Genomic DNA, 286,177 nt, shown 5'->3' with positions numbered 1-286,177 from the left:
TCTCTTAATTGTTCAAAGGCCAGTCAGTGCTGAGGTGTATAAAATACTGCTGCACGAAGATGAGAAGCACAGCTGAGACAGTCAGCAAACAAACAGCGGGTGGGAGCTTTGTGCTGTGTCTGCTGGGAAGCATGAAAAAAGTTGTTTTTTCCCTCATTCGTCTTTCTGTGCTCTTACTCAGTTTCTCCATCATTTGCCTGGGAATCCTTTGCATCTACACACGTTCTTCTGCATGCAGATGCGGGAATAGCATGTTGGTTGCTTACTGCCTGTTAGCTCTGGGACTCCTGCTCCTTGTGACTGGCGTTTTCTGGAGCATGGTCCACGAAGCCATGAAATATGGGGGCCTCAGCAACATCTTCACGAGAAACCCTGGCCTTACAGAGCTCCGTGTCAGCACCATAGACAGGTATGTGCTACAGAACTGCTGCTGATGAATGTCAAGGGAGAGATGCTTAGTTTTAAACATACTGTGAGAATAGAAACGCAATGCAAAAGCCAAAAGCAATACAGAACAGCAAGTAAGGTAAAGTATATCCCTGAAAACATGGCAGGTTGCACAGAAAGCTCCAAATCCATTCATAGAGGGAGCAGGTACAGCCACACTGACAGCAATGGAGATCCTGCCAAAGCATCACTCAGTAGTTGCACTGCAATGGACCGCCTGGGTTGTGTCCTGCAGGCTGTGCTCCCATGTCACTATTCTAGCCACTCTGCTCAAGGAAGTATGCAGCGAGTTACAGCTCCCTATATGGTCCTAGCTAAAGTATTATTGCATAATTGTCCCCACTATTTAGGAGCAAAGTCTGATGCTCAGAGAGATGTTTTCTTACACTGACTGGTGCTGGGCCTGGCAGTGTTTTTACAGGGTTACTGGATACAGATTACTTTTCACAGACTGTTATGGAAACCACACCAGAAACACTGGCAATGAGTATTCTGAAAACACTCTGTGTACAACATTCAGCAAATTTTGGTTAGATAAGCAGGAATATGCGATGTGTAATTTAAAACTGTGGAAAATAATGATTATTGTAGTACTAAATAAATAAGCTACTTCAGGCAGCGATTTCTCTGTTTTTCCAAATCAAACTTATCTCTTGCACTTGCTGAAATACACCCATGTGTGTTTGCATGCCTTACATGGGAACTCTCATGTCTGAATTTCTTATTTTAATTTAAAAAGCTTGTGAAGAAAGACACAGGTAGTGAGCCCAGCAATGCCAGTTCCTTTGCACTTATGTATTGCACGTCTTGAACCTTGCCTGAGTTTCCATGTAAAGCTTAAGCCTCAACTAAACTTTGGAAACACAGCAGATAGCTCCTCACCAAGCTCTCAGAGACAATTCACGTTTCACCATGATGCACTTCATTTTGGTTTGCTGCTTTTCCTTCAGGCCTGATTTCTACCCACCATCCTATGAAGACAGCACTGATCCTGAGAAGCAGACCTTCCCACTACCCGTGGCCTCTGCACCAAAAGAGCAAGAAGTCATCAACATTCCACCACCGCTGTACAGCGAGAGCAGCACAGAGTCTGTCAGTGAGACTAACGAGCCAGAGCAGCCCCCACCATATGAACTATCTTGCCAGGTCTTGAGCCCCGTGAGGGAGTCAGATGCTTGTGCACCCTCACAGGACAGTGTTTGCTGATAGCAGACAGGCAGACAAGGGACCTCAGACAGAGCACTGGACAGCCAGGCAGGGATGCATGTCAATGCTGCCTGGTCCTGCATCACCCAGGGCAGAGCCACCCGGCAAAAGCACTGTCTGTTTTCATGTTTGAGTGGAGCTGGAGGGGGAATGCAGAAAGGTGCTCAGCATTTCAAAGAAGAAGGAGGCTCTCAGGTCTACAGGGTTTGCTTAAGGAAATGCCACCCAATGTGATCACAGTGCTTATTCACATGGAAAAAATAGTCACTTCCAGGGGACTTAGAGCAAACAAGCTGTCGGCTATGTCAGGAGAGCATAAGTAGGGTGCATCGAGAGGTGCACCCTGCTGTTACTGCGCAGCCTGCGGGAGGCACTCGCTGGAGGCTGGTGCTTACACAGTGGGTAAGAGACAACCCCTGCCCTCCCACTAGGTGTAAGCACTGATGCTCTGACAGCCTGTCCATTACAGTGTTGGGTGTAACTGCAAATCCTTCTGAAAGAAATGTAATAGTAAGCAGCTCTGAGGAAACAGAAATCAGTGGGAAATCATCTGCCAGCTTCATTGCAACTACAGCTTTAAAACTCAATGCTAAAGCAATTCTACCCAAGAGGCACCAGGGGCTTTGTTACTTAATCACTGTTGTCTGATATCTTCAGTCAGGTAAGGAAATATGCATGCAAGAAAGTTACCTTACAAAATCAGATCCATTAGGATTTGCACGAAACAGGAAAGAAAAAAAAATCCTACTGCTTAATATCGTGTCTTTTGAATTGGACATTTAAAAACCTAACAAGCTGTTTTTTTCATAAAAAGTACTACTTCTTTTTTCTGCTTCCTGTACCACAGAAATACTCTTGAAATGCAAATGCAAACAAATGTTGTATCTCAGAATAGTCAATGTCACTGACAATAGGAGTCATTTCTTATGCTATGAGAAAGATGCTAATGATGGGAAAATCTTCTGAGAGCAGCCCTGCTGAGAAGAACCTGGGGGCTCTGGTAGATGAAAAACATGAGACAGCAGTGAGTGTTTGCAGCCCAGAAGGCCAGTGGTATCCTGGGCTGCATCCTGGGCCAGCAGGGAGAGGGAGGTGATTGTCCCCCTCTGCTCTGCACATGTGAGGCCCCATCTGGAGTACTGTGTCCAGGCCTGAGGCACCCAGTATAGGAAAGATGTGGAACTGTTGGAGAGGGTCCAGAGGAGGGCCACAAAAATGACCTGAGTGCAGTAGCAGCTCTCCTGTACAGACAGGCTGGGAGAACTGTGCTTGTTCAGTTTGGAGAAAAGAAGACTATGGGGATACCACCTTATAGCCTTTCAGTATTTAAAGGAAGATAATAAACAGGAGGGAAATCCTGTTTAACATTTTACAATGATAGGACAAAGGGGGATGGTTTTAAACAAAAGGAAAGGAGATTTGAATTAGATGTAAGGGGGAAGTTTTTCACCGAGAGAGTGGTGAGGTGCTGGCACAGGCTGCCCAGAGAGGCTGTGGATGCCCCATCCCTGGAGGTGTTTAAGGCCAGGCTGGACGGGGCCCTGGCAATCGGAGCTGGTACTTGATCTAGCAGCTGGCAGCCCTGCCTGTGGCAGGAGGCTTAGAACTTAATGATCCATTAAGTCCCTTACAACACAAACAATTCTATGATTTTAAGAAGCTTCATGCTGTTACCAATCCTAAATGTCTTGTGTCTCACAGGGAGTTTTGGCTGAAAGTCCTCGTTTGTGGTTTTACAACAATAGCTGACTTGGGAAACCTACTAATTCACCAGCTTTTGTCTAGAATTTGTAACATTTATAGAAACTGAGTATTTTTGTAGCATGTATGGTTGAAACTACTTGTTTTATTTTGAAGTACTAGCACATGGTAATTTACCAATAAAAATTTGTGAATAAATTTCATATTTAAAACCAATGCCATGTATTCACTTGTATGATACAAGGTGCCCGCGGTTAAAGGAAAGTACACAGTACAAAACCTTAGTAGTTACTACACTTCCTAACTGCTAAACAGACAATCCTATTAGGTGTACAACCTGCTCAGGCCCCTCTCCAAGCTCTCCAAAAGTAGAGCTTTTAGATCTGCTCTTATTTAAGCAGCTGCTTTTTGAATTGCTCTTATTTAAGAGCTGTGAGGAATAAAAATGGGACTCGTAGTTAAAGTACTGGAAAGAGGACAAGCTTGGACTCATCCTTTGTTACTTGCTTCTTTCCTTCCTTCTGTAAAATCACAGAAAAAAACTTGCATCCAGGCCACTGTAGTCAATAATTTCAGATAACAAGAAATATGTCACAGAATCACAGGATCCATAATTGGAAGGGCAGGGATTGGAAGGGACCTCTGGAGATCACATAGTGCAACGCCATGCTAAGGCAGCTTCCCTACAGTAGGTTGGGCAAGGCGGCATTCAAGAGGGTTTTGAGTATCTCCAGAGAGACTCCACAACCTATCCGGGCACCTTGCTCCAGTGCTCTGTCACTATCGAAGTAAAGTTCTTTCCTGTTTTCAGATGGAACTTCCTGTGCTCCAGCTTGTGCCCATTGCCCCTCGTTCTGTCACTGGGCATTGCTCAAAAGACCATGGCCCCATCCACTTGGCATCCACCCTCTAAATATTTGAAAGCATTGATAAGATCCCCTCTAACTCTTCCCTTCCCCAGGCTGAACACTCCATGCCCTCAGCCTCTCCTTGTAAGGGAGATTATCCAGGTCCCTAATCACATCTACAGACCTCAGCTGGACTCTCCAGTAGTCCTCAAGCTTTCTTGAACTAGGGAGAACAGAACTGAACAGCCAGCACTGTGCCCTCGCAGCCCAGAAAGACAACTGCATCCTGGGCCACATCAAAAGAAGCGTGGCCAGTAAGTCAAGGGAGGTGATCCTGCCTCTCTACTCTGCACTGTTGAGATGTAGAGTCCTCAGGACAGAAGCAGCATAGACCTGTTAGAGAATGTCCAGAGAAGGGTGACAAAAATGATCCAAGGGATGGAACGCCTTTCCTGTGAGGACAGGCTGAGAGAGCTGAGGCTGTTCAGCCTGGAGAAGAGAAGGCTCTGGGGAGATCTGAGAGCTGCCTTTTAAGTATCTAAAGGGTACTGCAGGAAAGAAGGGGACAGACTCTCTATTAGGGTCTGTGGTGATAAGGCAAGGGAAAATAGTTTCAAACTAAAAGATTTAGATTGGATATAAGGAAGAAGTTTGTGGGTTTTTTTTCAATAAAGATGATGAGGCAATGGAACAGGTTGCTCAGAGAGGTGGTGGATACCCTGTCCCTGGAGACACTGAAGGTCAGACGGGTCAGGACTCTAAGCACCTGATTTAGCTGTGGATGTCCCTGTTCATTGCAGGGGAGTTGGTCTAGGTAACTTTTAATGGTCCCTTCCGACTTTAACAATTCTGCGATTGTATGTTTCTTTGACCATTGTCCTGATGAGCTAGACTGTCCCTCTCAGCCCCAGTGATATGTGATCTTGTAATTGTTGTGAGCACTGCTGCCATCCAAGCTGTCTGTGAACACAATGTGCTTCTCATGCTGCCACTAACTCTCTTTTAGAAGGACACTTCTCCAGAGGGAAAATGTAGTAACCATATGGCTGTGGTAGGAGGCAATTTCCTCCTATTTTATGATTTAGCTCAAACCACATGATGCTGGAGAGCAGATGCAAGTAGTTTGCATAGTAAAAACCATGCTCCCTCCTTGAGACTACTCAAAACAATCTGCTGCTTCTAATCACATGGGCATTATGCCCTCATTGTTTTCAATAATTCAGTCTCAATTATTGTGCTTTTGTAAACTGCTTAAGTGAGTTGTCAGTCATCATTCCTTATTGCTCCAAAATGGGCCTTACAGCCTCTAGTATAGACTATAATTCTTCTTAAATCATCACCACAGTTAATATATTGTCAATAAGCAGATGAGACTATAGACAGTTTTCTTTAATACAGTATATAAATGCATCTATACTTTTTAGACTATGCTCCCTTTATTTCCTTTATCTCTCTCTTTCCATTTCGCAAACTTGTTTGCTAATTAGTGACGGATACTGAAAAATATCATGTTCTAAGAGAGAAAATTACAAATAAATGCTATCACAATCACAGCTGAACAACACAGGAACCTTACAATTTCCAGACTTGATAAAACTGTGAACCAACAATAGCAGCAGAGGGGTCCCATCTCTGAGTGCCTCAGCTGTTTACAGTCAATCAAGAAGACAGTATAACTGTATGAAAAGCAGTTTTATTAGGAAGCTTGAAAGTGCAGTGTGTCTTGCCAACAAGACAGAAATATAGCATTTCTCTTTATTGTGTACTCAGTGTCACAGAATTTATTTGACAGAAGTGTTGAAAGAAATCAAAAACAATTTCTTTTGCTGCAATGTTATATAAATTGCATTAAATCTGACAGCCACAATGAAATGAAACACACTGCGAAAAGACAGGTGGAACAAAGCCACCTTAAGAAATCATACAAGTGACCACACTGTTCCCAAGGAAGCAAAGCTTTCAAACAAGTCACATGCATAAAGTCTTTGAGTTCTTATGCAGAGCACAGTACTGTAGCTAGAACTGCAGAATCATTTCACAAGCAGAAAAATGCTGATGTCTATATCCCCAGATGTCCTTCTCAGATTTATACCAGGTCATCTTTTAACTCTTGGCACTCCCTAACTTTTTACTTCATGATCCACTGTAAGAAAAGAACTAACAAAAGCTGAGTCCAGCTGCTAAATGGTACAACTTATTTCTATGTAATTCATTAGTGTTTGTTTACATTTCCTCTTCACTACACACCTCACTAGCCATTTTGTGGTAAGTAGAACATGATTATTGCAAAGACTTTAAGAACTTCCATCATAACTTCTTTCTGTAAAATTGCTGAACTTGAAGCAATTGCCTTTCAAACATAATAAGCACCAGCATCATCTTCTGGCATAAGGAATATTGCAAAAGACAGCCAAGATTCTATACCCAACATATTGCTGCAAGGACACAATCAGCTTCTACAGCACAACTGCCTCAAGAGTCAAAAATCAGGAAAATGCAAAGGCACAAGTAGGACTGATATGCTTTAAAAGCAGGGGTAAAAAAATATGGGATAACACATTCTTTGGGAGCATGTGCAAGTGTGCATACAACACTGCTGCCAGCGTGTATTTGTGAGCAACATGAGAGACTGGAGAAGTGATGTCAGATGAGAAAATGCACACTTCACAAAGCTTAGCACAGAGCCCTTAGGCACCAGACATGTTCTGCATACGTCTCTGTAAACCAACAATAAGGATACAAGGATCCCAAACATGTCTTTGCTTTGCAGCTTCTCCCCCCCTCTCCATAACCAAAATTTTTCAATTATTATTGTAGTATTCAAAAATAAGCAGTTTGCCTTTTCTGTCACACTGCTGGCAACATTTAGGAGTTAAGGCCTTTTTCTGTGGTTATATTGCTATCTGAAATAAAGATATTACAGGTAAAACAAAGAAGTCAATATACTACTGTCTTTGGAGATCAATGTAACTGAATATGCTTGACATGACATTGAATTTTTCATTCCACCTCCCTCTATCCCCAAGAAAAGTTTTTAAACCATACAAGGCACAAACAGCTAACACATTTCAGCAAAGTCCTGTCTCTTCCTTGCTGTTTCTCTTTTGGCCCTGGTTTAACAATCCTCCACAGCTTCAGGTGATGACAGTGGGTCCCTTTCTCCCCGTCCTCTCATGGATCTGAGATATTTTCAGTGCGATCGCTATAAGAGGACTCAGCACAGCCTGAAGAGGAAGAAATGAAATGAATTACATACAGCAGAAATATCAAGAGTCCATTTGACACATAGCAGTTTCTGACAGTATGTGGTATTTGTTTTACCCGTACAAACGGTCACACTTAAACAAAAGTGTGAGGAGACAAAACAACTTTGCATGTCATTGGCAACAAATGGGTTGGTGATTAAACTAAGTTATGTACAAGTGTAAGCTGTCTGATACATCACTGTTCAAAAAGCTCCAGATTTGCAGATACCAATGAACTGAATAATGATTGAAATTGAAGTAAAATCTGCTTAGAGGAAATTAAAATATGGAGTATATTGTTGTGAGCAGATCTTGCTGAAGTAAGTAGTAAAATGTGCCAATTTACAAGGATCCTATCATTCCTTCCATCCCACGCCATGGATTAAGGAGAACTGAAGGAAGAGCAAAACATCTCAACTTCCTCTGTCACTCCCCTGAGAACACTCTGACCTATTTATTCTAAAAAATACAGGAAAATTTAACCAAAAAAACCTTACTGATCTAGCTTTACTCTGTTGGAAAGACCACATGGTGAGTTGCAAGAGATCCAGGAGGCTCCTGGAATCCATTGATGACAACTTTCTGGTCCAGCTATTGGACAGACCGACCAGAAGTGAAACATTGCCGGATCTCCTGCTCACCAATGCGGAGGAAATCATTAAAGGTGTTAAGGTTGGAGGCAGCCTGGGCTGCAGTGACCATGCCCTGGTCAGTTCATGATCTCAAGGAGTGTGGGCCTGGCGAAGAGTGGCATCAGGACCCTGAACTTTGGAAAAGTGAACTTTAAGCTGTTCAAAGAATTGCTGGTCAAGATCCCCTGGGATGCTGTCCTTAAAGACAAAGATGTTGAGGAGAGCTGGCTACTCTTCAAGGATGCCTTCCTGAGAGCGCAAGAGCTCTCCATCCCTCTGAATAAGAAAGCGGGCAGAAGAGGTAGGAGACCAGCAAGGCTCGGCAAGGACCTGCTGGGCACACTGAGGGCAAAGAAAGGTGCGTACAAGCTCTGGAAACAAGGGTGTGTCACCTGGGAAGAATACAGGGATGCCGTCTGGACTCGCAGATGTGGGATCAGGAAAGCCAAGGTGCAGGCAGAACTGAACTTAGCGAGGGACATGAAAAACAATAGGAAGACTTTCTACAGGTAGATTGGCCAGAAGAGACAGGCCAAAGCAAGTGTACCTCCTTTGGTAAATGTAAAAGGAGAACTGGCTTCAACGGACGGAGAGAAGGCTGAGGTACTGAATGAGTTCTTTGCCTCAGTCTTCACTGGCGGCCAGGATTCCAGTACTTCTCACGTCCCTGAGCCCTGCATCCCTAAACATCCAGGTGGGGACCGGGGTGGTAAATCCCCCCCTGCTGTGAGGACAGAGCAGGTCTGAGACCGCCTCATGAGACTGACTATGTACAAGTCTATGGGGCCGGATGGCGTGCATCCCAGGGTTCTGAAGGAGCTGGCTGAGGTGGTTGCCGAGCCGCTCTCCATCATATTTGAAAAGTCGTGGCTGTCAGGTGAGGTCCTGGATGACAGGAGGAAGGGTCATGTCACTCCCATTTACAAGAAAGGGAGCAAGGAGGACTTGGGAAACTACAGGCTGGTGAGTTTCACCTCTGTACCTGGGAAGATGATGGAACAGATCATCCTGGACAACATGCTTGGTCACATGAGGAATGAGCATGGGATCTGAGACAGCCAGCATGGCTTTGCCAGGTGAAGGTCATGCTGAACCAATCTGGTGGCCTTCTATGATGGAGTGACGGCATCAGTGGACAAGGGAAAGGCAACCGATGTCATTTAGCTGGATTTGAGCAAGGCCTTTGACATGGACCCCTACTACATCCTTATATCGAAATGGAGGGATGTGGATACTCAATGGATAAGAAATTGCTTGAAAGGCCACAGACAGAGGGTGGTCATCAATGGTTCTATGTCCAGGTGAAGACTGGTAACGAGAGGCGTCCCCCAGGGGTAGATAACAGCAGGACAAGGGGAAATAGTTTTAAGTTGAAGGAGGGAAGATTTGGGTTGGATGGGGTCCCGGGCAGCCTGGTCTGGTATTAAATGGGGAAGTTGGTGGCCCTGCATGTGGCAGGGGGGGCTGGAGATCCATGATCCTTGAGGTCCCTTCCAACCCAGGCCATTCTGTGATTCATTTCTTAAACAAATGCACACTGAGGAAAAAAAAAAAAAAACACCAAAACAAACAAAGCACTCATTGCTTTCAACAAAAAAAACAAAACCAAATCACATGACACTCATTTACAAAAATATCTTAGCTGCTGCTCTTCAGCCAAATGGTTCCAATTACCATTAAAATATCCTGCTGCTTACAATCATACTTGTTAACAGATAAAAAATTATTTTAGTTCTGTCCTCTCATTTGCCTCAACTACACTTTCTTCATCTTGCAGATGTTAGAAAAGAGCATTATTTTTAAAATGGCAAAAGCAAAGCAGAACAACAAGGATGAAGAGACGAAAAGCTGAATATGCCAAATGAAATGTAGGTAAATTTTACATAATTTGGGCACACTCATTTTCCATAGGTGTTAAGTTCACATTTTTCAGTCCACTCTAATCTCAAAAACAAGCTGCCCCATCAGTTTTATCTGTGGAAAGAAATTTGCAGAACTTATCTGGGACAGACAAATCCGAAAACATTCAGAGAATGGCAGTAACATCAACAAGAAGCAAGGCATTCTAGTGAGCACAAGTAACTACTATTCTCTTTCAGAGTTCTCACATTTTTGCTCCGTCTTCTCTTACTATATTTATCTGCATTTTGCATACAACAAGAAGTTCACCAGCATAATTTTGGTCCCTCTCAGCTGTAAATATACAAGTGAATGAACAAGGTGTAACACTCAAAACACAGGGGTGAGTTATTCATGTACATATCATTATTTGTAAAACACTAAGCACTAACCCATTTGTTCCTTGTATTCTGGGACCACAGGGAGGGGCAACGGAAAGCCATCTGAATTAGTCATTGAAAGAATGTACTGCCGGGGCACCATCCATCAACTAAGCCTTTATATGATTTATGGTATATGGGCATATAGGAACCTGAATTACTAACAACAAAGATCACCCTTTGGACAATAATTATTTCAGAATAAGTATTCTGAAATTATAATGCTACTGATTTCTAGGCAGAGCTGGCATAGTACATATTTCACCGCAATTCACTTTCCTAGAATAATAAACAACTCAGCACAGCATGAAGCTGTCAAAGAAGGACTACATACAGTTCAATATTTGGAACTCTGCCATGACAGGAGATATGCCAAGTGTTTTTCATTTTTGCATTTTCCCTTTCGAAAAGCTGCAGTCAAATCCAAAATTCTACCTCTTCAGCTGTTGGTCCTTCATATTTAGTGTCAATTAAAGTAGTTTTCCAGTTTCTTGAGGTAGCTTTGAGAAAAACATGCTTGTAGGTTGAAGTCACCAAAAGCTATACTTGCTAGGTGGTGTTATTACTGTTTTATAAATAATGATAAGCCTTGAAGATTCAGGCATGACTTCGCCTGAATCAACAAGCAGACAGCACCACACCAGATCTTCTGCAGGGCTGATATATAAAGAGCTAAACAGACAGTTCAGCTCAGTGTGCCTACCCAGTGGACATACGACTGCCAGGTCCTGCATCCCAAAAAAGCAGAAGTCTCTGGAAAAGTTTATGCTGCAGTTATTGGTCCTAGAAAATTTTAAGCCATGTGGATAACCTGGTTAATAGTGGAACAACCTGTCTGGGTCTGTAACATTTACAGAACTGGTCATGTTGACTTCACTACAGTGATGCAACACATTTGCTGAAGTGAAAAGGGATTGGTATCTCTGCTTCTTCACTATCTATGTCTAACTACTAACTACTGTTTGCAAATTCAAATAAAATGATAGTAAGAGTCTGGAGGACAGCTGTTCTGCCCCGGCAGTGGAAGACAACCTGTACAAGGGGTGGAAAATACAAGAGGAAAATGAAAATTGGGTGGTGTTAGGACATATCTCTTGTCAAAAGATTAATTCTTTTCTAGTATATAGAATAGTCCAGACTGAAACTTAAGTTTAGTTAACTCATTTTCTTGACTCATAAAATATTTCATAATTACTGCCACATGATATATTTTTCCAACATTACACAAAGAAAACCCACTCCTTCTACTTCCAAGTGATTTGAAATCTGTTCACTGGAAGGCTTTTGGCAGATCTTGGAAGCCAAATTATCTGAGTAGCATGCATATAATGTACTATACCATAGTACAGTCAGATAGATTTAAATATCCTTATTCCACAAGCCTTCAAAGAAAAACTTATGAATTAAAGTAGTAAAGGTAAGACTTAATATAAACTCTTCAAATCACATATTAATATCCAGCAAGAGCCATGTTAAAAGATCCAGTGTTTCAAAAAATAATAGAGAAACTGTAACTCTAACTGCACTTGTGGTTAGAGGTAGCTAACAGTATTTTGACAGAACCATATAGAAACTTTTAATTTTATCACTATTATATGATACTGGGGAAAAGGATTTACATGTTATTGATTCCATTTGCCTGCTTTTGCACAAAGCCATGCTTATGAGAGAGAAACAATCCCTTCATACAGTCTTTACATATATATAATTATATCATCTTAATCCTTTTATATACATTCCATGGTCCACCCACAAAAAAATTTTCTCTACTGACATTCAAAAGTTCTTTCAGATATTCAGTTTTGGATGAGGAAGACACTTCTGATTCCAATTACATTTTTTAATTGGTTTGCTTTTTTGGACAAAAGCATAATGAAATAATTCTTGTGTAGTTGCTGCTACTATAGTGATTCTTTAGCTAACAAAAACCTAGCAATCTTCAGCAAAAGCCATTGCTTCATTTGTGATTCACTGTACCATTCAGATTGAAGGGTCTACAACAACACCTATTCATCTCTAGTGCAATTCAGGTAATGAATAATAAAATATTGTAAACAGAGCTAGTTAGTTCAAATACAGAATAATTGAGATTATGCACTACACCACTCCCAGAGTATTTAGCCTGCAACAGCAGTAAAACCATGTGATTGAAGGGAACACCATTTTTATAAACGAAACAATTCAGAACAACTCTGCATAATGAATCATTTCGTTTTTGGTCTTTGTATATGGATCTTCGTGCTTGAATCTTATCCAAGTGTCCAGGTGGCTAGACAAGGGACAAGCAGACAGGAACCATCTGCTGCAGTCCATAAGTAGGGAATAAGTTGATCTATAAAACGAAGCTGTAAAAGAATTGAAAGGTCAAAAAATTCTTGTTTTATTACTTTGGGCCTATTCAACCTATCATCTCTAGGTTTTCAATCTGTGTTTTGATTTAGCACAGCCAATACTATTAAATTTATACAAAGATCTATTTCTAAGCATAAAGTCTAAGACTTTACACAGAAGTTTGTTGTTTGTTATAAAGCAATAAACTTCCTGAAATTGCTCACCGGATGCCTGCTTGGATGTTAGAAATCAAATAAATCATTTTTTAAGAACGTTTTCCAAGCTCTCTAGAAAGCAACTTTCTCAGTAATACACAGTGATGAGGTACATCACCAGCAATAAGAAGCAGCAACAGTTTGCTGCTCCCTTTTTAAGAGGAATGTGCCAGTTTTAGGAAAGAGCTGGGCATCGTTTCAAATACTTTGTTTAAGCCTGCATAGAACCAGATAGCAACACCAGTATACACCGTGATTTAAAATTGCTTACAGCAATAATGGACTTGGCATAGGACATGACAGTCATTTATCATTAATCGCTCCTCATTAGGAAGAACTGAATTAGTCATGGAAAGACAGTAAATATCCTTAAACTCCCACGTTATCATGAAGCCGCTTCTTTCCATTTCTTTCAATTGACTACAGAGTAGTTAGTAGTCACTGCTATTCACATTTATCAGTGGCCTTGGACTTCTAGTTATTAGCATATTTTACTACTTTCTCTTGGATTTTAATGTTGTTGACCAGTTGGCCAGTTGGCTATAAATTATTTGTTCTAGCTGGAAAGTATTAACCAATTAATTATATGAAGATGCTACTACAATAAGACAGTAACTAAGATTTGAGAGACCCTTCTATTCATTAATAGCTACTGTCTGGCCCACATACAAATTGGAAGAAAAGTTCCTTAAGAGTCTTTTTTTCTCTCTACTTATAAGACTACTTTTACAGAAAGACTTAGGATAGAAAATAAACAGTTACAGGCCTGAGAATCAGCTTCTCCTCTATGATCCATGCAGATAAACATAGAACTGATGTACAGTAAGGTGCGAAGAGAGCCTCACTCAAGCACCACTCATTTCAGTGGCCCCTTGTGACAAAACTAAGGGCACAAGTCTGAGGAACCCCATAGTACTTAGAAGTGCATTAGATTTTCTGTTGTCTATCAAATCAAAATTGGTCCTACAACTAGCACTCTCCAAGTAGTTGATCCTTGATAATACAGAGAATAGTTATGTATCTTTGTTTAGATTGTTTTCTGGACAAGTATTACTTATAATCCACTCCAGTTTCTTAAGCAAGAATCACTGCTTCACTGTGCATCTGGATGACAGATATTGCAAATGATGAACAGCCACAGTGAAGGAAAAACAAAGGCAAGTAAGCAATGCTAAGACTGACTAGGTATATATAATGTATATGTAACTACAAGGAAATGCTGTAACATGACAAGCATTTCTATTTATCGCTACTGATTCTATACACAGAGTAGAATAACCATAGTCTGTTCCAATTCCAAATCCAAATTCCAGCAATTCATATAAAATGTAAGGTAGTTAGTATAGCCCTTGCCTTTACTTGGAGAATAAGCACAGAGAAAAGAACATAAAAGTTTTTTAAGAACAGCCTTCTGACATTTCACATACACAATTATTACACTTGGCTGAAACAGTAACAATACCAAGTTGTTCTAGAAATTAAGCAAATACTTTGTTGATTTTATGGCAGAATTCATATCCCACTTCATAATAAGAACTGATTAAAAGTTAACAGAAGAGGTTTCTTTCTCTTTGGAAGTTTTCCCAAACTCCCAATATTTGATTTTTAAAGTTATAAAGAAAAACAAACTCAATCAGGATGGTGCAGCTCTGCTGAACATAGGTGATTTCATCCCTATTCAGAGAACAACTTATGCTCCGTATGGAAATAGTTTCAGCCACACTCTGTGGACAGCCAGCTCTGCACCTGAAGGGCATTTGTCAAGATCTCTTTACAAAGCAAGAAGAAAAGACTTGTGCTTGAGCTTGACAGAAAATTGGCTGGTGGTAAGATCAGAGAACCAAGACAAACGGAGACTCAAACATTAGAATCACATAAGGGCAAATCACAAAAAAAATCACAGAGGTTTCAGTTTGAAAAACTTCCTAACTCCACCTTCCATTCAACAGATACAGCTGGTTCTAAATACAGTGACTATGGATACAGCCCAGAACATTAACACAAACCTGAAAATGACTGATGGAACACAAAGCTTGATTTCTATCCCTGATCTTTCATTTTAAGAATTTCTTCATTCCTTTACAGATTTTTGAAGATTTTGATCAATTTGCTTGTTTGTTGTAGTAAAATAAAAACTGAATAGTTATGCTTATCCGCAGAAGTAGAATGAAATGGTACTGTCATCAGGCAGAAACATGGCAATGCAAAAGCACTCAACTCCCAACTGTCTATGTAAACAATCAAAAGAAGGTACTTAAAAAAGTGGTCCAGTATGCAGAAGAAACTAAGTGTTGAGCGTCTTAGCATCAAATAATTTTCTTCTGTTTTATGATACAGAAAGTATACCATAAACATGGGATCCCACCTGGCTCCATGGACTTGTGACAGTGCAGGTGGAGTTAACTGTTCCCACCTGAATGCTGGTGAGCACAAGCCTTATGAGGAACCGGAATTGTTTAGTCTGGAGAAGAGGAGTCTCAGAGAAGACCTTACTGCTCTCCACAGCTACCTGAAAGGAGGCTGTGGTGAGGTGGGGGTCAGCCTCTTCTCTCATGTAACTAGCAATAGGACTAGAGGGAATGACCTCAAGTTGTTCCAAGGGAGGTTCAGGTTGAATATTAGGAAAAATATCTTCTCTAAAAGAGTGGTCACACGCTGGAATAGGCTGCCCAGGGAGGTGGTGGAGTCACTGCCCCCAGAGGTGTTCAAGAAACATTTAGAATGTTATACTGAGGGACATGGTTTCATGGGGAAATACTGCTGACAGCTGTATGGTTGGACTAGATGATCTTAGAGGTCTTTCCAACCTTAGTGATTCTACGATACTTCAAGAAAGAGTGAAGAGAATGAATATATCATATCTGCAGGAAATCAGATAGCAAAATTTCTGGAATGTCTGATACAGTTGTTTAGTAGCATAAAAGAAACTCATTAAATCTATGGTAGAAATCTAGCAAAAAAACACATGGTTCAAAAGGATTTTATGTTCGGAGAAACTTTGCATTTGCACTGCAGTCATAAATACACGAGACTTCAAAAACAGAGTTTTAAATTCTTGCAAGCTAAATGCTTATCCACTCTTCCATGAGAAATACTTAGTCCTCTTTGTTTATTTCACAACATGACAGTGTTTCAGTGGAACTAATCTGAGAGGTGGAACTACAGTTTGTATTATAAATTGTTTTAGGTGTCTGCTGGATTTCACTGAAATCTGCCCTCAAACTTTTATTTTCCTAGGAAGGAGTCTGGTTATGATGTGAGATAATTCTCAGATAGCTGCAAGTCTTTCCCTTACAAGGAATCCCTACGCTGTTCAGACTCAAGCATCCCTAACTGCACTTGCACTGCAAGGCTACCCTGAGAAGCCTTCATTAAATGATCCCCAGAAAATCTGCTCCAAAAATTTATTAATTTTTAAAATATTGTTCTATAAAAAAACTGAGTGGGAAAAAAAAAAATCTTTTCCCAGCATTCAGGCATCTCAGGCCTTGACATTCCTGTTTTGTGACATATTACACAAATACACTAAAACTGCTAGTCCTACCTCAAAAGTCAACAGTCCCACAAAAAAACATTCACATTAAACACAGGTTAAAGCATTGTGTGAAGGAAATCATAAAATTAACCTTCAGCTTCTACTGCAAAAGAAATTCCCCTACTGTCCCAAGAATCTAAGATTCACACAGCAGCAGCTAAGGAAGAACTGAGACTTATGTTAGTTACCCACACTGCAGAGATGATAGAAGTCTATGGAAGAGTCTGGTTGGCAGAGAAGGGAACAGAACAAAAGCATCACTGACTGAACAGAGACTGTCAAGAGGCAGCAAGAGCTGGCTGGCTCTTCCCTCAGTGCATGGCTATTCTCCCGGAGCTATTCTCCTTGTGCCAGGAACAGTAATATAACTGACAGGACAGGGGTCTTGCCATGCAGGGCCCAGCCCCTTGATACTGTAAAGAGGCAAGCATAAAAGACCCAGAAATTGCACCCAGATTCAGTGAACAGTTGAGATCAACAGGCAAGCTCATGGCAATGGGGCAGGCCCAAGGTCAAAGAGGGGAGTCAGTGCACAATTTGGGTCCAGTGAGTGGCAAGTAGGTCCACAGTGACCAGGCAGGGTTGAGACCAATAATAATAAATAAATAATAACAAATAAAGCCAATATATCCTCCAAATTTAAGGCAACACCTGATACTATAGATGATATTGTCTTTCTGGCATTTAACTTAACCACTAGTATCTGTAATTTAAACAAAAAATTGGCTTTCTCAGAGCGGGGTGGTTTTCTTCAGCTGCCTAGACTGACTGACTGACTGAATGTATGAATAACATATATTTCTTTTCTCTTTATCCTTCGACCTTCTGCTTCAGCGCTCCTCACTAATGATCATCATTGAACTGATGATACAGATTTCCAAAATATCCACTTACGGTCCAAATATGCATCATTACAACTATTGGAAACTCTTCAATTTCTCATTGTATCCCTATTTCCTTTCCGTGATCAAGAAGCAGCTTTTCCAAACCAAACACTGACCACTTAGCAGTTTTGGTATAATACTCAGAACATTCTACCTTTTGCACTTGATAAAAAAAAACAACAACAACAACACATGTACTGTTCAGGCTTCTACAGGCATCTACTGGAGTCTGATTTTAATACAATTGCAAACAGTCTATTCTTGCAGGTTGTCCTACAATGTTATTACATTACCTGTGGTTCCTTATTGTGTTGGCTAGGATCCTTCTCATAACTCTCTGCATAGATCCGGAGAGTAGCTCTCACATGGCTAGAAGCGCTCATTCTAAAGATGAGCCTGGAAGCATCTGAAAAAACAATCCGCAGCCCCTATGGGAGAAGAAGGAGCGTCATACATTAAGGTGGCAATACCTCTTATACATCACAGTTTTCACTGCTCTAAAATAAAACAAGAAAGGAAGAACCATAAGGATACAATCTCACTTTAACTCTGGACAACTCATTTATTACTTTTTTCCATCTCGTGACCAGAAACAATCTGTGTTTTCACTCCCAGTCCTCCAATTAAGGGCTTTTTTACTTCTGTTTTTAGTTTCTTTCACTGATTTGTTCTTGTTCAGTGTGGCAGAGCAAAAAATCACTAGTCTGTGAAATATTTATAAGATCAACAAAGTATGGGAAACAGCTACAGAAGCAAAAGGCAGTTGTCAGTACCGAATATAAAAGTCAGCATCAGTTCCCTCACAGACCATGCATCAAGACTTGATTACAAGGATTTCAACAAAAGTCTGCAGTACAGTCCAGGAACGCAACATGTGTTGTTAATTTCAAGTATGTACTTAATGTGCACTAACTGTGTAAAGATTTAAAAAGATTTATTATTAATTAAGTAGGAATTTACTACAGCTTCCATCTCTTTTTATTACCCCTCCTGCTTTCATACAGTACATACGAACACATTCTTCCACAGGCCGTATACTGGATCCATAGTCAACAGTCTCTCTGTACAGAGATGACATAAGGTAAGCAAGAAGGGCAGACAGGTAAATTTGTTCCCATTAAAACAAAGGAATAAACTGAACAGTTAAATAGTTGCAGTGTTTTCATTATCTACCAGTTTTTTGCACTAACATGCATTCTTGCTTCCTTTCTGTAAATGGTACCCCTAGGCTAAATGTTACCTCTGTTCTGCCAGGAACTTCTATTTTCCATTTTAGTTCTGCTATTGGCAAATGAGTCCATGAACTGAGATCATTGCTAATTTTGTTGAAGTTGCAGTAAAGCATTTAAAAACGGGAGAATTAAAGAGAGAAGTATTTTATTCTTTCATCTTTATCAGCAGCCTGAGAAGACACTGCTGTTAGGAACACAGTGCTCACCCATAATAAAATAAAAGTGCAAAAAGCCTTTGTTTGCTCAGGTATATGTCAAAGTATATTCAACAGTGTCTGGATGATATTGTCCATCAACACAAAGAAATACGCAATAGGAAAATATAGCATATAGGTAAAAGGCCTAGTCAGATGGCCTAAGAAATATTATCCATCTATTGCTTTGGTTGGACATGGAAGCATGTGTGACGCAAATGTGTCTCAATGAATTCCTCCGTGAGGAAAAAATGGCATCTACTGACATTCAGCAATGCTTGCCAAATATTTATGGAGACCAAACAGTGGATGTGAGCAGAGAGAGGCAGCGGGTGGTGCATTTCAGCAATGGTGACTGTGACATGAAATACAGGCCACATTTAAATGGCCATGCAGATTTTTACAAGCACAGCATGCAGCCTCCTGCTCATCACTGGCAGAAATGCATAGCTAATGGTGGTGACTGTGTTTAAAAATAGTGTTTTATAACTGAGAATTTGCTCTATCAAATAGTGCTATTATGTGCTTTGTATTTGTTGTAGCTTCCATGGAAATAAATAGGAGGTATTATTTTCCTGCACATTAATTTTAACACACACACAATGGTAACATAAATTCATCTAATATTTCCAACATGAAAAGCATCTATAATAATCAGAAATAGTTTATATTCAGCAGGATGAGCTTCAGAGCCTTTTTTTCTAATGTTTGCTATTAAGCCAACTTATTAATGGGTTGGTTCATATGATGTTAGTGGGAGTTCTGCCATCAATGGAATTTTAGCTTGGACAGCAAGAAGTATATAGTCAGTTTGTTATGATCTCATCCTCTGAACAAGGAGTCGTCTCTTGCTGATTGCTAATTACTTCTACTTTACGACAGCAAAATGAAAAAAAGATAGTTCTAGGTATAGTTCGTTTTGAATAGTTGTCAAACCTACAACCAGGAGCTCAAAATATGTAACATTCGAGCTGTTAAGCAGCTCGAAGTGGGAAGGAAGGAAGCCTAACATACTTGCACAAAATTAAACCACAAACATAAAGAGCATGTGAATGTCTTCCTACCCAATGGCTACACAGACATTCTGCATGTCCCTGCTAGGTCAGGCTACCTCCATAATGATAAAACTAGCAAAACCACTTCAACACTCTTCTATATATTCTGTTTATCTGGCAAGAATAACAACTGTACATTGTTGCTTCTCTGAGTACTCAGTACTGAGAACCTCAGTACTGTCTCACCACTCATTAAATTATGGTCTTTGGAACAAAAAAGGTTTACAAACACTCCCCATAACTCTATCCTTCATGACGCTGTTTTTTTCCACCAAACTAAAGCATCTGTAGCCACTTTGATGCTACACTTTATAGTACTTGAGATTTTTACATAGCATACACACACACAACCTGCATTCAGTTTACTATTTCTGAGCTTATTTTCACATTTCTCAGAAGTAAATAATTGACAGTATTGATTTTTAGACGAGAGATGTCAGCTGATAATAGTCTGCAAGACTAGAATTTCTGCCATACAGACAAAGATATTTTTTATAAAATTTTATAAAAGGGCATTATAGAGATGCGGTGACTGTACTTGTTAAAAACAACTACCTCTGGAGTGCCAGGGAGAAATTATGCGCTAAGGAAACAGTGGCCTTCAGTGCTGGACTGTCAAAAATCAACTTTCGTGTCACTCCTGCACCTGGAGCTACAGCATAAGTCATTTTTGGCACAGAGCTCAACAGCAAAAACCTGTCTTTTGAGTCTCCACTGAAAACAGTGATTTCAAACTAGCAACACTTTTTACTCTGGAAGGCAATAGAATTTAATAAGAACTATTATGTATTTACATTTCTTAACTTTTTCTGAAACTTATACCACAGAGCCATAGGTTACACTTGTTAAAACCAGAGGAAAAACAGCCAAAAACACTGTTCTCAAATAAGTATGAAGAAACATTACTGTCAAATAACCTACAGGTCTGCACTTAGGTGAAGACAAAGGCAAAGAGTTTATCCCTGCTCACCACTATACAGTTTAACATATCAAATATTCCTTTTCAGCATTTTTTAGCTTTTGCAATCAACATTGTCAAACCAAGTTGGTGAAACTGAAAGCAGCCTACTTACTGTTCGACACGATGGCGTTTTCTCACCTGAGATAAGCTCAGTTAATTTAAAGCCACATACTTGCTATTTTTAATATTAAAAATGTCAGCTCCATGAAAGTGCACAGAACAGAATTTTATTTGCAGAATTAGTAAACTGACTTAAGGAAAAAATAAAGAAGAACAACAAACTGGAAAGTCCACAGTACAGAAAAAGTTCCAGTTTTAATACAGTGGGGCACACTATTTGTCACAAACGTTTTATTACGGAAACTTGTCATTCTTTTTTCCAAAAGGAAGCAAACGAAAACCTTCAGTTCAGCTCTTACAACGGATATCTGCAGATACTTCTGTTAGGCAAATCAGGCCTGCTGATGGACATTAATTAGCCATGTGGAAATTCTGAAACAAAATGACCTTGTCACTTGTTAACCTGCTGGCCTTGAAGTCAGTGTGACAAAGAGAGAGCTTCACAAGGATTTCTCTACTTTTGCACTATAATCCAGTTAAACAGTTTTCTGATATACTAAGATCTCTGAAGTGTTCAGAAAACAAAACTTAATATTCATTGTAGTGTGTAATTTCACTTCCAGAGGTTTGACTATTTTTTCAGTTAGCAATTTTATGATTAAACAAATGAGAATTAGCATAGTAAGTTAGAATGAACAAGACTAAGTAGCAAATTTAAAAAAAAATTACTTTAGATTTTGAAAACCATTATTAAATGGTGGAGTATAACACCAGCAGAAAATCTAGCTTAGTAGCAGTATATCTAACAGACACATACATAAATTAGAAGCACTAGAAGAATAGCTATCTTTCTTCAAAATACTGCAGTTATCATAATTTTTATTTGCTCATCTGTGGACCCTTGAACACCACCGAGGCATAGGAGTCCATTCTGGCTACTCTGACAAGAAATATGCTATTGTTGACATGGGACTAAAATATCATTCTGAACAGAGAATAATTTTTTCCTTATCTCTGGAGGGTCATATGAAATAACTTTCAGAACAGCCCCCCAAAAAACATGAGACTACACAGAGAATTTTACATCCTAAATTTAACAAAGGAGCAAGACAACATTAAGAAACTTTAAATGACAAACACTGGGAATTTTATTCTGTAAATCTCTGAATATGATAAATCGTCATGAAAGAGCCCATCATTTTAATTGGAAACTTGTTCAATATGTCATGTGCTAATATTTGTGAAAAGGCCAGCATAATTTTCAGGAACAGCAACATGTTTCATTTAACTTTATATCTTATTACTGAACTGTGATGATAAACAATATTCATGTGTTTGTTTCTGAATAAATTAGAGTATGGCCTGCTTGTACTACTATATTATCTATTTTATTATTGCTGTTTGTTTTCTGCAGTTTATTAACATTGATCTAGTCGTAGTTCAGTAGAAGCAGTTCAGATACATTGAGTACAAATTTCTATCCACTTTCTAGTGAGGAATAAAAGGTTCCTGACAACCTAACTGGAAAATCTACATGAAACTCATGACAGTCACGAAGAGGCACCTGCATTTGCACAAAGAGCATAGTACATGAAGAAAATGGCAGCAGTGAACTGTTGCTTATTTCCATGGATTAATGTCATTTCTTATTTTATTATGCTTGGAGAATTCCACCAAGGCTGCGAACACACAGAGCCAGGAATGTAAGCTTGTCAGAAGACAAACAGATTGAATTGTACTCTCATCAAATGAGTGCTTTTGCCTATGAAAAGATATGCTCTCCATTTCAAAGTCCATTTAAAAACAGGGCAAGTCATGCTTCTCTGTATTATGTGGTGACGTAATTAGCAGTTGTACTCCAATTTAGGAAACAGCTTTGGATGAAAAGAAAGGGAAAGTACAACTAATTACAATTTTTTTTTTTAAAGGACAAGAGTCACAAGCCTTCCATGCCTGTAATTTTCCAGTGGATCTGGATATAACAATATCCTTGTACCTTGTTTCAGCAGGAATATGTACAAAGACAGCAATTCAGTGGCAACTGCTTATATCATCTGGATGCAGTGATGAATGGACACTACAAAGACAATGAGCGGAACGGAATGATAATTGTTTTAATAGTTCATAATATCATTTGATAGAGTCTGATCAGGTCAAGCAATTTACAAACTTCACAAACAAGGACAACAAAAATAAGCAGCATAAAATCAGAATATATTTAAATATGAGTCACAGCTCATATTCAAAATGTTCTAATATACATCTACACCAGGCAAAAGCACATGTCTGCTTTTGTGCTTGTCATGGAACATCAAAGGCTCAATTTGAGTTGCAGAACTTGATAGCTAGAAGATCTTAATATTGACATAGCCTACAGTCAGCCCAAAAGGAACACAGAGCAGTTATTTTGGCTAGAGAAGCCAAACATGCTCCGATATGGAACAATCTGCTTAAGTCTTCTGCATGCTGTTGGCAACAAGGGAATAACATGCCTTCATTATGTGAATTCCAAAAGCAAGAAAATTTGCCTTTTTTTGCAATGTATAGCAATTGTAGGTTTCAGATAGCAAATAGAAAAAGCAAACAGTGCCTTTCTACCCGACACCTTCCATTATTCAGGAAATGGGTCCTTCTCTGTATTTGCATTGCTGGCAGCAGGGACTCCGTCTCTGCCTACATTCTCCATAACACTACAGTCTCCATTTATGCACAGCAAGTGCAAGCCAAACCAGAGGTGGATTATCTTATCCAGTCTGAGCTAATCTTAAGTAGGAAATGTGGTATCTATCAGTGCAAATAAAAAAAATGTCCTATAAATAAATGGTAAGGCTTTCAGCTGAATGTCAGAAATGTTTTAATAGACATGTTTAAAGCGGCAAAATTTTGCTACTTCACCACCACAGCCATACCTGTCTTTTGGTCACAGTACCATCCACAGGATCTATGTACTCAAAGCTGTCTGTTCTTTCCACACTGTAGATACTGCTGCCCACAGCAAACTGCTGGTGGTTGAATGACTTGTCAGTGATCAAAGCTTCCAGGTCTCTCATTATGAAATACGCTGTTCTGGGTTCCAATGCTTCATAATCAAACCTTGTATGTATATAAAAAAGTAGAAGTAAAAAGTAAGCCCACCACAGCTTAGAAGACAATTCTTTTTTCACAGTTCTCAATATACACACAATTAGCAATTTGTTGCCTACTTCAAAAATTGACAGTAGACTACTGAAGTACTGATTGCAAATTAAATCAGTGCATGCATGCAGTCCTGTGCAATCTGCCCATTTTGTATACACACCACAGTTCTACTCTGGCCACCTAATTCTGAAGGGAATAGAAACCATTTGGAAAACACATTCTATCTTAAGTAGCACAGAATCACAGATCACAAAATCACAGAACCATAGAATTACTAAGGTTGAAAAAGACCTCTCAGATCATCTGTCCAAACATTCACCCACCACCAATATTTCCCCACTAAACCATGTCCCTTAGCGCAACATGTAAACACTTCTTGAACACCTATAGGGACAGTGACAGTGACATCTCCATTGGCAGCCCATTCCAGTGCCTGACCACTCCTCAGGAAAAGTTTTTCCTAATATCCAACCTGAACTTTCCCTGGTGCAACTTGAGGTCATTAGCTCTAGTCCTATCACTAGTTACCCGGGAGATGAGGTTGTCTACCATCTCACCATAGCCTCCTTTCAGGTAGTTAGCTGTACAGAGCAGTAAGGTCCCCCTGAGCCTTTTCTTCAGAAGACTAAACCCAGCATAGATAGCATTCTGAAATCAAGGATACAATCAGTGCAGTGCTCTGAAGAAAATAAAATAGAAGAAACTTTGCTGCAAGTTTTGAGGAACAGCTGTGTTCCTCCATGATTATACTTACTCATCTGAATTAAATCTATTCTGAAAGAGAGAGAGAGAGAGAGAGAGGCTAAGGTAAGATCTGTGTTATGTGAATGCCAATTAGAATTCACCCTTTCGAGACATTAATAAAAACAATTAAATGTATGAACCTTTGGAGGAATTCTCTTGAGTTCAAAGCATAAAATCAGTTTTCACAAAAGTATTCTCATGAAGAAGCATGGAGAAACAAATGTGTGAATACACATGCTGAGATTTTGACGTTTTTTAATACCATGTAACCAGCCACACCCAGAGATTCCACATGTAATATACTGGAAGTGACATATATGCACAGCTCCTTCAGCGAGTAAAGTCTGCTTACTCAACTGATAGAAAACTGCCCACTACAGTGGCAATCTGTAGCAGATTTTCATTACATGGACATATGAAAAACACATAATCAAGCCTTACTTGCAGCAGAATTGACCCACTGACTGCATAAGTTCCTGTGCCTTTTCTTCATTTTTCTCACCTGCAGTAGTAGTGTCGACCAAACTTTGCCCAGTGATCTCTGACAATTTCTTCTACGCTCTGCTTTCGAGCTGCTAAGATTGAAAGCCAAACTAGAACAGCCCATAGTCCGTCTTTCTCTCGAAGGTGATCAGACCCTAAAGAGAGATATGTAAAGCACATTATTTGATATCACTGTGTATAAGAAAGCAAGCTAAGGAGGCTGGATGATGTCTCATTTAACTTATAAATCACATAACAGTAACCAGGAAGGTACCAGTTTCCACAACTATGGTAGATCCCAGAGTGACAACCAGAATTCATTTTTACATATGACAAAGTCTATACTCCTAATGTTAAATAAAACATGTACATGAGTACTTGGATAGAAGTGGTAGCAGTTGAAACACATTTTTAATCATTATACATGCAGGGTATTTCCACACTTCTGGTACTGTTTCCCCAAACTGGGCAAGACACCCAGACTCCTGGCCAGTGTTCTGTGTTATGTGAGTCAAGTTCAAGAGCATCTCCCTTTCTGCACAGATGTTCATCTGTCAAGCTGTGGAGAAGCAGTTTTTCCATTCCATGAAAAACATAAATTTCCAGAATATTTATAACCTTCTATCAGGACAAATAATAATAATTTATATATATATATATATATATATATATATATATATATAAAAGCATGATAAATAGCTTCTGGAGGAAAAAAAAAGCAGGAAAAAAAACTTCTTTCCCTTTCTGACTTCCTCCTTACCTTTCAGAGATAAAAATGTTTGAATGCTCAGATCTAAATTCCTTCCTAGTTTCATATTTATTATGACACAAACTGATACAAAGGAAACCAAGAATAATTTTTGAAAATTCCACGGGATTTAGGACACATTCAGGGATACAGGCGGCACTATTTGAATTCAAATGAGCATGGACTTGAACTGCCAGTTTCCACATACAAAACCAAAAGGACAACTTGGAGTAACGAGCTGCTTTGCAATAGACATATCACTTATCTTGACCAGAAACATTTCTATGAAAGCAAACTCTGTCTGTTAAAACAGTAATGTACCAAAAAGCAGAAAGTTTCAATAAAATTATCATTTCGTAATCAAAGAGTATTACATAGGAAAGGTCTTGGTCATGTCAGCAAGCACCCTCTCCTTCTGGATGATTTACAGCAAGTTTCTGTGGCAATCTGCACCAAATCTAGGTGAACATTTCAGAAAATTAATAGAAAGTAAGATCCAGGATGCTCGACTTTGCAGATACTGGAAGATGACTACTTTAACTAACAGACTCAAGAAACTTGATAGGTCAAATCTGTGGCCATTGCTCTGGCATATTAACATCAGATTTGATTCAAGTTTTTAGTTATCATTTTCTGTTCGCACACTGTAGAAAACCTGGGTACAAGGTGCATTAAGTCACAATATTTTTTTTCCTTCATGCATTAGTGATCAATAGTTTGACTATCTGTGCCCCTAGAAATTACTTAGCAAAAAATTCTCCACAGAGAAATCAGAAAGGCTTTCATTTCAAAATCTGTTGCATGATATATTCTCCCTCATCAAATATAAAAATTCTGCTGCATCAACTCTGCTTTGCAGTTCTGTAGTTTTATATAATAGTCTGCAAGTTCTGTACACACATTTGTCAAAAATGTCTGTGTTTTCCTACTGGCAAAGGATCTCGTTCTCATTATATAAATTGAATCTGTTAATCCTGTGAAAAATTGTGAAGAGAAAATTAAAGACATAAGGAAAACAGGAAGATACGCCTGGAGCAACAGTGATTTCTGGGGTTAACTCTTGACATCCACCCTTCAGTTACTACTGCTGCCTTTGACTTTCAGTCCATCTTTTTGACAGAGAGCAGCAAGTCAAGGTAGCAGCTACTACTCACACAAATTTGCTAAGTGCCCATCGACCTGGGATTTCCACAGCTCTGCCTGTAACTTGGGCTCCTTGGCTTTCCTTCAGCCCTACAGGTATAGATTCCCATCCCACCTGAATCTAACATTTTTAAAAAATTACTACAGAGTTAATTATGTGTAAATTACTAATCCAGTACAAAACCAGAACTGCATAAAAATGATTACTAAAAAGTTGTAAAGGGGAAAAATGTTTCTAGAAAGCACAAGAAAAAAAAGATATATGAAGATTATACTTGAGTCTGTGAGTTGGGTTCTATAGAAAACTAGGACACTGAATAGCTCAAATGGATTTAAGAACTGAGACAGACAGCCATGTTCCTTCATGTTTGCAAAGTAACTGTCATGACACTGGGAACACTTCCTTTCTGCCACTTTTGATCTGCCTTGACCTGCAGTCTGTGAACTGTTCCCAACAAGGACAGTCTGCTAATACAGTGCCTAGAGCTATAGCCTGGTCCCCTAGCAGCTGCTATAAAAACTGCAAGAGCTTACTTTGTTCCCTGGTTCAGAGCCTCCAGATGCTATCAAAGCATGTAGTGCTGCTTGATCAAAAGAAAAAGGGCAGGGTTATTTATGAGTCCTTGGAGCTTTGCAAATAGCTTTAGATCAAAAAAAAAAAAAAAAAAAAAAAGAAAACAAATGTCCCCAGACAGGAACTCAGCCCTTCAGATAATCAGATCCTCACCTTTTCTACTCCCTCTTTGCGATAACACAGTAGATCAGCTGAAGGATCCCTTCCACAGGCCACTAAAAGGAGGATGTAGAAGAGAACTGCCACCTCCCACCAGCACCTGTCATTCTGGTAACAGCAGGAAAAGTTGTTAGGCCAGCACAGCTGCAGGGGACTTTCTGAGTATCAGAAGCAGCTTGGCTACTGCCCATGGCTAGGCAGGACAAAAGGGTGTGGAACTGCAGCCTGGCCCTGCTGAGTTGTTTTGGGAGCAGGAACTGGTGGGGAGTCCCAGGCAGGATGGAGGAGACTGGGAATGCTATGCATGGTCCTGGTAACTGCGAACCTGCCCCAACATTGCTGTTCCTTTTTTCTTAACCTTCCTGATTCTTCTTTTAGCCATTCATTCTTAGCACAGGAAAAGTTAATTCTGCCTAAAAGTCATCTCTATTGATGATATTACCCACAGCTTAAATTGCTTAATCTGCTCAACAGACACTAGCAGCAAGTGGAGATGTGGTAGAGATAAACACTCAAGTGACTTGTTTCAAAGTAAGTGATCATTTACTCTCCCATTGTGCAACACACTGCAGACTGCAAGCCATCAAATCACACAGTGAAAGGCACACCACAGTGTCAGCAAAATAGTCAATACATCTTGACATGTGTGCAAAGGTCTAAACTTAGCACTGAAGAAAATAAGCATTTTGATTTCACAAACAGTTTGACTATGTTTCACTGAACCAAATTGGTCCGGTGAAACATGGACATAAGAATTTTTGGAAAGGTCTCTGAGCCTTGTTTTGGCATGGCTTAAGCTTATAAATCTCTGTGAAGAGGGATGAGTGTACACACGTATCATTCTTCTGATCCATTTAGCAGCTTTGGCGTGTGTTGTGTCCTTGTGTGTCCTTCATGATGACATACAGATTGTTGTTCCTCTGGAAAGAAAAAGCATAGGAAGAAAGCAATCCAGAGGCAAAAGTCTGTATGGAAAAACCTGTAAACTATCCAACCATTTCAGAATAAAAAAAAATCAGTGAATAAAAACACTAGCCTGACAATAACAGCAACCCTGTGTTCCCAAGAAATGACTTGTTTCATTATTCGTATTAGAAGGAAAAATGACAATGGGGATTGTCATTCCACCTCTTATTTTACCAGATCTACTAGTTGGGCTACTATTTGCACATATGTGCAAATTTATTGCTTTCATTTCTTTTAGTAAATTAAAATCCACTACTACAACTCTGTTAGTGAACACTGGTTTTCACTTGTTTTATCTTTGTATTTGTCTTCACTTCCTCTCTCACACTTACTGTCCAGCTCACATGTTAGAAACACAAGGCAGGAAGTTAGTTCTGCCAGCTCTGTTCAGTTAACAGTATCTTCCTCCAGTTCATATACCTAGTATCTGTTGTGAGCCTGCAGAGGCAGAGTCAGTTTGTGCAAAGTGATCAAATAAAAGGCGCTTCACAATTCCTGAGACTGTCATACTAACAGTCATTCTGTCTTGCTGAGGGCAGATAATTTTCACTGATACTTCTGATTGAAAAATACATAGCATTAATGAATTCCAGCCAGTAAGGAGACAAAACAGAAAGAACAGTGGAGTCAACAAACATTTTTCTAATTATGTCACTGTATTTAATTTGCCCTTGGTAAGGAAAATTACAATTACAGCAAGTACTCTGACAGCTTATTTTTAAGTTAATTTGCCACGTATTTCTCAATATAATAATAACAACAAAAGTTATTTTATACTACTGCAGCAGTTAATTGCTATGGGCAGACTCAGAGTAAACAATCTGGGAAAAACTGCTAGAGCAAATTCCCATTCACAAGAAAGTACACAGACAGGCTTAAACTGAAGTAGTCCTGAGAGTCAGTAGCCTGAGAAACAAGTAAAATCAGGAAAAAATGTTTGCATGATTTTTTTTTCTGTTACAGTCAAGCTGTTGGGCATCCAGGCTTTCTTTTATATGTCTCATTTATTCTTTATCTGAGAAGAGTTCCAATTTTGATAGACAGTGAGCCTTGAAGATCATATATAAGAAGAAAATGTAATTACTTTTCCCAAAATTAGCCAATTCTGTCTAGCATATTGCACTCTGTAAATGAAATTTTAAAACAAATGTGAGACTGAAGCATGTATATAAACTCACAGTAGAACATTTTGTCCACATACAGTTTGAGCCTTACAAAATTATCCTCCAGATTTGAATCTTGGTGATATTTTGGGCAAATGGAGTCTTGCATTACTGTAACAGATAAGACCATACAGCTCTTTAAAGGCTTTAATTATTTTCAGCACAGACCATCTTTATATTCTCCACTAGTTCTTCTTCTACATAATCTTGCAGGAGAAAGCATTTGGTGTTAATGGCATCTGGAAATTTGGAGATGGAGCATGCAAGTTTATGAAAGATGTATCAATTACTGAAGTGGCTCAAACTGCAGAAAGATAAATCAACCACACTGCTCTCTGAATCCTGATTAATTCTTTGCTGATGAAATTTAGAAACTAATTGCTGCTGCAGATGCCCTTCTCTGAACTGTGTCCTAAGCATTAGTCATAGAACCAGAAAGCTACTAACCTCATCTGACAAGCTCCCCACACGACTACAAAAATGGAAGAAGATTTTAAAGTACTGGTTGAGCTCCAAGATCAGCTGCCAGAAAACAAGTCTGGGAAATGCAGCACTGGGGATGTTTTCAAAATCTTTTGTCCTTTTATAGCAGAAAACTTGCTTTTATTTATTTGCCAGTGCAAAATCCCTTATATTATAAAACTAAGGCTCTGTACTGTTTGGAAATTCCAGCTGGGCTGGATTACCTAGGTATACAACCAATCAGTCTCCTGTGCTGCATGGTTAGTTTGACAGTAGAATGTGGATATATAAATCCCCATTCTCCTGCACAGAACAATATTTTTCACACACTGATCTGCTATATAGTATATTTCTTGAAAACTTCTGCACTGAAAACTAAGATGTGTCATTTCAGTTCCCTAAATAGCTGTGACGGAGGGAAAAGATGTAAAATTTACCCAAATGCCCAATACTGGCAAAAACTTGTGAAGGTCATGCAGCTCTTAGGACATTACCAAAAGGTTAATAAATAAGGTAAATATTAATTGCTAAAAACAGCTCACATTGCTAAAGTATTAGTCATCTACACATCAGCCTATGTTTTACTAATAAACCTCCTGGCATATATGGTTTTTCCAGACAGCTGCACAGAACTGAAAGATGATTAGAAAATTGAGGCAAAGAGAAAAACAAACTTTGGATATCATTGCAATCGCCCTCTAGGCTCTGCCACTATTAATTTACACAAAAACTACCTACACACTGGCCCAATGCTGCAAGTGGTCTGCATGCCAAAGGCTGGAATCTCAACAGTTTATACTACTGTTTAGATGGCACTGTCAAAAATGGGAGGCCAGGTGGCTTTCTGAACTGTCAATGAAGTTCTCAAGATACTAGGAAGCTGATCAGAGTGGACCAAGACGCACAGGTCCTGTGCTCCTGTAGAACAGCTCTCCACATCATCCATGAACATGTTGTTCAAGCACCACTGCAACTCACAAGAGACAGTTTACTGGAATTATGAAGAATTAATAATAGGATAGGAGAATTGGATTAAAACAGGAATACAGAGAGTGCTAGGAATACAGAGATGGGAATGAAGTCAGGTGATGAGAGCTACAAAATCAGAATAGAGGCTACAGTACAAAATACTATTGGTTTAGGACTTTACAGAAAGATGGAAGTAAAGGGAAAAAGTTTAGGGCACGTGGACGGAGGAGTTACAGTTGCCTACTCTCAAGAACAGGCAAACTCCATAGGCTCTTCCTTTATCTCTGATATTCTCTCTTCCCCCACTCCAAGCATCTGTGACATTCGTTAATAAAGAAATAAGGTCAACATAAATCACAGCATCTTCAGTGTTTCAGTAGGTCAAGCTCAGAAACCATTTCTCTTGATCTCTATATGGCTCATCTGCAGAAGATCAGTATAACTGATACTGAGGAAGACCTGAGCATGCACATGGAAAACAGGTCATGTCTTTTCAATGTGCCAGGGAAATTTGTTATTTGGTCTTTTTCATGCAGTAGGACACACTACACTCATTTGGTTATGGCATCCAGATGTACTTCAGTCTGTAAGAGCTCACCATCAAATTCCCACAGGCTAATTCCAATCACAAATCACATTTTTCTCTTCCTATAGCGTGACAGTGAAAACAGGGTTGCTCATTTTCAAATAATTTAGGTTCTAGTGACATACTGTTGATGTCTCAAGAGCCACCTAACTTTCATGGAAATAACTGTCTTTGGATATATATGCAAGAGAAACTTGAAAATCCAGAGAGAAGTGAAGAATTGACGTACTGAAAAATCTCCCCTCTGGTTCATACCTCTCTAACAGAAATGCAGTCTAACGCATGTAAAAGCAAATTACAGTATATTCTGAGAGGTACAAGATCTTCTGAAAATGTCCCCCTTCCCAAGCTAAAACTGTCATTCTATGACTTTGCAGAAAACCCTTAGAAAAAAACCTATCCGATGCAGTATCGTACTGTGCCAGACACAGCAGTCAAGCCAAGGCAACCAGGGTGCTAGTAATGGGACAGTGTTTCACAATCAGAACAGAAAGCAAAACACACATTCTTTACTCATTAATACAGACACCCAAAGAAAACTAATGTTTTTTTCTTGAGTTTTTCATCACAGCCCAGATACTTAGAAGAAAGTTAATGAGAGGCTACTGTATAAAGTGGTATGTGTATGGCTTAAAGATATCCTCATTTTTAAACAAGCCTAATTGACCTAATAGTAACTTAGTTCTAGAGTTAACTTAATCAAAGCAATATGAAATTTCTAATCAGATTTCACTGCTCAATAAATATATTTTCTATTAAAAGCTGTAATCAAGGAATTATACAAACATACAAAGAAAATCAAACTTCATGGAATTTGCATCAAAATATACAATGCATTATTAACTATGCAATATGTTATTCTGATATGCAATTATTCAAAAACACTTATATTACAACCACAGTAATAAAAAACATAAAGAATAAATAAACTATGTTCCAGAATCCAGGAAAGAAAAGAAGAAGCACTGTAAAATGCGTTCAGTGTTTCTCATTCTACCACATTTGTTCAGTTTTGTAGAGCATAAGCTACTGGTTTGCTCTGAATGAGGGCAGCTCAGATTTATCTTTCTGCATTCTGTTGTTTGACTGGTTCTTGCGACAGATAAGGGAGAAATACTTAGGGGAGAACAGGTGTTGATATGCAGCTGAATTTATTCTAGTGATGACTTTATCACTATCTGGCTTTCCAGTATTTGTAATGTTCTAAAAAAGGGATGCACATAACAGGTTTGATTAGACATAACAATCCTCACTTTGTACACTGAATGATGTTAGGAAAAACAACAGTCTGTGAGAACCATGCAAATACAGGCAAAATCCCTCAAAATGCCATCGCGGTCCATAAAAAATACTATTACTAGAGACATCCTTCCACATAACATTCAAGTCAGAATATGGTGGCGGATGCCTTTGAAGGCGGTCAGAACAGCGATAAGATTGCCACCTTTCACATGGCAATATCCATCTTTCACATTTTTCATACTTCAAGGTATATGAACAGCAGTGACTACTAGATGCCTAAAATACGAAAAGCTGACAGTCCTTTGTTCAAGCACAAGATAATTCACTGAATTTTTTATTATTTTTTGGCTTTGACTTGATGTACCTAGGAAAATTACTGTCATTAAAAGTCTCTGGAAATGTCTGATTGTGTACTACTTACCAGTGCCAAAGCTTTCCTCCCCACAGAGTGAGCAACGGCCAGAATCCATGAGATTGGAAAAATATCTCCATCCTGTTGGTGTTTCATACACAGGAACCTTCATTACTTTTGCCACTCTGCAGAAGGCACAATAAAACAATAAAACACCACACATTTAAGAAAGTGTTTATTTGTTTTTTGTTGGTTGTTTTTTTTCACACAGCTTGAGGTCAGTCAAGGAATATTCTAGGTTTTGCTGTATCTCCGAACAGCTGAGCAATAAAACAAAACTAAACAAAACAGATGAACAGCACCATTCAAAACTAATTCCTCAGAACTTGATGTCAGCAAGAACCCAGATAAGTTTATACACTGCAGTACTTTGGAAAAGGTAGGAACCTCAGCTAAACAGGCTTTACCAGTACATTTCTCTTGTTACTGAGCCAGACCGAGTTACATGTAGAGTTTTGTTATATTAATGCTTTCCTTAAAGTTTGATCACTGTGTTGAAGTACTTTCCTTTACAAAACACAGGAGGCCAACAATTACACGCTAGGAAGACACTTCTGTTCAAGTGTTCAAAGCCAAGCCAGTAAAGGAGAGTTTTCAAAGCGTAACATCTACTCTAAAAAAGATTTATATGATTCTGTGATAAGCTGGATTCACAGTCCCCTTTAAGAAGCCCTCTACAAAGCTAAGGATTTACACAGAGTGAGTATTACCATTCCTCTTGATTCTTGCTCTTACTGCATTTTCAGTCAACTGCTTTTTAATATGAAAAATAAGACTTGAGGAATGGTCAATCTGACTGACAAGGCCCTTTCACAGAAGAATACTTAAGATGATTTACGTAGGTTGCTCCTAAAGTAATGCCTCCTATTTATTCTCATGGAAACTACAACAGACACAAAGAGCACAAGAACACTATCTGATAAATTTCCAGCCACAAAACACTGTTTCTCAACACAGTCATCACCATTAGCTATGCATTTACACCAGCAATGAACAACATCCTGCATGGCACACTTGTAAACATCTGCCTCACTGTCAGTGTCACCTTTGCTGAAACACACCACCCACCATCTCACTGTGCTCACATTCTTTGTTTGATCTCCAGAAATATTCAACAAGCACTGACGCATGTCAGTGGGCGCAATTTTTTCCACACAGAGGAATACAATTCCACACCTCTGTTTCATACGCACTTCCATGTCAGACATCATTTCATCAAACTGCCCCACTGCTGCCACCTGTCACGCAGCATATGTGTAACAGAATACTGATGGGAAGTTTCAACCTCTACTGTCATACCACCAATATCCACCTCTGACATCATGGGCCAACGTAATAATAATACAGGAGACATTATTTTCAGAGCCCTCATACTTAATTTTAACTACAGCCAAGCCCAGACAAAGCAGACCAGGTGGAATTCAACCTGCCTTAACACAACCTTTACACAATCCACCTAGAGCTTATGAATCAAGGCTAAAGCAGTCACCTCTCTGATCAACAGAGAGACCTGTTTTCAGGCAGGCCGCTGCTCTTTCTTAAAGCAGGTGCTTTATTTTGAGGTATTTTTATATGGAGGTACACAGGGTCCAAATGTGCAACTACTGACCCTTTTGAAATCTGAATGAAAGTTCAGTCTTTCAGAATTACCTGCAAAATCTTTAGTTAATCAGTGCCGTCTACAAATCCACTTTTTTCTTTCCATGTAATAAAGATCTGTTGCTATCTAAGTCTCCTATTCAGCCTAGGTGTTCATTTTTGTATTATACAAAAATAATATATAATAATATATATCTAAAGAGGGTATTTTATAAATGAAATCAAATAAGAATTGTTGATACTTATTTGAAAAGAGTTAGAAAGAAATACATACAGTAAAAACATATTAATGTGTTTAATCTTAAACTTGTGTTTCATGTCTCTAATGTGAGGTAGAGTCAAGTGTATACTTTTGTGTGTTCATCCAGCACCAGCTGTATTTTTGGGCCTTAGATATATCTCTGCATAACAGAAGTCATACAGTGCAGAGCTTAACAGGTTTATAGTTGGCTCTGCAAAAAAAGCAAAAACATAAAAGCATTTTAATCTATATGTGGTAGTAATTGCAGGCTGGGAATGGGACCATCCTGCCAAAAAGTAGAAAACAATCCAAAAGAAAACAATGGTTAGCATGCTGGAAGAACAAACACAATTCTCTTGAGGTAGCCTAACAATAAACCACAAATGTCTCTGTTTGCAGAAATGTTCCAATATCCTGGTTTTAGGAGAAGGAAATCCCTTCCCTTTCACTTTTCTGAATTTCTCTACTTTGGGAACAAATAGACTCAGGTGGACATGTTTTGACCAGCACAAAAGGTTTTCAGGGCTTTTCGTTAAGCTTGTTCAAAGTTTTCTGGCTATTAGGCCAGCACTGAAAATACATATTATGATCCTGCTGGTATTGGGTTTATTTTAGACTAAGCCTTTCAAGCAAACAAACATAATATACATATAAACACATAAAGCTTACACTGAAATACAAGATCATTTCTTGCAATTCTTTTGTTGTTTCTGTTCTTGACTCTTAACAGCGTAAATTAGTAGAAGCAGCAAATTCAGGTCAACTTTAACTACTTATCAGCAGTGCTGCAGAAAAAGACAGTTACATCGTATTATGCAAGAAGGGCCAAGTTCAATTAAATAAGGGACTTAACAGTACACCATATTCTGAGCAAGAACAACTTCTGCTCTGAGTTGTGCCCAGAGAAGGTTCACTTTCCTCTCTATGCTTGTTTTCCCTGTTTGAACTGTCACTTCTTTGAGCAAGGAGTACTTCTGTTTTCAAGGCTGTGAAAAACAAAAGGGTTCTATCCCAGTTGAGTAATGCAAACTACACAACAATTTTTCTTCACCACAAAGCTACAGAAAGGCAATAAACTGACTGTCTGAACTGATATTCAAATATTATGATATCTAACAGGCCTGGCTTATCACTCATCCAAGTAGCACCTTAGTTAGAAAACACATGGCTCCTCCCAAACTCCCTTAGCCAACAGGTTTATCCCTGTCCTGCCCATATCTGTGCCTACCATTTCAGTAATCTGAGGAGAATGTGCATTTTAAATGTGACAGTTTTAAAGAATCACTGTCTGATAGTAACCATTATTGGCATCACTGAATAAATTTTGGTAAACAAAGACATAGTTCCAATGCATGAATCAATTCAACAAAGTCTTCTGCACTTAGCTGAATCTCAGAAACACGTAAACCCATCCTAGCATTCAACAGATGATTTTAGAGACACTGTACTCGCTTCATATCTGCACATAATACTTCAGATTCCTACATTAAATGTGACATCACTAGGCACTGAAGATGAGAGCTATTTTCTTGTAGCACACTGAAAAATAAGCATCCTCTTCCTTACTGTCATTTTGCTGAAACAAAGAATCACCAGTGGAAGTCCCAGCAAATACATGAACCTTTACCATGCTGCCTACAGACATGGCAAATGAGGGTTCCCAAAATTCTCAAGGAATTAGACTAAAAAGCAAAAATGTGCTACCTCAGCTCAAACAAACAACAATGCAAGCTACAGGAAAACACTCTGAGAGGAAGGAGCTCGGAAATTACTACATCTTCAAAGACATGGATGGTACGCACAAATTAAAGGTGGGGGCACAGGGGGGGGTGTAAATTTCATATTCTACTAAGCAAATAAAAGACTATTGTGAGGGCTTCTGGAATACTTAATTCTGCAAGAACAACTGCTGACAAGTCATGCTGTATGTTCTTGTTCTGGAACACAGATCCTTAAATTACAATCGATGCTGTTTTTAGCAATGCAACTTCACGGGATAGCTCAAACAAGCTTGCATATACACAGTTATTAAATTTTCTCTTTAATTTATCCATGTTAAAAGTGGAGACTCAGTTCTATGATCCCTAAATTCTGGGGCTTAGAAATGGAAAGTCAAGGTGTTACAATGAAGTTGTCTTTTTTTTTTTCTATATGAGATATCTTGGTCAGGTAGGATATCATTTCTCTCAGAAAGTGAGTTTTGGAACTGTTTCCATAAAGAGATTATAACTTGAAGAGGTTTTGTACATTTTGCCTGCCTCATCTGAGGGAATTTTTTATGTCCTTATATGTACCATGTCTCATCGTCAAGGTACTGATGCAGCAGTGCTCCTTTAGGGACAATACCTAAGCCTCTGAGTTCTTTGGGTGTAGGTGTCAGTTGTCAAAAGGTCTGGTAAGAATATTTCCGGAGCAACTCAAGAAGACTGGTAGAAAATATACCACATGAGTAGGCTCATTTTCCTGGACTGTTTGAGCATGGCGTTCTATTTGTGTCTAACCACACAGTCAGTATACCTGTGTTTATACGTTCTGTGAGTATGAACAGTGCAGAAAGAATAGAGCAATCCATGGGCATTCTGGCTCTTATCACCTCAGACATTAATGGGACTAACTTCAAACAGTGTTCCTGCTTGCCTTCTCTCAGCGTAAGCGCTCACTACGTCAATGAGAATACATGGTAGAGTTTCTCGTGCCTTCTGCTGCACTTAGTAGCTCTTGCTAGAGAGGACACAAGGGATTTACACTCGGGCCTAAACTGCGGGGCATTCATTTCATTTCAATTATTCTGTTCACAGCAGAGCTAAGGGCATTCATGTTCCCACTATGTAGAAAAATAAAGGAAAAAAAAACTTCAAAGAGTAGTTACACATACTATTTAAAACCATGCTTTGTGAATTAAAAAAAAAAAAGACAGCAGCAGCTGTTCTTACATGGGGAGATAATAAAGTGAGTTAAAATAACTGTATGGTTACGTAGTTACATTTACCCTTCTACTCTCACTTTTATTTTGAAGAGCTAGTCGCTCACTATCTATACTTGTCGTCCAGTTTTTATTAAAGCATTAGAACATACACAATGCAACTATAAAAAGCAACACCAGAAAACAGCATTGTTAAGTAGAACTGTTAAGTCAATTCTTAGGCTCTGCAGTAAGGCTCATCAAAGCGTAAGCTGGAGTTAAAAATGAAAATTATGGCAAAATTCACAATGAAGATCAGGACTTATGAAAATTTCCTGTCAGAAAAAAAAAAAAAAAAAAAAGAACAGTTAATTCTGAAACTGTTTCTGAAAGCCCTAAGAGACTGATGTGGAAAATCTACCTATTCTGAAGCAGACAACTGCACAACTTACCTTATAGATGCACAGTTGACAGCCATACGCAGATCACCTAATTAGGAAAATACAGGGTACAGGACTATGGATTCTGTTTTGTCAAGGAAAATATTATCCTGCTTAAACTGTGTAAAAAAGTAACTTCTCATTGAAAAACATATATATTTAAAAGGGTTAAAAGAATATCCTTGTGAAACTGTTCTTTTAGTTTTCCATCCACAGTAGACAAAAGGTTATTTTTCATAAATGGACTAATAATTGAAATGGACTTCAACAGTATCTATCAGTCTCTGTACATCCGTGAATCACAGCAGTTTTGTAATAAAAAGATACCACTGATTGCAGTGGAATAATTGTTATGTTCACAAAAGCCAAAGAAGGGTTTGCTCCAGCCTGTTAACTACATTGCCACAAAAGGACCTGATGAATACCTGTCACTGAGATACAACAAATGGTCTGGGGCAAGCTGACTTTCTTGTGCTCAGTGAAACTTTTATAACTTCTGAGAATAGATCTGTCAATCAAACAAAACTGCCCTGCCAGAATCATGACACCCATTCACTGCAAAGATAAAGGTCACAACAATGAGGGGAAGGCTTTCTTTCGCTGGTCTCATGAGCAGTAAACGACTGGCTAGAGTTTTGCACTGTCGGTGAAATGCTGGCTAGGGTAAACTGCAGCACTGCACCCACTGGAGTCTTAGTGGGGAAAAAAGAGAGGAAGATTGTAATGAAAGAAACATGAAAGAAGTGATGAGTGTCTTCCTCTCATCTTCCACTACCTGCAGGCGTCAACTGCACACAAGAAACATGCTCATAGACACCACAGCGAGCAGATCTGTGTAGCAGGTGCTGAGGTAGACAAGGTGCTTAAACTTAGGCAGCAAAGAATCCAATTCTGCAGGATAAGCACTCTGAGCACCAAATCAACAGAAATCAAAGGAATCCAAGAGACAGAAGAATGGGTCATTGTAGGAAAGTATGTAGTAGTGCAGATCCTCAGAATATCACTGTAACTGCTTCTTTCAGAGGCACTGGCTATAAAAGAAAAGGGTTTCACACTGGATCTTCTAAACTCTCCTTTAGCCACTGAAGTAGACCATGTTATGTAATCTCCAGCTAATTAAAAACCTGATTCAATTTAAAGCATACTTAATACATAATTTCAGTTTAAGGCATATTTTATTTTAAAGTCTATGGTTTTGACTGAAACTAAGAAAACCAATTTTTCTCCGAAATTCTGTAGTCTTCCTTCATAAAATATTTGAGGTAAGGATCTGTACCTGGCTTATCAATAAAATATTTTCTCTAGTTGAAAATAACAGTCTTGGTACAGTCTAGCCTTGGCAAAAAATTCAGTCTTTATTTGATATTTTATGAAGTGAAATGATTCAAAATGTCTGTAACACTCTTCAATCCTGAGATCAAAATAACTGGCTTACGCTTTCCTACATCAGCTTTTCTTTCCTTCAATTACAGATTCTGCTTCTTCTCTTCTCATACTGTATTGTACAGCCTTTGTTGTAATGAACTTAAGTATACTTGTAATCAGACCCAAAATTTGATTCTTTTGGAGTACTGAGATGACATACAAAACTGAATACCTATCACATCACTGCATTTTCTCCTCCATCCAATCACTTGCATTAATCACTTCATTTTCTCTCCACCATTCATAATTCATAATACTTGAGGATTTTTTTTTATCCTGAGTTGAGATTTTTTTTTTATGTTTCTTGAAAATATAGACAAAATATTCATTGTTTTATCTACTACAAGGTCCCTGCTCCATTCTTAGTGCATGATGTTTCTACTTATTCTGTGTTCTCAACACAGTAATGCTGGAAGTCTCCTTGCAACTTCATTTCTCATCTTTAGAAGTTTAATAATTGGTCACCTTTGGTGATTTCTCTCCTATTCTCATGATTTCTCAAGGTGCAGGAGTTGCGAACTAAACAGACTTAACCTTCTTCAGTCTGATCAATAAGTCACCCATTTTTCTTTATAATGGTGAAACTCCTAGCAGTCTGTGAGAAATTCACAGCAGTAGCAATGACAGCACCAGCACTGGCACCAGCTATAATACGAAATAGATGTTCTGCTTCTGGATGTTTTCATTCTGTCTGCACCACCTTCCCATAAAAGGCTTCAACTGCATATTGTGCAAGGAGCAGAGCTAAAACAACAGCCATCCCCCTTTTATGGTCACGTATTACAGCGCTACCCTCTCACAGTCTTTAATTTATTAAGTAAAAAGCAGAGGAATGCTAAGTGCTTCAACATAACACAGATAACCAGGACATCCCGCTAAGATATGATGGTTGGCAGAGGGGTTATCAGGAGAACAAGGCAGAAAAAAAAGAAGATACTTAGAAGAGAGCTATTTTCTTTCTCGCAGAGGATTACCATAATAGAAAATGACAAATAAAAAGCATGTGCCTTAGCTACAAAGGGCCTTCCCACCTCTGCAAAGTTTTAGCTGTAAAATGCTTCTGCAAGTGGACAAAAATACACTGAACTAAGCTCTGGTGTCTGGAATTGCTTCCATCACGAAAACAGGCAATTTCAGGTAGATTTTCTTGCCTGACAATAGTTCTGAGGATGGTTACAGATTGCTAATAAGTGCAGAAATCGCATCCTTACTGAATATATTTGGGACAATTTGAATTCCATTTCTATCAATGGAGCTTCATGGAATTCATTCAACACCAAGCACAGTGCCAGCTCACTGTTCCAATATTCTCTCCTGCCTCTTAGACTCACAACGGCCTTTCCCTGTTTAAATGCTTTCAACAGCGCAAACTAAAAATTACCCCAGCAGAAAGACCAAGTCATATAAACACTACCTACCTTTCTCATGCCTTGTAACACAGCAACCACACACCCCAGAAACTTATTTGAGCTACACAGAACACATTCATTTTCAGCACAACTACCGCTATACTCCACAGACATGAACTACTGCATGGAAAGTCAGCCCCTTGCCTTTAAATTCCTAAAAACCAAACAAATTAAAAATTAAGTGTCTCCCTTTGGATCACTCAAGTTCACTGGATTTTACTGACCTCTGTATAAGCAGACTTGAGAAGACTTGCAACACCTAAAGAAGAGTTAAGAAACACTCATCAGGGAACTCAGGCTCCGAAGTGCACAGTTGGGCCCTGAAGTCATTAACATTCCTTGTTGCCACCTATAGGCCACGGTATGAACTCACAGTTTAATATTTCCAGTGACAATGCAATCTTCTTGCACAAACATTTTGTAACACCTAAGACAATATTACAAGGCCCTTGTGCGAACAAACAAAACAAAGGCAAAAAACACAGCAGTTTTTGAAGCACGAGACCCTTCAGAAAACAATGGTATTGCCCCAGTTTATGCCCCAAAGCCAACAGGCTATTTTGTGATGCAATCACAGGTGCTAAAAGTTCACTTTTGTTTAACTATGCACTGCTGAAGCTAAATGCATTTTCACACAGGGCAGCAGCTGCTGCACAGCTCTACCTCAGAATTGTACAGAAGTGCTGCAGAAAGCCTCTGCTTTTTCCCTGCTGTTTGGGGAGAAAAAGGTCAAAGCAAACGGCCAGCACAGCTCATTGCTTTACCTTCAGAACTGATGTGATAATCCTGTCCACTCTGGGCAGTGTGTATATGGACAGTTTTTATGGACACTGTCCTTCAGTCCTGATTTGCTCTGGAGTGAAATATGACTGATGTAGAATTAACTGATGGCAAGGCACAGTAAGTGCACGTTCAATGTATAAAATAAGGAGACAGAATGCAAAGCTCAATCTTTTCACCTCATATTCACAAGTGCTGCAAGTAGGTTTTTGTTATAGCAACCATGGTAAGAAACTGCTGCCAACATTAAAACTACCCATAGTGCCAGCTTACATATATACTGTCACAGTGAGACTGTCACTACTCCCAGCTCATGGTTCAGGGGACTATGAAGAACCGAAGTATCTTTTTCTGAGAAGTTAATTCAATTTTAAGAAGTTCTGCTGAAGGAGGCCTGATTGGCGTAGCTAATAAGGTCTTTAGTTCAGCTTTCGTTCTAAGTTCCTTTGCCAAGTATGGATGACAGCACAGAGTCCTAGCAATGAGATTCCAGAGGAGACAAAAGCTCTCGGAACCGCTATGTGCTTAATTCAATTTAATCAATGTTTGTACATACATAAACTGCCTATGTATGTTTCCATCTTTTTGAGGACACACAACATGAAAGAAATTCTACCAAGAAATACTTACTTTCTCAGAAATTCCTCCTTCAGGCAGGAAACTGGTCAATGAACCTGTAACATCTGTTCCTGCTCAGCTTAGCTATCACGGTAAGGCCAGCACTATCAGCAGAAAATCACTGTAGCTCAGACTACGAAACACACCATTCTCTGCAGTCTCCAGACACCCTCCAAAAATCTCCTTGGTCAGCTTGTAAAAAAATCTCAGCCTTTGACAGATTTCAGCACAGAGCAAATGTTCATAAAAAAATCAGAAATTAATACAATTGCTCAAATCCAGACATTTGTATAATCGGAATAAAATAAGAATAAATAAGTGCTGATGTGGTGGTGCTTGCTGTGAGCACAGTCACTTGAAACTGCTTTCAAATGTGGAATTCTACAGTAATAAGTGCAGGTCAAGAGAAAAAAAAATCATGCCTGCCTTTTTTCAAAAGAAAAATTAATTTAATCACAGTGAGAAACATTTCTACTATAAAATAAGTATTTGCAGTGTTCCTGCAGGCATTGGAATAGGGCCAAATGTGAATTCACATCTAACCACTAAAAGCAATCCTCAGTCACTCTTTACTAAGAATTAGTTAGCTGAAAAAATCTGTTTTCAAGCTATTCATAATTTCACCTATCTTGAACTCCTTACGTGGCCAACACCTTCCTTTCCCTTCTGCCATACTGAATGTTAAAAGTCAGATTGAATGCGTGGTGTTTAAAATTAAATCCATACTATCAGTCTGACTGTCTGTATCTGGACTGAGTTTGCTAACAGCAAGATTTTATTCTTAGACTTTGTACTAGTGTCCTTTTCTGTTATGTATGAGGGAAAGCAGTCCTGACAGGACAAGAAACAAGGAAGAAGACCAGAAACAAATCTGCAGTATTTCTCAGGTACAGCTCCACAAAACTCACAGTCCAAGTTTTACTGAGTGGAGAGGACTAGAGTGATTTATGTTTTGCTGAACCCTACCAACCATAGGCAGCTCACCAACTGAAGGTTCAAGTGATAATAAAGCATACTGCGCACACAGCACTATTCAGAGATCTCTAGCCTCACAGTGAAGAAGCTTATCCGTTATGCAGGAAGCAGACTGGTCCCATCAGTATAGCACCGATGTTCTTTGGTCTCCTTCACAGCACAGATTTGGTGCTTCACTAGCACAAACACACAGGCAGTGGGACTCTAGATAGAATATCTGCACTGCTCTGTGTTGTACCATGTGGGCATATGGGCTTACTCAAGCTTCCATAGAAAATGTTGCGTGATGTCAGCATGGTACAGGCTTTTCTTTATATTCTGAGATGGAGCACTGTCCGGAAACTTTACAGGGCCTTACATGATTTCAAACTACAGTACTGTCTGTGGAAGAACAACCAGTTTACTGAGCTGTGTTTCTCTTCCTCCTTCCAAATTTTCTCAGCCCTGTTCAAGCATACCACCCATGCTGAGATTTATGAAGAGAAGGAACCTGGGAGGCTTGTGCTGAGAGAATGCTGACCCAGTCACACTACAACTTAAATTTCTCCTTTACAGGACAAGTGTTTTATACAAAGGCTCAGAGCCAAACAGTAATGAGGACAGCACATAATAAAATGGGGGAGAAGATAAAACACTGAAGTAATGGAAAAACTAGTACTTCGTGAAATTTTTCTTTCGTCTGTATTATTTTAATATATATACTATAATAACTTTTCATGTTTCCATTTAAATCTCTGGGGTTTCATGCAAACCTGAAAGTTAAGTGTGTACTCTAGTATTCTGTTGGATTGATGCCAAAAGGTAAAGGTCAACTACTTTCCTTTATTGAGTTTCAAGCACCCTTTAAAAAGCAAGACTAGTTACTTGTTCTGCAAGACCTTTTTCCACATCTGCTAACAAATCCAACATCTTGCAGACAGAAATACTGCTCCTTAAGAAGAGAAAAAAAAATGATGCCAAGGTGGATAGGTCTGTGTAAATAAAGATAAGTTCAAATGTTTATTATTTTAAGTACTTTCAATGCACAAAAATGGCTGCATTCATCCTCTTGCTCCTCACTTCTCCTCACTGTGTACATTTATAGAGAAAAACAGGATGCTGTGAACACACCCTATAAGGAACCCCAACGATTATTTAGATTGACTAAAAAAATTGAGATGTTTGTGTGTGCTGAAAGTAGATACTACATGTGTTCCCCTGACCTAAAGCCTGCAGTCCCTTCCATTTTCTTTAACCAGAGGTACCAATTAGATGTGACCTTATTTAACCTTATATTCAAGGTCCATCAGCTACACTAGTTTCACCAGGTATCAGTAATCACTAACAAAAAAAAAACATAGCTGAGACAGATTCCAAAGCTTGAGAAAGGGAGGGGACCTTTTCAGGTCCACATGGTGAAAGAAAACTTTTCAGAATGAACATTTAATGAGTGTTAAGAGGTTGTATTTGTCCCCTCTGTCTCTATCCACTCAGATTCACCTCACTGCAAAATGCCAGCAGTCTCCCAATTCAAAGGGCGATGTTCAAAGGATCCTAAAGATAATCTATGACCCAGCTCATTTCCGATCAGGAGAAACTTATTATATGTATTTTATAGTTACTTTCCAGATTCTGCAGGACACTGAAACCACCCATACAAAGCAAGGAAGTGATCACACACGCTACAGGAAACATGTAGCATCTGAGTCTACCCATCTGAGGAACCAGATGAGTTACGAAAGAAAAAAATGACTGGTAATGATATCTTAACCATGCCACCTTGCACTGAGGAGTCTACCCACAGACAGTGTTCTGTCAGTTTCAGGGCAGGGTCGACAGGCAAATTTGACTACCTACAATCACAATATTTGTAGTTGTGTTGGAGGCAAAAATTATCCAAAGCATCAGGCTGCTCTCACTCCACTTAGATGGAAAGCACACTGTAAGAAGTGAAAGAAAATACGAAAAACTTGAAGAAAATGTAAAGAAGGAACAAACAATAATCCCTGAAAATCCCATAAAGAATATATTAATTACAGTGGTTATGGATGTCCTTTAATCTGTAAAACCTATAATGATTAGTAATGTTTAAGACATTTCACTTAAAAGTCATACTGGAGTAACAGGAAGATAATGATGAGTTTTGTTAGTTGGAGATGGAAATAAATACCAATTTGTAATAAATGCCTTCAAGAGCACAGACAAATCAGCAGGATCCCATGATGCTGAAGTCCTATATATGTCATCTTTGAGATCCACAATATCAAGCAAAAGAAACAGAAAGGAGCAATCCTTAAATCCTACCACTGTAACATTTTGGCAACCTCACTGTGTTGTTTTAATGGTAATAAATACTATTTGGACACCAAACTCTAATAAAAACTCTAATATAAGTGCAGGTTCATCAACAACAAAGCCCATACTTCTCAGAAACACAACTGAGTGATGTTAATTGCTGTAGCGATGAAAACATGAAAACTATTACTAGTCTCACAGGCAAATATGCTAGGGTAAAAATTGTTTATATATTACACCAATAAGCTATATATATGGAAAAATACTATATACACATATATGTGTATTACATGCACACACATGAAAACATCATTACTCTGCCTTTGAAGTGTGTGTTATTTCCAGGAATCCAAATTTCTGAGTTTGAGAATTTCTGACCAACAGCATCACAGTAACTAATGTTGCCTTTATCTGTTTCCCTAGGTTAGAAATGTACTGGAAAAATCTGCACTCCATGCAATCTGTGTAATTCTTTATTATTAAGGGTTTGTTTTCCTCAGTGCGTGGGATGCTAACTGGCATTTGCAACACAACGTTCCATACCAAATGCTATTCTCATGTTGCTTCAGTCATCTGTTTGAGATTCAAATCCAAAACATGTAATTTCGCACCCTCTTTCATAAATGTTTTAAGAGTCAACTCCCAGAGGAAGTAAAATCTTCAGGACAGAGAGTCTGCGACTCCACACTGCGTGAAAACTTCATTTTCTCCTTCATACCAGACCTAACAGAATCACTAAAAACAGCTGTTGACATGTACAGTATCTAAATAAAGCTGTGATAAAAGTGAGAATAAGGTAAAAGGTGAACGTTTCTTTGGTAAAGTCAACTAGCAAATGCAGATACAAGTACATGATGAGAGATGTGCTTTGGCAGCAGCTAACACAATTATGTCTTTCACATAATAAAACCGGTCAGCACAGTACTCAGAGTCCCTGCGAGGTGAAATTCTCACACACATACTGCAGATCCACACAGAATCTGGGGTTTGATTGCAGATAGTACAGAACACTGATAAAGAAAAGTCTAACCATCTGCTAAGCACGTAGCCATGGTCTCCAGATGCACTGCAGTAATCCCTAAGGTTATTCATGCCCTTCTTGGCTGAGACACAAAAAAATCTTTTCATTACTATTTCATTACTACTACTATTTTTACTAGCACTCATATGCGTATACATAGTTAACTCCTCCTTGTCAATAAAGGAGGAAGGGAATGGATGACAATCAGGAACTCCTGGCATTTTCAATGAACCTATATATAACAAATACAAACTTTTAAAGGTTACAAGCTTATTTTAGCCTCCAAATTTTGCCCTGGCTTAGGAAGAGAGAGACCATGCCTTGTTCTAGGAAAGACAGCGTCCCCATGTTTATATATTTGTTTGTTTTTAATACCACAGCAGAGTATATTAGACTGTGTCCCATTCCCTGCCTATTAAGCTCCACCAATAAAGACAGTGATTTTGCTGCAAATCCATCAGAATGGCTGTTACTGTTACACTGCAGTATATTGTAATAATAGCCTGCTGTGTTACTGAATTCCTCACAGTCTTCTCAGTATATGAACAGAACCAAATTAAATAAAGACTTGGTTTTATAAAGCAAGCTTTTCCCTGGAGAAGAGGATTTACCTTTGAATACCAGACACAACAGAGCACAAAATGGCACAAATGAATTTCAGTAGTAGACTCTGCCCCATTAAGCATTTGGCAAGAATTTCAAGTGCAACAAAGAAACGTCAGAAGGAGCCACAGGGCATGCATGTGGCAGGGAAACAAAACAAAGCCTGAGCAAGGAACAAAGAGCGCTGGAAGTTTCCACCCTCCCACCTTCAAAAAGGGACGTTTCCTGTTCCAGCCTAGAGCTCCACATGGGCACTGCAACAGAGAAAACCTAAGTTTCCAGCAATAAAAGTGATCTATGAAGTCAGATAGGGAAGTAGAAAATAAAGAGTGGGACAAATAGAAGGAAATAAATTCTCTTATTCAGTAGAAACTGTCAGGGAGAATTTATTTTAACAGAAAAGAGATGTAGTGAGTGTTGGAAAAATAAAGGGTGATCTGGTGTTCCTCACTTGCCTCTAAAGATACTCAAGAATTCCCAGTAAGGTCATCCCTAATTAGGGGCAAGACCTGTGGCTTTGTACAAAAAATACAAAGACCTCATGAACCAACTACAGTGAAAAGACTCTCCACTAATTCAACCAAAACACAACACAGATGTGAAGACAGCCAGAACATGACACCAAACTCTGTTATGACAGCAATTAAAATTGGAGTTTCTGTATTCCGATTTGTCCAAACAATAAAGAAAACAATGGCATTAGGTATGTCACTGGCTGATTGCACAGTCTCTTCTTCACCTCATTAGCACTGCAATACTGCACCCATCCTCTCAGAGCTGTCAGCAGGATAGCTCAGAAAATGACCAAGAAAAAAAAATAGTGCAGTTTCTCTAGTTGGATAATCTCTTGGATTTATAAGAGAAAGAAAAAATGAAAGAATCAAAAGTAAGATTACTACACATCACTTTTTTGTTAATCACGCTAACTACAGGACTGCAATAGTGCTGGCATACTGCAACAAGTCCTAGTCTTTCTGGAGGTGGACATAGGGGCATAGCTGCACTAAAAAAAAAAAAAAAAAAATCAGATTGGAAGGCACCAGAGAAAATCTCTAACCAAATATGTGACCAAAGCAAGGGCAGCTATGAGATAAGACCGTGTTACTCACGGTGTTTTCCAGACAAGCACTGTAAAACTCCCTTGTTCCAAACTATGCACAGACTCCTGTCCTCTCACCATACAAATCTGTGAAGTGCCTGGTTCCATCTTGACAGCCTCTATGTAGGTACTGGTGGCTTATGTTAGGTCCTGACAATGACATCCCTTCTCCATACTAACAAATCCAGTGCTCCCACCACTCCCCTTGGAGCTCGGGGTAAAACAATATTGAAAACATGGTGTTAAAAATCTTCTTAAAATGGAAGTAAATGGCATCTGCAGCCCTACTCCCAGCAACAGACTTACTCATTTTATCACCTAGACAATCACACCGGTCAGACTAGATCTATTTTGGTTGCTTCCTAATGACGTCACCAAGATTTGGACTTCCTTACCCTACCATTGCTTTATCTCTTGTACAAAACATTCTGTGTGTTTTAGAGACTTTGAATTACTAATTTTTCTATGCAGTTTTCACAAAGAAGAAAAGTGCTTTTACAGTTTCAAGGTAGTGTTCATAGCTATAGAGTAAAAGAAAATTTAGAAGAAGAAACTACAATATGCCATAGAAACAGATCTGCTACAGCATGGCTGACATTGGCAAGGGCCACAGGATCCCAAGCAGGGACACACAAAGCAAGGTGCCCAGGACTATGCTCACGCAGCTCTTGAAGGTCTTCTGGGAGGAAAGCACATCTCCGGGCAGCCTGAGCCAGTGCAGTTAAAAAGTGGCACTTGATGTTTGGATGGAACCTTCTGTGTATCAGACTGTGCTCACTGTCCTGTCACTGACAACACTGGAAGCAACGTGGTTCTGTCTTCTTTTAGCTTAGAATACTAGATTTTGGACACTGGATATTCTTTACACCTGGCATATTCTTATACTAGAAATTACCAGAACATGAAATATATATTTCAGTACTTTTCATATATTCTAGCTGTAGAAATGATTTAAATAATTTAATTCTGTTTTGACTGCAGTGTATTATTTGAAAGCAAAAGTGATTTCTCATACAGTAAACACAAAGCTTCAATGGTAAATTACAAGATTATTAAGAAAGGAAAATTCCATTCTCCTTTAGTATTAGGTTCTCCTATGAGCACTCTTTCTCTCACACACACATATTCATAACCCTTTTCAGAACTCTATTCTGATTTTGGAAATATCTTAGTCGTCTTTCACTTCTGCACAGAAGGAAACAGACAAAAATGTTTCTGCTCCTACAAAATTAAACTGACAATTCAATTGACTAAGTCTTAAAGATCTGTTCTAACAGGGCTCCCAGATGTCTTCAAATCATGCTACGTAGCCTGGCTCTGTCACAGTCCTACACAGACCTTGTTCAAGACCCCTAGAATGTGAAGAATAATTTCCTGTCTTCTTATTTGGAAACAGTATACATAACTTAGCAGAACATGCTTAAGAAACATACATACGAAATAGAATTTTAAACACACTGTTTTGACATTCTGTGCCAGAAAGGTTTTCTTTGACATCAGCAGGAAATTTACCCATGAAGGTCATCCATTTACAGAAATCCTTTGATGGGAGAGGTCAGTTTTGGGCTGGTACCAGCTGTGCTGTCTGGCACAGATGAAACATGTTCAGACACATTAATCCATGTGGGAGCCTTTGGAGGCTGTAGCCCAAAATAAGCCCATGAAAAAAAAAGGGGCATTTATTTTAAACACTCGTAGTGTTTTCTTCAACTGTCTTGCTGAAAAATTTCTCCAAATGTTTAAATTAAAATGCTTTTGGAATTTTTTTTTTTAATCAGGATATTTGTAGAAATTCCTAATGCTTATTCATATTTGTATGCACTATGAGATATAAGACAGATGCACTGAGAGAACTACTGACTTCTGTTTCCCAAGATCTGTCTATTGCACAGTGCAAGACTTACTCAGAAAGACCAGTAAAATGTTTATTTTTCTTAGGTGGTTTTCACATGCTGCATGTTAAGCCCAGACATATGTTTGTTTGTTAAGACTGCAAGTAAACTTACTTCTTAATAGGTCAGTCATGTCTGTAGTATATATTTACATCTCTCCAAAAATAGAACATTGTTTTAACCTTGGTGGACAAACTGTATAAGTAAAAGTCACAGTCAAGCTGGAAGCTGTACATCTTTCAGTTCATCTTTCAAAAGATGAGAGCTTTCAGTACAATTTTCTGCACTCAATCCTTTGAACAGCTCACTGCACAACCAGTGAACCTGCTCACTGCAGGCTACAGCACTATACCTGCCCACTTTATGCACTGGCTGCAATCCAGTAACTGTAAATGAGAGTAAGGCTGCCCTGCAGCCTGCCTTTTTTAGTTGCCCTCAGAAGTGACCAGTGAATCCCTTTCAGGCCCAAAAACTAAGCTGTGTGCCAAGTAAGTCACAGGACCATCCTGCCATAGAGGACAACTCCTTTTTCCTACTGATGTAGGACACACCTACTGTCCTTTTCTTCCCAAGGAATGAAATACAAGCACTGCGAAACATAAACAAACAATTCATTCTTACAGAAAGTTCAGGAATACACAATACATTGATGATAACTGCTAAATTACAAGCACACTGTAGAAATGAAACTAAGGCACAGCTAATGAATGGATGTCAGTGTTCTGTAAAGACACTTCTTCCTCCACAAAGCTTTTGAAACATGTAATATATGAATAAATAAAGCACCTATCTTTTAACATTTATTAATATTGCAATGTCTTTTTAAAAGTTACACTTCCTGAACAAATGTGCCATCATACAGTGCTAAATAACTTTTTATTATACTCCCAACACATTAAATTATATTCATGAAAGTTTAATGCAGTTGTCTTTTACAGTGTTCTAGGACAGACCTTCCACTTGTTCTATTTCATTTAATTTAAAAATGGCTTGTACGTGACATTGAGTTGATTTGACAGAGGTGTCTTAAAAATCCACAACAAGCCTCTTACAGATAAGAGAAAGTGAGACTGACTTATCTGACTAAGGAAGATAACAAGAGCAATGTCAGTACTGGCAGAGCTTGAACAAATCACAGTCACAGCAGTGAATGCTTTTACCTAGCTGACAGTAAACCAGTTTAAATATTAAATTGGTTAGTTAAATATTAAATATTAAAGACTTCTCCACTTAAATTGGAGAAGTCTTTATTTTGGAATATCCCTTACAACAATAAAGGGCATCAATGCCAGGCAAGGGCCATGCATATCCAGCTTCTTGTGTACACTCTGGCATTAAAATAGGTGGATTAAGAATACTGAAGAAAAGCAAACAGTTGCAAGCCACTGAGTTACAAGAGGGACAAAGAAATCCATACAGTATTTGTAAATTAAAAATTCAAGGAAATAGCCACAAAGACACAAGCGGAATGTGATATGCTACTCTCCATGGCTAATCAGAGTTGCATATTTCTTTAGTTGCTACTGTTTCTTAAACAAAACTAAAAGGTCCCATTCATTAAATGATCGAAAAAAAAACTTTTTGTTTTGTTAGTGTTTACAATTGGAAGATTAAGCTCTAAGCTTTACCTTTGAAATCTTATGTTTCTGCTTCACTGTAGATCTTTTTCACTTTATATCCATCACTTAGACTTCATTTTTCAAACATGGTGTTTGAAAAAAGAATTACAGTCATTGATCAAGGTAAAACTTTTCATAGGTGCACAGACACGAAGGATGCCAATGGAACTACTGATGCTCAAAATCCTTTGAAAGTAAGATCAGACTAGGGAGAGTTGATTGATAATCTCCAAATTAGAGGTTACTTTTGAAAGCAACAATTAATTTCCTGGTCTACAAATATCTTACTTAGAATGAACTCTTTGGGAGCCATAGTTCCTGCTTATATAAGTTGATGCAATTCCTATACTTACTTGCTTTATTCTAAGAAAGTTTGTATCTGTATTATTATTGAAGAAGTGCTGAATATGTCTAATACCTTTGTGTCTATAAAATACTCAACATCTTCATACAGGAGATGTGAATTGTAATACCAGACCTGACTGAGTTAAACCTAGCTGGTTATCAACAGAAATTTCACAATAACTCCTTGAATAACAAACATATTGGAATAGATTTTCTGTATTAGGTATTGCAGAAAACCTTCCATCAGAAAAATAAAAAAGCTTCAAACTGTAACCATGAGTTGGACAATACATTGTCCAACAAAAATCATATAAAGAGGGTCCAGTGCTTCACGGAGGAAAGCAGGCCTGCTTGGGGCTGTATCCTTCCATTGAGTCTTGAGTTTAAAGCATTAACTCTCAGCAGCTCTATCCTAATTGGTAACAGGCTTTGGAACTGCTTTCAGAGGCACATTCAGACCTTCTCTCTTTGCCTTCCTATCAATCTGTTAAATCTTTGAGCACAGTTTGACTTTGATACACAGTAAACACTAAATCATCATTAAAGCTTCATTACATCCTTGTGCTTTCTCTCTACTATGACAGTGTTTTAAATGCCAAAGAGAGACGTTCATTATTTGTTTGTGGAGGTAATATTTGCTCCCCTGGTGTTTCCAGGGAGAAGTCAGAGACAAAAGCAAACCAACCTAATCCAAGAATGGTGAGGTTCTCTTCTTGGGCAAGTTCTACAAGTCAGTGCTTTTGTTGATTCCTAATTCTCACAATTAAAAAATAAAAACAAACAAACAAACAAACAAAAAAACCAAAAACCCAGTCTTCTGGAGTAGTGTTGCCCTTCTTTGTGCACTAATCAAGGGGAACTCAGCTGGTAATAGTGATTAAGCACAAATACAGCCTTCCCCATGCGACTGGCCAAAACAACTTGAAGACACTTCTCTGAATTATTATCTTTCATTCTGTCTTTGTGTTTGCTGCTTATAATGTCTGGGGTTTCTGTCCTACAGGAATAGGCAAAGCCACTTAAGCAAAGTTTCCTACTGTGCTGCAGAAAAAAACAACCCTACTCCAAATTTTCATCCTGTGAATTTAAGTTTCTTGCTGACTGAAGGGATAACATTCTTTCTGCATTCAGCACAGCATATTCAAAGCCATCACATCTCTACCTTTCACAGCATGAAGACACTTCGTTAAGCAAGTCAGCATAGACACCATCACAGCATGCCCTCTCAAAACCTGACTCTTGCCAACCGGACAGTAAATGGATAGGCAGCAGACACTGATGTCTCAAAGCTGCATTAAAAGGGGGGGCTACCAGGTGTAAAGTCACTGGGTGCTGAGTAGTGAGGTAACCAGCTCTGCTCAGACTGTATAGTTAGAGCATACAAATGCTGTTGTAATGACCTGGCTGTAAAAACAAGGTATCTGATAATGCTAGCCATAAGAGAATTCTCTAAACAATCCTCTTTTCCTGTACCAAGCTGACTACTATTTTCCACACTCACTCAACTTCTCCTACATAAACAACTTTTGCTCACTCTTCTGATTCTCATTTTGTAGACCATGAGCTAACAACTCTGAATTCCATTTCCTTTTCTGTTAAGCAGAAATCAGATAAACCAGAATACAAGGATATGAAAAAGAATAGTTTGTTGAACAGTGTATACAGCTACACATTCACAACAAGAAAAAGAACACCTATCTAAGGTTATATACCACCAGAGAATTGAAGTCTGGAGACTTACCACCACAATCCTGTTGATGTTGGACCAAATTAAAGCAGATGTTTCCTGTCAGATGTTATACTCTGCCTACAGTACACACAAGTGTACTTCAGCAGTCACTTCAAGCAAACATATGTAAATGTTGAACATCTTAAGTGAATTCTCTTGTAAACCACTGCTCTGTTAGTGTATTTCTAATCAATATTTAAGTCCTCTAGATTATTGCTTCCTGCTGTTTAACAGCGCACACTGAAAAACTGTATAGTAACACATTATCCTGCACAGATATGAACAAAGCACTAGACTTTCTGAATCCCTTCCTTGAAGTATTACACATGATTTTTTTTTTATTAACTGAAAGAAAAGCTTTAATAGGTTTAGATTTAGGCTTAACTGTGGCCATACAGAATGGATGTATCATAAGAAGAGGTGGATTTTCTTTGTGTGTTTTTTTTTTTTTTTTTTTTTTTTTTTCTTCTTTTCCAGATGAAAAAGGTCCCCCGACCTCAGAAGACAGCAATACTACTGAGCCAATTTTTTAACTCTGGGCCATTTTTTAACTTAGGTAATCTCAACCAGGAAAATGCTTCCATGCATTTTAGTGTTTTATGGAGTAGTGACAGTTTTTAAATCCTAGCTGGACATGCTTGCAGTTAGCATTTCCTTACCTCTTCTGGAAGACAGAGACCTAACAAGTAGAAACAAGTTTTCTTTCTTGTCTAGGTACAATTTGTCTAACCTACTGCACAGATGTTATAGTTATATATATTATATTACAAATGTTTCCATTTCCCTTTTCAGTCATCTTTATTTTAATATAGTTTCTCATTTTTCACTGTTGGAACATCAAAGCACTAAAAATAAGAACACCAACATTCAACAATGCAGTAGAAATGACTTTTAATCAATACATATAAGCCTTAAGTTAGACATTTCACCCTCCTTAACAATTCATGGTTTCTATGCACAGTATAACATGCTTTTTTCTAAGCACAGGTGTGAGATGAAGGACTCAAAAATTCTCTAGCAAGGAAAACTTCGATCAAGGATGAACAGAACAAGGAACATTTATACAGACACAGTAAGTCCGTAAGACCTCAGGTCCTAAAGAATTTGGCCAAAGTCGTTGCCAGACCACTCTGATATATTCAAAAGGCAAACTGAAAGAGCCTTCTGAAGATAGCGAGCAAATACCAATACTGCCTTCAAGAGGAGCAAGGTCTAGAAGACTATAGACCTGTCAACCTCACCTTATTCCCTAAGGTGAGGTGGTGGAGTGACTCGTTGGGAAATCAGTTCCAGACCTACTAAGGACAAGAGCGCAACTGCAAGTAATCAACATGGATTTATGAAAAGGAAATCCTGCACATCCAATTTGTTAGCTTTCTACAGTGAGGTGACTAGCTAGGTAGACAAGGAGAGAGAAGTGGACATTGTCTGCACTGACTTCAGCAAGGCTTTCAACTCTCTCTCCCACAGTAATGACATCATGATGAAATACACAGTAGATAACTTTATACATAGGAGGATTGAAAATTAGCTGAATTTCAAAGCTCAAACTGTTGCCGTCAACAGCACAAATTCCTGGTGGAAGAAGTCTACTACAAGTGTTCCACAAGGGTGTATACCACAGCCAACACAGCTGAATGTTACTATTAATAACCTGGAGGATTGGATAAGAGCATATTCTCAGCAAGTTTGTAGCTGATAGCTTGTAAGAAAGAGTAGCTGAGACACTGGGTAGTTTTGCAGCCACTCAGAGACCTTAACAGGCTGGAGAAATTGGCCAACAGTAAACCTCATCAAAGTCAACAAGGAGCAAATGCCAAACCCTGCATGTGGCAAGAATAATCCCAGGCACCCCATATATACACTGGAGTCAAAAAGCTGGAAAATAGCTCTACAGAAGAGAATCTGGGGTCCTGATAGATGATAACTTGACCATAAGCCAACAATAAGCTTTGAGGCAAAGAAGACCAACAACATCCTGGTCAGCACTAGGAAAAGCAGTGCCAGCAGATCAAGGGAGGTGAGCCTTCCTCACTGCGCAGTACTGGTGAGGGGGGATCCGGGATCCTATGTCCAGTGCTGGGCTCTTTGGGATAAGATATACATGGACTTAGTGGAGCAGTTCTAGTAAAAAGTCACTAAAATGACTAAGAGATTGGAGCCTATTACATACTGGGAGAGGATGAGAGAAGGGGCTATTGAACCTAGAGGAAAGAAGGCTGAGGAGAGCATATTAGCAGTGCACATAAAAATCTGATTGGAGGGAGGAATAAAAAAGGATGGAGCCAGACTCTTTTAGTGGCGTCTAGTGACATGACAAGAACCAATGGGCACAAACTGAAAAACAGGAAATTCTGCTTCAGGATAATTTAAAATAAATAAATAAATGAATAACACCTGTTTATCGTGAGAGTGGCCGAACAGTGGAACAGGTCTAATCAGAGTCTCTGTGGAGTCTCCATTCTTGAGGATACACCAAACCCAAGCAGACTTGAGAGAATGCTCTGAGCAGACATTAAGCTAAATGATATCCAGACATCCTTTCCAATTTCAACTACTACATGATTGCTTCCTTCTTTTATGTCAGAGTTAATATTCACAGTATACCTTTTAATTTAACTTTTAATATTTTATTTCCAGTGTATGAACTCAGAGAATGAACCATATGGGTAGATATACAATGGACTTCTCTGACAGTTCTAGAGTATACAGAACACAATCCACCAGAAATGAAAAAAGGGATCAAGAAACAAAAAAGCTTATAAATTAAAAGCAAACATTAGTGAGCAGTAGCCTGAAGCCTATTGCAGAATTGCACCTTGCAGCATTATCTTTTCTGTTGTAACATTCTACTCAGAACAGAAAATATTTTCCTCACTGACTTAATTAGAGTGGAGGTGAGATATACAACAGCAAACAGAGATGGTGCTGTCACAATAAACAACATGCTGTCTACTATCAGACATACATTCTTGAAGGACAGAATTTCCCTTTCTATTAGAGATGCTTCAAGTCTCAGAATTCTAATACTAAACATTAAACTAGTGTGCTACCTCTACACAGAATTGCTCAATCTTGCCTTTTTTCTTTTTGCCAAAATCATATTACAAATATTCTTATCCTTCAAAATGGATTTTTTTTTTCTTGCAAGTTGGCTAGTTAGTTTGTGGGAATAGAACCATGAATGCTTTAAGCATATTCTTTCATACTCACTGTCCAACGGTAATATTTCACTGACATTAGGACAACTCTCCCTTATGTATATGGGCATAAGAAATCAGATTCTAGTTCAACTGAAGCTCCTTCAGCAATATACTACATTTCAGACTATAATATTCTACAATTTTTTTGAAAAATACCTCTTACAGACAACTGTCTTTCCTGGAAGTTAATCACTGCTGTAATCCTGGAAGACATGATGGCTCAATAATTCCTCCACTCAACCTTTGAGGAAGGTGTTTATGACTGTTTACTGTGTGCCAAGGCATGTACCCAGTGCATACACAGAAAAGCTACTTCCTTAAAATGAAGTATCACATATGACTTCAAGTCTAAGCTGGGCTTTTTCAGGTCTGAGTTCAGCACTGGCACATGTAAGTGAAGCAAGTAAAGAGAATTCTGCCACCACAGATCAGAATATCTGGACATCATTACTGCACTGTTACAAAAAGTTTAGAATTCAGGTATTTTGAATTTTCAAGATTCTAAATAAGAGTCCCAAAAGAAAAGTGATTACCTCTGAAAAGATATAACTTTTAAATATTCAGGAAAACAACAACAATCTTGAAACAAAAGAAAAAAAAATATTGAGGTGTCCTGGAGCAAAGTAGCAAACTTCGTAACAATAATTATTTGGCAGATGACAAGGAAAACATTTATATTCTTCCATCGTTTTTATTTAATAATTAGACTTATAATAATTATAATATTATATATAATAATAATAATAATTTATTTAATAATTAGGCTTAGCTCCACAGAACTGACTAAGGGCAGTAATCACCCTAAAATAACTTGTGCACCAGAAGGTCAAATAAACAGTTATAGACATCAGTCAAGTAGCCACTTGGTCATAATGGGGATTTCAGCACATTCATACTTCCTGGCATATTTACCCAGCTTTAAGAAAAGTAGAAAAACAAACATATTTAAAGGCCATTGTGTCTTTGAGTCTTACAGGAATGCATATATCCCAGGTCACACTTCCAAAACAAACTGCTATCTCAATATAACAGTAGCTTTCATTTCAACAGTGAGATATTTGGATCACTAAACAGGCAGGATAAAATGAAAAAAACCCTGCAATCTAACCTGCATTTTCTTACAACAGACTATTCACCCACCAGTAAGCAATATTTTCCTAAAGATTCTGTCAATCATTAAATGAAATTGCTAGCTGAGTAAATTAGTAGATTTCTGAAACTCCCAAATAGAGACACACCCTGATATTCTTGCTTCTCAATGAGTGTAATCAACCTTTTCATAAAATCTACATTTCATTTTAAAATGAAATGCTTATGTTTCTTGATTAGACACATTTAGCAGGCACAACCAATCGCTCTTGTACTAGTGAAGCTATGCAGCCAGATTAACACTGAGACACAATGATCTCTGTGATCACTCCTTCCACATAGAGAATCTAAAGCAATAACATTTAGCTTAATCCTCTTATGAGGAGATTTACAGAAAATTTAGGCCTGGATGAAACTTCTTCAAAATCTAGCTGCTAACATAGGATGCACTTTTTCAGTAAATTGGTTAGAAACAAATTGGCCTTGTCACAGATAGCCTTGTCACAGATATCATTTCAACCTGTCTTGGAACTGGAAATGGATTTCAGGACTACTAAATACCCTTTCCAGAACATTTTATATCATAATAAAAGACATAATTAACCTGATTAAAACAACCAGTTTTGTGGAGTTTTTTTTTTTCTTAAATGCTTGCTTAGTACAGCACTTGCATTTTAACTGTTTTAAAATTCCATGATTTGAAGAAGGAAGGCTGCCAGATGAGACTATTATTTAATCAGAAAAAGGATGAAATTATTTGGAAAAGGAATTACCCCTTACTTTTCATAATATCAGAAAGATCTGACCTATTTATTTCCTTCTCAGGGTGAATTAAACTATTTTAATCCAAGTAAAGGTTAGTAATATTCATCTGGCTAAGATCAAAGCATCCTTAAAACAAATTAAAACAATGAAACACATAAGCACATAATCAAATGACTTAACGATTTTGCAATTGCTTTATAATACAAAGCAGGGAGATAATGTAATGACAAACATGATAAAGATGTTCCATCTTACTTGTCCAGGGCGGTACTGGTGGGCATGCTTCTACCAAATCCTCGGACACCCATCTGACAGAAGTATGGAATGCAAGACAGATTGGCAGCAATAATTGCCAATGAATCAGACGCATTAACAAAGAAACCATTTTGGCCAAGGATCATATAGCGGTCCTGGAAAAGACAAGAAATACAGAAATGTGTCTCAAATCCTGTGTTTTGGTTTCTCCTCTTAGGTAAACAGCAGAAAGAGGGTGTTTTTTGTTTGTTTTTTTTTGTTTGTTTTGTTTTTGTTTTGTTTTTTTAAAAACAGGCTTTGAGTTACTTGTATCCCTCTTAAGGCAGAGTAAATTTATTGGCATTGTCCTGACAGATTTATAAGCTTGCTATCATACTCTCATTCCCTCCAACAAACAAAAGCTCCAAATCAGACCCTAGCCTGAGCCTCCTACATTGTACTTCAGTAGGTCTGCTCCTGCCAGGGAATGCTTGTGTAGGAGAATCTTTCTGCCAATTGCACGCACTGTACAGTGAGTAGGAGGGTATTTTGTGTTTAGAGACCACAGAAAACAGCTTCTGTTCTTCAGAACCTTTTCATCATTTTCAAATCTTGACAAGACAGAAAGTTGTTTTTGCAATGCTTTACTGATATGTTGATAACATGTCACAAAAACTAAAACAAGCAGAGAATATAATTCAGTATTTTATTCAGCTAAAAATCTCGCAATTTATGATGTTAACCAAAACTGACTTTCTTTAGTTACTACTGATTACTAGTTAGTTACTACTTAGTGACAAGTTAACGCTATCTGCATATGTTGTCCTTTCCCACACAGAGAAATGTTACACCAGAAGAAAACAAATACAGACAAAAAAGGAGAGGAGGGAAGGGGAGGGGAGGATTCATTCTGGATTCAAATCCTGTTCCACTTGCAAACATCTGTAGGAATTCCACGTGACTGATTTACAGGTACAAATTCTATCATCTATGCTTGAAAGTAATGTTATTCATCTTCAAGAACTGTCTGAAAAGCAAATGAATTATACTTACATGTCCAATTCCTGACAGCAGACAAAACAATAACTAAGGTGAAACTTCCACACCAGTCAGAATACTTACTCCATCAGCATCAAAAGCAGCTCCAAAGCCATACTCTCCACCTCTCATAGCCTCCAGCAAGGCAGTTGCATATGTTAAATTGGGATCAGGACGCTGTCCACCAAAATCCTCCAGAGGAATACAGTTTATAGCAGAATTTGCAGGAGCTCCTAATTCATCACAGAGGATTCTTCTCACATAAGGTCCCATAACTGCAAAAACATAAATCTGCCATGCAATCACAAAAACATATGCTTGATATTCGAATTTTTCACAGTACTTCAGAGACTTGACACAAAACATACTTCCAGCAATTCTATACATCTGTCCTATTAACAGAAGGGAAATCATCATTTCTCAGAAGAGAATATGGTCACTCCACAAAGATCAGTTGTTCATTAAAACATTAAAACCATGCTTCTTCACTAGCAGAAGTGAGAAAGTAACCACTGAATACTGAAAGATAGAAGTTGTTTTATTTAGCAACTATTAGGAGAAAGTAATTAATGTACAAACATAGGGTATTCCTTACTGGAATAAAAATAATATGCTATTATAGTATAATATTTTACATGTCCTGGACTGCTAGCAACAGTTTAGCAAACGCAGTAGCAAAGAAAGTAAGCAGTAATAGAATGGAAATAGGGAACACACTTCTTTCAGATTTCTCACACTGAAATAAACAGGTTTCCCTACTGAAAAGTTTGCTGCATTTTTCCTGTTGTCACATGGATAATAAATAAAAACTTTCCTACAACTAATTACAAAATAACTTCCTTTTTTCTTTAATCATACAGCCAAGGAAGACTGTGGTTCATGCCACCATATCATAATTAGTATATGCAGCGTTGTGGGGCATCTGAAAATATCACACAGTTTCATTATGAAGCAGCTTCTTATTTCACCTACCACCCAGATTACCATGCCATGCCTTCTCTTAATTTCCTGGTAAGACTTACCAATTCTAACCTTATCTGCTGAACAAATGCATATACATCTCCATCGTTTAACCAATTAATCTACGTTTTCAATAATTGTAAGGAGTATTTTCTATCACTTCAAAAATAAGAGGATCCTAAATACACACACATCTGGAAATGATGTCATTATCAAACTGTACCAAAGATTTTTCAATTTCACAAATAAATATTTTGATCTTATGGAGAAAACTGTAATATTAGTTGCATCTGAAATCTATGCTTGTGCATTTGGTGTCTGAATAGCATTTTTTAGTATCTTGTAATAGATGAGGACATCAGAGATCTACACATTATTTCAATAACATTCCCTCCAGAAGTGTATGTGATGAAAGGCATTCCATTCCTCATTGCTCGGCCAACTCACCAAGGATTCCTGGTAGCAATTTATTCAGATTCAACTAATTTTCATTGAATCACAGAATGGTTTCGGTTTGAAGGGACCTTAAAGATCATCAAGTTCTAATCCCCTTGCCACAGGCAGGACTGCCCCCCACAAGATAAGGGCTGCCAGGGGCCCATCCAACCTGGCCTTGAGCACCTCCAGGGATGGGGCATCCAAAGCTTCTCTGGGCAGCCTGTGCTAGTGCCTCACCACTCTCCATGCAAAGCATCCTTCCTAATATCTAACCTAAATACCCTCTTTTCTGTTTAAAACCATTCCCCTTGACTCCTTACTATCTGCCTGTGCAGAAAGACAGTCCCCCTCCTGCATCTAAGTTCCCTGTGAGTACAGCAAGGCTGCATCAAGATCTCCCTGGAGCCTTTTCTTCTCCAGGCCAAATAAAATGAGCCTTTCTTTATAAGAGAGGTGCTCCACATCTCTGAGTATCTTTATGGCTCTCCTCCAGACCTGCTTCAAAAGCTCTACATCTTTCTTGTTCTTGAGGCCCCTGAACTGGAAGAAGCCCACCAGGTGGGTCCTCACAAGGACAGAGCAGAGGAGGGACAATCACCCCCTGCTCTGCTGGCCACTCCTCTTTTGATGCAGCCCAGGACACAAATGGAAACCATTTTTCCTTAGCAGAGACTGTCATGTAACCTCCTTGATTATGAGACACTGCAACATAGCATCCAGTCATGGCAAGATCAGCTCATTCTGCTTGCTTTCAAACACAGAAAGAAAACTTTTATTGCATATAGATGTACTCAATTCCTTATCAAGAAAGGACTAACAGTGGGTTAGGCCCATTACTAAGACTGCCTTTATTAATAGTCTGATGTGCAAACCCTTTAGCATTTCTAAAAATCCTGACATTTATATACCATATATATACTTACCTTTATTGTAAAACTATTACAGCGAACTCATATTTTGTTCTTGATAATATCTTAAGTTCATACCTCCGTTCATGGCATCAATCCTTATTTTGATCTGGTTGGGTCCGGTCAGAAAATTTCTGATTGCATTGAAGTCAAAGATATTTCGAAGGAGATTGAGGTAGATATCCACAGAATCAACAATTTCCACTAGAAAAAAAATTAATGCAAAAAACAATCAACAACATAACAAAACAGAAATACAGCTTACCTATGGGGACATACGTCTCCCAGCACACTTTCACAACTCATGTACCTGAATTAAAATAAGAGCACAAAACCTCTGTGTAACATGGATTGGCGCTGATGCCAAAGAGACAAAGTAGAACACTCTCTCATCAACCTTAAGCCTTGCATGCATCATCAGTATTGCTTGCTACAGCACTGCAGAGAATGGAAGACATCCATGTTGATAAAAAATTCGCAATTTCTATTATCTGAAAGCAGTATCTATTTGCATCACTTCATCAGGAGAGACACACAGCTTATCCTTTTAGTTTTTGGTACTTACAAAATCTGTCTCTAGTTTATTGTCATTCTAACACCATATTTTTGCATTTTATATATTACTGACTTTCTGAAAAGTTTGGCTCAAATGCAGCATCTGTTTTTTTTTGTTACAGTCCTGTTAATATGAATTGTGATGCCACAAAGGTAGGAAGCTACAGCTTCTCTAGTTCTTGAAGATATTAAACAGATCAAACTAAAATTAAATACTGAAAGTAAATTTGCTGGAATCAAAGCTACCATAATAAAGCCATGCTTTTCAGTCAACTTGGAACAAGTTATTTTTCTGATTAAATTTAGAAGAATGTTACACAAACACCTTTTTATCTGGCTTAATGAATATCTTGAAATATTTTAGTTACAAGTTAAACTATTTTCCTCAGAAATGCTGACCTCACACAATGTTCTTCTTCAGGGTAAAATGTAAACACAGTGCCTAAGAAAAAAGCTTAGAATAAAATACACTTGAACTAGAAACAACAACAAAAAAATAATTTCCATGGTTGAAAAGTAATCAGTAAAACCTACTGGAAAATGAGTCAATTATCTGGCACGTGGTAAAATTCTCAAAGATTTGCTAAAATGATATTTCAGCATAACTTGTCAGCCCTGATCACAATAAAGTCTGCATTATTGTTAAAGTTTACAGCTCCAATTTTCACACAAATGAACAAATGCCACAACATCCACAGAACTGCTCATATATGTTAAGATAAAGTGCAAGAAAATTAAAGTCTAAAAATTATTCTAGCTCCTGCCAAATCCAATTAACTTGTTTTCAGTTGAACCTTTTGACCAATTGCAATGCATCCCTAGAGTCCCCTGGCAGCTATATTGTCCCAGAATAGTGCATCTTTCCAGAGATGACTGGGAAATAATTCTTCCTCAAATTAGAAAACAACAACAACAAAAAAAAAGGGATTGTTTTTAGTCTATTTTTATGCTACCTGATGGTTTTTTTTGTTTTCCTGTGTGCAAAGTGAATATAACACTTACCTGTACCACCGAGCATTTTGAGATCTAGTAACAGTAAGGATTCTGAAGAAATAATGCTCTGACTAAATAACTGCTGTTTATCATTCTGTGGCAATTCTACTACCTAGAATCAACACGTGTAAGTAGCATGCATAAAAGCCTTCATTTATACCTCGGAAGGGTTTGAATTTGTTCTCCAGGTCAAACTCTTGTCTTCCTAAGCGAGATAAATCAACTCTCAGATCAGGACAAATGGCATATTCCTCCAAGGTTTTGCTGATTTGATAAATTTTATCTGAAACTACATCTGGAGCAGGTCCTGTAAGAGAAGAGAACTTGTCAGCTCATATTTTTAAATGAAGATTCCATACAAAAAAAAGTTTGCTGGTTAAAAAAAAAAAAAAAAAGCATTTATCTATTGAAGAACAAGCCCCAAGAAGAGCATTGGTGTATTTTTTACATTGTAGCACATTTTTGGAAGGAAAAAAAAAAATAGAACTTGGGAATACAGTGCGTTCTCACATCATTTTGTTTCATAGAAAGTATTTATGGCAATCACTAGCCTAGAGAGAAGAATTCAATCATTTTTCTTCATGTTTATGACACAAAAACATTGCCATTTTTTCTTCTACAGTGAACCTCAACGTATGTTCCAATGGAAAAACTGCCTTCCAGAAGCAGCTTCTGGTGTCTCATGGGTCTTTCTGCAAATGCACAACTATGAAGTTGAGATTGTTTGGCATCTCACTTGATTTCCTTGGGAACAGGTTATCATTCAAAACGCCTTAACAGTTTGACAGCCATTAAGCCACCAATGCCCTAATGACACATAAGAATCGAAATAATTTATTCGCTTAACAAGCAGTTGTGATCTGCAACAGCTTAGGTCACTGCAAAAGAGAAATTGCATCTAAATGTGTATTATTATTAGCAAATCATGGAGATTGGCTATGTTTTTAAAAAATTACTGTCGTTCTATTAAGAGTTGCAGACTGATGCAAAATGACCAGAAGACCATTCTGTCTTATCTAATTCTTCTTTGCTTATACTAAAGCCACACTTCCAACTTGGAAAAATGAATTCCTGTGTTCTTTTTATTTTCTCTCTCTCCTACTTGAATGCCTCCTTCTTTTCACCATTGGATGCTTGCCTCCTGCAGCAATGCTGCTGTACCCAGTGTAGCCTTACCACATGAATCAGCATCTAACATCTCAGACACAGCCTACCTGATGGTCCAAGGTAATAAATACAACACACGGTAGTCACTTAATTCTATTTGGCTTTGCAAATGACTTCTTACTGTTTTATTCCAAACCCACTCACAGGGTAAGGACAGGCTTCATTCACACTACATCAGCCTTGATAGGATGATTTTAAAGGTACTCCTGGATTTTCAAAAGGAAAGCATACTACGTTTATGAAGTGTACAAGGCTTCAGCATTTATAAAAATCATTGGGTTTGCACAGATCAGTAACAAAATGTATAAAGTGCTACATAACTACATGTGCCAACTTAAAAATTTCAGAAAATAAGACATCATTACTGTACACACAAACTGCATAACTCAGGAGCTGAACTGAGGCAGTTAAAGTAATACAGTTCTCCTTGGATATGTGCAATTTTTCTTCCTGGTCAACATGGAGAATGCTTTTTTCCACACATGAAACATATACTGGGTTATGAGTTACAGTGCTTACAGCACTTCTGAAATCACATGCTTTAAATTAAGTGCCAAGACAACCAAGACAGAAACACGAAAGAAACAGAAATCCCTCACAGGCAGCTTCATAGAAGGATGAAAACTGTTACAATGATCTGGCAGAGTAAGTAAAATAAAGTAAAAATCGGACAGTAAACCTCACAGAACTCTTACTGACATTGCAAGGGCTTTAGTAACTGTTCAATACTTACAGAACATATGCCATGTAAACAAAAACAGTCCTACTGTTTGAACAGTAAGTATAATAAAGTATAATAAGTAAATAATAAAGTAAATAAAGTATAATAAGTAAATAAAGAACAAATATGCTTATTTTCTGCAAAGTTCTTAAAGAATAGTCTGTGAAAGAATAACCAAAAACACTCACAGTTAATGTCAGTTGGCTATCCCTGAATTTTAATCATACTGAGATGCAATGCCAAAAATGTGTTAGTTAAAAAAAAACACCTACCTCCATTTGCAACCTCAAACTTGACTCCAAACTCTCCTCCAGGTCCCCCAGGACTGTGGCTGGCTGTTAGAATAATCCCACCAGCTGCTTTTATCTTTCGAATAATACATGAAACAGCAGGTGTGGATAAGATACCGTTCTGCCCAATAACCAATCTGCCGATCTAGGTGTAAAAAGGTATTATTTTTAATGTTAATGAAGAAACATACACACCAATATATATGTGTATATGGTGGCTAACAGAAATTTTAAGCTCCTATCATGGAACCTATCTGTTGCAGATAAATACACAAACAGGAGCTGGTTACTTGCTACACTGGAGTGCCGTTAACAAATGCTGTATTATGTATACCCAGGGCAGCAAGGAGCACAGACACAACAGCAAACTGCAAGCTCCCATCACTGAAATGGGGTATTATCCTGCCATCAGGCCTTTCCAGGTATCCCCATCAATCACCAAAGCTCCTCTAATAACAGTACATTTTAGTGTTGAGTGTGTGGAAGCAAGCAAGGTTGGAGTTTCAATCAGCATAAAAGAGAACTGCAAGCAACTTGGCTTTCATGGAGGGGCTTTTCAGAGCAATTGCAAATATAACCACAATATATTTCTAAAACGTGTGATCTCTGAGTCACATCTCCGTAACACAGATACTCTTGGACATCCTGCCCTGCAGAAAATACCAGTCCCCCTTCAGTCATTATTTACTCTTTGGCTATTTCAGATGAACAGGGAGTGTTTCCAGGACACAGCTGAGCAAGGGAAGTTCCACCAGTCTTAAAGTAAAAAAAGCTTTCATGTGGTGGTATTAAACGCTGCTTCAGTGTTTTTGGTGTTATGCACAGTTCCTCTGCATGATTCCAATTTCAAAGCCTCTGCCTTAGTTACCTACACAGATTCAGCTCAACATGAATAACCGAGGCACTAACCAGACGTAATAATTTTGATGCATAAGGATCTTTCTGCTGGAAAATAGGAAAAGCTATCAAAATCGTAAGTGAGGTTCAGAGAAAACATTCGAGGTTCATTTCATTTGCTCATGGTAACTAATGTAAACACATTTTGTTGCACTGCCTTTTTCTGCCAGATATGAATAAATTTGAAGGAAATGATAAGACATAAAACCCAAGAAACCCAAAATGGTAGTTTCTTGTTTTTCCACTGTAAATATAATACTTTCCAGGAAAAACAAGTATTCAGGGAATATGTAAGTCAGCAGAATCCATTTTGTTTAAGTTGCTGTTCCACTGACATGGTCAACTGGTGAGGGAGGAGTGTATACCTGGTTACCTTCGGTACCAGGCAGCCGAGCCTCATTTCTGCTCAGTTCAGAAGTACTGAGCAATTTTATTTATTATTCATGTCTAATAATACAGATCCATTAAGTTGTGGTAAAACAATTAGAACACCGCCTTACTTACTGAAGAACCTTAATTATTTGCGGAGGAAACCAAGCTAGTGAATACAGATTTCCCTGAAGAGCAGATTAAATGTTATGCAGGCACACTGTGGCAGATTTGCTCCTGTCAGACTTCATATACTGCTTTCTGGCACTGTGCCTCACTTCCCTTCCTGCTCTTGGTCCTCTCTGAAGGTATAATTAAGCAGTAATTTACAGTACAAGTATTTGTAAATCTCCCAATTTATCATATTTTGCAGGTCTCAGGAGCAGCCATGAAGATAAGTTTCTTCCACTAAGTCTCCAAATCTTAGTGAAGGGGCTGATATTTCTCCAATACAGAACCGAAATGGTATCTCTTGCTGACTAGAGCACTTTGCATTTATGTAATGATCTTACCATCTTTTAGAACTCTCCAAATGCTCCAAAACCCTCCAAATGGAGATTTAAAAATCTCCAGAATTTGCATTTTTTTAAGTCAACTGTTTTGAATAGAAACTGCTTCAAAAAGAGTTATACATAAACCTTACTTACGACTGCAGAAATGCAATTCCTATGTTATGGAATAAGGAAGACTTTTTTATATAAATAAGCAAAAGTGTTTCTAGTTGTTCTGGGCTGTATTTCCACAGACATACCTTTGCCTCAGAAAATACCCAGGATAGAATTCCATCCAAACTCCTCAAGGAGAGACAATGATATTGCTAGCAGTTCAAGCATATGCCTTGAGGCACCTTAAGAACCAAGTTCAAGAAAAAAGGACTTCCATTAGCTGTATTACTTACTGTTTTATTTATATCAGTGCTTTTTTTATACAGGTAGTAATTTGAAATAGAAATGCTAATGTTTTCAAATTGTTTTGAATTTGAGTGTGTCCTTTTAAGGCTTCTTTTCAGCCTATGCGCAGCTTTTGGACAACATGAGATTTCTTCCAAGGCTGTTGTACAAGTGCCATCATTTAATCATCACTGCTCGTTGTACCAAAGCACTAGAAGAAACACAGACCACTGGGAAACGGGCTTTAGCAAACTTTCTCCCAGTCTATCCTTTGTACCCCCATATTTATGGGAAATAAAATGAAAATAAGTAATGAAAACACTGGCTTTGAGCACTTTCTCTCCCTTTTCTAAACTATTATGCATGTAGAATACCAAGGCAAGTGAAGACTCAGTCTTCCAAATACAGCTGTCAGAAAAGGGTGGTTGCTTTTAAAATGTTATTGTGGATGGGTAGGCAAAAGGAAGATGACAGAAATTATGTTTTGCTGTACTTGATGTATTGTGAGGTATTGAAGTATCAATACATTTATATTTGCATGCAGGGTACATCATGAATTCTTCTATACTTCTACGTGAGGTTTAGGTTTTTTGTAAGCGCACAGAAATCATTGTTCTGAAGTAGCCAAAACACAGATTATTCACAATGCACAAATTATCTGGCACCGTCTCTTTACTGCATCTTCACTTTTCTTCTGCTCAACACAAAGCAGTTCTCCCATTTTCCTGGATGCCCAGCATTTATATGAATAGGACTATTTTGCACAGCTTTCAGTATTTGTGGCAGGTTATTTGTTCAGGTGGTTATTTCTATACACTAATTAGAATTAGTGCAGAAACAGTATAAGAATTGTTTAAACTAATTCCTATCCTGCGAAAATACTGTAATGTTTCATATTCTAAATTAACTAAGAAAGTGAAATTATGTCTTACGATACTCCATTTTGTTTGCAAAATAGATTACTTTACATATCACTCTTCAGTGATTCTATTCTAAACTCAAAATTCAGGCACTCCTTAGAAATGTAAACATCTTTCCCTCTTCGTTTTGATGGCAGGAATGCAAACTCGTCCGCTCTCAGCCCAGCTGCTGTTCATTATGTCTCTGAATCAAGTATTAAGCTGATATCTAAATAATTTTAAGAAACGAACTCTCAGATTTACAGATTTACTTCTCTGGGCTAAATCAGCAACCAGACAGTGTCTACGTACTCACTCACAATTAAAGTTCCAGTATTATCCTTCTGAAAATCTTGGACAGTTTTATAGCATGGAAAGATTATCTTTGGAATTCAAAAACTTGCATAGCTACAAAATCACAGGCTTGTAATGTCCCTTCTAATACTGTGCCCAGCGCCACGTCCTATTTTGTCACTCATGCCACATCCTATTTTGTCGCTCTGCTTTTAGTAGCAACAGCAGCAAAAGAGACCATGGTCCTCAGCAAACTCTTAGGGCTGAGAGTATACTCACCCTAACAAGTATTTGACAGCAACATTTTCATGCAATATTACCGCACGCAGCTGCATATTTTCAGAAAATACAGAGGATCAAAATGGAGTCACTTAACATTTTTAAATTGATTTTCCCAGTAATTTTTCTCTCACATGCCTCAGTCAATTGAACCTGAAATAATATAAAGCAAGTGGATTATACCCTGGACAGCACAGGGATATACCTTCTTTCACTGTTGTATCTTAATGATAACTTAGTGTTATGCCTAACATAGAAGCAAATAAGTCAGCCATACAGGTGTAAGGAGGAGAGACAAGATTTTCACGGGAAACAAAAAAAAAACCCATGGCATTGCAAAAACTGCTGGAAAATTCTTTGCCATCTCAAACTTTTACAGCATTATCAGCAATACTTCATGACGTCTACAGTGTTGCTATGACTTTCCATAGGCCAAGTATGATCATCAACTCATCCGCTTCTGATCAGATCCAGACATCAGAGTTTTTAATTTAAACTTATTCTGAACTTTGCCTCAAAAATAAAGCACCACACCCAGCTGGAATACTTGCATTTAATTTGTAGTGAGACTTTGTCACACATGATGGAGCCTTTTACCTCAGTTCTTCCTGGCATTAAGAAGCAAAAACTGCTGACAAGTGGCAGGTGAAATGGGAGATGCAGCTTCAGATATTCTCCTAACGTCTCACTTCTCAGAAATGCCTGTTGCAAGCTGGAATGAGACAGGACCCTGCACTCCCACGACATGCAGTCTCTTAACAAAATGTGTTTGCCTCAATCCCATTTGTGCGCTCTTTCAAAGAATGACCACTAGTTAGCTGCTTCCAACTAACCTACAGCATCTCTCCCAACAGAAAGACATGATGAATCATGTGCTGATGGCCACTGCATAGCATGCACTACCCCACAGCCACTGCCAGCAGTGGAAGCCCAGAAGCTGCGGCCGTGGTGTACCTGCAGTTCCAGCCCATAGGGTGAACGGAGGGCTCAATGATGACAGGAAGGCAGGGCAGGCAGCAGCAGCTGACCAGGCAGGGGGCCTCGGCTCATTCCTTGTCCCGGGGCCTGTGCCAACTGTGCTAGGCTGCTAAGGCAGGGAGAATGCAGGGTGAGTCACCAAATTAGAACAAGGGGAACCTAGCGACTCTAAAGGGCAATACGTTTACAGTTGATAACAGAAAATCCCCTTTATTTTTATACTCAGCAGGCACAATTAACCAAAGAGCTCAGTATGTGTCTTCTTGGAAGGAGACTCTGGCTCAGTTTGTCAGCACTACTTGGCCATCACTCTCCTGGAACTCCACTGAGGTTGAAGGTTTTCAGGGCAGCTTCAAGTTCCTACATGTTTCATCTCACTCTGCGTTTGCCAGCTTGCTCTTTTTTTTTTTTTTTTTTTCTCCTTTTGATGCTGGCCAGGCTCCTTGTAGAGATATTCGCCTTGGCCAAAGGGAGAGGTATTTGCCCTCAGCAGTATTCATGCTCTCCACCCGAACCATACAGCACAGCACTAAACAGTGCCTTTGGGGAGGCTTAGATAATTTCTCAGCTGTCATATATTAGCAATCAAAGAATAATACATGTAATGAGTATTCCTTGGAGGCAGAAAAAGTGAGGCTTATGCACTTACAGTGTTGCAGAGATACAGAGAAGTGGCTGGCAGGCCTGAGGGGAATAGAGCAGGAGCACATGGGAGCAGGATCAATGTCACCCCCAACCACCACCCTCTTGAATTTGTCAGGACTGTGTCCCCAGCCAGAGTACGGTGCTTGAACTCAGGAATCTGTGGGAACTGCCAGCAGACACTCTTGTTTCTTGGCTTCAGAAAACAGTAAGGAAAAACTGTGCTTCCAAGAAAGCCGCAATAACTTAAGGAAGGGGAAGCCCAGTTAGAGCAAAGTGCCAGAAACATGTTAAACTGGAAACCTCCTGAGGTCAAAAAGACTTAATCTGCAGGGCGAGCAGAAGAAAACGGGAAATGTGACATGGGACGCTGGAAGGAAGCAAGCTGACAGCAACATCAGCCAGGACAGAGTCCTGACTGCAGCTTAGCCCAGCTTAGAACCTCTCAGCCTTCTAAGCCGTACATTTCTGGTCTCCCCCAGGTCTCAGTCCCTGTGGTCACCTTACAACTGCAACTCACTCTGTGCATAAAAGAGCAGTGGGCGACTGCAGGCTGGGCAGAACAGCCCTTGCTGTGCTTGCTCTTGCCCACCCTACAGTGACAGAGCCCTCACAGAGCCAGCAGTGACAGGAGCTGAGGCAAAGTAGTCCTGTGGAACTCACAGCTCTCAGCTATGAGCAGTGGCCTCCCACTGCTCCCTGCTGTGTGCGCTCAGCAGTTAGGTGAGACAGCAGCTTCAACTCTGCTTTGGAGAGGAGACTTCAAGCCTGTGCTGGCTGGTACTTCCCAGCTTTCTGCATGTACAAACAGACAAAGGTGTTTGCACACCACCTCTATCAGCAAACATCAATTCCCCTCTTGAGATTTTTCACATTTTCAAATTTGAGCAAAATACGCTGTAACCCATCTGACTGGATGGGTTGTCACCATTATCTCATTCACTAAATGAACACAGAACACTTATTTTCTTAAGAATTCAGCCAAACTGACGAATTCCTCTTCCTTTACATCATTTTCCTCGAGCATCCCTAAAAGACTGTAGGCACCAAGCACGCATCTAATGCCCTCGCTTTCCACGCACTTATGTTTGACTCCGCTAAACCTTCTCCGCAGTCAGGTGTGGTTTTTCAGCTTCACTCCCGACTCCGTCCCACACGCGCTGTGCAGCACCGCGGTCGGCCCGCAGTACCCGGGGCTGCCAGGAGCACCTGTCTTTCCCGCAGGCATCGCCATCCTCGCCCGAAGCTAGCGGAGCAGCCCGAGCGACGCGCGCGGAGCGCAGGCGGACCTGGAGCTCCGGGCTTACCCCGTTGGCCGCGGCCATCTGGACGACGATCTCGATGGCCGTCTTGCTGAAGTAGCGGCCGTCGCTGCCCACCACCATGGTGCAGCCCTGGCGGTCGCGGAGGTCGACGGAGGAGAGCAGGCTCTGCACGAAGTTGGGCAGGTAGTTGCGCTGGCTCTCGAAGAGCCCCGTGGGCCGCCGCAGCCCCCCGCCGCCCGTCGGCCGCTGGTCCTCGTACGGCGTCGTCTGCACCGTCAGCACCGGGATGGGGTTCCTCTCCATAGCGACGCTCGGTTCCGCCCGCCCGGCCGCGGCTCCGCTGCGGAGCGGCGGCCTCACACAGGCTCCCGGCCGGCGGCGGGGCGAAGAGAGGCGGTTCCGTCCGCCCCAGCGGCGCGGGGTCGGGCTCCCCGACGGCCGGCCCTCGTGGGACGGAGGCGGGCCGGCTCGCCCCTCGGAGGCCCGGGGGCGGTGGGAGAACGGCGCAGCGGGGGGAGCCGGGGAGGGCGCGGGGTCGCGCCGCCCCTTCCCCGCCCGGCGGAGCTCCGCCGGCGCCGCGCTGCGCGCAGGGACGCGCGGGATTTGCCGGAGCCGCGCCGTCAGCGTGCGGCGGCCGCGGCCAAAAATAACCCTGGAAAGCAACGCCGAGAATCGCGGTCTCCTGCCAGAGATGTAACCGGAGGCTGGCGGCGAGGGAGAGCCAGCGCCGCACACTTGCTCGGGGGGATCACGCTCTGTCAGCGCCGCAGCCGGCCCCGGCCGCCCCGCCGCCTGCGGGAGCCGCGCGCCTCAGACGGCGTGCCGGGCGCCGCTCGCTGCGGGCAGAGCGGGAGGCGGTACCGCGCCGCGCCGCGGGAGAAAGAAGCGGGCAGTTAACGAACGAGAAAGTTGTTTCGCTGCAACGCTGAAGTGAGCGGGGTGGTTTTCTTTCCGCTACTGCTCACCGCTGCAGAAGTGCCTGACATTTCCCAGAGTTAAGGCTGTGTTTACAGATGCTTATGGCTGTCAAACGTCAGCTGAAATTTTCCATCCAAATGCTTGCTTCACGATGGGTCCACACACCAGGTGTGTTTTGGTTTTGTTTTGCCAGGATAGCTCTCTGTTGGCCGGAGAACTGGAAAAAACATAAACATGTAACCTGAATGTCATTCTCGAGGTCATGAAAACTAGTGCAGAAGCGCACCTGAGCTGACAAAAATGATGCTGTAGCTCTCAGTGTTCACTTTCGTGGGAAAGTTCTCCAGGTCTCTGCTAGAGTCTGCTTATAAACTGCTCAGAGACTTGACTGAGTGTCCTGGCTCAAAAACAGTTGTTAGCTGGACAACCAGAGGTGAGCAGAAAAGTGCCTTCATCTCTTTATACTTTAAGTGTTCATGATGGGAGAGTCATGAGACTGAGATCCTCAGAGAAGCTCCACTGATGAGAAGAAACCAGAGAACCTCAGCCGTGCTATTGGGCCTCTACAAGCTTTTAGTGGTCAGAGCAGGTAGCATATGACAATTTATGACTGTCTCTTACTCAAGATGCTCTGCTGTTCATCCACACCTTCAGCAGCGACCGATGCCCTCACAACAGAACACCGTAAACTTAGCAGTTTAAACCACTTAAACTTAGCATGTAAACCACTAAAGCAGGCAGGAGTTTTAGCTCTATTGGAGGGACTTACATGCTAGTGGAGTCAGAACAACAGAACAGCTACAAAGAAGCAGTGATCTCTTTATTCTCTTCTGTTAAACCTTCTAGAGCATATAATATCTTGGCCCGCAGCTGAGCTGTAGGAGTAAAGCTGTGTTTGCAACTGTTCTTTGTTGCAGATGAGCCCTCATGCTCATCTTTTGTGACAGTGGATGATTTAATAGAAATTATTTGTTTCTGCAAAGGAGGAGAGAGAAAATGTGTTTTGTTTCTTCAGAAAAGTCCTATAACCAGTGTTTGGTGAAATCTAGTGCACCACACTTTGGAACAGTTGTAGAAGGCAGGCAGTAATATGCCTATAATATTTCTGAAGGGTGATCTACCTGTTTAATCCTGTGAACTAGGTTTGTTTTGGTTGTTTTTTGGTTGTTTTGGTTGTTCTTTTAATTCAGATATCAATTGAATAAAAACAGTATTTCTTAGAAATATTAATTTTGCAGAAAGTAGTCATGTTTGTGACTGTCTATACTGGGTCAGAATGCATGTTAGTTGGCAAAAGAAAAAAATCTACAGTATAATTACTCAATTAGCAAGGTCGATTTAACATGTTTTTACATCTCAAGAGCATTTTCCACCTTTAATTCTTAAAGCATGTTAGTTTCTGACCCTTAAAATGTTTATGATAACTCACTTGTGTTCTGTGATTGATTGAATCACAGACACATAATTTTTGTGTTTCCTTGGCTTTTTTCTTTTCCCAGCATGGTTCTGGTGCAATTTCTTGTCCGTTCAGTTCCTTTCTCTTTTCATCCACTGATCTGGAACGTGGGTTCTTTTCTGGGTTGCCTCATAGGAAAGAAATCAGTCCTACAGAAGCCCTCTGTAGCCTTACAATTACTTCTGCTTCAGTGAACAGTGACTGTAAGTGTTCCTTCTGCAAGACAGCAGAAAATGCTAAGGGACCTGCATCAAGGTAGATTACAGAAGCCCAGCCAAGCTGTGATTTGATATTAATACACAAGGAATTGTTAGGGACCTGAAGCCTTTTTTCCTGCTAAAGAAAAATATTCTTTAGTATTGGCTTGCAGAAGAAGTGTACCAGCACACCAGCAGCAAGTTCAGCTTCTTCAGTGGTGTTACTAATTATAATTCAGCATAATACCTGAGTGTTAGATAGCAATGTATTTTAGAACAGTTCCATGCAGTAAATGTTTGGGATAGAAATGGAGAAACTCAAAATTAAGTAAGCTATGCATGACAGTGCCATATATAACAGTGAAAATCCTCATCCTGACCCTCAGCTGGATGGATTTTTCAGTTGCTTTTAAAGTGTACTCACCATTTGCAGAATGCTATGCAGTTGCCTCATTAGATAAAATTCTTTGTCTGAACTATTAAAAAAAATGAATTTGCAGATAATTCACCACGAAAAGTTGGCCTATCAAAATCAAAACACTGAAAAAAAAAAACCAGCTAATTTCAATTTCTGTATTGCTTTTCAAATAAAAGCAAATTTTAACAATGTGAAACAGTGCTTCCAGCTGAGGTGTTTCCTACCTGTGAGTACTTTGTTTTCTTTGGCTTGCAATGACCTTGTTTCAAAATGTAATTCACATAAAAGTTTAAAAATAAATTAAAAGATAAAATGAAAATGAAAGATTTTTTGGTAGTTTGACCGACTTGAGCTGTGTTTTCCTTCACAATGAAAGATAAAAATGAGTTCCCAAATAAAAGATTTTCCATGTAAAGTTTCCTATAAGCCATTTAGAAAAGGCAGAAAATGTGTATTCTTATACGTGTATAGGAAAATGAGTTCCCTTGTAGCAAAACTTTACTGAAAAACAGTATTTACACAGCTTTCTTAAGTCACTGCCTATTATGCACTCCATGTACATTTAGAAGAAATATTTTAGGCTATTAAAGTCTTTGTGCGCTTGACCAAAATGGTTTTTCTAGTTATCTGAAATTCAGTGGATCTAGTGGATGTGTTTCTTCATAAACCACAGCTTCTCATTGCGCAGCCTGTCTGGATTCACATGTCCAAAGGAAAAAAAAAATGGGGTAGAATAAATGCTATAGTGATAAGACTGTTAAGTAGTGTATGATTCAGGTTTATCCCCACATTGTTCAGTGACCCATTTGATATCTGCTAGATTTGACTAATCAGGTGGGCTGTAAAATGTGTTCAGCCCTTTGTCACATGCTTGCCATCAACATTAGGAGTCCAGACTAATTCAGAGAATGTCTTCTGGGGAAATATTCAGTATTTTTAACTTCAATTAATGTTGGGGTTTATGTATAGATGTGAGATTATTCTTGTCTGTGTGGGAGTTAAAAATGGATGAACACTAAAAATTTAGCATGGCATGAAGAACCATCAACACATACATTGTTGCTGTCCATTAATGAAGTACAGTTTGGGAAGTCTCATGATCCAAAGTTGTAGAGAGCTCTGATGGGGATGGAGAAAGGAAAATCTAGGAGAAAAAGATTTCTGCAGTGCAGTGGTTGGCTTACTGGAGAGAGAAGGCACCTGGAGAAGACACAGCAGTATGAGTCCCTCTTGTTATCCCATAAATATGATTCAATGAACTGAATGCCCAGGATGAACAAAGCACATATTTAATCAAATTTATTTATTTATTTATTTATTAAAGTCCAACCTGAATGCCCTGCAAGTTATTCACAAAATCTGGAAATTTATATTTCTAAAATACTCTAAAAATAAAACACTAACGTTTTTAAATATTAACATTTCATAATTAACTATTTTAACTTACTAAATTCTTCTTTGGGAAGTAACAGGTACTGTGAGTCCAACAGAAACTCTTCCTGTATTTGCTTCTGTATAAATATGACTTTTCCCTCTGGGAGTGCTTAATATGGAGAGATGCTTCATACCTTTAGTTTTGCCCACTTTTTAGAAATTCACACTCTTTCTAAAACAAGTAAGTTAATTAATCTTTCTGTGCAGTTGTCACAGTCATGTTAGCCTATGTGATGACGATCAGTATATTCTGTTTAAGAAGTTGTTTGTGCTGCCAGGAGAGCCACATGCCTTTAAGTCCTAATTTAGGAAGAGCTTACTCCCTTTAACTGTGGAGTCTTCCACTTCCTTTTATGGCTATTTACAATTTGTGTCACAAGAGTGAAAACTTCATGCATATGATTGGCACTCTGGCACATGATATGCAAAGAATGAAGTACAACCTACAAACTACTCCCACTGCAAAGCACCTCCACATTTCAGGCCTGATTTTCAGAGGTACAGTGAGTGAGAATGATGCAGAAGGAGGCCCTCTGGGCTCACCTAATGGCCTCTTCCCCACAATCTCCCACTGCAGAAACTCTGCAGGTAAGTAATTTTACTGTGTGCTTGTTACAAGCTGGCATATCCCTATGTTGATGTTTTTCAATGGAGTTGCTAAGAAAAGTAAAATCAATCGAAATCTCAGATGAGGTTCAATAGTTTGATCTTGGGAGATGGGCAGTGATAACGCAGAAGGGAAACATAGGTCTCAAATACATCCTGGCTATCTATTTGAGCTGCCAGCCCTATGGGTGCCAGTTAGTAATGGTAACAGAGAAAACCCTGGTTTTCTTACTGAACTAGCAGATTGATATACCAAACAGGGATACAAGTTACAGTACAGATCTACTGCTTATCCAGTTTAAAAGTTTTCACATGAAATCAGAGCATATATAAAGTTTAAAAATGCGGAGCAGGAAACGGTCTCCCTCACTCATTCTGGAAATAAAGATATCTGAGTGATTGTATGGTGCATGGGTTGTAGTCTTGTACATAATGGCTTCTACAGCAATATATCAAGGTAGGAAAAGCAAATGGCTGTCACCCTTACCCTGAGTCAAGGTCTCTCTGACAAAGACTCAAAACTTAAATACAGCAAAACCTAAGAACGGAACATGGAAAACCAGCTTTTTGTAATGTTGGGGAAAAACAAAAATAGATTTAAATTCCATTTTACTTTCTGAGTTTTTGGTGAAGTTGCATGTATTTAAGTCCCCCAGTTCATGTGTAACAAAGCTCTTCAGGACCAAGGGTTTAAAAAGCACCCTAAGCATATTTTCAGGAACGCTTCTAGCAGAATTTCAGCAATTCTATAATTAGTATCAATGCCATGGTTTTATTCACTTGTATAGCTGCTTAAAGATGTTCACTGTTCCTTTTTGCACCTGGTGAAAAATATATCATTAATTTCACTGCTCACAGTCTACTGTTTCTGACTGCCATTTCAGGAGTGCTATTGGTTAAATCACTTGGGATTTTTCTCTCTGGTTCCCTATCTTTTTTGTCAAAGGTCAAGTAAGTTTTCAGCAATGGGAATGGATTTTAAGTTAACTTTCTTGCAGTAATGCAGTTGTATCTGATAAACAAACTTTCCATATTCAGGTAGCTCTGATTGTTTCTTTGGCTGTTAATGAGGTCAGATAGAAGCAGTTCTTTGAATGGACTAAAATAATCCAGAAACATTAAGTCTGAGTTCTCATTTGACTGCATGCTGCAGAAAAATCAGACAAAATGAGTCAGTTGCAAAATTTCCAGTGCTGCAGGGCATCCCATTTGTACAGCAGGGATAGCAGCCCTCTGCCGCTCACAGCAGGAATGCGAAAGTGATGGCGCAGCGCCGCTGTCTGCAGGATGCCACTGCTCCCATGTCTGATCTCAGGGAGCCCGCCCGCAGGAAAAGAGTTGTGCTTCTCTTAACCCTTACCCTCTCTCCCATGTCCTGTTGCTCATCTCTGAGCAGCAGCCTGTTCTCACCACCTGCAGGCCTGCAGGGTTCTTTACTAGAAACACAGAATCATAGAATCGTAGAATCATAGAATAATTTGTGTTGGAAGGGTCCTTTAAGATCATCTGGTTCCATCTCCCCTGCTGTAGGGGACACCTCCCTCTAGACCAGGCTGCTCCAAGCCTGGTCACACTTCTCTTGAGACAATCCAAGATACTATTGGCCTTCTGGGCTGCAAGTGGACATTACCAGCTCATACTGAATCTTTCCTCAACCAACACTCCAAAATCCTTCTCCTCAGAGCTGCTCTCAAGCCATTCTCCACCCAACCTGTATCTGTGCTTGGGACTGTCCAAGGTGCAGGACCTGGCTCTTGGCCTTGTTGAACTTCATAAGGTTGGCATGGGCCCACCTCTCAAGCATCCCTTCCCTCTAGCTTGTCAAGGGATGGCATCCCTTCCCTCTAGCATGTCAACTGCACCACTCAACTTGGTGTCATCTGCAAACTTGCACAGGATTCATCGTTTAGATGTGCACCTCGGGCATTTATGTCAGACAAACTCAGTGTACCCTCTGACCACATCCTTCCTATCCTTTCATTTGGCCTCAGATGAATGCAATTTAACTTCATATTTTCTTATTTTGATGTTTTGCAAGCATAAGTAAAACTAAAATTTGATGTGTTGCTGTGCCTGGCAATTGCAATATGAAGTTAAGTAAAATAATTTGAATAAAGGATAGATTGCAGGTGTTAAACATGGCTTTTTGCTTCAGATTTTCAGATCACTGAGTTAATCTATCTACTATCTCTATAACTGTAAAGGCACACAGAGAATAAAATAATAAAAAGTATCTTTCTGTAGAACTGTGGGTCAAATTGCTGTTTTTATTTGGCTATGGACTGTTCAAAGAGTTCCGTTTCCTGTTGGAGGATCTCTAAACACTTGTAAGAACAGAAAGTAACTTGTTGCTACATACTAAAGCAATGGACAGTAAATTATTAGATCAAAACACAAGTAGGATGATAAAGTTGATCAATGTAACAGGCGTGGGGAAGGGGGGGGTGTTTAATTCCTTTAATTCCTGCTATAAATAAACCAATTTATTTTATACCAGCACTGGAGGTTTGTATTGAGGTCTTCAGAACGTACTGCTTCAGAAGTGAATCTAGCAGGTAGATGGCTTGGGCATGTTTGTCATATTTAGACCACAAGGCTTTTTAGAGAACTAAGATGCCGCTCAATTTGTTCACATGAGAGTTACAAACTCACTCTCTCAGGAGGCTCATCTTGTGCAGAAGTGAAAGTCTGTATGTGCATGCTAAGCTGTTTTTAAGCTTAGCTGACTTGCTCCCATCAGGTTTCACTTTAAATCAAATTGTCTCTTATGCCATTTCCTTTCCAGCCTCTCCAGAGGCAGATAATCAACCAGCAAATGCCCTGCCAACATGGTGGTTTCCTGGAATTTCTGGACTCTCTATTTTCTCCTTCTGTCTACTTTGTTCTAATACAACAGTATTTCTTGAGAGGTGATCTTCATCCAGTGTTCACAAGCATTCATCTTTCAGCATTAATCCCATGGTAATGTCTTTATTCATAAAATCACATTCAAGTGGAAAGGACTAGAAACACGCTTGAAAACACAGCAAATTATCCCTCTCCTTGATATGCATTGCTATGATACAGACGTTATAAAGAGCTTCAGACAAGCTGAAGAGTGGTGACTTCAGGGATACTACATCTGTTTTTCCCAGTGTTTCTCTTAATCAAAGATATATTATGACATGGCCTTCTTTATCCTCCATCTACCCTTTCCCAGGAGTGCTGCAGGCAACATTTCCTACACACTGATACTTGGGCACGATACAGCCTCCCACATTTAATGTTCCTGGTTTTCCTTTTTTTTTTTCTGCTGCCTTAACGTATTGTCTTATCTAGAGCTTGTGTACTCCAACAGACATCAACGTAACTATCTTTTAAAGTTGCAAAGAAGAGATGTCTGATTTGACAGTTCTTCAAAGCACATAAACTGCTTCTGATACCTACAGAGCTAAACAGAGGAGCACAGCATGCATGGTCTATAACAGAAGTGAGTGAATCCTCAGGATTTCATACACCAGCATCCTCCTGCAGCATCCCTGGCAAACGTATTTTTGAATAGTTTTATTTTTGCCATATTCTAATATTAGTAAAACCCATGCAATTTCTTGGATTTAAAGGGATTGTTTTGGTTGAATCTCTTTCTCTATTTATTTTCTTATTTTGGAAATGTGTCCAGCTGTACTGAGAAAATACTGCTTTTACATTCTTTAAATACTGAAGTGTTCTTTTCACTTAGCTAATTAAAGTTAACCCACCTTCACTGATGGGTGACAATGAAAGTTCAGCTTCTAAGGTACCTTTGATGTCATCATTCCACATTCCAGTGATGCCAGTAAAATCCTTCAACAGAAAGCTGAAGACAAAATTATCTTCGTTTTACTGAAGAAAAATATTTGGAAAGTAAAAGAAAAATATCACCATGACTGCAAACAGAACCATCACTAAAAGGATGCAGGCTTTTCCTTCCTTGCTTTTACTATCTGCAAAGGAACATAAAGCCAAGAATAGCTTGAGAATTTCTAAGGAGAAAACGTTACTGCAGAACTAAGCTCATAGAGACGATAAAATAAATGCTACCACTAGATGGTAGCACATACTAATTTATTGTACTTAGGGCAACAGTCTTTGAACGTTAAAAGAAAAAGAAAAGGAAAGCTGTGAAATCCTGCATGAAGGGAACAGATGGGATAATTGCCCGACTGGAAACAAATTTTGTTCCCTCTGGAGACACTAACATAATTTCTCATTTAATAATAATTCACTTATTAGGTTCAAAATTCTGTTTTTCAGGTCAAGTATGGGGCTTGCATTATAGTTGAAATGTTTAAGACTTGTCTTCTGAGGCACTAAGCTTTCACAGAATCATAAAATCATAGAAATAGACCTCTGAAAGCCATCTAATCCAATTCTCTCACAGTGAACAGGGACTAGATCAGGTTGCCCCAGGCCTGATCCAGCCTCACCTTGAAAGTCTCCAGGGATGGAACATCCACCACCCCTCTGGGCAACCTGTTGCAGTGCCTCACTACCCTCTCTGTGAAAGATTTCTTCCATATAACTAACCTATATCTAGCCTCTCTGAGCTTGAAACCATTTCCTCTTGTTCTATCACTACAGGCCTCGCTAAGGAATCTGACCCCTTCTTTCCTGGAGCTCCCACTGCGGTACTGAAAGGCTGCTGTCAGGTCACCTTAGATCCTTCTCTTCTCCAAACTGAACAGTCCCAGCTCTCTCAGCCTGATCTCTGACTGATTAGAAAGAGGTCTTCAACTTTTGTATATTCTGATACATTGATTTTGAACGATCACTAGAATTTGTACAACAGATGCTTTTAGAGTGCTCATGATTATGCCTGGGCTAATAGAGAATTAATAGTCGGACAACGTTTGCATGCCAGATAGAACTAGGAGCACTGTTACTTACTGACCCTCAAGAAACAACAACCTGCAGAAAAAGAGAGAGAAAAAACATGGTGGTGGTGGTGAATGCGATAGGCAGTGCCAGCAGGGCGTCCCGTTTCAAGGTGCACTTTTCCTCTCTCACCCACCACAGATTCTCTCTTGCTTTTATTCTTCTCAGGGTCCAAAGGGTATTCTCCATTGTGCACTGCATCTGCATGGCCAGTGTGTGATATGGAGGCCAAATGGAACACCTGCTTGCAAAACAGAATAAACTATCAAGGTTAACTCTCTTAGTGTGCGCCTTTGTCTCAGGTGCTGCATGGTCATATTTTAAATTCCTGATTAGTGGGATGAAAGAGAGTTAATCATTCTAAAATATTTGGTCATCCCTTTGCCTGGGATTCCTTTCCAGGTTTTGTCTTAGCACACTAATACATTAAAATAGCTATTCCCATAGATTCCAGCATTAGTAACATTAAATCCTGTTAATTCACATTCAATCTATTACTAAAACAAAAGAAGCACACAACCACCATTACTATTGTTGCTATTTACAATGCAACAAGTTACAGAGCAATACCAAACAATAAGAAGCACACAATCCCAATCATCATGAGCTCACGGTTGTTTCAAGCCTGGCATCAGTCTTCCTCATCGTTTCACATCCTGACGCTGTTCTTTTCGTGGGTTCCGCGAGCTGCAACGGGGAGCTGCAATGGGGGGTACGCACAACCATTCCCCGTTTTTCTTTTTGTGCAAGCAAGACAGTAATGGACATTTTGTTGAGTAAGCATTTTACAATACCAATAACTATACTAATAGTTATAATACCTATTCCCAGCAACAGCCCCTGATATAAGGACAGCTGAAGTTACCCATGCGCTACATTTATAGTGGATGTCACGTATTTCCTGGAAAGTGCGAGAAAATATAGTGAGTTTACCGATGTAACACGGACCCCCAAAAGCATTTCCTGGTATTTCCAAACATAAAACACGTTTTCTTCCATCCCTTAGATGTGTTACCGATCTGTTGAGTTCCAAGAAGATTTAACTCCTGTGGGTCCCAGGACAAAGTGGTATTGAGACTTCTAAGAAGCTTGAAAGAACAATCACCTGAAGTATCCAATACATTGCAACTACCTGTGGAGTAAGCAGAAAAGTTAGAATCATTTAGAAACAGCATCCCTATAAAACAAGTTTGAAAAGGATCATTGGCAGAAGCAAGTGCTAAGGAGAAGTCGGTCTGGCCTGTTGATTTAGCCCAGGTGACCCACATGTTTTGCCGCAGATTAATTCGGTGGGGTTCGGGTAGTGCTTCTGCACCAAGGGCAAACACTGCGAGCAGGAATCCAAGTAGGGCCATCATCTGTGGAAAGACAGAAATAACCTCTTCCTACAAATATGACAGTACTTGGGCCTTTCCAATCTCCAGTTAAAGGATCTCTGTAAGATACTTTTGCAGACTCAGATAGTACTCTCATACTAGTGCCTGAATGATGCAAGGTTATAGCAGGTACCGATGAGCCTCCTCGTAGAGAAAGGAAGTTAAGGGAGAAAAGAGCACTCATGAGGAGACCTGACATATCACGTATATTGCTCATTCAGTTTAGTTGTGCTTTGAGCGTAGCATGTGCGCACTCTATAAGCCTGACCTGTAGGAGTATGTGGCATCCCGAACTTATGTTGAACTCCCGACTTTTGCAAAGAAGACTGTACTGACTGCGACTTATAGGCCGGTCCATTATCCGTTTTAATTTGTTTTGGCATTTTGATGAAACATCTCATGAGAGCTATGAGCAGCTTCAAACAGATTAACAGGGGTCACCATAACCAATTTATCAGCTATAGCATTCCCCTCCCCTAAACCAAGGGTGCTTAGGTGGCTACGAATGTGGATGACACAATATGGTTGCTTTCTTTGCCGTAAAGTGTGTTGAAGATGTAAAAACAGAGAGATAAGCCACATACTCTTGCTGTCTCTAATGTGGGTATCCTCAATTCTTTGACGTACGCCAGCCACATAGAGGGAATCAGTTATAACATTTAGAGGTTCATTTGGCCATGCAGTAAAGGCCCATAAAATTGCTTTTAGTTCCATAGTTTGTAAGCTGTCTCACAGCTCTGTTGGCACAAACTGATGCTTCCAGCTATTGTCCCACCACACATAGACAGCATTGTGGCTCTGGCATCCAGCGTCAGTATATACTGTGCTACCATCCACCGGTCGTTTTGAATACCGAGGTATTCCAATCCAGTCAGTTTTTTCCAGGAACTGCGCTACTCGCTGATCTGGGCATTCTGTATGCAGACAGCAGAATACCCTTCTAAAGCCAAGTGTAAGGAGAGGGAATGACGGTACACCCACTCTGCCCACAGTGAGGTAAAGGATAAACTAATATCATCAGGTTCTCAACCCGCTATGCACAGAACTCTGTCTCTGCCCATATGAATCAGTTCAGCTACTGTACTGATACGAGTCATCAAGGACGACTGAGGCTGAGCAGGGGGAAACAACCATTATAGCAAAAAAAAACCACAGGAGAAGCAGAAGATTGTTCAGTAGGCCTGTTTTGAGGAGAAGCATGCCTTTTTTTTTTTTTTTTTTTTTTCCCCATTGACAAATGACTGCAAAAGCATGATTCTCCTGGACATAATACAACAAGGGAAGTAAGGGTTGATGATGGCTAGCTGCGGATTGAATTTGGGTGGTAATCTGAACTAAAGCCTGCTTAGCCTCAGGGTCAGTACGATCACATCATTAGCACATCTCGCCCTTAACAACTTTAACAGTGGTTCTAGGTGAGTGTTAGAAATGCCAATTGGTGGCCGTAGCCATTGTAAGTGACCTAAAAGAGGCTGTAAGTTGGTGAGTGTGGAAATGTCAATTTTCAGTTCTGCTGTCTGAGGGTATATCATAGCATCTGACGATTTCCAACCCAGATATAGCGCAGGAAGGGTACGCTGCACTTTCTCCAGTGCGACCATAAGGCCAAACTGAGAGAGATGGGAGATTAATTGAATTTCCCAACTATTATCAAAAGGCTGTTCCTGCCAGCACAGTATGTCATCCATGTAATGATAAATGATCATATGAGGTTTTGCTTTACGAATAGGTTGCAAGGCTGTGGCTACAAATAGCTGACACATAGTAGAATTCTTCATGCCTTGAGGCAGTACAACCCATTCATACCAAGAGGCTGGCTCTGCTTTATTGACAGATGGCACAGAGAAAGCAAAACTCTTGCAGTCTTTCTTGTGGTGTGTCTCCCATATTCTCCCTTTTTGTTTTATTAAGAATGGATTTCAATGTTAGATGAGTATGCTCAATGATAGCTTATCCAGTGGGAGAAAGAGAAATACCTGTAAAATGTCTAACACACCATTTTTGGAGGAAAGTTCGAATGGCTTTAGAAGTATAAGGAGGTCCGTTATTGGCTTTAACCAAGTTACACGAAGGCTGCAGAGACGCAGCAGCACGGGGCGCAGGAAGGCAGCGGCACGGCGACCGACGGCGGCTGGGCGGAGGGCGGGAGCGGCGCGGCGCGGCGAGCGTCGTGGGCGGAGCCGAAGGCGGGAGCGAGGGGGTGGTTGCGATTTCTCTTCTCCGCGGTCAGGAGTGGGGTTGGAACCGAGGATCGAATCCAGAGCAGGGCTGCTTTCTGCATCGACGTAGCGGCGGGGGGGAGGGGGGGGGAGGGGGGGAGAGGAAGGGCGACAGGGAGTAGTCGGAAGAAATTCTTCCTTGTCGAATTTGTTTTATTTGTTTTAAGTCTTTCCATTATATGGTGCCAAAGGGGCAAAAGTTTAGCAGCCGTTCTGTTTTTAGTAATAGAAGCCATAGAAGCCTCCTGGAGTTTTGCGCCAGTTTTGTCCCAAAGCTCTCCATAAAAAGAGAATCCAGTTTTCGGAAATTCAGGGACATTTTTGCTTATCCATTTGAGAAAAGTAACTAATGCTAAGGAAAATACAGGCTGATTCTGAAACGTTAAAACTAACTGTAATGCTGCAAGATTTACTTACTGCTCCTTCGTTAGTGAACTCCCCATAGTTCCCAACCGCTCACCTTCTGTCCTGCAGAACGCTGCAGGCGTGCACGGAACAATCTGTCTGTAGTTCAGTCGGGCAGCGCTGCCGGATGAGTCGGTGGAGCAACAGGCACTATCCGTAGGTCAGGACCCGCAGAAGGCACTAGCTGAGAGCCTCAGTCAGGCCCTGCACCCTTTGTTTGCCACATACAGATTTCCAGATTACGTAATCGCTCTGTTAATATTTTAACTCCGCAATCCAGTTTTTCCAACCCCTCACCCCCATCGCCGCTCTCTGATTCTGCAGGAATCTCCTGGCAGTGTCCATCAGGGGTGATGTCAGGTACAGCCCCTTTTTCCTGCTGCAATACTGCAGATGACTCAGTAGCAGTGTCATTTAAAGATCAGGAGCTGCTACCTCTACCAATGCTTTTACCTGACCTGCCGAGGAACACACAGGGTGTGTGATACCCTGAACAGGCTCGTTGAACTCTGATGCCCGAATTAATTGTTGTACTGGCAAGTGCCTGCATAGCTGCACAGCTACCTGTCGCTCGGCTTGCATAGCTTTCAAATAATTAATAACAGACCTCCACAACGGGCCTAGGGTCCGCAATAGTTTTTCTTCCTTTCCACCACTAATGACTGAGTCCCACATGCGGTACCCAATATCCTGCCATTCGTCGACGCTGAATATCAGCACCACTTCCAACAAATGTCCCTTCTTCTGAGCCCAGTGCACCAGGGTCTCAGTCATGCCTTTTGGAGATGACTGCTCCCCTTTCTTAGAGAGAATACTTAACAGCAGTTTCTCCGCAGCTTCCCACTCCATCGTGGATACAGAGGGCAGGTCGCAACCTTGCTTCCAGCTAACTGCAACACTTACGTCAGTGCCAAACTCAGCTACTGCAACACGGTGCCAAGCTCTGTAGCTACTGTCCTGCCATTGTCCACTTCCCCAAGGAGTCCACACAGTCCCTGTTCGGGTGCCAAATGTGGGGAAGTCTCTGGACTTTCAGGAACGTGGTCAGAGACATAACAGCACACCAATGTGGTTAAATGCTATTAGTCCGCTTTATTGTTAAGCACTACTCTATTTACACGTGTTAACAGAGGATTCTGCAAAACACTCTTCAATCATTCACACAGATGCTTATCCAGTCAGAGCAGTGAGACGTTCTTTGTTCTTCAAAATATGTCCTCGGTTCTCATACTGCTTATCTTGCTCCACAGCTGCTGCTCTGAACAGCTGTTTCCAGCTGCTGCTCTGAACAGTTTTTTTTTTTGTGTGTTCCCACACCTCTTTCCTTTCAGTCTCAGTTGCAGGTTCTTCCACAACCACGACGCTTGATTGCCGAGGTTAGCTGCTTCAGAGCTGTCCCATCCAGGACTGCAGCAACTGGTTGTGACTTACAGGGGGGTTTGGGTCGGTTTCTTCATCCAGGGAACTGCGAGATTACAGAGAGCCTGGCAGCTCTCGTGATAGCAGCTAATGTGAAGTGCCAGGGCTACGGCTCTGCATCCATGCCCCTGCCTTGAAAAAGCCTTGGGGAGATGGAGAGCAGGAGTCAGGGTGTGTGAATCATGTGAGCTATTTTAACGAAGAGAAACTGTAAGCCAGCTGCCCCTCAGCCTGTCCCACCTTCCCGGTGCCCTTACGTAATAGGTATGTGGCTTTGGAGTTTGAAGGACTGGGGGATGTTGATGTCCATGAAAGTCCATCTATGCAGGAAAGGTTGCCCAAGCCTAGTCAGTCTGCTGCCTGTTTTGCTGCAATATCAGGAAAAAAAGAAGGGCTGTTGTCATAGGGGACTTCCTTCTGAAGGGAACTGAGAGGCCAATATGCTGCTCAGATCCATCCCACATGGAGGTGCATTGCCTGCTTGGTGTCCAAGTGAGATGTGTAGCCAGGAACATCACTCACCTGGTTAAGCCCTCCAATTATTTTCCATTACTTGTTTTCCACATTGGAAATGAAGAGGTAGGCAGAAGAAGTTCTCAGCCGATCAAAAGGGACTTCAGGGCTTTAGGAAGATTTCTGAAGGGATTGGGAGTACAGACTGTGTTCACCTCTGTCCTCTCAGTTGGTGACTGAGATCCACAGAAAAGGAGGAGGAGGAGGGTGGACATGCTGAATGAATGGCTTTGGAATGGTGCCGTACTCAGGGCTTTGGGTACTATGGCTTGGGACGCAGCCTTGAGAAAGGGGGAATGCTGACCGCAGATGGACTGCCTATAAGGGCCACAAATATTCTTGGAAACAAGGTGGTTGGGCTGGTTAGCAGGGCTTTAAACTAGGTATGATGGGGGAAGGCAGTGTGCTGGGTGACAGAGAAGCATGTCACCTTGGAAGGTGGTAAGGGAAAACTCCAGACTTGTCCTAGAAGTACTAGGGAGGGCTCCTCTGATAAGGCAATGAGGCCATTAGCTATGATGAAGTACCTCTATATCAATGAGTGTAGCATGGGAAATAAACAGGAGTTAGAAACCGTGGTGCAATTGTATGATCTAACTGCTATCATGAAAGCACGGTGGGTTGAATCCCATGATTGGAACACACTGATTGAGGACTACAGGTTTTTCAGAAGGGATAGACAGGATGGGAGGGATGGCAGAGTTACCCTCCATGTTAGGAAGAAGACAGATTGTGAAGAGCTGTGTCTGAGGAATCTGGTACTTGGATTAGATGAACCTCATAAAGTTCACCTGGGCCCACTGCTCAATGCTGTCTAGGTCCTTCGAAATGGCATCCTATTCCTCTAATGTGTCAGCTGCACCCCACAGCTTAGTGCCATCCACAGGCTTGCTGAGGGTGCACTCAACCCCATTGTCAACAACGTGAATGAAGATATTAAAAATTATCAGACCCAGTAAAAAGCCCTGGAGGACACCACTCATCACCAATCTCCATCCAGACATTAGCCATTGACCAACACTCTCTGGGCCCAATCCAACAGCCAATTCTTCATCCATTGAACAGTCCACCCATCAAATCCATATCTTGCCAATTTGGAGAGAAGAATGTTGTGGGGTACTGTGTCAAAGGCCTTATTGAAGTCAAGAAAGATAACATCAGTGGCTCTTCCCTTGCCCATGGATGCAGTGACTCAATCATAGGAGGCCGCTAAGATTGGTCAAGCAGGATTTCCCTTGGAAGCCAGGTTGGTTCTTCCATATCACCTTCCTGTTTTCCATGTGCCTTAGCATAGATTCCAGGAAGAACTGCTCCGTGATCTTTCCCAGCATAGAGGTGAAACTGACAGGTCAGTAGTACCCAGGGTCATCCTTTTTATCCTTTTTAAAAGTGAGCATGTTGCCTGTTTTTTCCAATTACAGGGACTTCATTGGCACGACTGAGACTGATTGCCATGACTTCTCAAATGTCATAGAGAGTGGCTTGGCGACTACATTAGCCAGTTCCCTCTAGACTCTGGTATATATCTCATTAGGATATACAGATGTGGATGTTCATGTTCCTCAGGTGCTTATGAACCTCATCTTTGCTTACAGAGGGGATGTAGCTTGCGAAATCCCCTCCTACCAAGGGGGGAAGGAGAAGCTCCAGCCAACTTGCCGGGGCTTATCCTCATCTGCACGTCCTCCTGTGGGACAGCACACCTTCCCTGGTACTCCTGAGCCCATCTCCCCCCTCAATCCCCAGGGAGGCCCCCATAGAAAAAAGCTCTTTGGCACAAGTAGGTATTTTTGTATTTATTTAGGGGGAAAAATAGGCTTTTTGTACAGAAAGCGTGCCACTGAGCCCGGCCCTTCCTCTCGTATGTGCCTTGCAAAGCTGTCTTGACAGTCTTGGCACGTTTGCTCTATTCTTAGAGCTTCCCGAGCTTCTGTGCCTTGTTGCCTTTAGCTTTTCCATGACAAGTGCATCTCCTTGGAGACACTGCTAAGCTGTTGCTTGTGCTTGAGATAACTGTAAGGTAGTGGCTAAAACTTGCGAGTTAGGTGGTAGTGATGGGAAAATAAGTTTCAGTGCCTGTTAATACCTATCGGGCTGGGTAGATCTGCCAAATATTAAGAGTAAATCGCCCAGTGAACCAGTCTGAGTAGCTTGAACTGATGGTTCTTGCCAGACTGGGCTTCTGTCATAGACTCTGGTGTTAGCAGTCTCTGTGAGAGGTGCTCCTCTCTCCTGTCAACTCTAGAGGGGGGCATAGACCTGAGCTTGACTTGAGTCCATGCTCCTCTGGTTATAAACGCCCAAACATGCTGACAGAATGTAGGGGCTGGCGTGACTTTCAATTTCCTTGCTTGAGTTTGGCCACAGATGACTGACTCTATCATTCTCTGATTCTCCCCTTGCAGGCAAGGTGGACGTGCTTAGAGACAGAGATCCGCAGCGTTGCAGGAATCGGGAATATCTTCCCCCAGACCGTCTTGCTAGTTGGTGCAGCCACAGGGTCGCAGTCAGGGTCACCGCAGGCATTTAACAGTGAGCTGCGGTAGGTGGTGGTGGTCTGTTGCACTCCACGGAATGTTCGCCTGACAGGCTGAAAGCCGTTGCATTCCGCTCTGGCACTCCAGGTGCTCTCGCCTCTGCTAGGGCACTTCTCATCTCTTTTGGGGCCTGCCTCAGCCCAAGGTGCCTCGGATGGTGCAGTCACATATGTGCTGGCAGATTCTTCCTCCTGGGACACAGCTGGACTGCCTGAGATGAGGCGGTTCCCAAGGCGCTCCAGCTTCATGGAGCGGATGTGCAGCTCCAGGCCCTCGCGCTTCTCCTCATTCAGGAACAGAGCTGGAGGGCTGTGGAAGTATCTGCGAGCCAGCTGGGATCTTACTGCCCTTTTGCCAGCTGGGTGGGTGAGGAGAGCCTCACGCTGTTGCTGCATGGACTTCCGCACTGCCACAGGGAAGCACTTAAGCTTTACCTCCAGGCATTTTCTGGCCGTGTGCATGGAGAGCTCCCCAAAAGTGGCCTGACTGAGCTGCAGCTTGGAGATGGTGGCAAGTGCTGCCCTGCGGCGCTGGCTGCTGGCTTTGATGTCAGTCACACGCAGGCCTGTAGAGTCCGTTTGACAGCTGACGTCCTTTCGCAGCGATGTGCTGGCAGGGCTAGGAAGCGCTGCGGTAGCCGTGGGACGTTCTTGCTTGTGGCTCGGAGGCAAAGGAATCTTTGCCGACTCCTTGGGGCGGCACTGCTGCTCCTTCCTGGGATGCCCCTGCTGCTCAGCCTGGCCCTGGAAATGAGCTTTCCGCCGGATGACCTTCCCGGTTAGACCCACATTCCGGGGAAGCAGAAGACCAGGGGGACATGGCACCAGCCGGTACATGGAGAGCTCCGTAGGGTTGGGTTCGCCCCACTTTCTTATCTCTTGCTTCTTGAGAATGTTGTCTGTGATGCAGTCAGCCTTGGCCTGCAGCGAGGGGCACAGGCTTCGCCGCAGCAGAGGCTGGGTCTGCCCTGGCTTGATAAGCTTGGGCAGGATGCGGCGGCATTGTTTTCCCCAAGCCTGCTGCTGGGAGAGCAAGAGCTTTTGGGGCAGGCTCCCCAGTTGCACTTCCAGGCTTTTCCGGGCCACATGCATCTTGAGGTCTGCGTGGGTTTCAGCGCTCCATGCGGCTCCAGGGGAGCAGACTGTGCTGGGCACGTTCAAGGACTCGACCTTGCCTTTCCCGGGACAGCTCTGGACCTCAGGGGAGCTGCAGTACTGGCATGACAGGCTGTTCCACTCCGCCAGCTCCTCCAGGTCCCTCCAGGCCGCCTGCAGGAAGCCAGAACCCAGCACAGGCCTGCGCTCAGGCAACCCTGACAGAACCAGCTGCTGGAGCTCCTGATCGGCCTCACTGCAGGGGCACCGTGGCTCGCACTGGGGGCTCCTGTGTCCAGCCAACTGACTCTCGGCACCTGTAAAACAGGGAAGGTCCATGAGCCATAGCGGGACAGGGTCTCCAGAGATGCTCTGGGCCAGGCACGTCCTTTTTTAATAGAAGACTGTTAGCTTTCATCCAACAACCACCACATTTTTAGGGTGCATGCTCTAGGAGGTGAGACCACAAGTTGTAATTTCTCAGAATTACGGCCCATTTCCTTGGACTGTAAAGAATATGTATGTGTTATGTCTTTAATAAGTATGTAACCACTGCTCTTCTCGGTGTGCGAGTTAGAAGGAGATACGCCCTCGCACCCGGCGCTGTAATAAACATAGCTGCTTTATAACCTCACGTGGGCTATAGAGTTTGATTCCGCACATCAGTAGTTTCCATGGAAATAAATAGGAGGCATTACTTTCAGGGCATCTCATGTATAGGCAGCCCAAGACAATTCCTACTCATGCAATGCAGCCCAGACAAGCCAAAAAGTTTGGACGTCCGTGCCCTGGGCCCATCTGGCCAGGATATATTGCACCAGGTTCTGGGCCAGGGCTCGGCTGCTCCCTGAGGCTCAGCCCGGCCTGGGGATGGATGCTCCCGGGCAAGTCTGGGGCACGGCCTGACTGTCAGAGGACCTACCTGGCTCCGGTGCCGCTGCTCGCTGCCACCATTTTCTCCTCCACAGGTGCTGTCTGGCGGCCTGCGGACACATGGACATGACTCAGTCACACTCCTGGGTGGTCCCGCAGAACTGCTCCCGACTCCCCCAGCCCCAAGTCCCCCAGCCAGAAGTCACCCCCACCCTCAAATCTCCCCTACCTGCAGGCATTGGATCACGGTGAGCAGGAAGACTCTGACCACCAGGAACAGGAGGCCATGGAGAAGGACAAGGGTTACGGGGACAAAGAGAGAGCTGTCGACAACCATCGCTAAACGCCGGTCACGACCGCAATGGCAGAGGTGGGACCACCCCTCTGAACTCACAGCTCGAGCATGCTGACATCACAATGCTGCCCACTCGCCCTCGGAACCATGACACGCCGCGGGGCGGAGCATGAGCGTGGGCACTCTGCCTCCGCCTGCCCACCCCATGCCTGCACTCGCCTTGTGCTGGCCGCTGTCTTGTTACCATGGCCGCTCTGAGGTCGAGGCATTTCAGGCCCATATCCCACTGATTTGTCTTCCCAATAACGTAATCTCTTCCATTTGATCTCCACGTTTACCAAGGATTCCACCTGCACATCTTATGTCTCCCTGCTCCCAACCGGCCAGCTGCCTCACCTCAGTGTCGTCCCTGTAGAGAAGGACCCCAGTCTGAACACGCTACTCCAGCTGCAGCCTCACTGTTGCCAGGTACAGAGGAACAATTGCATCCCCGGTCCTGCTGGCGACGCTATTACTGATACAAGCCAGGATGCCGCTGGCTCTCTTGGCTCTCTGGGCACACTGCTGGCACGTGTTCAGGTGGCTGTTGGCTAATCCCCCAGACCTTTTTCCACCACGTACGCCATCCACGCTGCCCCAAGCTTGTAGCGCTGCATGGGGCTGTCGTGACTCAAGTGCCTGTGACACTTGAATCTTGCTGAGCCTCATAGAGCTGGCCTCAGCCCACTGATCCAGCATCATCTGAAAACTTACTGAGGGTGCATTCAATCATCCAGATCACCAATAAAGTTATGAAACAAGACCGGCTACAGTGGACTTGATGATCTTTAGAGGTCCCTTCCAACTCCTACAGTTCTGTGATTCTGTGATTCTCTTTTCCTCTGACAGCCATCTAGTCCAACTCTCCTGCATAGAAGCCATAGCCTTTGGCATGACGCCACTCATACAATCAGTCATTCAACTGGTCAGTTCTCCTCTTGCTGCCCAATCCCCGGGTCCAGCCAGGGGCACCGAGGAGAACACTGCCTGCACTGCTGACCCCTTCAACACCTTCCCAAGGGACGCAAGGTCCTTTCTGATGTTTTTTAATTGCCTGGTTGCAGCCTCGTGTGACCTGGCTTGAAAGACCAGGAGAGGATAGCCGCCGACTGGTGTTACCGTTCCAGACGCTGTCTTCCTGATGTCCCTAACGTGGGCAGCAGACCTCTGTGGAGTGGGTATCTGGCGGCAGACGGGTGCCTCAGTGCTCCTCAGCAAGAAGTCTCCAATTACACCTCTTTTTTAGTGGCACTGGTTGTGATTCAGGCCCTTGGTTGCACTTTCTTAGTGTCACCATCCCCTTCCAGTTCCAAGCTGCTGTCCCTAGCTTCTTCCTTCTCCCACACCAGAGTCTGAAATCTATCAGCTCATGGCACCTCAGGGGCAAGGGGGAGGCTTCTCCTTTCGCCCTGAACAGAGACAAGGGTCCAGAGCCTCTCACCCTGCACATGTTTGCCCTCTGTCTGGTCAGGAGACTGCTTGCCACCTTCCCCTGGCTGGGCCCCAAGACAGGGCTGTCTGTCTGTCCGTGCCACCCTGTGATACCAGGCATCGATTTCCCTCTCAGACGGACGCCTGAACGCGTCTCAGACTGGCAACCTCCTCTCTCAGCCTGGGCAGCTGCTCAAGCAGTTGGGCGCATCTGTGGCCATGACACCCCTCACCTACCTTGGTCCTATGGGGAACCCCTAGGTTCCGGAGGTCCCCAGAGCCAAAAGTCTGGGCAGCCTACTCACTCCTCAGGAGTTGTGTCTGCATGCACGCATCAGCCCAGAGGGATTGTGGGCCTCTGGTCTGCGCTTCTGTCTCTGCCTGCCTGCCACGCCACGTGCTCCCTGTAGGCTGCCTTTGCATGTGTAGGGGATGACCCCTCTGCTCCTGGCTCTGCCCCTGCTGTGTCATAGCTCTGCTGCCACACGGAGGATGGTGACTCCCGGCAGCTGCTGCCTCATCCCGCCAAGGCAATTCCCTGCTTTGGTGCAGAATGCGTCCACCCGGAAGCCGAGCGCGTCGCCAAAAGCAAACCATCTTGATTAATTCCTAATATAACTCAACTCTTTGGAATATCTGGCTAATTATGACCTTGTGTCAGGCTGAGTATGGCCTTGTTGCTACTACTGAACCATGGTGGGACCACTCCCATGACTGGAGTGCTGTGATAGATGGTTACAAGCTCTTCAGAAGGGATAGACGAGGAAAGAAGGGTGGTGGTGTGGCCCTTTATATCAAAGACTGTTTTGATGTTGAAGAGCTTGGGCTTCGTAATGACAGACTTGAGTGTCTGTGGGTAAGGATCAGGGGGAAGGCCTGTAGTGGCGACATCTTGGTGGGGGTCTGCTATAGACCGCCTAACCAGGATGAAGAGCTGGATGAAGCTTTCTATGAGCAGCTCACGGAAGTCACGCGATCGCCAGCACTTGTTCTCATGGGAGACTTCAACTTCCCTGACATATGTTGGAAGTATAATACAGCACAGAGGAAGCAGTCCAGGAGGTTTCTAGAGTGCGTGGAAGATAGCTTCCTTATGCAACTGGTAGGAGAGCCTAGCAGGGGTGGTACCCTGCTAGACCTGATCCTCGCTAACAGAGAAGGACTGGTGGGAAAAGTGAAGGCTGGGGACCGTCTTGGGCAGAGCGACCATGGAACGGTACAATTCTCTATTCTTGGGGGTGTCAAAAGAGTGACCAGCAAAACTACTTTCTTGAACTTCCAGAGGGCGGACTTTGATCTGTTCAGGGCGCTTGAAGCACGGGTCCCTTGGGAGTCGCTTCTTAAGGGTAAAGGGGTCCAGGAAGCCTGGACGCTCCTCCAGACGGAAATCTTACAGGCGCAAGAACAGGCTGTCCCTGAGTGCCGTAAGGCGAGCCGCAGGGGTAGACGACCGGTGTGGATGAGCCGGGAACTACTGTTGAGACTCAGGGAGAAAAAGAGAGTCTACGTCCTCTGGAAGAAGGGACAGGCTAGTTGGGGAGATTACAAGGAAGTAGCTAAGGTATGCAGGGAGGACGTTAGGAAGGCAAAAGCCCAACTTGAACTCAGATTGGCCACTGCAGTAAAAGACAATAAACCATCCTTTTATAAATATATCAATGGCAAAAGAAGAACCAAGGACAATTCTCATCCTTTACTTGATGCAGCAGGGAATGTGGCCACTGAGGACAAGGAGAAGGCTGAGGTCCTCAATGCCTTCTTTACGTCTGCCTTTAACAGCCAGACCAGTTATCCTTTGGGCATTTTATGCCCTGATCTGGAAGTCTGGGACGCTACTCAGAAAGCACCCCCAGCGATTCAGGTGGAGACAGTCAGGGAGCTCCTCCTCCACCTGGACTGTCACAAGTCCATGGGACCGGATGGCCTACACCCTCGGGTGCTGAGGGAGCTGGCGGGGGTGATTGCCGAGTTGCTCTCGGCCATCTATCAGCGCTCCTGGTTAACTGGAGAGGTCCCAGAGGATTGGAGGCTTGCTGATGTGACTCCCATCTTCAAGAAGGGCCATAAGGAGGATCCGGGGAACTATAGCCCTGTCAGCCTGACCTCGGTACCAGGGAAAGTAGCGGAGCAAATCATCTTGGGTGAGATCGCACGGCATGTGCGGGGTGTCCAGGGGATCAGGCCCAGCCAGCACGGGTTCATGAAAGGCAGGTCGTGCTTGACCAACCTCATCTCCTTCTACGACTGGGTGACCAGACTGGTAGATGAGGGAAAGGCTGTTGATGTAGTCTACCTGGACTTCAGCAAAGCCTTTGACATGGTCTCTCACAGGCTTCTTCTGGGGAAACTGGCTGCCCGTGGCCTGGACAGGTACACCCTCCTTTGGGTAAGAAACTGGCTAGAGGGCCGTGCTCAACGGGTGGTGGTTAATGGAGTGAAGTCCAGCTGGCGATCTGTTTCAATTGGTGTCCCCCAGGGGTCGGTACTGGGGCCTATCTTGTTTGATGTCTTTATTGACGACCTAGATGAGGGGATTGAGTGTACCCTCAGTAAGTCTGCAGATGGCACCAAGTTGGGAGGTGGTGTGGATCTGCCTGAGGGTAGGGAGGCCCTTCAGAGGGACTTAGATAAGCTGCATCGCTGGGCTGGGGTGAATGGAATGAGGCCTTCCAACAAGGCCAAGTGCCGGGTGCCGGGTCCTGCACTTTGGCCACGACAACCCCATGCAGCGCTATAGGCTTGGGGACGAGTGGCTGGATGACTGTGAAGAGGAAAGGGACCTGGGGGTGTTGGTTGATGCTCGGCTGAACATGAGCCGACAGTGTGCCCAGGTGGCCAAGAGGGCCAACGGCATCCTGGCCTGCATTAGAAATAGTGTGGCCAGCAGGAGCAGGGAGGTGATCATCCCCCTGTACTCAGCTCTGGTGAGGCCGCACCTCAAGTACTGTGTTCAGTTCAGTCCCTCACTACAGGAAAGACATTGAGGCCCTGGAGCGTGTCCAGAGAAGGGCAACTGAACTGGTGAGGGGTCTGGAGCACAAGTCTTATGAGGAGCGGCTGAGGGAGCTGGGATTGTTTAGCCTGGAGAAGAGGAGGCTCAAGGGAGACCTCATTGCACTCTACAACTTCCTGAAGGGAGGTTGTGGTGAAGAGGGGTTTGGCCTCTTCTCCCAGGCAACGAACAGGACCCGGGGAAATGGCCGCAAGTTGTACCAGAAGAGGTTGAGGTTGGACTTAAGAAGGAAGAACTTCTTCTCTCAGAGAGTGGTCAGGCACTGGAATGGCCTGCCAAGGGAGGTGGTGGAGCCGCCATCTCTGGCAGTGTTCAAGAGGCGTCTGGACGAGGAGCTGCGAGATATGGTTTAGTAGCTTGTGGTAGCAGTGGTAGTGTGAAGACGGTGGGACTAGATGATGTTATGGGTTGTTTCCAACCTTGTGATTCGATGATTCTATGATCATCTGAGAGCCACATCTGAGTGCTGCAGCGATGAGACGCGGTGTGCCACGCCACAGCTTCTGCTGCTGCAGATCCCAGACAAGGCACCAATGGGAAGAGCCCTGATGCAACCTGGGCTCGAGCTGGCTTCCCCTCCATGGTGTCTACAGCACAGCGCGCTCCTTGGGGCAGGCAGGCATGATTTAATGCCGGGACACTCTGCAGCTGAGGTCCTGGGCGGTGACACTGAGTCAACAAGGACAGGGGAGAGGGGACTCGGAGGGATGCTGGCTGCACAGACCTGCAACACCGACTCCTTCAGCGAGGGTCCCTATGGGTGCTCTTAGCCTGGCACCACCACGGCCCCGCACCTCGCACACCCCTCCAGGCACCGCTAGGCACACCCCTACCCCATGGCTGGGGCACAGCACCCCCTGCTGCCCCCAGCTGTTGGAGGAACATCGCTCCTACAGAGCGTAGGTGGTGGGAGTGTATACCCTTGCAAAAGGAGGCCTGGCTGTGGACAGCAGTGAGAAATGGAGCATCTGGAGACTGGGAGGAGCAGGTGACCCTGGCCTGCGTCCTGCCACTGCTTAGTAGAAGGGCTGCTGTGAGCCAGAGCTCCTGGGGTGCCCTCTGCCGTTCAGAGGGGCACTCGCTGCATCCTGTTTAGTCTTCCTTGAGCCTGGAGTTTCTCCAAGCCCCAAAGTCTTCCTGAGCGTGAGCTCATGCCTTTGGGCAAACACTCTTGCGTGCCTTGTGGGAGACAGGAGGCCAGAGGGGTGACGTGTGTCATAGAAACAGGGCTGGGAGCTCCTTCCAGCAAACTTGTCTCAGCGTTGCTCAGCCCCCAAGACAGCAGCCGTCTGGCTGGGCCCCCAGAGCAGTTCCCAGGAGGAACGTGGGCATCTCACACTGGCAGGTAAAAAGGGCATAGCTCCCTTTTTTTGGTGGGGAAGCAGAGTGACCAACTGGTCTGTACCTGTGCACGCCAGGGAGTCAGAAAACAGTCCATGGAATCATAGGAGCATAGAACTGTAGAATCATAGAATGTCCCGGGTTGAAAGGGACCTCAAAGATCGTCTAGTTTCAACCACCCTGCTATGTGCAGGGCCTCCAACCTCCAGACCAGGCTGCCCGGAGCTACATCCAGCCTGGCCTTAAATGCTTCCAGGGATGAGGCATACACAGTCTCACTGGGCAACCCGTTCCAGTGCGTCACCACCCTCACAGAATCACCCATCTTCCTCCTAATAGCTAATCTAAGCCTCCCCTTTTCTTAGTTTAAAACCATTCCCCCTTGTCCTGTCACTATCAACTCATGGAAACAGTTGTTCCCCGTCCTGTTTATACGCTCCCTTCAAGTTCTGGAAGGCCACAATGAGGTCTCTCTGCAGCCTTCTCCAAGCTAAACAAACCCAGTTCCCTCAACCTTTCTTCGTAGGAGAGGTGCTCCAGCCCTCTGATCATCTTAGTGGCCCTCCTCGGGACCCGCTCCAAGAGTTCCACGTCCTCCTTGTGCTGAAGGTCCCAGGCCTGGACGCAGTACTCCAGATGGGGCCTCACAGGAGCCGAGTAGAGGGGGACAATCACCTCCCTCCCCCTGCTGGCCACCCCTTCTTTAATGCAGCCCAGGATATAGCTGACCTTCTGGGCTGCCTAAGAGAACAGAAGGTACTGTCAGATAACGGGGAGTGACCGGAAGCCACGTCAGCAATGTGAGAACCCAATTCTTCCCATATGCACTGTGTGGCCAGTGCAAGGGAGGACCTGGCAGCTGCCCATCCTGGGAGGGCAATAGATGCTACTCTGCGTGCAGCCGTGTTCCCTGCTTCATGCTGCCTTCCCCAGTCCCACAGACCAGGCAGGGCTGACTCCAGGATCACAAGCCAGGGTGAGCCAAAGGACTTGCCCTGAACCACCACAAGCCTGCCTGCCTGCAGAAGGAGCCAACAGCTGTGGGAGCCTGCAGACCCCTCACAGCATCAGATAGTGCAGGACTTGGTGCTGTGCCTCCAGATGAGTCACAGAGACCCCAGGCTGCCCACCATGGGGGCAGGCCAGGGGGAAGGAGAAGCTCCAGCCAACTTGCCGGGGCTTATCCTCATCTGCACGTCCTCCTGTGGGACAGCACACCTTCCCTGGTACTCCTGAGCCCATCTCCCCCCTCAATCCCCAGGGAGGCCCCCATAGAAAAAAGCTCTTTGGCACAAGTAGGTATTTTTGTATTTATTTAGGGGGAAAAATAGGCTTTTTGTACAGAAAGCGTGCCACTGAGCCCGGCCCTTCCTCTCGTATGTGCCTTGCAAAGCTGTCTTGACAGTCTTGGCACGTTTGCTCTATTCTTAGAGCTTCCCGAGCTTCTGTGCCTTGTTGCCTTTAGCTTTTCCATGACAAGTGCATCTCCTTGGAGACACTGCTAAGCTGTTGCTTGTGCTTGAGATAACTGTAAGGTAGTGGCTAAAACTTGCGAGTTAGGTGGTAGTGATGGGAAAATAAGTTTCAGTGCCTGTTAATACCTATCGGGCTGGGTAGATCTGCCAAATATTAAGAGTAAATCGCCCAGTGAACCAGTCTGAGTAGCTTGAACTGATGGTTCTTGCCAGACTGGGCTTCTGCCATAGACTCTGGTGTTAGCAGTCTCTGTGAGAGGTGCTCCTCTCTCCTGTCAACTCTAGAGGGGGGCATAGACCTGAGCTTGACTTGAGTCCATGCTCCTCTGGTTATAAACGCCCAAACATGCTGACAGAATGTAGGGGCTGGCGTGACTTTCAATTTCCTTGCTTGAGTTTGGCCACAGATGACTGACTCTATCATTCTCTGATTCTCCCCTTGCAGGCAAGGTGGACGTGCTTAGAGACAGAGATCCGCAGCGTTGCAGGAATCGGGAATATCTTCCCCCAGACCGTCTTGCTAGTTGGTGCAGCCACAGGGTCGCAGTCAGGGTCACCGCAGGCATTTAACAGTGAGCTGCGGTAGGTGGTGGTGGTCTGTTGCACTCCACGGAATGTTCGCCTGACAGGCTGAAAGCCGTTGCATTCCGCTCTGGCACTCCAGGTGCTCTCGCCTCTGCTAGGGCACTTCTCATCTCTTTTGGGGCCTGCCTCAGCCCAAGGTGCCTCGGATGGTGCAGTCACATATGTGCTGGCAGATTCTTCCTCCTGGGACACAGCTGGACTGCCTGAGATGAGGCGGTTCCCAAGGCGCTCCAGCTTCATGGAGCGGATGTGCAGCTCCAGGCCCTCGCGCTTCTCCTCATTCAGGAACAGAGCTGGAGGGCTGTGGAAGTATCTGCGAGCCAGCTGGGATCTTACTGCCCTTTTGCCAGCTGGGTGGGTGAGGAGAGCCTCACGCTGTTGCTGCATGGACTTCCGCACTGCCACAGGGAAGCACTTAAGCTTTACCTCCAGGCATTTTCTGGCCGTGTGCATGGAGAGCTCCCCAAAAGTGGCCTGACTGAGCTGCAGCTTGGAGATGGTGGCAAGTGCTGCCCTGCGGCGCTGGCTGCTGGCTTTGATGTCAGTCACACGCAGGCCTGTAGAGTCCGTTTGACAGCTGACGTCCTTTCGCAGCGATGTGCTGGCAGGGCTAGGAAGCGCTGCGGTAGCCGTGGGACGTTCTTGCTTGTGGCTCGGAGGCAAAGGAATCTTTGCCGACTCCTTGGGGCGGCACTGCTGCTCCTTCCTGGGATGCCCCTGCTGCTCAGCCTGGCCCTGGAAATGAGCTTTCCGCCGGATGACCTTCCCGGTTAGACCCACATTCCGGGGAAGCAGAAGACCAGGGGGACATGGCACCAGCCGGTACATGGAGAGCTCCGTAGGGTTGGGTTCGCCCCACTTTCTTATCTCTTGCTTCTTGAGAATGTTGTCTGTGATGCAGTCAGCCTTGGCCTGCAGCGAGGGGCACAGGCTTCGCCGCAGCAGAGGCTGGGTCTGCCCTGGCTTGATAAGCTTGGGCAGGATGCGGCGGCATTGTTTTCCCCAAGCCTGCTGCTGGGAGAGCAAGAGCTTTTGGGGCAGGCTCCCCAGTTGCACTTCCAGGCTTTTCCGGGCCACATGCATCTTGAGGTCTGCGTGGGTTTCAGCGCTCCATGCGGCTCCAGGGGAGCAGACTGTGCTGGGCACGTTCAAGGACTCGACCTTGCCTTTCCCGGGACAGCTCTGGACCTCAGGGGAGCTGCAGTACTGGCATGACAGGCTGTTCCACTCCGCCAGCTCCTCCAGGTCCCTCCAGGCCGCCTGCAGGAAGCCAGAACCCAGCACAGGCCTGCGCTCAGGCAACCCTGACAGAACCAGCTGCTGGAGCTCCTGGTCAGCCTCACTGCAGGGGCACCGTGGCTCGCACTGGGGGCTCCTGTGCCCAGCCAACTGACTCTCGGCACCTGTAAAACAGGGAAGGTCCATGAGCCACAGCGGGACAGGGTCTCCAGAGATGCTCTGGGCCAGGCACGTCCTTTTTTAATAGAAGACTGTTAGCTTTCATCCAACAACCACCACATTTTTAGGGCGCATGCTCTAGGAGGTGAGACCACAAGTTGTAATTTCTCAGAATTACGGCCCATTTCCTTGGACTGTAAAGAATATGTATGTGTTATGTCTTTAATAAGTATGTAACCACTGCTCTTCTCGGTGTGCGAGTTAGAAGGAGATACGCCCTCGCACCCGGCGCTGTAATAAACATAGCTGCTTTATAACCTCACGTGGGCTATAGAGTTTGATTCCGCACATCAGTAGTTTCCATGGAAATAAATAGGAGGCATTACTTTCAGGGCAACTCATGTATAGGCAGCCCAAGACAATTCCTACTCATGCAATGCAGCCCAGACAAGCCAAAAAGTTTGGACGTCCGTGCCCTGGGCCCATCTGGCCAGGATATATTGCACCAGGTTCTGGGCCAGGGCTCGGCTGCTCCCTGAGGCTCAGCCCGGCCTGGGGATGGATGCTCCCGGGCAAGTCTGGGGCACGGCCTGACTGTCAGAGGACCTACCTGGCTCCGGTGCCGCTGCTCGCTGCCACCATTTTCTCCTCCACAGGCGCTGTCTGGCGGCCTGCGGACACATGGACATGACTCAGTCACACTCCTGGGTGGTCCCGCAGAACTGCTCCCGACTCCCCCAGCCCCAAGTCCCCCAGCCAGAAGTCACCCCCACCCTCAAATCTCCCCTACCTGCAGGCATTGGATCACGGTGAGCAGGAAGACTCTGGCCACCAGGAACAGGAGGCCATGGAGAAGGACAAGGGTTACGGGGACAAAGAGAGAGCTGTCGACAACCATCGCTAAACGCCGGTCACGACCGCAATGGCAGAGGTGGGACCACCCCTCTGAACTCACAGCTCGAGCATGCTGACATCACAATGCTGCCCACTCGCCCTCGGAACCATGACACGCCACGGGGCGGAGCATGAGCGTGGGCACTCTGCCTCCACAGAATCACAGAATCACAGAATTGGCAGGGTTGGAAGGGACCTCAAGGATCATGAATCTCCAACCCCCCTGCCACATGCAGGGCCACCAACCATTCCACCTAATGCTAGACCAGACTGCCCAGGGCCCCATCCAATCTGGCTTTGAACACCTCCAGGGACGGGGCATCCACAACCTCCCTGGGCAGCCTGTTCCAGTACCTCACCACTCTCTCTGTAAAGAATTTCCCCCTGACGTCCAACCTAAATCTCCCTTCCCTCAGCTTAAAACCATTTCCCCTTGTCCTGCTGTCACTCACCCTTTCAAAGAGATGATTCCCCTCCTCTTTGTAGGCTCCCTTTAGGTACTGAAAGGCTGCAATGAGGTCACCCCGCAGCCTTCTTTTCTCCAGGCTGAACAAGCCCAGCTCCCTCAGCCTGTCCTCATAGGGGAGGTGCTCCAGTCCCCTGATCATCTTTGTGGCCCTCCTCTGGACCCTCTCCAACAGCTCCCTGTCTTTCTTGTACTGGGGGCTCCAGACCTGGACGCAGTATTCCAGATGGGGCCTCACAAGAGCAGAGTAGAGGGGAACAATCACCTCTCTGTCCCTGCTGGCCACCCCTCTTCTGATGGAGCCCAGGATCCCATTTGCCTTCCGAGCCACAAGGGCACACTGCTGGCTCATGTTAAGTTTTTCATCTACCAAGACCCCCAGGTCCTTCTCCACAGGGCTGCTCTCAAGGACCTCTCCTTCCAGTCTGTAGGGATGCTTGGGATTCCTCCGGCCCAAGTGCAAAACTCTGCACTTTGCCGTGTTGAACCTCATCAGGTTCACCCGGGCCCACCTTTCTAGCCTCTCGAGGTCCCTCTGAATGGCATCCCGTCCTTCAACCGTGTCTACCACACCACTCAGCTTGGTGTCGTCAGCAAACTTGCTGAGGGTGCACTCAATTCCGTCATCGATGTCATTGATAAAGATGTTAAAGAGCACCGGTCCCAAGACAGATCCCTGGGGGACGCCGCTCGTTACCAGCCTCCACCTGGACATAGAGCCATTGATGACCACTCTCTGTCTGCGGCCTTTCAACCAGTTTCTTATCCATCGAGTGGTCCACCCATCAAATCCACATCCCTCCAGTTTGGAGAGAAGGATGTGGTGGGGGACCATGTCAAAGGCCTTGCTCAAATCCAGGTAAATGACATCAGTCGCCTTTCCCTTGTCCACCAATGCCGTCACTCCATCATAAAAGGCCACCAGATTGGTCAAGCATGACCTTCCCCTGGTGAAGCCGTGCTGGCTGCCACGGATCACACACCCTTTCCTCATGTGATCAAGCATGTCATCCAGGATTATCTGTTCCATGATCTTCCCAGGCACAGAGGTGAGACTCACCGGCCTGTAGTTCCCGGGGTCCTCCTTGCTCCCTTTCTTGTAAATGGGAGTGACGTGACCCTTCCTCCAGTCATCCGGGACCACACCAGACAGCCACGACTTCTCAAATATGATGGAGAGCGGCTCGGCAACCACCTCAGCCAGCTCCTTCAGAACCCTGGGATGCACGCCATCCGGCCCCATAGACTTGTACACATTCAGTCTCATGAGGCGGTCTCGGACCTGCTCTGTCCTCACAGCGGGGGGGGATTTACCACCCCAGTCCCCACCCAGAGGTGTAGGGATGCAGGGCTCAGGGACGGAAGGAGTACTGGAGTCCTGGCTGCCAGTGAAGACCGAGGCAAAGAACTCATTCAGTACCTCGGCCTTCTCTTCGTCCGTTGAAACCAGTTCTCCTTTTATGTTTACCAAAGGAGGTACACTCGCTTTGGCCTGTCTCTTCTGGCTAATGTACCTATAGAAAGTCTTCCTGTTGTTCTTCACGTCCCTCGCCAAGTTCAGTTCTACCTGCGCCTTGGCTTTCCTGATCCCACATCTGCAAGTCCAGACAACATCCCTGTATTCTTCCCAGGTGGCACGTCCTTGTTTCCAGAGTTTGTACACACCTTTCTTCACCCTCAGCAGGTCCTTACTGAGCCACGCCAGCATTCTCCCTCCTCTGCCCGCTTTCTTGTTCAGTGGGACAGAGAGTTCTTGCGCTCTTAGGAAGGCATCCTTGAAGAGTAACCAGCTCTCTTCAGCATTTTTGTTTTTAAAGAGAGCATCCCAGGGGATCTCAGCCAACAGTCCATTGAACAACTTAAAGTTTGCTCTCCCAAAGTTCAGGGTCCTGATGCCACTCTTCACCAGGCCCACAGTTCTCGAGATCACAAGCTCAACCAGAGCGTGGTCACTGCAACCCAGGCTGCCTCCAACCTTAACACCATTAATTATATCCTCCACATTGGTGAGCAGCAGGTCCAGCAGCGCTTCACCTCTGGTCGGTCTGTCCAACACCTGGACCAGAAAGTTATCATCAACACATTCCAAGAGCCTCCTGGACCTCTTGCAACTCGCCGTGTGATCTATCCAGGAGATATCCGGATGGTTGAAGTCCCCCATCAGGACAAGAGCCCGTGAGCACGAAGCCTCCTGCATCTGAAGCAAGAAAGCCTCGTCAACAGTCTCCCCTTGATCAGGTGGCCTATAGCATACTCCTATCACCAGCTGGCCTTTGTTAGACCCATTCCTAATTCTAACCCACAGGCTCTCAACCTGATCATGACTGTTTCTCAGAGGAAGCTCCTCACAGTCTATCCACTCTTGGACATAGAGGGCTACTCCCCCACCCTTCCTACCTAGCCTATCTCTTCTAAAGAGCCGATAGCCCTCAATGGTGGTATTCCAGTTATGGGAATCATCCCACCACGTTTCCGTGATAGCAACAAGGTCGTAATTTTCTAAGCACATCACGGTTTCCAACTCATCCTGCTTGTTTCCCAGGCTGCGTGCATTAGTATAAAGGCACTTCAGCTCGGCTTTCCGTCGCACCGCCTTTATAGATGGTCTAGGTTCCCCTAGAACAGCAGCATCCCCAACACCCCCCTGCCCCAGTCCATCCCTTCGTACTTGACTGTCGTCGCCCAGCAGGTTCGGTACGAGCCCTGGAATGACTCGCTCAAGCTCGACATCCCTGATTTTGCTCCCTTCCCCCTTCATACCTAGTTTAAAGACCTGTCAATGAGTCCTGCTAGTTCCTCAGCTAAGATCCTCCTCCCCCTCAGAGACAGACTACTTTCATTTGCTGCCATCATGCCAGGTGCTGAGTAAGTTTCCCCATGGTCAAAAAAACCAAAATCCCTGGATTTGCACCAACTTTTGAGCCATTTATTTATGAGGTGTGTTTTTTGGTATCTCTCGGTATCCCGCCCTGCCACTGAAGGTATGGAAGAAAACACCACCTGCACACCCGCTCCCTCAACTACCCACCCCAGTCCCCTGAAGTCTTTCTTGATAGCTCTGAGACTCCTCTCTGCAACTTTGTCACTGCCAGCCTGGATTATCAATAACGGGTAATAATCGGAAGGGCGAATCAGACCAGGAAGTCTCCTAGAAATGTCTCTGACCCGTGCCCCAGGGAGGCAGCAGACCTCCCTGCGGGTAGGGTCAGGCCGACATATAGGACCTTCCGTTCCTCTCAGCAGGGAGTCTCCTACAACAACCACCCTTCTGTCCTTCCGGGCAGAGGCAGTCTTGAGGCGTGGGGCCAAGTGCTTTTCCCGAGGCAACCTCACAGGTTGACCTCCCCCTACATCCCCACTCACCTCTCCCTCGAGTTCCAGGGCCTCAAACCTATTACTCAGAGGCACCTGGGGAGCCGAGGATGGTCGGGATGGGGGACGCCTACTTTGTCGAGCCGGTATATGTTTCCACTCCTCCCCCTTTCTTGAATTGTTCTTAGGAGGAGGAGAGGACAGGAGGCTCACTGCAGCACCGTCAGCCCGCCGGCTCCCCGCACCCACATGCCGCTTCCCCTCTCCCACCTGTTTACGAGGCAGGGGGGGGTGACGTGCTCCACATGATGCCTCAGTTATGCGCCCAGATCTCGGGGCCGATAGGGACTGGCACCACCAGTCAATCTCCTTCTCACACTCTTTTATGGTCCTCAGCCTCTCTACCTCCTCTTTCAGGTCAACCACAAGGCTGAGTAAGTCATGCAGTTGGTCACATCTTATACATTTACCACTGTCATCACCCAGCACTGCAAAGGCCAGGCTCTGGCACTCATGACAGCCAGCGACCTGTGTACTAGCATCTCACGTTGGGGCCTCAGTCTGAGTCTCCACACTCTTTATGGCCGCAGTCTTCTTTCTGCGGGAGCATGGGACTTCCGCCTGGGACTCCACAATTCTTGTGCTATTAGCCTTCCTCCGGGGTGCAGGCATTGAAAACCAGCAGGCACACCAACACTATTAGATAGCCTTAACGGGGTGTGCCTGATCAGGCCCGCCCTGCTGCCGGTAGTGCTGGCACTACCCCCGCACCGTTGCCGGGTCGTTAACAGGAGCCCCCGCACTTAACACTCAACCTGGCAATGAAAACCGCCCTTGCTGGGGAGTTCCGTGCAGGAGTGGCTTACTGATTCTCCTCGACAGATAAGCCCAGGTGTTTCCCACACACCTTCTCTGGTGGGCAGCGACGCGTCGCTGCCCTCCCCGAGGCTTGTTAAAGCAAGAAGGGGTGGGTGCGGAACCGTTGCCATGGCAACGCCCCCGCCGCGACGTCCGCTCTCGCGAAAACTGCCCGGCCGAGAGCTACCCGGCTACTCTGCTCTCTCGGGGATCCCTGAGTGAGGGAACCGACCGAAACCCCCTTGTACCTCGCGATCAGTCGCTGCGCTTCTGGCAGGACCAGCTCCGAAGCGGCGATCCTCGGCAATCAAGGGCTTCTTCCGGGTTTGCGCCCGTTTAAATCTCCCGCCGTTGCCCTGGCAACGGCCCCGCCGCGACGTCCGCTCTCGCGAGAACTGCCCGGCCGAGAGCTACCCGGCTACTCTGCTCTCTCGGGGATCCCTGAGTGAGGGAACCGACCGAAACCCCCTTGTACCTCGCGATCAGTCGCTGCGCTTCTGGCAGGACCAGCTCCGAAGCGGCGATCCTCGGCAATCAAGGGCTTCTTCCGGGTTTGCGCCCGTTTAAATCTCCCGCCGTTGCCCTGGCAACGGCCCCGCCGCGACGTCCGCTCTCGCGAGAACTGCCCGGCCGAGAGCTACCCGGCTACTCTGCTCTCTCGGGGATCCCTGAGTGAGGGAACCGACCGAAACCCCCTTGTACCTCGCGATCAGTCGCTGCGCTTCTGGCTGAACCAGCTCCGAAGCGGCGATCCTCGGCAATCCAGGGGGCAGGCCAGGGGGAAGGAGAAGCTCCAGCCAACTTGCCGGGGCTTATCCTCATCTGCACGTCCTCCTGTGGGACAGCACACCTTCCCTGGTACTCCTGAGCCCATCTCCCCCCTCAATCCCCAGGGAGGCCCCCATAGAAAAAAGCTCTTTGGCACAAGTAGGTATTTTTGTATTTATTTAGGGGGAAAAATAGGCTTTTTGTACAGAAAGCGTGCCACTGAGCCCGGCCCTTCCTCTCGTATGTGCCTTGCAAAGCTGTCTTGACAGTCTTGGCACGTTTGCTCTATTCTTAGAGCTTCCCGAGCTTCTGTGCCTTGTTGCCTTTAGCTTTTCCATGACAAGTGCATCTCCTTGGAGACACTGCTAAGCTGTTGCTTGTGCTTGAGATAACTGTAAGGTAGTGGCTAAAACTTGCGAGTTAGGTGGTAGTGATGGGAAAATAAGTTTCAGTGCCTGTTAATACCTATCGGGCTGGGTAGATCTGCCAAATATTAAGAGTAAATCGCCCAGTGAACCAGTCTGAGTAGCTTGAACTGATGGTTCTTGCCAGACTGGGCTTCTGCCATAGACTCTGGTGTTAGCAGTCTCTGTGAGAGGTGCTCCTCTCTCCTGTCAACTCTAGAGGGGGGCATAGACCTGAGCTTGACTTGAGTCCATGCTCCTCTGGTTATAAACGCCCAAACATGCTGACAGAATGTAGGGGCTGGCGTGACTTTCAATTTCCTTGCTTGAGTTTGGCCACAGATGACTGACTCTATCATTCTCTGATTCTCCCCTTGCAGGCAAGGTGGACGTGCTTAGAGACAGAGATCCGCAGCGTTGCAGGAATCGGGAATATCTTCCCCCAGACCGTCTTGCTAGTTGGTGCAGCCACAGGGTCGCAGTCAGGGTCACCGCAGGCATTTAACAGTGAGCTGCGGTAGGTGGTGGTGGTCTGTTGCACTCCACGGAATGTTCGCCTGACAGGCTGAAAGCCGTTGCATTCCGCTCTGGCACTCCAGGTGCTCTCGCCTCTGCTAGGGCACTTCTCATCTCTTTTGGGGCCTGCCTCAGCCCAAGGTGCCTCGGATGGTGCAGTCACATATGTGCTGGCAGATTCTTCCTCCTGGGACACAGCTGGACTGCCTGAGATGAGGCGGTTCCCAAGGCGCTCCAGCTTCATGGAGCGGATGTGCAGCTCCAGGCCCTCGCGCTTCTCCTCATTCAGGAACAGAGCTGGAGGGCTGTGGAAGTATCTGCGAGCCAGCTGGGATCTTACTGCCCTTTTGCCAGCTGGGTGGGTGAGGAGAGCCTCACGCTGTTGCTGCATGGACTTCCGCACTGCCACAGGGAAGCACTTAAGCTTTACCTCCAGGCATTTTCTGGCCGTGTGCATGGAGAGCTCCCCAAAAGTGGCCTGACTGAGCTGCAGCTTGGAGATGGTGGCAAGTGCTGCCCTGCGGCGCTGGCTGCTGGCTTTGATGTCAGTCACACGCAGGCCTGTAGAGTCCGTTTGACAGCTGACGTCCTTTCGCAGCGATGTGCTGGCAGGGCTAGGAAGCGCTGCGGTAGCCGTGGGACGTTCTTGCTTGTGGCTCGGAGGCAAAGGAATCTTTGCCGACTCCTTGGGGCGGCACTGCTGCTCCTTCCTGGGATGCCCCTGCTGCTCAGCCTGGCCCTGGAAATGAGCTTTCCGCCGGATGACCTTCCCGGTTAGACCCACATTCCGGGGAAGCAGAAGACCAGGGGGACATGGCACCAGCCGGTACATGGAGAGCTCCGTAGGGTTGGGTTCGCCCCACTTTCTTATCTCTTGCTTCTTGAGAATGTTGTCTGTGATGCAGTCAGCCTTGGCCTGCAGCGAGGGGCACAGGCTTCGCCGCAGCAGAGGCTGGGTCTGCCCTGGCTTGATAAGCTTGGGCAGGATGCGGCGGCATTGTTTTCCCCAAGCCTGCTGCTGGGAGAGCAAGAGCTTTTGGGGCAGGCTCCCCAGTTGCACTTCCAGGCTTTTCCGGGCCACATGCATCTTGAGGTCTGCGTGGGTTTCAGCGCTCCATGCAGCTCCAGGGGAGCAGACTGTGCTGGGCACGTTCAAGGACTCGACCTTGCCTTTCCCGGGACAGCTCTGGACCTCAGGGGAGCTGCAGTACTGGCATGACAGGCTGTTCCACTCCGCCAGCTCCTCCAGGTCCCTCCAGGCCGCCTGCAGGAAGCCAGAACCCAGCACAGGCCTGCGCTCAGGCAACCCTGACAGAACCAGCTGCTGGAGCTCCTGGTCAGCCTCACTGCAGGGGCACCGTGGCTCGCACTGGGGGCTCCTGTGCCCAGCCAACTGACTCTCGGCACCTGTAAAACAGGGAAGGTCCATGAGCCACAGCGGGACAGGGTCTCCAGAGATGCTCTGGGCCAGGCACGTCCTTTTTTAATAGAAGACTGTTAGCTTTCATCCAACAACCACCACATTTTTAGGGCGCATGCTCTAGGAGGTGAGACCACAAGTTGTAATTTCTCAGAATGACGGCCCATTTCCTTGGACTGTAAAGAATATGTATGTGTTATGTCTTTAATAAGTATGTAACCACTGCTCTTCTCGGTGTGCGAGTTAGAAGGAGATACGCCCTCGCACCCGGCGCTGTAATAAACATAGCTGCTTTATAACCTCACGTGGGCTATAGAGTTTGATTCCGCACATCAGTAGTTTCCATGGAAATAAATAGGAGGCATTACTTTCAGGGCAACTCATGTATAGGCAGCCCAAGACAATTCCTACTCATGCAATGCAGCCCAGACAAGCCAAAAAGTTTGGACGTCCGTGCCCTGGGCCCATCTGGCCAGGATATATTGCACCAGGTTCTGGGCCAGGGCTCGGCTGCTCCCTGAGGCTCAGCCCGGCCTGGGGATGGATGCTCCCGGGCAAGTCTGGGGCACGGCCTGACTGTCAGAGGACCTACCTGGCTCCGGTGCCGCTGCTCGCTGCCACCATTTTCTCCTCCACAGGTGCTGTCTGGCGGCCTGCGGACACATGGACATGACTCAGTCACACTCCTGGGTGGTCCCGCAGAACTGCTCCCGACTCCCCCAGCCCCAAGTCCCCCAGCCAGAAGTCACCCCCACCCTCAAATCTCCCCTACCTGCAGGCATTGGATCACGGTGAGCAGGAAGACTCTGGCCACCAGGAACAGGAGGCCATGGAGAAGGACAAGGGTTACGGGGACAAAGAGAGAGCTGTCGACAACCATCGCTAAACGCCGGTCACGACCGCAATGGCAGAGGTGGGACCACCCCTCTGAACTCACAGCTCGAGCATGCTGACATCACAATGCTGCCCACTCGCCCTCGGAACCATGACACGCCACGGGGCGGAGCATGAGCGTGGGCACTCTGCCTCCACAGAATCACAGAATCACAGAATTGGCAGGGTTGGAAGGGACCTCAAGGATCATGAATCTCCAACCCCCCTGCCACATGCAGGGCCACCAACCATTCCACCTAATGCTAGACCAGACTGCCCAGGGCCCCATCCAATCTGGCTTTGAACACCTCCAGGGACGGGGCATCCACAACCTCCCTGGGCAGCCTGTTCCAGTACCTCACCACTCTCTCTGTAAAGAATTTCCCCCTGACGTCCAACCTAAATCTCCCTTCCCTCAGCTTAAAACCATTTCCCCTTGTCCTGCTGTCACTCACCCTTTCAAAGAGATGATTCCCCTCCTCTTTGTAGGCTCCCTTTAGGTACTGAAAGGCTGCAATGAGGTCACCCCGCAGCCTTCTTTTCTCCAGGCTGAACAAGCCCAGCTCCCTCAGCCTGTCCTCATAGGGGAGGTGCTCCAGTCCCCTGATCATCTTTGTGGCCCTCCTCTGGACCCTCTCCAACAGCTCCCTGTCTTTCTTGTACTGGGGGCTCCAGACCTGGACGCAGTATTCCAGATGGGGCCTCACAAGAGCAGAGTAGAGGGGAACAATCACCTCTCTGTCCCTGCTGGCCACCCCTCTTCTGATGGAGCCCAGGATCCCATTTGCCTTCCGAGCCACAAGGGCACACTGCTGGCTCATGTTAAGTTTTTCATCTACCAAGACCCCCAGGTCCTTCTCCACAGGGCTGCTCTCAAGGACCTCTCCTTCCAGTCTGTAGGGATGCTTGGGATTCCTCCGGCCCAAGTGCAAAACTCTGCACTTTGCCGTGTTGAACCTCATCAGGTTCACCCGGGCCCACCTTTCTAGCCTCTCGAGGTCCCTCTGAATGGCATCCCGTCCTTCAACCGTGTCTACCACACCACTCAGCTTGGTGTCGTCAGCAAACTTGCTGAGGGTGCACTCAATTCCGTCATCGATGTCATTGATAAAGATGTTAAAGAGCACCGGTCCCAAGACAGATCCCTGGTGGACGCCGCTCGTTACCAGCCTCCACCTGGACATAGAGCCATTGATGACCACTCTCTGTCTGCGGCCTTTCAACCAGTTTCTTATCCATCGAGTGGTCCACCCATCAAATCCACATCCCTCCAGTTTGGAGAGAAGGATGTGGTGGGGGACCATGTCAAAGGCCTTGCTCAAATCCAGGTAAATGACATCAGTCGCCTTTCCCTTGTCCACCAATGCCGTCACTCCATCATAAAAGGCCACCAGATTGGTCAAGCATGACCTTCCCCTGGTGAAGCCGTGCTGGCTGCCACGGATCACACACCCTTTCCTCATGTGATCAAGCATGTCATCCAGGATTATCTGTTCCATGATCTTCCCAGGCACAGAGGTGAGACTCACCGGCCTGTAGTTCCCGGGGTCCTCCTTGCTCCCTTTCTTGTAAATGGGAGTGACGTGACCCTTCCTCCAGTCATCCGGGACCACACCAGACAGCCACGACTTCTCAAATATGATGGAGAGTGGCTCGGCAACCACCTCAGCCAGCTCCTTCAGAACCCTGGGATGCACGCCATCCGGCCCCATAGACTTGTACACATTCAGTCTCATGAGGCGGTCTCGGACCTGCTCTGTCCTCACAGCGGGGGGGGATTTACCACCCCAGTCCCCACCCAGAGGTGTAGGGATGCAGGGCTCAGGGACGGAAGGAGTACTGGAGTCCTGGCTGCCAGTGAAGACCGAGGCAAAGAACTCATTCAGTACCTCGGCCTTCTCTTCGTCCGTTGAAACCAGTTCTCCTTTTATGTTTACCAAAGGAGGTACACTCGCTTTGGCCTGTCTCTTCTGGCTAATGTACCTATAGAAAGTCTTCCTGTTGTTCTTCACGTCCCTCGCCAAGTTCAGTTCTACCTGCGCCTTGGCTTTCCTGATCCCACATCTGCAAGTCCAGACAACATCCCTGTATTCTTCCCAGGTGGCACGTCCTTGTTTCCAGAGTTTGTACACACCTTTCTTCACCCTCAGCAGGTCCTTACTGAGCCACGCCAGCATTCTCCCTCCTCTGCCCGCTTTCTTGTTCAGTGGGACAGAGAGTTCTTGCGCTCTTAGGAAGGCATCCTTGAAGAGTAACCAGCTCTCTTCAGCATTTTTGTTTTTAAAGAGAGCATCCCAGGGGATCTCAGCCAACAGTCCATTGAACAACTTAAAGTTTGCTCTCCCAAAGTTCAGGGTCCTGATGCCACTCTTCACCAGGCCCACAGTTCTCGAGATCACAAGCTCAACCAGAGCGTGGTCACTGCAACCCAGGCTGCCTCCAACCTTAACACCATTAATTATATCCTCCACATTGGTGAGCAGCAGGTCCAGCAGCGCTTCACCTCTGGTCGGTCTGTCCAACACCTGGACCAGAAAGTTATCATCAACACATTCCAAGAGCCTCCTGGACCTCTTGCAACTCGCCGTGTGATCTATCCAGGAGATATCCGGATGGTTGAAGTCCCCCATCAGGACAAGAGCCCGTGAGCACGAAGCCTCCTGCATCTGAAGCAAGAAAGCCTCGTCAACAGTCTCCCCTTGATCAGGTGGCCTATAGCATACTCCTATCACCAGCTGGCCTTTGTTAGACCCATTCCTAATTCTAACCCACAGGCTCTCAACCTGATCATGACTGTTTCTCAGAGGAAGCTCCTCACAGTCTATCCACTCTTGGACATAGAGGGCTACTCCCCCACCCTTCCTACCTAGCCTATCTCTTCTAAAGAGCCGATAGCCCTCAATGGTGGTATTCCAGTTATGGGAATCATCCCACCACGTTTCCGTGATAGCAACAAGGTCGTAATTTTCTAAGCACATCACGGTTTCCAACTCATCCTGCTTGTTTCCCAGGCTGCGTGCATTAGTATAAAGGCACTTCAGCTCGGCTTTCCGTCGCACCGCCTTTATAGATGGTCTAGGTTCCCCTAGAACAGCAGCATCCCCAACACCCCCCTGCCCCAGTCCATCCCTTCGTACTTGACTGTCGTCGCCCAGCAGGTTCGGTACGAGCCCTGGAATGACTCGCTCAAGCTCGACATCCCTGATTTTGCTCCCTTCCCCCTTCATACCTAGTTTAAAGACCTGTCAATGAGTCCTGCTAGTTCCTCAGCTAAGATCCTCCTCCCCCTCAGAGACAGACTACTTTCATTTGCTGCCATCATGCCAGGTGCTGAGTAAGTTTCCCCATGGTCAAAAAAACCAAAATCCCTGGATTTGCACCAACTTTTGAGCCATTTATTTATGAGGTGTGTTTTTTGGTATCTCTCGGTATCCCGCCCTGCCACTGAAGGTATGGAAGAAAACACCACCTGCACACCCGCTCCCTCAACTACCCACCCCAGTCCCCTGAAGTCTTTCTTGATAGCTCTGAGACTCCTCTCTGCAACTTTGTCACTGCCAGCCTGGATTATCAATAACGGGTAATAATCGGAAGGGCGAATCAGACCAGGAAGTCTCCTAGAAATGTCTCTGACCCGTGCCCCAGGGAGGCAGCAGACCTCCCTGCGGGTAGGGTCAGGCCGACATATAGGACCTTCCGTTCCTCTCAGCAGGGAGTCTCCTACAACAACCACCCTTCTGTCCTTCCGGGCAGAGGCAGTCTTGAGGCGTGGGGCCAAGTGCTTTTCCCGAGGCAACCTCACAGGTTGACCTCCCCCTACATCCCCACTCACCTCTCCCTCGAGTTCCAGGGCCTCAAACCTATTACTCAGAGGCACCTGGGGAGCCGAGGATGGTCGGGATGGGGGACGCCTACTTTGTCGAGCCGGTATATGTTTCCACTCCTCCCCCTTTCTTGAATTGTTCTTAGGAGGAGGAGAGGACAGGAGGCTCACTGCAGCACCGTCAGCCCGCCGGCTCCCCGCACCCACATGCCGCTTCCCCTCTCCCACCTGTTTACGAGGCAGGGGGGGGTGACGTGCTCCACATGATGCCTCAGTTATGCGCCCAGATCTCGGGGCCGATAGGGACTGGCACCACCAGTCAATCTCCTTCTCACACTCTTTTATGGTCCTCAGCCTCTCTACCTCCTCTTTCAGGTCAACCACAAGGCTGAGTAAGTCATGCAGTTGGTCACATCTTATACATTTACCACTGTCATCACCCAGCACTGCAAAGGCCAGGCTCTGGCACTCATGACAGCCAGCGACCTGTGTACTAGCATCTCACGTTGGGGCCTCAGTCTGAGTCTCCACACTCTTTATGGCCGCAGTCTTCTTTCTGCGGGAGCATGGGACTTCCGCCTGGGACTCCACAATTCTTGTGCTATTAGCCTTCCTCCGGGGTGCAGGCATTGAAAACCAGCAGGCACACCAACACTATTAGATAGCCTTAACGGGGTGTGCCTGATCAGGCCCGCCCTGCTGCCGGTAGTGCTGGCACTACCCCCGCACCGTTGCCGGGTCGTTAACAGGAGCCCCCGCACTTAACACTCAACCTGGCAATGAAAACCGCCCTTGCTGGGGAGTTCCGTGCAGGAGTGGCTTACTGATTCTCCTCGACAGATAAGCCCAGGTGTTTCCCACACACCTTCTCTGGTGGGCAGCGACGCGTCGCTGCCCTCCCCGAGGCTTGTTAAAGCAAGAAGGGGTGGGTGCGGAACCGTTGCCATGGCAACGCCCCCGCCGCGACGTCCGCTCTCGCGAAAACTGCCCGGCCGAGAGCTACCCGGCTACTCTGCTCTCTCGGGGATCCCTGAGTGAGGGAACCGACCGAAACCCCCTTGTACCTCGCGATCAGTCGCTGCGCTTCTGGCAGGACCAGCTCCGAAGCGGCGATCCTCGGCAATCAAGGGCTTCTTCCGGGTTTGCGCCCGTTTAAATCTCCCGCCGTTGCCCTGGCAACGGCCCCGCCGCGACGTCCGCTCTCGCGAGAACTGCCCGGCCGAGAGCTACCCGGCTACTCTGCTCTCTCGGGGATCCCTGAGTGAGGGAACCGACCGAAACCCCCTTGTACCTCGCGATCAGTCGCTGCGCTTCTGGCAGGACCAGCTCCGAAGCGGCGATCCTCGGCAATCAAGGGCTTCTTCCGGGTTTGCGCCCGTTTAAATCTCCCGCCGTTGCCCTGGCAACGGCCCCGCCGCGACGTCCGCTCTCGCGAGAACTGCCCGGCCGAGAGCTACCCGGCTACTCTGCTCTCTCGGGGATCCCTGAGTGAGGGAACCGACCGAAACCCCCTTGTACCTCGCGATCAGTCGCTGCGCTTCTGGCTGAACCAGCTCCGAAGCGGCGATCCTCGGCAATCCAGGGGGCAGGCCAGGGGGAAGGAGAAGCTCCAGCCAACTTGCCGGGGCTTATCCTCATCTGCACGTCCTCCTGTGGGACAGCACACCTTCCCTGGTACTCCTGAGCCCATCTCCCCCCTCAATCCCCAGGGAGGCCCCCATAGAAAAAAGCTCTTTGGCACAAGTAGGTATTTTTGTATTTATTTAGGGGGAAAAATAGGCTTTTTGTACAGAAAGCGTGCCACTGAGCCCAGCCCTTCCTCTCGTATGTGCCTTGCAAAGCTGTCTTGACAGTCTTGGCACGTTTGCTCTATTCTTAGAGCTTCCCGAGCTTCTGTGCCTTGTTGCCTTTAGCTTTTCCATGACAAGTGCATCTCCTTGGAGACACTGCTAAGCTGTTGCTTGTGCTTGAGATAACTGTAAGGTAGTGGCTAAAACTTGCGAGTTAGGTGGTAGTGATGGGAAAATAAGTTTCAGTGCCTGTTAATACCTATCGGGCTGGGTAGATCTGCCAAATATTAAGAGTAAATCGCCCAGTGAACCAGTCTGAGTAGCTTGAACTGATGGTTCTTGCCAGACTGGGCTTCTGCCATAGACTCTGGTGTTAGCAGTCTCTGTGAGAGGTGCTCCTCTCTCCTGTCAACTCTAGAGGGGGACATAGACCTGAGCTTGACTTGAGTCCATGCTCCTCTGGTTATAAACGCCCAAACATGCTGACAGAATGTAGGGGCTGGCGTGACTTTCAATTTCCTTGCTTGAGTTTGGCCACAGATGACTGACTCTATCATTCTCTGATTCTCCCCTTGCAGGCAAGGTGGACGTGCTTAGAGACAGAGATCCGCAGCGTTGCAGGAATCGGGAATATCTTCCCCCAGACCGTCTTGCTAGTTGGTGCAGCCACAGGGTCGCAGTCAGGGTCACCGCAGGCATTTAACAGTGAGCTGCGGTAGGTGGTGGTGGTCTGTTGCACTCCACGGAATGTTCGCCTGACAGGCTGAAAGCCGTTGCATTCCGCTCTGGCACTCCAGGTGCTCTCGCCTCTGCTAGGGCACTTCTCATCTCTTTTGGGGCCTGCCTCAGCCCAAGGTGCCTCGGATGGTGCAGTCACATATGTGCTGGCAGATTCTTCCTCCTGGGACACAGCTGGACTGCCTGAGATGAGGCGGTTCCCAAGGCGCTCCAGCTTCATGGAGCGGATGTGCAGCTCCAGGCCCTCGCGCTTCTCCTCATTCAGGAACAGAGCTGGAGGGCTGTGGAAGTATCTGCGAGCCAGCTGGGATCTTACTGCCCTTTTGCCAGCTGGGTGGGTGAGGAGAGCCTCACGCTGTTGCTGCATGGACTTCCGCACTGCCACAGGGAAGCACTTAAGCTTTACCTCCAGGCATTTTCTGGCCGTGTGCATGGAGAGCTCCCCAAAAGTGGCCTGACTGAGCTGCAGCTTGGAGATGGTGGCAAGTGCTGCCCTGCGGCGCTGGCTGCTGGCTTTGATGTCAGTCACACGCAGGCCTGTAGAGTCCGTTTGACAGCTGACGTCCTTTCGCAGCGATGTGCTGGCAGGGCTAGGAAGCGCTGCGGTAGCCGTGGGACGTTCTTGCTTGTGGCTCGGAGGCAAAGGAATCTTTGCCGACTCCTTGGGGCGGCACTGCTGCTCCTTCCTGGGATGCCCCTGCTGCTCAGCCTGGCCCTGGAAATGAGCTTTCCGCCGGATGACCTTCCCGGTTAGACCCACATTCCGGGGAAGCAGAAGACCAGGGGGACATGGCACCAGCCGGTACATGGAGAGCTCCGTAGGGTTGGGTTCGCCCCACTTTCTTATCTCTTGCTTCTTGAGAATGTTGTCTGTGATGCAGTCAGCCTTGGCCTGCAGCGAGGGGCACAGGCTTCGCCGCAGCAGAGGCTGGGTCTGCCCTGGCTTGATAAGCTTGGGCAGGATGCGGCGGCATTGTTTTCCCCAAGCCTGCTGCTGGGAGAGCAAGAGCTTTTGGGGCAGGCTCCCCAGTTGCACTTCCAGGCTTTTCCGGGCCACATGCATCTTGAGGTCTGCGTGGGTTTCAGCGCTCCATGCAGCTCCAGGGGAGCAGACTGTGCTGGGCACGTTCAAGGACTCGACCTTGCCTTTCCCGGGACAGCTCTGGACCTCAGGGGAGCTGCAGTACTGGCATGACAGGCTGTTCCACTCCGCCAGCTCCTCCAGGTCCCTCCAGGCCGCCTGCAGGAAGCCAGAACCCAGCACAGGCCTGCGCTCAGGCAACCCTGACAGAACCAGCTGCTGGAGCTCCTGGTCAGCCTCACTGCAGGGGCACCGTGGCTCGCACTGGGGGCTCCTGTGCCCAGCCAACTGACTCTCGGCACCTGTAAAACAGGGAAGGTCCATGAGCCACAGCGGGACAGGGTCTCCAGAGATGCTCTGGGCCAGGCACGTCCTTTTTTAATAGAAGACTGTTAGCTTTCATCCAACAACCACCACATTTTTAGGGCGCATGCTCTAGGAGGTGAGACCACAAGTTGTAATTTCTCAGAATGACGGCCCATTTCCTTGGACTGTAAAGAATATGTATGTGTTATGTCTTTAATAAGTATGTAACCACTGCTCTTCTCGGTGTGCGAGTTAGAAGGAGATACGCCCTCGCACCCGGCGCTGTAATAAACATAGCTGCTTTATAACCTCACGTGGGCTATAGAGTTTGATTCCGCACATCAGTAGTTTCCATGGAAATAAATAGGAGGCATTACTTTCAGGGCAACTCATGTATAGGCAGCCCAAGACAATTCCTACTCATGCAATGCAGCCCAGACAAGCCAAAAAGTTTGGACGTCCGTGCCCTGGGCCCATCTGGCCAGGATATATTGCACCAGGTTCTGGGCCAGGGCTCGGCTGCTCCCTGAGGCTCAGCCCGGCCTGGGGATGGATGCTCCCGGGCAAGTCTGGGGCACGGCCTGACTGTCAGAGGACCTACCTGGCTCCGGTGCCGCTGCTCGCTGCCACCATTTTCTCCTCCACAGGTGCTGTCTGGCGGCCTGCGGACACATGGACATGACTCAGTCACACTCCTGGGTGGTCCCGCAGAACTGCTCCCGACTCCCCCAGCCCCAAGTCCCCCAGCCAGAAGTCACCCCCACCCTCAAATCTCCCCTACCTGCAGGCATTGGATCACGGTGAGCAGGAAGACTCTGGCCACCAGGAACAGGAGGCCATGGAGAAGGACAAGGGTTACGGGGACAAAGAGAGAGCTGTCGACAACCATCGCTAAACGCCGGTCACGACCGCAATGGCAGAGGTGGGACCACCCCTCTGAACTCACAGCTCGAGCATGCTGACATCACAATGCTGCCCACTCGCCCTCGGAACCATGACACGCCACGGGGCGGAGCATGAGCGTGGGCACTCTGCCTCCACAGAATCACAGAATCACAGAATTGGCAGGGTTGGAAGGGACCTCAAGGATCATGAATCTCCAACCCCCCTGCCACATGCAGGGCCACCAACCATTCCACCTAATGCTAGACCAGACTGCCCAGGGCCCCATCCAATCTGGCTTTGAACACCTCCAGGGACGGGGCATCCACAACCTCCCTGGGCAGCCTGTTCCAGTACCTCACCACTCTCTCTGTAAAGAATTTCCCCCTGACGTCCAACCTAAATCTCCCTTCCCTCAGCTTAAAACCATTTCCCCTTGTCCTGCTGTCACTCACCCTTTCAAAGAGATGATTCCCCTCCTCTTTGTAGGCTCCCTTTAGGTACTGAAAGGCTGCAATGAGGTCACCCCGCAGCCTTCTTTTCTCCAGGCTGAACAAGCCCAGCTCCCTCAGCCTGTCCTCATAGGGGAGGTGCTCCAGTCCCCTGATCATCTTTGTGGCCCTCCTCTGGACCCTCTCCAACAGCTCCCTGTCTTTCTTGTACTGGGGGCTCCAGACCTGGACGCAGTATTCCAGATGGGGCCTCACAAGAGCAGAGTAGAGGGGAACAATCACCTCTCTGTCCCTGCTGGCCACCCCTCTTCTGATGGAGCCCAGGATCCCATTTGCCTTCCGAGCCACAAGGGCACACTGCTGGCTCATGTTAAGTTTTTCATCTACCAAGACCCCCAGGTCCTTCTCCACAGGGCTGCTCTCAAGGACCTCTCCTTCCAGTCTGTAGGGATGCTTGGGATTCCTCCGGCCCAAGTGCAAAACTCTGCACTTTGCCGTGTTGAACCTCATCAGGTTCACCCGGGCCCACCTTTCTAGCCTCTCGAGGTCCCTCTGAATGGCATCCCGTCCTTCAACCGTGTCTACCACACCACTCAGCTTGGTGTCGTCAGCAAACTTGCTGAGGGTGCACTCAATTCCGTCATCGATGTCATTGATAAAGATGTTAAAGAGCACCGGTCCCAAGACAGATCCCTGGTGGACGCCGCTCGTTACCAGCCTCCACCTGGACATAGAGCCATTGATGACCACTCTCTGTCTGCGGCCTTTCAACCAGTTTCTTATCCATCGAGTGGTCCACCCATCAAATCCACATCCCTCCAGTTTGGAGAGAAGGATGTGGTGGGGGACCATGTCAAAGGCCTTGCTCAAATCCAGGTAAATGACATCAGTCGCCTTTCCCTTGTCCACCAATGCCGTCACTCCATCATAAAAGGCCACCAGATTGGTCAAGCATGACCTTCCCCTGGTGAAGCCGTGCTGGCTGCCACGGATCACACACCCTTTCCTCATGTGATCAAGCATGTCATCCAGGATTATCTGTTCCATGATCTTCCCAGGCACAGAGGTGAGACTCACCGGCCTGTAGTTCCCGGGGTCCTCCTTGCTCCCTTTCTTGTAAATGGGAGTGACGTGACCCTTCCTCCAGTCATCCGGGACCACACCAGACAGCCACGACTTCTCAAATATGATGGAGAGCGGCTCGGCAACCACCTCAGCCAGCTCCTTCAGAACCCTGGGATGCACGCCATCCGGCCCCATAGACTTGTACACATTCAGTCTCATGAGGCGGTCTCGGACCTGCTCTGTCCTCACAGCGGGGGGGGATTTACCACCCCAGTCCCCACCCAGAGGTGTAGGGATGCAGGGCTCAGGGACGGAAGGAGTACTGGAGTCCTGGCTGCCAGTGAAGACCGAGGCAAAGAACTCATTCAGTACCTCGGCCTTCTCTTCGTCCGTTGAAACCAGTTCTCCTTTTATGTTTACCAAAGGAGGTACACTCGCTTTGGCCTGTCTCTTCTGGCTAATGTACCTATAGAAAGTCTTCCTGTTGTTCTTCACGTCCCTCGCCAAGTTCAGTTCTACCTGCGCCTTGGCTTTCCTGATCCCACATCTGCAAGTCCAGACAACATCCCTGTATTCTTCCCAGGTGGCACGTCCTTGTTTCCAGAGTTTGTACACACCTTTCTTCACCCTCAGCAGGTCCTTACTGAGCCACGCCAGCATTCTCCCTCCTCTGCCCGCTTTCTTGTTCAGTGGGACAGAGAGTTCTTGCGCTCTTAGGAAGGCATCCTTGAAGAGTAACCAGCTCTCTTCAGCATTTTTGTTTTTAAAGAGAGCATCCCAGGGGATCTCAGCCAACAGTCCATTGAACAACTTAAAGTTTGCTCTCCCAAAGTTCAGGGTCCTGATGCCACTCTTCACCAGGCCCACAGTTCTCGAGATCACAAGCTCAACCAGAGCGTGGTCACTGCAACCCAGGCTGCCTCCAACCTTAACACCATTAATTATATCCTCCACATTGGTGAGCAGCAGGTCCAGCAGCGCTTCACCTCTGGTCGGTCTGTCCAACACCTGGACCAGAAAGTTATCATCAACACATTCCAAGAGCCTCCTGGACCTCTTGCAACTCGCCGTGTGATCTATCCAGGAGATATCCGGATGGTTGAAGTCCCCCATCAGGACAAGAGCCCGTGAGCACGAAGCCTCCTGCATCTGAAGCAAGAAAGCCTCGTCAACAGTCTCCCCTTGATCAGGTGGCCTATAGCATACTCCTATCACCAGCTGGCCTTTGTTAGACCCATTCCTAATTCTAACCCACAGGCTCTCAACCTGATCATGACTGTTTCTCAGAGGAAGCTCCTCACAGTCTATCCACTCTTGGACATAGAGGGCTACTCCCCCACCCTTCCTACCTAGCCTATCTCTTCTAAAGAGCCGATAGCCCTCAATGGTGGTATTCCAGTTATGGGAATCATCCCACCACGTTTCCGTGATAGCAACAAGGTCGTAATTTTCTAAGCACATCACGGTTTCCAACTCATCCTGCTTGTTTCCCAGGCTGCGTGCATTAGTATAAAGGCACTTCAGCTCGGCTTTCCGTCGCACCGCCTTTATAGATGGTCTAGGTTCCCCTAGAACAGCAGCATCCCCAACACCCCCCTGCCCCAGTCCATCCCTTCGTACTTGACTGTCGTCGCCCAGCAGGTTCGGTACGAGCCCTGGAATGACTCGCTCAAGCTCGACATCCCTGATTTTGCTCCCTTCCCCCTTCATACCTAGTTTAAAGACCTGTCAATGAGTCCTGCTAGTTCCTCAGCTAAGATCCTCCTCCCCCTCAGAGACAGACTACTTTCATTTGCTGCCATCATGCCAGGTGCTGAGTAAGTTTCCCCATGGTCAAAAAAACCAAAATCCCTGGATTTGCACCAACTTTTGAGCCATTTATTTATGAGGTGTGTTTTTTGGTATCTCTCGGTATCCCGCCCTGCCACTGAAGGTATGGAAGAAAACACCACCTGCACACCCGCTCCCTCAACTACCCACCCCAGTCCCCTGAAGTCTTTCTTGATAGCTCTGAGACTCCTCTCTGCAACTTTGTCACTGCCAGCCTGGATTATCAATAACGGGTAATAATCGGAAGGGCGAATCAGACCAGGAAGTCTCCTAGAAATGTCTCTGACCCGTGCCCCAGGGAGGCAGCAGACCTCCCTGCGGGTAGGGTCAGGCCGACATATAGGACCTTCCGTTCCTCTCAGCAGGGAGTCTCCTACAACAACCACCCTTCTGTCCTTCCGGGCAGAGGCAGTCTTGAGGCGTGGGGCCAAGTGCTTTTCCCAAGGCAACCTCACAGGTTGACCTCCCCCTACATCCCCACTCACCTCTCCCTCGAGTTCCAGGGCCTCAAACCTATTACTCAGAGGCACCTGGGGAGCCGAGGATGGTCGGGATGGGGGACGCCTACTTTGTCGAGCCGGTATATGTTTCCACTCCTCCCCCTTTCTTGAATTGTTCTTAGGAGGAGGAGAGGACAGGAGGCTCACTGCAGCACCGTCAGCCCGCCGGCTCCCCGCACCCACATGCCGCTTCCCCTCTCCCACCTGTTTACGAGGCAGGGGGGGGTGACGTGCTCCACATGATGCCTCAGTTATGCGCCCAGATCTCGGGGCCGATAGGGACTGGCACCACCAGTCAATCTCCTTCTCACACTCTTTTATGGTCCTCAGCCTCTCTACCTCCTCTTTCAGGTCAACCACAAGGCTGAGTAAGTCATGCAGTTGGTCACATCTTATACATTTACCACTGTCATCACCCAGCACTGCAAAGGCCAGGCTCTGGCACTCATGACAGCCAGCGACCTGTGTACTAGCATCTCACGTTGGGGCCTCAGTCTGAGTCTCCACACTCTTTATGGCCGCAGTCTTCTTTCTGCGGGAGCATGGGACTTCCGCCTGGGACTCCACAATTCTTGTGCTATTAGCCTTCCTCCGGGGTGCAGGCATTGAAAACCAGCAGGCACACCAACACTATTAGATAGCCTTAACGGGGTGTGCCTGATCAGGCCCGCCCTGCTGCCGGTAGTGCTGGCACTACCCCCGCACCGTTGCCGGGTCGTTAACAGGAGCCCCCGCACTTAACACTCAACCTGGCAATGAAAACCGCCCTTGCTGGGGAGTTCCGTGCAGGAGTGGCTTACTGATTCTCCTCGACAGATAAGCCCAGGTGTTTCCCACACACCTTCTCTGGTGGGCAGCGACGCGTCGCTGCCCTCCCCGAGGCTTGTTAAAGCAAGAAGGGGTGGGTGCGGAACCGTTGCCATGGCAACGCCCCCGCCGCGACGTCCGCTCTCGCGAAAACTGCCCGGCCGAGAGCTACCCGGCTACTCTGCTCTCTCGGGGATCCCTGAGTGAGGGAACCGACCGAAACCCCCTTGTACCTCGCGATCAGTCGCTGCGCTTCTGGCAGGACCAGCTCCGAAGCGGCGATCCTCGGCAATCAAGGGCTTCTTCCGGGTTTGCGCCCGTTTAAATCTCCCGCCGTTGCCCTGGCAACGGCCCCGCCGCGACGTCCGCTCTCGCGAGAACTGCCCGGCCGAGAGCTACCCGGCTACTCTGCTCTCTCGGGGATCCCTGAGTGAGGGAACCGACCGAAACCCCCTTGTACCTCGCGATCAGTCGCTGCGCTTCTGGCAGGACCAGCTCCGAAGCGGCGATCCTCGGCAATCAAGGGCTTCTTCCGGGTTTGCGCCCGTTTAAATCTCCCGCCGTTGCCCTGGGAACGGCCCCGCCGCGACGTCCGCTCTCGCGAGAACTGCCCGGCCGAGAGCTACCCGGCTACTCTGCTCTCTCGGGGATCCCTGAGTGAGGGAACCGACCGAAACCCCCTTGTACCTCGCGATCAGTCGCTGCGCTTCTGGCTGAACCAGCTCCGAAGCGGCGATCCTCGGCAATCCAGGGGGCAGGCCAGGGGGAAGGAGAAGCTCCAGCCAACTTGCCGGGGCTTATCCTCATCTGCACGTCCTCCTGTGGGACAGCACACCTTCCCTGGTACTCCTGAGCCCATCTCCCCCCTCAATCCCCAGGGAGGCCCCCATAGAAAAAAGCTCTTTGGCACAAGTAGGTATTTTTGTATTTATTTAGGGGGAAAAATAGGCTTTTTGTACAGAAAGCGTGCCACTGAGCCCGGCCCTTCCTCTCGTATGTGCCTTGCAAAGCTGTCTTGACAGTCTTGGCACGTTTGCTCTATTCTTAGAGCTTCCCGAGCTTCTGTGCCTTGTTGCCTTTAGCTTTTCCATGACAAGTGCATCTCCTTGGAGACACTGCTAAGCTGTTGCTTGTGCTTGAGATAACTGTAAGGTAGTGGCTAAAACTTGCGAGTTAGGTGGTAGTGATGGGAAAATAAGTTTCAGTGCCTGTTAATACCTATCGGGCTGGGTAGATCTGCCAAATATTAAGAGTAAATCGCCCAGTGAACCAGTCTGAGTAGCTTGAACTGATGGTTCTTGCCAGACTGGGCTTCTGCCATAGACTCTGGTGTTAGCAGTCTCTGTGAGAGGTGCTCCTCTCTCCTGTCAACTCTAGAGGGGGACATAGACCTGAGCTTGACTTGAGTCCATGCTCCTCTGGTTATAAACGCCCAAACATGCTGACAGAATGTAGGGGCTGGCGTGACTTTCAATTTCCTTGCTTGAGTTTGGCCACAGATGACTGACTCTATCATTCTCTGATTCTCCCCTTGCAGGCAAGGTGGACGTGCTTAGAGACAGAGATCCGCAGCGTTGCAGGAATCGGGAATATCTTCCCCCAGACCGTCTTGCTAGTTGGTGCAGCCACAGGGTCGCAGTCAGGGTCACCGCAGGCATTTAACAGTGAGCTGCGGTAGGTGGTGGTGGTCTGTTGCACTCCACGGAATGTTCGCCTGACAGGCTGAAAGCCGTTGCATTCCGCTCTGGCACTCCAGGTGCTCTCGCCTCTGCTAGGGCACTTCTCATCTCTTTTGGGGCCTGCCTCAGCCCAAGGTGCCTCGGATGGTGCAGTCACATATGTGCTGGCAGATTCTTCCTCCTGGGACACAGCTGGACTGCCTGAGATGAGGCGGTTCCCAAGGCGCTCCAGCTTCATGGAGCGGATGTGCAGCTCCAGGCCCTCGCGCTTCTCCTCATTCAGGAACAGAGCTGGAGGGCTGTGGAAGTATCTGCAAGCCAGCTGGGATCTTACTGCCCTTTTGCCAGCTGGGTGGGTGAGGAGAGCCTCACGCTGTTGCTGCATGGACTTCCGCACTGCCACAGGGAAGCACTTAAGCTTTACCTCCAGGCATTTTCTGGCCGTGTGCATGGAGAGCTCCCCAAAAGTGGCCTGACTGAGCTGCAGCTTGGAGATGGTGGCAAGTGCTGCCCTGCGGCGCTGGCTGCTGGCTTTGATGTCAGTCACACGCAGGCCTGTAGAGTCCGTTTGACAGCTGACGTCCTTTCGCAGCGATGTGCTGGCAGGGCTAGGAAGCGCTGCGGTAGCCGTGGGACATTCTTGCTTGTGGCTCGGAGGCAAAGGAATCTTTGCCGACTCCTTGGGGCGGCACTGCTGCTCCTTCCTGGGATGCCCCTGCTGCTCAGCCTGGCCCTGGAAATGAGCTTTCCGCCGGATGACCTTCCCGGTTAGACCCACATTCCGGGGAAGCAGAAGACCAGGGGGACATGGCACCAGCCGGTACATGGAGAGCTCCGTAGGGTTGGGTTCACCCCACTTTCTTATCTCTTGCTTCTTGAGAATGTTGTCTGTGATGCAGTCAGCCTTGGCCTGCAGCGAGGGGCACAGGCTTCGCCGCAGCAGAGGCTGGGTCTGCCCTGGCTTGATAAGCTTGGGCAGGATGCGGCGGCATTGTTTTCCCCAAGCCTGCTGCTGGGAGAGCAAGAGCTTTTGGGGCAGGCTCCCCAGTTGCACTTCCAGGCTTTTCCGGGCCACATGCATCTTGAGGTCTGCGTGGGTTTCAGCGCTCCATGAGGCTCCAGGGGAGCAGACTGTGCTGGGCACGTTCAAGGACTCGACCTTGCCTTTCCCGGGACAGCTCTGGACCTCAGGGGAGCTGCAGTACTGGCATGACAGGCTGTTCCACTCCGCCAGCTCCTCCAGGTCCCTCCAGGCCGCCTGCAGGAAGCCAGAACCCAGCACAGGCCTGCGCTCAGGCAACCCTGACAGAACCAGCTGCTGGAGCTCCTGGTCAGCCTCACTGCAGGGGCACCGTGGCTCGCACTGGGGGCTCCTGTGCCCAGCCAACTGACTCTCGGCACCTGTAAAACAGGGAAGGTCCATGAGCCACAGCGGGACAGGGTCTCCAGAGATGCTCTGGGCCAGGCACGTCCTTTTTTAATAGAAGACTGTTAGCTTTCATCCAACAACCACCACATTTTTAGGGCGCATGCTCTAGGAGGTGAGACCACAAGTTGTAATTTCTCAGAATGACGGCCCATTTCCTTGGACTGTAAAGAATATGTATGTGTTATGTCTTTAATAAGTATGTAACCACTGCTCTTCTCGGTGTGCGAGTTAGAAGGAGATACGCCCTCGCACCCGGCGCTGTAATAAACATAGCTGCTTTATAACCTCACGTGGGCTATAGAGTTTGATTCCGCACATCAGTAGTTTCCATGGAAATAAATAGGAGGCATTACTTTCAGGGCAACTCATGTATAGGCAGCCCAAGACAATTCCTACTCATGCAATGCAGCCCAGACAAGCCAAAAAGTTTGGACGTCCGTGCCCTGGGCCCATCTGGCCAGGATATATTGCACCAGGTTCTGGGCCAGGGCTCGGCTGCTCCCTGAGGCTCAGCCCGGCCTGGGGATGGATGCTCCCGGGCAAGTCTGGGGCACGGCCTGACTGTCAGAGGACCTACCTGGCTCCGGTGCCGCTGCTCGCTGCCACCATTTTCTCCTCCACAGGTGCTGTCTGGCGGCCTGCGGACACATGGACATGACTCAGTCACACTCCTGGGTGGTCCCGCAGAACTGCTCCCGACTCCCCCAGCCCCAAGTCCCCCAGCCAGAAGTCACCCCCACCCTCAAATCTCCCCTACCTGCAGGCATTGGATCACGGTGAGCAGGAAGACTCTGGCCACCAGGAACAGGAGGCCATGGAGAAGGACAAGGGTTACGGGGACAAAGAGAGAGCTGTCGACAACCATCGCTAAACGCCGGTCACGACCGCAATGGCAGAGGTGGGACCACCCCTCTGAACTCACAGCTCGAGCATGCTGACATCACAATGCTGCCCACTCGCCCTCGGAACCATGACACGCCGCAGGGCGGAGCATGAGCGTGGGCACTCTGCCTCCACCTGCCCACCCCATGCCTGCACTCGCCTTGTGCTGGCCGCTGTCTTGTTACCATGGCCGCTCTGAGGTCGAGGCATTTCAGGCCCATATCCCACTGATTTGTCTTCCCAATAACGTAATCTCTTCCATTTGATCTCCACGTTTACCAAGGATTCCACCTGCACATCTTATGTCTCCCTGCTCCCAACCGGCCAGCTGCCTCACCTCAGTGTCGTCCCTGTAGAGAAGGACCCCAGTCTGAACACGCTACTCCAGCTGCAGCCTCACTGTTGCCAGGTACAGAGGAACAATTGCATCCCCGGTCCTGCTGGCGACGCTATTACTGATACAAGCCAGGATGCCGCTGGCTCTCTTGGCTCTCTGGGCACACTGCTGGCACGTGTTCAGGTGGCTGTTGGCTAATCCCCCAGACCTTTTTCCACCACGTACGCCATCCACGCTGCCCCAAGCTTGTAGCGCTGCATGGGGCTGTCGTGACTCAAGTGCTTGTGACACTTGAATCTTGCTGAGCCTCATAGAGCTGGCCTCAGCCCACTGATCCAGCATCATCTGAAAACTTACTGAGGGTGCATTCAGTCATCCAGATCACCAATAAAGGTATGAAACAAGACCGGCTACAGTGGACTTGATGATCTTTAGAGGTCCCTTCCAACTCCTACAGTTCTGTGATTCTGTGATTCTCTTTTCCTCTGACAGCCATCTAGTCCAACTCTCCTGCATAGAAGCCATAGCCTTTGGCATGACGCCACTCATACAATCAGTCATTCAACTGGTCAGTTCTCCTCTTGCTGCCCAATCCCCGGGTCCAGCCAGGGGCACTGAGGAGAACATTGCCTGCACTGCTGACCCCTTCAACACCTTCCCAAGGGACGCAAGGTCCTTTCTGATGTTTTTTAATTGCCTGGTTGCAGCCTCGTGTGACCTGGCTTGAAAGACCAGGAGAGGATAGCCGCCGACTGGTGTTACCGTTCCAGACGCTGTCTTCCTGATGTCCCTAACGTGGGCAGCAGACCTCTGTGGAGTGGGTATCTGGCGGCAGACGGGTGCCTCAGTGCTCCTCAGCAAGAAGTCTCCAATTACACCTCTTTTTTAGTGGCACTGGTTGTGATTCAGGCCCTTGGTTGCACTTTCTTAGTGTCACCATCCCCTTCCAGTTCCAAGCTGCTGTCCCTAGCTTCTTCCTTCTCCCACACCAGAGTCTGAAATCTATCAGCTCATGGCACCTCAGGGGCAAGGGGGAGGCTTCTCCTTTCGCCCTGAACAGAGACAAGGGTCCAGAGCCTCTCACCCTGCACATGTTTGCCCTCTGTCTGGTCAGGAGACTGCTTGCCACCTTCCCCTGGCTGGGCCCCAAGACAGGGCTGTCTGTCTGTCCGTGCCACCCTGTGATACCAGGCATCGATTTCCCTCTCAGACGGACGCCTGAACGCGTCTCAGACTGGCAACCTCCTCTCTCAGCCTGGGCAGCTGCTCAAGCAGTTGGGCGCATCTGTGGCCATGACACCCCTCACCTACCTTGGTCCTATGGGGAACCCCTAGGTTCCGGAGGTCCCCAGAGCCAAAAGTCTGGGCAGCCTACTCACTCCTCAGGAGTTGCGTCTGCATGCACGCATCAGCCCAGAGGGATTGTGGGCCTCTGGTCTGCGCTTCTGTCTCTGCCTGCCTGCCACGCCACGTGCTCCCTGTAGGCTGCCTTTGCATGTGTAGGGGATGACCCCTCTGCTCCTGGCTCTGCCCCTGCTGTGTCATAGCTCTGCTGCCACACGGAGGATGGTGACTCCCGGCAGCTGCTGCCTCATCCCGCCAAGGCAATTCCCTGCTTTGGTGCAGAATGCGTCCACCCGGAAGCCGAGCGCGTCGCCAAAAGCAAACCATCTTGATTAATTCCTAATATAACTCAACTCTTTGGAATATCTGGCTAATTATGACCTTGTGTCAGGCTGAGTATGGCCTTGTTGCTACTACTGAACCATGGTGGGACCACTCCCATGACTGGAGTGCTGTGATAGATGGTTACAAGCTCTTCAGAAGGGATAGACGAGGAAAGAAGGGTGGTGGTGTGGCCCTTTATATCAAAGACTGTTTTGATGTTGAAGAGCTTGGGCTTCGTAATGACAGACTTGAGTGTCTGTGGGCAAGGATCAGGGGGAAGGCCTGTAGTGGCGACATCTTGGTGGGGGTCTGCTATAGACCGCCTAACCAGGATGAAGAGCTGGATGAAGCTTTCTATGAGCAGCTCGCGGAAGTCACGCGATCGCCAGCACTTGTTCTCATGGGAGACTTCAACTTCCCTGACATATGTTGGAAGTATAATACAGCACAGAGGAAGCAGTCCAGGAGGTTTCTAGAGTGCGTGGAAGATAGCTTCCTTATGCAACTGGTAGGAGAGCCTAGCAGGGGTGGTACCCTGCTAGACCTGATCCTCGCTAACAGAGAAGGACTGGTGGGAAAAGTGAAGGCTGGGGACCGTCTTGGGCAGAGCGACCATGGAACGGTACAATTCTCTATTCTTGGGGGTGTCAAAAGAGTGACCAGCAAAACTACTTTCTTGAACTTCCAGAGGGCGGACTTTGATCTGTTCAGGGCGCTTGAAGCACGGGTCCCTTGGGAGTCGCTTCTTAAGGGTAAAGGGGTCCAGGAAGCCTGGACGCTCCTCCAGACGGAAATCTTACAGGCGCAAGAACAGGCTGTCCCTGAGTGCCGTAAGGCGAGCCGCAGGGGTAGACGACTGGTGTGGATGAGCCGGGAACTACTGTTGAGACTCAGGGAGAAAAAGAGAGTCTACGTCCTCTGGAAGAAGGGACAGGCTAGTTGGGGAGATTACAAGGAAGTAGCTAAGGTATGCAGGGAGGACGTTAGGAAGGCAAAAGCCCAACTTGAACTCAGATTGGCCACTGCAGTAAAAGACAATAAACCATCCTTTTAGAAAAATATATCAATGGCAAAAGAAGAACCAAGGACAATTCTCATCCTTTGCTTGATGCAGCAGGGAATGTGGCCACTGAGGACAAGGAGAAGGCTGAGGTCCTCAATGCCTTCTTTACGTCTGCCTTTAACAGCCAGACCAGTTATCCTTTGGGCATTTTATGCCCTGATCTGGAAGTCTGGGACGCTACTCAGAAAGCACCCCCAGCGATTCAGGTGGAGACAGTCAGGGAGCTCCTCCTCCACCTGGACTGTCACAAGTCCATGGGACCGGATGGCCTACACCCTCGGGTGCTGAGGGAGCTGGCGGGGGTGATTGCCGAGTTGCTCTCGGCCATCTATCAGCGCTCCTGGTTAACTGGAGAGGTCCCAGAGGATTGGAGGCTTGCTGATGTGACTCCCATCTTCAAGAAGGGCCATAAGGAGGATCCGGGGAACTATAGCCCTGTCAGCCTGACCTCGGTACCAGGGAAAGTAGCGGAGCAAATCATCTTGGGTGAGATCGCACGGCATGTGCGGGGTGTCCAGGGGATCAGGCCCAGCCAGCACGGGTTCATGAAAGGCAGGTCGTGCTTGACCAACCTCATCTCCTTCTACGACTGGGTGACCAGACTGGTAGATGAGGGAAAGGCTGTTGATGTAGTCTACCTGGACTTCAGCAAAGCCTTTGACATGGTCTCTCACAGGCTTCTTCTGGGGAAACTGGCTGCCCGTGGCCTGGACAGGTACACCCTCCTTTGGGTAAGAAACTGGCTAGAGGGCCGTGCTCAACGGGTGGTGGTTAATGGAGTGAAGTCCAGCTGGCGATCTGTTTCAATTGGTGTCCCCCAGGGGTCGGTACTGGGGCCTATCTTGTTTGATGTCTTTATTGACGACCTAGATGAGGGGATTGAGTGTACCCTCAGTAAGTCTGCAGATGGCACCAAGTTGGGAGGTGGTGTGGATCTGCCTGAGGGTAGGGAGGCCCTTCAGAGGGACTTAGATAAGCTGCATCGCTGGGCTGGGGTGAATGGAATGAGGCCTTCCAACAAGGCCAAGTGCCGGGTGCCGGGTCCTGCACTTTGGCCACGACAACCCCATGCAGCGCTATAGGCTTGGGGACGAGTGGCTGGATGATTGTGAAGAGGAAAGGGACCTGGGGGTGTTGGTTGATGCTCGGCTGAACATGAGCCTACAGTGTGCCCAGGTGGCCAAGAGGGCCAACGGCATCCTGGCCTGCATTAGAAATAGTGTGGCCAGCAGGAGCAGGGAGGTGATCATCCCCCTGTACTCAGCTCTGGTGAGGCCGCACCTCAAGTACTGTGTTCAGTTCAGTCCCTCACTACAGGAAAGACATTGAGGCCCTGGAGCGTGTCCAGAGAAGGGCAACTGAACTGGTGAGGGGTCTGGAGCACAAGTCTTATGAGGAGCAGCTGAGGGAGCTGGGATTGTTTAGCCTGGAGAAGAGGAGGCTCAAGGGAGACCTCATTGCACTCTACAACTTCCTGAAGGGAGGTTGTGGTGAAGAGGGGTTTGGCCTCTTCTCCCAGGCAACGAACAGGACCCGGGGAAATGGCCGCAAGTTGTACCAGAAGAGGTTGAGGTTGGACTTAAGAAGGAAGAACTTCTTCTCTCAGAGAGTGGTCAGGCACTGGAATGGCCTGCCAAGGGAGGTGGTGGAGCCGCCATCTCTGGCAGTGTTCAAGAGGCGTCTGAACGAGGAGCTGCGAGATATGGTTTAGTAGCTTGTGGTAGCAGTGGTAGTGTGAAGACGGTGGGACTAGATGATGTTATGGGTTGTTTCCAACCTTGTGATTCGATGATTCTATGATCATCTGAGAGCCACATCTGAGTGCTGCAGCGATGAGACGCGGTGTGCCACGCCACAGCTTCTGCTGCTGCAGATCCCAGACAAGGCACCAATGGGAAGAGCCCTGATGCAACCTGGGCTTGAGCTGGCTTCCCCTCCATGGTGTCTACAGCACAGTGCGCTCCTTGGGGCAGGCAGGCATGATTTAATGCCGGGACACTCTGCAGCTGAGGTCCTGGGCGGTGACACTGAGTCAACAAGGACTGGGGAGAGGGGACTCGGAGGGATGCTGGCTGCACAGACCTGCAACACCGACTCCTTCAGCGAGGGTCCCTATGGGTGCTCCTAGCCTGGCACCACCACGGCCCCGCACCTCGCACACCCCTCCAGGCACCGCTAGGCACACCCCTACCCCATGGCTGGGGCACAGCACCCCCTGCTGCCCCCAGCTGTTGGAGGAACATCGCTCCTACAGAGCGTAGGTGGTGGGAGTGTATACCCTTGCAAAAGGAGGCCTGGCTGTGGACAGCAGTGAGAAATGGAGCATCTGGAGACTGGGAGGAGCAGGTGACCCTGGCCTGCGTCCTGCCACTGCTTAGTAGAAGGGCTGCTGTGAGCCAGAGCTCCTGGGGTGCCCTCTGCCGTTCAGAGGGGCACTCGCTGCATCCTGTTTAGTCTTCCTTGAGCCTGGAGTTTCTCCAAGCCCCAAAGTCTTCCTGAGCGTGAGCTCATGCCTTTGGGCAAACACTCTTGCGTGCCTTGTGGGAGACAGGAGGCCAGAGGGGTGACGTGTGTCATAGAAACAGGGCTGGGAGCTCCTTCCAGCAAACTTGTCTCAGCGTTGCTCAGCCCCCAAGACAGCAGCCGTCTGGCTGGGCCCCCAGAGCAGTTCCCAGGAGGAACGTGGGCATCTCACACTGGCAGGTAAAAAGGGCATAGCTCCCTTTTTTTGGTGGGGAAGCAGAGTGACCAACTGGTCTGTACCTGTGCACGCCAGGGAGTCAGAAAACAGTCCATGGAATCATAGGAGCATAGAACTGTAGAATCATAGAATGTCCCGGGTTGAAAGGGACCTCAAAGATCGTCTAGTTTCAACCACCCTGCTATGTGCAGGGCCTCCAACCTCCAGACCAGGCTGCCCGGAGCTACATCCAGCCTGGCCTTAAATGCTTCCAGGGATGAGGCATACACAGTCTCACTGGGCAACCCGTTCCAGTGCGTCACCACCCTCACAGAATCACCCATCTTCCTCCTAATAGCTAATCTAAGCCTCCCCTTTTCTTAGTTTAAAACCATTCCCCCTTGTCCTGTCACTATCAACTCATGGAAACAGTTGTTCCCCGTCCTGTTTATACGCTCCCTTCAAGTTCTGGAAGGCCACAATGAGGTCTCTCTGCAGCCTTCTCCAAGCTAAACAAACCCGGTTCCCTCAACCTTTCTTCGTAGGAGAGGTGCTCCAGCCCTCTGATCATCTTAGTGGCCCTCCTCGGGACCCACTCCAAGAGTTCCACGTCCTCCTTGTGCTGAAGGTCCCAGGCCTGGACGCAGTACTCCAGATGGGGCCTCACAGGAGCCGAGTAGAGGGGGACAATCACCTCCCTCCCCCTGCTGGCCACCCCTTCTTTAATGCAGCCCAGGATATAGCTGACCTTCTGGGCTGCCTAAGAGAACAGAAGGTACTGTCAGATAACGGGGAGTGACCGGAAGCCACGTCAGCAATGTGAGAACCCAATTCTTCCCATATGCACTGTGTGGCCAGTGCAAGGGAGGACCTGGCAGCTGCCCATCCTGGGAGGGCAATAGATGCTACTCTGCGTGCAGCCGTGTTCCCTGCTTCATGCTGCCTTCCCCAGTCCCACAGACCAGGCAGGGCTGACTCCAGGATCACAAGCCAGGGTGAGCCAAAGGACTTGCCCTGAACCACCACAAGCCTGCCTGCCTGCAGAAGGAGCCAACAGCTGTGGGAGCCTGCAGACCCCTCACAGCATCAGATAGTGAAGGACTTGGTGCTGTGCCTCCAGATGAGTCACAGAGACCCCAGGCTGCCCCCCAGGGGGCAGGCCAGGGGGAAGGAGAAGCTCCAGCCAACTTGCCGGGGCTTATCCTCATCTGCACGTCCTCCTGTGGGACAGCACACCTTCCCTGGTACTCCTGAGCCCATCTCCCCCCTCAATCCCCAGGGAGGCCCCCATAGAAAAAAGCTCTTTGGCACAAGTAGGTATTTTTGTATTTATTTAGGGGGAAAAATAGGCTTTTTGTACAGAAAGCGTGCCACTGAGCCCGGCCCTTCCTCTCGTATGTGCCTTGCAAAGCTGTCTTGACAGTCTTGGCACGTTTGCTCTATTCTTAGAGCTTCCCGAGCTTCTGTGCCTTGTTGCCTTTAGCTTTTCCATGACAAGTGCATCTCCTTGGAGACACTGCTAAGCTGTTGCTTGTGCTTGAGATAACTGTAAGGTAGTGGCTAAAACTTGCGAGTTAGGTGGTAGTGATGGGAAAATAAGTTTCAGTGCCTGTTAATACCTATCGGGCTGGGTAGATCTGCCAAATATTAAGAGTAAATCGCCCAGTGAACCAGTCTGAGTAGCTTGAACTGATGGTTCTTGCCTGACTGGGCTTCTGTCATAGACTCTGGTGTTAGCAGTCTCTGTGAGAGGTGCTCCTCTCTCCTGTCAACTCTAGAGGGGGGCATAGACCTGAGCTTGACTTGAGTCCACGCTCCTCTGGTTATAAACGCCCAAACATGCTGACAGAATGTAGGGGCTGGCGTGACTTTCAATTTCCTTGCTTGAGTTTGGCCACAGATGACTGACTCTATCATTCTCTGATTCTCCCCTTGCAGGCAAGGTGGACGTGCTTAGAGACAGAGATCCGCAGCGTTGCAGGAATCGGGAATATCTTCCCCCAGACCGTCTTGCTAGTTGGTGCAGCCACAGGGTCGCAGTCAGGGTCACCGCAGGCATTTAACAGTGAGCTGCGGTAGGTGGTGGTGGTCTGTTGCACTCCACGGAATGTTCGCCTGACAGGCTGAAAGCCGTTGCATTCCGCTCTGGCACTCCAGGTGCTCTCGCCTCTGCTAGGGCACTTCTCATCTCTTTTGGGGCCTGCCTCAGCCCAAGGTGCCTCGGATGGTGCAGTCACATATGTGCTGGCAGATTCTTCCTCCTGGGACACAGCTGGACTGCCTGAGATGAGGCGGTTCCCAAGGCGCTCCAGCTTCATGGAGCGGATGTGCAGCTCCAGGCCCTCGCGCTTCTCCTCATTCAGGAACAGAGCTGGAGGGCTGTGGAAGTATCTGCGAGCCAGCTGGGATCTTACTGCCCTTTTTCCAGCTGGGTGGGTGAGGAGAGCCTCACGCTGTTGCTGCATGGACTTCCGCACTGCCACAGGGAAGCACTTAAGCTTTACCTCCAGGCATTTTCTGGCCGTGTGCATGGAGAGCTCCCCAAAAGTGGCCTGACTGAGCTGCAGCTTGGAGATGGTGGCAAGTGCTGCCCTGCGGCGCTGGCTGCTGGCTTTGATGTCAGTCACACGCAGGCCTGTAGAGTCCGTTTGACAGCTGACGTCCTTTCGCAGCGATGTGCTGGCAGGGCTAGGAAGCGCTGCGGTAGCCGTGGGACGTTCTTGCTTGTGGCTCGGAGGCAAAGGAATCTTTGCCGACTCCTTGGGGCGGCACTGCTGCTCCTTCCTGGGATGCCCCTGCTGCTCAGCCTGGCCCTGGAAATGAGCTTTCCGCCGGATGACCTTCCCGGTTAGACCCACATTCCGGGGAAGCAGAAGACCAGGGGGACATGGCACCAGCCGGTTCATGGAGAACTCCGCAGGGTTGGGTTCACCCCACTTTCTTATCTCTTGCTTCTTGAGAATGTTGTCTGTGATGCAGTCAGCCTTGGCCTGCAGCGAGGGGCACAGGCTTCGCCGCAGCAGAGGCTGGGTCTGCCCTGGCTTGATAAGCTTGGGCAGGATGCGGCGGCATTGTTTTCCCCAAGCCTGCTGCTGGGAGAGCAAGAGCTTTTGGGGCAGGCTCCCCAGTTGCACTTCCAGGCTTTTCCGGGCCACATGCATCTTGAGGTCTGCGTGGGTTTCAGCGCTCCATGAGGCTCCAGGGGAGCAGACTGTGCTGGGCACGTTCAAGGACTCGACCTTGCCTTTCCCGGGACAGCTCTGGACCTCAGGGGAGCTGCAGTACTGGCATGACAGGCTGTTCCACTCCGCCAGCTCCTCCAGGTCCCTCCAGGCCGCCTGCAGGAAGCCAGAACCCAGCACAGGCCTGCGCTCAGGCAACCCTGACAGAACCAGCTGCTGGAGCTCCTGGTCAGCCTCACTGCAGGGGCACCGTGGCTCGCACTGGGGGCTCCTGTGCCCAGCCAACTGACTCTCGGCACCTGTAAAACAGGGAAGGTCCATGAGCCACAGCGGGACAGGGTCTCCAGAGATGCTCTGGGCCAGGCACGTCCTTTTTTAATAGAAGACTGTTAGCTTTCATCCAACAACCACCACATTTTTAGGGCGCATGCTCTAGGAGGTGAGACCACAAGTTGTAATTTCTCAGAATGACGGCCCATTTCCTTGGACTGTAAAGAATATGTATGTGTTATGTCTTTAATAAGTATGTAACCACTGCTCTTCTCGGTGTGCGAGTTAGAAGGAGATACGCCCTCGCACCCGGCGCTGTAATAAACATAGCTGCTTTATAACCTCACGTGGGCTATAGAGTTTGATTCCGCACATCAGTAGTTTCCATGGAAATAAATAGGAGGCATTACTTTCAGGGCATCTCATGTATAGGCAGCCCAAGACAATTCCTACTCACTCAATGCAGCCCAGACAAGCCAAAAAGTTTGGACGTCCGTGCCCTGGGCCCATCTGGCCAGGATATATTGCACTAGGTTCTGGGCCAGGGCTCGGCTGCTCCCTGAGGCTCAGCCCGGCCTGGGGATGGATGCTCCCGGGCAAGTCTGGGGCACGGCCTGACTGTCAGAGGACCTACCTGGCTCCGGTGCCGCTGCTCGCTGCCACCATTTTCTCCTCCACAGGTGCTGTCTGGCGGCCTGCGGACACATGGACATGACTCAGTCACACTCCTGGGTGGTCCCGCAGAACTGCTCCCGACTCCCCCAGCCCCAAGTCCCCCAGCCAGAAGTCACCCCCACCCTCAAATCTCCCCTACCTGCAGGCATTGGATCACGGTGAGCAGGAAGACTCTGGCCACCAGGAACAGGAGGCCATGGAGAAGGACAAGGGTTACGGGGACAAAGAGAGAGCTGTCGACAACCATCGCTAAACGCCGGTCACGACCGCAATGGCAGAGGTGGGACCACCCCTCTGAACTCACAGCTCGAGCATGCTGACATCACAATGCTGCCCACTCGCCCTCGGAACCATGACACGCCGCAGGGCGGAGCATGAGCGTGGGCACTCTGCCTCCACCTGCCCACCCCATGCCTGCACTCGCCTTGTGCTGGCCGCTGTCTTGTTACCATGGCCGCTCTGAGGTCGAGGCATTTCAGGCCCATATCCCACTGATTTGTCTTCCCAATAACGTAATCTCTTCCATTTGATCTCCACGTTTACCAAGGATTCCACCTGCACATCTTATGTCTCCCTGCTCCCAACTGGCCAGCTGCCTCACCTCAGTGTCGTCCCTGTAGAGAAGGACCCCAGTCTGAACACGCTACTCCAGCTGCAGCCTCACTGTTGCCAGGTACAGAGGAACAATTGCATCCCCGGTCCTGCTGGCGACGCTATTACTGATACAAGCCAGGATGCCGCTGGCTCTCTTGGCTCTCTGGGCACACTGCTGGCACGTGTTCAGGTGGCTGTTGGCTAATCCCCCAGACCTTTTTCCACCACGTACGCCATCCATGCTGCCCCAAGCTTGTAGCGCTGCATGGGGCTGTCGTGACTCAAGTGCTTGTGACACTTGAATCTTGCTGAGCCTCATAGAGCTGGCCTCAGCCCACTGATCCAGCATCATCTGAAAACTTACTGAGGGTGCATTCAGTCATCCAGATCACCAATAAAGGTATGAAACAAGACCGGCTACAGTGGACTTGATGATCTTTAGAGGTCCCTTCCAACTCCTACAGTTCTGTGATTCTGTGATTCTCTTTTCCTCTGACAGCCATCTAGTCCAACTCTCCTGCATAGAAGCCATAGCCTTTGGCATGACGCCACTCATACAATCAGTCATTCAACTGGTCAGTTCTCCTCTTGCTGCCCAATCCCCGGGTCCAGCCAGGGGCACTGAGGAGAACATTGCCTGCACTGCTGACCCCTTCAACACCTTCCCAAGGGACGCAAGGTCCTTTCTGATGTTTTTTAATTGCCTGGTTGCAGCCTCGTGTGACCTGGCTTGAAAGACCAGGAGAGGATAGCCGCCGACTGGTGTTACCGTTCCAGACGCTGTCTTCCTGATGTCCCTAACGTGGGCAGCAGACCTCTGTGGAGTGGGTATCTGGCGGCAGACGGGTGCCTCAGTGCTCCTCAGCAAGAAGTCTCCAATTACACCTCTTTTTTAGTGGCACTGGTTGTGATTCAGGCCCTTGGTTGCACTTTCTTAGTGTCACCATCCCCTTCCAGTTCCAAGCTGCTGTCCCTAGCTTCTTCCTTCTCCCACACCAGAGTCTGAAATCTATCAGCTCATGGCACCTCAGGGGCAAGGGGGAGGCTTCTCCTTTCACCCTGAACAGAGACAAGGGTCCAGAGCCTCTCACCCTGCACATGTTTGCCCTCTGTCTGGTCAGGAGACTGCTTGCCACCTTCCCCTGGCTGGGCCCCAAGACAGGGCTGTCTGTCTGTCCGTGCCACCCTGTGATACCAGGCATCGATTTCCCTCTCAGACGGATGCCTGAACGCGTCTCAGACTGGCAACCTCCTCTGTCAGCCTGGGCAGCTGCTCAAGCAGTTGGGCGCATCTGTGGCCATGACACCCCTCACCTACCTTGGTCCTATGGGGAACCCCTAGGTTCCGGAGGTCCCCAGAGCCAAAAGTCTGGGCAGCCTACTCACTCCTCAGGAGTTGCGTCTGCATGCACGCATCAGCCCAGAGGGATTGTGGGCCTCTGGTCTGCGCTTCTGTCTCTGCCTGCCTGCCACGCCACGTGCTCCCTGTAGGCTGCCTTTGCATGTGTAGGGGATGACCCCTCTGCTCCTGGCTCTGCCCCTGCTGTGTCATAGCTCTGCTGCCACACGGAGGATGGTGACTCCCGGCAGCTGCTGCCTCATCCCGCCAAGGCAATTCCCTGCTTTGGTGCAGAATGCGTCCACCCGGAAGCCGAGCGCGTCGCCAAAAGCAAACCATCTTGATTAATTCCTAATATAACTCAACTCTTTGGAATATCTGGCTAATTATGACCTTGTGTCAGGCTGAGTATGGCCTTGTTGCTACTACTGAACCATGGTGGGACCACTCCCATGACTGGAGTGCTGTGATAGATGGTTACAAGCTCTTCAGAAGGGATAGACGAGGAAAGAAGGGTGGTGGTGTGGCCCTTTATATCAAAGACTGTTTTGATGTTGAAGAGCTTGGGCTTCGTAATGACAGACTTGAGTGTCTGTGGGCAAGGATCAGGGGGAAGGCCTGTAGTGGCGACATCTTGGTGGGGGTCTGCTATAGACCGCCTAACCAGGATGAAGAGCTGGATGAAGCTTTCTATGAGCAGCTCGCGGAAGTCACGCGATCGCCAGCACTTGTTCTCATGGGAGACTTCAACTTCCCTGACATATGTTGGAAGTATAATACAGCACAGAGGAAGCAGTCCAGGAGGTTTCTAGAGTGCGTGGAAGATAGCTTCCTTATGCAACTGGTAGGAGAGCCTAGCAGGGGTGGTACCCTGCTAGACCTGATCCTCGCTAACAGAGAAGGACTGGTGGGAAAAGTGAAGGCTGGGGACCGTCTTGGGCAGAGCGACCATGGAACGGTACAATTCTCTATTCTTGGGGGTGTCAAAAGAGTGACCAGCAAAACTACTTTCTTGAACTTCCAGAGGGCGGACTTTGATCTGTTCAGGGCGCTTGAAGCACGGGTCCCTTGGGAGTCGCTTCTTAAGGGTAAAGGGGTCCAGGAAGCCTGGACGCTCCTCCAGACGGAAATCTTACAGGCGCAAGAACAGGCTGTCCCTGAGTGCCGTAAGGCGAGCCGCAGGGGTAGACGACCGGTGTGGATGAGCCGGGAACTACTGTTGAGACTCAGGGAGAAAAAGAGAGTCTACGTCCTCTGGAAGAAGGGACAGGCTAGTTGGGGAGATTACAAGGAAGTAGCTAAGGTATGCAGGGAGGACGTTAGGAAGGCAAAAGCCCAACTTGAACTCAGATTGGCCACTGCAGTAAAAGACAATAAACCATCCTTTTATAAATATATCAATGGCAAAAGAAGAACCAAGGACAATTCTCATCCTTTACTTGATGCAGCAGGGAATGTGGCCACTGAGGACAAGGAGAAGGCTGAGGTCCTCAATGCCTTCTTTACGTCTGCCTTTAACAGCCAGACCAGTTATCCTTTGGGCATTTTATGCCCTGATCTGGAAGTCTGGGACGCTACTCAGAAAGCACCCCCAGCGATTCAGGTGGAGACAGTCAGGGAGCTCCTCCTCCACCTGGACTGTCACAAGTCCATGGGACCGGATGGCCTACACCCTCGGGTGCTGAGGGAGCTGGCGGGGGTGATTGCCGAGTTGCTCTCGGCCATCTATCAGCGCTCCTGGTTAACTGGAGAGGTCCCAGAGGATTGGAGGCTTGCTGATGTGACTCCCATCTTCAAGAAGGGCCATAAGGAGGATCCGGGGAACTATAGCCCTGTCAGCCTGACCTCGGTACCAGGGAAAGTAGCGGAGCAAATCATCTTGGGTGAGATCGCACGGCATGTGCGGGATGTCCAGGGGATCAGGCCCAGCCAGCACGGGTTCATGAAAGGCAGGTCGTGCTTGACCAACCTCATCTCCTTCTACGACTGGGTGACCAGACTGGTAGATGAGGGAAAGGCTGTTGATGTAGTCTACCTGGACTTCAGCAAAGCCTTTGACATGGTCTCTCACAGGCTTCTTCTGGGGAAACTGGCTGCCCGTGGCCTGGACAGGTACACCCTCCTTTGGGTAAGAAACTGGCTAGAGGGCCGTGCTCAACGGGTGGTGGTTAATGGAGTGAAGTCCAGCTGGCGATCTGTTTCAATTGGTGTCCCCCAGGGGTCGGTACTGGGGCCTATCTTGTTTGATGTCTTTATTGACGACCTAGATGAGGGGATTGAGTGTACCCTCAGTAAGTCTGCAGATGGCACCAAGTTGGGAGGTGGTGTGGATCTGCCTGAGGGTAGGGAGGCCCTTCAGAGGGACTTAGATAAGCTGCATCGCTGGGCTGGGGTGAATGGAATGAGGCCTTCCAACAAGGCCAAGTGCCGGGTGCCGGGTCCTGCACTTTGGCCACGACAACCCCATGCAGCGCTATAGGCTTGGGGACGAGTGGCTGGATGACTGTGAAGAGGAAAGGGACCTGGGGGTGTTGGTTGATGCTCGGCTGAACATGAGCCGACAGTGTGCCCAGGTGGCCAAGAGGGCCAACGGCATCCTGGCCTGCATTAGAAATAGTGTGGCCAGCAGGAGCAGGGAGGTGATCATCCCCCTGTACTCAGCTCTGGTGAGGCCGCACCTCAAGTACTGTGTTCAGTTCAGTCCCTCACTACAGGAAAGACATTGAGGCCCTGGAGCGTGTCCAGAGAAGGGCAACTGAACTGGTGAGGGGTCTGGAGCACAAGTCTTATGAGGAGCGGCTGAGGGAGCTGGGATTGTTTAGCCTGGAGAAGAGGAGGCTCAAGGGAGACCTCATCGCACTCTACAACTTCCTGAAGGGAGGTTGTGGTGAAGAGGGGTTTGGCCTCTTCTCCCAGGCAACGAACAGGACCCGGGGAAATGGCCGCAAGTTGTACCAGAAGAGGTTGAGGTTGGACTTAAGAAGGAAGAACTTCTTCTCTCAGAGAGTGGTCAGGCACTGGAATGGCCTGCCAAGGGAGGTGGTGGAGCCGCCATCTCTGGCAGTGTTCAAGAGGCGTCTGGACAAGGAGCTGCGAGATATGGTTTAGTAGCTTGTGGTAGCAGTGGTAGTGTGAAGATGGTGGGACTAGATGATGTTATGGGTTGTTTCCAACCTTGTGATTCGATGATTCTATGATCATCTGAGAGCCACATCTGAGTGCTGCAGCGATGAGACGCGGTGTGCCATGCCACAGCTTCTGCTGCTGCAGATCCCAGACAAGGCACCAATGGGAAGAGCCCTGATGCAACCTGGGCTTGAGCTGGCTTCCCCTCCATGGTGTCTACAGCACAGCGCGCTCCTTGGGGCAGGCAGGCATGATTTAATGCCGGGACACTCTGCAGCTGAGGTCCTGGGCGGTGACACTGAGTCAACAAGGACTGGGGAGAGGGGACTCGGAGGGATGCTGGCTGCACAGACCTGCAACACCGACTCCTTCAGCGAGGGTCCCTATGGGTGCTCCTAGCCTGGCACCACCACGGCCCCGCACCTCGCACACCCCTCCAGGCACCGCTAGGCACACCCCTACCCCATGGCTGGGGCACAGCACCCCCTGCTGCCCCCAGCTGTTGGAGGAACATCGCTCCTACAGAGCGTAGGTGGTGGGAGTGTATACCCTTGCAAAAGGAGGCCTGGCTGTGGACAGCAGTGAGAAATGGAGCATCTGGAGACTGGGAGGAGCAGGTGACCCTGGCCTGCGTCCTGCCACTGCTTAGTAGAAGGGCTGCTGTGAGCCAGAGCTCCTGGGGTGCCCTCTGCCGTTCAGAGGGGCACTCGCTGCATCCTGTTTAGTCTTCCTTGAGCCTGGAGTTTCTCCAAGCCCCAAAGTCTTCCTGAGTGTGAGCTCATGCCTTTGGGCAAACACTCTTGCGTGCCTTGTGGGAGACAGGAGGCCAGAGGGGTGACGTGTGTCATAGAAACAGGGCTGGGAGCTCCTTCCAGCAAACTTGTCTCAGCGTTGCTCAGCCCCCAAGACAGCAGCCGTCTGGCTGGGCCCCCAGAGCAGTTCCCAGGAGGAACGTGGGCATCTCACACTGGCAGGTAAAAAGGGCATAGCTCCCTTTTTTTGGTGGGGAAGCAGAGTGACCAACTGGTCTGTACCTGTGCACGCCAGGGAGTCAGAAAACAGTCCATGGAATCATAGGAGCATAGAACTGTAGAATCATAGAATGTCCCGGGTTGAAAGGGACCTCAAAGATCGTCTAGTTTCAACCACCCTGCTATGTGCAGGGCCTCCAACCTCCAGACCAGGCTGCCCGGAGCTACATCCAGCCTGGCCTTAAATGCTTCCAGGGATGAGGCATACACAGTCTCACTGGGCAACCCGTTCCAGTGCGTCACCACCCTCACAGAATCACCCATCTTCCTCCTAATAGCTAATCTAAGCCTCCCCTTATCTTAGTTTAAAACCATTCCCCCTTGTCCTGTCACTTTCAACTCATGGAAACAGTTGTTCCCCGTCCTGTTTATACGCTCCCTTCAAGTTCTGGAAGGCCACAATGAGGTCTCTCTGCAGCCTTCTCCAAGCTAAACAAACCCGGTTCCCTCAACCTTTCTTCGTAGGAGAGGTGCTCCAGCCCTCTGATCATCTTAGTGGCCCTCCTCGGGACCCGCTCCAAGAGTTCCACGTCCTCCTTGTGCTGAAGGTCCCAGGCCTGGACGCAGTACTCCAGATGGGGCCTCACAGGAGCCGAGTAGAGGGGGACAATCACCTCCCTCCCCCTGCTGGCCACCCCTTCTTTAATGCAGCCCAGGATATAGCTGACCTTCTGGGCTGCCTAAGAGAACAGAAGGTACTGTCAGATAACGGGGAGTGACCGGAAGCCACGTCAGCAATGTGAGAACCCAATTCTTCCCATATGCACTGTGTGGCCAGTGCAAGGGAGGACCTGGCAGCTGCCCATCCTGGGAGGGCAATAGATGCTACTCTGCGTGCAGCCGTGTTCCCTGCTTCATGCTGCCTTCCCCAGTCCCACAGACCAGGCAGGGCTGACTCCAGGATCACAAGCCAGGGTGAGCCAAAGGACTTGCCCTGAACCACCACAAGCCTGCCTGCCTGCAGAAGGAGCCAACAGCTGTGGGAGCCTGCAGACCCCTCACAGCATCAGATAGTGCAGGACTTGGTGCTGTGCCTCCAGATGAGTCACAGAGACCCCAGGCTGCCCCCCAGGGGGCAGGCCAGGGGGAAGGAGAAGCTCCAGCCAACTTGCCGGGGCTTATCCTCATCTGCACGTCCTCCTGTGGGACAGCACACCTTCCCTGGTACTCCTGAGCCCATCTCCCCCCTCAATCCCCAGGGAGGCCCCCATAGAAAAAAGCTCTTTGGCACAAGTAGGTATTTTTGTATTTATTTAGGGGGAAAAATAGGCTTTTTGTACAGAAAGCGTGCCACTGAGCCCGGCCCTTCCTCTCGTATGTGCCTTGCAAAGCTGTCTTGACAGTCTTGGCACGTTTGCTCTATTCTTAGAGCTTCCCGAGCTTCTGTGCCTTGTTGCCTTTAGCTTTTCCATGACAAGTGCATCTCCTTGGAGACACTGCTAAGCTGTTGCTTGTGCTTGAGATAACTGTAAGGTAGTGGCTAAAACTTGCGAGTTAGGTGGTAGTGATGGGAAAATAAGTTTCAGTGCCTGTTAATACCTATCGGGCTGGGTAGATCTGCCAAATATTAAGAGTAAATCGCCCAGTGAACCAGTCTGAGTAGCTTGAACTGATGGTTCTTGCCAGACTGGGCTTCTGTCATAGACTCTGGTGTTAGCAGTCTCTGTGAGAGGTGCTCCTCTCTCCTGTCAACTCTAGAGGGGGGCATAGACCTGAGCTTGACTTGAGTCCACGCTCCTCTGGTTATAAACGCCCAAACATGCTGACAGAATGTAGGGGCTGGCGTGACTTTCAATTTCCTTGCTTGAGTTTGGCCACAGATGACTGACTCTATCATTCTCTGATTCTCCCCTTGCAGGCAAGGTGGACGTGCTTAGAGACAGAGATCCGCAGCGTTGCAGGAATCGGGAATATCTTCCCCCAGACCGTCTTGCTAGTTGGTGCAGCCACAGGGTCGCAGTCAGGGTCACCGCAGGCATTTAACAGTGAGCTGCGGTAGGTGGTGGTGGTCTGTTGCACTCCACGGAATGTTCGCCTGACAGGCTGAAAGCCGTTGCATTCCGCTCTGGCACTCCAGGTGCTCTCGCCTCTGCTAGGGCACTTCTCATCTCTTTTGGGGCCTGCCTCAGCCCAAGGTGCCTCGGATGGTGCAGTCACATATGTGCTGGCAGATTCTTCCTCCTGGGACACAGCTGGACTGCCTGAGATGAGGCGGTTCCCAAGGCGCTCCAGCTTCATGGAGCGGATGTGCAGCTCCAGGCCCTCGCGCTTCTCCTCATTCAGGAACAGAGCTGGAGGGCTGTGGAAGTATCTGCGAGCCAGCTGGGATCTTACTGCCCTTTTTCCAGCTGGGTGGGTGAGGAGAGCCTCACGCTGTTGCTGCATGGACTTCCGCACTGCCACAGGGAAGCACTTAAGCTTTACCTCCAGGCATTTTCTGGCCGTGTGCATGGAGAGCTCCCCAAAAGTGGCCTGACTGAGCTGCAGCTTGGAGATGGTGGCAAGTGCTGCCCTGCGGCGCTGGCTGCTGGCTTTGATGTCAGTCACACGCAGGCCTGTAGAGTCCGTTTGACAGCTGACGTCCTTTCGCAGCGATGTGCTGGCAGGGCTAGGAAGCGCTGCGGTAGCCGTGGGACGTTCTTGCTTGTGGCTCGGAGGCAAAGGAATCTTTGCCGACTCCTTGGGGCGGCACTGCTGCTCCTTCCTGGGATGCCCCTGCTGCTCAGCCTGGCCCTGGAAATGAGCTTTCCGCCGGATGACCTTCCCGGTTAGACCCACATTCCGGGGAAGCAGAAGACCAGGGGGACATGGCACCAGCCGGTTCATGGAGAACTCCGCAGGGTTGGGTTCACCCCACTTTCTTATCTCTTGCTTCTTGAGAATGTTGTCTGTGATGCAGTCAGCCTTGGCCTGCAGCGAGGGGCACAGGCTTCGCCGCAGCAGAGGCTGGGTCTGCCCTGGCTTGATAAGCTTGGGCAGGATGCGGCGGCATTGTTTTCCCCAAGCCTGCTGCTGGGAGAGCAAGAGCTTTTGGGGCAGGCTCCCCAGTTGCACTTCCAGGCTTTTCCGGGCCACATGCATCTTGAGGTCTGCGTGGGTTTCAGCGCTCCATGAGGCTCCAGGGGAGCAGACTGTGCTGGGCACGTTCAAGGACTCGACCTTGCCTTTCCCGGGACAGCTCTGGACCTCAGGGGAGCTGCAGTACTGGCATGACAGGCTGTTCCACTCCGCCAGCTCCTCCAGGTCCCTCCAGGCCGCCTGCAGGAAGCCAGAACCCAGCACAGGCCTGCGCTCAGGCAACCCTGACAGAACCAGCTGCTGGAGCTCCTGGTCAGCCTCACTGCAGGGGCACCGTGGCTCGCACTGGGGGCTCCTGTGCCCAGCCAACTGACTCTCGGCACCTGTAAAACAGGGAAGGTCCATGAGCCACAGCGGGACAGGGTCTCCAGAGATGCTCTGGGCCAGGCACGTCCTTTTTTAATAGAAGACTGTTAGCTTTCATCCAACAACCACCACATTTTTAGGGCGCATGCTCTAGGAGGTGAGACCACAAGTTGTAATTTCTCAGAATGACGGCCCATTTCCTTGGACTGTAAAGAATATGTATGTGTTATGTCTTTAATAAGTATGTAACCACTGCTCTTCTCGGTGTGCGAGTTAGAAGGAGATACGCCCTCGCACCCGGCGCTGTAATAAACATAGCTGCTTTATAACCTCACGTGGGCTATAGAGTTTGATTCCGCACATCAGTAGTTTCCATGGAAATAAATAGGAGGCATTACTTTCAGGGCATCTCATGTATAGGCAGCCCAAGACAATTCCTACTCACTCAATGCAGCCCAGACAAGCCAAAAAGTTTGGACGTCCGTGCCCTGGGCCCATCTGGCCAGGATATATTGCACTAGGTTCTGGGCCAGGGCTCGGCTGCTCCCTGAGGCTCAGCCCGGCCTGGGGATGGATGCTCCCGGGCAAGTCTGGGGCACGGCCTGACTGTCAGAGGACCTACCTGGCTCCGGTGCCGCTGCTCGCTGCCACCATTTTCTCCTCCACAGGTGCTGTCTGGCGGCCTGCGGACACATGGACATGACTCAGTCACACTCCTGGGTGGTCCCGCAGAACTGCTCCCGACTCCCCCAGCCCCAAGTCCCCCAGCCAGAAGTCACCCCCACCCTCAAATCTCCCCTACCTGCAGGCATTGGATCACGGTGAGCAGGAAGACTCTGGCCACCAGGAACAGGAGGCCATGGAGAAGGACAAGGGTTACGGGGACAAAGAGAGAGCTGTCGACAACCATCGCTAAACGCCGGTCACGACCGCAATGGCAGAGGTGGGACCACCCCTCTGAACTCACAGCTCGAGCATGCTGACATCACAATGCTGCCCACTCGCCCTCGGAACCATGACACGCCGCGGGGCGGAGCATGAGCGTGGGCACTCTGCCTCCGCCTGCCCACCCCATGCCTGCACTCGCCTTGTGCTGGCCGCTGTCTTGTTACCATGGCCGCTCTGAGGTCGAGGCATTTCAGGCCCATATCCCACTGATTTGTCTTCCCAATAACGTAATCTCTTCCATTTGATCTCCACGTTTACCAAGGATTCCACCTGCACATCTTATGTCTCCCTGCTCCCAACCGGCCAGCTGCCTCACTTCAGTGTCGTCCCTGTAGAGAAGGACCCCAGTCTGAACACGCTACTCCAGCTGCAGCCTCACTGTTGCCAGGTACAGAGGAACAATTGCATCCCCGGTCCTGCTGGCGACGCTATTACTGATACAAGCCAGGATGCCGCTGGCTCTCTTGGCTCTCTGGGCACACTGCTGGCACGTGTTCAGGTGGCTGTTGGCTAATCCCCCAGACCTTTTTCCACCACGTACGCCATCCACGCTGCCCCAAGCTTGTAGCGCTGCATGGGGCTGTCGTGACTCAAGTGCTTGTGACACTTGAATCTTGCTGAGCCTCATAGAGCTGGCCTCAGCCCACTGATCCAGCATCATCTGAAAACTTACTGAGGGTGCATTCAGTCATCCAGATCACCAATAAAGGTATGAAACAAGACCGGCTACAGTGGACTTGATGATCTTTAGAGGTCCCTTCCAACTCCTACAGTTCTGTGATTCTGTGATTCTCTTTTCCTCTGACAGCCATCTAGTCCAACTCTCCTGCATAGAAGCCATAGCCTTTGGCATGACGCCACTCATACAATCAGTCATTCAACTGGTCAGTTCTCCTCTTGCTGCCCAATCCCCGGGTCCAGCCAGGGGCACCGAGGAGAACATTGCCTGCACTGCTGACCCCTTCAACACCTTCCCAAGGGACGCAAGGTCCTTTCTGATGTTTTTTAATTGCCTGGTTGCAGCCTCGTGTGACCTGGCTTGAAAGACCAGGAGAGGATAGCCGCCGACTGGTGTTACCGTTCCAGACGCTGTCTTCCTGATGTCCCTAACGTGGGCAGCAGACCTCTGTGGAGTGGGTATCTGGCGGCAGACGGGTGCCTCAGTGCTCCTCAGCAAGAAGTCTCCAATTACACCTCTTTTTTAGTGGCACTGGTTGTGATTCAGGCCCTTGGTTGCACTTTCTTAGTGTCACCATCCCCTTCCAGTTCCAAGCTGCTGTCCCTAGCTTCTTCCTTCTCCCACACCAGAGTCTGAAATCTATCAGCTCATGGCACCTCAGGGGCAAGGGGGAGGCTTCTCCTTTCGCCCTGAACAGAGACAAGGGTCCAGAGCCTCTCACCCTGCACATGTTTGCCCTCTGTCTGGTCAGGAGACTGCTTGCCACCTTCCCCTGGCTGGGCCCCAAGACAGGGCTGTCTGTCTGTCCGTGCCACCCTGTGATACCAGGCATCGATTTCCCTCTCAGACGGACGCCTGAACGCGTCTCAGACTGGCAACCTCCTCTCTCAGCCTGGGCAGCTGCTCAAGCAGTTGGGTGCATCTGTGGCCATGACACCCCTCACCTACCTTGGTCCTATGGGGAACCCCTAGGTTCCGGAGGTCCCCAGAGCCAAAAGTCTGGGCAGCCTACTCACTCCTCAGGAGTTGCGTCTGCATGCACGCATCAGCCCAGAGGGATTGTGGGCCTCTGGTCTGCGCTTCTGTCTCTGCCTGCCTGCCACGCCACGTGCTCCCTGTAGGCTGCCTTTGCATGTGTAGGGGATGACCCCTCTGCTCCTGGCTCTGCCCCTGCTGTGTCATAGCTCTGCTGCCACACGGAGGATGGTGACTCCCGGCAGCTGCTGCCTCATCCCGCCAAGGCAATTCCCTGCTTTGGTGCAGAATGCGTCCACCCGGAAGCCGAGCGCGTCGCCAAAAGCAAACCATCTTGATTAATTCCTAATATAACTGTCCCTATGCCACTGATTTGTTCCCCCTGTACCCTAATCTCTTCCATTTGATATCCATGTTTCTCAAGGATTTCGGCTTCATATCTTATGTCTCCCTGCACCCAACCGGCCAGCTGACACTCCATCACCACCCAGTGCAATAAGCCACATCCCCACATGACACATCTATGCATTTCTTGAACACCTTCAGAGATGGGGTGTAGCTCCTTTTTTTGGTGGAGAAGCAGGGTGACCAACTGGTCTGCATTGAATGCTCCAGGGAATCAGAAAACAGTCCATGGAATCATGGAAGCATAGAAATGTAGAATCATAGACTGGTCTGGGCTGAAAAAGATGTCTAAGATCATCTTGTTTCAACCCAGGACTGCCTGAGATGAGGCCATTCCGGAGGCGCTGCAGCTTCCTGCACAGCTGCAGGCCCTTGCACTGTTCCTCACTGCAGAACAGAGGCTGATGGCTGTGCATGTATCAGCTGCAGAAAGACAAAAGAACCAAGTTGTAAACTTCAGCCGGATAGAATCTGCAGACAATACAGGGGCTTTCCCTTTGGGTGGCACTTGGCCGTCAGGGTGCAAGTGGGGGTCGTGGCCTGGAGGGAGGATCTTCAGAATATTTGAAACCCTGAACGATGTAGGGCAGTTAGTAGGAGACAGAAAAAAAAAGAAGGAGCACGAACGGTTTGCCTCGAGCCGGGCGGCCCCGGGCTGCGTGCGCTCCGGGAGAGGGGGAAGGGCAGAGAGCTGGCAGATAGTTTTAACGAAGAGAAAACGCAGCGGCAGCGATCTGAGGAGAAACGGTAATTTACCGACTGTAACTAAATCAAACAAAACGAGAGAGACGAGAGCACCCAAAAGGCGAGTCAAAGCACGGCAGTGCGAGGGAAAGCTTTGCTCCGTGCTTTGCTCCGCGGCGAGCTGAGACGGCCGAGCCGGGGCCAGGGGGAGACAGGCGGACGATCGGCTCCGCCCGGAGCTCCGCCGCACCGCCGCTGCCCGCCAGGTCCTACGGGGATGCCGCCCCGCCCCTCCCATCGGGATACTCAAGGTGCCCATAAAAGGCTGTAAACGGAACCAGAACATTAACTCGTTAACTCCCAATGATCCACTTGGTGTTCTGATGTGGAATTCTGACAACAAAAAATCGCCAAACCACAACATTCCACCCCTCATTCCACATCACCACATCATGCTTAACATATATCTACATACGAACAAACAACAATTAACATGCATTACATATAGGCATATCTATATACATATATATGCATGGAATCACTAAGTGCACAGCATCAAATTCACTTGTGGTACACACTGAGCGTCTCCATTTTTCTCCATTACCCACCAAGAGGAGCCAGGACCCTGTGCAAAACCAGTACACGGAGATGTTTGCCCTTCCCAGAAGCTGGAAGGAACCAAACTGCTTTTCCAACATGATTTTTACATTTACCACAGGGACCTTATCTCCTTCTGCAGTATGTAGGGAGCTGCACTGGGTAGGACCATCTCAACTGACCGATCCTCTGGTGTTGACCAACCAGATGACTTCTGCCAAATACATCTCCCAGTACCTAAATGTTCTGCCACCCGTTGCTTTTAACATGGTTTTTAATAACCCATTGTAGCATTCGATCTTACAAGATGCTGGTGCATGATAGGGGATGTGATAAATCCACTCTATGCCACGCTCTCTGGCCCAAGTATCCACATGTAAATTTTTGAAATGAGTCCTACTATTGGACTCAATTCTTTCTGGGGTGCCATGTTGCCACAGGATTTGCCTCTCCAGACGTAATATGGTGTTTTGGGCGATAGCATGGGGTATTGCGTACATTTCAAGCCACCCAGTGGTTGTCTCCACCATGGTAAGCACATAACATGATATAATCAACCTGCTATGCCTCCGCATATTTACATTTTTGCCATCGCCCTTCCCTCCAGAGAGGTTTCATCCTCTTGGCTTGTTTAATTGTGGCGCATGTGTCACAGTCATGAATAACTTGTGCAGTAGCATCCATAGTTAAGTCCACCCCTCGGTCTCTAGCCCACTTATATGTCACACCTCTTTCTTGATGGCCTGAGGTGTCATGGGCCCATTGAGCTAGAAATAACTCTCCCTTGTTCTGCTAATCCAGGTCTATTTGAGCCACTTCCATTCTGGCAGCTTGGTCTACCTGATGGTTATTTTACTGTTCTTCAGTAGCCCGACTCTTGGGCACATGGGCATCTATGTGATGCGACTTTATAACCATATTTTTTGTTTGGGTAGCAATGTTCTTCCACAGTTCAGCAGCCCAAAGAGGTTTACCTTTCTGTTACCAGTTGTTCTGTTCTCACTGCTGTAACCAGCCCCATAAGGCATTTGCCGCCATGTTCTGATGTGGAATACTAACAACAAAAAATCACAAAACCACAACGGCCACATATGGAAATCCTAGCTCAAGTCTTTTGTAGGTGTCAAGAGAGGACCACTGAGATAACAGGAAGCAAAACAGCTTGTCTTCTGTTGCCCATCCACAGGACTGTTTGGAGTGGGGCATGTGGCACTCCATGGCCCTCCAACTTGCACTACCCAAATTTCATGGAGAGATTTCCTCTCATTATCCACCTCATCTCATGTTTTCATTTCTATCGACCACCCCACTGTAGCAAACTGCAAAATGCCGAGACTCCAGTCAACTGACCGACTGTGTTTACTGATGTGGGAGGTCGAGCCAAAAAGGCAGCGCTTGTATGGCAGCACGATGGTTTATGGCAGGAGCAGTTGTTATGCTGCATGGGATTGGTGCAACACCTTGAATTACGAGTGGTTCTTTCAATTTTCAAGAGATGGACTGATTTTCCTGTGAATATTGTGACTGATTCTCTGTATGTAGCAGGAGTGATCAGGTTAGAGGTTGGAACTGCCGGTACTTAAGGACTGTAAACAGAAGGAAGTGTATGCATTGTTCTGCACTTCGTGGTTTATATTTGAACAAAGAACACATGACTGTTTCATGTGTCGTATTTGTAGTCATTCTGAACTCCCAGGGATTCTGGTGGAGGGCAATGACCGTGCTGACAAGTTTGTTGCACCTATTTTGTCACAGCTTGGTGCCATCCACAGGCTTGCTGAGGGTGCACTCAACCCCACTGTCAATATCATGAATGAAGATATTAAAAATTATCAGACCCAGTAACAAGCCCTGGAGGACACCACTCATCACCAATCTCCATCCAGACATTAGCCATTGACCAACACTCTCTGGGCCCAATCCAACAGCCAATTCTTCATCCATTGAACAGTCCACCCATCAAATCCATATCTTGCCAATTTGGAGAGAAGGATGTTGTGGGGTACCATATCAAAGGCCTTACTGAAGTCAAGATAGATAACATCAGTGGCTCTCTCCTTGCCCATGGATGCAGTGACACAATCATAGGAGGCCGCTAAGATTGGTCAAGCAGGATTTCCCTTGGAAGCCAGGTTGGTTCTTCCATATCACCTTCCTGCCTTCCATGTGCCTTAACATAGATTCCAGGAAGAATTGCTCCATGATCTTTCCCAGCATAGAGGTGAAACTGACAGGTCAGTAGTAACCAGGGTCATCCTTTTTATCCTTTTTAAAAGTGAGCATGTTGCCTTTTTTTTCCAATTACAGGGACTTCATTGCCACAACTGCAACTGACTGCCTCAGCCTTCTCCTTGTCTGTCGTTAACCAGCTTGCCTGTGTCACTCACTAGGGGGATACACCCTCCTGGAATTTCTTTTTCTGAGTGAGGTACCTGTAGAAGCCTTACTTGTTTTTTATGGCATCCCTTGTGAAGTTCAGTTCAAGCTGGGCCGTGGCTTTCCTGAGCCCATCCAGATGCAACCTAGCAGCTTCCCATGGTACATGTCCCTGTTTCTACTGCCAGTGTATTTACTTCTTGGTCTTCAGTTTGACCAGCAGGTGTCAGTTCAGCCATGCCAGTCTCTTGCCTTCCTTTCCCAACTTGCTACACTTGGGAATAGAAAGCTATTGCATCCTGAGGAAACCCTCCTTAAAGATTTGCCAGCGTGAATTCAACTCATGGTCACTACAGACAAGGTAGCCTCCAATCCTGATGTCACCAACCAGTTCATTTACATTGGTGAGACACAGGTCCAGTACTGAACTCTCCTGGTAGAGCTGTCTATTACTTGCCTCAGAAAGTTATCCTCAGTGCCTTCCAGGATGCTCCTGGATTTCCTACACTCACCGTGCAGTTTTTCTAGTAGATGTCCGGGTAATTGAAGTCCCCCAGCAGGATGAACGCTTGTGATTGCAACACCTCCTGTAGTTGGAGGTAGGATCAACAGGCTTGACTGATTGGGTGGCCTGTAGTAGACACAGAACACAAGACTTCATTTTCTTGGGAAAGGCCAAAAGGCCTTGGTTTCTAGCTGTTACCCATATGACTGTTCTTTAGGGACAGCTCTTCACATTCTATTCCTTTCCTGATGTAGGTAGTAACACCCACTCCCTCCTTTCTCACCTGCCTTCTGAACAGCTTGTAGCCATCAATATGCACACTCTAGTCATGGGAATCACCCTACCAGGTTTTGATGACAGCAACTATATGATGGTTTTACAGGAGCACAGTAGCTCCCAGCTCCTCCTGTTTGTTCCCAAGCTCTGAGTGTAGGTGTAGAAGCACTTCTGCTGAATAGCTGGTCTCCATAACTCATTTTAGATATTTCCCTTGATTTTCCCCATTGCCTTTTCCTGTTGCCCCAGCAATCACTGCCTCACCATCATAGATGTTTGTATGTGCTGCAGTATTGCCAGCACCTCTCAAGGCAGCAGGTCCTTCAAGGCCCCTGCTAGCACCCTGTTCCTCTAATATAGTTATGCCATCCCATACCTCACCAAGGGAAGGCTCACTATTCCTCCCACCCCCCTCACACCCAGTTTACAACCTTCCCAATGAGCCCCGCTACCTTTTCCCCAAGGATTCTCCTACCCCTTTGAGAAAAGCGAACTCCATGTGGTGCCCTCAAACCCGGTACCATGTAGGTTAATTGGTTGTCAAAAAAAATCAAAGTTATGGTGACAGCATCAGCCACAAAGCTAGGTATTTAAAAATAAGGTCCTTTGATTTGTTTCTGTGTCCTAGTAAAAAGCAACATGAAGCTGAGATACTTTAAACTGCCTCATCAAGGACTGTGAAATCATTGGCACGTCCAAGTGCTCAAAAGTTGGAAACAGTTCAGTGAAGCTGCACTATAGTGCAGCATACTTACATTAATACAAATCACAAGACTTAACAAGAAATATATGCCCTAGACTGCTCAGTGCTCAGTTTTTCACATCTCAGGTCTTCCCCCAATACGTCTGTGAACGTCAGCATGTGCAGATCTGTCTTGGTGCGAGAACCTTTTTTGTCTTCTGGCTCAAAGCTTGCTTCCTGAGGTATTTCTTGTGATAAGATTCTAACTGATTTACTGAGGAGGCAAGTGATTGGTTCTACCGTGTGACAATCAATATCACTTTGTGGACATTTGAGAGCACCTTCCTTCAGAGCTGTTTGCCTCTGGAAGAGAGTGCTCAGGAATGTTCAGGTGGAAGATCTGGACTGTGACTAAATAGCTCCAGCTTGGTATGGGAAAACTGGGGAATGATACCATTATGTCCTGTGAAAAACAATGCAGGTGGGCAACCCTGCTCCCTCTTATCTGCTGGCAAGGCCCGGAAGATGGGAATAAAAGCAGTTTCTGCTGAGATCCCAGAGCCAGGAGCTGCCACTCTAACTAGAGCTGACTCAACCACTTTGGATTTGAGCTATCACTCCAAAGAGAGCTGACTCAACTACTTTGGACTCATAAATAAGTTTGTACTGCCATTGGAAAGCATCGCTGTTGTCATGTGGTCACAGTCATCATCAATGGAGAAACAACACCCAACAACCCACCACTACTGAAATCAGTGACTGAACTGCGAACCACACTGGACCCATGGTGGTGACTGTCTCCCTCTTGCTTCCTACAAAGACTCCTTACTTCTATTTCCTATCTTTTCTATCGCCCTTCTTCACTTCCCCATCTTCCTGAACGACTAGGATTTGTAATAAACTTGTTAGACGAACATTTGAACCCTTGTTTCTTAATCTCACATCGGGTATACATGTATCAAATACCTCCTCTCCCTCCTATTAAATTGGAGCAAGACACTTGAGTTACATGGGCTGCCCTTGCGCAGCTGCTGGTCCCAACAGGGCTTTGGCCTCCTCCAGCTCTGTCTTAGTGTGCAAACAAAAATGACCCCTCAGAGAGGGAGGAGGAACCTTCCGCATGCAGATCGCATGACCGGACTCAGACACTAATTGAACCATGTCTCTGCTGCAGGTGACAAAGGGGCAGGGACAGTGATGCAAGGGTAGGCAGCATCTTCACCAAAAGCAGGCAAGCAGGATCTCAGCAGGGCTGTGCCTTTGCACTTGTTTTGCTTGCTACTGCACACAGGTTCCCAAGATAGAAAAGAGGAGCCATCTCATTTTCTGTATTTTATTTTTGCTAATGTTTCCATGAACAGAATAGCTAAGTTTCAGTCCTATCCAAGCGACCGAAGAGTGCCATTTCAGTGTCACAGCAGAGCAGCTAGAAATGCACTGTGTTAAATTTCTATACATTTTTGCATTAAAATTCTTGGATTTCTGTTATCACTGATTATTTTTGTTATATTTAATGATTTTAGACAGTGTGGAACTAAAAAAAATCCAACAAATTCAGAACTATTTAAATATTTAAGAATGTCATAAAGCAAAAAAAATGCACACTTCATCCATCTAGCTGGAATCCACACATACTGACTAATTCCTGAAAACTGATAGGAGATAAGATCCAATGGCACTATGTTTATTTTGGGGTTTTAAAAGGCCAAAAAAAAAAAAAGGCAGTAAATAAATGGCAGTGGAGAAAACGATGCTTTGGAAAGGTGATTTCAAATAGGAAATGCTGGTGAGGGTGTGGAGGTGATCAGATCACCGTGATTTGCCTCTGGAAAAGCATCTCAGCTTCCACCAAGGGAAAATGTATGGTTTTGTCACTAAAACAGGTGCCATGCACATACACAGCACCTATCGCTTCTCACACAGTTCGGTTTTGCAGAGGGTGCTCTTTGCTCACCCTGCTGAAGTAGGAAGCCACCTCTGCCCAGGGAGGTAGTCCTGCTAGAGAGGTGCTTAGGAAATGTGCCCAGCTGTGCATGGCTCCACGTTGAGGAGGAGCAGTTCCCTATTGAGAAATCAAGGTCACTCCCTGCTACTCCCGTCTTGGGACCCATGCAGGAGAAATGCCAATGCCTTTTCTCACAGCCTCCAGTTGCATCTGCCCCATGCACTCAAGCCATCCCCACTGCAGTCCTCTGGCCTCTTATACCACCTCTGCACAGCTTATACTGATAGTGGGGGTTGCCTCAACCCAGGTGCAAGACATTCCACTTGACTTTGTTGAACCTCAGGAGGTTTTTCTGACCCCACTGCTTGGGGCAGTTCAGGGCATTCTGTATGGCATCCCGTCCCCTGAGCATGTTGACTGCACCACACAGCTTTGGGTTTCAAGACCGCAAAAATAAATCATCAACTTATATTTGTGAAGCCATTTTCAGCTGATAAAAATGAGCCACACATTTTCGAATGGAATGTATGAAGTCATAAATAGATATTCAACTCAAAAATCAGATCACGTCTCTTTAGTGGACTTTCATGATCCCTGTCTGAGCATAGAAAAATACTCATTGCTTCAAGATTATCCTTATCCTTATTCTTCATGTCATCACTTTTTGGCGGCTCACACATTTTGAACAATTACTGTCAAGGATGAAGTACAGGAAAAGTAAAATTTCATCAAAAATCTCTGATGAACACCTTGAAAACTCACTAAGCTTTGCAGCCACACACATCAGACTAGACTGGTGCACCACTTTCACAAATACAAAGTCAGGTGTCCCACTAGTTCTTAAGTTTTTGTTTTTCTTTTTTTATTGTTTTAAGGAAAAAATATTTAAAATTAAAATGTTTTGTTACTTATATCTTAACAATATTGTATGTTGTGCAAGGGCTGCTCTGAAAGCAGTGCCTCCTGTTTTATTATGCTGGCTCACAACATCAGAGGCAGGTGTTGGTGGTTAGTCAGCAGAGGCTGAACCTTTCCACCAATGTTCCATTACGTGTTGCTACCATGTGACAGATGGCAGCAGAGGAGCACTCTGACAGAATGGTGGTTGGCGTAGCAGTGCGTATGTGCATCATTGAATTCCTCCATGCAGAAAAGATTGCACTCATCGACATTCACCAGCACTTGCTGCATGTTTCTGAAAACCAAACAGCAGATGTAAGCACAGCGAGGCAGTAGGTGGTGCATTCCAGCTGCGGTGATAGGAGGTACAGATGTTTATGTGCACAGCATACAGGCTCTTGTTCATTGCGGGTGAAAATGCACGGATAATGGTGGTGACTGCGTTGAAAAACACTGTTTTGTACCTGAGATTTGCTCTATCACTGTTACTGCACTCTTTGCAGCAGCTGTAATTTCCCTGGAAATAAATAGAAGGCATTGCTTTTGGAGCGATGTATGTATACGTGGCCCAAGACAATTTCTATCCCCTGAATGCAGCGCAGGCAAGCCAAGAGGTTGGGCACCCATACAGTAGTACAACAGTCCTACTGGTATTTTCAAAATATGTAGTTCATTTCCAAATATAAAAAGCATGTCTTTAAAATCTGATAGTAAATGTGTAAGGCATCCATGGTTTGTTCTTTTATGACTCACGGAAGTTGTTCTTATTAAATCTCTGTACACTTCTTTCAAACCAACAGTACCAACTCAGTCAGTAAGTAATGCTCTCAACCCCAGGGTTTCAATTTTTGAGTGTTCCTTTGTGGAGTAGGGCGTTGATCCCTTCCGATTTAGAATATTCTGTGATTATTTGATTCTAAACAGCAACGTTACCACAAAGTTGTTCTTTTTAACTTGCATTAGTTTCTGGTTTGTGGAAACTTCTTCAAGCTACCTAATACTTATGACATGATGAATCAATTCATGTCTGCTAGTGTTCTGGTTTCAGCTGAACAGAGCTGATTTTCTTCCTAGTGTCTGGTACAATACTGTTTTGGCTTTAGGAGAAAAACCATGTTGGTAACACACCAGTATGTTGCTGTTAAAACAGTGCTGCACAGAGCCAAGGATGTTTTACAGTGCCTCATACTGTCCTGCCAGCAGGAGGCTATTGCAGAGGCACAAAGAGCTGGGAGGGGACAGAACCAGAACCACTGACCTAAACTGGCCAGAGGGACATTCTATGAAACAGAGTGAAAAACAAAACAAACAAAACAAACAGTAGAACTGAGCTGAGAGGGCTGGAAGGACAGCTGCTGTGTGGAGACTGGCTGCACACTCTACTTTCATTTACACAACAGGTTGTTACCTGGGACGGATGGATGCATTTAAAGAAAAAAAATCAAAGAGTAAGTGGAAAGCTAAGCAAGAAAGTTCAATAAGAAATACTAAATACTTTTTACTGTGATTACATGACTGGCAAAAATCAATACTAATTTATTATTAAAAGAGCATTACAGCAAAAAAGCACTAGTTTTTCAACATCTTTACCACATACACCTACTGCAGTTTATGGCCTTTTTTCACATACAAAAGAAACAAGTCTTCTCCCTATCTGCACTTCTGCAAAGCTTAATGAATTCACCAGCATAAATTAAGCCTAACTCAAAATTCTAGAATTTTTTTTGTGTTTGATACTAGACCATAAGAGCTATTCTTTTAACAAAGGTGAGCTGGGATTCTTAGCAGGGCTTGAGAGTTTAACTGTCCAGTAGGTTGGAAGAGGAAAAAGGGACTACTACACTGTGTGTCATTCAGTCCTTCTTGTCATAAAAAGCTTGCAGAGTTAAGCACAAGACTTTTAATCTTGTTTGTAGTCCAATGTCAACTGTTTTCATGCTTCTCTGTCACAGTTTCTATGAATACTTCTTTGATGATCTCCTTATCCAAGTTTCTACCTGCAAAGAGAAAAAAGATTAGTTAATTGTATTTTATTAGAGCGCATTAAAAAAATCCATTCCTGTAACAAGAAGCCTGTAAGACTTCTCACCAGAGAAGATACTTACTCTGTCAATGAGTGAAAATAGCACTTTATCAAAACTAAGCTGCAGGTAACAATATTAATTTTATGTTCTACAGGCAAAAACAGATTTCAAGAAATATGCAACCTCAGCGCTGTAAGATTTTCAGAAACAAACCTGACTTTGTACGCTTTAATGACTTTATATTCTTCACCGTTATTGATTGTGTGATCAAATACTCAAAGCATTCCCATGAACATATAATTCTTTATTTTTTGAATAATCCTCAATATGCTTACATAATTTCTGAATACCTTTTATTTTATTTAACTACAAAGGACAGCAAGCACAGCTGCTCTCAGCTGCTTTAAGGCGGCGCAGGGGGATTTTCATGGATAGAGCTTGGAATGAAGGTTACAGAGAACATCATAATTGCTGTTACTCCAGCTAGTACACGCTGGCTGCTTTTCACTGGACAGGTTTCACTGGACTGCTGCTGAAAGAAAAAGCTCCTTAAAGTTACAGAAAAAGACAAAGTTACTCATACCAATTAAAACGAGTCTATTTGTTCTTTTTTCATCTTCCTTCCATGTTACTGCAGTCTCTTCCACATCATAGAGCTCATGGACACCTTGGACTATCACTTGATGAGATTTGCCTTGAATAGATACGAGTCCCTTATCAGAAAAATAACTGTTAGAGTATATAAACAAACCTTCAAAAACAAAATACTTGTGGGGGAAAAAAACAACTTTAAAAGTGGACAGAACAGGGAAAACCTCTGACAAATATGCAGCAGTTGATCAAAGTAACAATGCAACAGAATAATCTCTTGTAACATCTGTTCTCATATACAATAATTATACTTTGCCATGCTCTCAGTTTCTCATTTGGACAGTTACCTAGAATGTTTGTGCAAATTAAAATGTCATCTCCTACCATGCCACTTTAATTATATGTATGATGTATGTTTCTATGAAAGCCTTATCACCTATCAAAGATGATGTAAAATGAGCAAAAATGTTGAGTCTATTCCCACTGAGTTCTCATGCTTAACATTTACACTGTCTTGAAACAGAATCTCTGAATAGTAGAGAAAGAACAAATATTTGTGTGAAATGACTAGCAATGAAATTACAATGGAATACTTTCAAAACTAAGTCCATTAACTCACATTCCAAAAGTTGCATTAAGAGTTTTCATCACTTGAAAACTTTCTAAAATATTCTAGTCGCACACATCCTGTCAAACACCTCTTATACTTCCTTAAAGAAATAAAAAAAAAAAACAGTTAAAAGTATTTCATGACAAAAAGTCTGTATTTGACATAGTAGTAGGAATTCCGCAGCCACTGCCAAAAAATATTGTAGTTGCTGGTAAAATATGAATATAAAAACAACAAACTTTGGAATCCATTCAACAATTACCTGGGACTAATTTGCATTGGTGTATTTGTCTGCAACAAATGCTGTTCAGCACACACTGAATTATTTGCCTCAGAAATTTTGATTAGTAAGTTTGATTCCAAAGCTCAGTACAACAGAAGCATACTTCTAATTAGCAGTACAGCTAATTAGTACAGCAGAGAGCTTAAAGTACATCAGCATTGTTGGTTTTTTGTTGTTGTTGCTCTACTTGTTAAGAGGGGGAAGATGAGAATCTTTGTATTTTGCTGCTGAAAGATCAAGAAATACAACCTTTGTACCAGTGAAGTAGAAATAATTATGTTGCTCCCTATGACACACACATTCTCAAGAAACTAATCAGAGTACATTTCATTGTATTTCTTAGACCTTATCAACTTTTACAATTGAGTTTTTTATCATTTACTTAGCTTTCTGGTTTAAGGAAAATGAAAGTATATCCTCAAGCATCACCTACATTCACCTCAAAACCATGCAATGAATTGCACATGGAGATGAATACACTTATGTTTGAATCACGTTTTTAAAACTGCAGTCTGATGTAGACCATAACTAGCATTATGCTGCTTTCTTACACTGAATTAAACTTCTGTTTATTATGCCAATAACTGTAATCATGGACAGAAATCTGTAACTACATCCCTAGATAAGGAGCCATTGAAATGGACAGGACCTTTCAGAGCAAAGGAGGTAAAAATAGCATCACATCCTTTCATTTATGTCCTGATCATTAATTCTGTCCCATTCATATTTGGGACTACAAGTCTCCCTTTCACTACACAGCAAGTAGTACCACTGTTTGCTTCTCTGTCAGCTATCTTGAGTTGTCTTGTTCCCAGCAGACATTTAAGTGTCTCTAAATAGATCAATGACAAACTGGTGTTCTCTCTTTTGTCTGCTCTTTGCTCTGTATGTAACTGACAATACACTGCAGTTCCTTCCAGTTTAAAAGAGGGAAAGCACAAAATAAATAAGCCAGTAGTTTCAGGCAAACCTTCAGTCTTATGACATCCATGGTACGTCCAGTCTTATCTTTCACATTCTTTTCCCACAGAAGATTCTATGAAGAGGAAAAACATTTTCAGAAACAGAACAGCATGGAATGATTTTCTACAAAAAGGCATAATAATTTTGCAGTTGACTATGTTGTGTTAGTATTTACCTGTATAAAGAGATTGAGGTTTTCTTCCTTAATATTTCCTAGGACTTCAAATGTTACTGTCATTATACCCTGTAAATGGAAAGACGCACTTATAATTACTTAACTGAATAAATATTTTCATATTTTCATATATTTTAAAAAGTGTTCTTTACAGCTTGCCCTCATTAAAAAAAAAAGTTATCTATTAGTCCACTTTAAAATACAAACAAGAAATTTTAAAAAATCTCCATTTCTGTTCTGTCCACTTTATTACACTGTTTGTTTGGTTCTGTTTTATCAGACAAAAAATAATCAATATACTTCCAACCTATCAGTGCTTTCCTTCTATGAAAAGTTTGGGGTTTTTGTTTTTGTTTTGTTTTTTTGTTTGTTTGTTTGTTGCTGTTGTTTTACAAATAAGCTATGTAAGAATAGATTTCAGAAATGAAGATGTATTAAGTTTTATTCCAGAAAACCACTAGCAACAGCTCCAAATCAACAATTCTCAAAACAAAAGGTGGTAATAAATGTGTAGTTTAAAATCTATGGTTTCTTAAAAGAAAATAAAAGAAGTAATGCATATGAACTTATTTTTGTCAATACAGCATCTCAGTGGCACAAAATTACACAAAGAAAATGACTGTTTCTAGTAATCTTAAAGATTACTACTTCCAGAAGATTGCCAGTATAATTAAAAGCACAAGCAAAAAGTGGCAGATCTATGTTTATCCAACACTCAAGTATCACAGAATCACAGAATCACAGAATGGCCAGGGTTGGAAGGGACCTCAAGGATCATGAATCTCCAACCCCCTGCCAATGCAGGGCCACCAACCTCCACATTCAGTGCTAGACCTGGCTGCCCAGAGCCCCATCCAATCTGGCCTTGAACACCTCCAGGGACGGGGCATCCACAGCCTCTCTGGGCAGCCTGTTCCAGCACCTCACCACTCTCTTTGTAAAGAACTTCCCCCTGACATCCAACCTAAATCTTCCCTCCTTCAGCTTAAAACCATTTCCCCTTATCCTGCTGTTATCTACCCTTTCAAAGAGTTTTAATGTGTTACATTAACCTTAGCCACATTTTGTTCTTCTCAAAATACATCCCTCAAAAATTTTTTATAAAATGACTTACGATTTGACTTATCACTCAGTGAGCCTCTCAGCAACCTATCCAACAAGATGATGAGAAGACAAGAGCTAAAAAACACAGGAAACCCACAAGGGCCTTGTGGCTCTGTAACACCTGAGAGAGCTCCAGCACTCTGCTTCAGGAGCAGCCCACAGGCTTCTTGAGCTTAGGACTACTGAGCTGACTTCTTTGAATCTAGCAGTAATTACAATAGTAATTCCTGTTCCTATAGGATTTTTGAATGAAAACATATCAGAACTAGATAGATTTTTTTTTTTTTACATCTGCTTTGTAAAATAATTACTTTCAACTATTCCATCATAGCCCACATTCACCACTGGCCTACAATTTAGTCCTTCTTCTAGAACAATAACAATCAGAATACTGGCAAAGCACATCTCAGTGTATTTTGTTCCAAAAAAAATGACTTGTTGGAATGAGGCACAACAAGGCACAACTATGTTATTATATTAATAATATAATAAAATTTCATATGTTTTGCAAAAAATAAAGTAATACAAGTTTCAAACCCATACTTACACAGTTCCAGTAAACTTCTATTACAAAGTAGAAAAGAAGCATCTATCTTTTGAACAAACTTGTGCAGACACATAAGCAAGGACTACTGAAATTCTGCTATATGCAGGTCAGGGTGCTATGTTACAGACACTGTTAGATAGCAACATCTTTTACAAGGATTTAATTAAACCTGTATTCCACTAATCATCTTTCACACCTGGTGTTAATGTAAGGAGATTAAAGTAACACCAAGTCTTTTTACTGCCAGTGATAGAATTATGAATTGATGTGCTAACTGCCATACATACTCACCAAAACAACCTAGCACTAATATCTTAAGTAGCTTCAAAAGAAGAGATATGCTTCATGCATAAAGCAGCATTGCTTCTGCTGACCTTCCACATGAAGTGGATAAACACACTTTATCATCCATCACGTGTTTCTTTTTCTCAAAACTCAGTATCAGCAAGTTTTTACTGACTGGCATTAACAGTAGTTGGAACACAATGACTTGTCATTGTTTAGAACTGAAATGCCTGCAATGATGTGGGGCATCTGGAAGGCACCTTGGTTCTGGTATAGAGAATCAATCATTACATGTCCTGGTGTGAGCAGTGCATGTGCTACACATGTGTGGATCTACGTAGACAATGTACAAAGTGTTGGGAAAAGTAGAGACCTCTCAATGTCCTGGAGGAACACTAAGATGGCTGGGAAGGCACAGGACACTGACAGCTTCAAACTCACATACCCTTGGCCAGTCTTCTAGGGCACTATCCAAGAAAATTAGCTCAGTGGTTTCAAAATGAATATAGCTACCATTTGTACAACACTTCTACGTTTGCTGCCTTGCTGTAGAGATATGCAGCATTTATCATACGCTTCAAATGGAGACCAAGAGATTGGAAACTCTCAAAATGCAGTTCCAGCAACCTAGCCAACAGTGCCTTAAAACACAGAAGCACAGAACTGGCCTCAGGGAAATGTATGTGACAAGCCATCTGATTTACTATGGAACAGCAAGATTAACATCTATGAGTCCTATCAGGAAGCCCACATTAAGGTGTTGCAGAAATTGTAGCACTGCTTCTCAGGGTGCAGCCACTCAGAAAGGAAAGTGGTGTAGGACAACTGCAGCTGCTGCCCCACTAGTCACTCCCACTAGAATGCTCAAGGGAACTTGAAAACTCTGCCCTGAGCAAAAGAAGAGACTTCTGGAACTGACTGAGCCAGCTCTAGGGCCTCCAACATAAGCAAGATACAGACTTCTTGTACCAAGTCCAGAGGAGAGCCGCAAGAATAATCACAATCAGATAGCTAGAGCATCTCTCCTATGAAGACAGGTTGAAAAGGTTGCCAAGGTTGTTCAGCCTGGAGAAGACTCTGAAGATACCATGTAGAAGCATTCCAGTATTTAAAAGGACAAGAAAACTGGAGAAGGATTCTTTTTTAGGGAATGTAGTGATAAGACAACAGAGGTGGGTTTAAAACTAAAATAAGGGAGATTCAGCTTTAGATGTTAGGAAGAAATTATTCACTATGAGGGTGGTGAGGCACTGGAACAGGCTGCCCAGAGAAACTGTGGATGATCCATCCCTGGAGGCATTCAAGACTGATCTAGTGAGCTGCAACACTGCTCATGGCAGGGCAGTTGGAATTGGAGGGTCTTTAAGGCCTTTTCCAACCTAAACCACTCTGACTCTGCGACTGATGAAGCGGTACACATGCAAAACGCACATGCAAAACCGTCTTCAAGACTGGGAGTAAGTGGCAACTTGACTACAGTAGCTTAGACAATCTCTTACCTTTACAGGCAAACGACAAGAGTCACTGAAAAGGTTTTACTACTGAAGCCCTTGCTCAAAAGCCCTGACAGCTGGACACTGTCGTTCTTGGTCCGCTAGTATTAAAACCCGATAACCTGGCAGGATATGCCCCTGATCCTGGAGTAACTTCCATCATACTTAGGCAAGTATGTTGGAAGTATGTCTGAGATCAGTCTCACGGCAAAGCATGACAAAACTGCAATAACAGAAGGGACAGGAAGAGATGAAATATCTTCCTGTTCCCACCCTCCAAACTGGAACTTAAGAGATGAACATCTGTTCATCTGTATCTACAAACCAGGGGATAAAAGTTCTGGAGAAAAATTTCAGCTCAGTAAATACAGTAACAAGATGTGAAGCAAGGTCTGGAAAGTCTAAATTATCCAGTACATCATTTTACCCCCCAAATAAGGAAATGCCCATGCTATTTAAAATGAACTTTGCTCACCGCATATTTGAGCATTGGACAATGCTGCTATAGCTGTTGGATTCAGATAAACCAGATATCTAACAGACACATTATTCTTTGTTTGTCTTATTTGTTAATAAAAAAAAAAAGAGGGGAGGGGAAGGACCTTACTAGTAAAACCTGTGCATCACAGACAAGATAGAGGCTTAAAAGCAGCATGGTGTTGAAACTAGATGATCATTGCGGTCCTTTTCAACTCAGGACATTCTATGATTCTGATCTAGCACAGAACTGCTTATACTTTGTAGGAGTGACAGACCAGGTCCTCTCCCCTTAAATAAGTATTAAAAATTAGAAGGGCAAAACAGACAAAATACAGTATTTGCTCTCTATATAAAACAAAACCATGAAGGCAAAAGTGCATTTTTTTTTTTTTTTTACAACTGCAATGTGCAAGGATCGTTTTATTGCACAGAGGGAGAGAGAAGATTCTACCCTAACATAAATACACACTGGGTTACATATCTGAAAAAACAAAGCATTTTAGACTTTGACATACTAATAGCAGTATCAACCGAAGTATTTCTAATTTTCTAGCACATAAGCACATATAGGGTTGATATCAAGTTTATAGGAAAATCTAGTTCACTGTTACAAGTTGATCTGTTGATTTTCTGTGTAAAAACGATGGGAAGCACTCACAGAATGAGAATCTGTGGCTGCCTAACATCTTAGTTAACGTCACGTCATGAACAACAACTCCCTGATATCTACAAACATTGACACCATTTGGACCTACAGGATAAATATCAGCTGTAAGTACAGGATTCAATTCTGGAAATATTGAAAAGAACAGTATTATCTGTTGGTTCTAGTAGTGTTCTCCATGTACATGAACAATGTAACTGTTTCCAATAGTGGAACTCCTAATCATATTTGAAAGTAGAACTTAGTATATACATTTAAAATCTATCTACATCAAAGTACATGGCTGTGGGCATTTAGTGTAATATTCCAGAGATCTTAAACATATTATTCCCTAAGTGAAACCTTCTGAAAAAGTAAGATGATTAGTATGCCATGGTTGCAATTATCCTGAACTATCTTCTTACAACAAGACAGAAGCGGTGCTTTTTGTAATTACCTTATCTAGATGTGCATGTGTTGTCTTCATATTCTCAATTTTTTTCTGCAAGCTGAAAATAAGTAAACGTGGCATTTGCAGTGTCATTATTTCAAACAAGACTTACACAAACTCTTCAGTACTGCAGACCAAAACTAAAGTATCATTATCAAAATAGGTTTCAACTGTTAATTCAGCTTTAATCTCAGGATAGTTATGTTTAATTACATTTGTTTGATTTTTCAAATGATCTGTGTTAGAAAGTTTGCCATTGCTTAGCTGCTGGAATTCCACTATAATTACCACTGTAATCATCTAATTTGACTATAATAATGTACAAAACAATTACAGATTTCCTTTTGAGATTAGAGAAAAATTCTAACTTATGTGTGTGATAGAGCAAGGAGTGACCTATCAGATGATCGTTTCTGGTAGGATTAAAGCTGTCCTTGGGCTAAAGAGACAACAAAGCATCTCTAATTATAACAGACTAACTTTAACTAAGTTAAAGGAAAGACTTAGAGATTCTTTTTCACAAGAAGGCTAATAGTTTGGTCCTCCAACAAACTTTTAACAATCATAGAGTAAGTCACCATGGACTTTTATAGAAGACGGTGAAATAGGTAATAGTTTGAATTTAAAATACTGCTGTGAAACAAAATTGTATTAAAACCTTATTAAGATGTATAAACATATTCTGATCAGAGTATTTGGAATACTAGACAGTATTCACTTACAGAAATACATTCAGTCTAATTTTCAAATTGACTCATACATATTGATCCAATATTACGGAGCCAGCATGAAACATGTACAGAAGTGCTGAAGTCCAAACGGAGGAAGAAAATACAACCTCAAAAAGTCAGATTCTACTTCACATGAAGAAAGAACTATAGTATTGGCACTGGGGTGTCAGCCACAGCAAGAGGACAACAATCTTGAAAATATGAAAGCAGAGATAGGAAACATGAAAATTTTAACTGGTAAGAGGGAGCTTAAAAAGGGTCAATTCAGCTAAGTCTTGAAAGTGAAAGCATGGAATTTAATGTTTTGTTCCTCACTAATTTCTATTTCCATTCGTTAGAAAATAAAGTTCATAAAAAATGATCAAAAAACAATTTAGACTGTGCTCTCTAATACACCAGCACACATTTTATACTTTTACATCCTTATAAAGCTAAAAAATAACTTCTGATATCTGTGGGATTTTTACTACTGTCAGTAATACAGAATCAATTCTAAAAATAAAATGAAGCACTAAATTATTACTCAAGCCATGCACTAATCTGAAACACAGATGAATATTCCTTGGTTATATTTTGCTGTTGTTCTTAAATACAGTTAGATTATTGTACTGAATGGCAGTATCTTTGGTATTTAAAATATTTATACTGCAAGTATTGATACTCCTCTGTAGAAACAAAAGGTAAATTCCAACACTGCTGCAAGAAGGAAAAAATAAATAACTATAATGTGTCCATTTGTTGAACATAATTTTTTGAAATTATATTAGGAAGTAAAAAAAAGTACAAAGCCACTGCTTGTGATAGCGAAATCTGCAGTGTAACATCAAGTGAAATACTATATGCCACTTTCTACTTAAGTCACTCCCACAGCTAATTCCCACTGCACACTGCGCAGTGTTTGCTAATTTAAAGCTGGGCCTCTTAGTCATAAAAGAACTTGAGGACTTAATGGATCCAGGAACACACTGAAGATCATTTCCAGAAGCTTAGGCTGCTGTTTAACTCAGAGATTTCTGTTAAAACTAAAGGTCTCTAATTCATCATGATGCAAAGTGAGAAAAAAACTAAATCCTCTAAGTTTTAAGAAAGCCAGGAAAAAGTGTCAAGATCTTATTTATTAGTATTAGTAATAAAGAACAACTTAACATCTCAACAAGGGAAATGGGGAAAAAATGCCGAACAATCACGGGCACTTTGGCTCTCATTTCATTTTACAAACTCTAAAATCTTTTGCTGCATGTATCTCAAGTAGAAAAACATCCGTTTCTGATTATTTCTTATTGAGAAATTTAAACAAGTGTCTGAACTAGAATTTGGAACAGAAATACAGATATAGAGTCTGCCTGCATGTAAGTGTAATCTACTTCATGCACATATTCATGCAACGAACACTACTTTTATTAGAAGTGAAATTATTGCCATACCTTATTCCAGATAGACTGTCAAAAGCATGCAGGTCCAGCACATTGGAAAGATCAACTCTGCATGGGTAGGGAGAGAAAGAAAGCTTTTTTTTAATGCTATTTTTTACTGCATGTAAAGAGTATGCATACTGAAGCTTCAATTACTCACTTACATATGTATAAATAATTGGTTTTTTTCTAGCCTTTTATTCCAGTGCTATCAAACACCAGAAGCTAGCCCTATTTTCAGATGTTGACAGTCAGTATTATCTACTATGGAATAAAGAACCTTTGAGTTGCACAGTAGTACAGAAGCATAAAAAGAGGATTTTAGAGAATATAGTCTAGAAAAAATAAAAATTTAAAAAAAAAAAAACATGAATCTATTTTCAGAAAAATTAAATCCTTTGTACGGGATGCCTGAATAATATCTAATTCTCTGATGGGAGCAATGATTCTGTACCTCTTTGAACACACACACACACACTAAAACATAATACAGGTAGCTACGCACATGCACAGCTAAAGATCATAATGTAGGCTTTGTAAAAATAACGTCTGTGGAACAGGATTTGGAACTACTAATACTGGCCAATCTAATACCTTGACCTTTGTGTCTCCAAAATTTTGACGAGTCCATTTATTGACCTAAAACAAAATAGAAAAAAGCAAAAGTGAGGTGCAAATGCAACTGTAATATATTGATTGAACAATTTAACTATGTAAAGCAACACAAGAAATATAACAACACCTCCCACACTGTTATTAAATGTTGAACTGTACAAGAGGCATCCAGAAAGTGTTTGTTTTTGTGACTATTTATACCTGAACAAAGGTCAAAATTCACAACTTCTGACAACAAAATATTACTACTGAATATAGTGTTTTTCCTCACAAGAATCCTCCTCATACAAGCTGCATGGTTAAGAATTCTTTGAGACTGAACCACAGATAAAGTTGCAAAGTATTTCTCAATATTCTGTTTTGTCTGTCAGAGTACTGAGAAAGATGGGACATGCCACTGAATACTGGTTTGATTCAGACCACTGATTCTTTTACATCCAAAACAATTATTTAGTGTATCTTCCATACCCCTTTATATTTGCTAATAAACATGTAGTACCAGCAGACATTTCCCCCTCTAGTTCATTCAGAAAAATTGCAACGGCTGTCCAGTAGTGTAAGAACGTATAAGATATGGACACTTAAGACAAGGTCTATCCATAAGGCCTTTTTAAGGCCTAATTTAGCCAAGGAAATGGTGTGGAGTTACCCCAGTAGGGGGTCAGGTTCGGTGTTAGGAAAAAGTTCTTCATCAGAGGGTGGTGGGCACAGAACAGACTGCCCAGGGCTGTGGTCACGGCCCCAAGCAACATTTGGCTAATGCTCTCAGACACAGAGTTATAATTTCGGATGATCCTGAGTAGAGCCAGGGATTGGACTCAATGGTCCTTGAAGGTTCCTTCCAACGTAAGAGTATTCTGTGATGCTATTCTATAATTCCATGCTTCTTAGCCAGTAATGTAAAATCTTACTTAGGCAAGCTGTTAAGACTGTGGAAGCACATAAATGCACTGGAAATGTCTCCAGAAAGGGGAGACTCTTTTTCACTGCTGACTACGCAATGTGTTGGAGTAATCATGAGATCTAATTTCTAATAACACTTGAGCATGTACAATGTTACAGTTATACCAGAAGTTTCATACCTGACAGAGGTTCTGACTTTATTCAATTCTTCCCCCGAAACCAAATCTGTTTTATTGATGATTATAAGATCAGCTAATGCAACCTGCCTATACATTTGGAAAAAGAAAAAAGGACAGCTGGAACAAATAGTTTTTTGCAAGGCAGAAACAGTATGTCTCTCATAGCACTGTAAAATTACTAACAATACATATACAATACAGAAAGACAAACATTAACCAAATCATTAACCAAACTAAAACATCATGGAATGATTGCAGCACTTCTTGAGATTATTCCTTGCTGCTTGTTTTGGTTGCTTGCTTGCTTCTCCTTTTCCATTCTCTCCCACTCCACTTAAAAAAGAGGTCAGCTACTCCAAATTCTCATACAATTTATTAACTCCAGAAACCTCCAATTCTCTTGCATGCATTCTTCACGAGGACTTCATCACTACAATTATCTTTAATCACTGTGGCTCCGCTTTAAATATATATACACACACACACACACACATTTCTATATCTCCAGTGCAACTTACATTATCTGACAGAGCCTAGCTTGTAAACCTTCCTTGCCCGTACCAGGTGTTTCCCAACCCTCCCCCCTCCCGAATATTTATTTTAATGTAAAATTCCACTTATCTTAAATATGTATGAGAGTTGCTCTAAAAGTAATGCCTTGTTTGACAGTACAAGTTGAACCTCCCCACCAACATTACATTGAATGTTATTGCTGTCCAACAGATGGCAGCAAAGCAGCAGTCTGATGTTTCACTTGGAAGTGTATATGAAACACAGATGTAGAACTGAATTTCCCCTTGTGGAAAAAAATGGCACCCTGTGACATTCATCGACACTTTGACATTTACGGAGGCCAAACAGTGGATGTGAGCACAGTGAAGCAGTGCCTTGTGTGTTTAAGTAGACAACAGTGGCAACAGAAACTAACATGAAAGACAAGCTATGTTCCAGATGGCCATGCAAATGTTTACAAGTACAGCATGCAGGGCCTTTTTCATTGATAGCAAAAACGCACAGCTAATGGTGAGGCGACCATACTGAGAATTGATTTTGTAGCTGAAAGTTGAGCTTTAGTTCTATCAAACACCATTATTTGTACTCTATCTGTTGTAGTTTCCATAGAAATAAAGAGGAGGAAAATAAAGATTATTTCCTACTTATTAGAAAATTCGTATCTTAGCAGAAAGATCAAATGAAGTACTGAAGAATTTTTGTTTTCTACTTTTGTTTAAAAGCAAGGGTGGGGAAAACCTTATAAAAGAAAAAGAATCAATTTTGAATGATCTTCCACACAGCGCAGTCACTGACTACAATTAAAAAATAAAAATTAATAAAATGAGGTTTTTATATCCATACCGTGACGCTTCGTTGACAAGGCCTTCTGGCTTCTCCTCTGTCAAGTGCTAGATAATAATTAAAACAAGTGGATTAAGCATGTTCAAATAATGTTCAAGTCATTTTACACAAGGTATAACTTTCTTGAAAGTATTAAAGGAAAATTGTATCTTTGTGATTTTTTTTTTCCATTAGGATGAAAAAGTTTATACATTCACCATTACAGAGGCTTAACATTTCTTTAATGGAAACTATTTTTTTCAGTACATCATTTGCATAGAATGCCGAAGAGTTGGAAAGCTGTGTTATAGTGTTTAATTCATCATGAATCTCAAAACTAAAGTCACCATGATATACAGTAACCACAGAAAAACATATCTGAATAAAAATATATTTTTTTTCTAATGACTTATGTCTATTGTTAAAGATGCATTAGGCTTGCAGTACAAGATTTCGTAATTATGTAAGAATATTACTTCTCTCTGAAAGATTTACAAAACTACATATCTACAGTAAAAAACCCATAATCTTGTTCCAAGTTTCTATGAACAAACTGACTCTCCTCAGTGTTTGCTGTTTATTCAAGCAGAAACTGGGCAGAAGAGACAGCACCAACAAAAAGACCATCACATCATTATGCTGCAGGAGTTCGGTATCTTACCACCTGCAGCCTTGTCCTATATTTGTGTACCCAAGCTAACATCCCCCCAGAGAATATGTGAAAGAGAGAAAAAACACCCAATTCTCAGTCAGCAGCACTAACCATAGTAAGTTAAATCTCTGTTCTACCAGGAATTCAACATTCATCAGTACTAAAGAGCAGAGGCACTACTACAAGGCATTTTCTGCTCAGTCCTGATGCTGAGGCAGCAATCCTTTAGACAAAAGCATCACAGACATCTGGAAAATGTAAAACTTTGAATTGACATCTTAATATCAGAAGTGCACCTCGTATGGGAAGATCACACAGTCCTGTGCATTACTTCACCAGCTCTAAATGTATGAGGAGTATTACTTTCAATTTATTGTTTTTAATGTGGATTTATTAAGACACAGGAAAACAAAACGAACATAGTATTAATTTTCATGGGAAATGCATCAATTAAATAAAAGTAGAAAATGATTGTTTAAGTGGAACTATCAGGTTCTAAAACAAAACTATATTGTGTACAACCAATGTTGCCTTTAAAAAAAAAAATTAAAAACCAAATCAAGACTACCTCCTGATTGTGCACAGCCTAAAAAGAAGGTAACAAAAGATGGCTGGAAGAGAAGCCTCTGACTTTTTATTTCTAAGCTTCTATCAAATTAAGTGTGCTCAGACTTCTTGACCGTAAAAGGACAAAGTCAGTAGTGCATGTGTCAAAGTAGAACCCCATCATTTTAACTTGTCCAACCGTTTGTCCTTTACTTAGAAAAAATAAAGAGTATTTTATAAACGTGTATTGTTTACAGAATTATCTGAATCACAAGCAGCTTTTGAGATCAAACTTTGTAACACAGCAAATGTTATCTGCCTGGCATATAATTCAGAAAGTCTGAAGTTTCTAATACTTTAAGTCAGTTTTGCATATTGACCAATTAAATAACCTAATAGTTTTCATTGAGCTTGTGAAGATAATAATGAATAGAAAAGTTCAATGTTTCAAAACATTTTTGTGTGTTTTCTGGCATATTATTTGCAAGTTTAAACATGAAAAGTTTGATTTTTTCTAAACAACAGTTAAGTACTGCCCTACATGACATCTCTATTTGATTCAAGCCAATAAGTAAGCATTGCATATGGAGAAAGTTGAACAGAACAGTACTTTTGAAAGTAATAAAACATCTAAGTTACCATGAGGGCACTAAACTGAAAAGTGAGGTGGTTTAAAACATTGCAGTTTCTTGTGATATTAACCACAGGGATATTTTATGATCACTCTTCTTCTGAATTCTACAAAAGCAATATCTAGTCAAAGTAACTACTGCTTAGGTTACAACATCTCCTGATCTCCTTCTATGATCTAGTGACCCGCCTGGTGGATGAGGGAAAGGCTGTTGATGTAGTCTACCTAGACTTCAGCAAGGCCTTTGACACTGTCTCCCACAGTATTCTCCTGCAGAAGCTGGCAGCCCGAGGCTTGGACAGGTACACTCTTGGCTGGGTAAGGAACTGGCTGGAGGGTCGAGCCCAGAGAGTGGTGGTCAATGGAGCTAAATCCAGCTGGCGACCGGTCACGAGTGGTGTTCCCCAGGGGTCGGTGCTGGGGCCTGTCCTTTTCAATATTTTTATTGATGACCTGGATGAGGGCATTGAGTGCACCCTCAGTAAGTTTGCAGATGACACCAAGTTGGCTGGAAGTGTCGATCTGCCTGGGGGTAGCGAGGCCCTACAGAGAGATCTGGACAGGCTGGAGAGCTGGGCTGAAGCCAATGGGATGAGGTTTAATAAGACCAAATGCCGGGTCCTACACTTTGGCCACAGCAACCCCAAGCAACGCTACAGGCTTGGGGTGGAATGGCTTGAAGACTGTGTAGAGGAAATGGACCTGGGGGTGTTGGTTGACGCTCGGCTAAACATGAGCCAGCAGTGTGCCCGGGTGGCCAAGAAGGCCAATGGCATTCTGGCTTGTATCAGAAGCAGTGTGACCAGCAGGAGTAGGGAAGTAATTGTTCCCCTGTACTCAGCTCTGGTGAGGCCGCACCTTGAGTATTGTGTCCAGTTCTGGGCCCCTCACTGCAAGAAAGACATTGAGGCCCTGGAGCGTGTTCAAAGAAGGGCAACAAAGCTGGTGAGGGGTCTGGAGCACAGGCCTTATGAGGAGCGGCTGAGGGAGCTGGGATTGTTCAGTCTGGAGAAGAGGAGGCTCAGGGGAGACCTTATTGCTCTCTATAACTACCTGAAGGGAGGTTGTAACGAGCTGGGGGTCGGCCTCTTCTCTCGTGTAACTGGTGATAGGACTAGAGGGAATGGTTTCAAGCTTCGCCAGGGAAGATTCAGGCTGGATATTAGGAAATACTACTTCTCTGAAAGGGTGGTCAGGCACTGGAATGGGCTGCCCAGGGAGGTGGTGGAGTCACCGACCCTGGAGGTGTTCAAAGAACGTTTGGAGATTCTGTTGTTGTGTTGAGGGATATGGTTTAATGAGAACCATTGGTGACAGGTGGATGGTTGGACTGGATGATCTTATAGGTCTTTTCCAACCTTAGTGATTCTGTGATTCTGTGAACATTGTAAAGAATTGTTTTTATGGACAACTATAAATGAAAAAGTTAAATTACTTGGATTTAATCACAATTTCTGCACTTACCTATCCTCACTGTTCTGTAGATCTGTTCTTTCAGTACACTTCACTGGTAAGCTAACAGATTACTCTATTACCTGCTGTTTTAATCTACTTCCAGGTAACTAAATCATCCGTTCATCTGATATGGTATCTAGTAGTCCAACTCTCTAACCTCTCCTCCCCATAGCTGCCCTTACACTAGCATCATTTCCCAATTTGCAGCCCTAAGTCACTAGTTACCACCCTGGTGTCAGAGGTCTGTTCTTATTCCTCACACCACTAGTAATACGGATCAAGCATTCAGTCTTGTAGACAAAATTCTCCCACTCTTTTTATAGCAAAAGTCTATTTGGAATACAAATAAGATTCTTGAGTGAAATGACAGAACCTAGAAGCAACCTATTGTAGGGAACCCGCTTTAGCAGGAGTGTTGGACTTGATGATCCCCAGTTGTCCATTCCAACCCCCACAATTCTGAGATTCCGTGAATCAAATATCAAGCAACCTGACGACTTTTTGCAGACATGCTGCTGCATTGATAAGAAGCTGAAAATTACATGTGTATCAGTTCTTCTTTGTTCCCATTCAAAATGCAGCACCAGTAACTGAAATGCATCTTTATGCATTGTAAGAATTAAAACAATTGTAAAAAAAAAGAAAAACAAAATGAACATCACTGCAACAGCTGTTCTGGGTAGAGTCCATCTAAAACATATAAGAAACCCAATACCTTACCTGCAATCCATGCTTTGCATCAACAACAGATACAATGCCTAAAGGAGAACGTTAAAATAGATTTAGCTACTTTAAGCATACTTCAACAACTTTTTAGCTTTCCATACAGTGAGTAAAATGACATTATCATCACATTTGAAACTGCTTATAATATTTTCAAAATTTCCAGTATATTTCAACATAACACTTGTCACCTGAGTAGTCTGCTTTATTAACACATACCTGTAGCTAAAAAAAAAGTGCATCAAACCAGGCTAGAAAAATTCTTACCACACAGATGCCTCTCTGCCTCCTTCCAAGCAAAAATAAGTGGGCAGACATACATTCCCACAAGCAATCAAAGCAAACTAAGGGGACTGATCAAGCTATATAGTTATTCCGATTTTAGGTGACCAGCATTCTATAATTGTCTAGCAGAAACTGATGAAGCTGTTTGTAATGTAACTGAATGCTTCCCCAGCTAGAAGGGCATTTCACAGCCTAACCAAAAACATAGTAGGGTATTTTTAAGCAAAGAAAAATTATGATTTTTTCTACATTGGAAAAAAAAAAAAAGAAATCAACACTCAACATGCTCTTTAATTAATGGAAGTTACAGTAAAATTAAAATTTTAATGGAACAGATAAAGTGCTAGAACAAACAAGTAGAAAAGACAAAGAAAAAAACAGACAGCAGGGGAGTCTGAATACTGATAAGAGTTCAGAAGAAATAAAAATGATCAACAAAACAATGAATAAAAATAATAAAACCTAAATAACATTTGGTAATACCCAACTAATGAGGACTAATGAGGTTTTTTTTCCCTTAATCCACAGTCAAGATATCTCCTTAACTAATCTGTCAGCAAAACATACACAATTTTTGCTTGTTTTAGTCAACTGATAAAGCTTTTCCAGTACAGAAAGCATCAAAACAAGTAACTAGATCTCTGGCAAGAAATTTGAGGATATGAAAACCAAGATTATGTCTTTCAAACAATTTCTGAAAGGTTACATTAAATTGTAATGTACAATTTACACTGCACTACACACAGATACACAATACGAACATGTTGCAAAACAAACTTGCACTGCTTACCATCAAGATATATGTCGCTTCCCAGCTCAGAATCAACCCAGAACACGGAGGCCACAGCTCCTAGGAAGTACAGTAAGTTTAGCTGCAAAACTGATACTAGTATTCTGTTTTTAAAACTCCTCTCTTACAAATTCAGAGAGCAGCGTCAAGTACTTGACCATACATTTTATCCAGCAGCTGCCAAAGCATTACACTTACGTAATATGTAAAACGAGACTAGAAAAGCTTTAAAAATCTCACAATTCCAGATGAATGTAAGTCTTCTGAATTAACTTCACTCAGTAGTATCTATAGAGTGTCATTACTGTACTCATTGCAGGACTCCTTCATACAAAACACTGAAAGAAAAATGGGGTTGAGAACAGGAACATGGCTGAGGGAGGCTATTCTCCTTTATCCAGCACTTTTAAGACTGCATGTGGATAGTACTTCCAGCATCAGGATAGCTATGCAAGAATGATGTAACTAAACTGTGCTGAACTGTGCAAGTTCAGCACAGAATCACTAAGACAATAGGGATTGCAGGCCCTGAAAGAGGTGGGCAACAGAGGTTGCTCTGCCTACACAGAAAAGTTTCCATGGGAGCTAACAGCAGCCATCTTGAACATCAAAGATAAGACACTCAGGAGACTAAGTGAAGTTTTTCATAGCGTTACATGGCAGAAAGATTAGAGATAACAACATTAAGCTGAGGGGTTCAGATCACAGGTATCACAAAAATGCTTTCTCAGCATGAAAAGACAAGCACACGATCAGCTGACTAGAAATGCAGTCTTCCCAGTTCTCAGAGGATGGGATACCTGACTGAATATCCTGAGAGATCTGGCCTTATCATTTAGCTTATCTGCTTTTAGAAGTTGGACTGGACCCCTCAAAATCCTTTGTACATAGGATTTGTACGTAACAGAGGCCATATCAATGTCCTTTCTTTTAAATAAAATCACTGTGACAACTATTCAGGTTTGAGCTGGAAAGTGTTAGTCTACCAAATAGGAAACAGCTTAAATGTCAGTAAGAATTTCCTTCACTTTCAAACAATAACATGCTTTTAATTGATCTGGTTCAGAGAAAACTGTTGAGGTTGCTATCACTTTTTAATAACAAAAATCACTGACCAGCACATAAGGAATTATTGTTCTGTACCTATCAAAACAATGCATTAGTCTGTTTGGCAGCACATTTTTAGACTTCACAAAGGCTATGACAAATAACATATACTTTGGAAAGAGCAACGTGGAACAGAAATAAAACTTACTGAAAGCTGCTAGTTTTAACATGTCCTTCTCCAAGACTTATCAGATACTTTTTCAACACAGATTTATTTTAACTGGATTTCTGTTAAGCGTTAAATTTAAAAGCTAAAAGTTTAATTACAACAACCACAATTTTGTCTGTGCACCCATTCCTTTGACCAGTTTTACTCTATACAGCAACCTACACAGGTGGTTGAAAACTTACCACTTCACAATACATCTTGAATGGTGAAGTGACTGCTGTGCAAATAAACACTTGATAAAAACAGGTGAATTATAATGGTTACGAAAAAACATACACAATGTAAACTACCTGGATCTGCCAAACCAGTTGTTTCTAACAAAATATAGTCAAATTTTCCTCTCTTTTGCATGAGGTTCTCAATAGCCTTCACACCATTGTCCCTGCAAAAAGAAACAATTAAACCTGAGAATAGAAAAAACAAGTAAAACATGCTTACACATGTTTTATATGAACAGACTTATCCATGTGCTGATGCAGAACCCAATGACAATATCATCAAAGCAAAAGGTCTGAGTCAGGATCTACACACACTACACTTAAAATTCAGTCACCAAGCTGCTGTTCCAGTATTAAGCAAACAGAGGCAAACAACAGCCATCAGTTTTATTTTGGTCTGAAAAGCATTTGTGCCCTCCCCAAGGCTATAACAACAGCAGTTTAAATAAATATTAATCTTCAAACACTGAAATCACAGCAAAGCAAGGTTATGCTAATGTGTAACTTTTTGGTTTGGGAGGGATCAGGATGTGTTATTTACTTAAATCTCAGCTGCTTAAGTAAAAAGGTATCATATGTAAAATGATATATGTATATAAAAAAAGCAGTAACAACTGTGTTCTTTATCTACCAGTACACAACACAGTGCAATAAGACCTTCTGTTTTTGTCTTACTGTCCCATTGTAAGGTATACAACTACTTCTTTCAAATTTTCAGTGCCAACAGATCACCAGCTTTCTTAGAAATTTAACACAAACAATCCAACAACAACAAAAAACAAAAAACATGAATACAATGCTGTTTTAACATAACCACCTGTTTACAATTAGGAATGTTGTTTCCTTACAGAGGCTCTCTGTCTCCCTTCTGAGCTACAAAATACTCAAATATTAACCAACAGAGTAAGAAGTATAGCTTAAGTATTTCACTTGAGTCCTACATCCAGCATTCTTGAATATTTAGCACTCAGTATAAGAGCATGTAGTAGTAACAGAAGGCAGAGCTCCTTACCCTGTAATACCCAACTACTGCATGGAAAAACATTTTTCTGAAAGATGTTAAGTCCAAATCCAGTAACACATCAGAGGGAAACAAGTGTCTATTTCGCAAATTCCAATTAATTTCCTCTAAAAAATAAGTCACTATCAACACTGGCATCAGCTTTATGAATTTGTCCTTTATCTTCTCTCCTTTCCTCAACTCCCCCAAAACCCATTATGGAGAACTTGCACATTAATCCTTCCTTACTTTACTGAACAGCACAAACAGCCATTCCTTAGCTCCAGCCATTCTTCATAGAGTTCTCCTCCCTGACTAATTGCCAAGGATTTCTCCAGTGCACTCCCTGAAAAGAGAACAAATATAATTTGAATCTAACAGTTGTGAAAGGATACCTGCAAAGGAGACATGAAAGGCGTATGTTTTGTTCTGGGATTATAAAGTGGTTCTACAAAGGTGAAAACCCAACTGACAAGCAAGATGTAACAATTCTGTTAGAATGAAGAAGTCAGCTTCTATCCCTATATCACATACAGGCCCTGCTTCTGTAGCTTAAGGCTCCGTGACCAGAAGTGATGTGCATATGAAAAAAACCAAAACCATATACAAACAACACATATCATCATCATAGTGCAAACCGTATGGTGCAGACAGGAAATGACAGCTCTGGCAGCCAAAAGTCCCACAAGCAAGGAAGCAAAAAAGTCAAACATAGAGACCACGCAAGTACCTCCTCATTTTCTTGATCTAAGATAATTTGTGTTCTTTAACAGGCAAAGAAGACATTATCCACCGACATTTCATTTTAGTTTTCATCTGCTTCAGAATGAGCAGGCCAAGCAGACGTACCATACTTGTAGCAGTGCAACAGCCTCATTTGCTTGACTTGAATTTATGTACAGAACCGTGTAACACATAATACCACAGAGTTCAGCCAAAAGTCTTCCTGCTTTTCTCAAGGCTGAGGTATGACATTAATTCCAGCAACAAACTGAAAACATCAATGTTCTCGATTTCCAGAAGCTTTACACGTCTTTTGCAGCTCAAGATAAATATCAAAAATGCTCCTACAGGTTTACAGACCTTCTCCAAACTCATTCAGTATCACTGCGATTCTCTTACTGTGCTGCTCAGTCAGAATGTAATTCAGAAGCGTTGTTTTCCCAGCACCTGAAACACAGGCAGCGCTGCCATTAAACTGCTACAAAACGGCTGAATTTTCAGATTAGAAGTACACACCATGCAAAAGAACGAGAACTAATACTACGAAATATATACATTTGTGTATGGTCCGTACATATATTTGAAGGAGAGTTCACAGAACTATTGGCACGTTAAATCCCACTTTGGAAAACAAAAATAAAATACCGACCAAAAAAAGCCCACCCACAGCAGACCGTCCCGCTCGCTAACTGCTCAGCTGTAAGTCCCTCAGCGGGCAGTCTTTTCCGAGCAATTCACTTTCATTAACAGAACGAGCCCGGATTCTCCGTTTCGCCATCGCCACTCGCGGCACGCAGCCATCAGCCGCGCCATCGCCGAGCACACAGCAAGCTCCCGCACCGGAAGCCGCCCGCTCCTCACCTAGGTAGCCCGTGATGATGGTCACGGGGATCTTCCTGCCGGAGCCAGGCTCGCTGTCGTGCACGACGCCGAGGTCTATCGGCACCAGCTCGGGGCAGTCTTCATCCTCCATAAGGGACCGGGGACAGACGGCGCGCAGACGGCGCGTCACGCGCCTGCGTCCCGCTGCGGGCATGCGCGGCAGCGCACTCCTCCACGCCTTGTGCGCCTCCGCGCATGCGCGTCGAACTCAGGGCCGTGGCTTCCGCGCTGCCGCGCATGCGCAACAGCGGAGCCGCGGCCGGGGTTGCGCTCGTCTGGGTGGGTGCGGGTGGGTGCTGCGCGGGATGTCTGCCAGCCGGCCGCTAACGGAGCGCTTCGCCTCGCTCGGGGGAGTCCGGGAGCTGGCGGTAGCGTCTTTGTGATGCTGCTAGCTCCTCGGCTGCTTCGGGAAAAAGAGTGCCGGGTCTGCTCCTGACGGCACGCGCTGCCGGCGGGGGCTGCGGCGTGAGGGCTGCCTTGGGAGGCAGAAGGCAGTGCTGCACAGCTTTTGTGAGGGGCTTTATTTCACGTCTGACTTTTCCGTGGAAAGTCTCACGTGGAGTAGCTGTGCGTCGTCATCAAATAACATTAAGCTAAAATCTGAGCGTAAGCTTATTCTACTTCCATTCGGTATTCTGAGGCAGTGTACACGTATGTGATACTTACGGGTGCTTTAGCTGTTGGAAGCTCCACAACTTTTTATAGACCGCGGGTTTAGTAAATAGGTAAAACAGCCTCCTCCGTCACTTAGTGCCAGAAGATTTAAATATAATGATGCTGGGGGAAGGTGAGGCACAAAAGTGATTTGCCTGATATTAAAACCCCGGTGTGGTGCTCCGGTCTGTATGTGAAGTAGCACTGCTCTGAGCACAGAAGCATGTTTCTCTTAACCTCGTCCGTCTCTTTGTACAAGAGCAAATGCACTTAGTATTCATCTTTGAATCTTCTAATATTTGTATAGGTTAAAACACTTGTCAGAATGATGTTTTTGATGAAGAAGCATAGCTGACAGAAATCAGTTGTGGAGTTTCTCTTGCCTTACCCATGGAAGGCACTGAATCCCATCCATTCGCTATTGGGGCAGGTGTGCAGTTTGTAGAGTCGGGACCAATACATGGTGTGATGCATCTTTCTGCATTTTACTCTCACTTGACATACTATGTTTTAAAGGAAAAACTCAATCTTTTTCAAAACTGTAGTTGGAACTCTTAAAGTAAATTCCAAAGTATGTTTCTTCTCGCCTGAATCTGCTCTTTTTCTCAGCTGTATTATAAAGGGACTGATTAAGAAAAATATTTGCCATGAGAAAGCTGTGGAAAGGAAGAATAGTCAGAGAGGTTGGGAACTGACACAGTAGCATGACAGAGCATATAAAAGGCTGTAAATCGCCTTTCAAAAATCAAGCTAGTAGCAATACTGACATTTCATTTACATGTCAGTGAGACATCTGGCTCTGGGGAAAAAAAGAGGTGATGAGGCATGTGCTGGCTCTTCGGGCAGTTCTGCTTTTCATTAGTTCACATGACACAGCTCATTATGTTTCTTTTGAACAAAATCACACAAAGTAAATAATGTGGATTTAGAGTTTCCTTTTGGTTTCTTCAAAGTTTATATTTAAACACTAGAATTTTGCTTATTAGCTGTCCTTGAATTTCTGTTGAACTGTGTCATAAAGTCTACTTTATGAAGCTAAATGCAAAACCTTATAAAGGTTTTGTTGTGGTGGCAGCTAAAATGAACGTAGTAAACCAAAAACATGTTGGTTTTTGGTTGTTGGAGTGTTGGAGTGTTTTATTCTAAGACACTTGTAGACCAAATAAACACTATCAGAAAGCAGTATAATGTTGATAGATTCCAGGAAGTCATATTTAACTGTGAGTTTAAATGGTTTTGGCTGCAACTGAAATAAGGTAGTGCCTTCGCAAGTACTGACGATCTCAGCAAAAGCAGAGCAGTTTGTTTCAGACTGGTTTAGACAGTGGTAAAAACTGTTTGTTCAGGCTGTTACTCTTTGAGGAGAATTAGGGAACAGGACTGTAAGATCCATGAGAATGAGGAAGAGTACGCACTGAGGAGTGTTGTGAAAGATTGCGAGTTATTGATATGTGATACAGTAGCAATGAGAGCCTGATGTGATTGAAACAACAGGGAAAGAAGATCATTGGCATTTCTTTATTGCATAGAATATAACTTTCTGTAGAAGGAGATTTTTCTCAAGGTATTGATAGTCTGTATAGTACAGTGTAGTTCAGTGTTCCAGAGGAGTGAGTCCCAGATGAAATCTGATGCCAGGCCTGTGGATGGGCATCAATCCGCAAAACCACAAAGAAGTAGAAATTAAAATCAATTTTGTGATCAGTTCAGTAGCTGCTGAACAGTCCCATGCATATCTCAAAATATATAGTGGTGAGCAGGGGCATAACTTCAGTGTGATTTACATACTCCCCTGGATACACTTACTTCTTTCTTACCTGTGGTCAGTGTTTCGGTATTTCTGTTCGACTCTCTCTTATTTTCTTCCCTGTATTTAGGTTGACATCTTCTCGTGACAACTGGTACGTATGTACTGCTGGATGTTTCTATCACATCCAGTGTGGACACACAGAAAATAAACAGATAAACAGGATTTGAAAGCCTTATGGGAATACATCTATGCTTGAGAATACTGACCCAGATCTTGCAAATACTGTGATAGATTTCTGACATAAAACATGGATAGTCTGTGTCACCAGCATGTGCTTACAGAAGCCTGACCTGACCCAGGTATGATCCTGTCGCCTTTAGCTGCTGCTTTTCAGCGAGGTTCTGTACTGAGGTACAGTTCTGCCCACATGGTGCTGCAAAGAGGGCTTTGGTTTTTGAATATAAGCTGCCTTAAAAAAATGAAACTGTTGGATTTTTTGGTGTGTGTGAAGAATACATCATTCACATACTGTGCATGAAAACAAAAGTTTTAAAAACACCAGCATTCCTTTAGTCAGTACCTCTACTTCTTAACATTCCCGTTTTTTATGCCTTGTGCACAGTATGCTGTTAGGCTGTAACGTGTTTTAATGAAACTGAGAACATTTGAATAAAAGTACAGATTATAGCCCAAATTTAAATATTGACATACACAACCTAGCAAGTTGCCTAATTTCATATAAGTGGATCATGGTTAAAAAGGAAAAAATTACCTATCAGTGTTGCTTCCATTGAGGTTTTGTTGTGAATGTAAGCAAAGAAAATTGTCTCTTTTGAGAAACTTTGTACTGAGAATTTGGTCAGGAATATTTTTATTTCTCTGGATTATTTGGCCAGATGGATGGAAAAAGAAGCCATGCTTTCACACAGCTTTTTGCTTTCTTTCTAGAATCAGCTGTTTCATGAGGAAGAAAAAACAAACAAACAAACAAAAAAAAATGCAGGATGGTCTAAGTTCCCTCTGTCTTGTTTCACCAACATAGAAATGAAACTTCAATTTTTATTTATTTATTTTTTTTAAGGTTCAGAATTTCTTTACCAATCTATTGCAGACATCAGTAGAAGGCAAGTTCACATATTTTCTGCATTTTATCCTGCTAAACATTATTGGATGCAATTGAGATTTATGTCATTGTGAGCAGTACACATGACTACATCGCAGCTTCCCTTAGCAGGAAAGCATCTAGTTGCACTTCCTTCATTAGCCAGCGGTGCTGCAGGAGGTGTTATATTAGCAAACATTATCAGGCATTGTCTTCTGCTGGCACATACTGAGGTAATAAGTTTTCCTGTTGGTGCAAACTTTGATATACTCATAAGCTAATCGGCTAACAGTTGCTCATTACTGATGTATACTGCTGGTGTTTTTTGTTGAGAATGCAGACTTACAGAGGATACTGAGAAAACAGGGCATCAAAGGTATATGCTCTGCAGATAGCAGGGCATGCTTAGAGGTTCAGCAGGGCTTCACCATTCCTGACTATCCTGGGCCACAAAGTTATGTTTAATGGTAGGCATGGCACTGTAATACTCTGTCATGCAATAGCATGCTTTGCTGGGATACGATTGTCAATAGACAATTGACTGCTAGAACAAGTTTTAGGCAAAAAGATACTTGGAAATGTGCACAGTTACAGAAAAAAAAAGCCCCCAGAAGATGGTGTATAGACATGTTGATTGTTGTCTGTTCTAGCATTTCGCAGACCCCTGTTTGCCAACTCTCAAAATGTTACACAGCAGTAGCAGTCCTGCCTGGCAGCACATACCCAAGCCACCCTTCCATTCTATGAGGCTGAGCCTGAAGCTCCTCACCCTGCCCAGCCACACCAACCAACCAGCAGCACTGCCCCACCTTCAGGTCAGGCTGCAGCAATAAAAAGAAAACACAGAGAGAACATTTGAAAATGCAGTGGGATCAGAGGAATTAATGCCTTTATGTCTTTTTGGAGGGCTGAAATGTGCATGTGGGAGAAAGCGATCATTAGGATGACAGTTTGGGATGCCTGTGGAAGGTGGGGAATAGGAAATAGGGAATGAAAGCATGGTTTCTACGCACTGTATGCAAGACCCCCAAGAGCTGATACCAAGCAAGCCAGGTCTGGGAAATTGTGATGTGTTCCAAGATAAATTATTTATTTTGATTGTGTGTTTTTGTTTAATTGATTCATTGTTTGCATTTGTTTGTTTGTTTGTTTGCTGCTTTCACTGGCACTTGGTTTGATGACCCTTTTTTTCATCTCTTGATTGGAAAGATTGGAAAATTATATACAATAAGTTTATTAGTTCACAGAATCATGGAATGGCTTGTGTTGGAAGGGACCTCAAAGATCATCTAATTACAATCCCCAGCCATCGGCAGTGTTGCCCTTCTCCAGATGTAGATGCCCAAGGGTCCATCCAACCTGGCCTTGAGCACCACCACGGACTGGACATCCACAGCTTCTCTGAACAATCTGTTCATGTGATTTATCACTCTGACCCTTGTCATAACTAACCTAAATCTCCCCTTTAAGTTTAAAAACATTTCTCCTTGTCCTGTCTTTATCTGCATGTGTAAAAAGTCAGTCTCCCTCTTGTTTAAAATCTCCGTTTTAAGTACCAGAAGGCTGCATTGCGATCTCCCCGCCTCCTTATTTTCTCCAGACTGAACTAGCCCACCTTCCTTATCCTGTCTTCGTAGGAGAGGTGCTCCATCCCTCTGATCATCTTTGTGGTTCTCCTCTGCACCCATTTGAAAAGTTCCACATTTTTTCTGTGCTGGGGGTCCCCGACCTGGATGCATTACTCTGGATGGGGACTCATGAGGGCAGAGCAGAAGCAGACATTCCATCCCTGTCCCTGCTGGCCACCCTCTTCTGGTAGAACCCAGGATACTGTTGGCCTTCTGGGCTGCAGGTGCACACTGCTGACTCATATTCAGCTGTTCATTCCACCGGAACCCCCAAGAACTTCTCTGCAAGGGTGTTCTCAGTGAATTCTTCTCCCAGTCAGTATAGGTACCTGAGATTGTCCCACGCATGATTAGCCTTATTGAATCTCAGTTCAGTACATGTGGACCCACCTTTCAAGCTTGTTCAGGTCTCTCTGGATGGCATCCCTTCCTTCTGTTATATTAATTGCACCACGCAGCCCAAGTCATTTATAAAGATGTTGAGGACCACTGGTCCCAGTGCAGACCCCTGGAGAAGCCCTTAGTTCCAAGAATTCAAACAACAGTAGTTGTTACTAAGCTGAAGCAGTAGTATTGACAAGATTGGATCTGATGATTTAAAAAAAAAAGAAGTCTATCTCATATGATAGTAACTCAATGAGTTAAAAACATGTAAACTTTCTCGATGGAATTTCCTTCTTTCCCCTCCCCCCCCCCAAAAAAAAGCAATAGCATGCTAAAATAATAGATAAAAAAGAATGGGACTTTGTGACTTTTGCTGCTCAAAATGCTGAAGTAGGCTGCTGGTAATTCAGTTCATCACAAAAACTTTTGATAATCTAAGTATTTGGTCTACAGCTGCTGATAGCAGTCCTGGAAACCTAGTTTTATGTGTCTCCTCAGGTGTTCTTTTTTCTGCATTAGACAAAACATTTTTGAATTATCTTTTTGTCTTTCTTTATCAAAAATGTGGGAAACTGCAAAATAAATAGTTGCATAATTCATAAATAAGTGTATTTGTGAGACTGATATGTTTATTGAGGCTACCTCATTTTCTGTTGCCAAATTTAGCAGGTACCACATGAGCTGTTACGATGAAGCATCAAAACTGAGGTAGTGATTTCTTCCTGAGCAGTTAGCAGTTCTGGAGATACAGCTAGAAACAGAAACATCTTCATGTTCTCAAAAAAACAAATGCAACACCCCAAACCCAATTAACCACAGGCCTCAGTAAAGAAAGAATGGGAAAGTCCAATCCCTTCCATTTTGGTCTACAGTGAACTGAAAGACAGATGTGAAACATACCTGTTTAATGCCCAGACTGTTGTCTTACTGTCTAGAGCCAGACAAGGCATGAAATGGTTAAAGGAGCTACCTGCTTATTTTTCATTCCTTTCCTCCTCCTTCATTTGTGAGCTGCTAGAAACAGAGGCATGGTTAGAAAATGTGTAGTTTCATGGAAGCTTTTGAAATTAAACAATTATAAATATGATCATGTTTTTCAGAAGCAATATTTTGAGAAACAGGAAACCTGGTTTCTGTGGAGGAGAAACTCTTCTAATGACAGGTTATCTATAATGCTACCAGAAAGTAATTGCATATGATAGCAATGACCTTGCACTAGTGAAAAACTGCACAGTGAAATTTTTCTTCCGCTGTTCCTTCTTTTACACAGGAGATAGAATGATGCTGTCCTGAGAGAGACCTTCTCAACCTGTGTGAAGAGTACATAAGAAATGTCTCTTGCCTGTCCTGCAGTGGGTCTGGACAGCAAAGAAAAACAACAAACTGGTGTTTATTTTCTGTCATCCTAAGGAGAGAATGGTTTATATTACTTTCTAAACTAAAATTCTAAAAAGCAAACAGGAGGAATGAACGTTGGCCTTCCGTACATCAATTTCACGTAGGATCAAAGAAAGTCTTCAGGAGAGGCCACAGTGCTGAATTAAGTGTTTCAGTTGATTTCAGATGTGTAGCTTTCAGCAGTGCTGAGGCCCCTGACTCCAGCTACCGTAGGTAAGAAATGCATACCAAGTGCTCTAGGAAACATCAAACATTGTGTGTTTTGTTTCAACTGTGTGTGCCAATTTGCATCAAATTAGGCTTTCAAAAATGAATGCATCCATTAAAATGGCAAGGGTTTATTAAAAAATGTTTCACTGTTCTTGTTTTTCCACAGCCAGATTGCCCTGGCCTGTCCAAGAGCAGACTGCACATTTTTCTTTGCGTGTCAGTAATACATCTACTAAAGCTGCAGCTGGGCTGTGCACTGGGAAGAATTCTGAAGGTGGGGATCAAGTTCCAGCAGACACATGGAAGTGCAAAGAAGTAAGGCAGTACAAAGCACTATCTTGCCACGTCCAGTATTTCTGGTGCCCAAGTTTTCTTGAGACCAACGCATACGCCAGATCATAGCTATGAGTGATTTATAAACAAGTGATAACTAAGTTCAAATTAACAGTAAGTGTTTTTAGCTTTATCTTGGTGACGTAAATAAAGGATGGGTGTGGTAGGTAAGTTCTGTCCAAAAAGGTTGCTAATTTATTCTTCCCACTGCAATCCTTTTCCAGTTAGTACCAGCCTAGTAATAATGCATTTCAGTATTTTCTTTCTCAGTTTTCAGACTTGTCTCTGAGATCTCATTCTTCTGTAGATCCTTTTATGTTTTTTCTTACAAAGTTATCTGTATTTGTTCATATTCTCAATTTTTAACATTTACTTCTGTTAAATCTTTCAGTTCTTCTGTGTTTCTCTGCTTCTGCAAGGACATGTAGCCAGTGCTCTTTGAAGACCATGTGGGTTGACGTTCATATTTACATACATTTGTACAAATAGTGCTCTAAGAGTCAGTGAATCCTGAAGAATAAAAGATAATTGTCACTGATAAAATTTCAGACCTTCACTGTATGATAATCTAACATTCCTTGCCATGTGTCACTCTGTTCTCTAGATAACCTCCTCAGCACACTGGGAATGGACAGGCAAGCAGCGCTGCCTTCCAACAGGTGGTTGTACCAAGGCAGGTATTTCATGAAAATAGGACAGCCTAGAACTGCCTCTGCTATCTCAGAATCCATCTGTAGGCCCTTTTTTTGGTTTCTGTTTTCCCTTTCAATTAATCCTGGGTTCTGCTTATTTTGCAAAAGCAGCGAGGGCTTTTTTGCACCAAGGCTGAGAGGAACACACCAGGAGGAAACATCACTTTGCAACACAACCACAAGATACTTACTTTAAAACCCTTTAAAAGCTGAGCTGCAAGTGAAGTTGAAGCATACAGTAGCGCAGCCTGCATTGTGCCAAACTTGACTGGTATGTGGTGTTGGTATGTGTGGGTTTTCCTTCTGCAATCAATTACTTTAATGGTAAGAAGTCATACTCGTGGTGCATGTCTGTATTGGCAAAACTGTTTCAGATAAAGAACTGGCATCTATTTACATCATAAGTCGTGGCGTCGCAGGCTGCAAGCCTACAAATTCACGCTGCACATGAGGCAGTCGGTCCTTGCAGGAGGGGCTACACCTGCTGCAGGCAGCACGCACGTGCCCACTAACCAGGTACCAACTCTAACGCACTCCTAACGCACCTCGCTACGACTGCCTGCCCAAACCTTACACCCACGTGCCGGGCGATGGAGAAGCGATCTCGGTTACTCCCACGACCGTGAAGGGCAGATGAGTGTGTGGGTGCGTGACACCAACACCGCGGTACCCAGACGGGCTCGGTCCGGGGATGCGCGATGGGATCTGTAGCCGCCTTCCTCCGCAGGTGCCTCCCCTCCTTGGTGCGCTCGCCCAGATCCGCGCTTCCCCTCGGAATCCTCCAAAGGGTCCGGGATCAGGCAGGGGGTGCCGGGCGCGGAGCGGGGCGCGGCGGGTCGGAGCCGGCGGCGCGGGCGGCTGAGCCCTCCCACCTCGCTCGATTTCGGCGAGGAAGGTGAAACGCGGAAGTTGCCAGCCGAAGCTGTCAGACGGCCTCCGGCTTTGCAGCCTGCAGCATGCAGCACCGATAAAAGCACCGAGGCGGGCACCCTGCCGTGCGTGCAGTCGACTCCTGCGCCCTCCGCATGGCGACGTTACCCGCTGCTGACCGGAGGGCGTTCGCCCTGAAAATCAACAGGTGAGAGGCGTCCGCCGTGCTGCGCGGGGCAGCTGCTCGGTGGGGCCGCCGGGAGGGCGGCACGGCGCAGCGGGGCGCGGCTCCTCCGCGGAGGTACGGCGGCGCGGAGCGGTGCGCCGCCGGCGCAGTCCGTGTCCGCGGCGGAGCTGTGATGGTGCTGGGGCTCCTGCGCACAAAGCGGCACGAGGGTCCGAGGGACGGATTGCCGCGCTTGGGAAAGAGGGGCTTACGTGGGGTATCGGCACGGCAGAGGCATCCTTCGCTTTGCTTTTTTCACTTTTACCTTTTCATCTACGGAAAGAGAAAAAATAACCGCTTTGATGTAAAAGAAGTTTGTTCCCCTGTGCCCCTCGCAATGAAATGAGCGTTCAGTGACTGGCCGTCGCAGTGTCGCTCCTGGCCGTGAACTCGCGCGTCCCAGGGAAGTGCTGACCCTCAGCTGCTCCCTGCTCTGCGGTGGCTGCAAGAAACCAAGACAGTTATTTCCATACCGATGTGCCGAAGGGAAACACGAGGCTGCTTTTCCATAGTCTTGTCATCAGCAGCTAAAACCGTGTTTCCAGAGAGGTTGGTGTGTGAGGTGACTGAGTTTGCAGACACGTAAGAAAGCAAATAGCAAAATGGTAATACAAACTGAGGAAGAGGCCAACCTCAGAGAGAAAAATATGCACAGAAACTCCACCTCCCAGCAATCTGTTGGGAGACATGGGGTTTTCAACTGCAGAGGATAAAATTAGCTCCACTACCGTACGCCTTTCCCATGGCAGAGCGCACATCAGCATACCTTAACATTTCCCCTGAGAATTCATTTTAAATGAATGTTCACAAGAGTGAGATATCATACTGAGAGGCCATGAGATGAGCAGTTTGCTGCTGGGTCCCCCTGTGGTTCCCCGTAAATTGAGGCCTTGTTTGAATAAAGTGCATAACTGGCTGATATTCAGAGAGTTTGGGTTATTTTTTATCTTCCTATTTTTAGGGTCAGCTTTCTGGCAGCTTCTCCCATTTGTGGTGATGGTTGCTGTTCGTCTGTACAACTGAAGCCTTACAAACTAGTGCAACAGTGCCAATTAATCTGGCACTTTACTGTTAAGAACTGTTTTGAAATTGGACCATTACAGTTTTATTTTTATTTCTTCTGATCGGATAGTGGAGCATTCCATATTTTTTGTAGTAAACCAAACATTTGGGTATTACATTTTTCATGTTCTGGATGTGGTTGTGGCTGAACAACCTGCATATTTATTTTGCAAGTAAGAATATTCTCTTTTATATTTTGGGAGGGATGATACATATTTGCTAGCAGAGCATCATCCCTTTTTCTTCAGAAGGACCATGGTTGTTTCTGCACAATCCATGCACAGTTTGTTCTACGACCAGTAGAGTAATATACTTTTTTTTTTTTTTTAATTAAATATTAGGTAATATTAGGTCAATGTCTTAATTTATTTAACTGTACACAAAAGGCTGCTCTGCAGCTATGAATTTTTCTTCCTCTTTCTTCAGTTCCTGAACTTACTTCTTCAAAATAGAGCTCTTAATGAAAGTTGGTCATTACTGACAAAGCATCATTTACAGGAGTTGTTACACTGAGCAATTACTCTGCATTACACTCTCCACTATAAATACACATTCAATCTGTACTCAATTTCACTCATTTCTCTTGCTGGTGAATTGACTGTATGCTGCTTTTAACGAGGACCAGTTGAGTTTTAGGCTTTGTACTGGTTCTTCACTGCCTCTGTGCTCCTCACATAAGGTGAGCGTGGCATGTTCATAAAAGCGTGACAAACTGTGCTAACCATTGTTCAGTACAAGATTAAGCAGTAAAAAATTAAGGAGCAGTGACATAATCTAGAGTGTTGTATTAGTGCTCAGGCGTCATGATTTAAAGTTAGTGAGTTCTTGATGATGTGCACTGGGGCTGCAAATGCTTCAGGAAGGAGCTATGACAAGCATCGTATTTGATTAAAGCAAGGGCAAACTTTAAAATCAGGTCTTAAAATATGATCAGATTTGTGAGCTGTGTGTGCAGCCTGCCCACATAACCACGTCTTTCTGTCACTTTATTTGCCCTTCCACCCATGTTTGCTGCCCCAACCTGTTGCTTCCTGCCTTTTTTAATCCTGCAGGGACTTGCACATATGTTCTTAATGCATGTATGTGTGAGTTGTTCCTGCTGTTTTAATGGGATAACTTTTACATATAATGATGTTCATCTTCTATGCAGAAATTAAGGAGCAAGCATTTAAATCAGTGTCCCTGATTCTAGGCAGCATGCTGACAAGTGACCTGTGTATTACCTGGAGTAAGTGGCTAAATACTGAGCAGGACTTCAGAAAGCATCCAGAGCATTAACATTTATTTCTATTACGTGTGAAAATAAATTCCTGTACAACTTTATTTGAAATCAAGCCTAAGACTTCACTAAGCTATACTGTCTTTCCAAATGGATTCCTGTGCAGGACAAAGGAAGGGGAAGAAAACTCTCCTTAGCATGCAGCGTTAGGAGGCTTTTATGATGCTCTCAGAATAGGTGTCCATTGTGCTGAGGAACCACCAGGGGACGTGGGGAAATTCATCCTGGTCTCTGTGGAAGAAGAAGCCATTTCCAACCTCCTCTTATAACAGATCTATTTTCAGTGCAATTCCTTTATGGAGATGAGGCATATATCACTTGATTGAATTTAAATAAACTCTTATTAAATAGATATAATGAAATGCTAATTACTTGGAGTGGTTTTCCAAACTTCATTACATATGCCAAGATGCTTCTTGTTTGTTTTACTTTAAATGTATTAAACCAGCTGCAGAGAGAATCTCGGTCCTTTTCTATTTTGCATCTACAACAGGTTTATGTGGTATCTATAAAGACATGCTTTTTAAAAGATGTGGTAAATTCTCCATGTCAGTTCTTTGCATAAAGCAAGTCATGATAGAAATCTTAATAAAAATAACTGTCTGTTAGAGTGTTTGCTGTAACTACTGCCAGCTTTTAAATGCTAATTGGTATATTGAATCAAATATAACTACTGAGACACCATCTAAGTCTATGTACTGTCAAGACATTGGTAGTATTAAAAATCATTTTTGTTGAGCCAGTCTAATTCAGGAAGGAAGATCACAAGGTAAGAAGACACACTTGATGAAAGGGCTGAATCCTCTTTTAGTTAAATGAGTTGCACCCTGGGAATCTGAGTGGGTATAACTCAAGTTAATAAGACTTTTCAAACTTAAATGCAAAACAGTATGTTGAAACAATCAAATAGTAGTCTGTCTGGATTGGGCTAGATCTATACCATAGATACACGGTGCAGTATAGCTTTTAAGAGAGGCTAGAAAATTCGGATTGGTAATTGCTGTAGCAACAAATGGCTTTTTATATACAGTATATGTGAAATAGGTGTGTTTTTGTGTTTTGTGCAGAGAACATTAACTACTAATAGCAAATTAAGGGTAAAAAAAAATGGGATATCTAAAAGTTCTGTGATTTACACGTATCAACTTGTTAGTTTGTATTCAATGGCCAGTTTTCTTAGACTTCTTTAAAATTGTATGTGAAGCTGATTTTTTTGTATCCCTCAGAAAAAATTACTGTGACTTGCATGGGCAGAGAGCATAAAGAACAAGTTAGCATCTTATTGCTGCATGCAGTTTCATTTAAGAACCTTTTAATTTGGCCGTCAAAAATATTTGGGCAGTTGTCTTTCAGAGATATAATTATACCTTTCATTAGGTATTATATCCAGTTTTTCAGCTGAATTCAACCTATGTTCTCTTTTTTTTCCCAATTGCCAGAGTCAGTTTATCCTGTTTCCAGCTTACAAAGATTGTGCATATGTTGGTCAAAGTATCTTCTTAATTCTTTCTCAGAGTCGCAGAGCTGAGGGTGGCAGGGACCTCTGTGTCCATCTGGTCCAACCCCCACCTCAGGCAGGGACACCCAAAGCAGGGTGTCCAGGGCCATGTCCAGGACAATGTATATTTCCAAGGAGAGAAACTCCATGACCTCTCTGGAAAACCTATGTCAGTGCTCAGTCACCTTTTAAAGTAAAAAAACATTTCCAATGTTTACATGGGAACTCTGTTCCAGCACGTACCCTCTGCCTCATGTCCTGGGCACCAGTGAATAGAGCCTGGCTCTGAGCTCTCTGCACCGTCCCCTCAGGCATTTATGTACATTGGTAAGATCCCTGGAGCCTCTTTTTCTGTAAGCTGAACAGTCCCAGCTCTCTCAGTCTTTCCTCACAGAAGAGAGGCTCCAGTCCTTTCCTCGTCTTGGCAGCCCTTTGTTGGATGCTCTCCAGAGTGCCCACATCTCCCTTGCACAGGGGAGCACAGCACTTGACACAGTGAGAAGGAGCACTTCTCCTGACCTGATGGAGATACTTCGTCTAATGTGGCCCATCATACCACTAGTCTTCTTTGGTGCAAGGGCATATTGCTAACTCGTGTTCAGTTTGGTTTCCACTAGAATCCTCAGGCCCTCTTCCACAGAGCAGCTTTCCAGCTTGATTCCCCTCAGCCCGTCCTGGTGCCTGGAGCTGATCCTCCCCATATACAGGACGCTGAAGTTCTCCTTGTTAAACTTAGAGGGATTCCTGTTAGCCCACTTCTGCCACCCATCCTGGTCTCTTCAGGTGGATAGCAGCAAGACACAGAATCTATAGTATGCCAGAGCAAGCCACTCCTCCCAGTTTTGTGTCTTCTGCAAACTTGCTGAGGGTACATTCTGCCCATTGCATAGCTCACTAATGAGGACAGTACAGGATTGGATCCGGCACTGATCACTGGGGTACGCTGCTGTTAACTAGCCTCCAGCTAGCCTGCATTCTCTGGGTCTGGCTGTCCAGCCAGTTTTCGATCCAGCTCCCTATCTACTCATTCAACACATACTTCATTAGCATCAGACTTAAAGGATGTTTGAAAACCCTAATTCTTATGTGTTACTTCATTCCAAGGAAAGTTACCTTTCTCTTTCTGGCTTACTGCAAACTGGTTTGTCCTAGTTCTTTTCGTAGCATCACTGTACTGATGTCACCTGGATTTGTATTCATTACACGGAATAGACTGTATGTGCTTCTGAAGCAGATGTGAGGAAGAGAAAGATGCTTTTATGCTACTTTATAAAGGTCAGTTTCTACTACAGCATCTCCATTTTACCTCCTATCTTGCTACTGTCTGAGTTCAAGACAGTCGGAGTGAGCAGAAAAACTGTGAAGAAATTGAGTTGATGCAGTGATTTCATCCCTGTTGTGTCAGTCATGACTGCTGACTGCATGTGGAAGGCTAAGAAACTGCTGTTACAGGTCTCAGGCAGTTTTTTCTATGGGTATAACAACCTCTCTCTCTCCTTTGGGACATGTTTACTGTACTTCTCTAATCCAAGGGAGGGACATAACCTGCAGAAAAGTAATGTAAATCTACCTCAAGGTCAAGAATATTCAAGCAGGCTAGGGAGGGCTCCCGTCTGTTGTAAGTAGCTCTGCAGTTAATGGAGGGAACTTCTTAATGCTTGTGAAATTATCTTTTTATCAGCCCTAGAGATAATTCATTTGCCTTTGCTAGGGTGTTTCCTGTGAGAAGTTAGACCAGACTAAGTCTATGCTAGTGCAGTCTACAGCCACGCTTGAGCAGATGGCAGATGTGGGTGATGCACAGTTTGGCTGGTCATGCTATGGTCATACTATGTATGATATAAACAAGCATCAGCTGATTTGCAGCTCATTCTGGCACTGATAGCTGTTGCATTTCAGTCCAACTGTATCAGAACCTTCTGTGTCCATCACACTAGGTGTGGGAGTAAGCTGTGCCATGAGAGAAACAACTTCATGGAAAGAGAAACATTGCTATAAGTATTTTTTTCTCAAATTTCTATAAACTGGTCTTTTCATGGACCAGACTTACATTACATGCTATTGTATTTTGTGCAAGCAAAGATTTAATAAAAAGCAATCAATATGCAAAACTGTGTATCCGAGTAAAACTGTGTGAATCCTCAAGATGAACATTCATTCTTCCTCTAGAGGTGGGTTGTAAATCAATTACAAGAGTGAGTTTAGGAAGCAAGCAACTTCATACATCAAGGGTATGCCATATGATATTCATTCATAGTGTTGAGCTAGATCTCTCTAAGTATCTATTCATATTTCAAAGGTGAGATTGTTCAGTACTCTCTTACTACATGTGACATCCTACTGCCTATCACAAAAATCAAATGCACAGACCTTTCTTACAGAAAACTGCAAAATACTGATACTTTTTTTTTTTTTTTTTTTTTTTTTTTTTTGCCTAAAATTAACTTTTAGGAAGAGGAAAAGAAAGAGGAGTAAAGTATCCTCTTACTACTTTTTGACAATGCTGATGTCTTTGGATATTTATACTGATTTACTTTTGGTTTGCATTGTTTATCCTCTATTTTATGGTTGCCTTTTTTGGATGTCCCCTGTTTTACAACCAAGGTGACAGAAGGCACTTCAGTGAGGGGCTGATACCAAATACAGGCTCATCCAGACAAGGGTTTAGATTACAAGTATGGGAAAAGTGAGCTCCATAATGTAAATGTGCTCTTTATTGATAAACAGCCTTTGTAGAAACCAGCAGAATAGTCTTACCGTTGAGACAGATGTTATGGACAGCTGTTGTTGGCAGGAAGCTAATCTTTACATCTGACTGGGTACTTAAATTATGTTTAAAATATAGCCATCTATTTTCTATAGTAGTTGTTGAAGACTGTGCTTAAATTTGTGCAGTCACCAGAGCCAGACATGATAATCCCTGCTGCATGATTAGAATACTGTGGGTTGTGGTTTATCTCTGGAAGATGACTGGTGAGCAGGAAATAGTCTTTAGGATGCATTTTAAAATCCATTTCTAAAATCATATGTCCTTCTCAGACTTAAAATTGGAAGCACTGGGAGCTCTATGCTGCAGACTGCAAACTGTGATGAGGTTCTGCTTTTATAACATAGGAAATGATAAGCTTACACAAGAAAAATGAAGTTGGGGTTAAGAAACTTATTTATGTCCACCAGGTCCCACATATACATTCCTTGTTTTATCCTTCCAGGCATTCTTCATTTTCAGATAGGAGGTAAAACCCAGCAAGGAAGAAATATTTAATGTTATATGTTATACCCTCTTCTGCTTCATGGTCATTAAAAATCACTATTTGTGAGCATAGTCCAACAAAGTTGTCTATTCTAACTTTATTCTTTGGACTTTTTCATTTATATCAGCATGAGTGGAAGATATTTTGTGTCTATCTTAGTTATTGTTCTGGATCCCTCTGAAGTCCCACTCCTCTGTTCTGAAAATGACAGAAAATGACCTCTTCATATACTTGAAATTGTGCCAGTATTTTTTAGGTATGCTATCCTAGTAAGAAATCCTTTTTTTTTTTTTTTTTTTTTTTTTAATTATAAATTTAAAGCTGTAAAGAAAAAATATTATTCTGAGATACAACCAGGAAAAAACAAACATCTTCTTTTTGTGATTGGTCTGGTGCGCAAGCTTTGGGGGGGCAAGGATTGTAGATTTACATGTTCTCTCAACAGCCAGCTCATGTATCAGTCACTGTTTTTCAGACATAATTGTAAGGCAGAAATTAGATAATCTACAGTGTTATGGGCAACCCATCTGCTCTGAGTCATAAAAAGCTTACAGCTACAACAAAACCTAGGATCATATTCCAAGTGTCTGGTCACAAGGGCAGAATTTGAAAATGCCAGTCTACCCATATTAACTTAAGTCTTACACGATGTCATCAGTAGCATCGCAGCAGGGCTTTACTGTTTCCACTATGAAACAAATTAAAGGTCACCCACAGAAATATCACGCACAAACTCTGTAAGTCTATATGCTTAGGAAGTTGGGGGGCAAAGTATTAACTCAAATGCTTTTTTTTTTTTCCAGTTCTGTGTCATTTAATTATCTCCTCTTCTTACTTATGAAATGTTGATGTTATTACAGTGCTAAAGACCCATCTATAAATATATTATGGATTTCATTGGAGTTGGTCATGAAATACACAAAATAAACAATTTCTTCTTCTTGCTAAAAATAAAAACCTTGACCTTGATTTAAAAAAAAAACGCACTTCATAAAGTAACCAACCCTGTCATAGCAAAAGGAAAAATTCCCCATGAATAACACTTACTTACTCTTTTTTATTATCCTTAACATCTGACCTTCTTTCACTTACTGTTAATAATTGTTGATTAGGAAGAAAATGAAAACAAAGCTTGTTTACTGTTAAACTTGATATGAATTTTACAAATGATCAGCATTACAGTAGCATTTTTGTAATGAAGTCCTTGTGAAGCTCAGGTGAAAAGTGTGAGCTGAAAGATAAATCCTTGCATTTGTGCCATATTCATTTTGTTTGATGTGGTAGAACAGTGCAGAACAAATAAAAATCCAGAGGACACACTGAAGCCATTCTATGACATTTCAGTCACAGTGTAAAAGCAGGCGTGTATGATCACTAATGGTTTTGAAATTGCTCTTGCTGTGATAAATAATCCAAGGTTTTGGAAGCATTTTAAACTGTATAGCAAGTAATAAACAAATTAATAAAGAGTTCAGCCCTAACTGCAGAGTACGGAATCTTCTGCAGAGCTCAGGGCATGTTTTTTAGATGCCTTTTCTTCTGAGCTGAAATGAATGTATAAGGAGGACTCAGTGTGAGCACACAGCAAATGCATAGCATTATCCTTAGATAAACAGAGATCAATCTGTATGAAAGCTCTGTATACACAATCTTGAATGCTGTTTGATTTTAACTTAGTGGGCAGAACAATTTAAAAAATATATTGTTTTCACACAAATTTATCTTCTGTTAGCATCTGAAATATTCATTAGAATCTTTGTATTGATATATAAACTCCAGTGTCATGCTCCCATAGACTTTTCATTAATGTTATGTGATCAATTTGATAGTTTCTTTGCTATAAGTACCAATATGCAAGAATCATTACAACTGCAAACTCTTCTATTATGAGAACCAACCAGCAAGCAATGCACGCTCTTCTCATATTCATGTTATCTGTGGAGAACAGTGACTAAAAAGCACATTAAAACATGGATCATCAGTACCAAATCCTAAACCTTCTGTTTCTTTACACGGACAGAAAATATGGTTGTCCTTTTCTTCCACTGCTAGGATTAGAGTTTTAGTTAGTTAGTTATTGTATGCTTATGTTTCTTCCTGAGTCAGAAGCAGCAAAACTGAGCTGCAGTGAAAAATCTTTGCTGAGTGAATGGCACACATGACCTGGGACAAAAATAAAAATTAACCTCTTGCCTGTTTTTATATGTAACAGGCTGAGAGTATAACTCTTCCTAGACCTCTTTCTTTACTCCTGCACCATCTCCTTTGAGAAGACTGTGGTTACATTTTGGCTGTCTTGAATAGGATCATTACTGCCTCAGTTGATACAGACTCTTAATGTGGTAGACCCCCTAGGCAAATGTGTGCTGGAGGATGTACAGGGAGCTGCCCCTGAGCTGCCAGGGAAATAGCTGCTAGTTCAGATCAGCCACTGCTGTGAACAGTAACAAGGCTGAGTTCTGCTGCCTTGAGGACTAATTAGAAGCTTAGAAGAAAAACAGGCAGTTCCACTGACGGCAAGAGAAGAACTTCTTAGCAATATTCCCATACTTGCTAAATATCTGGACTGTTGCCCAAAGCTGTGTGGGAGTGGAGGTTGGGTGTAGGTAGTTACAGCTTTTTCTCTTCCAGAATTTTTGGTTCTTTTTCAGTAGTAACTAGAGAAGTCACATGAAAGGCAAGTCCTGCTTGACCAACCTGATCTCCTTCTGTGATCGAGTGACCTGCCTGGTGGATAAGGGAAATGCTGTTGACGTAGTCTACTTAGACTTCAGCAGAGTCTTTGACACTGTCGCTCACAGTATTCTCCTGGAGAAGCTGTTTGCCTTTGGCTTTGACAGGTACACTGTTTGCTGGGTAAAGAACTGGCTGGTTGGCCAGGCCCAGAGTGTGGTAGTGAATAGAGTTAAATTCATCTGGCGACCAGACATGAATGGTGTTCCCCAGGGGTCAGTACTGGTACCTGTCCTGTATAATATCTTCTTTGATGACCTGGATAAGGGCACTGAGTGCACCTCAGTAAGTTTGCAGATTACACCAAGTTGGGAGGAAATCTGCCTGGGGGTAGGAAGGCCCTACAGAGGTATCTGAACAGGCTGAATCATGAGGTTGAGGCCAGTGGGATGAAGTTCAACAAGACCAAGTGCCAGGTCCTGCACTTTGGCCACAACAATCCCAGGTTACGCTACAGGCTTGGGGCAGAATGGCTGGAAGACTGAGTAGAGGAAATGAACTGGGGTGTGTTTGTTGATGCTCGACTAAATGTGAGCCAGCAGTGTGCCCAGGTGGCCAAGGAGGCCAATGGCATCCGGGTATCAGAAATAGCATTGCCAGCAGGAGTAAAGAAGTGCTCATCCCTCTGTACTCAGCACTGGTGAGGCCACACCTCAAGTACTGCGCAGGTTGGACATTAGGAAATAATTCTCTAAGGGAGTTGTTGGGTGCTGGAACGGGCTGCCCAGGGAGGTGGTGGAGTCACCATCCCTGGAGGTTTCAATAAATGTTTAGATTTGTGCTGAGGGATATAGTATTGGTGATAGGTGGGTGGTTGGACTAGATGATCTTAGAGGTCTTTTCCAACCTTGATGATTTGATGATTCTATGATTAAGAACTCAGAAAAAGAACAAAAGGTACTGGAGAATGTTCTGCATCAGTGTCAGCTGGAAGGAATTATTCCTCAGCGTAGCCAAGATTGAATATTTTACCTGTCAAGCCTAAATTTTCACTATTTCACTACAAGATTTTCTCATCTATATACATTTAAATCTGAGTGTTTCACCATCCTTGGAGGTGGTTTTTATGATCTCTTTCCATTTCATTTTTGTCTTTTCTTGCTGTCATACTATGTAGCTGTCTCTTGAAGAAGACAACTCACTGTTCCTCAGAGTCTGCTGGAAAAGATTGTCTAGGTGTTAAAATTTACTCTTGATACCTCCATCTACTGCATAACTTTTAATTTCATTTGGATAACTGGATCAGTAGATGTGTGAAGCATACCTTTAAGATCTTTTTTTCTTCCTATGAAGCTTCTGCTTTTCAATTAGTAGATAATCTTCAAAGTTATTCTCTTTCTGTTTTCTCTATAAATCTCTAGTTGTGTTTAAGTTTTCATGATACCCATACTACAGAAATTTCCATTGTCCTTGCTTTTAAACAGATTTCAAAGAACTACACTGTTGAGCAGAATTTGAGGTGAAATTACAGAATCACAGAATCACAGAATTGCCAGGGTTGGAAGGGACCTCAAGGATCATGAATCTCCAACCCCCCTGCCACATGCAGGGCCACCAACCATTCCACCTAATGCTAGACCAGACTGCCCAGGGCCCCATCCAACCTGGCTTTGAACACCTCCAGGGACGGGGCATCCACAACCTCCCTGGGCAGCCTGTTCCAGTACCTCACCACTCTCTCCGTAAAGAATTTCCCCCTGACATCCAACCTATATCTCCCTTCCCTCAGCTTAAAACCATTTCCCCTTGTCCTGCTGTCACTCACCCTTTCAAAGAGTTGATTCCCCTCCTCTTTGTAGGCTCCCTTTAGGTACTGAAAGGCTGCAATGAGGTCACCCCGCAGCCTTCTTTTCTCCAGGCTGAACAAGCCCAGCTCCCTCAGTCTGTCCTCATAGGGGAGGTGCTCCAGTCCCCTGATCATCTTTTATTACAGAAATTACAGAATAAAATTAATTAAATTACAGAAACAGCTCTTTGCATTATGTACATTCATACCATTTTAATTACTGAACCTAGTGGTGCTCAACCATGGGTGTAAAATACATTAGAGAAACAGAATAGATGGCTTTTTTATCTTCCTTTCCCTACGCCTTGTTGAGCCCAAACTGTAACCCAGATTGTCATGTCTCCAAGCCTGCAATGAGCTCTGCCTTGCAATGCATCTCAGAATTTGACCTACAAATTAAATTCAATTTAAAAAACCTACAGATCTGATCTGTGGTCACTTCAATTGCAATCTTGATTTAATACATTATGCAAATTGTATACTTTATATTGGAGAGTATTCATGAAATGCAGGTCTCAGCTTTCTGTCTGAAGTTCAGGAGAACTGCTGGAGGATCATATCTGTTGGTAGGACAGGATTCTTAAGCAAGTAGCACCAGTGTTGGCTTTTTTTTTTTTTTTTGGCTACCCTGCTGTCCTGTTTGGATGGGTCAGGAACTCTGGTGAGCTTCAGCTTCTTCGGGATTTACACCAGAGGAGTTCTGCATCATCATTCAGGCTAGTCACATCAATATGTAGTGAAGCAATGAAGTCCAATTGATGTTATTTTGCTTCAGTGCCATGGAGCGACCAATGATGTACAGAGTCTTGGAGAGCCTTAGTTTATAGTCTTCTGTTTTTCCTGGGTTTACGCTATGTTACAACACACCATAGCAATACTGACCAACTGTGAATTCAGTAGTGACTTCTGTGAAAAAAAACTCCCCAAAATCTATACCTTTCACTTTTCAGTTGATGATTCCTTTCTATCCTAAAAAAAAAAAAAAAAAAGGACAGGTACCAAAGTGAGCCGTCTACAGAGATGTTAGCACTTCTGGATCCCACCTCTAATCTGTGAAGGGATAGAATTGCACAGATGCAGCTCTGCTGCTTGTTCAGGGTTGTAGACCACATTGTCTATAACCTCAAGTGTCCCACTGCCTTTTAAGTGAGAACATTTTTCCCAATCGCTTATTAAATATTTTTTTACTATAAGAAGATTGCTTCTCCCCTTTATGGATATAAGTTGCTCACTGTTTTCTTTAAGCCACCTTTTACATAGTTGAGGACATCTGCTGTCTCACTCCACAGTCAACTCTTTTGTAAACTGAACACATCCACTTCTTTCATTTTTTTCTCATCATCCTTCACAAACTATTTAACATTCTCACTGTTTTCTTTGGCAGGTTTTTCAGTGTAATTGCTTCTTCCTCTGCTGCATTCTTACAGTATACTCTGCTTTAGCACTGCCATTGGCTTAAATAAATAGAAATAACTTCCCTTTTTCTGCACTTAGGGTATTCTGTTAGTAAGTATCTTGGTCTTCTTTCTCAGAGTGCCTTCTGCAGTGGGGTTGTTTATTTATACAGTTCATTTCCCTTTTTGCATTTCTATGTTTGATGTGTTTAATTCCCAAGTTCAGAGTTTTGCATTTCTTCTTATTGAGTGTAACTGTGCTGATTTCAGACTGTTTATGAGATCGTGTTAAGTGCTACTCTTGTTTTTCACAATTTATTCCAATCTGATGTGAACACATTTAATCATTATATTCATTATTACCATCATCAGTGCTGTAAATAAGATAGTAGACTGGAACTAGGATGAAAACAAATTACATTGCTCATTTACAGCAGTACATTGTTTGAAATCTCTTCACAATCTTCTTCTAAACTATGAATGACCACATCTTGTATAAGGGTTGGTGTTTTTTTTTAAGAAGGTAAGCAGCTAGCTATGATGACTCCATCAAGACATTATCTTTTTATTTTGCTTATTGGAATGATGTGAAGCATACTATCGAAAGTCTTACTGAGACCAGTAGAATTATCACAGAAAAGTATTAAAAGGTTTCATGTGACTGCCCTTTGACAAATCATACCCTTTGATAAATCATTATGGCTTCAAGTTGTGCCAGGGGAGATTCTGTTTGGATGTTAGGAAATACTACTTCTCCAAAAGGCCAGGCACTGGAATGGACTGCTCAGGGAGATAGTGGAGTCATCATCTGTGGAGGTATTCAAGAAATGTTTAGATGCTGTGATGAGGGACATGGTTTAGGTAGAACTGTTGGTGATAGGTGGGCAGTTGGATTGGATGATCTTGAAAATCTTTTCCAACCTTGGTGATTCTATGATTCTATGAGTCCACACTGGCTGTTCTTCAGTATCTAAAAGATGTTTTCCTTATGTCTAACCTAAATCTACTCCATTTAAGCTTGAAACCATTTCCCCTTGTTCTAACAGACTCTGCTAGAGTCTGTCCCCTTCTTTCCTGTAGATTCCCTTTAGATATTGAAAGGCCACTCTCAGGTCTCCTTGGAGCCTCCTCTTCTCCAGGCTGAACACTACCAGCTCTCTCAGCCTGTCCACAAAGGAGAGGTGTTCCATCCCTTGGGTCATTTCTGTGGCCCTTCTTTGGTCTCTGTCTCTCCTGTACTGAGGACTCCACACGTGTATTCCAGCTGAGTATTCTTCGACTGGAGTGATTTATTTTGCAAATTCTTACTTCTGAGTATTGTGGATGCTCTGGAACTAATCTTGAAGAACTTTTTTTCCTCCAGGTGGTTTGACTTGTGTAAGTTTTTACCAGGCAGCAAGTCTGGCCCCTTGTCCACATGCGTGCTTCCTCTTTTATGAATAAACATTCATACCATTTCCTGTTCAAAGATGACCCCGTACATGGTGTAATTTATGTCTTTTCTTTTTTTGTCAGTAACTTCTGCAATACACTGTAACATAGGTTTTTGAACACATCTGCTTCTAGGTCTTTTACTTTCATCAATGTGTTTCTGTACAGGGTAGAAAACAACTTGCTCTGTTCGAAAGAAAATCGTGATTTTGAATAATCTGAGCTTTATGTTATACCTTGTTACATATATTCGCTGTCTGTAGTGGAAAGATGAAAAGACTAACTGTGGTATACAAGCAGTTTTCCTTTTCAAAGTAGGGCAAAAATAATGAGGAAATCACAGTTTTCTTCATAGTTCCTTAATGGCTTCTTGCTTATATAATTATGGAATTGCCTTTAAAAAAAATTCCAGTCTTGTCCTGCCTGGTATTTGGAATACCAGTGTTGGTTGCTGACAGTGGATCCCTTTTCTTTCTCTGTAACTCTGGCTTTGCTCTGTCTGCAGTTGCTGCTGCCTCTAGAGTGGAACCATGTTGCTCTCAAAACTGGTGCAACCTCCAAACAGCTGCTCATATTTATGCAGCTTTCATTTTAGGAGTCAAACCTAATGCCTGTAATGAGATGCCCATCTCTTAACAGGAGGAGAAATGGGTTCAGCACATGCTGGGTTTTGCCATACTAGAGAAGAACAGCAGTAGCCAGTGTCACCAAACACATCAAATAGTCATGGAAATCAAGAGGCTGCAGGGGAGAGAAGCTGCAGAACAAGCATGCAAACTCTGCCATGCAGCACCTGGTATATCTAAGGCTCCCACTAATTTCTGCTGGAGCTGGAAGAGAATCTAATGCAGAAGAGAAAGTCTTCTTTCTTCTCTCTGTGTTGGCTGCCCTGGTGGGTTGGCGCCAGAAGGTTTTTCTTTTTACTTAGAATCTGCTTAACTGGCTCTTGTTCTTTGAAAATCTTGTCCTGAGTATTCATGGTGAAATGTATTGTACTTATTTTGGCATTATTTCAGGGCTGACTGTTCTTAAATCATATTCAATATTTATTGATTTATTGCACTGAAGAATGAGCAAGCTACTCTGACTACTGGCTTTGCACACTAAGTACATACAACTGTGCTGTCACCCTAACTTCTGAAAAACTCAGTACTGGCATCTTTTTGCTCCCACTGAAGTCAGCTAATTAGCTCTTAAGATGATTTTTCCTCAAGCATTCAGCTGAGAGGGCAGACTGATTTTGAAATCCGTGCTTTCATTCATCTTGTGTGGTTCAGAGCAGACTACGCTATTAACATAAATCTGGGCTCACGCTGTACAGTGAGTGGTCCTGCCTTGCTTTCATCCGCTGGTCAGTTTAACAGTTCGTTAAAGTATTTTCCTCTCTGATGTTCATTAATCTTTCTATGGTTTATTATTCTGTAATTCTGTTCTGCAGAAACAAAGGTGCAAGTGTTGCTGCACAGTTTGCAGCCATATTTGACTTGAGGGCAAGATTATTCTTTTTTGCATGGCCTTTCCTAGTTGCAAGGTTAACATAATAATAGAAACTTGTGGAAAGTGTGTCAGGATGTTAATTACTTCGGACTGCAAATTATTTTAGGAGGTCTGCATGAACTAAAATGCAAAAGGATTCTAGAATATAATCAAAATATGTTTCTAAACTCTGTGACAGTACTCTGAATTGGCTGATGTCTAGGACTTGGCATTTATATGTGAATAATTGTAGTTATAAGATTTTTCTCTGCTTAATTAAAGGTACTCCTCTGCAGAAGTAAGAAAGCAATTTACCCTCCAACCAGGCTTTGCACAGTTCTGTCAGCGTAGTTTAAGTACTCCTGGCTTTTCTACTCTTCATCTGGTAAGTTCTGAATTTGTCTTCTCCATACAGGTTCAGCCATTTGCATTACATAACATTTTTAGGCTAAGTTAAGTGAGCTTCTTTGTCCATTTTGCTTTCCATTGTCTTCTTCCAAAATATGTTCAAAATCCTTCTCAATCAGCGGGAAAATTACACATTTGAAGGAACTGGGAGTGGTCCTCAGAGTCTGAAATAGACAGTCTGCATACTACTGTAAACCAAAGAAAAGTAGTTAAGTATTGGAGTATACTGCAGCCATGCCTTGACAGAGACATTCAGCTCCACCAGGTAAATGTGTTGTGTGAGGCCAAAGATGATCTGCAAAAGGAGATCTGTGAGTGAAAAAGTATGGTGGAGACTCAGCAAGGCTTAGAATCATAGAATATCCCAAATTGAAAGGAACTCACAAGAATCACCGAGTCCAACTCCTGGCTACACAGAAGACCACCAAAAACCAGACCCTGTGTCTGAGTACATTGTCCAGATTAGTCTTGAATTCCAGCAGCTCAGTGCCATGACCACTGCCCTGGGAAGCCTGTTCCAGGGCCCAACCACCCTCTGGTGAAGAACCTTTTCCTGGTATGCAGCTTGACCCTCCTCTGTTGCAGTTTCATGCTGTTCCTTTGGGCTCTATTGCTGTTGCTTGCTTAATGAACAATTCCCAGAGCCAGCAGCCAAAACTGTGTGCTGACCTTGTTTTCAGCGCTGTTGAGTAAACATGTTAAGTGAAAAATGGTGAAGAATGTCTTGATTGACATAAGCTTTACTGAGTCAATGGTTATGCGATCCAAATCATCTTCAGCTTGTCATGCAGAAATCAGTCCGTATGACATTGCCCTTATGACAAAGGGAAATGCTGCCAGGTCTTCTTAATTGCTTTTCAAGAGGATAAGTATTCTGCAAGTGTGCTATGCCATTCCAAAAAAAGCCATGCTTGTCTGAGACATTGATACTTTTTTTTTCTTCTTTTGGCTAAGACCCAGAAAGTGGGAGGAGGAAGTCTTTGTGCACCAGTGATTGTGAAAAATGGAGAACAGGAGCTGTAAGCGTTTACTTCCTGTGTGTCAGGGCCTCCCGCCACAGCTCACTTCCTTAATCTGAAGTGCTGCGGTGCTTTAGCTTGCTGGTTGTGGTTGTTCAGCCTTGGGAGGCTGGGTTGTCTTCTGCCTGCGTACAGTTGCTTTAGCTCTTGAGAAACGCGGTAACGTTTCATTTCCTGGATGTTGCACCATAGCTGCCATTTTGTGTGCTGTCACAATCCGCATGCCTCTAGTCCACCCTCCTTAAAAAGGTATGTTTGTGGTGATGCTTTGTGGCGTTTTCTATAGCATGATTTCTTTGCACACCTCCATACTCCAAAACAGTATCTCTCTTTGTATACTTTATACTTTGCACATTAGAAAGACCATTACCCTCCTTCTCATTTACCTTTTCCACCATCTTTTCCACTTGTCTCTAATCTGCAGTGGTCAAAAGCATGCTGTTCCAGCGATTAAAGATTATTATTGTCACTTCAACAAGACAGAGTTGCAAGAATAATGAAAGGCGATGTATTTGACTTGCTGGAACAGAAAATTGTGATTTCTGAAAGGATGTGCAATGCTTAATTGAAAATTAGATTTTATTAAGCAACATTATTTTGCATGCAAAACATTTCATCTTCAACAACTGATAAGATATAAGATGTGCGGTGTGGTTTTTTTAAATTGAAGCTGTGTTTTGCTTTAATCTTTTGCATTTTGTTTTGTACAGCCCTATATATGTTTTCATGCATTAACATTTAATATTTTACCCACTAGCAGTATAAGTCAACTTTGAGGATACTGTCTGAAGACTGTACTGAATATTAAGGAGAAGTTAAAAGCTAATAAAGATCACTATTTACTCAGAACTCCTGAGCCTGTATGTTCAGCTCTCCGCTAGGTATAAATCAGATCATGCTTAACCTATAGTTTTGTGAACTTCTTCAGATGACTGCTTCATGATTCCCTGTTTTAGACTTTACCTATGAGTAAGAAAAGCAAAGAAAGAGGGAGATTTTCCCTAAACGGGTTCTGGAGAATTCTGTTGATTCCTTAAGGGTAAGCTCTGACATTTTATTCCTGTGGAGATCCAATAAAAGAAGAAGCTGTGGTTTATTTGACATGTGTCTCAGTGGTCTCTACTCCATCATTTGCCACATCTGTTCTTTTTCAAACATGCAGCATGCTTTGTTTCTAGTGTATTTTTTCTAAACATACTTCACTTTTCTCAATGTTTTTGAGTTTTTATTAGCTGAATAAATTCCCCTGTTATATTTCCAAAACACTAATAAGCTTTCAATACTTGCATTATACCATATATATGATTTTTAATTAACCTTCCTATCTACAATGACTGATGTGGCAAAGTGTGTATGAGCCATGTTAGTTCAGAGCTACCAGAGCATTGCTACCGTTAAGCACTCTTGTACCTTTCGTAAGTTGTAGAATTCTTCATTTGTCCTTTTGTGATAAAATTTCTGTGTGAAACACTGTTATTTACGGAATTATTATTTACTTCCTACATCACTGTTATTTACTTCATATTCAGGTGAAAATCCTGTCCACTTTCCTGAGAGTCTTCCTTCTGTAGGACCCAGTGATAATGAGAGAAGACTTGATGATTTTGGCCTGCAGATTGTATTTATTGTTAAGAACACAGAAACATAAGAAGAATAGCTTCAGAATACTGGATGAGACTGTTGTCACAGTAGTGTTGCATATAAAGGCAGTATCGTTATTAAGGACATCAGGAGCCTTATTTTCTGCACACTCCATCATCAGAACAAAATAAATTATCTATCTGATCAAGGCTGAGACAAACTGTTGTTGGCAGCTTCAGAATGCAGTTGTGTGAGATGTATTAGGTCAATGTGTTACAATGCAATCCTTACTCTTTACAGTTAAGGATGATTTGACGGATATTTTTGGCTAAATTATTTCCTCCTGGTAAATTAACTATTGCAGGGTTGTTATTTTAGTGCTCTTTTTGTCCTTGCTCTGAATTGCGCTTAGGCTTCCATGGTATTTCTGGAACTCACAGAACATTAGAGTCTTCTAAAGCTGTAGTTCTTGAACTACTTGTTACGTGTCAAGACAATCAATAATATGAAGTGCTAAACTCTGTACACAGCTGGATAGGTGTTTTATTTTGTGCATGTATATAAGCTATTTTTATTGACTATATAGAAAGTAGATTTTTTTTTTTTATCTGCACATGGAACAATATAATAAAAACAACACATGAAGTTACATTTATGTGTATGTAGAACAATTACAGGTACAATAACAAACAAGATTTTTTGCCTCTGTGTTTGAAAATGAACAGACAAAAAGAGACAAGTGGCTTTGTAGCATTCATGATTGGCACAGCTTGCACTTGTTAAACTTTCTTGTGAATAGAATGTTCTGTATAAAAATGATTTATAAAATATAGCCAAATAAATTTGCTTTCTGTCAGGGTACATGCCATAGCAATGGTGAATATCTAAGGTTTGCAATAACAACTTCAGTAGTTCCATGTAATCTTTTGTGTAGTTACTATTCTAACTGTTGAAGTAAAATTAAAATCCAGAATAACTGAGCGGCATCTGCATGACTATGACTATTGCCAGCTCCCTGCGAGCTGGCCACTGCCTGTCACTCTCTTCTTGGTCACCTCGGCCTTGTTCTTGCTTGCTGCTGCCCTTTCAGATTGGAAGAGAGGGACTAGGTGCACTTCGCAGGGATCATGCAATTACCAGCATCTGTGAAAGCTCAGCAAAGAAAATAGGCGCATATTTAGTTTTAGCTGTAATACCTTCTCTTGCGTGTTAAAATTTTCTTTTTCATCATTTCTTTTTCAGCTAATTGTTTTGTTTTCCCTGCATTCAATGCAGTGGCAGAATACATAAGGTTAGAAGTCTGTTCCTGTACTTAATAAACAAGGGATAAAGAGAAAAAGAAATGAGCCTAAAAAAAAAAAAAAAAAAAAAAACACCACTCACTTTTAAAAAACACTTCTCTTGCTAAAACAAACAACTCTTTATTTCTTTTGTTAGCCTTCCTTTTATGATGCAGTAGACCCAGTAGATTTCGAAGGCTTCCTGATGACACAGCTGAACAACTTGGACTCAGAAATGGCACATGAACTTGGTGATTTTCCTGAAGATGACTTGGACATTGTCTTTACACCCAAAGAATGCAGGACTCTGCAGCCTTCTATGCCAGAAGATGGGTAAGGAGACTTTTTCTCTCTCTGAAATGAAACAGATTTAAAAATAGTGTTGAACAGAAAGATGTTAATGTCAGTTAACCTCAGTCTCCCATCTGTCCAGCCATCATGCAGTTACTTTAAACATCTGTACTTTGCCATTGATTCTGTTACTCTCTTTAGGACAGTTAAAGTCTAGTAAGGACTTCACTGCCTAGCTGTTAGCAGCAGGTATGAGGTGGTAGTAGACCAGGAAGAACAGGGGAGAAGGACAGTAAACTAGTATGAAAAATGATTTTATAGCTGTGACTCCTTATGTTGATTTGTAAGATCAAATTTTCTTTCTTTCTTTCTTTTTTTTTTTTAATTCCCTCTCGGCTGTTTATTACATGGCATTGATCAGATCACTCAGTGTCTCTTATTCAGTATCTTTCTTGCTTAATAATCACAAGGTTTTGAGGAAGGAATGTATGTTGATTTCTAGTGTAGAAGTCATTTCTGCATCCAGGTAGATATAGGTAGCTATTAATGAAATAATTAGGAAGCTTTCCACTGTTTTCAACAGCTTTTAGATTAAAATAGTTTCCATGCTTCATAATGGTACTCAGCCATCCTCAAAATATTTAAGCTAGTTTGATAAACAGGAAAAATACAGGCAGCAGAATTTTTTTAAATGAGAAAAAATAATGACTTGGAAATTTTGCTAGTGGGGTTCAGAAGGGTTCTAAACATTGTATACAAAATAGTTTCCAGGGATTGTTTGTCTAGAAACGGTACCCTCAAGTAAAACCACAAAAGCATAGCCAAGTTTGCAAACGGCAACAACCAGATAAATTTGAAGTCAGCATAAGTTAACCCCAAACTGCTTTGTGTGCAAAGACAGCTAAGGATGCGTGTTTGGTGTGGGGCCTGGCTCCTTCAGTTTGTCTTCAGTGGTTTTTTCCCAGCATGCCAAAAGAGACGGAGGCTAAGGTGGAATGACAATTCAGATGATTTTCATTGTGGACTATTCTCATTTCTGTGGACTGAGATCACTTCTCCCCTGTGCACACATATTTCCAGGATCATTTTGTAATACACCTGTCATTTAAAATAGTATTTTTCTGTTTCTACTCAGTGGTACTAAAAGATGTTTCAAGGAATCTGTGAAAAAAAGAGGGGAGTCAATAACAACTAATGTGTAGACTTCTTTTATACAGAAAATCCCTGTTTAGGCGTTCAAACCACTCATATGGAAATTGATGTTACAAAAAATCCAGGCAAAGGATGCATAGTATGTTAGGAAGAAGAGCATTCAGGAAGGTCATGCTTCAGAAATTTGCATGCAAGCAGTGCAGCCTGTGGTATCTTCCTGCCGAAAGCAGGAAGTAGATACCACTGACCAGGCAGCGTTAATATGCTGCCTGCTGACAAAAGTGTGTCCCATCCGATGCAGGAAGTCACCATGTGCTGCCTTATCCCACCCTGGCATGCAGTGGTCTGTTTGTCTGAACCCCAAAAGGTTGTTAGCCAGCCTGGGCTGCAGATCTGTTAAGAGTTCTTGGTGGAAAGAGCTGAGAAGTGTTACACCTTTCTTCCAGTCCTGCAGCATCACTTGTCCTCACTTAACAAGCAGTTTTTGCACAGGTCACTAGTATAATTCAGAGTAGGAGTACAGAAATTTTGCTACAACATCATGACAGAACATTTATGGAAACTGACCCTAATTTATTAAATTTCAGTGCCAGTCAGCATCCATTTGCTCAAGCAGTACTGCCAACTCCCTACATTTACATCATATTTTCAGATCTCAACATTTTGTTGAGCTTTTGGAATTTTCTCCAGTTCAGTATAAAAGAAAATGATACTAAAGTCATACTAAGGATCTGTATTTTCACGAGTACATGAGCTGATGCCTCTAGAAAAAATATCTCTATTTGTTAAAAAGTTTTGGAAAAACTCGGAAGAAGGGTACCTGGTGTACTTTGGTTTGTTTTACAGTACTTTATAGCAACATCTGTCATGAAATGCTTGGTGTGGTAAATAGTTCTCTCTGTTAAATGCATGTCTGTTAATTTAGAAACCCAACAACCCAAACCCGCATCTGTGTAGTCATTCAGTATACCTGTTGTTTAAAACTGAAATGTAGCTTAGTAATACAATAAACATACAGCGGTGGACTAGCAGAGATCCCTTTATCTGTACAGCATGTTCAGTTACATTTCTTTTTCCTTAAGGCATGACCTAGGTACTACAATATATCCCATTTGTTGCTTTTTCCCCAGGGTTGAGCTGGATTCACATGTACGAGACTGTGTTCAGACCTATATCCGGGACTGGCTGATTGTGAATAGAAAGTAAGCTACCCACAAGTAAATGGAATAGAAAATACCTTGTATACTATTTTACATGCAGAAGATGCATTGTTATAAATAATCTGAAAGAATAACAATTTGAATCAGTACCTGAAGATAAAAGTGGACTTCTCGGTAGTTTTACTCTACTGTTTTGTTTGAGATGGTGGGCTTTGCTAAATATTTTTGTACCTGCTTCTTAATTATTCAGGTTCCCCAGGAATTAATCAGGACGTAATTCACATTCAGTCTGTAGCAATGATCCTTCATCTTGATCTCTTATCCCTTCCATCTTTTTATCCTTTTATCTGATGCTTGAAGAATCATTTTGTGTTTGTTTGTTTAAACTCTGTGGAAGGACAATCACAGTTTGTCCATTTTCATATATGGCTGTTGGCTGTCCAATCTTTTTAATCCTTTCAGACTCTTTTCTTACTATCTACACCGTACAATTATACACTATTTACTCAATATATTTTGAGGTGTCACAGTCTGACAAGGGTATAAAACAACTGAGTGTCCAAAGAGGGCTACAGAGATGGGGAAGAGTCTAGGGGGCAAGGTGTGTGAGGGGCAGCTGAGGCCCCTGTGTGTGCTCAGCTCAGAGCAGAGGAGCTGAGGGGAGGCCTGATGGCGGCTGCAGCTCCTCACAGGGAGCTGAGGGCAGCGCTGAGCTCTGCTCTGTGTGACAGCGACAGGGCCCGAGGGAACGGCGTGGAGCTGTGCCAGGGGAGGGGGTTGGGGACAGGGTTCTTCACTGAGTAATCTAATTTCTAATGGTTTGTGAAAAGGAAGCAGAGTGCCAAAAAGGAAAAAGAAGATTACAGATGTTCTTTGCGGTGATTGGTAGTATCATTGGATTATTAGCATAACATCCAAAAAACTATTTTCTGTCTGTGAGGGATTGTCTCTTGCTGTCTGTGAAGGAGTTGTGTTGTTAGTTCTGCACTCTGCTGAGGGCTGTGAGGAGACTTCCTCCAGGGGCTTATGAAATTGGTTCAGTTCTCAGAAGTGCACATGGTGAGTCACCAGGAAGAAGCTGGTGGGTTTTTGCAGGCTCTCTACCTACACGGCGCAGAGCACGGTGCTCGCTCCGTCACACAGCTCTGCTCTGAGCACTCTGTAGAGAGCCAGCCTTGTCTGTGCACACAGATAAGGACTGAGCAACCCAGTAGGCGCAGCAGACAGTACCGTGTGGCTGTGTTTGCTGTTCTGTACGCGTGTAGAAATGTGAATGGAGCCAGAGAAAGACACTTGCTTCAAAACGCTTTTAGGGTGATTTTATGTCTCGCTGATTCAGATGAGGCAAATTTGCAGATACTTTATTTAGTCTGAGGCCTCCCAGAAAGCTGATCTTTGATGGCTAACAGTGCAAGCAGGTTACTAAAAATTACAAAGGGAAAGAAAGCATGAAAGATGCTTTAGGGTCACGTAAATCAGAAGTTATTATTGGGAGCCTTATGGCACCATTCTCAAAACAAATCTGAGAGTAAGCAAAGGAGTAAAGAGAGAAAGAATACGCATAGAAAGCTTTCCATCATGCCGAGAAAGACTGAATAGTCACTGGTTGCCAGCTTATGAGACAAAGATTCATAGGGCAGGGATCTCGGCTTACAGTCTGGAGAGCTGTGAGAGGAGTGTGTATGTAGCTCTTGTCCATTCCTGGATATGAAGGCTGAGAGTAGCACAATGAAGAGGAGAAAAGATTATGGTCCTCATGCCTCAGAGAAGTGGGACGTGAATAAGAGGGTCTGGGCACAGCAGTAGGTCTGTGTGATTGTAGTGAGTCTGGCTGACACAGAGTTCACATTACCCACAGCAGCCCATACAGTGATGAGCTCTGCACTTGTGGCTAGAACTGTGCTGATATCACACTGGTGTTTTTTCTATGGCTGGACAGCACTGACACAGAATCCAAGCAGGTGTTCTGGAGTGGGCAAGAGGTGGAGGGGACAGCACCAGGGGAGCTGATCTGAACTGATCAAAGGGACATTCTGTAGCATATGGGATCAGACACTGGCAAAGGGGAAGGAAAAGGGCAATCTTGTTATTAAAACATCTGTCCTCCCAACCAACTTCTATGTGTATCAAAGCCCTGCTTCCCAAGATATGACTGAACATATGAACACTTGCTAATGGGAAGTAGAGAATAATTGTTTTCTCTCTCTTTGCTTCTGCATGGCCTTTGTTTTTAATTTCTCTATTCTTTAGTTAAATTATCCTTATCTCAAGGAACCTTTTTTCCTATCATATTTTCTCCCCTGCTCCTTTTGAAGAAGAGGAGCAAGAAAGTGGTATGGTGGAGTTTATCTGGTTATCAATGTGAATTCTCTTCAATAGTTCTGCTATTGGCCATGGGGAAGCAAGTTGCCTTGTTTGTCAGTTTCTCCTGTCAGTCATCCCTCATTTCTTTCTCTTGCCCCATTTACTGATTTCAGTGTGACCATTAATTTGACATGTCTACTGAAAAATGGGCTTGCCTCCTGTTGTGTTTTAATTGCTACTGCCCTTTAAAAACAAATAAGTGATGTTCCAGGAACACTTTAGAGTGTATCTTGTACCTCATAGGGAAAGTGTGACCTCTGGTTGGCAAATCTTTGCATTCATCATTGATTTGTCACTGGAGATAGTGGAAAAAAAAAATCAACAAAGCCTCTTGTAAATGCTGAAGTGTCTTAAAAGAAGGTTGTGTATAATTCCTGTCTCCCATTCTGAGTAGTATATGCAGTTCCAAAGCCATGTCACATCCAAAGAGAGTCAATAATTTATCTTTAATGCCTTCCATTTTCATTTGCACTGAACTGGTAAATGATTCAAATAATTAACATTAAAATACATATAATACATATAATTCACTTGCACCCAAAATGTAATAAAAAGGTGTCTCCCTGATCAATAATGACTTATTGTGACATCGCAATGAAAGTACTGAAATATTTAAATGTCGCTTGTGAGTGCTGTGGAAAGGAAAATGAATGAAGCTGGACAGTGTGACTAAGGGGACTGATTATTAAAATGCTACTACAGAATTTAGCAAATTTTTTGAAAGGAGAGAATAGTCTAAATGCTTGACTTAAGGGCAGTAGCTATGTCTAGGCATGCTAGAGACCAAATGACATCTCAGACAAGCAGCAAGCTCCATGGTGCAGAAGCAGAGAGCAGCTAAAAGGCAGGTGTTTCTGACCAGTATTTCTAAGATCACTGAAATAATCACTTTGTCTTATGACTAGCTCAGAGCTGAATTGATTCCTAGATCAGGATTTTCCTGCTGTCTCAGGGTGAGAATATAACGATGTGAGTGAATTTTCTTCATTTTCAAACTATCCTTCAGATCCATTGTAAAGCTACAATGGTTGGATGAAACATTTGAACATCGCAAAATGTCGCATTTTGTGTAAAGGTTATGGTGTGCTGTCCTTCTCCGCAATTATGTTTCTAATTTTTAGTTTTTCTTCTTCTGTTTTATTTTCCCCTAATTCTTTTTTGTTCCATCCTGATTTGCTTGGTTTTGTCTCTGAAAGGAACCAAGGGAACTCATACATTTGCAGTTTGAAAAATAAGGGATCCCGAAAAGATTTTCACAAGCATCTGCAGAAACAAACGTTTGAATCAGAAACTTCAGACTCTAGTGAAGCAAGCTTTCAGGTATCTTTCATTATCTTTGGTAAAAGTTATTAAATATAGAATATATTTAATATATTCCTCAAGGGAAGCAAAAATCCTGTGTACAGAGACCTCTGCAGCAGGTAGCCCTTCCTTATAGGGAGTTTCTGTCACCATTGTTTGTAGAGCCTGGGGATGTTGGTACTAGAGCTGGTGTGGCTGTGTAGTGCCCCTGACACCTCCTGTTCAGGGAAGCGTGGGCAGCAAAGTAGGTCGTGGGCTGATGGAGGCCCACCAGCTGCCTCCTGCTCCTCAGTGTGGATGCAGTCAGGCTCAGAGATCTGAAGAATTACAGTGTCACCCTGCCAACAGCTCGCTGTGCTTTAGCTTCCGCCATGTCCACTTTGAAAGTTGAAGGTAAACTGCCCTTTCCCTTTGTTCCCCATGGATGCAGAGAGGTGCAAACTGGGGGACAGTGTTTACCATCATCTCCCACTTGGTGAGCCTCTTGGCAGCAGTGAAATTAAGGCAACCTCTGAAAGACAGGCAAGAGAAACCTCATGATGCTCAAGCTACAGCAGGCAGTAAGAAGTTTAGTTCCTTCATTTTCTGACAGGTCGGGCCCAGGGCTGTGCACATGCTCCCTGAGGACACCTCCAAGACTGCTCCAGCCTCCTCTGACTTTGACCTGCGCAGCCTGCAGCCGGATCCCCGTCTGGAAAACCTGCTGCGGCATGTCAGTGCAGAGGAGTTTGAGAGGCAGAATGAGGAAGCCCGACGAACCAACAGGCACGCTGAGCTCCTTGCCCTCTACCCATCTGTGGATGAGGTGAGATCACAGGGCTTCTGGCACTCAAGTCATACTTCATTGGGATGGAGGTTGTCCACATAACCATCAAAAATGTGACTCCTGGCCTGTCTTCCTGCTTCCCTTGCTTTTGTGTATCTCCCTTGAATAATAACACAGTGAAGGTGTGGCTTCACATGCCTGCCAGCCATCTTGAATGTGCATTCAAGCAGTTGTATCCAACTCATGGTGTTGCCTGAGGTCTTTCTACCTTCTTTTGATGTAAGTCAGGCCATGTTCTGCTAAAATGCTTGTGTCAAAACAAGCCACATTCATTTGGGAAACACCAGATGCAGGTGAGGCATGTAGGTATTTGTAAACTCATATCAGTTTTCTTTCTGACTGAAGAGATGAAGTGGCTGCTAAGTCAGGTGTTGTTTTGTAGCTGTGGCTCAGTTACATCACTTGAAGCTGTTATGTAAGCATGTAAATTTGCAATTATTTTAATTGCATTTGAACTGTTTAATGATAGGAAGATGCAGTGGAAATACGCCCAGTGCCAGATCGCCCAAAGGAACACCTGGGCAACAGGATTCTGGTAAAGCTGCAGACTCTGAAGTAAGTATCCATATATCCTGGTCTGGCAGGCTTTGGTGACACCTTTCAATTACAGTGTCTCTATTCCTGTGAGCATCTTGCTGCAGACTCACTAACATTGTATGTTCCTTATTCAACAAGAATTTACGTGCTTGCTTGTTCTTGCTTTGGTGTAATTTTGGCAGAAAACCATTTATATCAATAGTTACGGGAGTTTTTATCTTGTCAGATCAGAACGAAAAGGAGTTGGGGATGAAACCAAGTTATTTATTATAAACAAACTATATTGGTCTCTGTTCATAATAGTGATAAATTGAAAAAACATTAAGAATAGTGCAATCATTTTTAACTGATATTTGAGACCAGCTTTCTGACAAACTCAGAAAATACACTGCTGGCAGTTTACCTCCTTTTTTTTCCACTTGAAGTCGGTAAATAAAATGCACTAGCTAAAAAAAGAAAAATCTTCCAAACTTTAAGAGAGCCAAGGTCTGAATGAAGTACTTCTCCTCATTTTCTAAGGAAATGACAGCCTAAAAACCCTTTTGTTTTTTGTTCTACAGGGTCTTTAAAAGTAAAATATTAATGAGTGTGTCTTCCCTTAACAGGTTTGATATAGAGATTGAGCCTTTGTTTGCATGCATAGCTCTCTATGATATAAAAGAAAGAAAAAAGGCAAGTGTGCACTACAGCATAAATGGAATAATACTTGTTCATTCATTCATGTTTTCAGTTGAATTTCATGATAGTGTGAAAATTCTAGGATAGTTAGCTTTTCTTTGTTTCTTTTGTTCAATTGACTTACCTCTTATTTAAAACTTTTAACTCTAAAAATTATTAGAATTGCTTACAAAAAATATCTCAACTTTTGTATATGTGCATCCTGATCCAGGTTGCTTCAGTCGTGCTATAGTGTTTGCAGCTGTTTATTTTTTATTTCCACGTACTTCTTTTGACTTATTTTAAAATAACATTCAATTCATTTTTGCTTTACAGTACATTTTAAATTCTTTTTCTTTTCAAGATCTCTGAAAATTTCCACTGTGACCTGAACTCTGATTCATTAAGAGGATTCTTGCGTTCTCATACACCCTCCACCGACTTGTCTACTCTGGCAAGATCAGCAGTGTTTTCTGTCACTTATCCCTCATCAGATATATACTTAGTAATAAAGGTATGTTACAGTGGTACTTTCAGACCATTCTTCCTGTTCCCAACTGTGCCAATTGTCTGAGTATATGCAGTTGACTGATGTGATTTTCCCATAGCTGAGAGGCATTCTGATAATTTTTGATCATCTTTGTCCAAGTATCCACTGGTATATCTTGTTCCCAACCTAAGAAGTTTTATTAATATCTTACGTTCTAGCCCAGCTGAGTGTTTAGGTTTTCCTATCTCTTCATAAGAAAAAAATTAAGTGAAATAAACAGTTTTAAATTTTTTTAATTGTGTTTTAGCGGAGTTTGTTTTGTTTTGTTTTGTTTTGGGTTAGTATGTTTTGCATTGGTCTGTTTATTTAATTCTGAAGCTAACTTTGCCCAAACCATTTCATTTGGAATGTGTTAATTTTTCTGCTTGTGGTGAAAATGCAGCAGTACCTGATAGGTAGTTTTGTTATATACATATTTTCTGCTTCCTAACTAACAGTAGGGGAAACTGGGAAAAGTTTATTGTACATTACTCTGTGAAGACTGTTTTAAGCATTATTTTTGGTAGATTTGGGCAGACTTTTCCATATCGTAGAGAAGTAATGCATTAAGTTTGGAGTTATATTTTTTATTTATGAGCATCTTATTTTACTGCTTTTTGTAGATAGAAAAAGTGCTTCAGCAAGGAGAAATTGGAGATTGTGCAGAACCCTACATGGTTCTTAAAGAAAATGAAACTGGCAAGGTAAGTAAACAACCATGAAAAGTGTTTGGATCAAAACATGCATGCAAAGGGGAACAGGGAAAGAACAGATCTTTTGGAATGGGACAGAACCCAAAGAACAATGGGGAGAAAGTCATTGTTAAATCCGTAGAGCAAGCAATTTGATGCCTGTAGTTGACATGAAGAATTCAGAAGAAGACAAGGTGCACTTTTGTTCCTAGTCACTTTGGAAATCAGTACTGATTCCAAAGTCTTGAGCCATAAAGTATCTATAGGTAAGTAAAGGAGATGTCAGTGCAGCATGGAGTTGGCACAAATATTTGTACTTCAAAGACTTCCTGCTGATCTGACTAGGCAACCTGTTGTGGTGTGTTATGTCCAGTTCAATGCAGACATCTGTAAATAACATCTTTGTTTGGGGAATTGTCATTTACCTTCCCTCAACCAGACTGATGATGTTTCCTCAAATCTCATATTTCTCACTTTCATCAGAATATTATTTCTGTATCTGATGAAGGAGATGGAACTTGCTCATGTTAAGATGATTACTCATGCTGGGCACAAGGGTCACTGCAAAAAGATCTGCATTCTCCTTTTTAGTAACAAGAATGAACTAGTTGAAATGGGAAGTGAATTTACAGATCAAAACAGCAATGGTGCTGACAGTGGTGTAACAGGAAGATGTGAGATAAGAATACAAATCATTTACTAAAATGTGAATAAATAAATAATTTTCCTTTTTTCTTTAAAATGAAGTTAGAATAACTGATTGCTTTTAAAACATTCATTATTTTCTTTGTCTTAGACAAAAGAAAAGATTGAAAAACTGAAAGCCCAAGCTGAATGCTTTTGTCAACGACTAGGGAAATACAGAATGCCATTTGCCTGGATTCCCATAAGTCTAACTAATTTCTTCAATGTTTCCACACTCGAACGAGAAGTATCTGAGGCTGAAGGTTTGAACGGTACTTGTTTAAGTTTTCTGACTAACACAAAGCAACTCTTCGGTGGTTCTGTGCTTAGGAAGCAATATCATTCATTTTTGTCCTCAAGAACAAATGACAGATTTAAATTCATATCTTCTCAGCTTTCCTTTTTAGTCTTACAAGCAAAAGTTAATATTCTCACTATTTCACCTCTGCATATGTATTTTTATATATTCTAAATATTCTTCAGTGTTCTAGGCCCTATTTTAGTTGAACTGGCTTTTACTATCTGGAATCCCTATCCAATAAAGAGTAATCAGAATATTTATCTTCTTAGGTTCTGGAGTGTACAAGAGATGTTTCAAGCTGCATCTAACACTAATCAATCTGCTTTGTAACTCATTAACTAAAAATATGAATAAGCTTGTGCTCTGCAGCAGAAATAATGTCACTCTCACTAGGTGTATTGTAGCATTCCATTCTTTCACATAGTCTGAAATACAGCTAGTGGGAAATACAGATAAAAGCTTAATGCTGTAGGTACTGATCTCTGTCCTCTGATGTAACTGGGAACTTGTGGATTTCTAGCATATCCTTATAGTCTTGATACTGAAGTAGCACAAAACAAGTTGGTATTTTATTTAATTTCTCTTTGAAGGGAAAGGATCAACTAGTGAGAAGAGGGCAACACTATTACAAGCAAGAAGACTTTCTGAGAGAAGTCTCAGCACTGAGGACAGTTATCCAGTGTCAAACTTCAAAACTGTCTCCCTGACCCACAGTACTTTCTTTAAACAGGTATAGGATGCTCTTTGTTTCTGACTGCCTAAGACACTTTTCCTGTGTGTTGTGTGAACTGTGTTGGGAAAAATTATCCAATGATGTTAGTGTTCAGAGAATAATTGCTGTTGACAGTAACTTACCTTTTTTGCATGTCTCAAGGTAATCACAAAATCATAGAATGGCCTGGGTGGAAAGGGATCTTTCAACTCCCCCGCTACATGCAGGGTGGCCGACCACTAGACCAGGATGCTCAGAGCCACATCCAGCCCGGCCCTGAATGCTTCCAGGGATGGGGCACACACAGCCTTCTTGGACAGTCTTTTGTTATGCAGTATTGCTATAAAGATAATGATTTTTGTCTTTCTCCTTGTAGGAAGGAGACAGGCTTAGTGATGAAGATCTGTTCAAATTTTTAGCTGATTTCAAAAGATCATCTTCCTTGCAGAGACGAATTAAGACTTTACCAGGTACACAATTCATTTTAAATGGAATAGTATATATGTACTTTTCTCCTTTAAACCGTTTTGTAAGTTTCAACCCCAAAATAGAATAAAATTGTGTTTTAAACTATTGTGGAACCTTCTGGGTTCCCAGCGTCCCCAGTTAAGTATTGAGATTTGTATTGAGCTTGATATTCCACAGTGATTTGCTTTTTTTTCTAACTTACACTGTATCTGCTGGATGTATTTCATGATCATTCAAGCTGTTTGAAGACAGAGATTTTCTCTGCAATGTTTTCCAATGAGTCATATGTTACAGAAGGAGATTAAAATGCGTACATATTTCACCTTGCATTTGGATCAGTGTTTGGCTATGCTCAAACACTTGACAAGCTGCATTTTACTTTTTCAGATAAATTACATCTTGAGATCTTCTGGATTGTAGAGAAACCCCCAAAAAACACAAATTCAGTGTAAAGCTTCTCTTACCTTTGTAGATAATTGTCAGAAATGACAAATGCAGGTTTCCAAAATAGTTTTTTCTTTCCGAAACTTAAAATTGAAAGTTTGATTATACTCATGGCAGGGTTATCAGTATTAACTGTATAACTGCTGTCCACAACTAGTCTGGATTTCCTGTTGGATGATGTCTACTTTGTCACAGATTAATAGAGCAGAATCTGAGTGGAGATGGAAAGACAACTCTGCTATACACCACTCTTTTCTCTTTTATTCAGCTTCCAAATAATTCTTGTATATCCTTCTATTTGCATGTTTTATTCTCATGCAGCTTTCAATCCAAAGATCCATTTCTTACTTATGTAGTGACCTCACATATTGTTTTCAGTTTTGATTTATTATACATTAGTTATTTTTTGTATTCTTTGGTAACATTTTGTGTTTTTTTTAAAAGGAACACTTAAACTGGAGATCTCTCCAGCTCCTGAAAACCTTGGTTACTGTCTGACACCGGAATTGCTACCAGTGAAACCCTTCCCAGAAAATCGTAGTCGTCCTCACAAAGAGATTTTGGAATTCCCAATTAGAGAAGTGTATGTTCCCCATACTATTTATAGGTAAGATTACTATTATTTTTTTTAATGCTTAAGAACCATTTTCAAAGGTGGTTGTGATTTAGCTTTTTTTTTTTTTTAAATAAAAGCTGAGAAAAATTGCTAAAGACTATGTTTTAGACTGATTTAATCTTGTCAGCTGTTAGAAGGTAAGATACCCTCCAGATGCTGTATTTAATTATGTAGTTATCCTGTTCCACACAGAATATTTTTAAAATGTTCACAACCTAGCAGCTCTTGTTAGCTTGACATAAATATATAAAATCATGTGGATACTGTGCCCATTTCCTTAGTGAAAGCATGAAAAAAAGCAGTAGTAGTTTTTATACAACTGAAAGTACAAATGTAAATGAAGTCAAATAACAAGATTTTTTTTTAATTTAATGGAAAAAAGTGGCCAGATTTTAACTACCCTTTCCATTATTAGGCCTCAGTAAGGTATAGCACTTGTCAACTCCAGGTGGCCTGGTAGTGTACAAAGATTTGCTTTTGAAAACAAAAAGCATTAGCAACCACTTTAAATTGCTAATCTAGAAAGGTGTTTGAGTCTCTCTTTAATTTTGACAAGAGTGAAGTCCTACAGTTAGACATCATGAATAACAAAGCTACCATGTTTAATCTTTTTATCTCCTGAAGCAAGTTAATGTGTCTCCACACTATCTTCCAGTTGCTAGGTGTCTGTGTTGAATAAATACACCTACTTTAGAAGAAATGCATGCTGTAGCTCAACAGCAACAATCTTTTTCCAAGAGTTCACACTGAACTCTTCACAGTTTTTGGCTCTCTTTTGAATTTCACTCTTAGTGAAAACTATGGAAACAAAAGAGGAACTGTCCTATTTAGCTAGTAATAATGAAGAGAAGATTGATATAGCATGTTTACCTTAATCTTCACCTTAATTAATGAATCAGTGATGATAACACAACTGAGGTGACAAAAATAGTATTGTGTCGTGAACTGTAAAGTCTTTTTGTTAATAACCCATTCAACCCCAAAGACAGCCTTTTAGATACAGTGGGGAAATTATGAATAAGTGTGGAAGTGATTTTGTTTCAACATCATTGTCACTACAGCTATATCTGGCGCTAGAAAGGGGCGTCATCAACAGATAATGTTGATAGCCAGCAGTAGATCCTCAGTAAGACAGATGAGTCAGCTTTGCAAACCTTCTGAGAGAACGACTTTGTGATTGCAGGAAGTAGCAACTGCGGTTGTGCAGCAGCACTGAAACCTCTTCCTACAAGCTAGAGTAACATAGCTCTTTCTGAGATGCTTTTGCCACCCAATAAACACAGTCATGCCAGAAAAAGTGTTGTTAGGGAATGTGGACCGATTATCAGCTTAATTTGATTGCTATCCAAGACTCTTTGCTTAGTTCTCTCCATGATGAATATTACTGTAAGCCTGAGATGAAGCTCCTTTCTGCAAAGTAGCTCTGAACTTGAACACAGCCAGATATAAAGTGATTTATGTTATTTTATTCCCTTTTGTCTAACCTGGGATATATGACCATCCTGTTTTCGTAAAGCTATGTGCTGACTTTTAGGCAACTGTGGTAGTATGCCAATGTGCTGCTGTTTGTTTAATGTTTCCTAATTTTTGACTGTAAGTATACAAACCAGTTCTATTTACCAGTGTTATGGATTTAGATACTAAAAGAATCTGAAATTAGTGAAGTCAATACTTTTTTTTTTTTTTAATTAAAATGTTACTTTGAATGTAGGAGAGATTTACATATATAAATGTATTTGAATAACAAAACAATGAAAGCTTTTAAAGATACAGTCTGGTAAGATCTTGTTGGCATAATAATACCTCTGCACAGATCCAGACAAATACTAATGAAATATCTACTTTTAGTTTGTTGCCTGGATGTTTAAAAGAGATGCAAAAACGTAATTTATTTTTCTTTCCTTCTTTCTTTGTTTCCTTCTTTCTCTCTTTTTCTCTCTTTTTCTCTCTTTTTCTCTCTTTTTCTCTCTTTTGTGCTTAATATTGCAATAGTCCTATTGCAATACCTAATGAATATGTGCTCATTTATCTCCTTTAACAATACAACAACTCAGGATTTAGTAATACTAGGACCGGTTAAGGAATTGAGACTATGACCTCACAGCGGGTTTACTTATGGCAGAAGGCTGCAAAAGTCATCAGAAGGGGGTCTAGTCCTCTTGAATTTAATATTGGAAAAGTTTTTAGGTTTTAACTTCTGAAAAAGATATTTGTGAAGTAGGCAGTTGTGGGTCAAAAGGTTTCCTGCGTTTATACAGCAGAAAACTATTATGATGGGTACTAGATTATTCTGTGGGTTCTTTTTATGATGCGTAACATCTCAGTTATTTGTCTGTGGTTTTGGTTTTCAAATACATTATGGTGTTGACTACTTTTTTGTAATATTTGATGTTTGAAGTAATGATGAGCCTCTTCAATTATGTATACAGATTGAACATGAGTTCTGGAGAGAATAGTGCTGAGATTTTAGTCTGAATTGACTCTGAGCTCTTGATAATGTTTAAATTAAGAAAGAACTAATTTTCTGTAATAACTTGATGTGATTTGAATCTTTAAGAATCTGATCTTATGAGCTGAGCTACCACTCAGTTTATCTGGGAAAATTTTTATATTCTGACTAAAAGTTTAGTAGAATATTTGTTAAGGTTTTCATGTCAATGATAATCGACAGATTAAATAATCACTTTCACCTAAAATGTAATGTAGTCTGGCCACTATCTGTTTAATGCTTAATTTTAGCACATGAGAAAAATCATTCAAACTTATCCAAACTAGAAGAAAATTTTACTAAGTTTTAGAATATATGATATAGACACATCCTTTTGAAAATAACATTGAAATTCTCTCGTCATGCCATTTATTCTAGTCAGTGCATGGAAAAATCAGCAACTTTGGTAAAGTATTTGTGATTTACCATTTTTCTGAAGATCGCTCTCTCAAAAGAGTAGAAACAGAGGAATCATCAAAGATTGAAAGTAATGACTAATAGGTGTATCAGTTTTTGTTTCCATTTTCTTAAGCAGTATATGTATGCTCATAAACAATTTGTAGCTTTTATCAGTAATGACTGATTGCTCCTATTTTGGCTTTTGTTATTCATGGTATTCTTATTGCAGTCATCAGTGGACACATCTAATATTGTTTAGAAATTTGAGATGCGCTTGTGAAACTTTGTATATTGTGTAATTTAGCAAGGAGAAGGATTTCATTACATTACACACATATTACACAGCCAATAATTACAGACAGCAATGTTCAGTCAGAAAGATCACAGTCCTGAAGACTGTGCACAGATTTTGTTTTGGCAGAATATTGGTCTCCATTGCTTTGGCCATGGGAGATGATCAAATCATCACTGCTAAGTCTCTATTAAAGAGTAGAAAAATCAGTACATTAAAATGAGAATTGTTTCACGGTGTCCTGTGCAGAGCCTTGGTTTTCCTGTGCTGAAATAGCCTTTTACCTCACAGTCCTTGTGCTGGGTCAGCCTCAGATCCAGATAAGCAGACTGAATTAATGCTTCCTCCAGACCCCTATTACAGTGTGGAACTGTCATGTTGGATTGATGTTGGATGTTGTGTCTGGCCTTTGTAGACCCATACTGACTCCTGAATGGCTCTTTTGCTTCTTGTGAACACATCTGTCTGCATCTGGAGGTGCTTTCTGTAGGGGGAGTGAGTGGAGAAGTACAGTCACACCAGCATTAATCACAGACAGCAGCTGCTGTGGCATGTTGCTTGAAGAATTCCTCTCAGCACTGAGCCTGAAGAGGAACATGTGGCCTCCTGGGGCTCACCACATCCTGAGGGCAGTGCTAACTGCTGCATGGAAATGTTCAGGCTCTCAGGCTGCTGGAGGGAACTGTTGCTGGCAGGAAGAAACACTCTAGTCACCAAAAGATCTGTGTATGCCTAGTCCCTAGTGCAGTGTGAAGGAACTCTTTTGATCATCTCCCCAGCTTACTGCTTTTCATCATTTTCATCGCTGCCTGATACTCAGAGTCAGGGTTTACTTCTGTTCTTCCCCAGCATTGATGGGTTTAATACGCATGTAAGCAAGGTCCCTAAAACTGCTTGAGCATAAATGGCACAAGCTTTACCTCCTCTGCACAGTGCTCACTGAAATAATGCTTCTTTGGTTGTGTAGTCAGCAAAGAGCTCTCTGTGATTTTGCATATCTTTCATTTCAAGTCACATGTAAATGTAAAAATCGGTGCTCAGGGACATTATAGGGATTTGTGACATCTTCTGCTGGGCTGCAGATTAATGAAGCAATGGCTGGATTATGCAGCGTCCCCTATAAGTATTTCTTCATCTCTGACAGATGTAATATTGATAATATCCTTCATTTAATATGTCATTCCCCCTAACATAATTCAGTGGAGGTTACCAATATATTTCTCACTTTCACTTAGTTTTTCCTAATATTATCTTGGAGAGAACTTGGCAGAGCTGAAAGTGCATTTAAGAAGGTTAGGGAAGAAAGTGCATTAGTGTTGCAGGCAGGAGTACTGTGCTGAACAAAAGGAAAGGCAAGTTACATACTGATCTGTTTGCTAAGACATGCCATGCCTCACATAGCATGTGCTGGTTGGTAGAGTGGCTTGTACTGTGTAACTGAAGAGCACTGTCACTTTTTGACTCATGGCAGTAATGAATACCAAGCAGTTTTCTGTGTCTTGCAATGCAATAAAAGGAAGACAGCCCATCTGATTTAATGACAGTGTTCTCCAAAACTGCTCCACAGTGGTGCTGATGACGTGCTGTGATAAGGATAGGTTAATTCTGTGTGTAGTTTCTGACAAAAAGTGAAGATGAAAGTCTGTGAATACCTGTTATTGTTTCTCATTGGAAACCAACATGGTTTCACCAGCATTCATCTTATTTCTTACGCAATGAAGACAAAGAATGAGAATCTTATACCAGAGCAGTATAACAAGAGACACGCTAAATAGACATAATCATAATTCCAAAATGTGTACAAGTTGGATCTAGCTGAAATCTCAGACCTGCCACAGTCTTCAGTGTAGAAAAAGCTTTGTATTTACATTTGCATTATTATGTCAGAATGAGTCTTGAACTCAGAAGACCATCTGTGCTCCACAAAAATTAAAAGTTGTTTTTTAGTTTAGTGATTTACCTATGTATAGAAGCTACTAAATAGCTAGTAAATGGCAAAGTATATTTTAAAGAATTACTGAAAAAATATGTTCAAAGACTCATTTCTACTTGGCTTCTAGAGCTACAGGTTAAAATTCCTTTTTTACATTTAATCATCAACACTGCTTTTCAATTTATAATCTAGAAATGCAAGCTATAACCTAGGATTATATGTTGGTGGGTTCATTTCCTGGTTTGCTTGTTTTTGTCTGAGTGATTCAATAGTGCTTTCAAAACCTGACTCTTTGTAGCTGAGAAAGGAGCTGCTTTCTTGAGAGGTTTCTGCTTTTCATTACATCAAGCAAATATATTATTTCATTTTACATCTGTCTGAAAAAGTGAGAGCTAGAAAGACTGCCCTCTCATATGCATTTACCATATGAGAAACCCTCAACACAGGATGTTTTATGTCACAACAAGAACTTACATTTCCCTTGAAGTCTTAGGTAAAAGAGTTTTGCCAAAGCTTCAACTATCTGGATGATACTGAAGAGCAGGGACAGAAATTAGCAAAACGCTAAGCTGTGCACTTCATTCTGGAAAGGCTTGTTACTTAGCTGCTTTTTCCTATTTCTCTTTCTTCCAGAAATCTCCTCTATGTTTACCCCCAAAGGCTGAATTTTGCTAACCGACCAGCTTCTGCAAGAAACATTACCATCAAGATCCAGTTTATGTGTGGTGAAGACCCGTCTTGTGCAATGCCGGTAATAAATGCTGAGCACTTGTAGGAAACTGTTGCTCAGGTGCTATCCTGAGGAACCTCTTGAAGAGACAACTTACTATTTACTCCACACTGCCGCAGTTTCTAGGGGGATCTTAAGAGGACTGACATCAGAAAGCTTATGAAAGCCTGCAGACATCAGCCCTATAGTTCTAGCCCTATAGGCATCAGCTTCAGCTTGCATTTTTGGGGAAATTTTCAGAGTATGTCAGTGGATTTTTGAGAATGAGATTGAGATAGCACCTTTCGTGATTTTAGTTGTGTTAAAAATAATAATGAGTTGAAATGCTACTTTGAAGAACTTTACCCCAGGAATTTGTTGGCTTGAGGACTGACACCTGGCTAACCTTTTTGAATGTGCTGACGCTGCACAGTGCGCACTTTACAGTGGCATGTTCCTTACCCAAATGTACTCTGGAACTGAAATCAGAGCATCAGTTCAGTGTTTTCCTTGGTCATATTTTCTTCCAGAGCTGACGCTGTGTCATGTGAATATAACACTTATGTTTTATATAATGCTATGCAGCTGTTTAGTTGTTTTTTTTTTTACATTCTGCTCATATCACTGTTAGGTTTTGATTAATGCTTGGGATAAAGGCAGTTTATCTGGCATCACTGTGCCCTTTAAGTATGGGTTTCACCTCAGTACATACCGGTTTCTGCTGTGCAGATTCCCTTATCTCAGTTCATCTCTCTGAGACCCTTTAAAGTTACAGCATTCCAGCACCCTTTCATGGAGGCTAGAGTGAATCAAATACCACTGAATGTAAAGGATCTGTAAGGTAAGGTGAGGTGAATCTCACCCTATGTAAACAGGATAGAAGTGAAAAATAAACTTCTCAAAAAAAAAATTAATTCATCACTTACAATGTAATTAAAAGCAATATGATAATCCACAGGAGGCTTATCACAGCTGCATTTCTGAAGTTTCTAACTTTTGCGTTACTGGAGAATGCAATGTAAAATGCCTCTGATCCATCTTCCTGATGTTTTGTGTTGCATGTTGCGTGAGGAAGATGCCAGCTAATGACACTTCTGTGTCATCATACTAAGATCAAATTGAAGGATCATTATCCCACCTTTATATGCTGTCTTAAACTGACACAGAATGATAACAATTAAATGTTTTAGATCTGACTGTATTCACTTTCATTTATTAATGCAGGTAATTTTTGGAAAATCTTCAGGTCCAGAATTTGTGCAAGAGATATATACAGCTATCACATATCATAACAAGTAAGCATTGTTGTTATTCTTATAACTTGAGATGTATTAAGCATGACCTTTTTATATAATTCTCAGCTAATATTAGTTACTCAAAGAATGGTGGTAATAAGCTATTTTAAATTTCTACATTTTATGAGTACTTGTCAATACCTAATTTGGATTACTACATGCATTTGCATAAGTGACTGTTGCTTTTCTTGTTTTGAGCTCTTTAAAGACTAGTCAGGAGTATTCCCTGTCTGAAGATGAAGGAACAGAAGCAGGAAGTAGCAGCTTTGTAAAAGCATTCACCTTGATTTATTCACAGATCGAAAAGAACTGAAGGGGTTCTCTCCTATGAATGCAAACTCAAGATGTAGGTTTTATACAGTAACTATGCTGAAACCACAAATTAAAATTGAATGGTTTTAAAAGTAAGGAGGTGGATGATACTGAAATATTCTGGCTTACACACTTTGCATCAAACTGTTCCTGATTCAAAACTGTAGATAGATCATAACAGTGTCCATAGAGATACATACTTCACTTGCATGACTTATCTCAAGGCTGTTTTTAGGATCTATACAGTTCTTATTACCATAGCATCTGGGAGCCTGCTGACAAATATGCTTCTGCTCTGAAATATGCATGGCATTTTTTTAAACAGGTCTCCTGACTTTTATGAAGAAGTGAAAATAAAACTGCCAGCAAAACTCACGGAGAAACACCATCTATTGTTCACTTTCTATCATATCAGCTGCCAGCCAAAGCAAGGAGCATCTGTGGAAACTCTCATTGGATATTCAGTAAGTGATATAAATGTGTGTATGCATGGGGCAGGGGTCGGAGAAGAGAGGCTAGATGTGTGGGTATGTATCCCATGCAGATAGACTCTTTGCTTATCAAGGATTTTGCCATGCATTCCATTTCTGGTAATGGTAATACATCATAACAAGTAGAAGGCTGTTCTGCAGATACTGCAGGGCGTGCTCATGCATCCGTTAAATGTACAGACATAATAAATTTATATGCAGCTTGTGCTGCTATATCTTAGTTATAACTTTACATTGGTAAGCATTTTTGAAGTTGGTGAATTTACCCAAAGCGCAGAAATTAAGTATACACCTACATATTTGCAACAGCAGTGCCCTATTGTAGAGCTCTTAATTGTTAGATTCTATTTGCGGAAAAGAAAAAAGGCAATTAACTGTTATTTACTGTTATCTAACATGTTCACACATGAGGTGACATCTAATATAATATTTTGAATTAAGTTTTATATGGTATATTGCTTACATAAAAACTGTCATTTACCCTTGTTAAAATCAAAAGCCATGAAAATATTTAGATACTAGAATTCAATTATCTTAAATTCAGTTATCTTCATATCTTCATTGAAACGCATGTTTTAGCTTGAGAAACACATATTGTAGCACAGTGTCATTTTTCTTTAACTATTTTTAACTGGAGAGATTTTAGAATAAGAAGAAAGAACAGATAATAATAATACTTCAGATGTGAAAAAGTTCTAGTGCTATTGAACCATGGAGCCATACAAGTACTATCTGTGTGTTCATGCTATGAGGTTTGTGCTCTTGAGTCCAGTACTGTTAGTCCTCTCAAGCAGGCTTTCTTTTGTGGATAGATGCCACAAATGCTTACTTACTTAAACATGATGTGTTTCTGTCCTGTGCTACTCCACAGCCTCTTTCAGATTTAAACAGGAGCAAAGTATGTCCAGATGTCATTGCAGAGTTCTGATAGGTCATGGCCTTAATCCTCAGGGTAACAGTACCAAAATGTTCAATTTGTCCATAGCAAAACTTGAACTCTTCAAGTTCAAAACTTGAGCTTGATTTACTTCACAAAACTATAGAATGACTTGGGTTGGAAGGAATCTTAAAGATCACCCAGTTCCAGCCTCCTACTATGGGTTGCTAGCCCCAGATCAGGCTTCTCATGGCTCCATCCAGCCTGGCCTTGAACACCTCTAAAGGTGGGATTAAAAAAAAAAAAAAGCCAAATATCAATCTATTCAGGATAAGTTATTTTTCAAATAAAAGCATGTGACCTATTAAATCCTTCTGATAGGATTTATTAGAAAAACATATGTCACACATGAAAAGCTCTCTGTTTTCAGATGAGTTTGTTTGTAAAGCAGTCTTGTACATTTTTCTACAGTAGCTATCAGTGAATTTAAAATGCAAAGAAATTACTGTTTAATGGATTGGAGCAGAGAAACTCAGGTCAATATCTCATTTCTTGTTCTGTTGACTATACATAACAGATTAGATAAATAGCTCTAATCATATATAGTCATGAATATTGCTGCATTTTCTCTTCATTTGTTTCAGTGGCTGCCAATTCTGTTAAATGATCGTCTTCAAACAGGACATTATTGTCTTCCTGTTGCATTGGATAAGCTGCCATTCCACTATTCAATTCACTCTCCTGAGGTAACAAAGAAAATTATGAAAAGACAATGTTTTTGCAGTGTAGAACATCATAAGTATTTTACAGTCCAACATAGCTATCTCTTTTTGAACAGTTGCCCCTTTCTGTACTTTAAAAGAGTAAAGCCCTAGAGAAAAATGTTATTATTTTAATTGGTTTTATTATGTATTGTTAAATTGTGTTTTTTAAAGTTATTAATTCAAAAATCCTTGTGAATTTCTAACCAGTGATACATTTGTTTAGAGTTTGTCAGGTTCATAATTTGCTTTCTTTCACAAGATGATTTGCTCGTTTTTTGTGGGAGAGGGAGGATACATGGATTCAGGTGCTGCTACTAGAACAGGAAGCTGCCTTCTGAGCTAATATGGCGAGTAGAAAACTGCCTCTGTCTTTAAAACTGTACCATGTCACCAAGGAGTGCCTTTGGCATGCATTGGCTGTAAACTTCTAACCACAGAAAATGCAAATTCAGACTGTCTGTTCTAGGCATCCAGCTGAAGTGTTGCAAATTTCCCCCTTTAACGAATGAAATTCTCTTCATCTGGCCTATGAGAATAAAGACACCTAGCTATGGTCCTCTGTGCTGCACTGAATTAGATGCCTAAAGTAAAGTGAATAGTATTAAGGTCTTAGAGACCCATGTAAACAGGCTTTCTATTAGATCATTAAAAGACAGTGATTCCTGTAATTCTTTTCTATCACAGAAAGTCCCATCACAGACACCACCTATCAAATGGGTTGAAGGACACAAAGGTGTTTTCAATATTGAAGTGCAAGCTGTTTCATCTGTTCATACCCAGGTAATGCATCAAAAGAAACATGCAACTGTAGTTTCATTTCAAAGGGGATTCATATGTCCATTCTGATCAAGGATCAACTGGAGATGTTTAAGTTCCCACAGGTTTGAGAGCAAATGAAAAGTTCCTGCTATCTTACAGCTGTGGAAAGAACTTGATTATTTTCAGTGAATGAAATCCACTGATATGAGTGCACAAATAAGCACTCTGAGCAGCAAGTCAAATCAAACAATAAGGAGCCTGGTTTCCTCTCAGCTCAACAGAGATCTGATGTGAAGAATACTGGTACGGCGTAGTGCCAGTTTCTGCAGTGTGCATGTTCTGTTCTCTGGGGCTAGTTCAAACAAAGTGTCCAACAGCTGAAGGAAAGCACAGCATCTCTGCTCCCTCCAGGGCCAGCTAGGCTGCCAAAATACTCCACACAGATGGCAGCTCAGCCATCCATGTGTAGGGATGATAACTTAATGCTGAATGGGAACTTTGAGTTCTAAGATTCTGATCACTTAAATGTGGTAGAAAATTGAAGGCTTTCCATTTTCACTGGGGTCTGAAGCACCACAGGTTTATTTCATTTCGTATTTCACAATGTCTCCTACATCATCTTGTTCTGGTTAACTCTGATAGCATACTTTTTACATACATATAGGACATATTTATAAGGCACATAACTTGCATGTAGCTGGAAGTGAGATTCTTAGATGCAGGTAGCAGAGGGACTATAGAATCACAGAATTGTTCAGGTTGGAAAAGACCTTAATAAGTATAATAATTAAAAGACTATAGACCTCTGATGTGAGATCTAGACCTCAGAGTTTTATCAGAAAGAATGAACAGTATAATTTACTGCAGACTTTACCTTTTCTGCTTTTAATCTGATTTAACCACCTCTGAATCTGAGCCAGCTGAAAAGGAACAAACAGAACATTGTGGCAACTGACTTAGAAATTGGTCTCTAGAGCTATCTGCCACTGTAAGCCAAGAGCGTATAAGTATTTTCTCCACCCGTCAGATGGGAATCAAGCTTTGCTTATCAAGTAGCAGGCTGAATTATATCAGCTTTGTTAACTGTGAGCGCACCATCTTTGTAGGACAATCACTTGGAGAAGTTCTTCACTCTTTGCCATTCTCTGGAAAGTCAAGTGACCTTCCCCATTCGACTGATGGACCAGAAGATCACTGAGGCTACACTGGAACATGAACTGAAACTCAGCATTATCTGTTTGAATTCTTCACGACTGGAACCTCTTGTTTTATTTTTACATCTGGTACTAGATAAACTTTTCCAGCTAGCTGTACAGCCTATGGTCATAGCTGGCCAGACAGGTATTTAATGATCCTTTACTTATTTTCCTTGGTACCACAAGCAAACTAGAGATGTGTTTGCCAGATATCCAGGGTCACATTTACTCTTTTGGTAGTTCAGAAGTAGCTGGGCTTGTCTGGACACAGTTTCATTGCAGTTTAATCAGATCTGATGAAATTGTTTGTGCTTCTCTTCTCTGCACAAATAAAGCTTTGAGACTCCATTTCAGAAGAACTTTAAATCTTAATAGTTACTTATCTGGAGATACAAATCAGAAGCAGGATGGTCGTTTAACTGCTTTGTGAGGAAACCAGCTGCTAAATAACTGTTCAACAGCTGATAATGATGATTGCATTACATCTTCCCAAATATCTTTAGCCAAAACTGAGTGGACACAAAAACAGGATGTAGTCATGCACACTGATGTTTTTCTGTTACTGAAGCTGTCAGCTGCCCATTACCTATATTAAACGTGGAAGAAAGGCATACTTGAAGACAGTGGTGCAGCTGATTTCCTAATTAATTTTGGTAGCCAATATTTGTTGTCCACTAAAATATTAGAAGAAGAGGCTGGTAGCTTGTATGTTTCTGTCAGCTGGAGAAGAATCAATATATTGCCCTTTAAACAGATATTTTTTAGGAAGTACCTGAAGGCTGCTAGAAATTGTCATGAACAGTAAGGGTCTGCTTTTACATAGCACCGTGTGGTGAAATAGTAGTGATTGGGTTGAAAGTGAGTCTGCTGACAATAGGTTTTTGGTTTATGTGGACTTAGTGTCTGGCCCAGTGTAACTGTTTTTTTCTGCAGTTATTAATCTGTTAAGGAGTGATTTAAAGCATGTACAAATTAGTTATTGTTAAAAGGAATGCCATGATCTAATTATGTTATTTCCTTCAGGGCTGAGACTAATTTTTGCTTTTTGTTTCACAGCTAACTTCTCACAGTTTGCCTTTGAATCTGTGGTTGCAATAGTGAACAGTCTCCACAACAGCAAAGACCTGAGCAAAGATCAGCATGGGAGGAACTGCCTCCTGGCATCATATGTCTACTATGTATTTCGCCTGCCAGACCCCCAAAAAGAAGTGCCAAAACTAGGTAATATCATTGTAGTAATTACAAAAAAATCTTCTCTCTTTATACACACTATTCATCATGGTGCTTATGAGACAGAGACAACTGGCTTTCAGAAGAGCAAATCAGAATTTCTTGTACCCAGACTGCGTAGTTTCCAAACAGAGCGCTGCTTCAGCATGTGAATCTTGTCTTGATCTACAGCAGATTGAAAAGAGTTGATAGAGGAAAGAAAGAGCTACTGTGCAGTGCTACTGCTAAGAAAGCCCTCAGTCTTTCACTACGGCATGCATTGTCAGTTGGCATGCTGCAGAATCCCAAAACATCTGTACCTTGTTATTCAATGCCCATGTAATTTAACAGAGCAGTTGTTGATGAGATTTTTGTAAGCTCTGTGCTTTTCACGCTGCTGATGCTGTGCAGCACTGAGCAGAGCTGGCTTGAATCTCGCGTTTGTCTCATATTACTATGTCCTTCAGTCTTCGTTCAAACATCTCCCTGTGGGCAGGTGCAGGGGGCAGTGCTGCTCTGACGGAGTCTCGTTATTACACATTTGGACGCACTTCTGCAGTGTCTGTCGGGAGTAAATTACTGCAGAGCCGAGTGATAAGCTGCAGCAATCCTGACATCACTGTTACACAGTCAGCTGCTGATGAAGAGGTCAAAAACATCATGTCATCCAAGGTAAGAGGGGAAGTCAAGTATCTGAGAAGCGTATGAGCCAAAACCAAATCTATGAATCCAGGTTTTTCTCTTTGAAGGCTGGACTTGCTTCTTGTGAATACACTGTATGTATCACCAGAAACATTCACTGTTTGTCTAATTTGGCATGTATGTGTTACATTCACTCTGCTAAATTCTGATGTATTTTTCAGTGAAGAAAATAAGAGGTAACATCTCTGAGTTTGAAGTTAGGCACTCCACAGAAGGATTTCCTTATTCAAGGTGCCCCACTCTCCCATTCATCCTGAGATTTAGGTTCTTTTCACATTATTTCTTAGAGCATTCAGGGGGAGCTGATCTAGGTATCGCGTAATCAGTGTCAGAAAAGACTGCCACTGCCTACAGTGGGAACAGGCTTGCTTTCTAAAAGGGATGAAGAACCCTTGGAAAGGAAATAGATTTTCTAAAATACATTGATAATTTATTCTGGTTCTTTCTCATTCTTCTGAGATTTGATATTGTCTACAGTACCCTCTGTACCATCTTCAGATGCCCTCTGAAGATTCTGTATAAGTCTTTCCAGATAATAAATTCAGCCACAGAGTGAAACACAAACTTCCTCTTTGTTATCCAGAACCACATTTGTCACCAACAAATTGCAGGATAGGACAGGAGGAACTGAGAAACAGAATTGTTTCCTGCTGGGGCATCAGGTACTTGCTGGTCTGCAGTACCTCGAGTTCTTCTCAGAGCTTTTTGAGGATGGCTGTTTTCAACTCACTGAGGAAAACAAAACCTTAGCAGGAGCAAAATCAGCAGGAGCTCAGAAGCCCTGCCTCTCACAGTTGCAGGATTTTACCCCTGTGCAAGAAGGCTGCTCTGAGCTGCAACCCAGACAGATCTCTGCAGCATTCTCAGAACCATGTGTTCCTTCCTTTTTCTGTGAGTGCTATGTACATGGAATACTGCTTCTCAAGCAAGTTATTTTCAGAAACATTTTGAGATTATTTTTTTCCCCATTGAATAATCAGATGGTTTAATTTCTTAAATTAAACCAGAATTAGTCAGGTGCACAGAATTTGTTAGTCTATTTGATTTCTTTGTATACATATTCACCCATAACAATTTTTAATAATGTAGATTTGAACTTAGTATCTTTATGAATTTCTGATGTAATGTGTCCTAAAAAAAAAAAAAAAAGAGAAAAGAAAATATCTCAGGATGGGTTTTTGTTTTTTTTTTTTTTCCCTTTTCAAATTAATACATAATTAGACCATTTGATTACAGCTTTATCACACTGATAAATTAGAAATTTATAATGCTTAGGTAACTATTGACATTTCACTGCCTTTTAATTGGTATCACTTTTAATGAAAGGAATAATTGCAGATATTAGTTAATTTAGGACATAGAACTACCTAATAAACCCTAATGACTGCTACCCTGAGAGAGTGAGTTTTAGTTCACAAAACACAGCTGTGGTGCTAAAATTGGGCACACGAGGGCAGCGTTGATATTTGTGGTCTCCTGCATCTGCCGAATTCAGGTGGTCTTTGGCGTCCTCTAAGGAATGGAATCCGAGGGCGGAGGAGGGGAGAGAAAGACACACAAAAATGTTTGGGTAATGTATAATCAATGAATGCACAGATGTAATAATTATGGAATATGCTAGAGAGTTTAGCTAAGCAGGTTATTATATAAAAGAGAATAGATAGAATGCTTACCCATGGCCTGTGCTTGCTGTAAAACTCCAAAGAAGGGACCTCCAGAAAGACATCCTTCCCCCCTGATAGTCAGCTCTTAAATAGGTCTAGGAGAGGTGCAGCCTCTGGTGAATTGTCTTCACCTGTGCTCCCAGGGCTGACTTCTTGCCTCAGGTGATCAATCAGAGGTTCAGGCCATGATTCAACAGTTCCCATACAGGTGAACATCTGTATTTACCTTCCAAGAAAACACTGATTTGATTTTTAATCTGTTAATTAGCTTAGGCTATGCATTAATGTGTGTGTGTGTGTATTTCTTCTGGCCATTCTCCAGCCTGCAGATCACAGCTCCAGTCGGATGTCGTTTTACATTGAAGGAACAAATGACACGCCAGGTGTATGTGCAAGCCCAAGACCATCCAGTAAAAAGGTAGCCTACTACTGAGTGTGAGAGTGACAGATTAACAGAACCTGGAGCCTCCACAAGCAGTGCTTGTAATTAGCATGAAATGAGGAGAGGGAGAACAAAATAACAACCAGTTTTATTGAACAGGGAGTTTGTGATGGAAAGTTAAATCTATGGGTAAATATTGCCCAAGCATTTCTGACTCTGTTCTAGAATCTTTAGATTCTTTTTCTGGGACAGATTTAGACAAGTAGCAGCTTGCCTGTATCCTCCCTTTGCTCTCTTTATCAGGGTACTAAGACCTCTATGTTTTTTCACTGCTGTTTCCCTCTGGATACCTGCCTTTACATGTTGCAGTAAATTGCATTCAGATATATTTGCCATTTCTTTCTTCTGTAAGGAATATTTTACTTTTGCCTTTTTTGTAGCATGTAGAATCAATTAATTCCGCCTTATTCTGAGTCTGTATTCCCAAATAGCTTTTAACAACATAAAACGTATCATTGCAGATAGCTAACTCCTCCAGAGCTGTATCTTGTGCTTGGTATTGAGGAAGCTTTGGATGAAGAGAAAATCTACAGTGGGCAGTCTAGAATCTATGTTCCTGTTAAGAGGCACTTCTTTTTTATTTCTGTTTATTGATTTGAATTAGGCCAAAAAAACATGAGGGTTTATACCCAATCTAAATCTTGGCTAGATTTATGTGTCCTGTTGAATGTGAATAGGCTTAGAGATTTCACTGGCTATACTGTTTGTATCAGGAACAGAGAACAGATATTACAATACATGGTTAGTCCAGACTTGAGTTTTCTCAAAGTTTAGGTCATTGGGACTAGGAGTCTTGTGGTGCACATCACTGCAAAGAGTATGGTCTCTAACTACACACCTCTGTGCAAACTCCGCTGTAATTGTTGTTGTGGCCTGCTATCCCACCACAGAAATAATCTTGTATGTTCTCTCAAAAACACAAACGTGCTAAGCAGAAGCTCTCAGAAGGAGCATGTGACTGTTCACTGTCAGGCACACAGCCTGTACTCTGAGGATAGACAAAAGGCGTTTTCCAGCTGAAGTGTCCAGGGTTCTGGATCCACAGCAGAATGGCCCATAGTGCTATTCCTTATGTGTCATTTTTGTCAGATGTCCAGGTGTTTCTGTTTAGCTGTTCACTCTTCATTATGGGGGCTGTCCAAGGTGCAAGTGCTAGGAATTGGTTGAAAGTGAAAGACGAGTTGGGTGAAAGACCATTTCTGAACACTCTGTGTTTATTATCTAGCATTTCCATGAGGAGTTGGCACTGCAGATGGTGGTCAGCACGGGTATGGTGAGAGAGGCTGTCTTCAAATATGCCTGGTTCTTCTTTGAACTCCTGGTAAGATTTATCACTGCTGTTTTGTAGCAAGTTGATGGTGAAATGCAGGCACAGATTTAGCTGGACTATAATGTCTTCAGCTAACTAACCCCACTGTGATAGGTTCCAGATAATGGAAGCACAAGTGAAGAATTCTCTATATTCACCCCCAGTCCTTACTGAGAGCCTGTGACAGTTATAATCCACCAAACTATCTGCACAGTTGTCCACAGCTTGTAGAAGTCTGGGTGACAGATATCAAAGTGAGCCCTTCCCTCCTTTTCTGCTCCTATTTCTTCCCTTTTGTTAATAACATATATGCAGTAGCAAGGCTACCCAAGGCCAGTGTCACAGAGCCCTGAGGTGACTGATGTCACTGCAAGTTTTGTTGACATACTGGTTTCCACTGGAAGCAGATATGCAACACAAGAGATCAAGGAGTAGGAATTAATTCCAGAAATGTCCTCCCCTGACTGTCATCACAAAGAACAGAAGCTACAAGCAGCAGGGACAGGGTGAGAGTGATCTGAGCCACAGTATGAACATGAACAGGACTATCTGCGTTAAAGCCCTAGGCTCTCTGGTTCCTTGCCAATAAAGATAGGATTTATAAAGATGAGAGGATTGAGAAAGATGAGAGTGACTGTGTTGAGGGAAAAACAGGTGGGAACTCTTATTCCATGGACTAACATAGAGAACAGTTTTATCTCCACTTTGTTATATTTTTCTCTTTTTTCTTTATTGCTTTGCAGATAAAGAGTATGGCTCAGTACGTTCACAGTATAGACAAGCAAGACAATGTACGAAGAAGCCGGTTCTCTGACCGTTTCAAAGATGATATTACCACTATAGTTAACGTGGTTACTTCTGAGATTGCTGCACTTTTAGTCAAACCCCAGAAGGTAAAAGCATGAAAAAATGCACTGTAGATTCTTGCTGTTCACACCACATCACACTGAGCTTTATTTAATTGCATTGTACTTTCAGGATCATCACTGGAATTAGACTAAAACTGAGGCTGTGGTGTTGCAGAGATCATGAGTGAGAGCTGTGACTGCAAGGCACAGTCCTGTGCCCTCTTAGCAGAGAGTTTGTTTTTATTCAGAGGGAGGCATGTGTTGGAGGGAATTCCCTTTCTCTGAGATAGGAAAGACTGAACTCTGTCTTTCAGTAGTTGTGCTGCCTTATGCCAGGTTGGCTAGGGCATCAAGCTACATCCATGTGTAGCATATTCCTTTAATCTCCTTTTCCTATTGCACTCATTCCTACTGCACAGCATTTTTCCCACATTTGATTTCCCTGACTGCAATATGAAAGCAGTGTTCTTCCTGCAAAACCCAACCATGAGATATTTAACCCCAGATCTCTCTAAAGACACACTGGCCACATGAAACTCAGAAACAAGAGATAAACCTAAACCACATGTAATTCTTTCTCCTGGTATATTTTAACAAGTTCCACTGGCACAATTGATTATAAAGCTGAAAATATTATGAAATGTAATTTGTATTTCAACATCAATTCAGTTAACTGATGTCACTTTTGCTATTCCCCAGAACATAAAATAAAGGCAGCTTGTGTGCCAGGGCTGCCAGAAGCACTGTACGTGCAGGACAATGTGTTCTGTCATGAGGTAGCTGGTACTTGCCCAATCACTGCTCAGCCAGCGTGGGTCTTAGTCCAATTCTCCACCTGTGGCTAGCTGTTGCGTTAGGGAACTGAAACTGGTGAAGAGCCACAACCAGACAACTGAGGACAAGAAATGGCAGAAATCACCATTACTGTCAACCAAAAAGTTGTTTCTGAAGCTTCATCCTTTTCTTCATCCTTTGATGAAGAAAAGATGCTTCTGTGATACCCACATGCACAGAAAACATTTCCATAGAAATCTTCACATCAGTGAATATATTGTGTGATAAAAATATGCTACATTAAAATGTTTTAACAGATCTGCTAAGAGATTAATATTTTATGCTTTCTTCATGAGAAATGCACAGGTTTTTATGGGCTGTTAATTCAATTCAATTTTGATGGATTGAGTAGGTAGAGTCTAACTGTGTGTGAAAATTCTGCTGCAGTGTTTTCAGAATTAAGCTAATTGACTAGCTGTACAGAACAGCAGTATGTGACACCTGTCTACGTTTTAAATCCACAAAGTAATATTCTGTATGTTTCAGTACATGGTTGAGCATGTTAGATTGTCCTGAGGTTCTGCAGCTACTGGCTTACTGTAGGCTGCCCTGTAAGCTATTGGAAAGCTGGTTGGGTTTTTTTTTTTCAGCACAGTAGAAAATTACTTTGCTATCTAAATTCTAGATCATAGATTCTATATGAATTCTATATTCTGTATGTGTATAAATATATTCTTGAATGGCAATAGCAACAAAAAGATTGAAAAATGAAAAATTAAGTCATAAATACCCTGAGGTGCTGCACACCTGCTCTCACTTGCCAGAGACACCAATAGCATTTTTATCAATCATCTCTCTTGTCAGTCTTGAGCAAACTCACCTGGGAGCTCTGAGAGGTGTGCAGACCCCTCAGGCACCTCCACAAATTCTTCTTGGTCAAGTAGATAATATTGTCAACCTATTATAATTTGATTTGGTATGTCTGAAATAGCCTTATTTTAGGGGATACTTGGAGTTCGTTGTGTGTCTCTAGTAATCAGACCATTTGTAAATACAAAGGAATTTAGTTGCTAGATGGTAAAACCCACAGATTTGTTGTACTGATATTTTTTCCTATCAGTTTTAGACATGAAATTTGTAAATGAAACACTTGGCATTCCATCAACAGAGCTAGGGCAGATTTTTTACTAATATCTGAAAACAGTATTTTATGTTGAACGCCTAAATAATTTTCAGTAGTGTTAGAAGTTCAATTAAAAAACAAATGGAGGGCAGGGAAGAGGCGCATATAAAAGTGTGGAGCCCATAGGAAGTTCAGGAAAGCTCTCAAATTTGATTTCAGTTGTTATCTGCACAAAGATTTGCAAAGATAAGCTTGGTCGCTCTCCTGTTCCATTTCTTCTCCAAAAGCAGTAACTGTTGGAATAATACACATAATTTTAACAAGGTCATGTTAATTAGAGAAGTTAAACAGTCTTCTCTCTGTTCCGCAACATTTCTGGAGACTGGAGTCCCCTACACTATTTTTTTATTCTAAGTGATACTAAGAAGTTCTCCACCTTTACATGAGTTTTATAAATTGTAAGTGCAGTTTTACCCCCCTCCCCATGTTTTATTTGTTTGTTTGTTTGTTTGTTTGTTTTAAGGAAAGTGAACAAGCAGAAAAAATTAACATCAGCCTGGCCTTTTTCCTGTATGATCTTCTTTCTTTAATGGACCGAGGATTTGTGTTTAATCTCATCAAACATTACTGTAATCAGGTAGGCATTGTGCATGATTGAGATTGTATTGGGCTTATGGCCAGTCTTGTATTCTGTTCTCTTCGATTCATTTATCCATCAAGATCCTCTGAGTTGTGTTAAAGGGTAAGGTAAATATCCTATTTCCTTCTGCATCTACAGAGACTTTACACCTCTTTTGATCTGTGGTCTGCAGAAAATAATTTGAGTGGAGGTTAGGGTTCTTTTAGAAATGCCATACCTTACAGTGCACTGCAGAGCATCTGTAGAGCCACTTTTCTTGCCTTTCTTTTTTATGTCTCTTAGCCTCAGCTTTTGGATTCCCGAAGTCTGCACATCACAGATTAAAGAGTTTTTGCACTCTCACCAAAATACTGCTTTTATAGGCAGTACTTAGATTTGGGGCGTTTGGTCAAAATGATCCACCTTTGTCTTATTACTTTACAAGCCTGCAAAAATTAAAAATAAATTATGTTTGCGAGGTGCTAGTATGAAATAATTGTATTCAAGACGGAAAGCTTTCCTTCTTTCTTGTGAGTCAATATACCTGTTGTGGCTTTTCTGCCAAAACAAGCAAAGCTGTCAGCTAATGGTAGATAGGAGAATTCAGTGTGTCAGCTACCATCATTTCCTATAGTATGTGCAAAACTCTATTAATGTTAATGTTAGTGTTATTCTGAAGGGAGATCACAAGACTACTGGTTCTGTGTTCACTAACCTGACTTTCAGTGAATTTGCTGCAGACTCAGCAATGTTTTGTTTGTTTATAATCCTAGTGTTGTGCAAAATTATTGTATTGTATTGATTCTTTCTTGGGAAGCCGGCAAGTGAGCCATAGAGGAAAAAAAGACACCACCACTGTCAAACAAAGAGCAACTAATGGTTGGAAAACAGCTAGGTACAGCGAACCAGGGAGCATTTTAAGGCATGCTTGGATATTTGGCTATATTTTTTAAAGTGATTCTATTTCAGGAAACAGGAAACAGGATATTTCACTGCATGATAATTTAAATAGCAAATACCAGTAAGAAGGCACTCACTTTCACTTGTTTCTCTAGCTCTCAAACAAGCTGAATTCTCTTTCCACCCTCATTTCCATGAGACTGGAGTTCCTGAGAATTCTCTGCAGCCATGAGCACTACCTGAACCTAAACCTCTTCTTCATGACCTCTGCCTCTACGCCAGCATCTCCTTCACCCTCTTTGTCCTCACAGGTAGGCATCCATCAGCCAATATTAGGTGGTCTTCACCTGAAGAATGCGTGTAGACAAAGACTTCTGTTGCTCTGTATTTAGCTGCTTCAGTTAGAGTTAATGAGCCATCACTACATCAGGGAGAAAAGGGGCAAAATAGTAAAGACTAAAGGACCACTACTGCAAAACTGAACCTACGCAAGTTAATGCTTAACGTAGCACAAGTATGTTTGTGGTAATGCTTTAGTAGACCCCTCTAGAAACATGTAAAAAGAATACAGTTGTTCATGCAGACATAAAAAATCTAAAAAGAACATGGCTCTGAAGGTACAGAGTTGATTTACAGGCATGCCATAGACACACAGCTGCTAGTACATATTTCAGTATCAGTGTGTGTTTTGGAGAGCTGTGGCATGTGCCACAGCAAACTTCAGTGCATTTGTTTTCTAGCTGAAGTTCTCAAGTAGATGAAAATACTATAGCTATATGTGTTAGTGACAAAACCAATGGAATTTTCAGTATCTTAAATGATGTATTTCTGTAGTTCTTCATAGCAAGGGTATCACTCTTTCCATTTCGAATATCAATGTTCTTTTCTTGGGATCCTCTCCTCCCCAGTGGCACAGCTGATGCTATTACTTTGTAGTTTCTCTAAGCAATTCAAAATTTGTGCTTTTTGAACCATGAATTTCAAATGAACTTTGAAATGTTAAAAATTCAAAGTGAATTTTGAACCAAAATTCCAATGGAGCAATTCAGATTCATAGTTCCCTTTTCAAGTGTCACTGCCAAAGAATTAGTTGTATGCTAAGATCTCTTACGTCACATACCTCAAGGGTTCTAACAGGTCTGTACTTTCTTAGAACTCTTCTTGGTCTTGAAAGCAAAGCGTGAAGGTCCCATAATCAGGTTTTCACAATAGTTCTGCTTAACCCTCACACTAGATTTCAAAGAGCTAGAGATAGAACTCCTCTGCTTGTATGTGGGGAGACAGAAATCTTCCAACTGGTTCTAGCAGGTCAGAGCTGGGCAGGCACCGTTTTGATCATTCCTTCCTTGAAACAACACCAACTCTTCTTTAGGAGTAACATCTGAAGTTCAACTGCGGCAAATAAATAAGGCTTTTGAAGGCCTTGCATGATTTAATACAGTCACTGACCACCCTGATCTGTCCGCAAGAGTGCTACCCTTGGGTAATAGATTTTCAATAAGAAATGTGGCCTTTCAAATAAATCTTTTGGAATTCGTGAAGAGAAGCCAAATTCACTTAAGTGGATGCTCTGCACCTTACTGTTACTTTTTAGAAACAAAGTGCCTTCTGCTCAAGTTTTAAATGGGAGCAGGTTAAGCTAGGTCAGTGTAAAGTATAGGGCAGCTAAGAGATGCGGGCTTCATTTGAAATAATATGCTGGAAGACACCTTTCACAGTATGGTATACTACTATTTCATGTGTTTGGGTTTTGGGACTATTTCTTCGTGACTGACACAAATATTGGGAGAGAATATTGAACAATATAAATTGAAAGCAAATTTCAATCTTATAAACCCCAGTAGCTTCACTGGGGAGTAGCGTCTAAAAGTTATGTTCCCCAGATCAAGGTACAAAAACATTCCAGATGACCTATGGCACCTATGATTGGAGAAGGTAAGAAGTTCACAACATGCATATAGCAGCAACTTTCCATTCACGGACTAGCTGTATATCAGCCATAGCCATATGTTAGAGCAATTTGAAGGCTGCTTTAAATTATGCCAGCTGCCAGCAAGCTCAGCCAAAATTTTCCAGAGCGAAAGGAAACACTGTTATACACCCTTCCTCACCTTACCTCCATGGTAGACATTATAGGAGCTTAATAGCGCAGTGCTTTTGATGCCCAAAGTCTCCCTTCTACGAGGGGCAACCTCATCAGCTTTGCAACAGTAAGAATGACGCAGAATTCTAAACATGGGGAAAATTCTGACTTTGTCTCCTATCCAAACTGATGATACAGGGTAGGAATTTCACATCTCAAATAACATTAAATGAATTGTTTGCACAGAATGGAAAGGATGAGGTTGCATCCTTGCAAGCAATTCATTTGAAAATTGATGCTTTTTATTTCACACACTGATGTTTTTCTCCAGACTTCTTTCAATGCCTGAAATAAGGTTTCCTCTGGTAAGGGTACTTTGTTATCTGCGTGGATTGTCCTTATGACATCTTTAAGAACGTTTGTTTCACCAGTCATCCTTTTACTTTTTTTACATCCTATTCTTCTGCAGAATTCTAGCTCCTGCTCCAGCTTCCAGGACCAGAAGATTGCTGGTATGTTTGACCTCTCATCAGAATACCGTCAGCAGCACTTTCTGACTGGATTACTCTTTACAGAATTGGCAGCAGCACTGGACGCAGATTGTGAGGGGTGAGTATCCAAATCTGCAGATTTCAGAATGGCACCATGTCAACACTAATGTACTGTTGGTATGGTCATAGTTTAACTCTAGGGTAAATCCTGTTTCCCCTAAATGCAACCAAAATCACTTAATGTATCATGACAGTGTTGGCTGGAATTATCAGAAAGAACATTTTCTGTCTTTGGCACAGAGTCTAAGAGTCCTGCAAAGCTTCTTCGGTGTTGCCTCCATAAGGAATTACTTTTGCATGAACCTTCATGAAAGTTCATATGAAAGTGTAGTGGATGTTGAGGCACGCACTACAGACACTCTCGCAAGCATCAACAAGTCAATCACACTGAGTTGTGATGTAGACTGATTCTGAAGAAAAGGGAAGCGAAAGAATGGTCTTTACCATCTCTGTCAATGAGTCACTCTAAAACACTTTATTGCAGGATGTTGGTGTTACTGAGTAAAAGAGTACTATTTGCTGCAGTAGTGTTGGATAAATAGAGATCACAGCTCAAAATTTTAGTCACTCTTCTTTCTAAATCACCACTGTCTTTTAGTCTAAGAGTTTAGCCTAACTTTGTTCAGAGTGTGATGCTTTTCTTTAAGCATCTCTCTTTGCCACACTGATTTTTCCATGGGTGCTTCTTGATTCACACTATGGCCATGTAAGACAGCTGTCTTTAGCAGGGAACATGGATCTCTGCTTTGAGTGGAAGACACTGTCTAATGACTATTGGTGTATTAATTTCCTTCTCCCATGTCCACCTTGTTTCTTAAATCTTTGATTACAAATAATCTGTGCATAGCTCATGGCAATTTTTTGTGTTAACAGGATTAGTAAGGTGCAAAGAAAAGCAGTCAGTGCTATCCTTAGCCTGCTGAGTTCCCATGACCTAGACCCACGTTGTTCCAAAAAAGAGATGAAGATTAAAATTGCTGCTCTCTACCTCCCTTTGGTTGGTATAATTTTGGATTCACTTCCACAGCTCCATGACTTTACAAGTAAGACCTTTATTCCTTTGTCTTTTTCAGCCTTAGAGTAACCTGTCTAAACAATCTGACTTAAAGAATTTGCCTTAAGTACTGAAATTCTGCCACAGTCTAGCAAGGCACAGTATTTCTTTATTTCCACATAACTGGATTTTTTAAAGAAGGGAAAAAATCTAGTGTCCTTACTTACCAAACAAATGATAGACCCAGTGGTATATCTATGGGATCTTGCAAAAAAAGCAGTCTTTAAAGAAAAACTAAGATACAGATAGGCTTAACAGACAGTGAGGAAGAAAACAAGAATGACATGGGCATTGTGTTACATTATAATTAAAGAAATTGGATTGTATTCCTTCCATATTTCTCTATTGCTCCTTAGGACTGTTAACATGACACTGAAGTTGTCAGAATTTATCTCAGATGTATGTAATCATCACTCAGAAAATATATTTCTATCACCTATTGTAACTTTAAACTTTGTTCTCTGTTACTAAGCCTTTTTAAACTAAGCTGTTTTCTTGATTTTTTTTTTTTCTCTATAAATGTGTTCGTATGAAACTGCTGAAAAAAGCGATTTGACCTTCTGTATGAGAAATAATAAATCTTTGCTACTTGGAAAATTGCATTTTACTTTCATTTAAAAAATTAAAGACTATGGGAAAAAAGGTATAATCCTTGAAGAATATACTTTTGTCTCTGGTTCTGAAAATATTTTTCATTTTGATATCTGGACAAAAGTTTAGCATTACGAATGTATTATTGAGCTCTTTCAGTCTAATAGCATGAAAGCATTTATTGCACGTAATATAAGTAAATCTCACTACATTCTTCTAACATAAGTATCATCCTTATGCCACAGACTAAAGAAGTCCAGGTCTACCAGTATGGCTAGTTTTTAAAGGCTCTTTTTAAATCTGCAGTATCTGAGGTTGTTGACCTTGTTCTGAACACTCAGGGATTGGCTCGTCAGTCAGTTTCTCTAAAAACTACATCTTGGAAAGCACAAATGGATGCTCAGAATCTAATGAGATTTTTACAGAGCTTTTACAAACGGTCTGATTCACTGAAATTGATCTCAAGCACCGAGTAGAAGCAAACAGATGCCTGAAATTAAAATTATCCTTTAACTTGAAGGCAGTAGTGGCTCTGTCAGGTGTTAGCAGACTTAAATTGCTTGCCAAATTTCCCCAGGCCGATGCATGGCTTTCATGTTGATCTTTTCACCTGAAATTGACTGAAAGTGGACATTTCTTTCTATGTGTTGTGAAGTTCTGGCTTAGCTTTGAACTTCAGAGCCAACCTCATGTTCGCTACTGCTTTTGCTTTTAGTTCAGCTTCCATAAATACCTGGAGGTTGTTGGGCACAGCTCCTTTCTCCATATTTATTTGAACAATTTGACAGTTTTTACAGATGATTCCAAACTGTCTTGCCATTGCTATATAATTTCTGCTGTTCAATAAAAATAAAGTCTCAGGAATGGAGGTGCCAATCATTTTGTTAGATAACAGCTCAGTGAAAGACTGTGAAATGTGAGCAGCAACAACTCAATTGCTGATGAGGTCCCAATGGGATGTTTTAAATCTAGTTTCAGATGCCCGCAGCGGAAAGGGGCGCACAGGAAACCCAGAAGAAGAACAGGAGTCTGCAGGTGCAATCAGTCAAAATGTGGCACTTGCTATTGCAGGGAATCAGTTCAACCTCAGGAGCTCTGGAACATCTCTGACGTCCTTGGTATGTCCAGGGTTTTGCCAGACTCCTTTCTTGAATACATTTTTATCTTTGTTTTTTCCTTCACATCCTTTCTTGTGATGAATAACTGCATGCACAAGAAATTGCCTTCTTGTTTCTGCTAGCCCCAAAAGAATGCCTCGTATTCCTACTGTCATCTTCCACTTTAATCTTCAAATCTTCCAATTGCCTCCTCACCAGAAGTGATTCTACTTTTTCTCCAGTGTTTCTGTTGCCATCTGCACACCCAACCTAGTTATGCTTCCAGATCAGCAAATGCTGCTGTATCTCCCCTACCATCTATCTTTGCCAGTGACACCTAAATTCACGGATTTAGGGCTCAAGATCATCTTCTTCTCCCTATATCTCTTTTCTTATGATCGTTTTTCTTTTCCATGCAATTTGGCTGATACAACTGGCAAAAGGGGAGCAAACAGTTATAGAATATTTTTAAAAATTATTCTAATGAACTTAAAGTACAGGCAAGTAACAAACAAAAATGGTTCCATCCTTCCTTCTTTTTTCATAAACATATAGCTAGTACCTCTGTCACATACATACATAGTGTGACAAAAATAAGATCACTATAATCTGGAAGAGGTTAAACTTACAGAAACTCTACCATGAGATTTGACTCCACTGAAATTTATGTAACATTACTTCACTTGAATGTCCTCTCTATTCTTTTATCTTTCAACTGACTTTTACCTTATCTGTTTCCAGTCCTACAGGCAGAGTGCCACATTAAGTCCTGATACTACTCGCAACCTTCTGATCTGTTTCCTCTGGATCATGAAAAATGCTGATCAGAATCTAATACAGAAATGGATTGCAGACCTTCCATCCATGCAGCTAAACAGGATCTTAGACCTCCTTTTTGTTTGTGTTTCGTGCTTTGAATACAAGGTAAGTGAAACATGCCCTGGTTTTGTTGTCATGTTTTGTTTTTTTTTTTCTTTCTGGCTGTCCAGAGGACTTGTTATTGACAAGTGTTAAATTAGCTCTTGTCTAATCTATGCTACAAACAGACATATTAATTCAAAATGACTGAGACCAGCCTTCAAGCAAAATGCAGTCTAAACTTCTGAGGACACCTTATGAAGTTGGTTTGAAATGTATTATTTTTCCATGTCTTGAGAGTTTCACAGCTGTTTTGGGTGGGGAATATATACATATACTCAAGTCCAGTTTACAAATGTTTTCCAGTTATGACTGAATATAAATAATTGGTGCTGTCATTACTGCAGCTATTCTCCTTATACCCTACCCGTTTCAAAGCAAGATCCTGGTGGTGACACTTTATTTAAGGGTTAGATCCGACATCAGGACTTTCTCTCTGATAGAACTTGTCTGAAATAACCTCTGTGCACTTTAATTTCTCTCTCTACAGCACTGAGCTACATCACTATTTTTTATGAACATACATATACTACCCTTCCTCATCTGGAACCTTTAAGAAGCATTTGTATGTTAGTCAATGATATTTATTGCTTTCTATCTGTTCTCCCAGTCTCTCCTGCTGTCTAAGGTTTGGGTGGTATAATCTGGACTTGTGTTCAAAGCTGGAGGCATTGGTGTTGATTGCTTTGATTTCACTTTCAGGGCAAACAAAGCTCAGATAAAGTTAGCAACCAAGCACTCCAGAAGTCCAGAGACGTTAAAGCCAGATTAGAAGAGGCTTTGCTGAGAGGTGAAGGAGCCAGAGGAGAAATGATGAAGCGCTGCAGAATACCAGCTGGTACTTCATAGCACCTTTCCCCCATGACTTTTGAGAGGATATTGAAAGGTTTTAGATGTAAATGTGTTTGTTAGGTTTTATGCATACTCCCAGTTCTCATCTCTATCTTTCTCTCCCACAGTCCTTTCCCTTGTAGGCCTTTTCTGTTTTCTTGTGTTAAAAAATATTGTTATGTTTCAATTTTGCAATGTATAACTGAGATGAAGAATATGAAACCAATCAAGAGATTTTAATGAATTCTGAGAAACTCTTGTTAGTTTCTGATCAAAAGCAATGAAACAATGCCAAAATATAAGGATAAGTAAGGATAAATTGTTAATATCAAAAGATTTGTTTTATTTAATAAATTGAATTTTTATGCGTTGGTCTTAGAAGAAATCAATAAGTAAGCTGATGTTCAAAAAATCTTAGATGAAAAATTAGTGGAGTCCTGTTCTTTTGTGTGCCCCTGTGCTTTAATCTCAGTAATATATGTTGCACTTTCAGGGAATGACAGGTCAGCAGGACTAAATGAAAACCTGAGGTGGAGAAAGGAGCAGACTCACTGGCGGCAAGCAAATGAGAGACAAGATAAGTAAGTCATTTAATAAAATTATTGCTTTTATTAGAACCAAGCTGTTCTTTTTTTTTTTTTTTTTTTAATGTTATGATCTTTCTCCTAGGATGGTTTTAGTACAAAATCAGCAGTATCAATCTTTTTCCTCCTCTGTTAATGGAACAGAAATAGAAAATGTGTATGTAGCAGAAATATCCAACTGGTGCTGTGATGTAACAGAGATCACAAATACTTGAATGAGATGCTTAGTTATCTACATTTTTTTCCTTTTGATTATCAAACTGAGAAACACTAGTCATTGGTACATGCATCATATATTCCAGTGAGGCTTGCCATGACACTTGCTTTGGTGTTGCTATCACACTTTGCTGTGTACACTACTGTGGTGTAAGTTTTCCACATTAAATATGTTTGGCTGGATTTGACATGTTATGTTAGCTATGGGAAGGGGATTCTGTAGTGAACATTTTTCTTGTTGCAGGCTGTAAATTATGATATATCAATACATTTCACCTTTTGTGCACTACAAAGTAGTAGACAAATAAATGTCTAGATTTATGGGAAATGATAATTTCAAGAAAGATTTGTGCTACTAATAGCATTTTCATATGATACATGGTACTATTCTGTAAGCATTTAAGTTGTTGCTTTTCTCTAATGTGACCATGCATAGATTGTTGTCCAAAGATACTTGCTTGAATTTTGTCTGTCTGACACACAGGCCACTGTGTGTTCTCATCAGTCCAGCTGCTGTGAGTTCCCCAATGTCCTTCAGCATGTGTGAGTTTGAACTGAGAACAGTTTGTGATCAGCTCAGCAACTGTGTTGTTGCCACCTAACATGCAGCTGTGATTATCACATACATTTTTTGAAAACAAAGATTTTCAATTTGGTATTTATCTGAACTTTAAAAGAATTATCCTTCTGCCCTCTGTCCTAGGTTGGAAGAGGTTCAGATCCTGTGTGGATGTTCTTTCTTTGCCTTGAAATCAGCTTGCTTCCTCTCAGTTTCACTGAAGTCAGAGTAAACCAGCCCTCATGCAGCAGCTCTACAGTATTGTTAAATATAAATTTAATTAAAACTTAAATTAAATCTTCTAGTAAAACTCTGCATGTTGTCAAGGCCTTTCTGTTTTATCCTGTGTTCATCACTTTGGTATATGAGAACCTTTAGAGATCCTTTATGGATTTCTACAGAATATGTCCTGTAAGTAAGGTGTTTGCAAATCACATACATGGCACAAAAACTTTGCAAATGTTGCCACTTAGACTGCATCTCCTTGAAGCCAGCATGTTATGAGATGGTGACAAGCTGCAGTTAAAAGCTAATATTGGTGTCAGAAAGGATCCACTCAGCATGGTTTATGTGCTAGCCTAGTGGTTGTTGGAAATGGTTCAGAAGGCTATGTCATTTGCCTGATTTGTTCCACTCTTACTCATAGTTAGCAATCCATGGCTTGATTGTAGCACCAGCCTTCTGGCAGGCCCTACTTTTCTTCGTCACTTTGAATTATTGTAGTTAATAACTGTGCTATTGCTCCTACTTTCTTTCCTGTCCCTCCCCAAAATTAAGCAGTTGTGCCCAAAAAGATGGCTCTTTACTTCTCTGGTTTTCTTTTTGTGTGTGATTCCACTGAGAAGGGAAACAAACACAGCAGAACAGCTACAGATTTTGAACTCGCTCAGAAATGTGTTTGTAAGAGTGTTCTTCCAGCCACAGAAAAATTATATTTAGCCTTAGAGCAGTTCAAATCAAACCTTAAAAAACTGCTTCAGCGATGGAATGGGTCTTTTCAGAGTAGTTTAGGAAAAAGATCAGTATCAGCTCTCCTGGATTGACGCTGTAGTTCTTAAGAAATGCCTCCAAACACTGTTGTCATTGTTTGATCTTGCATGATCATTCCGCATTTGTATTTTGCTTTTGTTTCAATAGTAGGTCATCCACCACCTGTGGAACTCCCTTCTTGCTTTAATTAGAACTCTTTTCTGTAGGACAAAAGCAGAGCTAGACCAAGAAGCTCTCATCAGTGGAAACCTGGCAACTGAAGCTAACCTGATCATTCTTGACATGCAAGAGAACATCATCCAGGTGGGAAATTGCAGTTCTGGCTTGGTATCACTTTCTGCTTTCTCAGAAGGCAGTGGAAGCAAGCCTTTTATATCTTAGGTGGTACAAATTGTTTTAATTAAAGATCTATTTAATTAATCTATTTAATTGTTTTAATTAAAGATCCAATTCGGGGCCGGATTGGATGGGGCCCTGGGCAGTCTGGTCTAGCATTAGGTGGAATGGTTGGTGGCCCTGCGTGTGGCAGGGGGGTTGGAGATTCATGATCCTTGAGGTCCCTTCCAACCCTGGCAATTTTGTGATTCTGTGATTCTGTGATCTACTGTAAGCTTGTATAAAGTCTTGGAGTGGTGAAGAAGACGAGGATGAATGAATCTAGAGACAAAATTACTGCCTTACTCTGTTGTCACGAGCACTTTTTACTGTTAGGGCATGCTACTGTGAATAAAAGGGAAATCTAACCCCTTGTCCTCCATAGATGTGTTTAAAAGCCATTTCAACTGTCTTACTATGATAGTGAAGTTTGGAGAGGATAAGGGAAGAAAAGTCTTCATTTATATTAGCAATGTGTCTTAAGACAGTACTAATTTGGAACTAGGCAGATGGGCAGCCTTAGGTCATACTTTGATCCTGTGAGACAAAAGTCATTTAACCTTGACTTTCACAGAGTACTTAATGCAGGGAAAGATTTTCCACCTTTTGAAAAGAGATGTGTCCCTCTATAGCAATGTAAAGAATTTAACTTGCAGGAATCGAATGCAGCAAAATTTCACAGGCTCTTTGACATCACTAGAACCGTAACAGTTGACTGTGCTGAGACAAGATCTCCTGGCTTAGGAAAGACACTCCAAATTCATAGGTATTGGAATACTGCTGTTAGAGCAACCTGTATTAATACATAGTTAAGAGAGAATTTTGTTTTTCAAAACCTACTAGTTGATAAGGATTTAGCTATTAGATCATTGTAGTACTGGGCATGACTTTTACATGGCACCCATTATTGCAACTTGTATCCCTTCTGTCCAGAAGATACCAGTATGCTTGTCCAGCCAGTGTGCCCAGAAATGCATGAGGGAAAAAATGAGATGCATAGCCACCACGGAGTCACTTCCCAATGCAACATGCATGAAAGATTAGACACAAAGCAGGCATTAGGAGCCTACGAAAACCGAAAAATGTTGAAAACATTTTCCCATCATCTTGTTCACTACAAAACTGTTTTGAGTTCCCTTTGCAGTAGATGTTAAGAAATTAAAACAAACAAAAACCTGTGTTTTCCAAACTGTTGGATGCGTCTTGTGAATGGGAGAGCAGAACAACCAATTCCTACATGCAAGTTCACTGGTGAATTACCTCATGCAGTTATTGTTGTTTTTCTCCTTCATGTATAGGCAAGCTTTGCAGCAGAGTGCAGAGACAATCTTTTGGGAGGAGTTTTGAAGGTCCTGGTAAATTCTCTTGGCTGTGATCAGAGCACCACTTACCTGACTCACTGCTTTGCTACACTCAGAGCACTCATTGCTAAGGTATGCTTTTGACATGCTTCTGTTTCCATGCTTCCAGACAAGTTGTTGGAGCAGCATTTCTATAGCAGAGCTGTAGGTAATAACTCACCATTTTTCCCATGGCATTTGTTAAGTATGGTTAACAGATGTAAATACTAATGCCTAGATGGAGGGACTCTCAGGAACTTCTCTAGCTCTTGTAATATTATCTCATTGCTGCACAAAGTGGGATGAATGAATCAGAACAACTTTGTGGCTGCGAGTTTGAGCAGTCTACTCTTAAATACAGAAAAATTTCAAATAAAAAAGGTTAAAAAAATACAACTAATTATTTCAAATACATTCTGATTTTAATTAGGCATCTTAATTCCAGGGAATGCGCAGATACTGTACAGAAATATCTGAATTACTATATAATCAAGACTAGTTTCCAATTTAAAATCTGGGAAAGAGCCATTCTCCTATGAAGAAAATTACTTCCACAAAAGAAAAATCATTGACATGTTTTTTTCACTTAAGCTATTCTAAAATGCAAATAACAAATAGGATACTCCTGTCCAATTAATGCCTGTTTGCTGCTAAATGCAGATTGTCTGACAAAGCCTAATTACAGGGTAGATATCTGAGTAGTTATGAAACTCTTAATTATGTTTTCATTGTACTTTATCTTTGGGAGCTAACTTTCAATTAAAATAATGAATTTTGTGAAGCAATTGTTACTCTTACTGAAGTAGATCTCCCAATTAAGCTGACTCAGTTTTTCGTTTTATGAAGCAATCATTGCAATTATTTATATTACACCTTAGGTATATACATGTTATTTTACAAACAAATGGAAATGATAGAACCCTACGCCAGCAGGTTTGTAATATAAATTAGGCGTAAAACAGTGAGATAATTGAGAAGGTTAGGGTCTGGGAAATAGGCCTGCAAATAGAAAATAACCCAGTACTCTTCTCACACACCTTTTATCAGTCCAACCTGTACGCGTATGACACTGGTGCAACACTTGTTTGTACAGTGACAGTCTCTTAGGATAGACATTTTGCTCACAGGGTTTATTGTCTGCTAGATGCATGAAGACACTCTTTAAAAGAGGGTCTGTCATGAAAGCTGGGCAACAGAATTTTTGTGGCACACTGTAGGAAGAAGAATGTGCTGGAGGGATAGGGAGGGGTAGGGCATTGATGCAAAAAGCCAGTAATTACTCGTTATGCGCAAGGAAATATTTGCATGGTTCAGCAACTGCTAGATATTCTGAAAATAGCAACTTCTCCTGCTTTTTAAGAATTTTGCAATGTTCTATCCTTTCAAAAACTCCTGAAGGCACCATGGGACTCCCTGAGAAATTTTTTGTTCTCTCTTTCTATTGCTCTTTTTTTAGACAGAAAGACTATTTTCAAACCCTTCTTCTCTTTAGAATAGCTTGGAAATGGGGTCTGTAGAGGCACAGAAATCAGATGCCCATATTAAGGGTATAAAATGTTATTTGTGTAGATTTCAGTTCTTGTCTGAACCCTGTGATTTTCATGCACTAAGCTCATGGTATTTTAATGGCCAGAAATGGTAGTACTGAATGGTATCTTCTCTGTCTCCCTTAGTTTGGAGATTTCCTGTTTGAAGAGGAGGTGGAACAGTGTGCTGACCTCTGTCAAAGAGTTCTCCATCACTGCAGCAGCAGCATAGATATCACACGGACTCAAGCCTGTGCTACTCTTTATCTCCTCATGAGATACAGCTTCAGCTCTACCAGTGTAAGATTTTGACAACAGCAAAGTGTTTCATGCCAACTGTTTCATGACCAATTGAAACAGAATCTGAAGCTGTGGTAACAAACAGGAAGCATCTGCAGATCAATATGTTGTGCTCTTTTGCACACTTGAACTGGAAGTGGTGTGAGAAGTGTAGAGAAGGAATTGTTTTAATTATTGTTCAATGTCTTGTTTAGGAAAATGTGATTTTTTCCTGCAGTATCTATAAATACATTTTCAAATGGAACATCATTAGGCCTCTGATAGCAAGGGCTGTACGAGAGATAAGCAACACTTTATTTTTCTCATAATTTTTTTTGCTTCTGTGTCGGAACGGCTTCTGACTGGTTTTATTCTAATGCAATTACTACCTTAGTAGAATAACTGTACATTGTTATTAATGCAAATTTTTCACTTTCCCTTTCATGTCAAGGACTATAAACTAGGCCCTGATTCTACCCACACACACAGAGCAAAATATGTATTTTATTTGTGTAGATTCCTAATGTCCTAGCATGTAAAGACATTCATTAGCATCATTTTCTCCTTAGTTTTCATTTTAAGAACCTTTAATATGTAAGACGTGGTGGATGTGCAGTAAGGATGCTTCTGCAGCACTGTTGCCGTCAAGGTATGGTGCATCACCAGATGAAGTCCTTGGAGGCCATTTGTTTTACAGACTTGTTTCCCGAATGTTTACATAGTCCTGCTGCCTCTCATTCTCTCTGAGTGGCTGATCTATTTCCTACTGGCCTGTCCTGAGGTGAAAATGCTGGATGTGGCTCTGGGCAGCCTGGTCTAGTAGTTGGTAACACTGCACATAGCAAGGGTTGAAACTAGATGATCATTGTGGTCCTTTTCAACCCAAGCCATTCTATGAAAAGAGAGAGCTGACTTCCTCTAGTTTCAAGCAAGCATATTCTTGTCTCATAGCACTGACATGTCAGAGTCCAGGTCTGCTGATTTCTTGCTCACATAAGCAGCAGCTTTAACCCACACAGTGTGGGCAGGTAAAAGTGGTTTTGGTTTATGTAGGAGACAAAGATATGTGAACTGATATGATATGCATGGTGTATCATCTCTAATTTTTGGGTTTCTTTTCCTTCTTCTGAAAGAATTTTTCAAGAGTAAAGATGCAGGTAACCATGTCACTAGCTTCTTTGGTTGGCAAATCACCCGAGTTTAATGAGGAATTCCTTCGACGATCTTTACGAACTATCCTGGCCTATGCAGAGGAAGATGCAGATATGCAGGCAACTCCGTTTCCCCTTCAGGTCAAATCTTTTGTAATATCTGTGGTTTGTATTAGAGCTTTCACATAGGAATGTGCTTGGAGCAAGTCCTAGAATCTCAGTCTTACACAAGAATGAAAATAATGATTCAGGAATTGTTGTCTGAGCTTATGTCTTATGCAACAATAAGCAGGACAGAAATGGAAGACTCAATTCTGTACCATTTGATTCACATTAGAGAAGGGTTATCTCTTAGCTTTGTAGACAGCTTTCTCCTAGGCCCCAGCAGGAACTGTACACCATAAGAATTTCCCGGGGTGGAATTTGACTAAGTTTGTTTTCTAGCAAGTAGCGCTGTGGAAACATCTCGCTTCTTTTCAATTTATAAGGCGCAGTAGCAGTAATGAAAAACATTTCAGACAACTGCCAGGTGCTTTGCTGAAATTCAGTTTGTGCTGAAGACTTACAAAAGCATCTGGTTTGTTATCAGATCACAGGAAGAACTAAGTTAGCATATAGTCTTGTTGGAGTTTTTTGTTGTTATTTTTTTGTTTGCTTTATTCTTGATTTTTGTTTTTGATTGTTTTTTTTATTTTCATTCAGAAGTAAGCTGATCAAAGGTGTGTCCAGCTCATTTTGATTCATTAACATGTATGAATAAAATTTGCTATGTCAGTAGTGTTTGCTGCACTGAATAGAATTGGAAAAACATGCCTAGTAGCAATTCAGCATTCTGCCATTTTCTTCAGTAAGAGGGACTAAGTTTGACTAACATCATCTGTTGCAGAGACTGGTACTTTCCTAGAAGAGAAAAAATAAGTGCCTGAGAAATGCATGTTCATCTTTGTATTACTGCAGGTAGAGGAGCTGCTGTGTAATCTGAACAGCATCCTGTCAGACACAGTGAAAATGAGGGAATTTCAGGAAGATCCAGAAATGCTCATGGACCTTATGTACAGGTGAATCCAGTTAGATCTTCTGGTGAGGGAATTCTGCAGTGAGGTGAGCACAAGAATTGTGTGTCAGGGACAAGCTGAGGACAAACACTCTAGCTGTTCTGTACGCTCCCACTTCACAGCTGACCTGTCACAGGGGACCCAGGTGGGACTGCTTATGTGGAGTCATGCCAGTGGAGCCACTGGGAGGTTACTGGTGTGTATGGGCTTAGGCAAGGATGGAAGTCAGGAACTAATGATCACTGAGGGGTCTTGGTTTCAGCATTTTTGCTTCCTCATAACTCCATTATTTCCTAGCTCCCCTTCTCTAGCTACTTCTTTTACCATGTGCTTAGTGAATCCTACTTACAGAATAAAGACAGAGGTGTCTGCTTCCATTCAGCCCATGTGGAGAACTATAGAGATCCTTTCTGTTATTTGAGAAGTCATTCACATCTCCTGTCTTCCCTGTGTCATTAGAATTGCCAAAGGGTACCAGACATCACCCGACCTGAGACTGACTTGGCTGCAGAACATGGCAGAGAAGCACACCAAAAGGAAGTGCTACACAGAAGCAGCTATGTGCCTCATCCATGCTGCTGCACTGGTGGCAGAGTACCTCAGCATGCTTGAAGATCGCAGCTATCTCCCAGTGGGCAGTGTCAGCTTTCAGGTAAGAAGAGAATCCAAAGCTCTGACAGACTAGGATAACCTATCATTGTTTTTGTATTTCTTCTTGTGTCAAGCTGAGTAGGAGTGAATGTACACGTAGGAAAAGTTATGATGACAGAAGATCTATCACCACTTTTGATAGGTCATTCTGATTATTTATTGCAATCACTGATGAAAAATGCTACTTTAATATCTAGCTGTCCATAGCTTCTATCTGCAGCCTTTGGATGCTGTAATCTCTTATCTGCAAATTAAAAACCCTCTATTATCATGTATCTTTTCCTATGGTTGTTACTTAATAACTGTGACAGATTCATCTTTCAGCCTTCTTTCTGATAAGCTAAGTAACTGGAGCTACTCTATTTTTTTAATCACATTCTCCAATCCTATGAGTGTCCTCCAGTTACTAAGCAGCATCTTCCTCAGGAGTAAATGACACAATCACATTAGTTTATGCACAATAAAAATGTCCTGTAAGAACTTCATGTCTGGGAAGTACTTTTTAGTTTATAGCTTCAAAGGCCCCACTGGTTTCTTTGGCCTTGTTGAGCTCCATACTCAGTGATACATCAGCCTTTTCCAGAGAGATTTCTTGGAGTATTTTTTGTTTGTTTGTTTGTTTCCCCTCTTCTTACCCAAACTTATTTTATGTGCAAATGTAGTGATTTTATTCCTTTTTTTTTTTTTCCCCCACACGTAAAATAGATTTGGCTACACCCTTAGAATATTCCCATGTGTTGATGATTCTTCTTTTATGATTGTTGTCTAAAACTTATGATGATCCCTTCTAAGACCATTTTTTATTTATAGTGTTTGCTGCAGTGATTTGGAATCATTCTAAGCAATGAATAGAAACTGTGCAATATCAACTTACACACTGTATAGACATTTATTGTTTGGGCACTGTTGATGTCATCTGACTGTAGTCTTTTTAAAAGTAGAACCCAAGTTTCTATAGCCTGATGTTGATTCAGATTAATTACAATGTGTTTGATTTTTTCTTTATTCAAATTTTGTATCAGTATTTCCACTATTTTGTCTGGAATGTGACTGATAAACCTACTACTTGCTGTTTATCTTGCTTACTTTTTAAAAAGTGTAGTTCACAAAAGAATTTTCCTGCTCTGATACTTCTCCGATTTTCTAAAACATACAGCAACTCAGTATTAGCTGCTAAAATACCCTTTTGCTTACCTCATTCAGAGTGTTGAGGGGCACGTTTTACAGTCCAGGTGGTTCAGAAAAGGCTCACACTAGTAGTACATTCATCATCCCTTGATATAACCACAACACGTGTGGTTTTTTCACTTCAGAATAGTGGATGTGAATATTATTGAACCACTTGGAATTTTTTCCTATGTAGAGATAGGAATACTAAACTTGGAGTTTAGTATTCACAATTCCACCATAACAATCAGGTCATGGACTAGCATTATTCTTTCATAATTCCTTTACTGCTAAACTAGCTGTATGTACTTTTTTTGTTACTGGCTAACCTTCTGGCCATGGATTTGTACTCTCACATTCCTTGCTCTTTTGTTTCTCTTACCAGTTTTGCATACTTCCTAACTTCAAACTTAAATTCACTATTTCTGTTTTCTTTTCTCCCTGCTTTTTTTGTACAATCATCATTTGGATATGAGTGGAATTCCTTAGGAAAGGAATGCTCTCGGATTATCACAAATACCTGTAACACACACACACACTTGATCCTAATTCAGTTCCCCTTTCATTGCTCCCAGATTGAGCAAGTTTCCACAAATGAGTATGATTCTAATTATTTTAGAGAACTGAAGTTTATCTTACAAGACACCAAGCAAGTTAAAACTTAGAAGTTTAAGAGCATTTTAAACAAATCAATCTCTCCGGTCAAGATGCTTGTGTAAATACTTAAGCAAGCATAAAGGAAAAGTTGCTCCATAGGAGAGAGGTAGCTAGATGCCTTAATTAAGGAGTAGAAACTCAATTACAGAACATTTTACTGACATCATAATTTTGAGCTTCAGTTTGCTCAATAACAACACTTAACTGTAGTAACACTTAGCATTTTTACAAAGCTGTTCAAGAAAAGATATCCCATTCTTTTCAAATAGATTTGTGTTTTGTAGCACCTCGTTCAGATGATCTCTTTAAAAAAGAAAGAACATTACTCAGACTGTCTCAGCTTTACCTGGAGTTCCAGATCTCACTCACTGATTCTTTCTGGGTCCATTTCACTTAGTTTCATTATGAAATTAACTAATATTGGTAATGTGTATTTGTTTTTTTTTTTTTTGTAATTGATGTGAAGTACTCTTCTGAATGAGCAGAAGCGTTAGCTCATTTTTGTAAATGAGTAAAGTGGAGCAGCAAAAGATTAAATGAGTTTACCTAGGTCTTTTGCAGTTATTTCATTAGAATCCTCAAAACTGATTGTCTGTAAGGTAACACTTTACCATACACTGTGCCAGGCAAAACTGTATATGCTCCTATCTCTGCAATCATAACATTTTCTTTGGAGATTGACAGTTCGTGTTCACACTGAATCCCCTTTGTGAGGGAGAATGATGACTTAAAGAGAGTATGGACTGGCTTTAAAGTCAGTTTACATTACTACAGACAAGGTCTTAGTATGTGTGCATCTATCTGTTGAGATGAAAGGCTAATTAGGCCTGGCATTAGGCTAATCAGCCATGGTGTTCTGAGGATCAAAGTTGCAGGCTACTTGTTACATCTAACTTTATGATGAGATCTGGTGACAACTGGCCAAGTCTCTTAAATTAACACAAGTGTCTCTTTTACTCAAAGAAAAACAGGTCCATGTTGTTCAAAATAGTTACAGGTTATATATTTGGTAATTTGTAAATTGCTTTTGTCATAGAGGAGACTTTGAAAATTTTTCCATATTGAAGGTGGTCGAAGGAAAAAAAGTGAATGGGATATGTCCATGCTGCAAAAGATTACACTAGCCCCAGAAATATGTCATGGAGATGCTTTCCTACTAGAGCATGTGGACTGAAAAAAACATGAAAATACATTCCTGACATTGGTTATTACAGATTTAAAGACAAAGAAGAGGGAATTTATGCCTGTGATTTTCTAGGTTTCCTCTCACATATAAATCAATCTTCTGGACACTCTTCCCATTGCTAAAGAAAATAAAACAAAAAAGTCATAAAATACTGTGTGCCACTTTGTGAAAACAGTCCTAATGGTACTGTTAAGGAAGGAGAGAGCCAGAAATTGGGCTGTAGCATAGGTTGTATGAGTTGCCCTAGTATGTGCCAGGTATGCAAACTGTGTTTAATGTTACTGTCTTCAATCGGACTGGTAGCTGAAAAATGACAGCCATGGGTCTACTTAAAAGTGCTGTCATTTCCTCTTTGGATGAAATGCAGACATATTCTCATTCCTGTGAATTCTCTCCTGCGTTTAGTGCTGATTATTGCAGAGGAATTGATATGATGTTCAGAACAGACACAGTGATGGTAATGTGGCTGCAGTAAATTTTGCTCCTGGAAAAATAAATACATCTACAAAAGCCATGGGAGGAAGTTTTGTGTTGCTAGTGATGTGTGATGCCGATTCTTTATCTGAAATCTGATCAATAGTAGCAGACCTCAGACTCTCAGCCGTTTTATAAAGATGTCTTCTAGGATTTAGATATCTAGCCAGCTGGCATCTATCTTGCACTCAAATGTTCATTGTAAGTTCTACTGAAGAGAGACACCATGACACTAAGATAACTGCTTATGAGTACTAGCAAATCAAACCTTAGCATGCCATTATTTCAGTTTTTAGAGTAGTACTGTCCATGTTGTACTTCTTTGTTTGTAAAAGTTATAGAATTAACAACTTGAAAATTCAGGTTCTTCTAAAAGCTCAAAGAAGGCCTGAGGTGCAGCTTGATATTTTTCACCTGTGAGGTACGAGAAACTGAAGGATATGGCCTTTAGTTATCCCTGTGGCATAGGAGATTCAGTGCATTCCAGCATTCCAGGGAAACCTAACCACCTGAAGGAGGTCAGCTGGTGATCTACAGGAGTTCACCTTTTAATCCTGAGGCAAGAAAAAAAGTTTAGGATTCTTGAAATGAAACTCCTGATCTGCCATCTGTAAAGATTTATGATGTTACATTTGCTTCTAAATAATATTTAACTGTGTTCCCTCTGGCTGCACTTCCATCTCATTCTTCTTTCTGTCATTTAAGTATGTTGAAACTTTTCTGCCTGGATCTTTACTACGGACTGTTGGTCTAGGTTCCTGATTTCTCTGCTCTGATGTATTTTAGAACATTTCATCCAATGTGCTGGAGGAATCCGCTGTTTCAGATGATGTTCTGTCTCCAGATGAAGACGGTATATGTTCTGGGAGATACTTCTCAGAAAGTGGCCTTGTAGGGTTACTAGAACAAGCAGCAGAACTCTTCAACACGGTGAGTGAAAGAAAAGCATGGGGAGATGTAGAGGAGTTGTGCCAGTTGGTTTTCCTGCACAGGAGGAAGAGAAGGTTTAGTGCTCAGTCAGGCTCCATGGATCTGCCCCATTGCAGAGAGCAGACGTAGGGATGCATTTTTTGGTTGACCCAACCCAGTCTCAGCCAAGTTGACTAAATACACTTTAGCTCAGCCATGTACCCACATCTTACTGTGAGCACCAGTGTCAGCATCAGCATCAGCAGAAAGTGATTGTCCCAACAGAAATCTTTCTGTCTGGTATTTTCATGGAATTATACATTTTAGAAAAAAAGCTCATGCTTAAAATGCAGATTTTATGGAGCATGTAAGAGTTGATGCTGTGCTTTCACACACTATACAGCCACTGGTCTCATAATTTGGACTTACTATGCAGATAGTATTACATTAATAGTCAGCTTCTCATCATATTGTCGCAGTGCTAAAAAACATATATTTAGCATCTCTGAAGAAATCATTTGGGCTTCTTTTGTCCAGATGCAGGTTTTGTTGTGTTTTGGTCTCAGTAAAATCATACATGTTAAAGAAATCCATTCCCTTCTTCTCACCTGGGTTTCTAACTCTGCAGGTCCCTAACCAGAAACCATGTGCTTTACATGGGAATTTTGTACTGAGAGCCCAACAGAGCAGAGATCCAAATTAAACATAGCTTTTTGTTCACAGCTACTTTCAGAACTACTCTTTTACAGTTTACAGATTTTAGGAAGCTAAAACAAGTGACATAATAGATTGAAAGATGAGTCCCATAAATCCCCTTTTCAGACAGGCTATAAATGGAGATCCAGTTTCTTTTCAGAGATCATGAGAATTCATTTCTTGTTTTCTATGTTTTTTCTTCTCTCTTTTTTTTTTCCCCACCAAGGGAGGGTTGTATGAAACTGTGAATGAAGTGTACAAAATTGTCATCCCCATACTGGAAGCACATCGAGACTTCAGGAAGCTTACCTTGACACATAGCAAGCTACAGAAGGCCTTTGACAGCATTATTAATAAGGTACTTGTGAGGCAAGGCACCACTAGCAAGACATGTTGCTAGGCTGCAATATTTGGTTATGATTAATGATAGTAAAATGAAGACTAGTGAGAAATAGGTCAGTTTTCTTTTTCTAACAGAAGCTTCCATCTGTTTTGTCCTACCTATAAAGCTATGGTCTATAGTGAAACTCTATTCTCCATGCCAGAAAAAGAAGTAAATATAAAATTGTTTTAGAGTTACGAAAAAAAAACAGCTGAATAGGACAAATGTAGAATAAGAAGACTTCATTCAACCTGACCACATGTATTTAAGAAAAACAACTTCCTTGTCCACTAACTCGTATTTTTAGTTATAAAACAGAGGAAAGAAAAGATTGCCTGACTTCTCAGTTCTCAAGCTGCTTCTGTAGTTATTTTTCTCCAGAAGTGTTTTACACACTCAACCTAGTCAGTTTCATGTGCTTGGCAACTTTTGCTCCTTGCAGAATTGAATTTTATTAAATAGAATGAAATTAAAAGAAATTATGAGTGTTGTTTTGTAAAAGTCATGTAATGGTCAGTCTAAATCTTAAGTTAGGTGGCAGTCAAATGTCCTCTTGAATTGTATTTTTCTTTAATGGATAAATGCTTCTAATTCACTAGTACTGAAGACATATAAACCTAAATATGCCTCTGAAACATGGGAAGATGTAAAATTAGTGGCTTTTCTATATATAGAAATGGGGGAAAGGGATGTCCAAATGATACTCTGTTGACACTGAAAAACAAGTAATTATGATTTTCCTCTTTTTCTGTATCTATTAGGGACAAAAGCGAATGTTTGGAACTTACTTTCGTGTTGGTTTCTATGGATCCAAATTTGGTGATTTAGATGAACAGGAATTTGTTTACAAGGAGCCTGCAATTACCAAACTTCCTGAGATTTCTCACAGATTAGAGGTAAAGAAAAAAAAAGATAGTGATAATCACAGAATCACAGAATGGCCCGGGTTGGAAGGGACCTCAAGGATCATGAATCTCCAACCCCCCTGCCACATGCAGGGCCACCAACCTTCCCACCTAATGCTAGACCAGGCTGCCCAGGGCCCCATCCAATCTGGCCTTGAACATCTCCAGGGACGGGGCATCCACAACCTCTCTGGGCAGCCTGTTTGAGTACCTCACCACTCTCTCTGTAAAGAATTTCCCCCTGACATCCAACCTAAATCTCCCCTCCCTCAACTTAAAACCATTTCCTCTTGTCCTGCAGTTATCTACCCTTTCAAAGAGTTGATTCCTCTCCCCTCTGTAGGCTCCCTTTAGGTATTGAAATGCTGCAATGAGGTCACCCCACAGCCTTCTTTTCTCCAGGCTGAACAAGCCCAGCTCCCTCAGCCTGTCTTCAGAGGGGAGGTGCTCCAATCCCCTGATCATCTTCGCAGCCCTCCTCTGGACCCTCTCCAACAGCTCCCTGTCTTTTTTGTATGGGGGCTCCACACTTGGATGCAGTATTCCAGATGAGGCCTCACAAGAGCAGAGTAGAGGGAACAATCACCTCCCTGTCCCTGCTGGCCACCCTTCTTCTGATGGAGCCCAGGACACCATTGCTTTGTGCGCCGCGAGGGCACACTGCTGGCTCATGTTAAGTTTTTCATCTATCAGGACCCCCAGGTCCTTCTCCACAGGGCTGCTCTCAAGGACCGCTCCTTCCAGTCTGTATGGATGCCTGGGATTTCTCCGGCCCAAATGCAAAACTGCACTTTGCTGTGTTGAACCTCATCAGGTTCACCCGGGCCCACCTTTCTAGCCTCTCGAGGTCCCTCTGAATGGCATCCCTTCCTTCAACCGTGTCGACCACACCACTCAGCTTGGTGTTGTCAGCAAACTTGCTGAGGGTGCACTCGATTCTGTCATTGATGTCATTGATAAAGATGTTAAAGAGCACTGGTCCCAGGATAGACCCCTAATGCCACTCGTTACTGGCCTCCACCTGGACATAGAGCCATTGATGACCACCCTCTGTCTGCGGCCTTTCAACCAGTTTCTTATCCATCGAGTGGTCCACCCATCGAATCCACATCCCTCCAGTTTGGAGATAAGGATGTGGTGGGGGACCATGTCAAAGGCCTTGCTCAAGTCCAGGTAAATGACATCAGTCACCTTTCCCTTGTCCACCAATGCTGTCACTCCATCATAGAAGGCCACCAGATTGGTCAAGCATGACCTTCCCCTGGTGAAGCCATGCTGGCTGCCACGGATCACACACCCTTTCCTCATGTGATCAAGCATGTCATCCAGGAGGATCTGTTCCGTGATCTTCCCAGGCAGAGGTGAGACTCACCAGCCTGTAGTTCCCCAGGTCCTCCTTGCTCCCTTTCTTGTAAATGGGAGTGACATGACCCTTCCTCCAGTCATCCGGGACCTCACCTGACAGCCACGACTTTCCAAATATGATGGAGAGCGGCTCAGCAACCACCTCAGCCAGCTCCTTCAGAACCCTGGGATGCACGCCATCCGGCCCCATAGACTTGTACACATTCAGTCTCATGAGGCGGTCTCGGACCTGCTCTGTCCTCACAGCGGGGGGGGATTTACCGACCCAGTCCCCACCCAGAGGTGTAGGGATGCAGGGCTCAGGGACGTGAGAAGTACTGGAATCCTGGCCGCCAGTGAAGACCGAGGCAAAGAACTCATTCAGTACCTCAGCCTTCTCTTCATCCGTTGAAGCCAGTTCTCCTTTTACATTTACCAAAGGAGGTACACTCGCTTTGGCCTGTCTCTTCTGGCCAATGTACCTGTAGAAAATCTTCCTATTGTTTTTCATGTCCCTCGCCAAGTTCAGTTCCACCTGCACCTTGGCTTTCCTGATCCCTGCAAGTCCGGACTCAACCCTGTATTCTTCCCAGGTGACACACCCTTGTTTCCAGAGCTTGTACGCACCTTTCTTTGCCCTCAGCACTCCCAGCAGGTCCTTGCTGAGCCATGCCGGCTTCCTACCTCCTCTGCCCGCTTTCTTGTTCAGAGGGATAATGTTATCTCCTATGTTATATCATCCTTTCTAAAGAATGCACAGAGTTCTAATAGTATTACTGCTATATAAAACCCAATCACAAATCATAATTTGTATCACAGATTATTTCCTTTATGTATGTCTTTTCTATTTCAGTTGTAGCCCTTTCTTACAGCAGAATGATGAAAGTGAGGACCTCAGTACCTCAGTTTGTAGTATATTGAATTATTTGATCTGAGCGGGCCAGATACTTGCTTTGGTACCTTTTCAGCTTTTTGATGGAACTGCAATGTTTTCTTCTTCTCTCTTTAGCTAGAACTTTGGTTTTTTTGTGTGTGTGAATAACTCAAACTGAGCTTTGTCAGTAAGATAAAGCCTGGCCAGCTGTGTTTCATGAAGCGTATTTATCATACAGAACTCAGAAATCGTCATAGTTGCTCCTTTCTTTTAGAAGCATACAAGTCACTAGCATTGTATTAAGGACTAAAAACACTCTGGGATAATTCTATTTCCTTTCCAGGGATTTTATGGCCAATGCTTTGGGGAAGATAGCGTGGAAGTGATTAAAGACTCTGCTCCTGTCGACAAAAGAAAGCTGGATCCCAATAAGGTAAGGAAAGTACTACTTACAGAGTTGAGTGCTTCTTCATCACAGAGGAGAGGGATCTCCTTGAAGCTTTTATACTGAAACATTAAGGTGGGTTATAGCCTATGCAATGGTAGCTAGTCACCATGGGTGGAAATTAGATGCTCTGATCCCCCAGGGTTATGTTGCGCCCTCTCCAGAGGTAAGTTTTGTCAGCTCTGAAGAAGAGAAGGATTTGTAGTTCTGTGCTCTTCCAGACCATGCTTGGCTAAGTGAGAATTATTGTATGTACCATTCCTTTACACTTCTTTCACTGTAAAGTACTGTAATGGTTCTTCCCTTTTCTCTCAGGCATACATACAGATTACTTTTGTGGAGCCATATTTTGACGAATATGAGATGAAAGACAGGGTAACTTACTTTGAAAAGAACTTCAACCTCTGTCGGTTCATGTACACTACGCCTTTCACCATGGATGGGCGCCCTAGAGGAGAACTTAGTGAGCAGTACAAGAGGAACACCATTTTGACCACAATGCATGCTTTCCCCTATGTCAAAACTAGAATAAATATCATCCAAAAAGAAGAGGTAATTGGGTTTTTAGGACAAATCTACTTTCTTGGTGGTTGAAGGAGTCTGGGGGGGAAGGTTTTGAAATTCTGTGCTAGACAGAAAAAAAAAAAAAGCTGAATTTTTCAGATATTACTCTCATAAATAGGAATGGCATAGAATGGGTAGACAACTGTAAGATGGATACTTACTGTGAAGAAGAAAAGGCAGAACATTTAAATTCTTTTTTTTTACTTCTCATATGCTGTGCAGAATACATCAAGCTCCATTTATGCCTATGCTTCCAGCTGATAACATACAGTCAAAGAACTAAATTGCGCTTAGAGTTGCAATGGAGACAAAGAACTTTTATTATAGTAGCAAAACTCTTTCAGACATCAAGACAGCAACTTAGAATAATAATGAGTATATGCAAATGGAGAATCTCATCCAAATCCCGTTCTTGCAAGTGATAAGATGCCAATAAGCTCTAAATCAGATGCGGCATTTATCAAGACAGTCTTCCCAGGGTTCACACCTACTCTTACCACACGGGGCAGTTATATTTTTAATGCCATATTTAGAACAGGTCAATTATGCAGGTGGATCAGGTAATGAATCGTTTCTTCTTCCACTTCCAATAGTTTATTTTAACACCAATTGAAGTTGCTATTGAAGATATGCGGAAAAAAACACAAGAACTAACCGCAGCTACGAACCAAGAGCCACCAGATGCTAAAATGCTACAAATGGTTTTGCAGGGCTCAGTTGGAGCCACTGTAAATCAGGTAAGGAATCCAAATAAGCCAGATGATGATATTCTGCATACTTTTCTGCTCATGCTTTTTTTTGCACTTATCTCTTGACAGGGAGAAGTACATCCAGTCAGACACATTTATTCACAATGCCAGTTTAAACTTTATCCTTTGATACCTAGTCCTTTTATTCTGTCTATTTGGTAGTCTTTTTTTTTTTTTTTTTTTTTTTTTTTTTTCCATTGCTGAAGCAATTCTCAATTAACACAGCTCCTCCATCAAGTTTGTTATGTGGGTGTGCCAAGTAGAGGTGAAGTCAAGCAGACATAGGAGTGTTTCTTTTGGTGATAGTGCATGATGAAATGCTATCTTGGTTGTACATGCAGATACTCACTCATATAAGCCTTGTGATTTCATTCAAGGATTTTCTGTTTCTAGCAGCTAGCCATCTCAGCTATTTTGTTCACTCCAGGTACATCCTCAGGGAGCAAGCATAATAACTCTGCCTGCAATCGTTATAAATTCACAGTTTGCAGAACTTCATGAAGCCAAAGAGATGAGTGCCTCCCCCCACCCCCCCAAAAAAAAACAACCACACAAAGATGCTCTTAAAATAACATAAAGATGTCCAGTACCTAAAAAGGCTTCCCCCAAAAAAGGACAAAATGAAGACAAATATGAGAGAAAACTTGGCATTATCCACCTTTTCAGAGTTGGATTCTTTGCCGAAAGCCTAATTCCTCTTGGTTTCTCCAGATTCTTGGTCAGTGGAAGCCCCAGAGTGAAGTAACATGATGTAAGCTTTGAAAAGAGCAGCCCCTTTCTGCCCTGGTTTTATCTAACTCCCTTGAGATGGAGTAATGCCACACATAGGCTTTGGCAGTACATCTGCCTAGCTCTTCTCTGAAGAGTGGAATTGGTTCTTACTCTTCTTTGTGGGCATGGAGGATAAGTAAAAGCAGGTAAGGGTAAAATACAATGTGCAAAAACTGTTTGCCAGTGGTAAGTTAAGAGAAAAGAAACGAAAAACATCCTGTTATGGTGACTGTGCATAGACGTCTTCTCTAATTTCATGCATGAAATGACCAAGCATATGGTCTGTTTTCAGTCTTTTCTGACGTTTTCTTTTGTTGTTCCTGTAAGGGACCACTAGAGGTAGCACAAGTGTTCCTGGCTGAAATTCCAGCAGACCCCAAACTTTATCGACATCACAACAAACTGAGGTTGTGCTTCAAAGAGTTTATAATGAGGTTAGTAAAACCAAATTTAAATATGGAATGGCATTGATAATTTCAGTAATGGCAATAATGAGACAGTAATATGACAGTGTAATTAATTTTACAAGCTAGTACCACAAATCTAGGCATCTCATACTTCAGGGTTGTTGGTCCAGGCTTACTATCTCTGCTTTGTAAACAGTGCTTTGCTGGATTTTGCCTCCCAAATGAGAGTAAATCTTAAGACTTCAAAAGAATTATGTAGAAAAATAAGATTCAGCATTCATTTTATCTTTTGATATTTCACAGATTTAACACGAGATTAATGCCTTGATTTCACTACATGATATTTTTGTTTTATATATTAATATGCATGAGAGCTACTCCAAATTAATGCCTACGTTATGATGTTGGCCCACCACAACAGAAGCAGATGTTGGTGGTATGGCAGTAGAGGTTGAACCTTCCTACCAATATTCCATTACGCTCTCCCACATTACAGCTGTCAAAATGATATCCAACATGGAAATGCACATGAAGCAAAGGTGTGGCATTGAATTCTTCCATGCTAAAAAAAAATGGAACCCACTGACATTCATCAACACTTACAGAAAATGTTTACGGAGACCAAACAGTGGATGTCAGCACAGTGAGGCAGTGCGCGGTGCATTTCAGCTGTGGTGGCAGTGACAGTGGATCACCTGCGCTGGTTCAGGTTTTTACAAGCATGGCATGCAAGGCTCTTGTTCATCACTGGTGAAAGTACACAGCTAATGCTGGTGACTGTACTAAAAAAGAGTGTTTTGTAGCTGAGAACTTGCTCCACCAGTGTTATTGTGCTCTTTGTATCTGTTGTAGTTTCCATGGAAATAAATAGTATACATTACTTTCTGAGAGACCTACATATTAAATACTGTATTAATATATTTTATATATTAGCTCCCTCATGAATTTCTGATGTCTTTAAAATTACCACCTTGTGCACTTGGACAACACGGAGGTTTCTTACTAGTTCACCATGACTTTGGTATTGACAAGTTTCCAGAGCCCAGAGGAGCTGGTGTCTTGTCCATTCAGGTTATCTAACACACAGTTAATGAATTGAGCAGAATTAGGTAATGCATATTGTGCCTTCTTCTCTTCCTTTCGTCTAGGTGTGGTGAAGCAGTGAATAAAAACAAGCACCTTATTACTGCTGACCAGCGGGAATATCAGCAAGAACTCAAAAAGAACTATGGGAAGCTAAAGGAGAACCTTAGGCCCATGATTGAGAGAAAGATCCCAGAGCTGTACAAACCTGTAGTGAAAGTTAACAGCACCAGGTACGGTTAGGGCAGGGCTTCCTCTTGCAGCTATATAAAAATATGCCTCTTTTTAAAGGAAGAAAGGCTGTTCTACCAGTAGGTTTTGAAACGTAGCAAAAAAACAGGCCATAATACAGACTACTAAATTCGTCTTTGATGGATTTATTCATCTGGAGCTGAATATAGTTTGAATTCGGTCTCTCAAGCAGCTCCATTATGCATTATAATACAAAACAAGAAGACTTTCCATTTGACCTAATAAAGAGTGAACTGAATTATCTTGCCATTTCTTAGGCATCTGAAGCCAGACAGAACATGTATGTGTTTATTTTGAACATGTGGCACTGTCTCATGTTAGCCAGCATGAAGTAAGAGTGATCCTTTCCATAACATAATCTAGTTCAATGCCTTAACTGTGACATAAGGGTTTTAATTCTTCTCTTTACTTATGAATATATACCACTTCACTGTGTCCAGAGTGGGGAGAGAGGGGAAGAAGGAATAAGCCTCTGATCTCCCAACACATAACATGTTTCAGATGGTGATTTGTCAGCTGCTCCTTTTCAAGGGCAGGTATTTCCTAGATATTTTTTCATTTGCAGACTTTATTTGTGGTTTCATTTAATTGCAGGGAATCGTTTCGTAACCAGAGTTTCAGGAAGTATGATGCCCAGACTTCACAGAGCACCTAAGGACTAGCTGCTTCTGCCAAGGAAGAGCTTTGTGCCACAAGCCAGAAGTATTCAACACCAGTAAAATCATAAATCTCCTCATACAGAACAGCATGTGTGCTTTCTGGACAGCATACAGAAAAGCATTTACATGTGATCTCAGAAGACTCCAAATCATCTGTAAATCATGAGGGCTGGAAGGGAGGGGTTGCTTTTTAGATGCTTTTGCATTTATTGTAAAATAGTCATGTATTGCCAAGGATGGATGCCATTGGAAGGGTCAGTGGCATGATACTGGTCACCACTGACAGACTCAGAACTCTGTGAGGGTTGGCTGAAGCGTTACATGAATCCAGACAAGATGTCTACTGAGTGCTAAGGAATGATGTCTATTTACTTTCCTTTTCCAAAAACAGCATCTGTCCTTGTCCACTTGGCGGGAGAGCACATTCTGCAAGTTAATCACATGCTTAAATGTTTTCTTAATGACAGGGGACATAGGTACCTGCTCAGTGTCCGCTGAGCTGGAGCTTTAGTTAGGAAAAATTCCCTTGGGCAGTTTCTGTCACTAGTTTCCATCACAGTCTTTAACTGCCGAGAGAGTTCTGCACAAATTCTTTCACCAAAGCTCAGAAAATAGGAAGTAGCAGCAATGAATTTTTACGGATTTTTTAAAAATGTTTAAATGTAGAGACAGTTACTTGACACACAGTTGGATTTCTTAATAATTAATGTCATGTTTAGCAAAGCTAACGAGTAATAGTTTAAAATAGAAGGCGCTAAGCTATGTAATTTTTGTGATTTTTATTATGTAATGCTATTATGTAAATAACCTTTTTCAAAGTTACAGCATGCAATGAGAGAATTTCCTACAGTGCACTTACTCAGGCTTTACTGCATCTTTGGAGAAATTAGCACGTAATTTATGATGCCCAATGCTTAGAATTTTCTGAGCCCTGGACAAATATTTTACTAAATAATCTTCACAGCACTTCTCTGAAGTAAGGAAATATTACTGCTATTTTGCAGATGGGGATAAGGATGTTGGTACGCAACAAAAGCTGTTAAGACTTCAGAACTCATTTAGTGAGGCCACGGCAGAGTCACAGTTTGCACTGTGTTTACTGTGTAATGCTTATGTTTTGAAATAAAATTCCCTCGATATTACTTCTTTTTTACTTTTTTACTGTTCGGAAATGATAGTTCAGTGCTGATTAGAGTGACTGATCCCGTTTGACCAACTGCATAATTCAATGTTAAAATTTCCAATGAAACAGTAAAACTGAGATGTATGTTGTTTTAGACAATTGCAACGAACATTCCTGAAGTGCCTGCCACCAAATTCTAAACACAAGGCTGAGGCTGCTGCTTTTAGCTGAAACATTTTGACATTTTAATTTTCATTTGCAGCCTTTTCATTAACAACAGGAATCTTCCCCAGCACCTCTATTGACATCCTAGGGAGGCAGGTTTTGCACGTGCAAAGTAGAACATTCATGTGGAAGCAGGCTAAATAAACTCTGTAATACAAAGCACTTAGAGGGCAAGGAAAAAATTTTCTTCTCACTCTCAGTTTTGCATTACAATTGTAATGATTAAGTGATTCTGAAGTGAAAGCAACCAAAGGATATTGACAAATGCTATAAAAAGCTCAAAGCAATAGATGCCTCTGTGGAGTGGCTTTTCTGCACTAAAGCTGCTTGGAAACAATTTTAAAACAATTGCTTAGAAGCTGTAAGATCTCTGCCTGTCAAAGCCCACCCTCTTACCTACTGTCCTTAGTAGTACTGTTCCATTCTGGAAGGGTAGAATACTGTCACCTATCAGCCCTGCAACCCAGCCTCGTTGTTTACAAGATGCTTACCTTTAACAGCTAAATAACAGAAGTCTCAGGTAAACAAAGCAAAACAAAATACAGAAAATCCTATGGTAAGGACATGTTCCATGTTGTGTGATCCTATGCCATTGGTCTCTTTGAGTTGTAACAATTCTCTGGATAATCATCTGAGTCCTAAAGGCCTGGTTGCTCACATTTTATGAACTGATCTCAGCCATTTGGCTGCTCTAGCCCTCAGTTTGTAGCCCATGTCCTCTCTTCGCAAATGAAACATGGTTTGTACATTGCTCTTGAGACATGAACTATATGAAATGTATTAAACATAGTAGTCAAAAATAAGTGATCTCAGCATGGGCTATAAAATTGCTTTTCTATGCTGTGAATCAGTTTTATTGTATAGAGAAAATATGGATCTAGTAATTCTTTAGAAAGTATTTATTTTTACTGAAAAAAGGCTTTTCTGTGTTTGCCTGTATGTGTGATGTTATACAAGCATGCACTGGATGCCTAGCATTGAAATCCAGATCACAAAGCAGGTGAAATTCTAATAACCAGATAGAGAAGGAATTTCAGCTAGATGGCAAAGAAGCATGTTTTGTGCTATTTAGCAAACATCTGTGAAACAGCTGGACAAGAGGATTATTTCCTACTCTACATTTCTGATTTTCCAAATGCGAGTGCCTGAGCAAGCTCCTGTTCCCAAAGGGTCTTCATGAATTCTGCTTAGCATTGCTGATACAATCAAAACCTGAAATTGCCAGAATGCAACCTTTGTACTCCAACTGAACAACTGTTTTGGTTCATAATAAGCAATGAGGAGAGGAAGTAGGCACAAAACCATCTCCTTTTCTTTGCTTGTGGGTCAACTTGAAAAGAAATGTACAACCTCTTTTCAGGTATCAAAAAAATGGTTGGAAGTATTCCCAGAGGAGTAAGTCCCTTCTTGAGTGGAGGCACAAAATCCTGGGCGCAAAACTGAGTCCTTTGGATGGCGTGTTCCCTCACTGAGAAGACAATTAAAAAGAAAAAAAAGAATGTTGGTAGCAAGAATAACTTCACAAAAATCAAGCTGATGTTTTTTGCCTCAGAGGTTCTGGGTAGCCCAGAATGAAGCTGCCTCCAATGCAAATTTATGCTGCCAGCTTTTAACATTTGGGTGTACAACATTAGGCCACCAGGGTCTAGGAGATTTCAAAGAGGTCTGCTGATGTAACAGGCCTCAACCACTGACTACACAGAAAGCCATCCATATGAAATACAGTGATGGGAGAACAAAAGCCTAAGATCCAGCACGCTGCAGAGAACATGATGGAAGTGGAGTTATGAGCAGGATGGAGTGCTGCATGCTCTTCACTCCCCAGACTGGAGCACGCAGCACCAAATGCATGGTTGGTGTGCTTTCGTGGAAGCTGCCAGGCAAAAAGTATTCAGAGAGGATTAAAAAAGGAGAAAATAGATAAAATGATTTTTTTTTTTTTTAATATTCCTTTTTTTTTTTCCTTTTTTCTTTTCATACAACACTGGAGTACAACTTCTAAATAGGTTTGGGACCTCCTTATCCCAACATGGCCTGAACTCCAAAATTTAAACATAGGATCAAAAAGTAATTGGATAATTCTACAGAAGAATGGTACAGTGGGAGAAGTTAGACTGTGATGAAGGTGCAGCCCAGCTGAGGAAGCCTTTGCACTGCAGCATCCCAGAAGACTGGGGGTGTATAATAACAGCAGTATTTTCTTATACATGCTGTAATTTTATCCCCTCCCGAGCATCTGCTTCAGCTCTGGTCAGAGACTGGCTGAGGTGACTCTTACTTATGCCGTGTTTAAAGCAGAGGACGTACTGGCAGCGTGTGCCAGCATGGACATAACATCCAGAGCAATGAGGAAGCCTGAGTGCACCCACAGCTGCCCTCACATCCCGGCCCTCTGAGTGCTGCTGCTGGCACAAACGGCAGCACCAGGCTGCTGTGGGTGCTTCACTGCTGCTGGGTCCCCTCTTCCTGCACGGGGCTGGGAAATCCACCTGGAGATTCAGGTTGTGCTGTTTCTCACACACACAGCAGCTTACGAACAAATCAGGAGAAAGAGAGGGCAAAGGCAGAAAGTCCTTCTGTTTCTTCTAGCACCGATGTACTGCTGTACTCCCTGAGCAATGCAGGTTATAACCCCACCCCCACTGCAGGCACCATCACAGGGCACTGAATGTGGCACCACGGGACATCACCCATGGAGGCCATCTTCCCTGAAAGGCAGCTGCACCTCGCTGCACCACGGAGTGTTCCCACAGCCCACTAAGGGAAAGCATTCAGCGCACGGTATTTGCAGCTGCAGAACTGGTGTATATTTAATCCTCTGTTTAACCTCAGCCGCCTGTTTTCAAACAGTTCCCATCTCTGCCCGCAGTGATGCTGCCAACCCCTTGACCCAGTGCTGCATCTGACCTCTGTGAACCCACATGAGGGTTGGGAAGGACAGGCAAGTGCAGCAAGGAGCTGCAGTCAGGTTCACTGAGGTTCACAGGTGTGCAGGAGAGCACTGAAGAGACTCCATAGCAGAGCTGGACACACCAACACAGGCTGCCGAGGAAGCTGTGCAATGCCAGTGTTGGAAGTAAGGTGGAATCAGAGAATCCCAGAGTGGCTGAGGCTGTCGGGCCTCTGTGTCCTTCTGGCCCAACCCCTGCTCAAGCAGGGACACCCAGAGCGGGGTGCTGAGGGCCACGTCCAGGCAGCTTCTGAAGATCTCCAAGAAGGAGACTCCACAGCCTCTGGGCAGCCTGTGCCAGGGTTCAGTCACCCACACAGCATAGAAATGCTGCCTGATGTCCAGGGGGAACCTCCTGTGTTCCAATTTGTGCCCTTTCCCTTTTGTCCTGGCACTGGGCACCACTGAACAAAACCTGGCTTCAAACACTTTGCGCCCTCCCCTCAGACATTGATGGTCATTGATAAGATCCCCCAAAGCCTAATTTTCTGTAAGTTTAAACAGTCCCAGTTCTTTCAGCCTCTCCTTTATGAAAGAGATGCTCCAGTCCCTTCATCATCTCGGTTCCTCTCCACTGGACTCTCTCCACTATGTCCAACTGTCTCCTGTACTGGGAGCCCAGAACTGCACACAGCACTCCAGGTTTGACCTCACCAGCACTGCTCAGAGTGGAAGGAGCATCTCTCTCAACTCACTGCTAGTTCTTTGCCAAATGCAGCCCAATATACCGTTATGCTCCTTAGCAGCAAAAATTGCTGGCTCATACTTTAACTTGGTGTCCACTAGGATCCCCATCCCTGTTCTGCAGCTGGATTCCCCTAGCATGTCTTGGTGCCAGGCGCAGGACTCCACACTTCTGGCTGAACTTCTCAAGGTTCCCATCAGCACACTTCTGCAGACAGCTGAGGGCCCTCAGAATAGCTACACAGCCTTTGGCCTATCAACCCTTCCTCCCTGTTTTGTGTCATCTGTGAACAGGCTGAGGGTACCTTCTGCCATTACCCTGATCGTTAACTACTATGTTAAATAGCACTGGAAATTTGCCCTCACTTCAGCAACCAACCAGAACTACTACAGCATTGTCTGCAGGAAAAGCAACAAATCTAGAAATGCTTTGAGGACTAACTGATTTTTGAATCCTCTGCAGGGCTCTGTATGCATAGAACACTTCTAATTGAGCTGCCACTGGCATGGATTGAAACACCAAAGTGCATTCAGAGATACAACCAGAAGCATGCGATGTGTTGAAAACAAGGATTCCTTGTCTGTTTGAGGATGGTCTGACATGGCAAGAGGGTGTCTGTTTCTATACAATAACACCTGCATCCCAAATGAGGCCCCTGGCTGTCAAAAATGAAGCTGTAGGTCACTTCAGTTTACAGAGGAATCTGTACTCACTGTCTGCATCAGGTTTCGTTGCCAGGAGGTGCTCCCACTTATAGTCAGGAGTTTTTCAGAACATAAATACAGCTTTATTAGACCTGGCATGCAGTTGAGCTCATTCTGTTTCCTCCCTGTGCAGTGGTCAGTTTCAGATTCTTCAGAACCAAGAACCTCTGTGAGTTATCAGGGAGATCCCACACCCAAATCTAATGCTATAAATCACAGACTTATCTTCAAGGCATGTGTTCCAAGGGCAGCAGATGCAAAATGGGAAGGACGAACCCGCTCTCTTCTCCAACTAGATCATCTGTCAAGGTGAGACCTTGAGAGGCATCACTTAATAACCAGATAGGACCAGATGGGCCCATGTTGTTAAATTAATCAGAGAAAAGTAGGGAAGAGATCAACTGACCGTCCTTCTCATCACGATGCCAACCAAGTACTCCAAGTCTTCTTTCCTTGAACTTTTGCAGTCGAGCCCCTAAATATCCTAATCACACTTCTGGTTTGTTTCCTTAAAAAAAAAAAAAAAAAAAAGGCAAAAAGCCCATGAAGTACAACTGAAGCACAACTCTGCTAAGTTAAAACCTAACGAACTTAATGAAATCTATCACTGAAAAGTGATGTTTACACGAAGTCCGTGACTAAGAGCAGCCCATGCTAACCCAAGTCTGCCAACAAGCACATTTGGAGAGTCTGCAGTGCGCAAAGATATAAAGAAAATTGCACGTGCCTTGCATGTGAAATGCAGGGATCCTTCAAAGTGTCCCTCAGGCCCTATCTCCTGCTGTGAGCCAAACCAAACCGAGATGAGTATCTGCCTTCACTCCAAGAGGGGAGGAACTCCTCCATTAGGTAAAAGAATGCTCCGATCATTAGTTTCCTGACCTCACCATTCCCTGGGGGGTACATGCACGAATTTGGGATTGCTCTAGCTGAGTTTAGCTTTGGGAGTTTGTTTAACAAACTCTTGGCTCTGGAAGAAATTGCTGACATTTTTTTCTCTCCTCCTTTCCTCTTATAGCACAATACAGCTCTTGCTTTTCTCTTTCACTGTGGTTTTCAAGTTCTCTGTTGGGGGCTGTGAAATGCCTTCTGCTGGGAACCCAACCCAATCCTCCTGCTCATGGACCCACTCAATTCTGCTCCAGCACAGCTGTCCCAGCTGTGACCCAGACCTTTGGTGACTTTTATTCTGTAGCGTGCTTCCTCTGTCTAGTCTGAGAGCCAAGCTGCTCTATGCACGTACCTGTTGCAGAAATCACTGTGTGCCTGCTTGAGGTGCCAGGCAGCTCGTGACAGATGTCAAGTCCAAGTAAAGCTCTTGGTGGGGACCAAACGTGGTAATAAAGTTGCACAACGCCATTGATTCAGCTGAGACTACAATAGCCTTTTCACCCAGCTTTGAAGTAAAACAAAGGTTTGGCAGCGCTGGAGAAGCAATCATCCTTTGAAACAGTCCAGGGATAAAAGGCAGATTAAATCTAGAAGGCACAATGATGGGTCATTTTTCCTCTACCTTACGAGCCCTGGTCAAAGCCCGGAGAGCAGAGTAATTAGGCAGTGCTCCTTTAAAGACAGGGGGGAAAGGCAAGTGCTACATTTCATCTGGTAAATGATTTCTGGAGTTGCATTCCTGTGCATTCACGCACAAATCGAGAGCACCGCTGAGCCTCAGATATCCGCGGGCCTAATGGTGAGATCCAAGACAGCGTGTGACAAATGGCAGCGCATACCCTCCGGTGCTGGGAACGCCGATGATGGAAATGCAGCCACATGCTGCAGTGTTTCATCTCACTTCGGGCTGACAAGCAAGCGATGTGAGCAATGCAAGTCCCGAGTGTTTGTGTGCTGCCTACTGCTGCACAGCTTTGGGGTGCAGAATGTTCCCAGCAGAGCTTTTTCCATCACTGTCCTGCTAAGCAATTGCTGCTGCGGAGCCACGGATGCCCACTGCCGGTGGAGGTGACTCACCTGTGGGATGGGGCATCTTGTGCTGCTGTGCTGCAGTGGCTGAACAAAACTGCTGCAGCATACAGCAGCAGACAGGAACTCTAAACCCAGCGCTTTGCACACTTTGATGCAGGGCCACAGCCCCTGCTCAGTACACTGGAAATTACTTTGGACAAGGTGATTCCTCTCCAGCCTTTTCTGAATGCACATGTGTAGACTTTACCTGCATAATGAGCAACCCAATAGCTCACAGAGGTCTGTGAAAGCACATGCAACATTTCACAGAATCATAAAATTGTTTGAGTGGGAAGAGACTCCTAGAGGACACCTAGTCCAGCACCCCTGCAAGGAGCAGGGACACCTGCAGCTCAATCAGGTGCTGAGCGTCCCATCCAGCCTGACCCTGAGTGTCTCCAGGGGCGGGCTTCCACCACCTCTCTGGGCACCCTCCTCCAGTGTCCCTTACTGTAAAAAAACCTTCTTCCTAACATCCAATCTGAAACTCTTTTAGTTTGAAACCACTTTCCCTTGTCCTATCACAACAGCCCCTGCTAAAGAGTCTGTCCCCTTCCTTCCTATAGCCTCCCTCTATATACTGAAAGGCTGCTACCAAGTCTTCTCAGAGCATTCTCTTCTCCAGGCTGAACAGCCCCAGACAGCCCCCAGGTGCTGATGGATGAAGTAAGGCCTGGTGGGTTTAATTGCACTGAGAAAGGAAAAAGCAGCACCTACTGCACAACTGCACTGAGGGTTCTGCTGTCATTCTTACGCAGGTAACCAATAATTGACTTCTTTATTTAAATTCACTTGTTTAAACTGCCAAGAGCTGGCAACCTCTGAAAGAAAGGATTAAGTGAGAGAAGTAGAAAGGGCCCTATCTGCTTGCTCTGCTCATTGCCGTGCTCTGAGTGCTTTCATTCCATGTTTGTACAGTTTCTGGTACAACATGGTCCTGACCCAACTATGTGGACGAATGAGCTGATGCTAAGGAGCTGCTTGCTGGCCTGAGCGTAATCTCTTTTTGGCCAACACTGCATGTAATGGTGAGTGGTGCTCACTGCTGTCTTAACTATTTCTTTCATCATTCTCATTGGTAGCTCAGCCATAAAGAAAATGCCTTTGGATAGAAAATTAGCACTGTCAGGATTAATAATTACTAGCATTTCAGGTGCCGCAGGCTCTGGCCACAGATCCAGGCTGCAAATATTTCTAAAAATATGTGCTGTTAATATTTTGAAGTGCCTTTTTTTTCTTTTTTTTTCTTCTTTTCATAAAAGCTTGGGGGTTCTGAGCAAGAGTTCATAGCAATGTGATAACAGCTTTGCTTACAGAAATATTTGGCATGGTTTAATCTCTAAAATGTTTTAATGGCTTTGAGTGTTTCA

General features: G+C 43.3%; 12 protein-coding genes across 18 annotated transcripts; 3 read left to right on the top strand and 9 right to left on the bottom strand.

Annotated features, from left to right (window-relative positions):
- The first annotated feature begins 116 nt into the window (after positions 1 to 116).
- On the top strand, positions 117 to 1,836 carry TMEM252 (transmembrane protein 252). Its single transcript, XM_031610328.2, has 2 exons — positions 117 to 409; positions 1,398 to 1,836. The coding sequence occupies exons 1-2, from the start codon at positions 132 to 134 to the stop codon at positions 1,651 to 1,653; spliced, it is 534 nt and encodes a 177-aa protein (XP_031466188.1). The 5' UTR covers positions 117 to 131; the 3' UTR covers positions 1,654 to 1,836.
- A 4,038-nt stretch (positions 1,837 to 5,874) lies between these two features.
- PGM5 (phosphoglucomutase 5) lies at positions 5,875 to 74,011 on the bottom strand. Its single transcript, XM_031610312.2, has 11 exons — positions 73,502 to 74,011; positions 66,929 to 67,091; positions 64,929 to 65,075; positions 63,299 to 63,424; positions 60,999 to 61,189; positions 59,898 to 60,052; positions 33,624 to 33,739; positions 25,210 to 25,345; positions 23,735 to 23,918; positions 17,617 to 17,751; positions 5,875 to 7,426 (listed from the first exon to the last, which is right to left on the bottom strand). The coding sequence occupies exons 1-11, from the start codon at positions 73,760 to 73,762 to the stop codon at positions 7,337 to 7,339; spliced, it is 1,704 nt and encodes a 567-aa protein (XP_031466172.1). The 5' UTR covers positions 73,763 to 74,011; the 3' UTR covers positions 5,875 to 7,336.
- A 14,436-nt stretch (positions 74,012 to 88,447) lies between these two features.
- On the bottom strand, positions 88,448 to 94,154 carry LOC149913057 (uncharacterized). The gene is made up of 3 exons (XM_090130685.1): positions 94,047 to 94,154; positions 93,867 to 93,927; positions 88,448 to 93,261 (listed from the first exon to the last, which is right to left on the bottom strand). Exons 1-3 carry the CDS (start codon positions 94,152 to 94,154, stop codon positions 91,694 to 91,696), a joined length of 1,737 nt encoding a protein of 578 aa, XP_089986811.1. The 3' UTR covers positions 88,448 to 91,693.
- Positions 94,155 to 99,576: 5,422 nt separating this feature from the next.
- LOC149913056 (uncharacterized) lies at positions 99,577 to 104,849 on the bottom strand. Its single transcript, XM_090130686.1, has 3 exons — positions 104,185 to 104,849; positions 104,005 to 104,065; positions 99,577 to 103,399 (listed from the first exon to the last, which is right to left on the bottom strand). Exons 1-3 carry the CDS (start codon positions 104,290 to 104,292, stop codon positions 101,832 to 101,834), a joined length of 1,737 nt encoding a protein of 578 aa, XP_089986812.1. The 5' UTR covers positions 104,293 to 104,849; the 3' UTR covers positions 99,577 to 101,831.
- Positions 104,850 to 109,551: 4,702 nt separating this feature from the next.
- On the bottom strand, positions 109,552 to 113,481 carry LOC149913055 (uncharacterized). The gene is made up of 3 exons (XM_090130682.1): positions 112,805 to 113,481; positions 112,625 to 112,685; positions 109,552 to 112,019 (listed from the first exon to the last, which is right to left on the bottom strand). The coding sequence occupies exons 1-3, from the start codon at positions 112,910 to 112,912 to the stop codon at positions 110,452 to 110,454; spliced, it is 1,737 nt and encodes a 578-aa protein (XP_089986808.1). The 5' UTR covers positions 112,913 to 113,481; the 3' UTR covers positions 109,552 to 110,451.
- Positions 113,482 to 115,469: 1,988 nt separating this feature from the next.
- LOC149913054 (uncharacterized) lies at positions 115,470 to 122,101 on the bottom strand. Its single transcript, XM_090130683.1, has 4 exons — positions 121,425 to 122,101; positions 121,245 to 121,305; positions 117,793 to 120,639; positions 115,470 to 115,571 (listed from the first exon to the last, which is right to left on the bottom strand). The coding sequence occupies exons 1-3, from the start codon at positions 121,530 to 121,532 to the stop codon at positions 119,072 to 119,074; spliced, it is 1,737 nt and encodes a 578-aa protein (XP_089986809.1). The 5' UTR covers positions 121,533 to 122,101; the 3' UTR covers positions 115,470 to 115,571; positions 117,793 to 119,071.
- A 4,673-nt stretch (positions 122,102 to 126,774) lies between these two features.
- On the bottom strand, positions 126,775 to 130,263 carry LOC149913053 (uncharacterized). The gene is made up of 3 exons (XM_090131963.1): positions 130,045 to 130,263; positions 129,865 to 129,925; positions 126,775 to 129,259 (listed from the first exon to the last, which is right to left on the bottom strand). Exons 1-3 carry the CDS (start codon positions 130,150 to 130,152, stop codon positions 127,692 to 127,694), a joined length of 1,737 nt encoding a protein of 578 aa, XP_089988089.1. The 5' UTR covers positions 130,153 to 130,263; the 3' UTR covers positions 126,775 to 127,691.
- A 550-nt stretch (positions 130,264 to 130,813) lies between these two features.
- On the top strand, positions 130,814 to 133,228 carry LOC149913052 (uncharacterized). The gene is made up of 2 exons (XM_090131892.1): positions 130,814 to 130,899; positions 130,999 to 133,228. Exon 2 carries the CDS (start codon positions 132,227 to 132,229, stop codon positions 133,226 to 133,228), a length of 1,002 nt encoding a protein of 333 aa, XP_089988018.1. The 5' UTR covers positions 130,814 to 130,899; positions 130,999 to 132,226.
- A 3,837-nt stretch (positions 133,229 to 137,065) lies between these two features.
- On the bottom strand, positions 137,066 to 205,177 carry LOC149913050 (uncharacterized). Its single transcript, XM_090132225.1, has 4 exons — positions 205,046 to 205,177; positions 140,184 to 140,443; positions 140,004 to 140,064; positions 137,066 to 139,398 (listed from the first exon to the last, which is right to left on the bottom strand). The coding sequence occupies exons 2-4, from the start codon at positions 140,289 to 140,291 to the stop codon at positions 137,831 to 137,833; spliced, it is 1,737 nt and encodes a 578-aa protein (XP_089988351.1). The 5' UTR covers positions 140,292 to 140,443; positions 205,046 to 205,177; the 3' UTR covers positions 137,066 to 137,830.
- On the bottom strand, positions 147,212 to 151,283 carry LOC149913051 (uncharacterized). Its single transcript, XM_090131908.1, has 3 exons — positions 150,321 to 151,283; positions 150,141 to 150,201; positions 147,212 to 149,535 (listed from the first exon to the last, which is right to left on the bottom strand). Exons 1-3 carry the CDS (start codon positions 150,426 to 150,428, stop codon positions 147,968 to 147,970), a joined length of 1,737 nt encoding a protein of 578 aa, XP_089988034.1. The 5' UTR covers positions 150,429 to 151,283; the 3' UTR covers positions 147,212 to 147,967.
- Positions 161,998 to 184,658, bottom strand: LOC116240019 (zinc-regulated GTPase metalloprotein activator 1A-like). 3 transcript variants are annotated; one of them, XM_031610313.2, is made up of 15 exons: positions 184,475 to 184,658; positions 183,974 to 184,060; positions 183,140 to 183,236; positions 181,963 to 182,054; positions 180,397 to 180,456; positions 179,319 to 179,356; positions 175,336 to 175,382; positions 173,980 to 174,066; positions 172,877 to 172,921; positions 172,295 to 172,351; positions 170,146 to 170,197; positions 165,137 to 165,205; positions 164,969 to 165,034; positions 163,098 to 163,227; positions 161,998 to 162,487 (listed from the first exon to the last, which is right to left on the bottom strand). In XM_031610313.2, exons 1-15 carry the CDS (start codon positions 184,647 to 184,649, stop codon positions 162,414 to 162,416), a joined length of 1,176 nt encoding a protein of 391 aa, XP_031466173.2. In that variant the 5' UTR covers positions 184,650 to 184,658; the 3' UTR covers positions 161,998 to 162,413. The 3 variants fall into 3 exon arrangements, 2 of the variants coding, with proteins under 2 accessions (XP_031466173.2, XP_031466174.2); XR_016461539.1 differs by lacking the exon at positions 161,998 to 162,487 and adding an exon at positions 163,725 to 163,815 and having other exon boundaries at positions 163,121 to 163,208; XM_031610314.2 differs by lacking the exon at positions 161,998 to 162,487 and having other exon boundaries at positions 163,098 to 163,208.
- On the top strand, positions 193,121 to 278,300 carry DOCK8 (dedicator of cytokinesis 8). 5 transcript variants are annotated; one of them, XM_090132222.1, is made up of 48 exons: positions 193,121 to 193,724; positions 209,938 to 210,040; positions 214,101 to 214,276; positions 216,517 to 216,588; positions 220,107 to 220,230; positions 220,805 to 221,017; positions 221,508 to 221,593; positions 222,181 to 222,247; positions 222,597 to 222,746; positions 223,385 to 223,465; positions 224,250 to 224,400; positions 225,029 to 225,168; positions 225,527 to 225,620; positions 226,507 to 226,669; positions 232,424 to 232,541; positions 233,724 to 233,794; positions 234,432 to 234,570; positions 236,119 to 236,220; positions 236,923 to 237,018; positions 238,104 to 238,338; positions 239,250 to 239,414; positions 239,899 to 240,074; positions 242,091 to 242,186; positions 243,436 to 243,531; positions 244,263 to 244,412; positions 246,788 to 246,901; positions 247,939 to 248,094; positions 250,336 to 250,475; positions 251,291 to 251,460; positions 253,035 to 253,180; positions 253,901 to 254,083; positions 254,780 to 254,915; positions 255,402 to 255,489; positions 257,464 to 257,560; positions 258,931 to 259,065; positions 260,646 to 260,798; positions 261,911 to 262,069; positions 262,886 to 262,986; positions 263,443 to 263,635; positions 267,905 to 268,048; positions 268,950 to 269,081; positions 269,867 to 270,001; positions 272,572 to 272,661; positions 272,989 to 273,225; positions 273,831 to 273,974; positions 275,085 to 275,191; positions 276,313 to 276,480; positions 277,094 to 278,300. In XM_090132222.1, exons 1-48 carry the CDS (start codon positions 193,672 to 193,674, stop codon positions 277,152 to 277,154), a joined length of 6,306 nt encoding a protein of 2,101 aa, XP_089988348.1. In that variant the 5' UTR covers positions 193,121 to 193,671; the 3' UTR covers positions 277,155 to 278,300. The 5 variants fall into 5 exon arrangements, with proteins under 5 accessions (XP_089988348.1, XP_089988347.1, XP_089988346.1 ...); XM_090132221.1 differs by having other exon boundaries at positions 224,250 to 224,409; positions 239,905 to 240,074; XM_090132220.1 differs by having other exon boundaries at positions 224,250 to 224,409.
- The last annotated feature ends 7,877 nt before the right edge of the window (positions 278,301 to 286,177 follow it).

The sequence above is a fragment of the Phasianus colchicus genome, chromosome Z (assembly GCF_987193195.1).
Source record: "Phasianus colchicus chromosome Z, bPhaCol1.hap1.1, whole genome shotgun sequence".
Lineage (NCBI taxonomy): Eukaryota > Metazoa > Chordata > Aves > Galliformes > Phasianidae > Phasianus > Phasianus colchicus.
This window is presented reverse-complemented; position numbering and strand designations above follow the sequence as displayed.

Coding starts and splice junctions, on each gene's coding strand:
- PGM5 (XM_031610312.2), bottom strand. CDS start 73,762: ATGGAGAGGAACCCCATCCCGGTGCTGACGGTGCAGACGACGCCGTAC. Junction 17,752..23,734: donor GTACTGTGACCAAAAGACAG/GTATGGCTGTGG, acceptor CTTCTCCCATAG/GGGCTGCGGATTGTTTTTTC. Junction 7,427..17,616: donor AACACAATAAGGAACCACAG/GTAATGTAATAA, acceptor CTTCCTCTTCAG/GCTGTGCTGAGTCCTCTTAT.
- TMEM252 (XM_031610328.2), top strand. CDS start 132: ATGAAAAAAGTTGTTTTTTCCCTCATTCGTCTTTCTGTGCTCTTACTC. Junction 410..1,397: donor CGTGTCAGCACCATAGACAG/GTATGTGCTACA, acceptor CTTTTCCTTCAG/GCCTGATTTCTACCCACCAT.
- LOC149913050 (XM_090132225.1), bottom strand. CDS start 140,291: ATGGTTGTCGACAGCTCTCTCTTTGTCCCCGTAACCCTTGTCCTTCTC. Junction 140,065..140,183: donor CCGTGATCCAATGCCTGCAG/GTAGGGGAGATT, acceptor ATGTGTCCGCAG/GCCGCCAGACAGCACCTGTG. Junction 139,399..140,003: donor AGCAGCGGCACCGGAGCCAG/GTAGGTCCTCTG, acceptor CCTGTTTTACAG/GTGCCGAGAGTCAGTTGGCT.
- LOC149913055 (XM_090130682.1), bottom strand. CDS start 112,912: ATGGTTGTCGACAGCTCTCTCTTTGTCCCCGTAACCCTTGTCCTTCTC. Junction 112,686..112,804: donor CCGTGATCCAATGCCTGCAG/GTAGGGGAGATT, acceptor ATGTGTCCGCAG/GCCGCCAGACAGCACCTGTG. Junction 112,020..112,624: donor AGCAGCGGCACCGGAGCCAG/GTAGGTCCTCTG, acceptor CCTGTTTTACAG/GTGCCGAGAGTCAGTTGGCT.
- LOC149913051 (XM_090131908.1), bottom strand. CDS start 150,428: ATGGTTGTCGACAGCTCTCTCTTTGTCCCCGTAACCCTTGTCCTTCTC. Junction 150,202..150,320: donor CCGTGATCCAATGCCTGCAG/GTAGGGGAGATT, acceptor ATGTGTCCGCAG/GCCGCCAGACAGCACCTGTG. Junction 149,536..150,140: donor AGCAGCGGCACCGGAGCCAG/GTAGGTCCTCTG, acceptor CCTGTTTTACAG/GTGCCGAGAGTCAGTTGGCT.
- LOC149913057 (XM_090130685.1), bottom strand. CDS start 94,154: ATGGTTGTCGACAGCTCTCTCTTTGTCCCCGTAACCCTTGTCCTTCTC. Junction 93,928..94,046: donor CCGTGATCCAATGCCTGCAG/GTAGGGGAGATT, acceptor ATGTGTCCGCAG/GCCGCCAGACAGCACCTGTG. Junction 93,262..93,866: donor AGCAGCGGCACCGGAGCCAG/GTAGGTCCTCTG, acceptor CCTGTTTTACAG/GTGCCGAGAGTCAGTTGGCT.
- LOC149913053 (XM_090131963.1), bottom strand. CDS start 130,152: ATGGTTGTCGACAGCTCTCTCTTTGTCCCCGTAACCCTTGTCCTTCTC. Junction 129,926..130,044: donor CCGTGATCCAATGCCTGCAG/GTAGGGGAGATT, acceptor ATGTGTCCGCAG/GCCGCCAGACAGCACCTGTG. Junction 129,260..129,864: donor AGCAGCGGCACCGGAGCCAG/GTAGGTCCTCTG, acceptor CCTGTTTTACAG/GTGCCGAGAGTCAGTTGGCT.
- LOC149913052 (XM_090131892.1), top strand. CDS start 132,227: ATGACCTTGTGTCAGGCTGAGTATGGCCTTGTTGCTACTACTGAACCA.
- LOC149913054 (XM_090130683.1), bottom strand. CDS start 121,532: ATGGTTGTCGACAGCTCTCTCTTTGTCCCCGTAACCCTTGTCCTTCTC. Junction 121,306..121,424: donor CCGTGATCCAATGCCTGCAG/GTAGGGGAGATT, acceptor ATGTGTCCGCAG/GCCGCCAGACAGCACCTGTG. Junction 120,640..121,244: donor AGCAGCGGCACCGGAGCCAG/GTAGGTCCTCTG, acceptor CCTGTTTTACAG/GTGCCGAGAGTCAGTTGGCT.
- LOC116240019 (XM_031610313.2), bottom strand. CDS start 184,649: ATGCCCGCAGCGGGACGCAGGCGCGTGACGCGCCGTCTGCGCGCCGTC. Junction 184,061..184,474: donor CATCATCACGGGCTACCTAG/GTGAGGAGCGGG, acceptor CCTGTGTTTCAG/GTGCTGGGAAAACAACGCTT. Junction 175,383..179,318: donor ATGCAAAGCATGGATTGCAG/GTAAGGTATTGG, acceptor ATTATTATCTAG/CACTTGACAGAGGAGAAGCC.
- LOC149913056 (XM_090130686.1), bottom strand. CDS start 104,292: ATGGTTGTCGACAGCTCTCTCTTTGTCCCCGTAACCCTTGTCCTTCTC. Junction 104,066..104,184: donor CCGTGATCCAATGCCTGCAG/GTAGGGGAGATT, acceptor ATGTGTCCGCAG/GCCGCCAGACAGCGCCTGTG. Junction 103,400..104,004: donor AGCAGCGGCACCGGAGCCAG/GTAGGTCCTCTG, acceptor CCTGTTTTACAG/GTGCCGAGAGTCAGTTGGCT.
- DOCK8 (XM_090132220.1), top strand. CDS start 193,672: ATGGCGACGTTACCCGCTGCTGACCGGAGGGCGTTCGCCCTGAAAATC. Junction 193,725..209,937: donor TTCGCCCTGAAAATCAACAG/GTGAGAGGCGTC, acceptor GCTTAATTAAAG/GTACTCCTCTGCAGAAGTAA. Junction 259,066..260,645: donor TCAGAGCACTCATTGCTAAG/GTATGCTTTTGA, acceptor TGTCTCCCTTAG/TTTGGAGATTTCCTGTTTGA.